The 243,793-nt window shown below is 34.0% G+C and overlaps 12 protein-coding genes and 9 long non-coding RNA genes across 33 annotated transcripts; 14 read left to right on the forward strand and 7 right to left on the reverse strand.

Annotated features, from left to right (window-relative positions):
- The first annotated feature begins 51 nt into the window (after positions 1-51).
- Positions 52-4,969, forward strand: LOC105670219 (uncharacterized). The gene is made up of 6 exons (XM_067352974.1): positions 52-704; positions 891-1,107; positions 1,505-1,663; positions 3,232-3,395; positions 4,151-4,346; positions 4,642-4,969. The coding sequence occupies exons 1-4, from the start codon at positions 671-673 to the stop codon at positions 3,266-3,268; spliced, it is 447 nt and encodes a 148-aa protein (XP_067209075.1). The 5' UTR covers positions 52-670; the 3' UTR covers positions 3,269-3,395; positions 4,151-4,346; positions 4,642-4,969.
- Positions 4,970-8,941: 3,972 nt separating this feature from the next.
- On the forward strand, positions 8,942-18,833 carry LOC105670239 (uncharacterized). 2 transcript variants are annotated; one of them, XR_010889671.1, is made up of 8 exons: positions 8,942-8,956; positions 9,039-9,749; positions 10,659-10,816; positions 11,114-13,327; positions 14,399-14,630; positions 14,929-17,173; positions 17,852-18,021; positions 18,353-18,833. It is a non-coding gene; the product is annotated as an uncharacterized lncRNA (long non-coding RNA). The 2 variants fall into 2 exon arrangements; XR_010889672.1 differs by lacking the exon at positions 8,942-8,956 and having other exon boundaries at positions 9,603-9,749; positions 10,620-10,816.
- A 5,657-nt stretch (positions 18,834-24,490) lies between these two features.
- Positions 24,491-25,661, forward strand: LOC105670241 (uncharacterized). Its single transcript, XR_010889677.1, has 2 exons — positions 24,491-24,813; positions 25,612-25,661. It is a non-coding gene; the product is annotated as an uncharacterized lncRNA (long non-coding RNA).
- Positions 25,662-32,198: 6,537 nt separating this feature from the next.
- On the forward strand, positions 32,199-41,577 carry LOC105670238 (uncharacterized). Of its 2 annotated transcripts, XR_010889670.1 has the most exons (8): positions 32,199-32,360; positions 33,109-33,326; positions 33,653-36,481; positions 36,734-36,969; positions 37,210-37,397; positions 37,703-40,056; positions 40,843-41,018; positions 41,350-41,577. It is a non-coding gene; the product is annotated as an uncharacterized lncRNA (long non-coding RNA). The 2 variants fall into 2 exon arrangements; XR_001100392.2 differs by lacking the exon at positions 36,734-36,969.
- A 2,012-nt stretch (positions 41,578-43,589) lies between these two features.
- On the forward strand, positions 43,590-45,167 carry LOC105670240 (uncharacterized). The gene is made up of 3 exons (XR_001100395.2): positions 43,590-43,749; positions 44,649-44,818; positions 45,140-45,167. It is a non-coding gene; the product is annotated as an uncharacterized lncRNA (long non-coding RNA).
- Positions 45,168-47,316: 2,149 nt separating this feature from the next.
- LOC105670870 (uncharacterized) lies at positions 47,317-49,194 on the forward strand. Its single transcript, XR_001100503.2, has 3 exons — positions 47,317-47,477; positions 48,301-48,473; positions 48,990-49,194. It is a non-coding gene; the product is annotated as an uncharacterized lncRNA (long non-coding RNA).
- Positions 49,195-51,064: 1,870 nt separating this feature from the next.
- Positions 51,065-70,809, forward strand: LOC105670867 (uncharacterized). Of its 4 annotated transcripts, none has more exons than XR_010889674.1 (11): positions 51,065-51,226; positions 52,212-52,375; positions 52,719-55,041; positions 55,824-56,035; positions 56,552-58,507; positions 59,304-59,464; positions 59,789-61,537; positions 63,417-63,625; positions 63,877-65,708; positions 66,507-66,679; positions 67,001-67,143. It is a non-coding gene; the product is annotated as an uncharacterized lncRNA (long non-coding RNA). The 4 variants fall into 4 exon arrangements; XR_010889673.1 differs by having other exon boundaries at positions 55,863-56,035; positions 66,468-66,679; XR_001100500.2 differs by having other exon boundaries at positions 55,863-56,035.
- Positions 70,810-72,706: 1,897 nt separating this feature from the next.
- Positions 72,707-81,742, forward strand: LOC105670866 (uncharacterized). Its single transcript, XR_001100499.2, has 7 exons — positions 72,707-72,867; positions 73,642-73,805; positions 74,100-76,496; positions 77,199-77,389; positions 77,684-80,074; positions 80,817-80,965; positions 81,268-81,742. It is a non-coding gene; the product is annotated as an uncharacterized lncRNA (long non-coding RNA).
- Positions 81,743-82,576: 834 nt separating this feature from the next.
- On the forward strand, positions 82,577-102,126 carry LOC105670895 (uncharacterized). Of its 2 annotated transcripts, XR_010889678.1 has the most exons (3): positions 82,577-83,114; positions 83,190-83,233; positions 101,253-102,126. It is a non-coding gene; the product is annotated as an uncharacterized lncRNA (long non-coding RNA). The 2 variants fall into 2 exon arrangements; XR_001100510.2 differs by lacking the exon at positions 101,253-102,126 and having other exon boundaries at positions 83,190-84,321.
- Positions 84,096-95,505, reverse strand: Pu (GTP cyclohydrolase punch). 2 transcript variants are annotated; one of them, XM_012364647.2, is made up of 6 exons: positions 95,240-95,505; positions 94,327-94,613; positions 91,438-91,647; positions 88,443-88,608; positions 87,298-87,414; positions 84,096-86,077 (listed from the first exon to the last, which is right to left on the reverse strand). In XM_012364647.2, exons 2-6 carry the CDS (start codon positions 94,502-94,504, stop codon positions 85,948-85,950), a joined length of 801 nt encoding a protein of 266 aa, XP_012220070.1. In that variant the 5' UTR covers positions 94,505-94,613; positions 95,240-95,505; the 3' UTR covers positions 84,096-85,947. The 2 variants fall into 2 exon arrangements, with proteins under 2 accessions (XP_012220070.1, XP_012220069.1); XM_012364646.2 differs by having other exon boundaries at positions 94,327-95,505.
- A 519-nt stretch (positions 102,127-102,645) lies between the features above and the next one.
- Positions 102,646-106,671, reverse strand: LOC105670893 (saccharopine dehydrogenase-like oxidoreductase). 2 transcript variants are annotated; one of them, XM_012364643.2, is made up of 8 exons: positions 106,470-106,671; positions 105,756-105,938; positions 105,447-105,619; positions 105,054-105,367; positions 104,635-104,781; positions 104,475-104,565; positions 104,139-104,401; positions 102,646-104,022 (listed from the first exon to the last, which is right to left on the reverse strand). In XM_012364643.2, exons 2-8 carry the CDS (start codon positions 105,925-105,927, stop codon positions 103,917-103,919), a joined length of 1,266 nt encoding a protein of 421 aa, XP_012220066.2. In that variant the 5' UTR covers positions 105,928-105,938; positions 106,470-106,671; the 3' UTR covers positions 102,646-103,916. The 2 variants fall into 2 exon arrangements, with proteins under 2 accessions (XP_012220066.2, XP_067209056.1); XM_067352955.1 differs by lacking the exon at positions 106,470-106,671 and adding an exon at positions 106,282-106,412.
- A 560-nt stretch (positions 106,672-107,231) lies between these two features.
- Positions 107,232-124,574, reverse strand: Chd1 (chromodomain-helicase-DNA-binding protein 1). Of its 3 annotated transcripts, none has more exons than XM_067352937.1 (23): positions 122,772-124,574; positions 119,891-120,000; positions 118,316-118,600; positions 117,021-117,212; positions 116,765-116,934; positions 116,512-116,675; positions 116,261-116,420; positions 115,743-116,055; positions 115,459-115,666; positions 115,090-115,370; positions 114,255-114,978; positions 113,923-114,168; positions 113,648-113,818; positions 113,402-113,525; positions 113,177-113,331; positions 112,734-113,098; positions 112,327-112,561; positions 111,753-111,881; positions 111,448-111,672; positions 111,005-111,334; positions 110,423-110,916; positions 110,101-110,220; positions 107,232-109,722 (listed from the first exon to the last, which is right to left on the reverse strand). In XM_067352937.1, the coding sequence occupies exons 1-23, from the start codon at positions 122,775-122,777 to the stop codon at positions 109,500-109,502; spliced, it is 5,430 nt and encodes a 1,809-aa protein (XP_067209038.1). In that variant the 5' UTR covers positions 122,778-124,574; the 3' UTR covers positions 107,232-109,499. The 3 variants fall into 3 exon arrangements, with proteins under 3 accessions (XP_067209038.1, XP_012220064.1, XP_067209039.1); XM_012364641.2 differs by having other exon boundaries at positions 111,753-111,863; positions 122,772-124,573; XM_067352938.1 differs by lacking the exon at positions 118,316-118,600.
- Positions 124,575-125,316: 742 nt separating this feature from the next.
- On the reverse strand, positions 125,317-127,763 carry Cdc37 (cell division cycle protein 37). Its single transcript, XM_012364608.2, has 5 exons — positions 127,557-127,763; positions 127,044-127,177; positions 126,509-126,953; positions 126,120-126,428; positions 125,317-126,035 (listed from the first exon to the last, which is right to left on the reverse strand). The coding sequence occupies exons 1-5, from the start codon at positions 127,587-127,589 to the stop codon at positions 125,787-125,789; spliced, it is 1,170 nt and encodes a 389-aa protein (XP_012220031.2). The 5' UTR covers positions 127,590-127,763; the 3' UTR covers positions 125,317-125,786.
- Positions 127,764-127,905: 142 nt separating this feature from the next.
- On the forward strand, positions 127,906-132,528 carry defl (Integrator complex subunit 7). The gene is made up of 13 exons (XM_012364658.2): positions 127,906-128,269; positions 128,417-128,736; positions 128,836-129,060; positions 129,161-129,410; positions 129,496-129,569; positions 129,747-129,892; positions 129,970-130,315; positions 130,413-130,672; positions 130,735-130,935; positions 131,012-131,105; positions 131,180-131,283; positions 131,372-131,876; positions 132,182-132,528. The coding sequence occupies exons 1-13, from the start codon at positions 128,179-128,181 to the stop codon at positions 132,452-132,454; spliced, it is 2,889 nt and encodes a 962-aa protein (XP_012220081.1). The 5' UTR covers positions 127,906-128,178; the 3' UTR covers positions 132,455-132,528.
- Positions 132,529-133,303: 775 nt separating this feature from the next.
- On the forward strand, positions 133,304-166,590 carry LOC105670905 (lachesin-like). Its single transcript, XM_012364651.2, has 9 exons — positions 133,304-133,592; positions 153,424-153,516; positions 155,345-155,466; positions 161,949-162,134; positions 162,666-162,858; positions 164,139-164,267; positions 164,353-164,469; positions 165,080-165,250; positions 165,602-166,590. The coding sequence occupies exons 2-9, from the start codon at positions 153,429-153,431 to the stop codon at positions 165,952-165,954; spliced, it is 1,359 nt and encodes a 452-aa protein (XP_012220074.1). The 5' UTR covers positions 133,304-133,592; positions 153,424-153,428; the 3' UTR covers positions 165,955-166,590.
- A 380-nt stretch (positions 166,591-166,970) lies between these two features.
- LOC105670906 (leucine-rich repeat transmembrane neuronal protein 4-like) lies at positions 166,971-168,828 on the forward strand. The gene is made up of 3 exons (XM_012364653.2): positions 166,971-167,262; positions 167,597-167,953; positions 168,268-168,828. The coding sequence occupies exons 1-3, from the start codon at positions 167,030-167,032 to the stop codon at positions 168,638-168,640; spliced, it is 963 nt and encodes a 320-aa protein (XP_012220076.1). The 5' UTR covers positions 166,971-167,029; the 3' UTR covers positions 168,641-168,828.
- Positions 168,829-169,923: 1,095 nt separating this feature from the next.
- On the reverse strand, positions 169,924-173,177 carry LOC105670912 (RNA-binding protein 47-like). Its single transcript, XM_012364662.2, has 6 exons — positions 172,879-173,177; positions 171,873-172,466; positions 170,996-171,170; positions 170,559-170,878; positions 170,340-170,469; positions 169,924-170,048 (listed from the first exon to the last, which is right to left on the reverse strand). Exons 1-6 carry the CDS (start codon positions 172,963-172,965, stop codon positions 169,951-169,953), a joined length of 1,404 nt encoding a protein of 467 aa, XP_012220085.1. The 5' UTR covers positions 172,966-173,177; the 3' UTR covers positions 169,924-169,950.
- A 720-nt stretch (positions 173,178-173,897) lies between these two features.
- LOC105670903 (protein MIS12 homolog) lies at positions 173,898-175,892 on the reverse strand. The gene is made up of 4 exons (XM_012364650.2): positions 175,590-175,892; positions 174,697-174,869; positions 174,445-174,582; positions 173,898-174,332 (listed from the first exon to the last, which is right to left on the reverse strand). The coding sequence occupies exons 1-4, from the start codon at positions 175,681-175,683 to the stop codon at positions 174,069-174,071; spliced, it is 669 nt and encodes a 222-aa protein (XP_012220073.1). The 5' UTR covers positions 175,684-175,892; the 3' UTR covers positions 173,898-174,068.
- A 2,972-nt stretch (positions 175,893-178,864) lies between these two features.
- On the forward strand, positions 178,865-237,751 carry LOC105670902 (neurotrimin-like). The gene is made up of 10 exons (XM_012364649.2): positions 178,865-179,213; positions 232,366-232,569; positions 232,882-233,228; positions 234,063-234,219; positions 234,331-234,621; positions 234,807-234,913; positions 235,001-235,193; positions 235,413-235,451; positions 235,539-235,653; positions 235,733-237,751. The coding sequence occupies exons 1-9, from the start codon at positions 179,162-179,164 to the stop codon at positions 235,622-235,624; spliced, it is 1,476 nt and encodes a 491-aa protein (XP_012220072.1). The 5' UTR covers positions 178,865-179,161; the 3' UTR covers positions 235,625-235,653; positions 235,733-237,751.
- LOC105670904 (uncharacterized) lies at positions 210,602-213,382 on the reverse strand. Its single transcript, XR_001100519.2, has 3 exons — positions 213,246-213,382; positions 212,586-212,734; positions 210,602-210,886 (listed from the first exon to the last, which is right to left on the reverse strand). It is a non-coding gene; the product is annotated as an uncharacterized lncRNA (long non-coding RNA).
- Positions 237,752-238,261: 510 nt separating the features above from the next.
- Edc3 (Enhancer of mRNA-decapping protein 3) lies at positions 238,262-242,767 on the forward strand. 3 transcript variants are annotated; one of them, XM_067353817.1, is made up of 6 exons: positions 238,262-238,559; positions 239,162-239,321; positions 239,508-239,755; positions 239,823-239,992; positions 240,071-240,331; positions 240,590-242,767. In XM_067353817.1, exons 1-6 carry the CDS (start codon positions 238,277-238,279, stop codon positions 241,181-241,183), a joined length of 1,716 nt encoding a protein of 571 aa, XP_067209918.1. In that variant the 5' UTR covers positions 238,262-238,276; the 3' UTR covers positions 241,184-242,767. The 3 variants fall into 3 exon arrangements, with proteins under 3 accessions (XP_067209918.1, XP_067209919.1, XP_012220078.2); XM_067353818.1 differs by having other exon boundaries at positions 238,516-238,641; XM_012364655.2 differs by having other exon boundaries at positions 238,524-238,720.
- The last annotated feature ends 1,026 nt before the right edge of the window (positions 242,768-243,793 follow it).

Genomic DNA, 243,793 nt, shown 5'->3' on the forward strand with positions numbered 1-243,793 from the left:
AGGACCAAGTAATTACTAAACTTAAAGTTACTCCTTTCCTTTAGCTACAAAGACTCCTTTGTGACGATACAGCTCTATTATTACGTTCTTTCTACCTTTAAACCCACCTTGTTCACGTTCTTCTCGACCACCACTTCGTCGTCCATTTGGAATCACCTTTACCAAGACTTCTACATTCATTTTCATCTGCTTTTGAATTATATCTTTATTACATCTACTAAATTACGTAAAAAGTATATAGATTTTTTTTATAAAGTAAAAAGTACGTTATTCAACTGATTAATCTAAAAATAAAAATTTTTTTTTTTGACATAGAACATATAGCAATTAGTATTAATTTGATCTGTTCTATTATGTAGCTAAATTTTTATTATTAAGATTTCTAAATTTAAATGTATAGAAACAGTCTGCAAAGTTCATATCGGTTTACACTTTTTTTCCGCTGTTATTGATCTGTCAATTCTTTACAATCTTTTTATATTAAAATTAACAAGTCCATCATTATTTTATTTTTTAGATTAATCAATCAAGCAAATAAAATAATTCCATATTTTTATTCTTGAGTCAATCGTTACACAATTTAATAAATTTAGAATATCAAATTTCTGTAACAAAAAACATATTTTTAATAAAATAATAGAACAAAACTTGATCAATAATTGAAATCAATATGCAGCGTAAATCTTTAAACGCGTCTAAGAGCGGTAAGTTAAAGGATATTTTTTTTCAGTCCGGAACATTCCTTTTTCATCCTCAATCAGGTTTTACAATCAGCGAACGCCGTAAATCGATGAGTAAAATATTAAACCGTCAAAGATCGACTATTGTGATCACTCATAATATTAATTCAATAAAAGTGACTAATCGCAATCATTTCATTGATAGCGCAGACGTTTTCGAAGAACCTAATGTCGAACGTCTTGCGAAAACTCCAGGATCTATCCAAGAAATATCAAGTCCATCTTCATTTCCAATCCTACCGATATCATCATCCATAGAAGAATCCATACAACTGAAAGTTAGAGATAAAGATAACTCTCAAGATGAACCTCTTCTTGCAAGTAGCCTATGTTATTCCTATGTTACGCAAACCTCAGGATCAATTGGGTGACTAATCAATTACATGTTTATCTTATAAAAACGCAAATTATTTATGAATTTACTGTCATTTTATTTAAAAAAAATTATGAATAGAGAAACAAGCGTATTTTAAAATATAAATTTACTAAAATTTTTTTATTAGAATTTATTATTGTTAAAAATAATAAATGTTGTTAATAATAAATGAAAGATATTTAGGAAAGAAATATTTATATTATATATTTGTTATGGCATACATATACAGTATACACATGTATGTATGTATGTATGTATGTATATACATGTGTATGTTCTATGATATGTTAATTATTTATTATATTGTTTATTTATGTGGGACTAATTACACAACTGTCATTTATATAAAGTGATATTGTACATAATTATTTGGATTGTTCATCAACAGAGAAATAGATGAAATAATCGAATATATACATCAAAATGTCAAGGAAGCCAACAAGGCTCTAGCAGCTTTGAGCGAGCATGATCCAAAACTTGAATCTCACATTCAACTTCAAGAAAATCGTAGAATTATCTCGACATCTCGAGGACGAAAAAGAAGAAGGTACAATTGACAAGCTATCTATTTGTTATATTTTACGAATATAATGATTACTTCTTCGATATTTGTAATTACTCCACTTAATTAATTAATAATGCTATTACACGAAAACAGTCACCAATTTTTACTTAGCAAATAACCCTATTTACACTTATTTTCTTTATCGATTATTTGCGTGCAAAGAAACTTTTCTTCAAAAATTCTACAAGTTACATATTTTATAAAAAAATGACTAAAAAACTGCTATGTGAGCGCCGCATTTTGACAATCGAATGTAATTGTAAACTTTCTTAATTAAATTTTATTTACTAGAAAGGAGCACTGGGAATAAAAGCAATTATGTTGAAATATACACCAAAGAATTGCTCTTTAATTACTTCTTCGATATCCGTGATTGCTCTATTTAATTAATTAATATTAATAATACTATTCCATGAAAACAGTCATCAATCTGTATTTAGCAAATGATCCTATTTATACTTATTTTCTTTAAAATCTGTTCTCTTGGAAAATTTGCTTCCCAATTACTCTTTTTATTTTCATTGTTAAATTTTTAATTTTTTGAGTTTTTATTTATAAAAATTAATAAATGATTATTTTATTGCGATTTTATTATACTTAATTTGACGTATTGTATCGTGTGTGTTACATTCGACGTGTTTTTATAGCTTGGTGGTGCGATTAAGATTATGACGTAGGTCCTTGCACTCATTTTTAAGTGAAATATTATTACAAGGTAAAAAGTGAATGTTTGTGTGGGTGGTTGTGATGCGAATGCTAACGAATTCAATAACGCTTGTGCCGAAAAGTTTGCTTTCTGCCGAAAAATACCACTTCACGCTGTTTTTAAATGGAAATGTAAGACTGTACGAAATTGTCAGATAAACATACAAATTCTTTAATTTTATAAGAATTAATGGTTACAAAATTAAATCTGTCGAAATATATGTGTAACAGAAGCTGAAAATTGTTTTTGTTTGTATTTAAATTTTCTTTATTATATTGTTTATTTTATTTTTTCTTTATTATATTGATTATTTTATCATATTAAATATATAATACCATGTACAATAATTCAATAACATCAGAAAATGTAATTTTAATTAAGAATAATCAATGTTTTTCGGGATACCTATTTTTCTACTTATATTATCTATTTTCTACGTAAACTGGGCAGAGCGTCTCATAATTTATAAACGAAATTAGGTGTTAAAGCTCTGCGAAATATAGTCCCAATTGGTTGGAAGCAAACTATAAAGTTCAATTTTAAAGATAAAATAATATAAATAAAATAAGTGATATTGTTTCGGAATTTACAAAACATTTTATTCAAAAATAAAATAATACGAAATGTATAATATTACTGCGATATTATTGAAATTCATATAAAATACATGTACTTTATAATGAGTGTATGGTTCAGATTATGATCGTAGCAAATACTTATTGTGAACGCCGATATTTTCAATGGGCATCTTTTCGAAGTCTTACCGCATACTACAACGACAATGTTCGCAATTTACCAATCACATTATTAGCAGACAATGCGCAGACTCTGCATACTGTTACAGAAAGGGGATTTTGGAATCGTCAAAGGATCGATCGTGATCCTCGATGTGTTGTGAGCACACCGATCACGGTAACAGACGTCTCCTGAACTCGCAATTTACTTAGGCACGTACAATTAGGCGAGGAATTTAGCGAACTCTATTCTTTTTAAGAAAAAAAAACCTTAGTAAGTGACCTTCAATAAATTTTATCACAACTTTAAATTTACTTTTACTATTTAATTACAGTTGAAATTATTTAAACAATTCTTATTTTGCCATTTTTTCAATAACTTTCTTTGTATGCATTTTTATGAAAAGTGAAACAGATGATATCGAAAGAATTTATTTTAACATGTATTACATCCAGCAAGGTTATTTAGTACGAATAATTTTAATTTTGCTCTTTTATGCAAATCTTATGCATTAACGATTTCTTTCGACAAAGTGCTGTGTTAAATACTCATACACGCATCGTAATTATAACGCAAAAATTGTTCACACTATGATTGGTTTATGTATTAATCATAACGAAATCAAATAATGCGAAACATGCGAATTCCATTCCAACGAATTAGACTAATAGGCACAATCAATTTTGCGGCATCTTTTTGCATATTAAACGTATCGAAGAAATAATCGTTAATATTTTACAATGTTAGTTACATTTCCTCTACAGAGCTATATTCCTTTCTTTGCTATATGCATGCATGTGATAAATAATAAAAAATGTTAATTTTACAATTTAAACATATTGTAAAGAATAGTTAAATTATGCTATCTATTGAAACAAATAATATAAATTTATGTTCATAATTAGAGATTAGATTTTATAATTTACTTGTTCGAACATTAATCTTTTTTTTATATGCGATGTCACCAAAATTAATTTATATAATTTCAGATCAATACGTATAGTTATTATTGATAATAAAATTTTCAGAAAAGGAGACATTATATTGATCGTAACTGCTAGAAATTCAAACGAAAAACCACACACAAGATGATGAGTTTTAAAAGAAATTTGTTATTCGTACTTGTTGTTTTTAACATGTTTACCTTGGGATACCTGTGTTGGACAAGCTACTCAGTACCTAATTGGAGGTCTCATGTTTCTTTCACATCAAACACATCGAACAGTAATTTTTCATTATATTTACTTCTATATAATAGTTTTAATATTATTTAGAGAACTCAAATTATTAATAATTATTTAATGCTTATATTTAGTTATCAAATTGCTATAAATCGTAAGAATTTGAAGTTGTCAGTTTAATTTTACCTCAATGATAGATTGATAGAATAGATATTTTATTGTACATAAATTGATATGTATTTTTTTATAGTTTACTGCATGCATTAAGATTTGAGTTCGTGCACAATGTATATCTCTTTTATAGTGTGTAACCTTATATATGACCGTGGTTCTTGCAGGGAACCCCCCAGATTCAGTATATGCACGAGATAATGTTTTTCAAAAGGATGACACGATTGTCAACTCTTCTCATACGGGGACTGCGGAGGAAATGGAAATAATTGGGAACTTTATCAAGACTGCATGGAAACATGCAGTCAATAATATTTATATATAATACTTTATATATAACAATGGCGCATATTTTAAATCTATTCCACAATATAAAATTCTATAAAACATAACATTTTTGAGAGTTTCCCATATATTGATATATGTTTGTAATAGTTTGATATTGAGTTTAAATTGAAGTAATAAAAAAAGACTGTGTTAAGTTTTTATAAAATACTTGTAAAAGTTTTATTTTTACAATAAATGACTGTAGTAAAATAAAATGTACGGATAGGTATATGAAATATGTAGGAATATACAGGGTGTCTGGCAATAATCGCCCCACCGGTCATATACAGGTAGAGGAGGTCAAATCGAGTAGAAAAGTTCTTTACCATTTTTTAATTTTCATAATAAGTACTGAGTAATTAACGAAAAAAGATCGGCGAATCCGCGCGAGTAAAGCGCGCGCGGTGAGAAGGACGTCCCACTGCTACGCGATCACTAGGACACAAGGATCTAGCGTTACGCGCCGCTCGTATGTTGCCATTGTCATTTGTAGAGCGCTCCTCCCAACGCTTCATCGCGCGCCTAGTGATCGCGTAGCAGTGGGACGTCCTTCTCACCGCGCGCGCTTTACTCGCGCGGATTCGCTGATCTTTTTTCGTTAATTACTCAGTACTTATTATGAAAATTAAAAAATGGTAAAGAACTTTTCTACTCGATTTGACCTCCTCTACCTGTATATGACCGGTGGGGCGATTATTGCCAGACACCCTGTATATGTAAATAAAGGAAAGTACTTTTGAATTTAATATTTTTTATATTCGTCATTATATTTAATACTACATTTAGTAATAATATTTACTACATATAATAATTTAATAAAGAATATAATAATTTGAATAAAACATAATCAGTGTTCAATAAAATATTTTTTTGGTTTAAAAAATATCATCTTATATCGAATTACCGCAATTATACTAATATATTATCAAAAATAATACACACTCTCAATGAAAGTGTTGTGTTCTTTTTTTACATTTAGACATTTAACAAATTGTATAAAGTTTTATGTGCTTCCCAAATATGTAAGGCAATTAGAAAACAATTTCAAGTAAGTGAAATTAAAATTTTATATATTTATTTATTACTTATGAGTAGATAAATATTATAATAACTTGATGTTAAATAAATTACATTTTTATGATGTCAAATGTTCAGGGTCAATATATCGATCAAATGTACACTGCTCAATCGTGCATCAGTAATAATTTGGCGTTGGGGACGAAAGTAATTATATTGAAGCATGCACCTAAAATCGCTCTTTAATTGCTCCTTTGATATCCATAGTTGCTCCACTTAATTAATTAATGTTAATCACGCTATTACACGAAAACAGTCACCACTTTTCTTAGCAATCCTATTTACACTCCCTTGTTTCCTTTAAAAACTGTTTTTTTAGAAAAATTGCTTCTCAATTGCTTCTCTTATTTTCCTTATTAAATTTTTAATTTTTTGAGTTTTTATTTATAAAAATTAATAAATGTTATTTGTTTGATGCGATTTTATTATCTTTTATTTGATGTATTATATCGTTTTTACAGCTTGGTGGTACGATTATGATTATAACGTAGGTTCTTGCACTCATTTTCAAGCTAAATGTTATTACGACAAAGTAAGAAATGAATGCAGAATGTTCTGTGGGAGATTGTGATGGGAATGCTAATGAATTCAATAACACTTATATCGGAAAATTTGCCTTCTACTGAAAAATACATTTTCACGCGGTTTTTAAATAGAAATGTAAGACTATACGGAATTGTCAGATATTCATACAAATTCTTCAATTTTATAAGAATTAATGGTTACAAAATTAAATCTGTCGAAATATATGTGTAACAGAAACTGAAAATTGTTTTTGTTTGTATTAAATTTTTTTTTATTATATTGTTTATTTTATATTGATTATTTTATCATATTAAATATATAATACTATGTACAATAATTTAATAACATTAGAAAATGTAATTTTAATTAAGAATAATCAATGTTTCTTGGCACACCTATGTAATTTTAAAATATATTTTTTCTATTTATATTATCTATTTTCTACGTAAACTGGGCAGAGCGTTCCATAATTTATAAACGAAATTAGGTATTAAAGCTCTGCGAAATATAGTTCCAATTGGTTGGAAGCAAACTATAAAGTTCAATCTTAAAGATAAAACAATATAAATAAAATAAATGATATTTCTCGTGTGGAAAATTAAATTTATCAGTGTCCTGTAACTATCTAATTATTTAGAGTTTCAACTCATCACTGTCTAGTTTTATTAGCTAATAGTCAAATAGAATTGTAATGCTTTTATGTGTGAGTGATGGTGTTGCAAGCATTAACTAATTATTACTCACACGGAACAAAAAGCTCTAATGGATATCTATTAGATGTCCATCATGGAGATTCGAAACCTCTATTAGATGTCTATGTAATTTCCTATAGATGTCTACTAGACATCCACAGTTTCGCATTACATATCTCCATTCGACATCCATTAAATATATTCATAGATATCATATGGAGCAATCATAGATGTTCCATAGATATTTCATAGAGCTTTGATGGATTGTAATTTCAATTCGTCATTAATAAAATTATTTGGAAGTAAAGTCACAAATATGATTGCGAGATAGTCTTGTTTATATAGGTGTTAACAGAATGTCACGACTGTGAGACAGTCGAGAACTGTAAGACAGTCGAGAACATGGTGACAATCTGTTAACACCTACATAAACAAGACTATCTCGCAATCACATTTGTGACTTTACTTCCAAATAATTTTATTAATGACGAAAATTAATGATGAAACCACAATCTTTCTACTAAACAGATTTGTAACGTTAGCACTGAAGATGGCTGAATGATCAGCCGAAACGTTTGACATCGACGATGCCCTAACAATATTCGTTGATATGGATACTGATATTTCTATCAAACATCGATAACAGATGTCTAATAGACATTTATGATGGATTTATATCGTCTTTTATCATGGAAATAATATGGATTTCTAATAGAAACCTATCCAATATCCATCGAAGAGATAGATATAGTATGGAGTTATGGAGATTATATGGACGTCTATTGGATATTATGTTCTGTGTGGGTAGTTACAAGAAAGTGTTTCTATGCAGAACTTATAGATATTACCTAGTTAATAATATAATGCTGTTATATCCAAATCATGATATAAAAAGTACATATATGTACTAGCTAATATTATCTCACAGCTAGATAACTGAAGTAAGCTCGTGGCTGGCTAGTAAAAATTATTTAAAGAGAAGGTAAAAAGAAATTGGTCTGCTCGAATTCTTGCATTTTTATAGATGAATTTATCGCATTTAACTAACATGGTTCTTTTAATTCTACTTCATATGGTATTTTTCCTTGCTGTAAATCATTTTTTTTCATTAGTCTACATCAATCAATATATATTATTTTATTCCTTTATCTTTTTAATCGTTGAAAAAATCCGTGGTACATCTGTATTCGATCTTTGCGTTACGATTCGTGCACGTTGTTTACCAAGCCAAGTTTGAATTGATATTCGATAAATTCGTTATATGAAAATTTCTTTTACCAGCAAGGTAACAAATGACGTGCTATACTTTCTATTGTTTCAATAAGCTTGGGACACCTCCTGTTTCTCTTAAAATGTAAACGTATATCATGCGACTGTAGTGTGAATAGTAACAAGTGTTTATTGTGCACATTGATAAAAATAATTAATAATTATTTATTAATAAGTACTGTGATTAAAAGCGCAACAATAATTGAAGGTATGTTGTGTCCAATGTTCAGTATATATATTTATTTTTCAGTATATATATATATATATATAGAGTTTTATTATTAATTCTCATTACATGTTATTCTAATTAATAAACAATCAATATTTGAAACCTTGTTTTAGATGATGACTTTAAAAAGAAAAAAGTCATGTCAGATTGTACAATTTAATCGATTGTACATCGATAATGCTATTGACTGTGTGCCATTAATTTGGATATCGTTAAATTCTCAAAGTCTTCAGCTTGTCACAAAATTTATGCCACTGTCTTATATTAAAAAGGCTTGTAAAGATTTTCACAAATTAGTTGAAGCTGCAAGATATCCGGAAGAGAGCTGGCCTACTTATGGCATTACTTTAATTGACGAAGCAGGTATGAATTTTATTTGAACAATTTTTATATTATATTTGTTGATTTCATCAGATATAATAATTATTTTTAATTATTTTAACAGACAGTTACACTGAAGCGTTAAGAAAAAAAAAATGTAAAACATAATGAATATGTATACACAACAGACTGCGATGATTTAAATGATGAAATATCTAAATTGCAACTAAAAAACCTTCAGTTAATAAGATCTAAAATTGATAATCGGTAATAAATAAACATAAAAAGATTAATTGTGATATTTAGTAATAAAATTTTACCCTTAATACAATCATAAAATAGTGATGGTTTTAATGTTTTTTTATTTCCAATTTTTTTTACACAAGTATACTTCATAGCCAGATCCCTGTGAAAAAATTTTTGTATCACAGTTAATACATTTTTAGATACAGTTGTATTAGCATCTATTACGTTATTCATAATTATTATCTAAAAAAGAAAAAAAAATATATTTAATGTTTAATAATAAGAAAAAAACTAAAAAATTACAATAATAAATGATGGAAATTTGCTATTATACTATAGTATACTATAAGGATGATGTTCGTAATTTGACAATCACATTATTAGCAGACAATGCGCAGACTCTGCATACTCTGTTAGAAAAAGGGGAATCGACGAAGAATCGATCGCGATCTTCATGCTGTTGTCTTTTGTCGATCACAGTAACAGACGTCTCTTGAACTCGCAATTTACTTAGGCATGTACTATTAGGCGAGGAATTTAACCACATCAAACTCAATTCGTCTTAGGAAAAGAAATCTATCAGAGCTTGGTAAGTGACCTTCAATCAATTTTATTACAACTTTAAATTTAAAACTTTTATTATTTAATTAGAGTTGAAATTATTTAAACGATTCTTATTTTGCCATTTTTCACTAACTTTCTTTGTATGCGTTTTTGTGAAAAGTAAAACAAATGATATCGAGAGAATTTATTTTAACGTGCATTACATCCAGCAAGATTGGATTTCGTACAAATAATTTTAATTTTGTTCTTTTATGCAAATCTTATGCATTAACGAATTTTTTCGTCAAAGTGCTGTGTTTAATACTCATACACGCATCGTAATTATAACGCAAAAATTATTCACACTATGTGTTGAAAATTCATGTTTTCTTTCGTAATATATTGCTTAATAGATAGCTTTGTTTTTCCCTCCTTTTTGTAACCTTTTTCTCTTTTTGTTTAACGCTCAGTAAGTGTGTTCGTATCTCTTAATCAATATCAACCTTTCATCAAACACTATGATTAGTTTATGTATTAATCATAACGAGATCAAATAATGCGAAACATGCGTATTCCATTCCAACGAATTAGGCTAATAAACACAACCAATTTTGCGACACCTCTTTGCATATTTAACGTATCGAAGAAATAATCGTTAATATTTTACAATGTTAGTTACATTTCCTCTACAGAGCTGTATTCTTTTCTTTGCTATATGCATGCATGTGATAAATAATAAAAGATGTTAATTTTACAATTTAAACATATTGTAAATAATAGTTTAATTATGCTATCTATTAAAACAAATAATATAAATTCATGCACATAAATTAGATTAGATTTTATAATTTACTTGTTCAAACATTAATCTTTTTTTTATATGCAATGTCACCAAAATTAATTTGTATAATTTCAGATCAATACGTATAGTTATTATTAATAATAAAATTTTCAGAGAAGGAGACATTATATTGATCATAATTGCTAGAAATTCAATCAAAACCACATACGAGATAATGGGTTTCAAAATAAACTTGTTATTCATACTTGTTGTCTTTAACATGTTTAACATGGGATACCTATGTTGTTCAAAATCAATTCCGTCATCTGCAGGTAAGTGTTCCATTTCTCTCACATTGAACACGCACAGTAATCTTTCATTATATTTATTCGACTATAATACTTTTAATATTATTTAGATAATTCAAATTATTAATAATTATTTAATGCTTATATTTAATTATCAAATTGCCAAAAATCGTAAAAATTTGAAATTGTTAGTTTAATTTTATCGCAATGATAGATTGATAGAATAGATATTTTATTGTACATAAATTGATCTGCATTTTTTTATAATTTACTGCATTTGTTATGATTTAAGTTCTTGCACAATGTATATCTTTTTTACAGTGTGTAACCTCACGTATGAGAGAGGTCCTTGCATTGCGACCATTTGCAGACCAAATACCGTAGTTTACAAGAAATATTATTATTCGAACGAATTGAAAGATTGTCAATACCATTACCCGTCCGACGACTGCGGAGGAAATGGAAATAATTTCGAAACTTATGCAGACTGCATATCAACATGCAATCCAATATACTTTCGACACCGTAACAATGGCAAATATTTTAAATCTATTGAGGAAAAAAAAATTCTTTGAAACATAACATTTTTGAAGGTTTCCCATGTATTGATATGTATATGTCATAGTTTGATATTGAGTTTAAATTGAAGTAATAAAGGAAAGACTCTGCGAAGTCTTTATAAAATACTTGTAAAAGTCTTTAGTTTTTACAATAAATGACTGTGAAAAAATGGATTGTACGGATATGTATATGAAATATGTAGAAATATATATGTAAATAACGGAAATTACTTCTTAATTTATTCTTTCTTATATTTTTTATTGTATGTGGCATTTAATACTACATATAATAATTTAATAACATAAAAACATATAATAATTTAATAACATAAAAACATATAATAATTTGAATAAAACATAATCAGTGTTTATTGAAATATTTCTTTGATTTAAAAAATACGATCTTATATGAAATTATCGTAGTTGTACTAAATTATTATCAAAATTTTTACACACTCTTAATGGAAATGTTGTGTTCTTTTTTTATATTTATTGTTAGATATTTAACAAATTGTATAAAATTTTATGTGCTTTTTAAATATGTAAGGCAGTTAGGAAACAATTTAAGTAGAATTAAAATTTTATATCTTTATTTATTATTTATGAGATAAATATTATAATAACTTGATGTTAAATAAATTACATTTTTATGATGTTCGGGGTCAATATATCGATCAAATGTACTCTGGTCAATCGTACATTAAGTAATAATTTGGCGTTGGGAATGAAAGTAATTATATTGAAGCATGCACCTAAAATCGCTCTTTAATTACTCCTTTGATATCCATAACTACTCCTCTTAATTAATTAATATTAATAACGTTATTACATGAAAACAATTACCACTTTACTTAGCAACTCTATTTACACTCCCTTGTTTTCTTTAAAATTTTTTTTTTAAATTGCTCCTTAATTGCTTCTTTTGATTCCATTATTAAATTTTTAACTTTTTGAGTTTTTATTTATAAAAATTAATAAATGTTGTTTATTTTATGCAATTTTATTATACTTTATTTGATGTATTGTATCGTTTTTACAGCTTGGTGGTACGATTATGATTATATTATATGTAGGCTCTTGCACTCATTTTCAAGCAAAATTTTATTACGACAAAGTAAGATATGAATGTAGAATGTTGTGTGGAAGATTGTGATGTGGGAATGCAAATTCAATAACGCTTATATCGGCGAGTTTGCCATCTGCTGAAAAATATACCTTCACGCGGGTTAGGTTTATTTTTTTTATATCATTTATTTTATATTGTGCATTTTACCACATATTAAATATATAATAGTATGTACAATAATTTATTAACATTAGAAAATGTAATTTTAATTAAGAATAATCAATGTTTCCTAGGATGCCTATGTAATTTTAAAATATTATATCCTTTCTATCTATTTTCTACATAAACTGAGCATTCCATAATTTATAGACAAAATTAAGTGCAAAAGTTCTGCAGAATATAGTCCCAATTGGTTGGAAGCACTGTAAAGTTCAATCTTAAAGATAAAACAATATAAGGAAAATAAGTGATATTTCTTTTGGGATTTGCAAAACATTTTATTCAAAAGTAAAATAATACGAAATGTATAATGTTACTGCAATATTATTGAAATTTTAAATAATATACACGTACTTTACGATGAGTGTACGATGTTTAGATTATAATCGTGGGAAATATTTATTGCGAACGCCGTGATATTTTCAATAGCCGTCTTTTCGAAGCTTTACCGCATAGTATACTACAACGATAATGTTCGCAATTTATTAGCCACGTTATGAGTAGACAATGCGCAGACTCTGTGTATAGAAAGGGGATTTCGGAATTGACGAAGAATCGATCGCAATCTTCATGCTGTTGTCTTTTGGCCGGTTACAGTACAGACGTCTCCTGAACTCGTAATTTACATAGGCATGTAGAATTAGGCGAGGAATTTAGCGAACTCTATTCTTCTTAAGAAAAGAAATCTTGGTAAGTGACCTTCAATAAATTTTATCATAACTTTAAATTTACTTTTATTATTTAATTAGAGTTAAAATTATTTGAACGATTCTTATTTCGCCATTTTTTCAATAACTTTCTTTGTATGCATTTTTTGTGAAAACAGATGATGTCGAGAGAATTTATTTTAACGTGTATTATTTTCAGCAAAGTTGGATTTAGTATGGATAATTTAAATTTTGCTCTTTTATACAAATCTTATGCATTAACGATTTCTTTTGTCAAAGTGCTGTGTTTAATACTCATACATGCATCGTAACTAAATCGCAAAATTTGTTCACACTACGTTTGGCTGATATTTTAATCGTAACAAGATCAAATAGTACGGAACGTGCGAATTCCATTCGAGCAAATAAGATTAATAGATAGAACCAATTTTGCGTCATCTTTTTGCATAGTGAACATATTGAAGGAATAATCATTAATTTTTTACAATGTTATTCATATTTTCATTTTCTCTATAGAGCTATATTTTTTTTTGCTATATGCATGCATGTAATAAATAATAAACAGTGCTGATTTTACGATTTAAAATGATAAAGAACAGATTAATTTTGTTATCTAAAAGAAACAATATAAATTCGTGTACATAAATCAGATTAAAAATTTTGATTTACAATTTTGAACATTAATCTTTCATTAACAATCTGACTATTAAACCAGTAACTTATCTTTTTGTTCTCTTTTATTTCTTATTTGACAAATCATATTTTATCGATTATTATGGATTATATCACTTTTAATAACATTTTTCATTAATCCTGCAACAAATTTTGTATAAATCATATTTGGTTTGAAACCATATCTTATTGTAAATGATCAGTGTGCGTTTTCATATCTAATTTATTTATTGACACTGACGATAGCTTAATGACAGGTTGAAACGTTTGTATATATTAATGGTTTTTATAACATAATACAAGTTTGTTCGCGTTGATATCTAGCGAACTGGCTCACACATTTTGTTCCTATCGTTTTATGATTTTATTAATCTTTATTTTTATATATGATGTTATCACAATTAAATTTATATAATTTCAGATCAGTACGTATAGTCATTATTCATAATAAAATTTTCAGAGGAGGATTATATTGATCGTAACTGCTAGAAATTCAATCAAAACCACACACGAGAAAATGGTTTTCAAAATAAGTTTGTTATTTATACTTGTCATCTTCAGCATGTTTAGCGTAGGATACCTATGTCCTGCAAAAAAGGAGCCTCCTCCTCCAACGTTTCTTGAGATAAATGCAAAAGCATTGGGTATTAAAAGTAAGTGTTTCATTTCTCTCACTTTGAACACGCACAGTAATTTTTTATTATATTTGTTATTATAATACTTTTCATATAATTTAAAGAACTCAAATTATTAATAATTATTTAATGCATACATTTCGTTACCATAAATTGTTATAAATTGTAAAAATATAAAGTTGCCAGTTTTATTTTACCGCAATATTAGAATAGATATTTTACTGTACATAAATTGTTATGTATTATATATTTTTTTTTTTGTTTACTCTATGCGTTATTATTTAGGTTCTTGCACAATGTATATCTTTTTTTACAGAGTGTGGTCTTAAGTATGACCCTGGTCCTTGCTATTCGAAGGTGCGGTACATAAGCCACAAATTTGAAAGGAGATATTGGTATAATGTAAGAACGAAGGTTTGTGAACTTTTTGAGTATATAAAAAATTGCGGAGGAAATCCAAATAATTTTGAAACTTATGAAGAATGCATGACTACATGCAGCGAAGATTACATTGGATTTCTTAAGAATCATACACATTTAATAGATTATAAACTTGATAAATACTACACTAAGTTTGTACCCCGTAAAGGAAAATACTGGCCGTAGATCAGAAAATTTTTGAGGGTTTCTCATATATTGATGTGAATTTGTTATGGTTTGATATTGAGTTTAAGTAGAAGTACAAAATGACAGACTGAGAAGTCTTTATAAAATACTTGCAAAAATGTTTTATTTTTACAATAAAAGACTAATAAAATGAAATGTACAGATATGTATATGAAATATGTAAAAATATATATGTAAATAAAGAAAAGTACTCCTTAATTTATTATTTCTTATATTTTTCATTATATTGGGCATTTTTTTAATAATACATATAAAAATTTAATAACATTAAAGCATATAATAATTTGTATGAAACTTAATCAGTATTAAATGTAATATTATTTTAGTTTAAAAAATATCATCATATATGGAATTATCGTAATTGTACTTAATTATTATCAAACTTATTACACACAGGCAACAAAAGTATTGTGTCCCTTTTTTATATTTAGATATTACCAAATTGCGTAAAGTTTTATATGCTTTTTAAATATGTAAGGCAATTAGGAAACAATTTCAAATAAAAAAAATTGAAATTTTCTAACTTTATTTATTATTTATGAGTACATAAATATTGTAATAGCTTGATGTTAAATAAATCACATTTTTATGATGTCAAATGTTTAGTATCAATATATCGATAAAATGTACTCTCGTCAATCGGACGTGAGTGATAAGTTGCCGTTGGGGATAAAAGTAATTATATTGAAATATACGCCAAAAAATTGCTTTTTAATTGCTACTTTTATTCTCAACGTTAAATTTTTAATTTTGAAGGCCAATTCTTCTAAAAGAACAGATTTTAAAAATAATAAGCGTAAATAGGACTGCTAAGTAAACAGTGATAACAGTTTTCGTGTAATAGTGTTATTAATATTAATTAATTAAGTGGAGCAATTACGGATCATAGGAGCAATTAAAAAGCGATTTATTGGCGTATATTTCAATATAATTATTTTTATTTTATTTGCCTAACGGCCATTTATTACTGATGTACGATTGAGTACATTTGATCAATATATTGACACTGAACATTAGACATCATAAAAATATGATTTATTAAACATCAAACTATTACAATATTTATGGATTCATAAATAATAAATAAAGTAAAAAAATTTTAATTCTACTTACCTAAAAATGTTGAATTTTTATTTATAAAAATTAATAAATATTGTTTATTTGGAACGATTTCATTATACTTAATTTGACGTGTATTGTATCGTTTTTAAACTTGGTTGTGCGATTGTGATAATAACGTAGTTTTTTGCACTTATTTTTAAATGAAATATTACTTCAATAAAGTAAAAAACAAATGTAGAATTTTGTGTAGGAAATTGTGATAGGAATGCTAAAGAATTCAATAATGCTTATACCGGAAAGTTTACCGAAAAATACAACTTTACGCGGTTTTTAAATAAAAATGTAAGACTGTATGAAATTCTGATCAGATATCATATAAATTCTTTAATTTTATACGAATTAACAGAATCAAAATTAAATTCGTCGAAACATATGTATAACAGTCACTAAACTTTTTTTATTTTATATAGATTATTATGCCACATAAAGCATATATTGTAAAATACTACATACAATAATTAAATAACATCATAACATGGAAGTTTAATTAAAATTAAACAATATTTATTCCCAGCGTCGTGAAATTTTCAATAGGCGTCCTTTCGAAGAGTTACCGCATGGTTGTCGACAACGATGATGTTCGCAATTTATTAGCATGTTATTAGCAGACAATGCGCAAACTCTGTTTACAGAAGGGGGGGGGGATTTCGAAATCAACGAAGGATTGATCGCGATCTTCCATGCTGTTGATTTTTGACTGTCCACAGTAACAGACGTCTTTTGAACTCGCAATTTACTTAGGCATGTGCTATTAGGCGAGAAATTTAATCATATCGAACTCGATTCTTCTGAGAAAAAGAAATCAGAATCTGGTAAGTGACCTATAATCAACTTTATTATAACATTAAATTTACATTTACCATTTAATTAGAATTGAAATTATTTAAACTATTATTGTTTTGTTATATGTCCTTTAACTTTCTTTGTTATTTGCATCTTTGTGAAAAGTAAAACAGAATATCAAGAGAATTTAATATACTTATACACGAAACTATACCACGAAAATTGTTCACACTATGATTAGTTCATGTTTTAATCGTAAGAGATCAAATAATGAAAAACATGCAAATTTCATTCGAGCAAATAAGATTAATAGATACAAATTTTCGGCATCTTTTTGGATAGTAAACGAGTATCGCAGTAAACGTAGTATCGAAGGATAAATCATTAATATTTTACATTATAATTCCCATTTCCTCTATATAGCTATATTTCTTCTTTGCTATATGTATGTATGTGATAAATAATAAAAAATGCTAATTTTACAATTTAAACTTATTGCAAGTAACTGATAAATTATGTTATTTATTAAAACAAAAATAATATAAATTCATATACACAAATTAAATTAAATTTTATGATTCACTTTCGAACATTAATCTTTTTTTTATATTTGATGTTATCAAAATTAATTTATAATTTCTAAGTTAATTTATAATTTATAATTTTAGATTAGTACGTATAGTAATTATTCATAATAAAATTTTCAGAGAAGGAGGTAATTTATTGAACGTAACTGCTAAAAATTCAATCAAAAGAACACACGAGACGATGACTTTCAAACTGAACTTGTTATTCATACTTGTTGTCTTCAATGTGTTCAGCTTAGGATACCCATCTGGTTCAAAATCACCTTTGCTTCCTGATGAGCGACCAGCATGTAAGCGATCTATTTCTTTTACGTTGAACACGCACAGTAATCTTTCATTATACTTGCTATTATTATAGTTTTTATATTATTTAAAAAACTCAAATTGTTAAAAATTAATTAATACATATATTAGATTATCATAAATTGTCATAAACTGCAAAAATTTGAAGTTGTCAGTTTTATTTTACAAATAATAGATTGATAGATGATGATTATTGTTATCAATGATAGATTGATAGAATAGCTATTTTATTGTACATAAACTGATATGTATTTTTTATAGTTTAATAATGCATGCGTTATGATTTATGTTTTTGCACAATGTATATCTTTTTTACAGATTGTAGTATGCCTCATGACTCTGGTCCTTGCCTTACGGATGAGACGTCAATGAAAGCAGCATTTCAATGGAGATTCTTTTTTTCGACATTATCGAATGAATGTTTTCCTTTCAAGTACGGGGGCTGCGGCGGAAATAAAAATAATTTTATAAATTTTGAAGAATGCATGAAAATATGCAAATAATAATAGTTTATATACTTTAACAATGAAAAATATTTTAAATCCATTCAAGAATATAAAATTCTTTCAAGCCTAACATTATGGAGGCTTTCCCTTATATTCATATGTTTTGGTAATAGTTTGATATTGAGTTTAAGTTGAAGCACTAAATAAAAGACCTTGTAAAGTCTTTATAAAATACTTGTAAAAGTGTTTTATTTTTACAATAATTGACTGTAATAGAATGAAATGTACGGATATGTATATGAAATATGTAGGAATATATATGTAAATAAAAGAATGAACTATTTAATTTCTTATTTCTTATATTTTTCATTATATTGGCCATTTTTTAAATACTACATATAATAATTTAATAACAGTAAAGCATACAATAATTTGAATAAAACATAATCAGTGTTTAATTAAATAGTACTTTAATTTAATATTATTATTTTATATGGAAATATCGTAATTGTACTTAACTATTATCGTAATTATTATCAAACTCATTACTCTTATTATGCAACATAAGTATTGTGTTCCATTTTTATATTTAGATATTTAACAAATTGTATAATGCTTTATGTGCTTTTTAGATATGTAAGGCAATTGGGAAACAACTTCAAATAAGTAGAATTAAAATTTCCAAAGTTTATTTTATCACTTTACTATTTATGAGTAAATAAATATTGTAATAACTTGATGTTAAATAAATTACATTTTTATTATGTCAAATATTCAGTGTCAATATCAATCAAACGTACTCTGGTCCATCGTTACCGTTGAGGATAAAAGTAATTATATTAAAACATACACCAAAAAATCGCGTTTTGATTGCTCTTTTGATTTGCAATTGCTACACTTAATTAATTAATATTAATAACATTATTCACGAAAACAGTTGCCACTAATTACTTAGCAATCCTATTTTCACTTATTATCTTTAAAACCTTTTTGCCCAAAAAAATTGATCCTCAATTGCTTTTTTTATTCCAAATGTTAAATTTTGTATTTTGAGGACCAATTTTTTTGGAAGAACAGATCTTGAAGATAATATGTGTAAATAGGACTGCTAAGTAAATAATGGTAACAGTTTTCGTGTAATAGTGTTATTATATAAATTAATTAAATGGAGCAATTACGAATCAAAAAAGCAATTAAAAAGCGATTATTTGGCGTATGTTTCAATAAAATTATTTTTATCTCCAATGGCTATTTATTACGGATGTACGATCCACTAGAATACATTTGATCGATATGTTGATACCAAACATTTGAAATAATAAAAATGTTATTTATTTAACATCAAACTATTACAATATTTAACTACCCATAAATAATATATAAAGTAAAAAAATTTTATTCTACTTACTTGAAATTGTTGAGTTTTTATTTATAAAAATTAATAAATATTGTTTATTTGGTGCAATCTCATTAAACTTAATTTGACATGTATTGTATCGTTTTCACAGCTTGGTTGTGCAATTATGATTGTAACGTAGATTTTTGCACTTATTTTCAAGTGAAATATTACCACAATAAAGTAAAAAATAAATGTAGAATTTTGTGTAGAAAATTGTGATAAAAATGCTAACGAATTCAATAATGATTATATCGGAAAGTTTACCGAAAAATACAACTTTACACGGTTTTTAAATGAAAATGTAAGTCTGTATGATATTCTGATCAGATATTCATATAAATTCTTTAATTTTATAAGAATTAACTGTAAATTAATTAACAGAAAATTAATTAACAGAAAATTAAATCCGTCGAAACATATGTATAACAGACAATAAAAATTTTTTTTATTTTTATTACTCTTTTTTATTATATATACATTATTTTATCACATAAAGCATATATTGTATAATACTACACACAATAATTAAATAACATCATAACATGAAAGTTTAATTAAGTATAAACAATGTTTTTTGGAATATCTTTCTAATTTCAAATTATTATATACAAATATTATATACATTCTATCTATTTTCTACATATATTAATTGTTAGCGTCTTATATTTTGCAGACTAAGCTCTGCGAAACATAGTTTCAAATAGTTGCAAGCAAACTATAAAGTTCAATCTTAAAGTTAAAACAATATAAATAAAATAAGTGATATGTGTTTATAAATTTGCAAAGCATTTTATTAAAAAATGAAATAATACGAAATGTATAATATAACTGCGATATTATTAAAATTTTAAATAATACACGTATTTTACAATGAGTGTACGGTTCAGATGATTGTAGCAAATATTTATTGCCAGCGCCGTGAAATTTTCAATAGATCTCCTTTCGAAGCCTTACCGCACGGTAGTCGAAAACGATGATGTTCGCAATTTATCAGCCACGTTATTAGCTGCCAATGCGTAGACTCTGTTTACAGAAAGAAGATTTCGGTATCAACGAAAGATCGATCGTGATACTGCTCGATGCTGTTATGTTTTGGCCGGCTACAGTAACAGACGTCTCTTAAACTCGCAATTTACTTGAGCATGTACTATTAGGCGAGGAGTTAAACATTTCAAACTCGATTCTTCTTAGGAAAAGAAATCTATCAAATTTTGGTAAATGACCTTCAATAAATTTTATCACAACTTTAAATTTACTTTTATTATTTAATTAGAGTTGAAATTATTTAAACAATTTTTGTTTCTTTATTTTTTCAATAACTTTCTTTATATACAATTTAAAAAAATAAAACAAATAATATCAAGAAAATTTAATATATCATATATTACATCTAACAAGGTTGGACTTAATATACATAATAAATTTTGTTCTTATATAAAGCAAATCTTATGCATTAACAATTTCTTTCGACAAAGTTCTGTGTTTAATACTCATACACGCAACTATAACGCGAAAATTGTTCACACTATGATTAGTTTATGTTTAAATCGTACCAAACCAAATAATGTGAAACGTGCGAATTCCATTCGAGTGAATAAGATTAGCAGCACAAATTTTCGGCACTTTTTTGCGTAGTAAACAAGTATCATAGTAAACGTTAATAAATTATGATAATTATTGAAACAAAAATATTATAAATTTATATACACAAATTAGATCAGATTTTATAATTTACTTGTCCGAACATTAATCTTTTTTTTATATTTAATGTTATTAAAATTAAATTTCAATTTCAGATTAGTACGTATAATAATTATTCATAATAAAATTTTCAGAGAAGGAGATAATTTATTGAACGTAACTGCTAAAAATTCAATCAAAAGAACACACGAGACGATGACTTTCAAAATAAACTTGTTATTCATACTTGTCGTCTTTAACATATTTAACTTGGGATATCTATCTAGTCCAATATTACCGTCGCTTACTGATGAGCGACCTGCATGTAAGTGATCTATTTCTTTTATATTGAACACGCACATTAATTTTTCATTATAATTGCTAATATACTAGTTTTCGTATTATTTAGAAAACTCAAATTGTTAATACTTTTTTAATGCAAATATTTTGTTACTTAAATTGTCATAAACTGCAAAAATTTGAAGTTGTCAGTTAAGTTTTACCAATGATAGATCGATAGAATAGATATTTTATTGTACATAAATTGATATGTATTTATTATAGTTTTAGTAATGCATGCGTTATGATTTAAGTTCTAATACAATGTATATCTGTTTCACAGATTGTTACAGTTCTTATGACTCTGGTCCTTGTCTCACGGATGAAATGGACATGTATAATGCGTTTGAAATTAGATTTTTTTATTCGATAAAATCGAAAGATTGTTTTCCTTTCAAGTACGGGGGCTGCGGCGGAAATCAGAATAATTTTTCAACTTATCGGAATTGCACAAAAACATGCAAAAAAGAATAATACTCTATATACCTTATCAGTGAAGAATATTTTAAATCCACTCGAGATTATAAAATTCTTCAAAACATAACATTATGGAGGCTTTCCCATGTATTGATATGTATTTGTAACAGTTTGATATTGAGTTTAAGTTGAAGCACTAAATAAAAGACCTTGTGAAGTCTTTATAAAATACTTGTAAATGTGTTAATTTTTACAATAATTGACTGTAATAAAATGAAATGTACAGATATGTATATAAAGTATGTAGGAATATATATGTAAATAAAAGAAAGTTCTTCTCAAGTTATTATTTTTTATATTTTTCATTATATTGGGCACTTTTTTAATAATACATATAAAAATTTAATAACATTAAGGCATATAATAATTTGTATAAAACTTAATCAGTATTTAATAAAATATTATTTAGTTTAAAAATATTATTTTATATGGAAATATCGTAATTGTACTTAATTATTATCGTAATTATTATCAAGCTTATTACACTTATTACGCAACAAAAATATTTTGTTCCTTATTTACATTTAAATATTTAACAATTTGTATAAAGTTATATGTGCTTTTTAAATATGTAAGGCAATTATGGGAAACAACTTCAAATAAGTAGAATTATAATTTCCAAACTTTATTTTATCATTTTATCATTTATGAGTAGATAAATATTGTAATAACTTGATGATAAATAAATCACATTTCTATTATGTCAAATGTTCAGTGCGAATATATCGATCAAAAGTACTTTGTTCGATCGTACATCAGTAATAAGTTGCCGCTGGAGATAAAAGTAATTATATTAAACATACGCCAAAAAATAGCTTTTAAATTGCTCTTTTTATTTTTTATTTATTTGTTAAACTTTTAATTTTGACGGCCAAATTTTCTGCAAGGATTTTAAAGAAAATAAGTGTAAAATAGGACTGCTAAGTAAACAGTTTTTAACATTTTTCGTGTAATAGTGTTCTTAATATTAATTAATTGAATAGAGCAATTACGGATCACAGAAGCAATTAAAAAGCGATTTTTTGCGTATGTTTCAGTATAATTACTTCATTTTCCAACTGCCATTTATTATTGATGTACGATCGACCACAGTACATTTGAGTACATACAAGCATATATTGACACAAAACATTTGAGATCATAAAAATATAATTTATTTAACATCAAGCTACTACAATATTTATCTACTCAAAAATAGCAAATAAAGTTAGAAAATTTTTAATCTATTTACTTGAAAATGGTGAGTTTTTATTTATAAAAATTAATAAATTTTGTTTTTTTGGTGCGATTTTATTAGACTTAATTTGAAATGTATCGTTTTTACAGCTTGTGATACAATTATGATTGTAACGTAGGTTTTTGCATTTATTTTCAAGCGCAATATTATTGCGATAAAGTAAAAAATAATTGTAGAATTTTGAGTAGGAGATTGTGAAGGAATGCTCACAAATTCAATCAGTCTTATACCGGAAAAGTTACAGAAAAATATAACTTTACGCAGTTTTTAAATAAAAATGTAAGTTTGTATAATATTCTGAACAGATATTCATATAAATTCTTTAATTTTATAAATATTAACAGTGAATTAATAAACAAAAAATTAATTAACAGTAAAATTAATTCCGTCGAAACATATGTATGACAGACAATAAACATTTGTTTCATTTTTATTTCTCTTTTTTATTATATATTGATTGTTTCATCACATAAAACATATTATATAATACTACGTACAATAATTAAATAACATCATGACATGGAAGTTTAATTAAATATAAACAATGTTTCTTGAGATATCTTTCTAATTTCAAAGTATTATATACAAATAATATATACACATTCTTTCTATTTTTTACATATATTAATTGTTAGCGTTCTATAATTTGCAGACTAAACTCTGCGAAATATAGTCTTAATTGGTTGCAAGCAAACTATGAAGTTTAATGTTAAAGTTAAAACAATATAAGTAAAATAAGTGAGATATTTGTTTATGGATTTGCAAAGCATTTTATTAAAAAATGAAATAATACGAAATGTATGATATTACTGCGATATTATTGTAATTTTAAATAATAAACATGTACTTTACGATAAGTCTACGGTTCAGATTATGATTGTAGCAAATATTTATTGCCAGCGCCGTGAAATTTTCAATAGATCTCCATTTGAAGTCTTACCGCACGATAGCCGACAACGATAATGTTCGCAATTTATCAGCCACGTTATTAGCAGACAATGCGCAGACTCTGTTTACAGAAGAGGGATTTCGGAATCAACGAAGGATGGATCGTGATGCTTCTCGATGCTGTTGTCTTTTAGACGGCCCCGGTAACAGACGTCTCTTAAACTCGCAATTTACTTAGGCATGTATTATTAGGCGAAGAATTTAGCCATATCAAACTCAATTCGTCTTAGGAAAAGAAATCTATTAGATCTTGGTAAGTGACCTATAATCAATTTTATTTTAACATTAAATTTACATTTAATATTTAATTAGAATTGAAATTATTTAAACTATTTTGTTTTGTCATTTTTCCTTTAACTCTTTTTTTTATATCAATCTTTGTGCAAAGTAAAATAGATGATATTGAAAAAATGTACTTTAACATGTATTACATTCAGCAAAGTTAGATTTAATATAGATAATAAATTTTATTTTTATATAAAGCAAATCAGCAATGCACTAACAATTTCTTTCGTCAAAGTACTGTGTTGAATACTCATACAGGCAACTATGACGCGAAAATTATTCACACTATGATTAGTTTATGTTTAAATCGTACCAGACCATGATAATGTGAAACGTGTGAATTCCATTCAAACTAATAAAATTAACGGACACAAATTTGCGGCACCTTTTTGCGTAGTAAACGAGTATCGTAATAATCATAGTATCTAAAGAATAATCATTAATATTTTACATTGTAATTCTCATTTCCCATATAGAGTTATAATCCTTTTTTGCTTTTTGTATGCATGTAATAAATAATAAAAAATACTAATTTTACAATTTAAACTTATTACAAGTAACTGATAAATTATGTTATCTATTAAAACAAAAATAAGATAAACTTATATACACGAATTAGATTATAAATTTTACAATTTACTTGTTTGAACATTAATCTTTTTTTTATATTTAATGTTATCAAAATTAATTTATAATTTCTAAGTTAATTTATAATTTATAATTTTAGATTAGCACATATAGTAATTATTTATAATAAAATTTTCAGAAAAAAAGATAATTTATTGATCGTAACTGCTTGAAATTCAATCAAAAGAACACACGAGACGATGACTTTCAAACTGAACTTGTTATTCATACTTGTCGTCTTTAACATATTTAACTTGGGATATCTATCTAGTCCTTCGCTTACTGATGAGCGACCTGCATGTAAGTGATCTATTTCTTTTCTATTGAACACGCACATTAATCTTTCATTATACTTGCTAATATAATAGTTTTGGTTTTATTTAGAAAACACAAATTGTTAATACTTTTTTATTGCATATATTTAGTTACTTTAATTGCCATAAACTACAAAAATTTGAAGTTGTCAGTTTAATTTCACTAATAACAGATTTATAGATGATAATGCATGCGTTATGATTTAAGTTCTGGCACAATGTATATTTTTTTTACAGATTGTAACATTTCTTCTGACTCTGGTCCTTGTTTCACGGATGAGATAATAAGTAAAAACATATTTGAATGGAGATATTTTTTTTCGACAATTCAGAATAAATGTATTCCTTTTGGCTACGGTGGCTGCGGCGGAAATAAAAATAATTTTAGAAGTTTAACAGAATGCACTGATACATGCATAAATTAAACTCTATATACTATTACAAAGAAGACTATTTGAAATCTATTCGAGAATATACAATTTTTTAAAACATAACCACATTAAGACTTTCTCATGTATTGATATGTATTTGTAAGAGTTTGATATTAAGTTTAAATAGAAGTACTAAATGTAAGACTCTGTGACGTCATTATAAAATACTTGTAAAAGTGTTTTATTTTCTCAATAATTGACTGTAATATAATAAAATGTACGCATGTATATGAATTATGTAGAAATATATATGTAAATAAAGTACTTTTTAATTTAATATTTCTTACATTTTTTATGATATTGAGCATTGAATACTACATATATTAATTAAATAACATTAAGGCATATAATAATTTAAATAAAACATAATTAGTGTTTACTGAAATATTATTTTGGTTTAAGAAATACCATCTTATATAGAATTGCCGTAATTGTACTTAATTATTATCAAAATTATTACTCATACTCAACAGAAGTATTTTGTTTTTTTCTTATATTTAGATATTTAACAAATTGTATAAAGTTATATGTGCTTTTTAAATATGTAAGGCAATTGGGAAACAATTTAAAATAAGAAGAATTGAAACTATTTAACTTTATTTTATTACTTTGTTATTTATGAGTAGATAAATATTGTAATAACTTGATGTTAAATAAATCACATTTTTATTATGTCAAATGTTCAGTGACAATATATCGATCAAACGTACTCTGGTCGATCGTACATCAGTAATAAGTTGACGCTGGGGATAAAAGTAATTATATTAAAACATATGCCAGCAAATCGTTTTTAATTGCTTTTTTTATTCCCAATGTTAAATTTTTTATTTTAAGGGCCAATTTTTCTGGAAGAACAGATTTTAAAGATAATAAGTGTAAATAGGACTGCTAAGTGGACAGTTTTCGTGTAATAGTGTTATTAATATTATTAATTAAATAGAGTAATTATGGATCAAAGAAGCATTTAAAAAACGATTTTTTGGTGTATGTTTCAATATTATTACTTTTATCTTCAACGGCAATTTATTACTGATGTACGATCCACCAGTATACATTTGATCTATATATTGACACTCAAAATTTAACATAATAAAAATGTGATTTATTTAACATCAAGCTATAACAATATTTATATACTCGAATATAGCAAATAAAGTTAAAACATTTTTAATCTACTTACTTGAAATTGTTGAGTTTTTATTTATAAAAATTAAAAAATATTGTTTATTTGGTGCGATTTTATTAAACTTAATTTGACATTTATTGTATCGTTTTTACAGCTTGGTGGTGCAATTATGATTGTAACGTAAGTTCTTGCACTTATTTTCAAGCGCAATATTACTACGATAAAGTAAAAAATAAATGTAGAATTTTGTGTAGGAGATAGTAAAAAAATGCTAACAAATTTAATAATGTTTATACCGGAAAGTTTACTGAAATATACAACTTTACGCGGTTTTTAAATGGAAATGTAAGTCTGTATAATATTCTGAACAGATATTCATATAAATTCTTTAATTTTATAAATATTAACAGTGAATTAATTAACAGAAAATTAATTAACAGTAAAATTAAATCCGTCGAAACATATTTATGACAGACAATGAAAATGTTATTCATTTTTATTGCTCTTTTTTATTATATATTGATTATTTCATCACATAGAGCATATATTTTATAATACTACGTACAATAATTAAATAACATCATGACATGGAAGTTTAATTAAGTATAAACAATGTTTTTTGGAATATCTTTCTAATTTTAAAGTATTATATACAAATATTATATACATTTTATTTATTTTTTACATATATTAATTGTTAGCGTCCTATGATTTGCAGACTAAACTCTGCGAAATATAGTCGCAATTGATTGCAAGAAAACTATAAAGTTCAATTTTAAGATTAAAACAATATAAATAAAATAAGTGTTATCTGTTTATGGATTTGCAAAGCATTTTATTAAAAAATGAAATAATACGAAATGTATAATATTACTACGATATTATTTAAATTTTAAATGTTACACGTACTTTACGATGAATGTACGGTTCAGATGATTGTAACAAATATTTATTGCTAGCGCCGTGAAATTTTCAATAGATCTCCTCTCGAAGTCTTACCGCACGGTAGCTGACAACGATGATGATCGCAATTTATCAGTCACGTTATTAGCTGACAATGCGCAGACTTTGTTTACAGAAGAAGGATTTCGGTATCAACGAAAGATCGATCGTGATACTGCTCGATGCTGTTGTGTTTTGGCCGGCTACAGTAACAGACGTCTCTTAAACTCGCAATTTACTTGAGCATGTACTATTAGGCGAGGAGTTTAAACATTTCGAACTCGATTTTTCTTAGAAAAAGAAATCTATCAGACTTTGGTAAGTAACCTTCAATAAATTTTATCACAACTTTAAATTTACTTTTATTATTTAATTAGAGTTGAAATTATTTAAACAATTTTTGTTTCTTTATTTTTTTAATAACTTTCTTTATATTCAATTTTAAAAAATAAAACAAATAATATCAAGAAAATTTAATATAACATATATTACATCCAGCAAGGTTGGACTTAATATACATAACAAATTTTGTTCTTATGTAAAGCAAATCTTATGCATTAACAATTTCTTTCGACAAAGTTCTGTGTTTAATACTCATACACGCAACTATAACGCGAAAATTGTTCACACTATAATTAGTTTATGTTTAAATCGTACCGACTAATCGTACAGACTAAATAATGTGAATTGTGCAAATTCCATTCGAGTGAATAAGATTAGCAGCACAAATTTTCAGCACCTTTTTGCGTAGTAAACAAGTATCGTAGTAAACGTTAATAAATTATGATAATTATTAAAACAAAAATATTATAAATTCATATACACAAATTAGATCAGATTTTATAATTCACTTGTTCGAACATTAATTTTTTTTTTATATTTGTGTTATCAAAATAAAATTTTAATTTTAGATTAGTACGTATAATAATTATTCATAATAAAATTTTCAGAGAAGGAGATAATTTTTATTGAACGTAACTGCTAAAAATTCAATCAAAAGAACACACGAAACGATGACTTTCAAAATAAACTTGTTATTCATACTTGTCGTCTTTAACATATTTAGCTTGGGATATTTATCTAGTTCAAAATCACCTTCGCCTACTGATGAGCGACCTGCATGTAAGTGATGTATTTCTTTTATATTGAACACGCACATTAATCTATCATTATACTTGCTATTATTATAGTTTTTATATTATTTAAACATCTTAAATTGTTAAAAATTATTTAATACATATATTTAGTTATCATAAATTTCTATAAACTGCAGAAATTTTCTGTATTATTTTACCAATGATAGATTGATAGATGATGAATTTCACGATGATTGACCTTATCAATGATAGATTAATAGAATAGATATTGTACATAAATTGATATGAATTTTTTATAGTTGAATGAATCCGTTATGATTTAAGTTCTGGCACAATGTATATATGTTTTACAGATTGTTACAGTTTTTATGACTCTGGTCCTTGTCTCACGGATGAAATGACAACGAATGAAACGTATCAAATTAGATTTTTTTATTCGATAAAATCGAACCTTTGTTTTCCTTTCAAATACGGGGGCTGCGGCGGAAATCAGAATAATTTTTTAACTTATCTGAATTGCAAAAAAACATGCAAAAGAAAATAATACTCTATATACCTTATCAGTGAAAAATATTTTAAATCCACTCGAGATTATAAAATTCTTTAAAACATAACATTATTGAGACTTTCCCATGTATTGATATGTATTTGTAACAGTTTGATATTGAGTTTAAGTTGAAGCACTAAATGAAAGACCTTGTGAAGTCTTTATAAAATACTTGTAAAAGTGTTAATTTTTACAATAATTGACTGTAATAAAATGAAATGTACAGATATGTATATGAAATATGTAGGAATATATATGTAAATAAAAGAAAGTTCTTCTCATGTTATTATTTTTTATATTTATCATTATATTGGGCACTTTTTTAATAATACATATAAAAATTTAATAACATTAAGGCATATAATAATTTGTATAAAACTTAATCAGTATTTAATAAAATATTATTTAGTTTAAAAATATTATTTTATATGGAAATATCGTAATTGTACTTAATTATTATCGTAATTATTATCAAACTTATTACACTTATTACGCAACAAAAATATTTTGTTCCTTATTTACATTTAAATATTTAACAATTTGTATAAAGTTATATGTGCTTTTTAAATATGTAAGGCAATTATGGGAAACAACTTCAAATAAGTAGAATTATAATTTCTAAACTTTATTTTATCACTTTATCATTTATGAGTAGATAAATATTGTAATAACTTGATGATAAATAAATCACATTTCTATTATGTCAAATGTTCAGTGCGAATATATCGATCAAACGTACTTTGTTCGATCGTACATCAGTAATAAGTTGCCGCTGGGGATAAAAGTAATTATATTAAACATACGCCAAAAAATAGCTTTTAAATTGCTCTTTTTATTTTCTATTTATTTGTTAAACTTTTAATTTTGACGGTCAAATTTTCTGCAAGGATTTTAAAGAAAATAAGTGTAAATAGGACTGCTAAGTAAACAGTTTTAACATTTTTCGTGTAATAGTGTTCTTAATATTAATTAATTGAATAGAGCAATTACGGATCACAGAAGCAATTAAAAAGCGATTTTTTGCGTATGTTTCAGTATAATTACTTCATCTTTTTAACTGCTATTTATTATTGATGTACGATCGACCACAGTACATTTGAGTACATACAAGCATACATTGACACAGAACATTTGAAATCATAAAAATGTGATTTATTTAACATCAAGCTACTACAAAATATTTATATACTCAAAAATAGCAAATAAAGTTAAAAAATTTTTAATCTATTTACTTGAAAATGGTGAGTTTTTATTTATGAAAATTAATAAATATTGTTTTTCTGGTGCGATTTTATTAGACTTAATTTAAAATGTATCGTTTTTACAGCTTGGTGGTGCAATTATGATTGTAACGTAAGTTCTTGCACTTATTTTCAAGCGCAATATTACTACGATAAAGTAAAAAATAAATGTAGAATTTTGTGTAGGAGATTGTAAAAGAATGCTAACAAATTTAACAATGTTAATACCGGAAAGTTTACTAAAATATACAACTTTACGCGGTTTTTAAATGGAAATGTAAGTCTGTATAATATTCTGAACAGATATTCATATAAATTCTTTAATTTTATAAATATTAACAGTGAATTAATTAACAGAAAATTAATTAACAGTAAAATTAAATCTGTCGAAACATATGTATGACAGACAATAAAAATTTTTTTCATTTTTATTGCTCTTTTTTATTATATATTGATTATTTTATCACATAAAGCATATATTGTATAATACTACAGACAATAATTAAATAACATCATAACATGAAAGTGTAATTAAGCATAAACAATGTTTTTTGGAATATCTTTCTAATTTTAAATTATTATATACAAATATTATATACATTTTATTTATTTTTTACATATATTAATTGTTAGCGTTCTATAATTTGCAGACTAAACTCTGTGAAATATAATCTCAATTGGTTGCAAGCAAACTATAAGGTTCAATCTTAAAGTTAAAACAATATAAATAAAATAAGTGATATGTTTATGGATTTGCAAAGCATTTTATTAAAAAATAAAATAATACAAAATCTATAATTTTACTGCGATATTATTTAAATTTTAAATATTACACGTACTTTATGATGAGTGTACGGTTCAGATGATTGTAGCAAATATTTATTGCCAGCGTCGTGAAATTTTCAATAGATCTTTTTTCGAAGCTTTACCGCACGTTAGCTGACAACGATGATGTTTGCAATTTATCAGCCACGTTATTAGCAGTCAATGCGCAGACTCTGTTTACAGAAGAGGGATTTCGGAATCAACGAAGGATCGATCGTGATTCTCCTCGATGCTGTTGTCTTTTGACCGGCCACGGTAACAGACGTCTCTGGAACTCGCAATTTACTGAGGCACGTACTATTGGGCGAGGAATTCAACCATATCGATCTCAATTCTTCTTTGGAAAAGAAATCTATCAAATCTTGGTAAGTGACCTATAATCAATTTTATTATAACATTAAATTTACATTTACCATTTAATTAGAATTGAAATTATTTAAACTATTTTTGTTTTGTCATTTTTTTTTTTAACTTTCTATTTTATATACTTTTTTGTGAAAAGTAAAATAGATATCGAGAGGATCTATTTTAACATATATTACATTTAGGAAGGTTGAATTTAATATTGGTAATAAATTTTATTTTTATATAAAGCAAGTCTTGTGCATTAACAATTTCTTTCATCAAAATGCTGTGTTTAATTTTCATACACGTAACTGTAACGCAAAAATTGTTTACACTATTAGTTTAATTTATGTTTTAATTGTAAGAGATCAAATAATGTGAAACGTGCGAATTCCAGTCAAGCAAATAAGAAAACAAATTTTCGGCATTTTTTGGGGTAGTAAACGAGTATCGCAGTAAACGTAGTATCTAAAGAATAATCATTAATATTTTACATTGCAATTCCCATTTTTTCTATAGAGTTATATTCTTTTTTGCTATATGTATGCATGTGATGAATAATAAAAAATGCTAATTTTACAATTTAAACTTATTACAAGTAACTAATTAATAAGTTATCTATTAAAACAAAAATAATATAAATTTATATACACAAATTAGAGATTAGATTTTATAATTTACTTGTTCGAACATTAATCTTTTTTTTATATTTAATGTTATTAAAATTAATTTATAATTTCAAAATAAATTTACAATTTATAATTACAGATCAGTACGTATAGTCATTATTCATAATAAAATTTTTAGAAAAGGAGATATTTTATTGATCGTACCTGTTAGAAATTCAATCAAAGGAACACACGAGACTTTCGAGACGATGGCTTTCAAAATAAACTTGTTATTCATAATTGTCGTCTTTAACATGTTTAGCATGGGATATCTATCTAGTTCAGAATACTCTTCGTTTTCTAATTTGCCATTTATATGTAAGTGATCTATTTTTTTTACGTTGAACACGCACAGTAATCTTTTTTATTTTACCTTTTATTATTATAGTTTTTATATTATCTAGAAGATTTAAATTGTTAATAATTATTATATATATATATTTAGTTATCATAAATTGCCATAAACTACAAAATTTTGAAGTAGTCAGTTTAATCTTACCAGTGATAGATTGATAGATGATGATTAATGTTATCAATGATAGATTGATAGTATAAATATTGTATATAATTGATATGTATCTTTCACAGTTGAATGTGAATGCGTTATGATTTAAGTTTTTGCATAATGTATATCTTTTTCACAGATTGTGGTTATAAGTATAACCGTGGTCCTTGCTTTTCGAATTTTCTTATCAGCAGTTACAAACTTTATGGGAGATATTATTTTTCGAAATTATCGAACGATTGTGAACTTTTCGCGTACGGGGGCTGCGGAGGAAACAAAAATAATTTCGTAACTTATGAGGACTGTATTCAAACATGCAGTGAATATTCACATATAGAGTAATATTCTATACACTTTAACAATGGCGAATATTTTAAATCTATTCCAAAATATAAAATTTTTTGAAACATAACAACATTGAAGCTTTCCCATGTATTGATATGTATTTGTAAGAGTTTGATATTAAGTTTAAATTGAAGTACTAAATGCAAGACTCTGTGACATCATTTGAAATACTTGTAAAAGTGTTTTATTTTTACAATAAATGACTATAATAAAATGACTGTAATAAAATGAAATGTACGGATATGTATATAAAATATGTAGCAATATATATGTAAATAAAGTACTCCTTAATTTAATATTTCTTATATTTTTTATGATATTTGGCATTTAATACTACATATAATAATTTAATAACTCTAAGGCATATAATAATTTGAATGAAACATAATGAGTGTTTATTGAAATATTTTTTTAGTTTAAAAAAACATATTTTATATGGAATTACCGTATTTGTACTAAATTATTACCAAAATTATTACACCGTAGCAATAGAATTGCAATATGCAGAAGTGTTGTATCCTGTTTTTATATTTAGATATTTATCAAATTGTATAAAAGTTGATGTGTTTTTTTTTAAATGTGTAGGGCAATTAGAAAACAATTTTAAGTAAGAAGAATTATTATTTCAGGATGTCCTAACGTTATCTATTATTTATGAGTAGATAAATGTTATAATAACTTGATGTTAAATAAATTACATTTTTATGATGTCAAATGTTTAATCAAATGTTTAATATATCGATAAAATGTACTCCGGTCAATCGTATATTCAGGGTCGCGTTTGTAAAATTTGCACCCAGGAGCTTGTGATTTTTGAGCGCCTCAGTCTAACCTCCCTCTCTCAATGAGAACAGTAAATAATTAACATTTTGAAAATTAATTGAATTCTACCGAAACACACTTAAGAACAAGGAGATAATTGAAAATGGAACATTTTTTATGAATATATAGAAACTGCGGCGCTCAGAGGTTCAAGCCTTAGGAACCGATAAGTAAACGCGCTACTGCGTATATCGGTATTAAGTTGGCGTTGGGAATCAAAGTATTTCTATTAAAACACACACCAAAAAGTCGCTTTTAATTGATCTTTCGATATTCTCCACGCAATATTTAAATGATAATGTAAGACTGTATGTCTTATATTAGAGAAGAAATTCGGGTGAAATATTTATGTATACAAATATTTTCTTTTTCTAAGAATTGACTATAACAAAATTAAATCCGTTGAAATATATGTCTAAGAGAAAGTGAACATTTTTTTCGCCTTTTTTTTCCTTTTTTTTATTATATTATTTATTTTATATTGTTTATTTTACCACATATTAAATATACGATACTACAATACTAACAATACATACGATACTACAATTCTACTGTATATACAATAATTTAATAACATCAGAACATGTATTTTTATTTAAGAATAATTAAGAATAATCAGTTTCTTGGGATATCTATGTAATTTTAAAACATTATATTTTTTCTATCTTTTTCTGCATGAACTGGACAGATCGTTCCATAATTTATAGACGAAATAAGATGCAAAAGTTCTGCAAAATATAGTCTCAATTTGTTAAGAGGTAACTATAAAGTTCAGTCTTAAAGTTTTATAATCTTAAATATTAAAATAATATTGTATATAAATAAAACAAGTGATATCTGTTTAGGAATTTGCAAAGCATTTTATTCAAAAAAAAAATATTACAAAATATATAGTATTACTCAGCGCCAGATTTAAAAAAGTGGGGACCCCGGGGCAGTAGGACCCTTAATTCGTAAAAAATCAAAATTATTGAAAACTTATTTAAAAGTTCGTAAATTTAAAAAAGTTGAAAATACATATTTTAATATTATTACAACAAATATTTAAGATAAATTTAATGACGCAAACTACAATGTTTGCGAAACTCTAGCATCCAAAATGCACATCGCGGTCATCACCCGGAAACCAATGGCATATATTTAAGAAATATTTGATACATTTAGAAAACATATATCAAATATAAATATATAAATTTTTTAATCAAATTTTTATTTTAATCAAGTTTTGTTTGTGGGGGGCCCCTGGGCGGTTGCCCTGTCCGCCCACCTTCAAATCCGGCACTGGTATTACTGCGATATTATTGAAATTTTAAATAATACACGTACTTTATAACGAGTATACAGTTCAGTTTGTCATTGTAGCAATATTTATTGCAAACGCCGTGAGATTTCCAATAGGGCAATTTTCCATGAAGCACAAAACATCCTGGATATCCTTAAGATGTCCTGAGGTAATTCTCAGAACGTCGGGATATATCCTTAAAATGTCTTGTGCTAAGCGGGAGGCGTCGTTTGGAAGCCTTATAGCACGCCGTGCTAAGCACGGTATACTACAACGATGATGTTCGCAATTTATCTGTCTTGTTATTAGCAGATAATGCGCAGACTCTAGGATTACAGAAAGGGGATTTCGGAATAAACGAAGGATCGATCGCGATCTTTCATGGTACTGTCTTTTGGCCGGCCACAGTAACAGATGTCTCTCAAACTCGTGATTTATACTTAGGCATGTATAATTAGGCGAGGAATTTAATCATATCTAACTGAATTCTTCTTAGGAAAAGAAATCTATCAGGACTTGGTAAGTGACGTATAATCAATTTTATTATAATATTAAATTTACTTTTACTATTTAATTAGAGTTGAAATTATTTAAACGATTCTTGTTTTGTTATTTTTTTGTTATATGCATTTTTGAGGAAAATAAATAAATGATATCGAGAGAATTTACTTTAACATGTATTACGTCCAGCAAGGTTGGATTTATTATGAATAATTTAAGTTTTGCTCTTTTATAAGCAAATCTTACATTAACGATTTTTTTTTGTCAAAGTGCTGTGTTTAATATTCATACATGCATCGTAACTATAACGCAAAATTTGTTCACACTACGTTTGGCTGATATTTTAATTGTAACGAGATCAAATAGTGCGGAACGTGCGAATTCCATTCGAGCGAATTAGATTAATAGACACAATCAACTTTGCGGCACTTTTTTGCATATTAAACGTATCGAAGGAATAATCGTTAATATTTTATAATGTTAGCCACATGTCCATACAGAGCTATGTATATACCTTTTTTGCTATATGTATGCATGTGATAAATAAAAATATGCTAATTTTACAATTTATATTTATTACTAATAACTGATAAATTATGTTATTTATTAAAACAAATAATATAAATTTATGTACATAGATTAGATTTTACAATTTACTTATTCGAACACATTTATTTTTTTTTTATATTTGATGTTATCAAAATTAATTTATATTCTCCAAATTAATTCATAATTTATAATTTCAGATCAGTACGTATAGTAATTATTGATAATAAGATTTTCAGAGAAGGAGAGATTATATTCATCGTAATTGATAGAAATTTAATCAAAAGAACACACGAGACGATGAATTTCAAAATAAACTTGTTATTCATACTTGTTGTCTTTAGCATGTTTAGCATGGGGTACCCATGTCCATCAAAGAAACCTGAATGTAAGAGTTGCATTTCTTTTACATTGAACACGCACAGTAATCTTTTATTATATGATTTATTACTCAATTATAATACTTTTAATATTATTTAGACAACTCAAATTGTTAATATATATTTAATGCATATATTTACTTACCACAAATTGCTATAAATTGTAACAATTTGAAGTTGCCAATTGGATTTTTTCGCAATAATTAATTGATAGAATAAATATCTTGTTGTACATAATTTGATATGTATTTTTTTATAATTTACTGCATGTGTTATGATTTAAGTTTTTACACAATGTATTTCTCTTTTACAGTTTGTAATCTCAGGTATGACCCTGGTCCTTGCATTAAGAATATTAAGAATCCTCAGTTCATAATTCAAAGGAGATATTGGTTTTCGACAGATACGGAAGATTGTCATTTTTTCGCGTATGGAGGTTGCGGAGGAAATAATAATAGTTTTATGACTTATGAAGAATGCATGAAAATATGCAAATAATAATACTCTATATACCTTAACAATGCAAAATATTTTAAATCCATTCGAAAGTATAAAATTTTTTAAAACATAACAATATTGAGGTTTTCCTATGAATTGATATGTATTCGTAATAGTTTGATATTGAGTTTAAATTGAAGCACTAAATGGAAGACCTTCTGAAGTCTTTATAAAATACTTATAAAAGTGTTTAATTTTTACGATAATTGACTGTAATAAAATGAAATGTGCGGATATGTGTATGAAATATGTAGGAATATATATATGTAAATAAAGGAAAGTACTTGTTTATTTAATATTACTTATATTTTTCATTATATTGTGCATTTAATACTACTTATAGTAATTTAATAACATTAAGGCATATAATTATTTGAATAAAACATAATCAGTGTTTAATAACATATTTTTTTGATTTAGAAAATATTATTTTATATGGAATTATCACAATTGTACTTAATTATTATCCAATTTATTACACACATGCAACAAAAGTATTGTGTTTTTTTTTATATTTAAATATTTAACAGATTATAAAAAGTTTTATGTGCTTTTGAAATATGTAAGGCAATTAGAAAACAATTTTAAGTAAGTAGAATTAAAATCTCCTAACTTTATTTATTATTTAGGAGTAAATAAATATTATAATAACTTGATGATAAATAAATTACATTTTTATGTCGTCCAATGTTCAGTGTCAATATATTGATCAAATGTTCTCTGGTCTATCGTACATCAGTAATAAGTTGGCATTTGGGATAAAAATAATTATATTGAAACATACACCAAGAAATCTTTCAATAATTGCTCCTTTGATATTCATAATTGCTCCACTTAATTAATTAATATTAATAACTTTATTACACGAAAACAGTCACCACTTTTCTTAGCAATCCTATTTACACTCCTTGTTTCCTTTAAAATCTGTTTTTTTAGAAAAATTGTTCCTCAATTGTTTCTTTTATTTTTATTATTAAATTTTTAACTTTTTAAGTTTTTATTTATAAAAATTAATAAATGTTGTTTATGTGATGCAATTTTATTATACTTAATTGGGTGTTTATTGTATCGTTTTTACAGCTTAGTGGTGCGGTTATGTTTATAACGTGGGCCCATGCATTTATTTTCAAGAGAAATATTATTACGACAAAGTGAAAAATGAATGTAGAATGTTGTGTGAGAAATTGTGATGGGAATGCTAACGAATTCAATAACGCTTACACCGGTAAACTTACCTTTTGCAGAAAAATACACCTTCATGCGGTTTCAAATAGGAATGTAAGACTGCATGAAATCCTCATCTGATATTCATACAAATTTTTAAATTTTAAGAATTAACGGTAACAAAATTAAATCCGTTAAAATATACCATATGTGTGACAGAAACTGAAAATTGTTTTCGTTTTTATTTAACTTTTTTTATTATATTGTTTATTTTACGACATATTAAATATATGATACTATGTACAATAATTTAATAACATCAGAATATGTAACTTTAATTAAGAATAGTCAATGTTTCTTGGGATACCTATGTAATTTTAAAATATTACATTGTTTTATCTGTTTTCTACATAAACTGTGGGAGCTTTCCATAATTTATTGATGAAATTAGATGTAAAAGTTCTGCGCAATATAGTCTCAATTGGTTGAAAGGAATCTATAAAGTTCAATCTTGAAGTTAAAACAATATATAAATAAAATTAGTGATATCTTTTTTGAAATTTGCAAAACATTTTATTAAAAAATAAAATAATACGTAATGTATAATATTACTGCGATATTAATAAAATATTAAATAACATATATATATATTTTATTAGAGTACGGTTCACATTATCATAATTACAAATATTAATTGCGAGTGCCGTTAAATTTTTATTTGGTGTCCTTTTAAAGCCTTACCACACGGTAGTCGACAACAATGATGTTCGCAATTTATCAGCTACGTTACCAGCAGACAATATTAAAACTCGGCGTACGGTTACGGAAAAGAAATTTCGGAATTGACGAAGAATCGATCGCGATCTTCCATGCAGTTGTCTCTTGGTCGATCACAGTAACAGACGTCTCTTGAACTCGCAATTTACCTAGGCACGTACGATTAGGCGAGGAAATTAATCATATCTAATTCTATTCTTCTTAAGAAAAGAAATCTATCAGAGCTTGGTAAGTGACCTTCAAACAATTTTATTACAACATTAAGTTTAGTTTTACTATTTAATTAGAGTTAAAATTATTTAAACGATACTTGTTTCGCCATTTATACAATAACTACCTTTATATGCATTTTTGTGAAAAAAAAAAAAAACGATATTGGGAGAAATCATTTTAATATATAATATATTTAGCAAAGTTGGATTTAATTTATGGGAAATTTAAATTTTTCTCTTTTATAAGCAAAACTTATGCTTTATCGCTTTCTTTCGTTAAAGTGCTGTGTTTAATACTCATACACGCATTGTAGCTATAACGCAAAAATTGTTCAGATTACGATTAATTTATGTTTTATTCTTAACAAAAAAAAATAATGCGGAACGTGTAAATTCCATTCGACCAAATAAGACAAATAGATACAAATTTGCGGCTTCTTTTTGCGTAGTAAACGTATCGAAGGAATAATCAATAATATTTTACATTGTTTTTTTCATTTCCTCTAAATAGCTATATTTTTTTTGCTATATGTATGCATGTGATAAATAATAAAAAATGCTAATTTTACAATTTAAACTTATTGCAAATACCTGATAATTTATGTTGTCTATTAAAATAAATAATATAAATTCATATACACAGATTAGACTATATATATATAGATTTTATAATTTACTTGTTCGAATATTAATCTTTTTTTTATATTCGATGTTATCAAAATTAATTTATAATTTCTTAATTGATTTATATTTATAATTTTGGATCGGTATGTATACTAATTATTCATAACAAAATTTTCAGAGAAAGAGATATTATATTGATTGTAACTGCTAGAAATTTCGTCAGAAGAACACACGAGACGATGGGTTTCAAAATAAACTTCTTATTCATACTTATTGTCCTTCACATGTTTAGCATGGGATACCTATGTCCTTCAAAAAAGAAAGAAGCTCCGCCTCGTAAAGTGATACCTAAATGTAAGTGTTCTATTTCTTTTACGTTGAACACACACAGTAATTATTTATTATACTTGCTATTATAATACTTTTCATATTATTTAGAAACTTCAAATTGTTAATAATTATTTAATGCACATATTTAGTTATCATAAATAATTGCCATAAACTGCAAAAATTTGAAGTTGTCAGGTTAATTTTATCAATGATAAAATGATAAATGATGATTAATTTTATCAATGACAGATTGATGGCATAGATATTTTATTGTACATGAATTCATATGAATCTTTTATAGTTTAATGCATGTGTTATGATTTATGTTCTTGCACAATGTATATCTTTTTTACAGATTGTAACATGCCTCATGACTCTGGTACTTGCCTCACGGATGAGATAATAATGCGAGAAGGATTTCAGTGGAGATATTGGTTTTCGACAAAATTGAAAGAATGTCATCCTTTCAGGTATGGAGGCTGCGGAGGAAATCACAATAGTTTTATGACTTATGAAGATTGCATGAAAACATGCAGCGAATAATACTCTAAATACCTTAACAGTGAAGAATATTTTAAATCCATTCGAGAATATAAAATTCTTTGAAAATAACATTATTGAGGTTTTCCCATATATTGATATGTATTTGTCATAGTTTAATATTGAGTTTACGTTGACGCACTAAATGAAAGACCTTGTAAAGTCTTTATAAAATACTTCTAAAAGTGTTTTATTTTTACAATAATTGACTCTAATAAAATAAAATGTACGGATATGTATATAAAATATGTAGGAATATATATGTAAATAAAAAAATAATCTACTTAATTTATTATTCCTTAATATTTTCATTATATTGACCATTTTTTAAATACTACATATAATAATTTAATAACAGTAAAGCATGTAATAATTTAAATAAAATATAATCAGTGTTTAATTAAATATTTCTTTAGTTTAAAAAATATCATCTTATATGGAATTACCGTAATTGTATTTAATTATTATCAAAACTATTACACACGTAACATAAATGTTGTTTTTTTTATAATTTGATATTTAATAAATTGTATAAACTTTTATGTGCTTTTAAATATGTAAGGCAATTAGAAAACAATTTCAGTCTTAATTTATTTTAATTAAAATTTCTAGTAAGTTGATTTAAAATTTTCTTATTTTATTTATTATTTATGAGTAGATAAATATTATAATAACTTGATGTTAAATAAATTACATTTTTATGACGTCAAATGTTCAGTGTCAATATATCGATGAATTGTCTTTTGGTTTATTGTACATCAGTAATAAGTTGGCATTTGAGATAACATTAATTATATTAAAACACCAAAATCACTGCTTTGATATCTTTGAAGAATTGCTTATTTGATATTCATAATTGCTCCACTTAATATAATAATATTAATAACGTTATTACGCGAAAATAATCACCACTGTAAACTTAGCAATCTCAGCGACACTTGTTTTCTTTACAATTTGTTTCCCTAAAAAATTGTTCCTTAATTACTTCTTTTATTCCTGTTATTAAATTTGTAACTTTTTAAATTTTTATTTATAAAAATTAATAAATGTCGTTTATGTAATGTAATTTTATTATATCTAGATTACATCTTTGACGTTTATTGTATCGTTTTTGCTGTTTAGTGATGCGGTTATAATTATAACGTGCGTCCATGCATTTATTTTCAAGCTAAATATTATTACAACAAAATAAAAAATAAATGTAGAATATTGTGTGAAAGATTGTGATGAGAATGCTAACGAATTCAATAACGCTTATACCGGAAAGTTTGCCTTCTGCCAAAAAATACACCTTTACGCGATTTTTAAATGGAAATGAAAGATTGTATAAAATTCTCATCACACACAGATATTCATACAAACTTTTTAATTTTATAAGAATTAACGGTAACAAAATTAAGTTTGTCGAAATATGTGTGTAATACAGAAACTAAAAATTGTTTTTTTTACTTACATTTTTTTATTATATTGTTTATTTTACCACATATTAAATATATAATACTATGTACAATAATCTAATAACATTAGAACATGTAATTTTAATTAAGCATAATCAATGTTTTTTTATACTATGTAATTGTAAAATATTATATCGTTTCTATCCATTTTCTACATAAACTGAGCAGAGCGTCTCATAATTTATAGACAAAATTAGATGTAGAAGTTCTGCGAAATTTGATCTCAACTGATTGAAAGCAAAGTATAAAGTTCAATCTCAAAGCTAAAACAATATAAATAAAATAAGTGATATCTGTTTCGAAATTTGCAAAGCACTTTATTCTAAAACAAAATAATACGAAATGTATAACATTATTGCAGTATTATTGAAATTTTAAATAATATGCACGTACTTTGAGATGAGTGTACAGTTCAGATTATCATAGTAACTAATATTTATTGCCAGTGCCGTAATATTTTCAATAGGCGTCCTTTCCGCAATAGAAAGTCTTTCTGCACGGTATACGACAATGATGATATTCGCAATTTATCAGCCACGTTATTAGCAAACAATGCGCAGGCTCTGTTTACTGAAAGGGGATTTCGGAATCAACGAAGGATCGATCGCGATCCTCGATGCTGTTGTCTTTTGGCCGACTACAGAAGCAGATGTCTCTTGAACTCGTGATTTACTTAGGCATGTACAATTAGGCGAGAAATTTAGCAAATTCCATTCCATTCTCCATTCTTTTTAAGAAAAGAAATCTATCAGAGCTTGGTAAGTAATTTTTAATTAAACTTATCACAACATTAAATTTACTGTTATTATTAAATTAGAGTTAAAATTACATATTTAAACAATTTTTGTTTTGCCATTTTTTCAATAACTTTCTTTATATGTTAAATAATGAAAATGGCGATAAGAGCCGTTGCAGGATGTTAGTGCTAAATTTTTAATTTTTCTTTATATGTATTTATGTAAAAAGGAAAACAGATGATATAGAGAAAATTTGCTTTAATATATATTATAAATTACTATATATTATTATTATATATGTACTATTATATATTATTTTAATATATATTATATATTATATATATCTAGCAAGGTTGGATTTAATATGGATAATTTAAATTTTGCTCTTTTATAAGCAAATCTTATGCCTTAACAATTCCTTTCGTCAAAGTGCTGTGTTTGATACTCATACACGCATCGTAATTATAACGCAAAAATTGTTCAGATTACGATTAACTTACATTATAATCGTACCAAACGGGACAAAATAATGCGAAACGTTCGAATTTTATTCGAGCGAATAAGACTAATAAACACATATTTGCGGCACCTTTTTGCGTAATAAACGTATTGAAGCAATAATCATTAATATTTTACATTGTAATTCTTATTTCCTTTATAGAGCTATATTTCTCTTTTGCAATATGTATGCATGTGATAAATAAAAACAATGCTAATTTACCAATTCAAACTTATTGCAAACAGCTGATAAATCATGTTATTTATTAAAACAAATAATATATAAATTTATGTATATAAATTAGATTAAATTTTATAATTTACTTCTTCGAACATTAATTTTTTTTTATTTATAATGTTATGAAATTGAATTTATATAACTTTAGATTTGTACGTATAGTAATTATTAATAAAATTTTCAGAGAAGGAGACATTATATTGATCGTAACTGCTGGAAGTTCAATCAAAACCATACACAAGATGATGGGTTCCAAAATAAACTTTTTATTCATACTTGTCGTCTTTAACATATTTAGCATGGGATACCTATCTAGTCCAAACTCATCTTCGCCTCTTTCTTTGCGACCTAAATGTAAGTGATTTATTTCTTTTACGTTGAACACGCACAGTATTTTTTTATTATATTTGCTATTATTAGTTTTTATATTATTTAAAAAACTCAAATTGTTAATAATTATTTAATATATATATTTTGTTATCATAAATTGCCATCAACTGCAAAAATTTGAAGTTGTCAGTTTAATTTTACCAATGATAAAATGTTAGATAATGATTAATTTTATCAATAATGGATTGATAGAATAGATATTGTACATAAATTGATATGTATTTTTTATAGTTGAATGAATGCGTTATGATTTAAGTTCTTGATCAATATATATTTTTTTTACAGTGTGTGATCTTGAGTATGACCATGGTCCTTGCTACACGAACAAAATGGGAGCGTTATTAAAATCTCAGTGGAGATTTTATTTTTCGCCATCATCGAACGAGTGTAATCGTTTCAGGTACGAAGGCTGCGGAGGAAATCAAAATAATTTCAAAAAATTTGAAGATTGCATGAAAACATGCAAACAATAATACTCTATGTACCTTAACAGTGAAAAATGTTTTAAATTCATTCGAGAATATGAAATTCTTTAAAACATAACATTATTGAGGTTTTCCCATATAATGATATATATTTGTCATAGTTGGATATTGAGTTTAAATTGAAGTACTAAATAAAAGACCTTGTAAAGTCTTTATAATATACTTATAAAACTTTATAATATACTTATTTTATTTTTACAATAATTGACTATAATAAAATAAAATGTACGGATATGTATATGAAATATGTGAATAATATATATGTAAATAAAAGTATGAACTATTTAATTTCTTATTTCTTATATTTTTCATTATATTGGCCATTTTTTAAATACTACGTATAATAATTTAATAACAGTAAGGCATATAAGAATTTGAATAAAACATAATCAGTGTTTAATGAAATATTTCTTTTGTTTAAAAAATATCATCTTATATGGAATTACCGTAATTGTATTTCATTATTATCGAACTTATTACACACACGCAACAAAATTATTGTGTTCTATTTTTTTATCCGAATATTTAACAAACAATATAAACTTTTATGTGCTTTTTGAATATGTATTTTAAAAAGCACATAAAACTTTATACTGTTTGTTAAATATTTAAATATGTATTATGTTTTCAAGCTAAATATTATTACAACAAAGTAAAAAATGAACGTAGAGTATTGTGTGGGACATTGTGATAGGAATGCTAACGAATCCAATAACGTTAATACCGGTAAGCTTACCTTCTGTCGAAAACTACATTTTTACGTGATTTTTAAATGGAAATGTAAAATTGTATAAAATTCTCATCACACAGATATTCATACAAACTCTTTAATTTTATAAGAATTAACGGTAACAAAATTAAATCTGTCCAAATAAATGTGTACTACAGAAACTGAAAATTGTTTTGGTTTTTACTTAAGTTTTTTTATTATATTATTTATTTTATACTGTTTATTTTACCATATATTTAATATACAGGGTGTCTGGCAATAATCGCCCCATCGGTTATATACAGGTAGAGGAGGTCAAATCGAGTAGAAAAGTCCTTTACCATTTTTTAATTTTCATAATAAGTACTGAGTAATTAACGAAAAAAGATCGGCGAATCCGCGCGAGTAAAGCGCGCGCGGTGAGAAGGACGTCCCACTGCTACGCGATCACTAGGACACAAGGATCTAGCGTTACGCGCCGCTCGTATGTTGCCATTGTCATTTGTAGAGCGCTCCTCCCAACGCTTCATCGCGCGCCTAGTGATCGCATAGCAGTGGGATGTCCTTCTCGCTGCGCGCGCTTTACTTGCACGGATTCACCAATCTTTTTTCGTTAATTACTTAGTACTTATTACAAAAATCAAAAAATGGTAAAGGACTTTTCTACTCGATTTGACCTCCTCTACCTGTATATGACCGGTGGGGCGATTATTGCCAGACACCCTGTATAATACTATACGCAATAATCTAATAACATCAGAACATGTAATTGTATTTAAGAACAATCAATGTTTTTTCAAATTCCTATGTAATTTTTAAATATTATATTGTTTCTATCTATTTTCTACATGGGCAGAACTGGGTAGAGCGTTCCATAATTTATAGACGAAATTAAAAGCTCTGCAAAATATAGTTCCAATTTGTTAGAAACGAACTATTAAGTTCAGTCTTAAAGTTAAAATAATATATAAATAAGACAAGTGATATCTGTTTAGGGATTTGCAAAGCATCTTATTCAAAAATAAAATATTACGAAATGTATAATATTACTGCGATATTATTGAAATTTCAAATAATACACTTACCTTTTAATGAGTATACAGATTAGTTTATCATTGTAGCAATATTTATTGCAAACGCCGTGATATTTTCAATAGGCGTCTTTTCGAAGCCTTACCGCGCGATAGACGACAACGATGATGTTCACAATCTATCAGCCACGTTATTAGCAGACAATGCGCAGGCTTTGTGTACAGAAGAGGGATTTCGGTATTGACGAAAGAACGATCGCTATCTTCTACGCTGTTGTCTTTTGGCCGACCACAGTAACAGATGTTTCCTGAATTCGCAATTTACTTAGGCACGTACGATTAGGCGAGGAATTTAGCGAATTCTATTCTTCTAAAGAAAAGAAATCTATCAGAGCTTGGTAAGTACTCCTCAATCAATTTTATCACAACATTAAGTTTATTGTTACTATTTAGTTAAAGTTAATGTTACATATTTAAACGATTCTTGTTTTGCCATTTTTTCAATAACTTTCTTTATATGCATTTTTGTAAAAAGGAAAACACAGATGATATCGAGAAAATTTACTTTAATATATATTATATATTACTATATATTATTATTATATATTATTATACATATATAATTTTAATATATATTATATCTAGCAAGGTTGGATTTAATATGGGTAATTTGGATTTTGCTCTTTTATGAGCAAATTTTATGCCTTAACAATTCTTTTCGTCAAAGTGCTGTGTTTAATACTCATACATGTATCGTAATTATAACGCGAAAATTGTTCAGATTACGATTAAGTTATATTATAATTGCAACGGACCCAAATAATGCGGAACATGCAAATTCCATTCGAGCGAATAAGACTAATAGACAGAAATTTTTGGCATCTTTTTGCGTAGTAAACGTATTGAAGAAATAATTAATATTATTTTACATTGTAATTTCCATTTCCTCTATAGAGCAATATTTTTTTTTTTTTTTTGCTATATGTATGCATATCATAAATAATAAAAAATGTTAATTATACAATTTAAGTTTATTGCAAATCACTGATAAATTATGTTATCTATTAAAACAAATAATATAAATTGATGTTTATAAATTAAATTAGATTTTATAATTTACTTTTTTAAACGTTAATTTTTTTTTATTTATGATGTAATTAAATTAAATTTATATAATTTCAGATCTGTACGTACAGTAATTATTGATAATAAAATTTTCAGAGAAGGAGATATTATATTGATTGTAACTGCTGGAATTTCAATCAAAACCACACACGAGATGATGAGTTTTAAAATAAACTTTTTATTCATACTTATTGTCCTTAACATGTTAAGCATGGGATATCTATGCCCTGCAAAGAAAGATAATCCGCCTCCTAAAGTGATACCTAAATGTAAGTGATCTATTTCTTTTATGTTGAACACGCACAGTAATTATTCATTATACTTGCTATTATAATACTTTTCATATTATTTAGAAAATTCAAATTGTTATAATAATTATTTAATACATATATTTAGTTATCATAAACTGCCATGAACTGCAAAATTTTGAAGTTGTCTGTTTAATTTTGCCAATGATAAATTGATAGATAATGATTAATTTTATCAATGATAGATTGAAAGAATAGATATTTTATTGTACATAAATTGATATGTACACGGAGAAAATTTTATATCAAAAATTATTATGTACGGTAATAGCTGCTGACCATAAAAAAATTATAAAAATTTTTACTATATTTTTCACATGTGAAACATACTAAAAATGTTGGGTCCGCAGTTTCATGGTCCGCGGTTACTGCTGTACATAGTAATTTTTGATATAAAATTTTCTCCATGTACTATTTATAGTTTAATGTATGCGTTATTATTTAAGTTTTTGCACAATATTTATCTTTTTTTTTAAGATTGTAGCCTTCCAGCTGACAGCGGTTCTTGTTTCACAGAAGAAATGGTATGGAGAGCAGGATTTAAATGGAGATATCATTATTGGCCACCAACAAAAGATTGTTATATTTTCCAGTACGGGGGTTGCGAAGGAAATAAAAATAATTTCGTAGATTATGGAGACTGCATGCATACATGCAAGGAATAATACTCTCTATACCTTAACAGTGAAGAATATTTTAAATCCATTCAAGAATATAAAATTCTTTAAAACATAACTTTTTTTAAGGTTTCCCATGTATTGATATGTATTTGTAATAACTTCAAATTAAGTTTAAATTGAAGTACTAAATAAAAGGCTCTGTGAAGTCTTTATGAAATATTGGTGGCGCTAACTTACTTGCCCCAGTGCCTGATAAGAAGCTATGGCATGCAGACTAGCGCCAGACACAAAATTATCACATTTTTCCAGTCTAATACCCGACATATGCCCGATTCCACCAACGTAGATTAACTTTAATCTCGGTTCAACTTACTCTTTATCTTTTTCTAGTTCTAAGAATTAGAAAAAAGTAAAGAGTAAGTTGAACCGAGATTAAAGTTAATCTACGTTGGTGGGATCGGGCATTAATCGACTAGTCAGGCATTAGCTAGCTCTAGTGTAATGCTATCTAGTTGTGGTGTGGCGCACGCTAGTTCTGATATTGTACTATCTAGCCATGATGTGGCGATAGCTAGTTCTTACGCAGTTCTTATTTTACTATACTAGAAGTAGTCTGGAGTAAACTAGCGCCAGGCTACTTCTAGTCAGACATTATTAACATATTTATATTTCTAGCGCCTCGCTAGAAATAGCTTGACGCTGATTCGCGCCACGTTAAACTAAATTTATTATATTAAATGGGGATACAACATGACAGTCAAGATGGGAACTAGCTAGACATCAGGATCTAGCATGGCACTTTCTACCAAGAAGTGTTTAATTAAATATTTCTTTAGTTTAAAAAATATTATGTTATATGGAATTACCATAATTGTATTTAATTATTATCAAACTTATTACACACACGCAACAAAATAATTGTGTTCTATTTTTATATCCAAATATTTAACAAACAGTATAAAGTTTTATTTGCTTTTTAAATATGTATTTAAATATGTATTATATTTACAAGCTAAATATTATTACGACAAAGTAAAAATTAAATGTAGAGTGTTGTGTGGGAGTATGTGATGGGAATGCTAACAAATTCAATAACGCTTACATCGGAAAGTTTGCCTTCTACCGAAAAATACAACTTGACGCTGTTTTTAAATAGAAATGTAGACTGTGTGAAATTCTCATCTGATATTCATACAAATTCTTTAATTTTATAAAAAAAAAACGGTAACAAAATCAAATCTGTTGAAATATATGTGTAATACAGAAACTGAAAATTATTTTGTTGTTATTTAACTTTTTTTATATTATATTGTTTCATATTTCATATTTTATATTGTTTATTTTATGACATATAAAATATACAATACTATGTACAATATGGTAATAACATTAGAACATGTAATTTTAATTAAGAATAATCAATGTTTCTTGAGACACCTATGTAATTTTGAAATATTATATCGTTTCTATCCATTTTCTACATAAACTGGACAGAGCGTCCTATAATTTATAGACAAAATTAGATGTAGCAGCTCTGCGAAATGTGGCCTCAATTGATTGGAAGCAAAGTATAAATGTTCAATATTAAAGTTAAAACAATATAAATAAAATAAATGATATCTGTTTCGGGATTTGCAGAGCATTTTATTCAAAACTAAAATAATACAAAGTGTATAATATTACTGTGATATTAATGAACTTTTTAATAATATACACGTACTTTATAATAAGTATAGAGTTCAAATTATCATTGTAGCAATATTTATTGCAAGCGCCGTGAAATTTTCAATAGGCATTTTTCCACAGTAGGAAGTCTTATCGTACGACAATGATAATATTCATAATTTATCAGCCACGTTATGAGTAGACAATGCGCAGGCTCCGTGTACAAAAAAGGAATTTTGGAATCAACGAAGGCTTAACCGTTGATCCTCGATGCAGTTGTCTTTTGGCCGTCCACAGTAACAGACCTCTCTTCTTGAACCCCTCTCCTAAACTCCTGATTTACTTTACTTTGGGCGTGTACGATTAGTCGAAGAATTTAGCTATATCAAATTCGATTTCTTTTTAGAAAAAGAAATTTATCGGAACTTGGTAAGTGATCTTCAATCAATTTTATTATAACATTAAATTTACCTTTACTATTAAATTAGAGTTGAAATTGCATATTTAAACAATTTTTGTATTGCCATTTTTTCAATAATTTTCTTTATATGCATTTATGTGAAAAGGAAAACAAATAGAGAAAATTTATTTTAATATATATATTATATATTACTATATATTATTATTATATACTATTATATATTATTTTAATATATATTATATCACTGGCGGATCCGGGGGGGTTTGGGGTTAAACCCCCCTCCCCTCTTCCAAGTTAAAAAAAATCAATTTTGCTAGATTCGTTTCAAGAATCTTAATAAAAAATGCATTAAAGCAAGTCAAAACTCTCCTCTATTATCGACATCAGAATCCGCTAGTGTATTATATCTATAATGGTTGGATTTAATATGGGTAATTTGAATTTTGCTCTTTTATAAGCAAATCTTATGCCTTAACAATTCCTTTTGTCAAAGTGCTGTGTTTGATACTTATACACGCATAGTAATTATAACGCAAAAATTGTTCAGATTACGATTAACTTGCATTATAATCGTAGCGGGACCAAATAATGCGAAACGTTCGAACTCCATGCGCGAGTAAGACTAATAGACATAAATTTGCGGCACCTTTTTGTGTAGTAAACGTATCGAAGGAATAATCATTAATATTTTACATTGTAATTCTCATTTCCTTTATAGAGCTATTTTCCTTTTTTGCAATATGTATTCAAAGCAATATGTATGCAAATGTGATATATAAAAACAATGCTAATTTAACAATTCAAACTTATTGCAAATAACTGATAAATTATGTTAGTTATTAAAACAAATAATATAAATTTATGTATATAAATTAGATTAAATTTTATAATTTACTTCTTTAAACATTAATTTTTTTTTATTTATAATGTTGTGAAATTAAATTTATATAACTTCAGATTTGTACGTATAGTAATTATTAATAAAATTTTCAGAGACGAAGATATTATATTGATCGTAAGTGCTGGAAGTTTAATAAAAACCACACACAAGATGATGGGTTTCAAAATAAACTTTTTATTCATACTTATTGTTCTTAATATATTTAGCATGGAATACTTATGTCAAGCAAAGAAAGAAAAACGTGAACTGCCTAAATGTAAGTGTTTTATTTCTTTTACGTTGAACACGCACAGTAATCATTTATTATACTTGCTAATATAATACTTTTCATATTATTTAGAAAATTTAAATTGTTAATAATTATTTAATACTATTATTTAATTATTTAATTATATTTAGTGATTATAAATTGCCATAAACTGCAAAAATTTGAAGTTGTCAGTTTTAATTTTACCAATAATAAAATCATAGATAATGATTAATTTTATCAATAATAGATTGATAGAATAGATAACGTACATAAATTGATATGTATTTTTTATAGTTGAATTGAATGCGTTATGATTTAAGTTCTTGATCAATATATATTTTTTTTACAGTGTGTGGTCTTAATTTTGACATTGGTTCTTGCTGCGGGCAGAAGATGAAAATGAAAAAAGAAGTTCAATGGAAATTTTATTATGTGCCATCTAAGAAAGATTGTCATATTTTCAAGTACTACGGCTGCGGAGGAAATAATAATAGTTTTACAAATTATAAAGATTGCATAGAAACATGCAAATAATAGTACTCTATATATCTTAACAGTGAAGAGTATTTTAAATCTATTCGAGAATATAAAATTCTTTAAAACATAACATTATTAAAGTTTTCCTATATATTGATATGTATTTGTCATAGTTGGATATTGAGTTTAAATTAAAGTACTAAATGGAAGATCTTGTAAAGTTTTTATAATATACTTTTAAAAGTATTTTTTTTTTGCAATAATTGACTGTAATAAAATGAATTTTGCGAATATGTATATGAAATATGTAAAAATATATATGTAAATAAAGGATTAAACTACTTAATTTATTATTTCTTATATTTTTCATTATAATGCCATTTTTTAAATACGACATATAATAATATAATAACAGTAAGACATATAATAATTTGAATAAAACATAATCAGTGTTTAATTAAATATTTCTTTAGTTTAAAAAATATCATCTTATATGGAATTACCGTAATTGTATTTCATTATTATCGAACTTATTACACACACGCAACAAAATTATTGTGTTCTATTTTTTTATCCGAATATTTAACAAACAATATAAACTTTTATGTGCTTTTTGAATATGTATTTTAAAAAGCACATAAAACTTTATACTGTTTGTTAAATATTTAAATATGTATTATGTTTTCAAGCTAAATATTATTACAACAAAGTAAAAAATGAACGTAGAGTATTGTGTGGGACATTGTGATAGGAATGCTAACGAATCCAATAACGTTAATACCGGTAAGCTTACCTTCTGTCGAAAACTACATTTTTACGTGATTTTTAAATGGAAATGTAAAATTGTATAAAATTCTCATCACACAGATATTCATACAAACTCTTTAATTTTATAAGAATTAACGGTAACAAAATTAAATCTGTCCAAATAAATGTGTACTACAGAAACTGAAAATTGTTTTGGTTTTTACTTAAGTTTTTTTATTATATTATTTATTTTATACTGTTTATTTTACCATATATTTAATATACAGGGTGTCTGGCAATAATCGCCCCATCGGTTATATACAGGTAGAGGAGGTCAAATCGAGTAGAAAAGTCCTTTACCATTTTTTAATTTTCATAATAAGTACTGAGTAATTAACGAAAAAAGATCGGCGAATCCGCGCGAGTAAAGCGCGCGCGGTGAGAAGGACGTCCCACTGCTACGCGATCACTAGGACACAAGGATCTAGCGTTACGCGCCGCTCGTATGTTGCCATTGTCATTTGTAGAGCGCTCCTCCCAACGCTTCATCGCGCGCCTAGTGATCGCATAGCAGTGGGATGTCCTTCTCGCTGCGCGCGCTTTACTTGCACGGATTCACCAATCTTTTTTCGTTAATTACTTAGTACTTATTACAAAAATCAAAAAATGGTAAAGGACTTTTCTACTCGATTTGACCTCCTCTACCTGTATATGACCGGTGGGGCGATTATTGCCAGACACCCTGTATAATACTATACGCAATAATCTAATAACATCAGAACATGTAATTGTATTTAAGAACAATCAATGTTTTTTCAAATTCCTATGTAATTTTTACATATTATATTGTTTCTATCTATTTTCTACATGGGCAGAACTGGGTAGAGCGTTCCATAATTTATAGACGAAATTAAAAGCTCTGCAAAATATAGTTCCAATTTGTTAGAAACGAACTATTAAGTTCAGTCTTAAAGTTAAAATAATATATAAATAAGACAAGTGATATCTGTTTAGGGACTTGCAAAGCATCTTATTCAAAAATAAAATATTACGAAATGTATAATATTACTGCGATATTATTGAAATTTCAAATAATACACTTACCTTTTAATGAGTATACAGATTAGTTTATCATTGTAGCAATATTTATTGCAAACGCCGTGATATTTTCAATAGGCGTCTTTTCGAAGCCTTACCGCGCGATAGACGACAACGATGATGTTCACAATCTATCAGCCACGTTATTAGCAGACAATGCGCAGGCTTTGTGTACAGAAGAGGGATTTCGGTATTGACGAAAGAACGATCGCTATCTTCTACGCTGTTGTCTTTTGGCCGACCACAGTAACAGATGTTTCCTGAATTCGCAATTTACTTAGGCACGTACGATTAGGCGAGGAATTTAGCGAATTCTATTCTTCTAAAGAAAAGAAATCTATCAGAGCTTGGTAAGTACTCCTCAATCAATTTTATCACAACATTAAGTTTATTGTTACTATTTAGTTAAAGTTAATGTTACATATTTAAACGATTCTTGTTTTGCCATTTTTTCAATAACTTTCTTTATATGCATTTTTGTAAAAAGGAAAACAGATGATATCGAGAAAATTTACTTTAATATATATTATATATTACTATATATTATTATTATATATTATTATACATATATAATTTTAATATATATTATATCTAGCAAGGTTGGATTTAATATGGGTAATTTGGATTTTGCTCTTTTATGAGCAAATTTTATGCCTTAACAATTCTTTTCGTCAAAGTGCTGTGTTTAATACTCATACATGTATCGTAATTATAACGCGAAAATTGTTCAGATTACGATTAAGTTATATTATAATTGCAACGGATCCAAATAATGCGGAACATGCAAATTCCATTCGAGCGAATAAGACTAATAGACAGAAATTTTTGGCATCTTTTTGCGTAGTAAACGTATTGAAGAAATAATTAATATTATTTTACATTGTAATTTCCATTTCCTCTATAGAGCAATATTTTTTTTTTTTTTTTGCTATATGTATGCATATCATAAATAATAAAAAATATTAATTATACAATTTAAGTTTATTGCAAATCACTGATAAATTATGTTATCTATTAAAACAAATAATATAAATTGATGTTTATAAATTAAATTAGATTTTATAATTTACTTTTTTAAACGTTAATTTTTTTTTATTTATGATGTAATTAAATTAAATTTATATAATTTCAGATCTGTACGTACAGTAATTATTGATAATAAAATTTTCAGAGAAGGAGATATTATATTGATTGTAACTGCTGGAATTTCAATCAAAACCACACACGAGATGATGAGTTTTAAAATAAACTTTTTATTCATACTTATTGTCCTTAACATGTTAAGCATGGGATATCTATGCCCTGCAAAGAAAGATAATCCGCCTCCTAAAGTGATACCTAAATGTAAGTGATCTATTTCTTTTATGTTGAACACGCACAGTAATTATTCATTATACTTGCTATTATAATACTTTTCATATTATTTAGAAAATTCAAATTGTTATAATAATTATTTAATACATATATTTAGTTATCATAAACTGCCATGAACTGCAAAATTTTGAAGTTGTCTGTTTAATTTTGCCAATGATAAATTGATAGATAATGATTAATTTTATCAATGATAGATTGAAAGAATAGATATTTTATTGTACATAAATTGATATGTACACGGAGAAAATTTTATATCAAAAATTATTATGTACGGTAATAGCTGCTGACCATAAAAAAATTATAAAAATTTTTACTATATTTTTCACATGTGAAACATACTAAAAATGTTGGGTCCGCAGTTTCATGGTCCGCGGTTACTGCTGTACATAGTAATTTTTGATATAAAATTTTCTCCATGTACTATTTATAGTTTAATGTATGCGTTATTATTTAAGTTTTTGCACAATATTTATCTTTTTTTTTAAGATTGTAGCCTTCCAGCTGACAGCGGTTCTTGTTTCACAGAAGAAATGGTATGGAGAGCAGGATTTAAATGGAGATATCATTATTGGCCACCAACAAAAGATTGTTATATTTTCCAGTACGGGGGTTGCGAAGGAAATAAAAATAATTTCGTAGATTATGGAGACTGCATGCATACATGCAAGGAATAATACTCTCTATACCTTAACAGTGAAGAATATTTTAAATCCATTCAAGAATATAAAATTCTTTAAAACATAACTTTTTTTAGGGTTTCCCATGTATTGATATGTATTTGTAATAACTTCAAATTAAGTTTAAATTGAAGTACTAAATAAAAGGCTCTGTGAAGTCTTTATGAAATATTTGTAAATGTGATTTATTTTTACAATAAATGACTATAATTAAATAAAATGGATATGTTCGGATATATACATAAAATATGGAAAAATATATATTTAAATAAAGGGTAGTACTTCTTAATTTAATATTTTTTATATTTTTTATTATATTGGGCATCAATACTACAAATAACAATTTAATAACATTATGGCATATAATAATTTGAATGAAACATAATCAGTGTTTATTGAAATATTCTTTTAGTTTAAAAATTATCATTTTATATAGAATAATCAAAATTGTACTAAATTATTATCAAAATTATTACACACATGCAACAAAAGTGTTGTATCCCTTTTTTATATTTAGATGTTTAACCAATTGTATAAAAGTTGATCTGCTTTTTAAATGTGTAAGGCATTTAGAAAACAATTTTAAATAAGAAGAATTAAAATTTCAGAATGTCCTAACGTTATCTACTATTTATGAGTAGATAAATATTATAATAACTTGATGTTAAATAAATTACATTTTTATGATGTCAAATGTTCAATCAAATGTTTAATATATCGATCAAATGTACTCTGGTCAATCGTATATCAGGATTAAGTTAGCGTTGGGGATAAAAATACTTCTATTGAAACACACGCCAAATTGTCGCTTTTAATTGCTCCTTCGATATTCTCCAGGCAATATTTAAATGATAATGTAAGACGGTATAAAATTTTAATATTCAGATATTTATACAAATACTTTATTTTTCTAAGAAGTAACTATAACAAAATTAAATCCGTTGAAATATATGTCTAAGAGAAAGTGAACATTTTTTTCGCTTTTATTTTCCCTTTTTTATTATATTATTTATTTCATATTGTTACACACATTTATTTTACCACATATTAAGTATGCATTACTATATACAATAATTTAATAACATCAGAACATGTATTTTTAATTAAGAATAATTATGAATAATCCATGTTTCTTGAGATACCTATGTAATTTTAAAACATTATATCTTTCTATCTATTTTCTGCCTGAACTGGACAGAGCGTTCCATAATTTATAGACGAAATTAGATATAAAAGCTCTGCGAAATATAGTCTCAATTTGTTAGAAGGAAACTATAATGTTCAATCTTAAAGTTAAAATAATATATAAATAAAACAAGTGATATCTGTTTAAGGATTTGCAAAGCATTTTATTCAAAATTAAAATATTACAAAATGTATAATAGTACTGTGATAGTATTGATATTTTAAATAATAAACGTACTTTATAATAAGTCTACAGTTCACTTTATCATTGTAGCAATATTTATTGCGAACGCCGTGATATTTTCAATAGGCGCCCTTTCGAAGAGTTACCGCACGGTAGTCGACAATGATGATGTTCACAATTTATCAGCCACGTTATTAGCAGACAATGCGCAGACTCTGTTTACAGAAAGGGGATTTCGGAATCAACGAAAAATCGATCGTGATCCTCGATGCTGTTGTCTTTTGGTCGACCACAGTAACAGACGTCTCCTGAATTCGCAATTCACTTAGTCACGTACGATTGAGCAAAAAATTTAACCAACTCTGTTCTTTTTAAGAAAAGAAACCTCAGAGCTTAGTAAGTGATCTTTAATCAATTTTATCGCAACATTAAGTTTACTTTTACTATTCAGCTAGAGTTAAAGTTACATATTTAAACAATTTTTGTTTCGCCATTTTTCAATAACTTTCATTACATGCATTTTTGTAAAAAGAAAAACAGATAATATCGAGAGAATTTATTTTAATATATACTATATCTAGCAAGGTTGGGTTTAATATGGGTAATTTAACTATTGCTCTTTTATAAGCATATCTTATACCTTAACGATTCTTTTCGTCAAAGTGCTGTGTTTAATACTCATACACGCATCGTATCTATAACTCAAAAATTGTTAAGACTACATTTAACTTATATTTTAATCGTAACGGGGGAAAAAAAATACGAAACGTGCAAATTCCATTCGAGCGAATAAGACTTATAAACAGAAATTTGCGGCACCTTTTTGCGTAGTAAACGTAGTGTTGAAGAAATAATCAATATTTTACATTATAATTTTTATTTCTTCTATAGAGCAATATTTCTTTTTTGCTATATGTATGCATGTAATAAATAATAAAAAATTGCAATAATAGTAATTTGCTAATTTTGCAATTTAAACTAATTGCAAGTAACTGATAAATTATATTATCTATTAAAACAAATTATATAAATTGATATACACATTAGACTAAATTTTATAATTTACTTGTTCGATTGTTAATCTTTTTTTTATATTTGATGTTATCAAAATTAATTTATAATTTCTTACTTAATTTATAATTTATAATTTGGGATCAGTACGTATACTAATTTATGATAATAAAATTTTCAGAGAAGGAGATATATTGATTATATTGATTGTAACTAGAAATTCAACCCAAAGAACACACGAGACGATGGGTTTCAAAAGAAACTTGTTATTCATACTTGTTGTTTTCAACATGTTTAGCTTGGGATACCTATGTCAATCACATCCACGTGAGCCACCTAAACGTAAGTGTTCTATTTCTCTTACATTAAACATGCACAGTAAACTCTCATTATTCTTGCTATTATAATATTTTTCTATTATGTAGAAAAGTCAAATTGTTATAATAATTATTTAATACATATATTTAGTTATCATAAATTGCCATCAGCTGCAAAAATTTGAAGTTGTTTGTTTAATTTTACCAATGATAGATTGATTGATAATGATTAATGTTATCAATAATAGATTGATAGAATAGATATTGTACATAAATTGATATGTATTTTTTATAGTTTAATGCATGCGTTATAATTTAAGTTTTTGCACAATGTATATCTTTTTTATAGATTGTCAGGTAGACTATGACTCTGGTCCTTGCTTCTCGGATGAGATGGAAATGAAAAGAGAATTTGAATGGAGATATTTTTATTCGACAGCAACGAAAAATTGTCATAATTTTATGTATGGAGGCTGCGGAGGAAATAGCAATAATTTTAAAACTTATTCAGAATGTCTTACAGCATGCAATCAATATATGCATTAACAGTGAAAAATATTTTAAATCCACTCGGGAATATAAAATTCTTTAAAACTTATCATTTTTGAAGGTTTCCCATATATTGATATGTATTTGTAATAATTTTATATTGAGTTGAAACTCAAGTGCTAAATGAAAGACTTTGTGAAGTCTTTATGAAATATTTGCAAAAGTATTTTATTTTACAATAAATGACTGTAATGAAATAAAATGTGCGGATATGTATATAAAATATGTTGGAAAATATATGCATATAAAGAAATGTACTCCTTAACTTATGATTTCTTATATTTTTTATTATATTAAGCATTTTTTTAATACTACATATAAATATTTAATAACATTACAGTATATAATAATTTAAAGAAAACATAATCAGTGTTTAATTAAATATTCCTTCGGTCTAAAAAATATCATCTTATGTAGAATTACCGTAATTGTACTTAATTATTATCAAAATTATTACACACATGCAACAGAAGTGTTGCATCCTTACTTTATATTCAGATATTTTACATATTGTAAAAGTTTGATGTGCTTTTAAAATATGTAAAGTAAATAAAAAATAATTTCTTAAATAACAGGAATTTAAATTTTAGATTTTTCAAACTTTATTTGTTATTTATGGGTAGATAAATATTATAATAACTTGATGTTAAACAAATTACATTTCTATGATGCCAAATGTTCAGTCAATATATCGATCAAACATACGTAGTCAGTTGTGCATCAGTAATAAGTTAAAAAATGATATAGCATTATCTCATTGGATAATGTGTACATAATGCAATTTTTTATGTAACATTATTTATTGCAAAAATGTGAACAAACTTTTTGATCAACCCATATAATATTATGTAAAATTTAATCACATTAAAATATGTAATTTTAATTATAAATTGTCAATGTTTCTTGGGATACCTATCTAATTTTAAAGTATTATATACAAATATTATATACATTCTATCTATTTTCTACATATATTAATTGTTAACGTCCTATAGTTTGCAAACGAAACTCTGCGAAATATAGTTTTAATTGATTGCAAGCAAATTATAAAGTTTAATTTTAAAGTTAAAACAATATAAATAAAAAAAGTGATATATGTTATGAGATTTGCAATATATTTTATTCAAAAATAAAATATTACGAAATGTATGATATTACTGCGATATTATTGAAATTTGAAATAATAGACACATACTTTACGGTGAGTGTACGATTCAGATTATGATTGTAGCAAATATTTATTGCCAGCGCCGTAAAATTTTCAATAGACGTCCTTTCGAAGAGTTACCACACGGTAGTCGACAACGATGATGTTCGCAATTTATCAGCCATGTTATTAGCAGACAATGCGCAGACTCTGTTTACAGAAAGGAGATTTCGAAATCAACGAAGGATCGATCGTGATGTTTCTCGATGCTGTTGTCTTTTGGCCGACCACAGTAGCGGACGTCTCTTAAAATCGCAATTTACTTGGACATGTACTATTAGGCGAGGAGTTTAAACATTTCGAACTCGATTCTTCTTAGGAAAAGAAATCTATCAGATTTTGGTAAGTGACTTTCTATAAATTTTATCACAACTTTAAATTTACTTTTACTATTTAATTCGAGTTGAAGTTATTTAAACGATTCTTGTTTCTCTTTTTCTTTAATAACTTTCTTTATATGCAATTTTGTGAAAAATAAAACAAATAATATCAACAAAATTTAATTTAACATATATTACATCCAGCAAAGTTGGATTTAATATAGATAATAAATTTTGTTCCTTTATAAAGCAAATCTTATGCGTTAACAATTTCTTTCGTCAAAGTGCTGTGTTTAATACTCATACACGCAATTATAACGCGAAAATTGTTCACACTATAATTAGTTTATGTTTAAATCGTACTAGACCAAATAATGTGAATTGTGCGAATTCCATTCGAGCAAATAAGATTAACAAAAACAAATTTGCTTCATTTTTTTGCGTAGTAAATGAGTATCGTAGTAAACTATCGTAGTATTTGAGGAATAATCATTAATATTTTACATTGTAATTCCCATTTCGTATATAGAGTTATATTTTTTTTTTGCTATATGAGTGTTTCAGTGCTAGAGTTGCCTAAGCGACAATTTCTTCGAAATGAGATATTGATGTCCAAAGTTAGACATAATTTTTAAAATCACAACCTATCTGATAGAAATAATTTCTAATCTATCTGTTGTGGGAGGTTATCTAGCCCATGTAAATATGTTATTTAAAAATTATACTTAATCTAGAAATGAGTTCAATAGAAACAAACTTAGAGGCAAGTTTAACCCTAAAAAAATTAGATTTCAAGTTATAAAGCGTGAAGTAGGCAATGTTTAAACAAGTTAAAATTAAGGTAAAAAATAATATTCCAAACATTATTGTTATTATTATTTATTAAACTTACAAAAAAACCATGCTGAATACGCATATAATAAAAATTAAACTTAATTAAAATTAATTTAATGAAAATTATACGTATATAATAATTATTAAAATAAAAATAGTTTTAATCACTGTTCTCATCTGTTACATCCATCATCTCTGGATTATTCTGTTTTTTACCTTCTACTTCAAGGCTTCGATAAAAGTTGTGAAATATCGGTGGAATGTATTTCAATAAAGACATTAAGTCTTACTATTGCAATATGTGTGCAATTATCGTTGAAAATTAATTAAAATATTTATTACAAAATTTTGCCTAACTTTCTGTATTTCTTACAGATTTTGAAAAATTCTAAGAGACAAACTTGCCTAATCCACACATAATTTTTATTATACGCGAAAAAATTATTAAAACAAAAAATTCATTGATAAAATTATAAATATTACAAAATAACACACATGAAGAATCCAAATTATCATAATCAGGTTGATAATCTTTGTCAACATCTCTGCAATTTTCAAGAATACAACGAACGGTCTCAAACTGACTGTTTATTTGCAATGTTTATTAAACAAATTTTGTTGCGTAGGCAACTATGGCTCACAATACTTACCTGTTACTTAATTGCCTAACCTTACCTGTTACCTAATTGCTTAACCTTTAATTAGATAGCAACACTGAAAATGACTATTATAAGGGATAAATTAATTTGGTACACATAGAATGATCATTTGCAACAATGCTGTACAAAAATTAGCAATTAAAAAATGTTGTCGCTTAAGCAACTCTGGCACTGAACCACTCATATGTATGCATGTGATAAAAATAAAAAATGCTAATTTTACAATTTAAACTTATTGAAGTAACTGATAAATTATGTTATCTATTGAAACAAAATAATATAAATTTATATGCACAAACTAGATTAGATTTTATAATTCACTTGTTCGAACATTAATTTTTTCTTTATATTTGATGTTATCAAAATTAATTTATAATTTCTAAATAAATTTATAATTTATAATTACAGATCAGTACGTATAGTAATTATTCATAATAAAATTTTAAGAGAAGGAGATATTTTATTGATTGTAACTGCCAGAAACTCAATCAAAAGGACACACGAGACAATGGCTTTCAAAATAAACTTGTTATTCATATTTGTCGTCTTTAACATATTTAGCATGGGATATCTATCTAATCCAAAATCACTTTCGATTATTTCTTCGCGACCTAAATGTAAGTGATCTATTTTTTTTACGTTGAACACGCACAGTATTCTTTCACTATACTTGCTATTATTAGAGTTTTCATATTATTTAGAAAACTCAAATTGTTAATGATTATTTAATTCATATATTTAGTTATCATAAATTGCCATCAACTGCAAAAATTTGAAGTTGTCAGTTTAATTTTACCAATAATAGATTGATAAATGATGATGATGCGTTATGATTTGAGTTCTCGCACAATGTAGATCTTTTTTACAGATTGTTTCGAAAAAAATGTCTATGGTGCTTGCCGTTACGACCCGACGAAAATCACGCCGTACAAAAGACGCGAACCTGTCATGGCATTTGAATTTTCCAAAGTTACGGAAAATTGTGAAGGTTTCGAGTATTGGGGAGAAGATAGAAAAAATTGCGGAGCAAGTAGAAATAAATTCGATACTTATGAAGATTGTATGCGACAGTGCAAAGAGTTTACTATTTTTGACATTATAAAAGGATCGAGATCAATAAAATCAATGATAAATAAAGATTATTTACATCTTAACATTTTTGAAGAATTCCCAAAGTTTGATATCTATGTCCCATTTAGTGATTTGTAATAGTTTTATGTTGAGTTTAAATTGAAGTCCGAAATGAAAGACTCTGTAAAGTTTTTAAAATATTTAGTCTAAAATATATAAGTCCTTAAAATAAAATACTTATAGAAGTGTTTTATTTTTACAATAATTGACTATAATAAAATGACTGTAATAAAATGAAATGTACGGATATGTATATGAAATATGCAGCAATATATATGTAAATAAAGTACTTTTTAATTTAATATTTTTTATATTTTTTATGATATTTGGCATTTAATACCACATATAACAATTTAATAACATTAAGGCATATAATAATTGGAATAAAACATAATGAGTATTTATTGCAATGTTTTTTTGATTGTATAAATACCATGTTAAATAGATTTATCGTAATTGTACTTAATTATCAAAATTATTAAACACACGCAACAAAAGTGTTGTGTTTCTTTTTTATATTTCGATTTTTAACAAATTGTATATAGTTTTATGTGCATTTTAAATATGTAAATAAAGGCTATTAGAAAACTATTTCAAGTAAATAGAATTTAAATTTTCTAACTTTATTTATTATTTATAAGTAGATAAATAGAATAATAAATAGATGTTAAATAAATTACATTTTTATGACGTCAAATGTTCAGTGTCAATATATCGATCAAATAAAAGTGGTCAATCGTGCACTATTAATCATTTGACAGTTATAAAATGATATAACATATATTTTCATTGGATAATGTGTACATAGCGAAATTTTTAATGCAACATTATCTATTGCAAAAATGAAAATAAACTTTTTGATCAACCCAATATAATATTATGTGAAATTTAATAACATCAAAATATGTAACTTTAATTATAAATTGTCAATGTTTCTTGGGATATCTATCTAATTTTAAAATATTATATACAAATATTATATACATTCTATCTATTTTCAACATATATTAATTGTTAGCGTCCTATAGTTTGCAGACGAAGCTCTGCGAAATTTGGTCTCAATTGATTGGAAGCAAAGTAAAATGTTCAATTTTAAAGTCAAAACAATATAAATAAAATAAGTGTTATCTGTTCATGGATTTGCAAAGCATTTTATTAAAAAATAAAATAATACGAAATGTATAATACTACTGCGATATTATTGAAATTTTAAATATTACACGTACTCTACGATGAGTGTACGGTTCAGATAATTGTAGCAAATATATATTGCCAGCGCCGTGAAATTTTTAATAGACGTCCTTTCGAAGAGTTACCGCACGGTAGTCGACAACGATGATGTTCGCAATTTATCAGCCACGTTATTAACAGACAATGCGCAGACTCTGTTTACAGAAAGGAGGTTTCGGAATCAACGAAAGATCGATCGTCATTCTCGATGCTGTTGTCTTTTAGCCGACCACAATACGTCTCTTAAACTTGCAATCTACTTGGACATGTACTAAAAAACAAGGAATTTGAACATTTCGAACTCGATTCTTCTTAAGAAAAGAAATCTATCAGATTTTGGTAAGTGACCTTTAATAAATTTTATCACAACTTTAAATTTACTTTCACTATTTAATTACAGTTAAAATTATTTAAACAATTCTTGTTTATTTATTTTTTTAATAACTTTCTTTATATGCAATTTTGAAAAAAATAAAACAAATAATATCAAGAAAATTTAATTTAACATATATTACATCCAGCATAGTTGGATTTAAAATAAATAATAAATTTTGATCTTTTTTAAAGCAAATCTTATGCATTAACAATTTCTTTCGTCAAAGTGCTGTGTTCAATACTCATACACGCAATTATAACGCGAAAATTGTTCACACTATAATTAGTTTATGTATTAATCGTACTAGACCAAATAATGTAAATCGTGCGAATTCCATTCGAGCGAATAAGATTAACAAAAACAAATTTGCTTCACTTTTTTGCGTAGTAAATGAGTATCGTAATAAACTATCGTAGTATCTGAGGAATAATCATTAATATTTTACATTGTAATTCTCATTTCGTATATATAGAGTTATATTTTTTTTTTTGCTATATGTATGCATGTGATAAATAATAAAAAATGCTAATTTTACAATTTAAACTTATTAAAAGTAACTGATAAATTGTGTTATCTATGAAAACAAAAATAATATAAATTTATATACACAAACTAGATTAGATTTTATAATTCATTTGTTCAAACATTAATCTTTTCTTTATATTTAATTTTATCGAAATTAATTTATAATTGCTAAATAAATATATAATTTATAATTACAGATCAGTACGTATAGTAATTATTCATAATAAAATTTTCAGACAAAAAGATATTTTATTAATCGTAACTGCTAAAAATTCAATTAAAAAGACACACGAGACGATGGCTTTCAAAATAAATTTGTTATTTATATTTGTCGTCTTTAACATATCTAGCATGGGAGACATAATTTATGAACCAAAATCACCTTCGCGTGCCTCTTCGCGACCTGCATGTAAGTAATTTATTTCTTTTACGTTGAACACAGTATTCTTTTATTATACTTGCTATTATTATAGTTGTCATATTATTTAGAAAACTCAAATTGTTAATAATTATATTTAATACATATATTTAGTTATCATAAATTGCCATCAACTGCAAAAATTTGAAGTTGTTAGTTTAATTTTACCAACGATAGATTGATAAATGATGATTAATGTTATCAATGATCGATTGATAGAATAGATATTGTACATAAATTGATATGTATTTTTTATAGTTGAATAAATGCGTTATGATGTAAGTTCTTGCACAATGTATATCTTTTTTGTAGATTGTCACTTTGAGTTTGACCATGGTGCTTGCTATTCGAATTTAATGGAGAAATATTTCAAACCTGACATGAAATTTGGGTTTTCGACAGATACGGAAAATTGTGAAGTTTTTGAGTATTGGGGCTGCGGAGGAAATAGAAATAGATTCCCAACTTATAGAGAATGTATGGAAATATGCAGAAAGTATAATATTTCTGACATCCTTACATTGGCAAGAGTTTTAAAACCATTCCTGAGTAAAAAACAATTAAAACATAACATTTTTGAAGATTTTCCAGATATTGATATAATGTATGTCTCATATAATGATTTGCAATAGTTTCATGTTGAGTTGAAATTGAAGTACTAAATGAAAGACTCTGCGAAGTTTTTATAAAATACTTGTAAAAGTGTTTTATTCATACAATAATTGTCTATAATAAAATGATTGTAATAAAATAAAATGTACAAATATGTATATGAAATATGTAGCAATATATATGTAAATAAAGTACTTTTTAATTTACTATTTTTTATATTTTTCATGATATTTAGCATTTAATACCACATTTAACAATTTAATAACATTAAAGCACATAATAATTGGAATAAAACATAATCAGTGTTTATTGTAATATTTTTTTGGTTTAATAAATTCCATGTTAAATGAAATTACTGTAATTGTACTTAATTATCAAAATTATTACATACACGCAACAAAAGTGTTGTGTTCTTTTCTTACATTTAGATTTTTAACAAATTGTATATAGTTTTATGTGCATTTTAAATATGTAAAGCAATTAGGAAACTATTTCAAGTAAATAGAATTCAAATTTTCTAACGTTATTTATTATTTATAAGTAGATAAATATAATAATAAATAGATGTTAAATAAATTACATTTTTATGACGTCAAATGTTCAGTGTCAATATATTGATCAAATAAAAGTGGTCAGTCGTGCACCACTAATCATTTGACAGTTATAAAATGATATAACATATATTTTCATTGAATAATGTGTACATAATGCAATTTTTTATGCAACATTATTTATTGCAAAAATGTGAACAAACTTTTTGATCAACCCATATAATATTATGTAAAATTTAATCACATCAAAATATGTAATTTTAATTATGAATTATCAGTTTCTTGGGATACCTATCTAATTTTAAAGTATTATATACAAATATGATATACATTTTATCTATTTTCTACATATATTAATTATTAACGTCCTATAGTTTGCGAACGAACCTCTGCGAAATATAGTTTTAATTGATTGCAAGCAAATTATAAAGTTTAATTTTAAAATTAAAACAATATAAATAAAAAAAGTGATATATGTTATAGGATTTGCAAAGCATTTTATTCAAAAATAAAATATTACAAAATGTATGATATTACTGCGATATTATTGAAATTTGAAATAATAGAAACGTACTTTACGATGAGTGTACAATTCAGATTATGATTGTAGCAAATATTTATTGCCAGCGCCGTAAAATTTTCAATAGACGTCCTTTCGAAGAGTTACCGCACGGTAGTCGACAATGATGATGTTCGCAATTTATCAGCCACGTTATTAGCAGACAATGCGCAGACTCTGTTTACAGAAAGGGGATTTCGAAATCAACGAAGGATCGTAATGTTTCTCGATGCTGTTGTCTTTTGGCCGACCACAGTAGCGAACGTCTCTTAAAATCGCAATTTACTTGGACATGTACTATTAGGCGAGAAGTTTAAACATTTCGAACTCGATTCTTCTTAAGAAAAGAAATCTATCAGATTTTGGTAAGTGACTTTCTATAAATTTTATCACAACTTTAAATTTACTTTTACTATTAAATTAGAGTTGAAATTATTTAAACAATTCCTGTTACTCTATTTCTTCAATAACTTTCTTTATTTGCAATTTTGTGAAAAATAAAACAAATAATATCAACAAAATTTAATTTAACATATATTACATCTAGCAAGGTTGGATTTAATATAGATAATAAATTTTGTTCCTTTATAAAGCAAATCTTATATATATGCGTTAACAATTTCTTTCGTCAAAGTGCTGTGTTTAATACTCATACACGCAATTATAACGCGAAAATTGTTCACACTATAATTAGTTTATGTTTAAATCGTACTAGACCAAATAATGTGAGTTGTGCAAATTCTATTCGAGCAAATAAAATTAACAAAAACAAATTTGCTTCACTTTTTTGCGTAGTAAATGAGTATCGTAGTAAACTATCGTAGTATCTGAGGAATAATCATTAATATTTTACATTGTAATTCCCATTTTGTATATAGAGTTATATTTTTTTTTGCTATATGAGTGTTTCAGTGCTAGAGTTGCTTAAGCGACAATTTTTTCGAAATGAGATATTGATGTCCAAAGTTAAACATAATTTTTAAAATCACAACTTATCTGATAGAAATAATTTCTAATCTATCTGTTGTGGGAGGTTATCTAGCCCATGTAAATATGTTATTTAAAAATTATACTTAATCTAGAAATGAGTTCAATAGAAACAAACTTAGAGGCAAGTTTAACCCTAAAAAAATTAGATTTCAAGTTATAAAGCGTGAAGTAGGCAATGTTTAAACAAGTTAAAATTAAGGTAAAAAATAATATTCCAAACATTATTGTTATTATTATTTATTAAACTTACAAAAAAACCATGCTGAATACGCATATAATAAAAAAAAATTAAACTTAATTAAAATTAATTTAATAAAAATTATACGTATATAATAATTATTAAAATGAAAATAGTTTTAATCACTGTTCTCATCTGTTACATCCATCATCTCTGGATTATTCTGTTTTTTTCTTTCCACTTCAAGGCTTCGATAAAAGTTGTGAAATATCGGTGAAATGTATTTCAATAAAGACATTAAGTCTTACTATTGCAATATGTGTGCAATTATCGTTGAAAATTAATTAAAATATTTATTACAAAATTTTGCCTAACTGTCTGTATTTCTTACAGATTTTGAAAAATTCTAAGGGACAAACTTGCCTAATCCACACATAATTTTTATTATACGCGAAAAAATTATTAAAACAAAAAATTCATTGATAAAATTATAAATATTACAAAATAACACACATGAAGAATCCAAATTATCATAATCAGATTGATAATCTTTGTCAACATCTCTGCAATTTTCAAGAATACAACGAACGGTCTCAAACTGACTGTTTATTTGCAATGTTTATTAAACAAATTTTGTTGCGTAGGCAACTATGGCTCACAATACTTACCTGTTACCTAATTGCTTAACCTTACCTGTTACCTAATTGTCTAACCTTTAATTAGATAGCAACACTGAAAATGACTATTATAAGGGATAAATTAATTTGGTACACATAGAATGATCATTTGCAACAATGCTGTACAAAAATTAGCAATTAAAAAATGTTGTCGCTTAAGCAACTCTGGCACTGAACCACTCATATGTATGCATGTGATAAAAATAAAAAATGCTAATTTTACAATTTAAACTTATTGAAGTAACTGATAAATTATGTTATCTATTGAAACAAAAATAATATAAGTTTATATGCACAAATTAGATTAGATTTTATAATTTACTTGTTCAAACATTAATTTTTTCTTTATATTTGATGTTATCAAAATTAATTTATAATTTCTAAATAAATTTATAATTACAGATCAGTACGTATAGTAATTATTCATAATAAAATTTTCAAAGAAGGAGATATTTTATTGATCGTAACTGCCAGAAACTCAATCAAAAGGACACACGAGACGATGACTTTTAAAATAAATTTGTTATTCATACTTGTCGTTTTTAACATATTTAGCAATGGATACCTATCTAGTCCAAACTAATCTTTGTCTGCTTCTTCGCGACCTGCATGTAAGTGATTTATTTCTTTTACGTTGAACACAGTATTCTTTCATTATATTTGCTATTATTATAGTTTTCATATTATTTAGAAAACTCAAATAGTTATATAATAGTTATTTAATACATATATTTAGTTATCATAAATTGTCATCAACTGCAAAAATTTGAAGTTGTCAGTTTAATTTTACCAATGATAGATTGATAGATGATGATTAATGTTATCAATGATAGATTGATAGAATAAATATTGTACATAAATTGATATGTATTTTTTATAGTTTAATGCATACGTTATGATTTAAGTTTTTGCACAATGTATATCTTTTTTACAGATTGTTTCTTAAACTTTGACTCTGGTCCTTGCCTCTCAGATGCGATGATATTGGAAGAAATATATCAAACGAAATATTATTATGTGCCAAAGCTCAAACAATGTATTGAATTCATGTACGGGGGTTGCGGTGGAAATAAAAATAATTTTATAATTTATAAAGAATGCATAAAAACATGCAGACCGATATTTCCAGAAAGATATTTACGTTAACAGTGAAGAGTATTCTATATCCACTCGGGAATATAAAACTCTTTAAAACATATTATTTTTTAGGGTTTCTCTTATATTTATATTTATTTGTAATAGCTTTATGTTGAGTTGAAATTAAAATGCTAAATGAAAGGCTGTGTGAAGTCTTCATAAAATACTTGTAAAAGTGTTTTGTTTCTACAATAAATGACTGTAATAAAACGAAATGTGCGGAGTATTTGAAATATGTCGGAAAATATATGTAAATAAAGGAATGTACTCCTTAATTTATTATTTCTTATATTTCTCATTATATTAAGCATTTTTTAATAATACAATTAAATATTTAATAATATTAAAGTATATAATAATTTGAATAAACATAATCAGTGTTTAATTACATATTTCTTTGGTCTAAAAAATATTATCTTATATTGAATTACCGTAATTGTACTTAATTATCAAAATTATTACACACATGCAACAGAAATGTTGCATCCCTTCTTTGTATTCAAATATTTTAAGTATTGTAAAAGTTTGATGTGTTTTTAAAATATGTAAAGTAAATAGAAAATATCTTCTCAAATAACAGAAATTTAAATTTTAAATTTTTCAAAGTTTATTTGTTATTTATGAGTAGATAAATATTATAATAACTTGATGCTAAACAAATTACATTTCTATGATGCCAAATGTTCAGTCAATATATCGACTAAGCATACGTGATCAGTTATGCACCAGTAATAAGTTTAAAAATGATATAGCATTATAACTTTTGATCAACTTAATATAATATTATGTGAAATTAATAACATCAAAATATGTAATTTTAATTATAAATTGTCAATGTTTCTGGGAATATGTATATAATTTTAAAATATTATAATTTTTCTACCTATTTTCGACATTAACTGGGCAGAGCATTTCATAATTTAGAGACAAAATTAGATGTAAAAAAAGCTCTGCAAAATATAGTCTCAATTGGTTGGAAGCAAAGTATAAAGTTCAATCTTTAAATTTAAGCAATATAAATAAAATAAATAATATCTCGGATTTACAAAGCATTTTATTAAAAAACAAAACAATACAAAATATATAATCTTACTGCAATATTATTGAAATTTTAAATAATATACACGTACTTTATAATGAGTGTACTGTTTAAATTATCGTAGTACCAGATACTTATTGCCAGCGCCATGAGATTTTCTATAAACGTTATTTTTAAGCCGTACCACACCGTATACGACAATGATGACATTCGCAATTTATCGTCAACGTTATTAGCATACAATGCGCAGGCTCTGTTTACAGAAAAGTGATTTCGGTATCAACGAAGGATTGATCGCGATCCTTGATGCTGTTGTCTTTTGGCCGACTACGGTAACAGATGCCTCTTGAACTTCTGATTTACTTAGGCATGTAAAATTAGGCAAGAAATTTGGCGAACTACATTCTTCTTAAGAAAAGAAATCTATCACAGCTTGGTAAGTGATCTTCAATCAATTTTATTACAACAATACATTTATTATTTTATTATTTAATTTTATTATTTAATTAGAGTTGAAATTATTTAACCAATTTCTGTTTCTTTATTTTTTCAATAACTTTCTTTATATGCAGTTTTGTGAAAAGTAAAACAAATAATATTTAAAAAATTTTATTTAACATAAATTACAGCCATCAAGGTTGAATTTAATATAGATAATAAATTTTGTTTTTATATAAAGCAAATCTTATATGCCTTAACAATTTCTTTCGTCAAAGCTGTGTTTAATATTCATATACGTATTGCAATTATGACACAAAAATTGTTCACACTACGATTAGCTTATATTTTAATCGTAAGTGGACCAAATAATGCGGACCGTGCGAATTCCATTCAAGCAAACAAGACTAATAGACACTACCAATTTTACGGCATTTTTTTGCATAGTAAAGAAAGTATTGAAGAAATAACCATTAAAATTTTACAATGTTAGTCTTATTTCCTTTATAAAGCTGTATTCTTTTTTTTGTTACATGCATGCAAGTGATAAATAATAAAAAATGCTATTTTTACAATTTAAACTTATTAAAAATAACTAATAAATTATGTTATGTAATAAAACAAATAATATAGATTCATGTACATAAATCAGATTAGATTTTATAATTTATTTGTTCAAACATTAATCCTTTTTTATTTATGATGTTCTGAAATTAAATTTATATAATTTCAGATATGTACGTATAGTAGTTATTAATAATAAATTTTTTAGAGAAGGAGACATTATATTGACCGTAACCGCTGGAAGTTCAATCAAAGCCATACACAAGAAGATGGATTTCAAAATAAATTTCTTATTTATACTTCTTGTCTTTAGCATGGGATACCTATGTCCTGCACAAAAAGAAGTTCCGCCTCGTAAAGTGGCACCTAAATGTAAGTGTTCTATTTCTTTTACGTTGAACACGCACAGTAATCATTCATTATACTTGCTTTATAATATTTTTTATATTATTTAGAAATTTTAAATTGTTGATATATATTTAATGCATATATTTTGTTACCATAAATTGCCATAAACCGTAAAAATTTGAAGTTGTTAGTTTAATTTTACCTTAATAATAGATTGATAGAATAGATATATTATTGTACTTAAATTGATATGTATTTTTTATAGTTTAATGCATACAATCTGATTTAAGTTCTTGCACAATGTATATCTTTTTTAAGATTGTTTCTTAAACTATGACTCTGGCCCTTGCCTCTCAGATGCGATGATATTGGAAGAAGAATATCAAACGAGATATCATTATGTGCCAAATTTGAAACAATGTATTGATTTCATGTACGGGGGCTGCGGTGGAAATGAAAATAATTTTATAAGTTATAAAGAATGCATGACAACATGCAAACCAAAAGTTGTGGACAGATATTTACATTAACAGTGAAGATTATTTTAAATCCACTCCGGAATATAAAATTCTTTAACATATCTTTTTTTAGGGTGTCTTATGTATTAATATGTATTTGCAATAGTTTCATGTTGAGTTGAAATTGAAGTGCTAAATGAAAGACTTTGTAAAGTCTTTATAAAACACTTTTAAAATGTTTCATTTTTACAATAATTGACTGTAATAAAATGAATTTTGCGGATATGTATATGAAATATGTAAGAATATATATGTAAATAAAAGATTAAACTACTTAATTTATTATTTCTTAATATTTTCATTATATTGACCATTTTTTAAATACTACATATAATAATTTAATAACAGTAAAGCATATAATAATTTAAATAAAATATAATTAATGTTTAATTAAATATTTTTTTGGTTTAGAAAACATTATCTTATATGGAATTATCGTAATTATACTTAATTATTATCAAAATTATTACACACACGCAACAGAAGTGCTGTGTACTTATTTTATATTTAGATATTTCACAAATTGTATAAAGTTTTATGTGCTTCTTAAATATGTAAGGCAATTAGGAAACAATTTCAAGTAAGTAAAATTAAAATTTTTTAATTTTATTTATTATTTATATGAATAGATAAATATTGTAATAACATGATGTTAAATAAATTACAATTTTATGATGTCAAATGTTCAGTCAAATATTCAACATATCGATCAAATGTCTTCTGGTCTATCGTACATCACAGTAATAAGTTAGCGTTTAAGATAAAAGTAATTATATTGAAACATACATCAGAAAATCATTTTTTAATTGCTCTTTTAATATCCATAATTGCTCCATTTAATTAATTAATATCAATAACGCTATTACACGAAAACAGTCACCACTGTTTACTTAGCAATTCTATTTGTTTCCTTTAAAATATGGTTTTCTAGAAAACGTGCCCCTCAAATGCTTTTTTTTATTCGCATTATTAAATTTTAATCTTTTTAAGTTTTTATTTATAAAAATAATAAATGTTGTTTTATGCAATTTTATTATACTTTATTAGACGTGCATTATAGCATTTTTATTGCCTGGTGGTGCAATTATAATTACAACGTAGATCCATGCACACACTTTCAAGTTAAATATTACAACAAAGTAAAAAATAAATGTAGAATGTTGTGTGGGAAATTGTGTTGGGAATGCTAACAAATTCAATAACGCTTATATCGCAAAGTTTGCCTTCTGCAAAAAAGTACATCTTTACGCGGTTTTTAAAAAGAAGTGTAAGACTGCATGAAATTCCAATTAGATATTCAGATACAAATTCTTTAATTTTATAAGAATTAACGGAAGAAAATTAAATGTGTCAAAAATACAAAAATATAAAAAACGAAAATTGCTTCTGTTCTTATTTAACTTTTTTAATTATATTGTTTATTTTATTACATATTAAATATATAATACTAAGTACATTAATTTAATAACATCAGAACATGTAATTTTAAAAATAATCAATGTTTCTTGAATATTTATAAAATTTTAAAATATTATATCGTTTCTACCTATTTTCTACATAAATTATATATGCTCGTACTGGGTAGAGCGTTCCATAATTTATAGACGAAATTAGATGTAAAATCTCTGCGAAATATAGTCTCAATTGGTTGGAAGCAAAGTATAAAGTTCAATCTTAAAGATAAAACAATATAAATGAAATAAGTGATATTTCTTTCGGGATTTGCAAAGCATTTTATTCAAAACTAAAATAATACAAAATGTATAATACTACTGCAATATTAATAAAATTTTAAATAATATACACGTACTTTAGAATAAGTAGAGTATATTCACTTTATAATAATAAAAGTTCAGATTATTTATATCATTGTAGCAATATTTATTGCGAACGCCGTGAAATTTTCAATAGGCGTCCTTTCCGCAGTAGGAAGCCTTACCGCACAATATACGACAATGATGATATTCGCAATTTATCAGCCACGTTGTAAGTAGACAATGCGCAGGCTCTGTGTACAGAAAGGGGATTTCGGAATCAACGAAGGATCGATTATCATCCTCGATTCTGTTGTCTTTTGGCCGATCACAGTAACAGACGTCTCTTAAACTCGCACTTTACTTAGGCACGTACGATTAGGCGAGGAATTTAACCATATCGAACTAGATTTTTCTTGGGAAAAGAAATCTATCAGAACTTGGTAAGTGACCTTCAATCAACTTTATTATAACATTAAATTTACTTTTACTATTTAAGTAGAGTTGAAATTATTCAAACGATTCTTGGTATGCCATTTTTCCTATAACTTTCTTCGTTATATGTATTTTTGTGAAAAGTAAAACAGATGATATCGAGAGAATTTAATTTAACATGTATTACATCCAGCAAGATTGGATTAAATATAGATAATTGTTCTTATATAAAGCAAAGCTTATGCATTAGGAATTTCTTTCGTCAAATTGCTATGCTTAATACTCATACACGTAACTATAACACAATTTATGTTTTAATTGTACGCGACCAAATAATGCAAGGCGTGCGAATTCCATTCGAGCGAAGACTAATAGACACAAATATACACAAATTTGCGGCACCTTCTTGCGTAGTGAACGTATTGAAGGAATAATTATTAATATTTTACATTGTAATTCCCATTTTCTCTATAAAGCTATATTTCTTTTTTGCTATATATATATATATATATATATATATATATGCATGTGATAAATAATAAAAATGCTAAGTTTACAATTTAAACTTATTGCTAATTAGTGATAAATTATGTTATCTATTTAAACAAATATTATAAATTTATGTACATAGATAAGATTCTATAATTTACTTGTTTGAACATTAATTTCTTTTTATATATGATGTTATAAAATTAAATTTTTAATTTTAGATCTGTACATATAGTTATTATTAATTATAAAATTTTCGGAAAAGGAGAAATTATATTGATCGTACTGGCTAGAAATTCAATCAGAAGAACACACTAAACGATGGATTTCAAATTAAACTTGTTATTCATTCTTGTTGTCTTTAACATGTTTAGCATGGGATACCTATGTCCTGTAAAATATATTCCTAAGTGTAAGTGTTCTATTTCTCTAATATTAAACACGCACAGTAATTTTTCATTACATTTGCTATTATACTTTTCATATTATTTAAAAAATTTAAATTGTTAATAATTATTTAATGCATGTATTTACATAGTTATAAATTGTTATATATTGCAAAAATTTGAAGTTGTCAATTTAATTTCACCGGAATAATAGATTGATAGAATTGATATTTTATTTACATAAATTGATATGTATTTTTTTATAGTTTATTGTCTGCGTTATAATTTAAGTTTTTGCAGAATGTATATCTTTTTTACAGATTGTCGCCTTAAGTTTGACTCTGGTCCTTGTCTTTCACCAGTGACAATAAAGAATGCAAGTTATCAATGGAGATATTGGTTTTCGACAGAAACCGTAGATTGTCATACTTTCATGTACGGGGGCTGCGATGGAAATAAAAATAATTTTTTAAATTATGAAGCATGCATGAGAACATGCGCACCGTGACATGTATACAGAAAATCACATTTAGCGTAAAGAATATTTTAAATCCACTCGGGAATATAAAATTCTTTAAAACATTATATTTTTAAGGGTTTTCTATACATTGATATGTATTTGTAATAGATTAATATTGAGTTTAAATTGAAATACTAAATGGAAGACACTGTGAAATCTTTATAAAATACTTGTAAAAGTGTTTTATTTTTACATTAAATGACTCTAATAAAATAAAATGTACAGATATGTATATGAAATATGTATGTCAATAAAGGAGAGAAAGTACTTCTAAATTTATTATTTCTTTTTTTTTATATTGGGCACACATATAATACTGCATATAATAATTTAATAACATTAAAGTCTATAATAATTTGAATAGAACGTAATCAGATTTCATTGAAATATTTTTTTGATTAAAAAAATATCATCTTATATGGAATTACCGTAATTATACTTAATTATTATCAAAATTATTACACACACGCAACAGAAGTGCTGTGTACTTATTTTATATTTATATATTTAACAAATTGTATAAAGTTTTATGTGCTTCTTAAATATGTAAGGCAATTAGGAAACAATTTCAAGTAAAATTAAAATTTTTTAATTTTATTTATTATTTATAAATAGATAAATATTGTAATAACATGATGTTAAATAAATTACATTTTTATGATGTCAAATGTTCAGTCAAATGTTCAACATATCGATCAAATGTCCTCTGGTCTATCGTACATCAGTAATAAGTTAGCGTTTAAAATAAAAATAATTATATTGAAACATATAACAAAAAATCACTCATTAATTGCTGCTTTGATATCCACCATTGCTCCATTTAATTAATTAATATCAATAACGCTATTACACGAAAACAGTCACCACTGTTTACTTAGCAATTCTATTTACACTTGTTTCCTTTAAAATATGGTTTTCTAGAAAACGTGCCTCTCAAATGGTTTTCTTTTATTCGCATTATTAAATTTTAACCTTTTTAAGTTTTTATTTATAAAAATAACAAATGTTGTTATATGCGATTTTATTATACTTTATTAGACGTGCATTATAGCATTTTTATTGCCTGGTGGTGCGATTATAATTACAACGTAGATCCATGCACACATTTTCAACTAAATATTAAAACAAAGTAAAAAATAAATGTAGAATGTTGTGTGGAAGATTGTGTTGTGTGAATGCTAACGAATTCATTAACGCTTATAACGCAAAATTTGCCTTCTGCAAAAAAGTACATCTTTACTCGGTTTTTAAAAAAAATGTAAGACTGCATGAAATTCCGATTAGATATTCAGATACAAATCCTTTAATTTTATAAGAATTAACGGTAAGAAAATTAAATGTGTCAAAATATACAAAAAACGAAAATTGCTTCTGTTTTTATTTAACTTTTTTTAATTATATTGTTTATTTTATCACATATTAAATATATAATTTAATAACAGGTAACTAAGTACATTAATTTAATAACATCAAAACATGTAATTCTAAAAATAATTAATGTTTCTTAGGATACCTATGTAATTTAAAAATATTATATCGTTTCTACCTATTTTCTACATAAGTTATATATGCTCGTACTGGGCAGAGCGTTCCATAATTTATAGACGAAATTAGATGGAAAACCTTTGCAAAATATAGCCTCAATTAGTTGTAAGCAAAGTATAAAATTTAGTATTAAAGTTAAAACAACATAAATAAAATAAGTGATATCTGTTTCGGGATTTGCAAAGCATTTTATTCAAAACTAAAATAATACAAAATGTATAATACTACTGCAATATTAATGAAATTTTAGATAATATACACGTACTTTATAATAAGTAAAGTATATTTACTTTATAATAATAAAAGTTCAGATTATCATTGTAGCAATATTTATTGCGAACGCCGTGAAATTTTCAATAGGCGTCCTTTCCGCAGTAGGAAGCCTTACCGCACGATATACGACAATGATAATATTCGCAATTTATTAGCCACGTTATAAATAGACAATGCGCAGGCTCTGTGTACAGAAAGGGGATTTCGGAATCAACAAAGGATCGATCATTATCCTCGATACTGTTGTCTTTTGGCCGATCACAGTAACAGATGTCTCTTAAACTCGCACTTTACTTAGGCACGTACGATTAGGCGAGGAATTTAACCATATCGAACTAGATTTTTCTTGGGAAAAGAAATCTATCAGAACTTGGTAAGTGACCTTCAATCAACTTTATTATAACATTAAATTTACTTTTACTATTTAAATAGAGTGGAAATTATTTAAACGATTCTTGTTTTTGTTGCCATTTTTCCTATAACTTTCTTCGTTATATGTATTTTTGTGAAAAGTAAAACAGATGATATCGCGAGAATTTAATTTAACATGTATCACATCCAGCAAGGTTGGATTAAATATAGGTAATTGTTCTTATATAAAGCAAAGCTTATGCATTAGGAATTTCTTTCGTCAAATTGCTATGCTTAATACTCATACACGTAACTATAACACAAGATTTGTTCACACTATGATTAATTTATGTTAATTGTACGCGACCAAATAATGCAAGGCGTGCGAATTCCATTCGAGCAAAGACTAATAGACACAATATACACTTTGCGACACTTTCTTGCGTAGTGAACGTATCGAAGGAATGATTATTAATATTTTACATTGTAATTCCCATTTTCTCTATAGAGCTAGAGATTCCTTTTTTGCTACATATATGCATGTGATAAATAATAAAAATGCTAATTTTACAATTTAAATTTATTGCAAATTACTGATAAATTATTTTATCTATTTAAACATATATTATAAATTCATGTACATAGATAAGATTTTATAATTTACTTGTTTGAGCATTGATCTTTTTTTATATATGATGTTATAAAATTAAATTTTTAAATTTACGATCTGTACATATAATTATTATTATTTATAAAATTTTCAGAGAAGGAGATATTATATTCATTGTAACTGTTAGAAATTCAATTAAAACCACACACAAGATGATGGGATTCAAAATAAACTTGTTATTCATACTTGTTGTCTTTAGCATGTTTAGCATGGGCTACCAATGTCCATCAAAGCGAGATGAATGTAAGTGTTGTTTTTCTTTTACATTGAACACGCACAGTAATCTTTCATTATATTTACTGTATTATAAAACTTTTCATATTATTTAGAAAATTCAAATTGTTAATAATTATTTAATGCATGTATTTACATAGTTATCATAAGTTGTTATATATTGCAAAAATTTGAAATTGTCAGTTTAATTTTACCGAAATGATGGATTGATAGAATTGATAATTTATTGTACATAAATTGATATGTATTTTTTTATAGTTTTTGTCTGCGTTATGATTTAAGTTTTTGCACAATGTGTATCTTTTTTACAGATTGTAACCTTAGGTTTGACTCTGGTCCTTGCCTTTCACGATTGTCAATACAGAATGCAAGTTATCAATGGAGATATTGGTTTTCGACAGAAACCGAAGATTGTCATACTTTCATGTACGGGGGCTGCGATGGAAATAAAAATAAATTTATAAGTTATAAAGAATGCATGAAAGCATGCACACCGAAACTTCATTTCAATTTTTTACATTTATGGCAAAGAATATTTTATAAATCCACTCAGGAATATAAAATTCTTTAAAACATTATATTTTTAAGGGTTTCCCATACATTGATATGTATTTGTAATAGTTTAATATTGAGTTTAAATTGAAGTACTAAATGAAAGACACTGTGAAATCTTTATAAAATACTTGTAAAAGTGTTTTATTTTTACATTAAATGACTAATAAAATGAAATGTACAGATATGTATATGAAATATGTATGTAAATAAAAAAGAGAAAGTACTTCTTAATTTATTATCTCTTATTTTTTTTTATATTGAGCATATAATACTACATATAATAATTTAATAACATTAATGCCTATAATAATTTGAATAGAACGTAATCAGATTTCGTTAAAATATTTTTTTGGTTAAAAAATATCATTTTATATGGAATCACCGTAATTGTATTTAATTATTATCATAATTATTATGCACATGCAACAGAAGTATTGCATTTCTTTTTTATATTCAGATATTTAATATTATAGAAGTGTTATGTGCTTTTTAAATATGTAAAGTAAATATTAAACAATTTTAAATAAGAAGAATTCAAATTTTAGAATTTTCTAACTTTATTGACTATTTATGAGTAGATAAATATTAAAATAATTTGAAGTTAAATAAATTATACATTTTTATGATGCCAAATGTTTAGTGGCAATATATTAAACAAATATATGTACAATCTATGGACGTAATACACGTGGTTAGTCGTGCATCAGTTATAAGTTGGCACTGTATAATAATGATTATGTTGAAACATATATTAAAAAATTGCTTTTTAATTTCGCGCTTTCTCGATATCCGTAATTACTCTACTTAATTATTTAATATTAATAAATGCTATTGCACGAAAACAGTGACCAATTTTTACTTGTCAAATAACCCTATACTTATTTTCTGTAAAATTTATTCTTATAGAAAATTGCTCTTTAATCACTTCTTTTATTTCCTCTTTCTCAATGCCTTTCTATTATATTATTTGATAGTTATCATTTGAGCCTTTTCTTTATATGTGTTAGATTCTTTTATTTCCATTTTTAGATTTTTAATTTTTATTGAGATTTTATTTTAAAAAATTAAAAATCTAACAATGCGAATAAAAGAAATGAAGAAGGAGATTGAGGAGCAATTTTTCTAGAAGAACAGATTTTAAACAAATAAATCGAAGGTGTAATTAAAGAGCAATTTTTGGTGCATGTTTCAACATAATTATTTTTGATTATTTGATTATTTGATATTTGATTATTTGATTATTTGATAATTACTTTTATTCCCACAACGCCAACTTTTTAGTCATTTTATATTTTATCTACAGATGCAATGCATCAATTTAGTACATAATTTTGTCGCTAGAGTGTATAACACTTAAACCTTTTCTCGTTAACACTTTCTAATGATTTCTGTTCCATATATACATGACAGTGAGGTTGTGATTTTAGTTGCGTCGCGTGGTGTCGAAAGACGCAGTTGATAAATGAAAATATAACCTAACCTCTTCTCTAAGCCGGAAGCCCTCGGACCGGCTTAAAATAAACCAAGGGTTACGCGACGTTTTTTTTTAATGCTTTATACATTACCATAAGAGTCATTTATCAAAATCCTTGCGGCTTTACTGGTAAAAATTAGAAACGTGTAAATTGTGGCATAATCTTCATTTCTTTAAGTAACACGAAGAATCTGCGTGTTTCAGATGAAGACGTAATGGCGGTCTGTTGGTCGTCTATTTGCCAAGACGTAAGTATTTTAGTAATGTTCAACTTTCTTGTAATCGTTTTCAAAAACAATTATGAAGGAAATTTAATAAATATAGGAATAAAGAATGTAAGGTATAGATTAATTATATCTGTGTAGAATACTTGTTTTTACTGACAAACTAGAGTTTCAAAGAAATATAAAAAAATCCAAGATAAAACAAAGTTGCACTCAAGATATGGCGTGTATCAATTTTTTATGCATTTTATGTGTATTCTATATTGACATTCTGGAATCTTGAAAAAAAACCGCCTGAAGAATTCAGGATAAAATTAAACAAGCTCGGAAAGTAGAACACTCAGATTGCGGAATTCACTAATTTGATTCGTGCATACTCGTTTTATTGACGTCGCGGAGTCTCGCGACGCTTAACTCTCGATGATCTTATCTCTCCCCTAATGTCGTGTGTGTAATTAACATGCGCGTGAAACGCGTGATTCATCGTGTGAGCTGTTCGGCGGGAACAGACACGAGGTCTACGAGAAACTAGTGTGGAATTTGGGTTGGGGACATTATTTTACGAGAATGATATACATCACGACAGTAGACACGTGCTACTTAAGACTTGTGCGTGTAGATCAAGGTGCGACGGCTATCATTACGAATACTCGGCCAATTATTGTCTAAAAGCTTCAAAAACACGCTGCAAAAAGTTTCGATATGCATACATTATATACGAAATCAGTAAGAAAAACATCGTCTGAGAGGATTCCAAATTGTCTTTGGAATGCGGGATATTTAGTTGGATATATTTAGTGACTAATTTATTCAGAAAGAGAGAGAGAGAGATAGATAGAGAAAGAGAGAGAGAAAGGGGGGGGGGAAGAGGAAATTAACAACCCCGTTGTTGAAAATATAAATATAACTTCATGTAATATCGTCAGAAAAATATTACAAATATTGAACATTTACTTTCATAACTTGAACATTTATCTCCATCTCAGAAAGTATAATTGGAGAATATACCGAAGCTCGTATCAACTTCAGTCTGTTGAGGCAGAAAGTTTCCAATCACATATTCTAACGAAAATCGATATGTACACAATAAACAGACGTAATCCTACTACAAATTATCGTTAAAACATAGTGAAATCTTCGTTGATTAACGATATGTGTTTTTGGACTAGCCATAAGTACGCAACGGATAAACATATTTTTTTATATAAATTTGTATACCTTTACAAGTAAGATACTTTTATAAATTATTCATAATCGCTGAATTTAACTATAAATTATACGAATAATGAACACATAAATTCGCGGTAGTAACATCTTCGTTTGTGAAATTAAATTAACACAAAGCGAACCAACGTCAGTTTATGATATGCAGTAATGATCGAGAATGCCCTTCGAATAATTTAACTCTCCCTGGGAAACATCTCGATGGATAGGCAAATACGGTGTATATACTTTGAAATAATAATTTTTTGTTAGATCTCGTCACGATACGCAGTGCATGGCTGAAGCAGTGCGCATTCTGCGAGATTTTTAAATTTCTTTCTAAGTAATTAAAAGTAATTAAAAGCATGAAACAAACTTTCATTGAAACAAAGTGTGTACAAAGTATTCGATAATAAACGCATTTGGTGCAAATAATTTGTTTTAAACAAATATATTAAAATGATAATAATTTTTCAATTATGATCAGTTAAAACAAAAGGATTTTAATAAATTGTTCTTCAAAATTGCAAATATTAACAAAATTTTATTGTTTGATTAATTTATAGTTATCAAGATATTTGATTTAAAAACTTGAAAAATTGTTGCAAAATGTATCTTAAATTTTGATAAAAAAAAGTTTCCAGAATTTTTTCTTGAACATCAAATACGTTTATTACTGAACATTACATGGCGAATAAAATAAAGCGATTAGACGACGTAAATCGATAATGATGCTGCGAGACTCGTGGCTGTCGAGTTTCGCGGCTGCGATTCGTGAAATCCACGTCAGCGAAGTAAAACTCAATCCCGGAAGCTCGCCCGATCGACGCAAACGGACGAAAGAATCGAGCAAAGGCCCTCCAAAAAAATTTACTAGCGTATAAGATGTATAATTTATTGTCACGAGATGTGCATCGACTTCGCGACGTGCGAGTTTGCGTCGATCGAGCGAGCCTGCGACGAAAATTCTCCTAAAACATCCTCCTGTGAGCGACAAAGTTGCTCGGCGAAAGGAACAGCGAACACAAGGCCCCTCAAGCAGGACAATCGCTGATCCAGCAGCAATTCTTTATTTTTCAAATACTTCATTTTCAGACTAAACCGTTTATTCGCTGCCCCTTCGCTGCGTCGTCCTCGCCCGCGAATTCCGCGTCGTCCCGAAACTCGCGAGCGTCCTCACAAAGACGATGACCGTCATCGTCCCGTGCTATTGTCAGCGTCACTCGGTCAGCAGTTTAAGCGCACCTTTGTCGAGGCGTTCACTACCCGTTCGCGCTGTCTTTGTCCCGGATAGTGATCGCGACCCGTACTTCCGCCGATCGCGCTCGCGAGACGATCGCGGAGACCGTCGGTGCCGGTGCGCGCGTTATCGATAAAATTAATTTATTTCCGAGGCGACGACGGTCCGCGGCGAAGTCTTGAAGGTTCCGAGGCCTTTCCAACGAGGTAGCAGATCGAAACGCGATGGAGATTGCGGTGTCGTGCGTTAGATTAGTGGTCCCTCGATAACGACACCGCGACATGCCTCCGGTCGTTTACTTGTTGTGCACCAGATTGAGAAATTCCTCGCGCGTCTTCGGATCGTCGCGGAACACACCCAGCATCGTCGAGGTCACTGTCTTGCTGTTGATCTTCTGCACGCCCCTCATCACCATGCACATGTGCCTGCAATGTATGCAAAGCGATTTTTTTTCTCGTCACCAATGATTGTTTGCGTCACCGTATAATTAAACGCGATAAGCAGAACTAACGTTGCTCCGTTAGAAACCGTTCGCGATATTAATATTAATATTCGCCTTCGCGTCAGAAAAAAAAAAAACAGATCTTATCGGTTCGCGAACGGAGAGGAATTTGGTTAACTAATGAATCGTATTGCAAATTATTCTTCCGACTTGAGAAAACACGCACGTCCCGATGATTGTAGTGGTTGATAATAATTGTCCATTTATCGTTTTTATGAAACAGATCGGTCTTATTGCTTTCGTGCGAGTCAGACGGCGGAAAGATAACGTTTATGAGTGATCTGCGCGGTATAAATCGGTTCTAAAAAAAATAGCACTATTAATTATCGGTTTATCACTTTCGCGGGGTAAATTGGGCGACGCGACGGCGGAAAAATAGCGCTAATAAATGATTCGCGCGCCAATAAAAATAGCACCGATAGCGCCAAATATAGTCCGGAAATAATATCATGAGTTATAATTTGCGCCAGCCAGTTTCCATCGTTCCCGAGATAATTCTATTATCTATTTCTATTATTCTATTATTATTGAGATATCTCCGAGCACTCCGGAAAGTGCGACGGTAAATCTAAAATCGCGCGTGTGTCATGCGACTTGTTGAATTATTCACGAAGTGCGCTCGCTCAGATGCATTTCCAATATTAATCACGCGCGATTAATAACCCCGACTGATCATTGAAGTGACAAGCCACACACACCCCTGTTGGCAGATTTATCGTCTTCGCGCTAATGCATACGCCGTGTAACGTGCAAACAACCGGATCGTTACGTGAATGATCATCGCGAGACTCGCACCACGCCTCGCGAACGCTGCGCGCGCGAACACGACGCTCGCAATAGCGCAAGGTCGTGTTCTTTTGCGGACGTGATCGTTCTACCTGCGGAAACTATCGTGCGAGCCTCAATCGAAAGGAAAAAGTGGCCTTAATCGGCGAATCGGTTCGATATCGCGCAATATCGCCGTGATATTTCGTAAAAAAGAATCATTTGCAATCTTCTGAGACTCGCGATAAAATTTTGCACATTGAATCTTATGAATTTCGATTGTAAATATAAAAAAATTGTAATTGCGTAGAAAAAGCAATTTAAATATTTCGCAATATTGTAAAACCATGGCAGATTAAAGAAATCAATGATACATACACTCCTTCGACCACAACGGCGACTCCTGCGGGCTGCACAGCTTTCGTAACCGCTATCGCAATTTGCTTCGTGAGTCGCTCCTGCACCTGCAGACGTCTGCTGAAGATCTCCACGATCCTGCAAATAGAATTTTTTTTTCGAGTTTATTTTTAAAAGTCGGAGAATTTGTCGTTAAAATTGAGGCCGAGTAAACATTAACTTTCTTTACGTTTATTATCCAGAAATACTGTGTACATTGTTAATGCCACTAAAAGCTGCGAAGGAACTAATGGTTTTAAACTCGTCAAATTGCTTTTGACAGAGCATCGATATTCAGTCATGTAATAGTTTCCATTACCAGCTGCTTACTTGCTTTTAAGCGGCGTTTAACAGGTAAACGGATAGGACCCGGGCCGTTACGCGTGAAAGTATGTATATATTCTTAAGAGACCAGCTTCGTCATATTTTTTCCTTTCACCTTAATATATTATTGATCAAGGCCAGGTCTAGTGGGCATGTCGAAATTGTCGAGGCGCCAATGGTAAATATCAAAGAATGAAGTAAATAAAGAAACGGAATTTCTCTTTTTTTTTCAAACAATTTGCATTCGTCGAAATGTCATGCTTAGAAAAAATAGCTCAGAAAAAATTTCGTTACTAATTTTATTGCAGAGTTAAAATATCAAACTAGGAAGTATAATTTTTACTGAATTGTCGTAAATGAATTAAAAATTCAATGTCAAAGACATCATTAGATGAGTTGTTCTTGAAACAGAAACTTCATCATAAGATCATTATTTTAAAAGGAAGTGACAGCCAAACTTCGCCTTCCGTATTTTAATTGTAGAAAACAATTTTTAATTCTATATAGACACTAAAAAGATCCGCGTGTCAAAAAAGTCATGTTCAGTCGGTAACTCCAGGATCCCCTTTATTACGCAGGATTTTTACGCGCAAAAGAAGAGTAAATTGAACAGTTAAGTGTTTCGTTTTCACGTGGAAGAAATTAACTTTAATCTTGATCACAAGATAATTATTCCGTTGTTTTTCGACTGTTTTTTCAACTGATACTGACAGTATCGAATAAATAAAATGAAAAACAGAAGGGTGCTTATTGAAACTAAGCATCGAAACCCATTTGTTTCACATATTAATTAAAGTGATTACCTAGCGAGTTTGCTGAGACCCAATATCTTCTTGCAGGGAAGATAACCGATCGACACTTTTCCGTAGAACGGTACCAAGTGGTGCTCGCACATGGAGAACATTTCAATGTCCTTCACTACCACCATCTCATCATGATCTTCGTCGAATACTGCGTCATTGATTACATCTGAAACAAAAACAGGAAAATTCCATCCGCTGTTTCATTGAATGACAAATACAAAGTTCCGAATTATAACTCTGCGAATCAATTAAAATTATATTATACAGAGTGGCCCGAAGAAATTTTTATCTTGTTCATTTTGTCGACTGTATATTTCAAAAACGCAAAAACGGGTCAGTTTCGTTTTCGAGAAGGATGTATAATTGTGATCAATTTAGCCTGCTGTTTTATTCCTTTCGACATTTTTTTCGCACAAAATCAATCGATTGCAAAGCAAATGGGGCGGAAAATTGTTCTCGGCTCTGCAAATACTTGTATAATGCAGAAGAAAATATCTTTAGCCGCGTGCTATCACTTTAACGCAAGCAAATGTCGTCACTTGTATCGCGAAAGGAATGTTCTTTCATTTTCAGCTGGCGAGTTATCCCGGTTGTGATTTACCCGATATTGACCTACTTACTGCACCGTGAACGCTAGTGGTAGTGTGTACATACGGGCGGACGGTCGGTGCGTATCGGTAGCTAGATAATGGGGGTGCTCTCCGCACGGTTTCCACGGCAACCTTAACAAGAAACACCTTCGCAATGACCGACAACGATGAATTCGCCTAAACCGTGCGCATTCAAACTCGAATTTTTGCGAAATAAATAACGTCGCAGAGAAAAGTTAACGATGAAACTATACCGATTTGTCGAGCTCAGCGAATGATCAGCGCGAGATGAATAGCGCTCGATTTTTAATACAAAAACAATGGAACAAGACGCGGGAACTGTGTTAATTTTATTCCAGACGACGAATTTAATCCCGTGTATTTAGTTTATCTTACTTTCCGGAAAATGAACCCGCTCGCGTCACACGTGGAAGTGGAGCAATTTCCTTTCCTCTATTCACGCCGAGCGCTCTCCGAGTGTAAAGTTCGATTTTTCGACTCGATGGCTTAAACGTGATCGGCTTTCGTCGGCGATTTGATTAACTTTTACAAGCTTTTACGCGTCAGTATTCACGCGCACGGTATTTTTGAAGATTCATCGGCGAGAAACGCTACAAATTTATCGATCAGAAATATATATATATATAAATCTCGATTTATTGAAAAAAATTTTGAGCAAATTTAGGGCAATATAAAAGCCATAGTAGAATTGTTCCGCTGAGAGAATCGTCCGAGGGTGATCGAGCTTTCGTACGAAAGTGCCTCTCGTTTCGGATTCACCCAAGCGTGCCGTACCGCCGTTAACCGAGAGAGCTTATCTCAAGGGTCTCTCGGCTGTTCAAGCTAAGCCAAAGTGAATTAAAGTCCCTCATCCATCACCTATAGTTGCTCCTAGCTTGTTCGCAGCGATACTTGATTATCGCGAACGGCTTGAGAAACAGCTTGACACAAGCTCGAGGTCTCTGCTTATGCAAAACAATAAGGAAAACATTTTTTTTTTATTAGTAGAAGAAATAAAACGCGGCGAGATGAATGAAAGAGATACAAGACAAATTTTCTTAAATTCGTTTAAAATTTAATGTCGCCGACGAAGTAAGCTTTGCTAATTAAAACGCCGCCAAAGTAAATGCGTATCTGCATAACTTGAGAATTAGATTTATTTTGCTCAACGTCGAACTTCAATCTTCTCAGCTACGCGCGAATTGTGAGAACGGAATTGTCACGTAAGGAAAAAGTTGGTTTCCTATCTAACGACACGCGCGCACTGCTCTCCGAATCTCCGCAAATCCTTGTAATTGTTCGAGCATCGTGACGTTTATACTCGATGTACGTCACGCGGAAGAATAAGAAGGTGAAGGGGATTTTTCTCTCAAGCTGTGCCTCGTGCGTCCCTGAGAACCCCATTTATATCAAGAGCTTTACGCTCTCCTTTCTGTGAATCGCACTTAAGTCCCACCCTCCCGTCCCCTTCGGCGAGTCTCATTCTTTTTCTCTCCTCCGCCTCCGCCTCCTTCTCGTGACAGAGAGCAGGTTGAAAGTAAAAAAGGCGAAAAGTCCGGTACTTTCACGAAGTACACGCGCGCCTCTATAATTCCGCGCCGTATTATTCGCAATAAAAAGAAACCTGATTACCGCGGTTTCCCAGTTAATTATTTCATTGCTCTCTCAAGTCCTCTAAATTGTATCCTCGACTCCGCCATCATTATGCCGTATATGCATCCGGAACGTTTTTATGCATATTACACTTTTTCAAATTTTAGAAATCTCTACTTTTGTTTTTACGCTACTTACTTATATAAGGCGCTAATAATTTGCTTTACAAATAATCGTTTATCTACTTAGAAATATTAATTCGATAACGCATATTTAGTGCCAAAATCAAGATTGTGGACTGTTTTATATTTCACAAATAATCACGCACTTGTTTAGTAAAATTAATAAATTGCTCGAATACATAAAAACCTGCATTCGATTCCTTCTAAAATGAAGAGAGCACTGGATTTTACACTTTAAGAAGAAAAGACTTCTTTGGTAATTCCGCTTACCATAAAATGACGCGAAATATCGTAATGATTGGCTATAATTCCTGCATCAGGAAGGAAGTCAGATTTGCAAAAAAACGTCCGCCCCAGGCGAACGGCCGTCGTCACTATTAAGAAATAATTGATGGATCACAATTGTGTAATTGCCGCTTGTAAGATTTTTTACCACACAGATCTCCGAGCACAGCCTTAGATTAGTTGACTATCGAATCAAGGTCGCACTATTCTCTTTTTCCTTTTTCTTTCTATTCGCACAGTCACGCAAATTTTGCAATATTTCAGTATTAATTAAAAAAAAAATTCTTATGACAGATAATAATAGGCAATAATTTAATTATTAAAAAAGGTAGTAAAAGGGCTTACCTTCGAGACTCTGATCGTAGCCTTTGGTGAAGAAAAGCATAGCCTTTGCGGCTCGTTCCGGCGTCTTTAAGAGTCCTGGCCGCTCCGGGTTCTCGCCAAGGGAACTCAAGAGTAACTTGTAGCTCCGAGACATTTCCGGTAACATGGCCTCTCGTGTGGGCGGCCGGTGGTCCAACTCCAAATCGTGGTGGAACATGCATTTTTCGTGGCCTGAAACGTGGCAAAGCAGTGCAACAATCCGATTAGATCGTTGCGGAATGATCGTGGATCCCGATAATCGCTTTCCCTTTCGCGACCGTCGAAGCTTTTTGTTCGACGATGACGCGATGCAATGTGTCGACAGTGTCGTTATCGTGTGTCACGACCCGTGGTTGCGCTACATCCACAGTTTCGACAAATATACTTCCACGCAGTAATTTTCTTTCTATCTTCTACGATAAAATCTTCTTGAAATTCAAAATTTGGTGTGTCCGGCGCAGGGAACAATGCGGCGTGAAAAACTCGCATCGCTTTTTTGTCACCGGATTCGATGAAAGACGCAATCAATTAATCGATTGCACAATAGCTTGCGAAGCAAATTGGCCCGCAGACTCGCGCGTATTATACATGCGATCTCCCTGTGACACGCCGCGTATAAGTGATTGATAAGAATTTCGCGTTGCACCGCTATCGCGCGCACCCGATGACTGTTCTCTTCTGATAAATTGTTTAAGGAAATATAATTCCGTTGTGAAAAACGAAGCGGCGTGCAAAGTTACGCGATTGAAATGGTCTATATTTTACGCGCGTAACCGGCGTGTAGAAAGTGCTCGGTAAAACGGATTCAAGGTTTCGCGTGCAATATTATTCATGGACTCGCGAGCGATCGGCTTCTCTAAGTCGGCGACGATGACGACGAGGAGCGCGTGTTCACGTTGGAAATTCAGTTAGCCCGTCTCTTCCTAATGAACCGTGTCGCGTAATTGAATACAGCACCGACAAAGCGGTCGTTAAAGGCGTCGCAGAAAATCGTTCAGGTATCGCGACAGGGAAAGAAATTTAACAATTTGATTGTCGAGATTTCATCATCAGCGCAAAGAATGATTTAGATCAATTATGGAAAAGAACATCCATTATTTCGAAAGTTTTTTATATATGAAAAATAATGTTCTTTCCATCATTACAAAGATATAAATACATTCTTTCATATTTATTTTCATGATGATTTTGTTGCAATTGTGATTTCGGTGTGATACAATTATTTAGAATTATTTCTCTATTTAACCAAAATTTCTAAAAGAAATAACAACACAATATCGAGTTTCTTTTGTATTCTGTATAGAAAATACTTTGCAAGGCACTTAGCAATGCTGTTAAAATTGTAACAGCTATGTTACTATCGTTAATTATAATTTTTAATCATTCTTTTTTTCTCATTTTTAGCAGCCTTCGTGTTTTTTCCGAAATTTTCGATAGCATCTTGTTACGTTATGTTCGTAAAATTATATATCGCACATTACCTTAACTGTACCTTGACGATGCTCATACTTGTTTATCATATCAAGATCAGTACAGTGTAATGAAGGCGAAAACAGTCATTCCGGTGGCCGTTGAGCAAAAAAAAATTTGACGCGTACGGAAGTCGAGAGATTCACAGATTTTTTCCTGCCCATACGAGGCATTTTTAATGCACGAATTTATCGTGAAATCTAATTTTAATAATTGCCTCGCATATTAAATGCAAGCAATTGATATATAAATATAAAACTTTATTCATTCTTAAGCATATCTCAATTTTTATAAAATAAAAATATATAAAACAAAATTATAATATCAAAGCTCTTACGATAAATATCAACTAAAGAAATAAAGGGCAAATGAGTCAATCTTGGTTGTCCATACATATATTTTTTAATTTAAGCTTGTAATCACAAACGTTTGTGCCTAAATAAGGCCTTCATCAGTGTACAAATTATTAATGCAAAAGTGTCTTACGCATCATTAAAACTATATACACATAAAAAACATTTTAAAAACCGCAACGCCAAGATGTATCGCCAAACCATTGTGTAAGAAGGTGTTGAGATTCATATCCGTACAATGGAGAAATGGAGTCGTAGTCCAAACATTATAATATAGATTACGAATATATAAATATATATGTACGGACAATTAGTATTGGCTCATTTGCCCTTTATTTCTTCAGAAAAATATATAATATATAAAACGGCTAATGCGAAACAAGAAAAGAAAATGGAAAAAGCTGTTTAAAAATATTTAATTATTATCGCTTGAGTTAACAAAGATTTTTATCGAGATAAATTTGAAAGTATTAATTTTTTAATTCTGGAATAATGTAAGAATTATTCAGAAATGCATTTTTTTAATAGTTACGAAATATGCTAGACTTCGTTACATATTAATGTGTTTTAAGATATCTCAGAAAAATATATATGTAAAATAATACGTGTAGCGGAATGTTAAGTATCAGTATTTTATGTTTTGAAGTAGTCACTCGAGAGCATAACTAAATATCAGTGGAATTTTGATATGAGCCAATATTATCGTCGATTATTTGCGTATACTAATCGGAGAAACGAGAAATAAAACTTATTATGACGAAATACATCACTGTAATAATTTCATTATCAATCTTGCATCAGTATCTTGTGCGCTTTAAAAAGAGCGTTTTTAAAGAGCGCTACAATTGGTGAAATGCAGACTGGTAGATAAGATCGAGTCAAATCAATTTGATTGAATTAAAAATCAATCGATTTTATATTTTCAAATTAATTTTTTATTTTCAAAAATCGGAATTAGTTACGAGAGCACTTGACGGTTTTCAAAAGCGCCATAATGACTTTTACGTGGCAACTTAATCGATTTCCCCGCTATTTCGAATTGCGGTACCTTTTGTCGTAGATGTACGCGGTGTTCTGGGTGTTCCGGGTACATCCAAATCGGATTCCTCGATATTATCGCTCCAAGAAACGGTCCTTAATGGTAACGGCTTCTTTATCACTATCGGCTTGTCATCCTCGTTATCGTACATCTTCAGCTTCGCGCACTGACTCGATACTCCGTTCATGATTGACGATTTTTTAACGTCGATCGTCTGTTTTTAGCAATTATTCCGATTTTGGGAGATTGAAGGAATTTTGAAACTAGTTGAGCAGTTTGGGATTTTCTATCGCCGTCTAAAGAAATTGATTCAAAACATTTTGTAGGATTAAATCAAATAATGAAATCTTCAACGTCTGAGTATCAGATGCAACATATTTTTGTATAAGCACGTTATCGAATTGGTATTAATATTAAAAAAATATCGGACATAAATATAATCGGACAAAATATAATCGGACAATATTTTTCATGTCATTACTGACAAATAATGCGTAACATTAATTTATCACTTAATTATTTTTCGTGTTTGAAAAAAGTTTATTCTGTAATTAAGACAAACGAAATTCAAGAAACTTTGTGTTCGTTATTTTGTACATTGAATTTATTTTCTATTTATCCAACAGAATGCAAAGAACAGCAATCAAACACTTTTAATTTACTAAAAACATTTCTCATCACTAGACATCATCCGCAGCAATCGTTTGACATTTAACATTTGTCACGTCGAAAAGAACTCGTAGTTCAGCATTACGCGTGCAAAAATAATTCCCGTTAACATCAATACAATGAAAATCATGGGAAAATAATAAAATCTCGCGGCAAAATAAATCCCATATAAATTCCGCGTGAAATCAGTCGGGGAGCTTTTTCCGAGATACTTCGCATCTGACACTCTTGATTTTCATCTGCTTGGACTTACACGCAACGTGAGCCCTGCGACGTAAGGAGCGATAGAAATGCAAGGATTCGGAAACTGAAGCACACACGTATTGACCGCGAGGACGAGACACGAAAAGGGGACGACGAGGTAGAGAGCCGGCGCGTGCATTGATAGATGCACGCACGAAGAAGCCGCAGCATCAACTCTCTACTCGGACGGACGAAGCGCGACTGATGCTAGTTAGACCGAGCGAACCGACCGGCGGTGGCGACGAGAGAGAGCGAAACGTCACCCGTCCCCGTGAGTCCTTCCGAAACCGTATATATGCTCGACATCCGTGTCGCTCCCTCTCGCCCCGTTCTCCTGCTGCTGTATCACAAAGAACGAAAACTCATCTTGCTCCTTTTCGCCGGGGATCACGGGGAAAAGACGATTTTTCCCGTTCGTGACTCCTGCGGTTCTAACGACGCTATTGTGACGTCAATCGTGGAAAAACGCGCGTTGGGGCGCGATGGATTTGAATCGAGTGTCGCGGTAGATAAAGTGTATCCGGAATTTTTCTTTCATCAAAGCGTAGCAACACACTCTAACGTATTTAATGTTTCTCCCCGTTTTTCGGGGAGAAACAATAAATACGTTCGAGATATCACATTTCTTACAGACTTCCAATAAGATTACAATCTAATTTTGTTACCGAAAGTTCGCTTACAAGCTTACATGAGCTTGAAAAAGCTAGGAGTGTTGTCCGGAATTATCGGAGAATTTTGGAGGAAATTTTTATTGAGAAATGAACTCTCGATTTATGAGATTTTTATTTCACTGAATTGAATTGTCGTGAGTCGCTAAATAATTACACATTAAATGTCGTAAAATTTTCATATCGTTGTTTCATCTCTTTTCCTTTCCCCATCTCGCAATCTCGTATATGACATTCGCTGTTGATTGACAGTGAGAAAATGACTTCGTAGGGCTCGGGATTACCTGATCCTCGATTCGAGTGCATCAGGAATTAATAGGAATAATAAATTCCCCTTTGTACTCAGATTCTCGTCTCTCCTTTCTTTTCAAGCATTCTGCGCATTAATCTGATTGATTATTATAAAAAGGAATATAGTACTTTAACAGTTGAAAAAAAGAAGATTTAGTAAAAAGATTTAATAAAGAATGATGATTTTTTTTTATCAATTTATCGATTTGATAGAAGATAGAAAAGAAAAGCAATTCTTTCACGAACGAATTGAGAAATTCTATAAATGCGTGTAAGCTCATTAGACGATCTCATTTCACCGGCAGGGAAATACCTTTGGATTTTATGACGTCAGCTTAAGGTACAATCTGAAATACCTTTAGGGAACTGGATCTGGGATTTACCATGCGTGATTCCCACGAATTATAGTGCGTTTGCCACTAAAATAATATAATTAACATTCTTTCTCTTGCCGCCGCAAAACGATGTTGATTTTCTCAATTAAAGCCGTATAACATTATCGTTTATTTCCTGCTCTTTAAAATGTAAAATATAAGTATGTTATACTTTTTACGTATAATATAAAATATAAAATGCAAGATAATTATATACGTATATTATATACATTATATATAAATTAATTATATAATTATATACGTGAGATATGTTGCTCTCATGCGATTCTTTTACTCGTGAGAAAAAAAACTCGCTTTAGATTAAAGATCAGACAAAAATTTGAACATTTTGTATTTTCGAACTATTCGATAGTTCGAACATAAGCAATGGTCGATCTATATATGATAGTAATTCACAATTTCTGCAAACTTATATAGTTTAAAAATTGGAGTAAAAGTAATACGCATTTCAAACAGAAAATAAACAACTTTTTCAACGTCTTTATGCAATATTTATTTATTTTTTGTAAAATTTATTTGTAAAATATTTAAAAAAAAAGATTAAAGATAATTTTAATAGATTCTCTAATAGAAATGTAACGGAATGTACAGTGGCGTGCAAAAGTTTCCAGTCAGTGACATTTTGTACTCTAATTTATAAAAAAAAAAAAAAAGCCTAATAACATTTCATTAGACTTTCTAATGGCCGGAAACTTTTGCACGCCACTGTATATCGTATGCAAAAAAGATATATCAAATATGTTCGCCTGCAATGGCATTGAGCAGATACGTATAAACGATGTATAATAATGAGAATTCACCATGCACCGAAATGAAATAAATATGTATTAGAAATATGTATCAAAAATGAAATAAATATGTATTAGAAATGAAATAAATATGTATCAACAATAAAATAAATATGTATGTATATGCTCGAAAGTGTATTCGAACTATTTATAGATAACCGTTTGAATATTAGATAACTAAAAAAATTCTTGCCATTTCTTGTTAAGTAGTCATAGTTCTCGGAATACTTATGTCAGTTATAACTAGTTGTGCTAAGAATTTTGTTTCACTGTAAAAAATATACCTCACTTCAGTTACGGCATTTCAAGTTGTAAAGTCAAATTAAAAAAATATTTCAACTCTTTAAAATGTCTGTTTGAGTGAGTATGATTCGTGCTTATTTATTGTATGAATTTAAACTTGGATCTAAAACGCCAAAAGCTTCTCGAAAAGTTCATTCTGCATTTAAAGAAGATGCAGTAAAGGAAAGAATCGCTCGGTATTGATTTCAAAAATTTGCGTCAGAGGATAAATCCTTGGAAGAATGCTTCCCCGTCAGAGAGACCGATATCTCTGAATAATGACGAATAAAAAGCAACAACTGAGACAAATTCGAAATTAAACGTGCGACTGCATTTGCATTTAATGTAAATAATGTTTTCTTGTTTTGTTATTTTAATGCTGGTTAACATATGAATATAAATATCTTACACAAGAAGTGACGCTGAGTCATATTCATTGACATAATTACATTTTTTAATTTGTGTGAAAATGGAAGTCGATAAAACACATATTCGATCTTATTCGGCTTTTCCTATTTAATCAGCGCAAAACAGCTGCTGAAACAACGAGAATAATTTGCAAAACGTATCATAAGGGAACGGTATTCCGAGAGTCCATGTAGCAATTAATTTCGACACTTTAAAAGTGGCGACTTTGACTTGAAAGACAAAGAGCGGCCAGGATTGGCGACCCGGAAAATTTTAATGGACCTGCAATGAGAAGTCTTGTCACACCGGCGTACTCCTCAGATATTGTTCCGTCAGGTTTACATCTGTTTTGATCTATGCAATGCAATCTTTTTGGCACACAATTTCGCAATGTTGTAGAAGTGCGACAATTCGTCGACGATTTTATTCTAAGAGATCTTTTTATCGCGGTATTCGTCTTTTGCCTGAAAGATGGCAAAAAGTAGTAGACAATGCTGAGAAAATATTTTAATAAAAAATATATCATTTACAAGATATTAAAAAGGAAAATTGCTTTAAAAACGACGGAAACTTTTGCATATATCCCTAATATATAATTTTATGTTGTGAAAAACCTTTGAAAAATCGGAACGCACACACAACACGTATGACTGATACATACTTATTTTGTGCAGATGTATTTTGATGTTTCCAATGTTTCTTATTTACACATTCACCGTCAAGCGTATTTCGACTTTTTGTTTACATCAATTGGATTATTTTACATTGAAAGAACAATAAGATATATATTTAAATTATAGTATTGAATAGCACAAATATCAAGTAAAAGAAAAGCTCAGTGTCGGCCATTGATGATCGTGGCGGTAAATGTGTTAAACAGCATGAAATTATAAATAGAATTATAGTAAAATAGATCGTCTATAAACCAAATTTAAATGCGACAATTTATTTTAATAATTGACAACATGAGAAAATGAGAGAAAATAAGCGGACAGCCGCAATTTTCGCTATGTGCGAATAAAGATGCGAATCTTTTCCTCTAAAATTTACGCAAGTTAAAAACGTAACGATCAGACGAAAACGAAGCAAATCACGATCGCCGTTTGACGTGTGCATGCACGCAAGGACAGCGAAATATTCTGTCCATCGAAAGGAAAAATACAAGAAACAGAAATAGGGTAAATGGATTTCGCGAAAGGCCTGACCGCATCGGAAGAAATCTGCGTCATAGTGAATCCCAGCGTCAAACAACCGGTTCTTATGTATTCACGTTGCTTTTCTTTTAATTCGCGAAGAAGCGCAAATACATGCTTATTTTATTTTGCGATATTCTGCGTGCCTTACTTTCAACCCTCCTCTTTGAATAATGTTGAATAATTACATATAGCCACTCGTGCCCTGATATTTTTCTTTCGCTCTTCCTTCTTTCTAGTAACTTCCTTTCCTTCATTTCGTACATTTAGATTCTCGAAATTGAGATCAATGTATGCAATGTTCGTACACGTTAGTATCTCGAACCCGAGATCGTGTACACTTTAATAAGTTCTCTAGTAGACAAAAATCAATTTTCTATATGAAAAATATTAACAATCCTCGCACTAACATCCAACGATTGCTCGAAGATGCCTTTCAATTAGTATTTATTTGATATATATCATACGAGCCAATTCCTTACATATTACTGATTTTAAAATTACATATAGCGTTTCGAATTATCCGTCCACAAATTCTTCGAACAATCTTGAAATCTTTTTTCCTCGACAGAAATGCCGATATTAAAACTGTGGAATATTAATTAACTAATCTTTGCCGGAAATGTATCTTGAAGCAGTTGAAACCAGTTTTTGTGCGTCTAGAACTGGCAGGCCTTCGAAGGAAACAATAAGGCACACTACAAAGTTACATAAAACTATTATATATGCGGAAAAAAAGAAGGAAACTATAACAGATAAGTCTAAGTAGACAAAGAAATATTGACATAAACTAACTTGCAAATATAAAATAGTATTCTATGATTAGCATAAGCACATTAGCACTTAAAATTACGAGATACGGAAAAATAATAAGGGAAATCTTATTGCGTTGTTTTTTCGCAACATTTTAAATAGACACTGACTTATCGAAATATTTAATGGAACTTAAAAATTGCAAGAAACATTTTTTTAATTATTAAAAAAATGTTCCTTGAGAATCAATTTTTTTCATATATGGGGAAGATATGTGTGATTAATACATAAAACAGGATTCCTACGACTGCTTTGCAGTCACACGTGTACAAGGCTGATTATTGTCACCCTCGATAATAAAAACGTAAATCATAGTCGACCTCGATGCTTTTTGTTCGCGCGTGCCTTTACAACTTATGTTAGGATAAAAAATATATGAATCAGGAAAACGCGATTTATTGCGATAAGTGTGATATATTTCCTGCATTCCTTGCAGAATCTCAAATAATCGCTACGTAATTAATCTACATTTTCTGATTACGATCACAATCATAACAAATGTGTTACTGCTCCGTTAAAACTTATAACTAGAAATCCATCGAACAGCGAAACTATATCCGCGTATCAATATCTCTTTATGAACAAGCTAAAAGGAAGATTAACTAGAATTTCGACAATTTCGTTAATAATAAAAAATCTATAAAATAAGAATAAAGATCTGTAAAATTTATGTTTGTTGAGTAGAAAATTTCTGTAACTGATGCTACTCGTTAAGCAAAAATTACGCAATCACCGAAAAATTCTCTTTCCGTCGATGATTATTTAAAAGAATATTTTTCATCAATATTAAGCCCAACATTCCCATGATACAAATTTCAATATAAATTTTTATATAATATAGTTCTATACGTATCATTGCGTTTTTGCAACTGAGAGTTCTGAACATTGTTCGACATTTTCTTCAGCAACTTCCTGTGTCGAGTCGTCACGATTAAAGTACGTAGTTCTTGTCGCAGAGGCACTTCTCTTGTGTGACCAGAAAACTGAAAATTGACTGACTCGACAACAAACAGCGAAATATTTGGTTTATATTTAAATTATATTTAAATTTAAATATATTTAAATTATATATTATTATATTTAAATTTGGTTATATTTAAATTTGGTTTAGACGATCTATTTTACTATAATTCTATTTATAATTTCATGCTATTTAACACATTTACCGCCACGATCATCAAACAGGAGCAGGACAAACAGGAGCAGGACAAACAGGAGCAGGATCAAACGTTTCTAACCGATGGAGCATACAGTACTGAGTATATAATATTAACAGGTTCGACTGATACATATAAGTAAGCTTATATATATCTTATCTTTTGGAAAACTTATTACGATGCATTGTACAAACGTTTAACATGATGTCTTCAGTTATTATTACAAGTTGATATTCAAATGATTATAATTATGAAAGAATTATGAGGCTCATAAGTTCGTTATTAATTATTCATATAAAAATAATTTTTAATATTTCGTATATATTTTAATAATTCGTGACATTTATATGTAACGTGATACATTAATAGTGCCATTAAAAGCAATTAAGTTTCGGAAAAATCACAATATTTCTGCTTATTAAAAAAGAATATAAATAATGTATAAAATTAATTGATTATAAAATTACACAAATGTATTTGCATTAAACAACACAACGTTGCGATTAATCTGGATAGAAATCTTGTGCTTAAATATTTCCATTCGGAAGTCGCAATTGTTGTCCTCGTTCGATTTTAGCTCGCAATGGTGTTTGATCAAAGAACAAAAATAAAGAATACCGTGAAATGCTGTTACGGTAGAACGATTTGAGTTTTGTCGTTGTATCAACTTTTTCTGCAACAAGTGCGGCCTTCTGCTATATGGGAGCACCCGAGAAATCGAACAAATTATATATCTCGCACGAACGATTACAGTCAATACGTATTCGCGATTAGCATACCAAAAAAATCGATTATTTTCACCGCGGGGAAATTTCACGCACGCGGAATCTCCTTGGATGACGTAAAGTTATTGAATGAGTATGCTGATTCCAAGATTTCTACAGCTATAATTTGATCTTCACGACTGGCGTACACAAGGCAGAGAAATTAAATTACAAAAAACAGTGATAGTCAGCAATAGATAGCAAATGCATAGATAACAACGTGACACCGAAGGTTGGCAAATTTATTAATGATTTCATGCGGGTCATCGCTCATTGGAGTTTGCAATCTTTAAGTTTTTAAATGTAGAGAAAGTATAGTTTCTAAAATTTGAAAACAAAAAATCTATAAAGGTCACACGTCTAAATCTATATTTTCGAAAATCTGAAACTAATATTTGCGGAATCTCTGCTAAAAAAAACTTTGCTTTTACAAATATACGAGTATTTATTTATTATTGAATTACCTTTGAAAACTCATCAGAACAATATTTTTCGGCAAGTAGTAAATCAAGTTGATCTAATTGTAAGTTGCAAGTTTAAAGGTTCTCGATATTAGAAGAATTCAGAATATTGAAAAAAATATTGAAAAAAATAGAACGAATTAACATTTGTCGTCGTACAAATGCTAAAAAAGATTAATCATTTCAAAAGATGGAATCATTTTAAACATTTATTCTCATAGGTATAAATATACATTTTATAATTCTATAATAATATATCAAAATTATATAAAGGCACAATTTATTTCAGTAATAATAAAAAAATTATATTAATAAGTTAATTAGAATCAAAAAGTTAATTAGATCTAAAACTAATTATTAGTTAATTAGATCAAAAACTAATTATTTTAATTATCAGAAACTAATGTTAATTTAGAATGTATAAAACTATGTATAAAATAATAACTTTTCAGATTATAAAAAGACAAATATAATTTAAAAAAAACATACATTATATTTTGTATATAATTTTCAACAAATTGCATTATCTTTTTCTTAATTTGTAACATTAAGTAATTTAACAGTAAGCATTAAGTAATTTAACAGTCAGCATTTTTTGTCAAATTTAATATTAAATATTCTGATATCGTTTCTAAAACCCTACGCACAATAAAGAAAATATTAGGAATAGAAGGATAAATATTAAATATTAGAAAGAACAATTTTTGGAATTATTTTACTTCAAACAAGAGAACGGAATGGATTAATTAATCCATTTCATTTTCTTGTTTTGAAATAAAATAATATCAATTTCCTACTTCTAATATTTAATCTTTATTCTTATTCCTAATATTTTCTCTATTGTGCGTAGGACCTAATTGTGTGTCACGTGTAGATTGACATCTGCTGTGACATGTATAATATTTACTTATAGTGTTTAATTACTAAAAAAAAAGTTAATATGCGAAATAGTTATTATATTAATTAACACAAACAAATTTAGTGATATAACTTTGGTAGAAGATGTAAAGCAATATCTTAATGCTTTAAAAAGAAACAACTCAAAAATATGATCATAAAATAATTAAGATTTAAGTAAATAACATTAAATTTTCAATTATAAATTTTAATTCTTACTTTAATCTCATTATAGAGAATTACTTAAAAAATTATTTGACTTTCTGTTTCAAGATAAACTAGTACAATTAATTTTTGATTCTTTTGATTTAACATTATAAACTAAATCACATATCCACGATGCTTTTATTTATTATGAAGTTATCATAACCCAGTTATGAATTACTGTTTAGTTTATCATAAATATTTAGACATGTTTTATAAAGTTTTCCCTTCATTATTAAATATATATAAAACATTTGCTCCAAAACCAACTAAAAATAACTATCAAAATTAAACATATTATAAAATATGTCAGTTACAAACCTCTATGTAAGAAATGTTCAATAAAAACATGGAATCTTAATGCATTTATGCGTCGCTCGACGATATTACCTCGAATTTAACATCATTTTTATTCAACTGCTCGATCAAAGACGTCTTAGCGAATGCAGCGCCAGGAGAAAGTACTCCGCCGCTATAAAAATATAACATAAAAGAATAAAGCCAAGAATAAATACGTAAAAATAGTTATTTTTTAATTATTTATTACAGAAAGTTGCATTAGGCAGAGATAGCTGATAAATTACTTACTTGTCAGGCATTTTGTCAGCTTCCTTAAGGATTGTAATTGCCGATAACACCAATGCAATGGTAGTCATACCATATGCAGGATTAACAGCGCTAACTTTGGTAATTAATTTTTTATTAGGCGGATCTGTATGTTTATCAGTAGGTTCAGCCACTTTTTCGGACCAGCCGAGAGCTTTAAACGTCATGGAGAAGCGTGTCTTTTCCATCTTCTCCGGCTTCGGATCTTCAAAGGTCACGTAACCGCCCGAAAATATAGCTGGATACTGCAAATACCATATTTGATTATTTTATCTCGTCTCAGAGAAACGTAATTTTAACAAGTATTTTCACGCATACTTTCAGAAGTAAATTAATGCCCCAAGTTGTACGGGTCATGAGTCCAAAGATTGCACCAACGAAGATCAAGCTCACCAAAGTAAATAAAGACCTAGTGATAAGCACATGTTAATAAAAATTATTTTTCATACAATTACCACATTGCTATTGATATACTAACTGAAATGTGATATAGGTCTGAACCTGCGCAGGTCTCTCTTTGTATTTCTCATACAAGAATCGCTGTGTATGAAGAGCGACGGAACGATCGGAGCCCAAAAATGGCATTGAATATCCTTCAGATACATCACTTTGATGCATTAAACCCCTGCAGTGGAAAAAATGTAGCATATATGATAATAGCCCAACTGTTTATCTCATAATACAATCGTTATCTTTATATTTTTATAAATTATTCTTGCAATAAAAAAAAATAAAAAATTATTATTAGTGTAATTTTTACTGCACTGCATATCTTTGTCTACTTGCATACTGCTTGCATAATTTTCAAATATTAAATATTTAATATATACACAAAATTGATAAATTATTATGGAATTGATAAATAAGTATAAATAATTGTGTGTAAAAAATATATACCTTGATTTCAATTTTGGTCTGAATTCAGGAAGTTTGGTAGGATACAATTTCGAACGCAATGTTCGTAATTCGCTCGAATGAGCCACACCGTACACCGCGGACTCCCAAGTTCCATAATTCAGGCCGGGTCCTCCGTCTTTGCTTCCTTTGAAACTTAAGTATGTTTCAATACTGTTGATCTCTCCTTCAAAATTCTGTTGTGCAAAAATGATTCCCAAATCAGCAGGAATGCTATCAAACCCACAAGCACTCACTATGTAAACACCAGCCTCTTGCGCTGCTTTGTGATATTCCAATCGTATCGTGTCCATATACTGTAAGGTAACGAAAATGTCAGAGTATAACTGATTGGTCAACATAATAATTGTTCCGTAGCTATTCGTAATTAATTACCTGTGGTTCACCAGTGACATCGACTTGATGTGTACCAGTAGCGATGCACGCTTTAACGACTGGTTCTCCATAAAATCTGTACGGACCACAACAATTGACAATTACCTTCGCTTGTTCCGTCATTTTCTTGAGAGATTCCTCATCTTTTACATCAGCCAGAATAATAGGCACCTCTAAAAAGTTATATGCATAATATAAAAGTATCCACTAATAATACATGAAATAGTTTACTGTTTCACGGAATAATTGTTTCAAAATCGTAAATATATTAAGTTAAAATGGAGAAAATTAGAACAAACTTTATATTACCAATATCTGTTTTAAGTTCCTTAATAATAGTTTCTAAAGCTTCCTTCCTGCGACCAGCAATGCCAAACTTCATATTATGCTCCTTGCAGAAACGTTCTGTTGCCTTTACTGCATATTTTCCTGTATATCCAGTGGCACCAAATACCACTATATCCAAACGATTGTTTGCCATTTTGCAGTAATCTGTAATTAAATAGTTATTGTAATAAAACTGTTATCAAATAGATTATAAATAAATTTTCTTATAACTTTTTAATTTTTTTTTAAGAAAGAAAAAGAGGAATCCTTTACTAATATAAAATCTTATAAAACATTTAAACAATATCTATTAATATGTCTGTATTAGATGATTCATCAATGACAATGACAATTGAAAAATCAAATTAGTATTCAATATAATATGTTACAAATAAATTAAGAGATCAGAATTAACAACCAAATTATTCTATATTCTCATAATTCGTATAATGTAATGCTATATACAATGGAAAATTATAAATTATAATTACTACAAATTGGATTTTACTTTCTGTCGGACTTCGTCAAGAACTTTGCACTCTGCGGTAATTTGTTCTTCGTCGGTTCTCGACGATCGCTGTCAAATAATTGATAGTAATTCGTGGTAATACGTCACTTGTCCCACAATGCCGACAATTTGGATATAAGTAAATATGAAAATATATAAGCGTTATACCTCGTTAGAAACATACTTACTGAATTTAAATAAACTCAACCAGTCCGTCCGATTACAGCGAGCTATCAGCCGTAAATCCTTCCTGCTTCGAAAAAAGTTATTACGCAGCACGATATCCACGGAAACAGCCACATACACAGCACACGTGAAACGCCTCAATTATGCATCGACAGACATTGAGTATCGATGACTATATCGACTAGCGTCGATTGTCGACAAAAATGGCATCATTATATGCCAACGATACCAACGCTGCTGGAAATCTCATGCTGGAGAGGGGCGTGTCTATTTCTAGCAATGTATACATTACATTGCTAGCTCTGTTTCTGCGTTTCAGTAGAATTACTGATTCCTTAAATGCGATATATTATGCAAGCTCCACTTTGTTGCAAAATGTTTTATATTTGGTCTAGAAATATATTCTTTAGAATATTTAAATAAAAATATTTTAGCGCATTATTTGACAAATTTTAAAAATAATAAAATAGTTTTAAGAAGCATATATATCCGATTCTAGAACACTCTTACAATATATAACAGAAATTTTACTTCAGTCTGCTTTTAAACAGAAAAAATGTTTATGACAATCAAGATACTCATAATAAAAAATGTAGTTTAAAATAAAATGGATGTGTAAAAACAAATTATAAAAATTATTTAAGAGAAGTTTAATCATTAAGATTGTCATTAATGCAAATAAAAATCAGGCTGAATTTAATTCAAATTATAAAATTATGAAGGATAATAATGATAGCTTTTATGGTACAAATGACGCACAAAACTACCATGAAAAACTTTTCTGCAGATATATTTTCAGAAACGCTAAATAATCTACAATATAGATAAAATACGTTATCATAATCGCTTTACATAATGTAATATGTTGTTTTACGTGTACCTAATATATGCACGATATTAAACTATTTCGCTATATTATTTATTTTGTTCTCCGGTTGAATATTTACAGCATGTCTTCCCCTTTCAACTCTTCTTTCATTTTATAACTGATATTGTAGTCGCTGTTTCTTATAATAGATACTCATCAGTAATAAATTATAAAACAGCTTTTTTTTTATAGATGTATCTCGCAAATAAAAATCTCTAAGCTAACAGAGTTCTATTACGATTCGATTTTTAGCGTCTTTCTATTCTCGAGCGAAATTATTCAAAAACGCAAAATATATGAATTAGTGCTTATTCTTTGAATCTGCGAACATTGTTTCACTTATTCATGCAATATATGCTACTATTTACACAAATGCACATGAAGATTGCAAAAATCGGTTTGACAGGCGTAAAATATATATAAAACGATTTACTTTATACATGCAGTTTACATGCAATTTCGAATTGAGTAAAATAACGTACATTTTCAATATTATGAAAAATCAGCAGTTGACATAATCACAAGTTAATGTCACTCTTCCTTCTTGAGAATAAGAATGATAATTACGACGAGAGCTCTTTCATAAACTTTCATATTTTTTTATTAAGAATATAAAAATGTTCATTATTAATTGGAATAAAGTGATTAATAACATCTACGATTAATCGGTCCAAATTACTGAAATTCTTTCGATTAAAAAATATTAATATTCCTTCGAAAGAGTTTCTCGATTACAGATAATCTAAAATCCCTCCCCCTTTTTATCCTTTCATTTGCTTATTCCTTTAGATTGAAACAAGTTGAGGTAGCAAACCTCCTACCGTACTCTATGTTAAATAAAGAAAGCGCAATGCCATATCGGTGATCCAACAGTTCGATACGAACGGAGTATAATTGTCGATCTTACACGCTAATATTTACAAGTATGTCACATTGTAAATTTTACGATACAAAACTATGGTACCGTAAAATAATGAACGCAAAAATAGTATATTCGTACCTATTTTCATTCTCTTTAAATCACAAATGTCAGAAGACTATGAAAAAAAAAAAAAGATGCGGTCTCGTACTTTTTCTTTGATTTGCATATAGTTTTATGATTACTGAATATAATTGTCAATCATTTCTGCTGCCGAAATTTTATTAGCAAATATAATCGATCAAGCACACATTGCTGATTTCGGTCGGACAGTTCTATATACTTGCATCTCTGGAACATGATATTTCTTTCACGTCTCAATGTTTTTTCCTTCTTTTTTTTATAGAAAATTTATGCGACAACATTAATACACATTTTGTACAATTTCACGGACACTGTGCTATAACGCAACATGTCCATGTCTACTGCGTTCAGACCGGTATTCTGTTAGTATGGATAATTTGTGAACTCTCTCAGGTAATTCTCAAATAACACAGGTATGATCATGTAAATATTATCGTCGAGAATTCGAGGCAATTATGTGCGCGAGCTATCTAAACAAAATATACACGTGTATAAGTATCGAAAATGCAAGATGGCGCATAGCGCGGAAGCAATTTACTTTCGTTACACAACGAAAAGTATGAGGATACGGCACAATCGACGTCACAATTGACGAATACTCCATTTTGATAGGATTCTGAAGGATTCTAGCAACGATATGCGACGTTTTCGCTTTCAACAGTTTACTCCAAGAGGTAGTTACACACAACTCTAACAAGTATCAAGATTTTTTTTTAAACACCGATTTATATAGAGTCGACAACGATGCTAAAGATAACGGCATAGACCGTTTTGCGGAGCGAAAGTGTTTAAACAATTCGGAGACGTCAATTGAACCACATCCACGCGACATTAAAAACCGTACATATTTATAAAGTTACACATTGCCGTTAAATAAATATGAATCAAATTACATTATGATAAAATCGAATTCAAATATGGCGAGACGGAACGATTTTATCAACAAAAAGGGATGTTATTCGTAAAATTCATATGTGATTGCAAATAGAATTCGGCACAATTTAGACAAGTTAGGTTAGGTTTTTCCACATTGTAATTTATCTTAGAGACGCACAGCTAGCGCTATCACAAACGCTCTCACTCGCGATAAAAACTATGTACAAGACGTTTCTCCTGTTATCTATCTGTGTGACCGTGTCACATCCGAGGAAAAACGATCCACTAGGAGTTAGCGTTTGGTGGCGGTGGTCTTCTATCGTAGTCCCGCCTGTAATCCTTGCTCGGCCGCCAATCGTTGGAGTAACCGTCTCCTGGATAACCTCGACCTCTGAAGTGACCTGGAGCGATATCCACGGAAGGATAACCACCGCCGCCGCTGCTACTACCGTAGCCTGGTCCGTATCCGTAATTGGATGGTCCCACCGTCGAGTACCGATAATAGTCACTAGAAAGCCATAAGGATTTCGATATAATAATCACTGAAAAGTTTAAATTTCTAAAAATCACATATAAGATTTAATAATTACTTATGTAAGATTTAATAAACACGAAAAAGTCATGTATAAAATTCAATGATTTTTAAAAAGCTACATAAAGATTATAATTATTAAAAAAACTATATATAGAAAATGGAATGAGACAAGACAATTATTGTAAACCAAGTCCCCTTCTTCGCTGAAAGCTGAAGTGAAATAAAATTCTATCTTATACAGAAGATGGAAATTTTAAATCGGATATATGTATATTTTAGATATCTAAATTTTATCAATTTAAAATAGGTCAATTTGACTCGTAGATGATAAATGAGACCGTCGCTACTCACCTTCTCTTATCATTCATATGCATACCACGATCTCGATCTCTGTCTCTGTCTCTATCTCTGTGATAACTGCCGGACATTCGGCTGTAAGGATCGAAGCGGTCGCGTTTGTGATCGCTGAATCTATTGGAAAAAGAAATTGTGACAGTTGTGAAGATGACAGCGTTCAAATTCGTATATGCAATGTTAAGAAACATGTGCAAAATCATAACTTCAACACAATGTCGTCAAATAGATTGCACAAGCAGCAAACAATAGAAATAACGACGAAATTTGTAACATTCAGATATATTTGTATGTAGTGAAACAAAATATATGAGCTTACCTGTCTCTCATGTCCCTTCCATCTCTTGACAACCAGTGATCGTCCTCCCTGCTGCCGCTATAATGCCCCATGTTGTATCCTCCGCCGTCTCTCCTAATCCTATCGTCCTTTCCTCCGCTTATTCTATCCATACCCCTGTCGTGTCCTCTGTCCCTGTCTCTATCCCTATCTCTATCGCGCTCTCTATCCCTTTTCATATCTTTGTGCTTCGACTCTTTTTGCTCTTTATGTCGCGACACGTCTATGCTGTTAGTGGCACTCGAGGTGGAATTTGACGTTATAGGAGTAATCGTAATAGCACCGATAGTAACCGCGGACGTGCTGCTGAGATTGCTGCTGACAGCAGAAATACTCGAGAGATGTTTCTTACTTTGTATACTGCTATTCGAGTTCTCCTCGATATCATCGACTTTACGCTTCCTGTCCTTATTAACGCTATCCGATGTCTGTTGCTTGTCGATATGTTTATCGTAGGATGATTTTTCACTGTGTTTCTGCCAAGTGAAACAAAATAAAATTAAGATTTACTGTATGAATTAAATATTTTTTTAATTCTATAAATAAAAAAAAATGTAATGCTACCTTCACAGCGTTGGAAGCATCTTCCTTTTTGTCAGGGCTGGATGTGGAACCGCCATTGCTGTCGCCACTCTGTTTCATTAAATTCTTGTACATTCTATAAAGCTTTTTTGCCTTGAAATTTGTGAATTTCGAGGCAAAATCCCAAAGATGACTTTTCCATTCTTCGATTTGATCGCGCTCTTTATATTCTTCAAGGCATGTTTGAACGTGATTTCCAATTTGAAAGAGGCATCGACGCGCACGAGCGACTCGCTCTTCCTCGCTCAAAGACATATCCGGTTTGTCCAAGGCTTTCAATGCCTTCTTTACTGGCCGCATCTTCTCCTTACACTGTATGACAAAATAATACGATATTATGAAAGTTTTTCTTCAGTTTTGCTTATTACGTATTTTATACCGTTTAGTAGATAAAATATCAAAATGTATTAAAAAATTATATTAACCTCGTCGAATATTTTAGGCTCCAATTCGCCTAGTACGTCCAAAGCCCTTGGTTCATTATTTGCAGTGAAGTGCATGGGACCCGCGGCTTGCTTGTTTTTCTTCGCCTTCTTATTCTCTTTCTTTTCTTTTTTAACTTTCTTATCCTTCTTCTTTTCATCGGACAGGTCATCGGCTTCTTCCTTGATCTCCTTTGCAGCAGTCTCTTCCTCTTTCTTCATCGCAGACTGCAGATTGCGAAACACATTTTACAAAAATTATAGAATAATTAAATTTATGAAATATAAAAGGCTCGTCTGAGACTCACTTTATCAGCCTTCGATTTTGATTTCTTATTTTCATCACCGGAACTGTCATTATCTTCTACAATCTCTTTAGTAATCGCTTCCTTGGGCTTTCTCGGCTTTCTCAATCGTGTCTGCAATAATTGATTAATCTACAGATACAAGTTTAGCAAGAATACAAGTTACATAGAAATACACACACTGATGGAAGGTCAAACAGAAATTATATATACTGTGAACGCAACTATCAACGGCAATGATGCAATTTTCATTGTGCATGGTCAAAAATTCCAACAACTTACATCGTCTTTTCTCGACTCTTTTCATATAATATTACGATACTCAAAGCTAAATTCCGTCCAAATGGTTCTTTTCACGTTCCACCAGTGTATTAATATTACAGTTTACAGTCCACAACACTTTCGTACGTTACGATTGTTTTGTCAAGGTATGGGAAGTGATGAATGGATGGGAAGGATCTGGATATTACCTTGCATTCGGTTTCTAATGGTAGGGGAGAGACATAATCCTGTTGAGACAAAAAGGGAACCGGTGAAAATGTATCTGTTAATACGACACACTGTAAAATAATCTTACCACTCCCAACTTAAGATCGATCTGTTTCTTCAAAATCTTCAGAAGATATTCCGCGCGTGCGTTCACACGTTTAAGTTGCACTTTACTACCGTTGGGAAAAATCTTATCTCCTAGTTCCAAACTAGCATCCATTTTTATCGCTTCCCACGAACCCATGCCATGCTGATATATGCCTTTTAACAATCTGGAATCATCCACGGAAGTCCATTCGCACTCGAAATTCGCCGGTTTCAACCTAAAGCATAAATTACAGTTGTAATTCCAACGCTTTGTTTCAATTTATTGCTGTGTCTTAATTAAGTCGATATTTTGTGAACAGAATGCAGCAGGAAGTTAATTTAAGAAAAATAACACTAAATGTAAAAAAGACTCGATAGAAATGTAAACGAAAAATTGAATTTACTCACTTAATGTCAAGATGCCAATTGGCGCGTTGCTCAGGATCGGATGGCAAAGCTTGATCCAAAGGCTCGAGTTCCTTAACTGCGGCTGAAAAGGACTTCGCGTTTACCATGACTCCGCCTATCTTAAAAGTGGGTCCCCGTCCTCTCTTGCGACCGGGACCCTTGCCTTCCTTCTCGGTGGTTTTATTATTCTCCTTCGCGATATTCTCGAACTCCACCAAGCTTGCGTCACATCGAGACTTCAGCTGTTCGACCAGGAAACGCAATTCTGACATTGGCTTCTCCTGCAAGTCCGCATCGGTCGCGATATCGTCCAATCGTTTCCAAGGCGCCGGGAACTTCTTGTAACTCTTGATAAACCTTCGGATCTGCGAAAGAAAATATTATCGTTAAAAAAAATGAGAAAATAAACGATTTTAAGTGCAAAGTGATATTCGTTTACACACCTCCATGTCTGTGAAACTCTTGATGTTCTCGCGTGGCGTGACTCTTGGTCTACCTCTCTTCTTGGGCCTTTCGTCGTCACTGCCTTCCGCCTCGCTTCCCGAATCTTCACCCTCGTCGCTGTCATCCTGCGTTCTTCTACGCTTTTTGCTTTTTCCTAAACAGGATTCACATTTACATTACGCATTCAAGAAAAAATGATGGCAGGTGTCCGTCAAAATACATACCGTCGCTCTGATTAATTTGCTGAAGAGTTTTCCGGCTACGCGGCGGTAGATAGAGATCCTCCATTTCCTTCGACTTCTCTTCTTCTTCCACTTTCTTTCGGAAGTTCTCCGGAATGATTTCCGCCTGAATAAATGTTAAGCAAAAATTACAATTTTTTACATACAAGAAAATTTGTAATTAATCTCACAATAGCATACTTGATGAACCATTTAAGACGATTATGCAAAAAAAGTTAAGATATTCACCCAGTCTTTGCTTTCATCGTCGTTGTCATTTGGTTGATTAGTGGACTCCAGGTCTTCGTCAAAGGCAGTTTTAAAACTGGCGACTTTAAATGCGGACAACAGTTCATCTCCCACCGTCGTTGGTGCTTCGTCTCTTGTTTCAGCTCTTCGAAGTATCTCGTCAATATCACACTAATTTCACAAAGACACATGTTTTCATTATAAGTTCATTAATAAATTAATGTTTGCTGTTCCTAATTAAATGGTCTCTCAACAAGATGTGTCGTTATACTCACAGGCGGTTCCTCGTCTCCGCCTTCTTCGTCTTTAAATAGATCTTCCGCGCCGAATTTCAAAATAGCAGTCAAATCCTCCTTGTTAAACGGATTACTATTGGTCCCCGCGTTTTTCTTATCTAATACTGTCCGCCCAGTTGTGTCCATTCGCTGTATCACCAAGTGGTCCAGGACCATTTTCTGCTTTGCGCGTTCCACGATCTCTTCCTCGACCGATTTTTTCGTAACCAGTCGGTAGATATTGACCTATGTACACATAAAAAGCGCGATGTAAATTTACAAGATTAAAGTTTTTAATCGGGAATTTATACAGGATTGAGCCAAGGGCGTACCTTATTCTTCTGTCCTATTCGGTGCGCCCTGGCTTGAGCTTGCAAATCATTTTGCGGATTCCAGTCCGAATCGAAAATTATCACAGTGTCCGCGGTGGCAAGATTAATGCCGAGCCCGCCGGCTCGCGTCGACAGCAGGAAGCAAAAGTCCTGCGATCCTTCGGCGTTGAAATGGTCCAACGCCTGTTTCCTCAGCTCTCCCTTTATGCTTCCGTCTAATCTTTGGAACGGGAAGTGCCTCTTTTGCAGGTATTCGCCGAGTATGTCCAACATCCGGACCATTTGGCTGAATATCAATACTCGATGCCCGGTGTCACGTAGTCTGACCAGTAATTTATCCAGGAGCACCAATTTGCCGGAACCGCGAATTATTTGCTGTAGATAATCCTCGTTGCTCCTTTCCTCGGCCTCGATGGGTTTCGTGAGGAAAGCGTGGTTGCAGCATTTCTTCAACTCGATCACGATGTTCAGAAACGATATGGTGGATCCCTTCACGCCTTTTCGCAACGCTTCGAAATTTTTGGTTAATATCCACTTGTAGTACTGCTTCTGCAAGGACGTCATCTCTACTCGCAGGATTTGCTCGACTTTGGCGGGCAGGGATTTCTCGACGTCCTTTTTGACTCTGCGCAGGATAAACGGTTCCAATTGCTTGTGCAGCTTGGAGTATCCTTTCTGCGCAGCATTGTCATGTTCCTTCTCGAATTCTTCCCACGAGGCAAATCTACGTGCAAAACAACACAGAAAGTGTAAGCACAAAGAAATAGGATATAAAAGGAACTACTTATATTTTTACGGACGTTTTATAAAAAGTGAAAAATAAATAAAAACTTACTTCGTAGGCATAATGAAGTGCAATAAGGCCCACAGCTCCTTCAAGCTGTTTTGCAATGGGGTACCAGTAATTAACAAACGATGATTGGTGTGAAACTCGGTAAGCGCTTTGTACAGAAGGGAATCATCATTTTTCAGTCGGTGAGCTTCGTCCACTAGCAGCACTGCCCAATTTAAGGCACCCAGAAATGCTTTGTCTTTAAGTACTATCTCATACGTTGTAAGTATAGCGTTAAACTTTAGTCTTTTCGAATCTCGGTAGCACCATTCATATTCTCTAATCTAAAAATATATATAAAAAAAATTTACGTAATTTAGAGTGATTTAGAAGAGGATTAATATGTCAAAAGTGGCACAAAACAATACGTACAATATTACGGGAGCTGACGTCGCCTAAGTACGTGACGACGTTCATTTCAGGACCCCACAGAGATAGCTCTCTTTGCCAGGAAGTCATTGTCGACAGAGGAACTACTAATAAAAATGGCCCGTGAAGTTGTTGCGCGTGAAATAGATAGTAAAGGAAGCATATCGTTTGGATCGTTTTGCCGAGACCCATCTCGTCGGCTAATATAACACTGCAAGAAACATACATAATTGATTAAAACAAGTTAAATAAATATTAGGTGTCCAAAACTGTTCCTTATTACATACCTATTTTCCTTGCACCAGGAATGGATCATCCAATTGAGCCCGTCCATTTGATAATCTCTCAATATTAATTCTTTTTCCAAGCCCATGTAAGTTGGTTGCGCTTTTAATTGATGGAACTTGGGTCTAGATTTAAGGACTTTGCAATGTTTGCTCGGTGTCCTCTTGGAATCCTCCCTATCACGAAATTCCTTTATCTTCTCCGGCCATTTTTTCTCTATTAAAGCTCCATCTTCCCATGTGGCCTCAGCGTATGACAGATTCTCCCATTTACTGAAGTAATCGGGATGCTCTGAATCTGGTTTCTTAAAATCAGCTAAGAAAAACATATAACACATTGTTACAAATTATAAAACAGATTATAATAAAGAAAATTATTATCGTAAAAATTTGCAGATTACTGGGAAATTCTTGTTGTAATTCTTGTATGTGAACAGTTTATAGATTTATATTTATAATCGCGGTAAAACATTGCTGTTTAAAAAATAAAGATGTCAATCATACATATCGAAATGCCATACCAATAATCCTCTCGACATTGTTGTAACTTTTCAAAAGCTCTTGCGTAAGTTCCAGTTGACTCTCTAGGAAATCTATATCCTCCGGCTCAGCGTATTCTCTCGCCTGCTCCCTTTTGCGCTCACGTTTAATAAAATTTTCTAACTTTTTCATTCCTTTCACCTAATAAATATACAAGACTTGTATTTGTACTACATTTTCTGAAGTTATTGAAGATTAACGAAGTCTACAAAAAATACTAATAATACAACACCTTCTGCGTTTTCAAAGACTCTTCCGACTCCCACGTGTTATGTATGTGAGACCAGCCTTTCCACTTTATCCAATACTGTAATTCAGTTTCTAAATTACTTAAATCCGCTGGATTAGGATCGCCATTTTCCTCGACAGCATAGATTGTCGTTATGTTGCCGGTAACTAGAAATAATTACATGAAAGATATATTTACGATTCTCTAGTCGACGTCTTGTTTAACAACGTTGTAACAACTCATTAAATAAACCAACCTCCTTTCTTGCCCACTCTTTGCCCCAAAACTTGTTCAATACTTTCCGCATTATCGGGTTCTGCGGACGGAGCATTCGATTCTTCAACCTCAACCAAATCATCGCTATCGGTACCTTCTTCACTTTCCTCTTTATAGCTAACTGTTGTGCCTGTTCGTCTGGTGACTTGCCTAATAATTAAATTTAAATCTCAGGATTTGCTTATATACTCTTATGCATTTTCTGTTTCTCTTACACAACTTTTCCGAACACATACCTCCTATTGTCATCGCTATCAAAGGAAGAATTTTCAGAAGATTCAGAGATACGTTTCTTCCGTATCGCTCTAGCTTTCTCTTTCGTCTTCTGCGCCGCACGTCTGTTCTGAGATTTAGTAGGTGGAGACTTTCGATTTTCAGTTTCTTCAGATTCTGAATCTGAACTCTCTGAATTCCACGAATTGTGTGAACTAAAAGATAGAATATCTCGTAAATATAAAACCGTGTCGAATATATAAATTTAATTCGAGTGAATACTAATAGTTTATCTAATATAGATTTTAGAAACTTCTTTCTTTTTTTATATAATAAAAAAAATTGTACACATTAATGTTTACAAAATATACAAAAAAATACAATATAGAAAAAAAGAATGACAATATCATGACAATATGAAAAATATTATAATCATATAAAAAATTAAATAGAAAATAAAATTGAAGCATAATTATTATTTCTTACCGCTTCAATTACTTAAAATTATAATTTATAAGAAAAAAAGATGCTTAAGAAAAATGTCGTATAGATTAAGTTTTAATGAGATACTAAAGTGTAAAAACATGTTGTGAAATAAACTAGAAAGTATAAGAAGCAGTCACGTGTAAAATCAAAGTGAAATCCGATTAATGCAAACAAAGATAAAACATAGACACTTATAAATGCTTATGTAATTAAAAATATGCGTAGCAATGTAGCACAAATAACACACACAAGAAATAAAAATTAATAAAACGTCGAAGTGAAATAAAAATATTTTGCTATATAATCGATGTTAAAAGTGTGTAATAAATTCATTGACCCACACTTCATACATTATCAGAGAACTAAATCCATTATATAACACTGATAAGAAATGCCGTCATAGTATTTTTGAATTTATATGCGTATATTATTGACGTGTGAATTCAATGATAAGAGTGTAAACAGATACACTTGACAGAAACAGCTAAAAGCCCATCAATCAAGATCGTCCTCCCACGTACATGAAACATATATATTGAGATACTTTGATGGAATAACCAACGAAAGTGAGATATCGTAACAAAATATGTTATTTACGTAACGTGAGTGATAAAGCCAAAGTTCAAGGCACAAGTAAATTGTACCCGTTATATCCTACATCGGCTGGTGGCAATTATTGTTATCTCTGAATCAACGATTTAACACTTTGTGCGGTTCAGTAGCCCAAATAACCGGTAATTTCATATATCCGTGATCTTCATTGTAGCAAGCTCGTTGAGTCAAGTTACAATCAATTATCACCAAGCCGATATCATACTTCCGGCCTACTTACCCTTTCTTCTTAAATTTCTTGCGACTATCGCTGTCGCTCTCGCGATTCGTGGCGAGTCTCTCAGGCTCCTTCCTAGAACGCCCGGATCTCCTGATGCCGTATATGTCAGGATTCTCGTCCCACTCGCGAGTAGGCTCATGCTTAACTCTAAGCTTTGTTTCTGTGCTGTGATTCGAGCTTTTGCTCTGGAAACTATCATTCTGTGCAGCAGGTGCGTCTGACTTCTCTGACTTTTCAGAATCAGAGCCTGATCCGGAACCGGAACCGCTCGAGGAGCTGGAGTCACTGCGTTAGCAGCCAGGGAATGTTTTATTTCACTAATTATGTACGAGTGATACATAGCACATCTCGAAATATACTTATTCAAAATAATTGCTAATATATTGTAGTCATAATAAGACTTTAGATATAAAATTATTAAATATAAATTTTTTTAAGTTTACTCGCTATTCATACATATTTCAGTAAATATATATATATTATATAATTATATATATTAAATATATATAATTGAAGATTCTAATTCAAACTTGAACTTTTATTTTTCTTTACATGCGACAAGTACTAAACATATATTAATTTTAAATAATTTGATTTTTAATATATATTTCTTTGTACGCAAAATAGAAAGATAAAAATGTGACATAACATTTGTAATATAAAATAATATCTACACATATAAAATTAATTACGCAATTATAAGAAAATAAAAGAAAATATTGTGCACTATGTCTGTTAACGTAATATTCAAATCATATACCAAAATAAAAATTTAAATAAAAAAATCAGAATAGGAGTAAACTATACATCATAATAATTTCATGTATATTTCAAGATGCCAATTGATGTAAACATAACAATTCTTAAAATATTCTATCATTTCACATATTGAGATTTATATCATATTGATAACTCGATATGAATTGAGAATATTGACTAAATGACTGTGAGAGAATGATATTACAGTTTAATTAGCACTGCAAAGATGATCTTTGAGTACATGGAAGCAAAATGTTATGACATAAATAAAATGTAAAATAAGAAAAGGGATTGTGCTCACAAAAACCCAAAATAGAATAAATATATATATAGTTAGCAAAATTGTTAAGACATTGTTAGTGCTATAAGAAGCTGTAGCAGTACACAAGTAGCCAATTATAAGTGGCACTAATCGTAATAAACCCTTACACATCAGAAAACCTGATATGCACTTGTGTTCAGTTCAATTTCTCTTATATACTCCGTCATGTATTGATACATTACATACTGTACGTATGCATGCTATGCTAAAACTGATACTTGTCTTAAAGATGTAACAATCAATCAACTTAATAAATATTGAAAAAAGCATAAATAACAGATCTATTCTCTAAAAAATAAAATTAAGCATTTGGAAAGCGATTATAAAAAAATACAAAATGTTTAAAATTTTAAACTCATTTAAACTTACAAATAAAAATATTCTTAAATATTTCATACGGTTGTAGAGCTTGAAAATTATAATCATATTAATGCAAGTTCGTGTATCAGGTCTCACGATTTTCAGGGGAATTGACGAGTTTTGCCTGTACCCACCTTTCTGATCCCGATCCCGAGCCGCTGTTGCTTCCGGAAGAAGAGCTATCGCTTTTACTCTCATTTTCAGAATCGGATCCGGATTCCTTACCGGATTCTGATTCTGTTTTCTGCAAGTCAAGCACATCAGCTAAATATAATTTCAGTTTTATCTCTACAGATATCGCGAGCCGTGTTGTTTGGAATAGTACGTTTTCTAATCGCAGTAACACCGATACTCTACACAATTTTCATCTAAAACCAGATTTTATTCTAAGTGAACGGTACAATTATGATATAATTGAGCAACAAGGGAAATCCGTAATCGAAGAAAGCAGCAGGACTTTCTTGCGCGTCTTTTTATTTCCTCAATCAGGTCGAATGCAGAATGCTAGCCGGTATAAGTGATCAGCTTGAAACCACTATCCTCCATTTTGTGAATCTGCTGTACGCCATTTTGTCTTCTTGTAAGTAACATCAGTTTCCTAAGAAACTTCGTTGAATAATGGCAATTGACTTGTGATTATAGAATTATTGCAGCTTAAATAGATGCGTTAAGAAAAAATTATACGCACAGTAGCATTTAGTGCGTCTTTTACATTAAATTCTATAAAAATCTCTTATTTTTCTTCATGTTTGAAGATCTGAAAGATTGAATACGGATGCAATACCTCCAATTCAAGTACATATTTCACATCCATTTATCGCAAAAATATCGCAGAGCTCGTTTTTAACGTTATTCACATGAAAGAAATCCATTTGGAAATATTTTACATACATATTTCTATAGTTTATAGGTGTGTGATAAAGATTTCCGCATTAAGAAATAAATAATAGAGATAGCCATTAAAGTAGTTTATATATTTATTAAATATTTCAACGATTACATATCTCAGTTATCCATTGCGGAGTAAGATATGTAAATGCATACAGAAATATATGTAATTAATAACCTTACACTATATTAGGCACTATTTCATTATAGTAAGTTACATGCTAATCTGTATCTTAAACTTTGAATGAATTCCATGAGCAAATCACAATTATGAGTTAGTCTTGAATCAATATTCTTCATATTATGTTAAATACTTTAATTAATATGTACTATTTCACAATCATCTAATAAATTAAAAGTACATTAATACCTGCTAATATTGCTGTACTCTTATCAATCCTAATATTAAACATAAAATTTATGTTCCATTAATCCTACTTTAATTCAAAGAAGCTATACTGTGTGAAGCTATGACATAAGGAACAAAGTAAAATTCTCATTTATAATCAGTATTATAAAGATTATTCCCATACACTTACAGAAATTGTACAAATTTTTTGCTCTCTTTCTGCTAACAAAAGGTAGCAATACATACTACATTTTTAACCCATCACCAGACACTGTAATTAAGCATTAAAACAATCTATACTGCAGACTGTAGCACTATTGACATCACACATCAATCGTCCTTAAAAATATGAAAGTATAAAATTTATATTCTCGTACAATACATTACATTATTTTATAATAATGTATATTATAATATTATATGATTAGTATGAGAATTTGAGCTCGAATATTGAAGAAACCAATTATTTATTCATTGCACATGTGTGCGCGTTCAATCTATTATTAATGCATTACAACAGTATAAAAGTATACTTTGTCGATTAAGAAAAGTAAAGTGTATAGATATAAGTAAGCATGGAGATGATAAAGCTTCAAAGTTATCATGGAGATACTACATTTATGTAATACTACTGCAAAATCTGATAAAGTTTACATCCATATAACAATGAAAACACACAAAAACTCTATCTCTCCCTATTGCATTAAATTTTTTCCCAAATTTTCTTAACACATTCTGTCTAATCTCATTACTATTTCAAAAATTACATGCAGTCTCAAAGAAACTAATAATTAAAATGTCTTTATTTGCTTCTAATATTATTCCCACAACACAAATTAAGACAAATTTGTTGTTAAGTTGAATCAAATGTATCATGATACAATGCAGTTTTATTTTATATTCGACACATGTTTTGTTATCGTAAAGAGTACATATGGGAATCATGGCATAATTTAATCCTAACCATGTAACAGATGCCAAAGAAATTCATGATTAACAAGATTCTGAATGGTGTGCACAATTTTACAGAATACAACAAAGGTTATATTCCCCTTGATAAATTCAATTACGTATGTCACACACCAAAATTGCAAAATTGCTATGGAAATTTCTATGAAGAACTTTTAAAGGGAAAAAAGCCTAGAAAATTTCTGGCATTACTCTGATAAAAATGCATCAAAATCGTGGCCATTTGTTGTAAGAATTACGTAGCACATTCCTGATCACCAGACATGAGTATACGCGACAATATTCGAGCTTAATTTGCAAAAATGGGTACATTTTAGATTTTCGAATAAGCGTGACGTCAGACCGAAGGAAAGTGTGAGGAATCGTTTGCGACGAAAATCAGGATGTTACAATGATATTTTCTGTGAAAAATGTCACGTTGACGCGATGTAAACAAACCTTATAGGTTATTGAGAGACTGGAAAAGTGTGTAAAGTTGTGGAAAATTCTGGAAAAGGAGGGACAAGTTCCTGAGCCCGGAAGGTCTGCGAGACCCCGCCCTACACGTGGAAACCCTTCGCGATAAATTTGCAAGGGTTTTTACGAATTTTTACGATATTTTCGTCGAACATCAGTCCGCCGAAACAAATGTGGCAATGCGATTTACATCTATTCCAAACAACCACGGCCGCACCACGCAATTCGCACGTTCGCATAAATGCACGTTAAGCGCATCGTTGACTCGTCAACGATGGAAAACATCGCGAAAAACCGCGGATATGCGGGTAAAATCGCGTCTCAAGTTCGGATAGCCCCGTAGTTGCACTCACCTGCATGGTTCCGTCTACGCGTCGCAACGACGACCCAGCGTATCCCGAGCACTCCGCGCAAAATCACGCTAATTTAATCGTAGCAGCGTCGCGCGTACACGTATTTGTGATATTGAACCACTATTGATGTTGGGGATCCAACATCGTGAGAAATTATCCAAGTATCGCGTACTGTATGGTCACAGACCTGAGAGCTAGACCGCCATTTTATGATCTCGACTGGTTCTTCGTCCCCCTCCCTCTACTTCTCGCACACCTTCCGTTCAAAGTCTCGTCATGCGACACATGCGCCATCTCGTTCTCTTCGATCCCGACCAATCTCCTCTTGCCGCAGCATAAAGATGTTGCGATGCAGCAGCGAGGATTGGATAAAAGTCGAAGAGGGAGACAAGATGGCGCATGCGCTACATAATCCAAAGCAATATGCGCGCGCGCGTACCATGTATACCGGAAAAACTGTTAATAAAATATGACTCACATTAGCAACTCTATTGCAATATAATGCCGCGATGAAAGAGCAAAATTGCCAAAAAAAAATTGTCATGTAATTTTTTCTGCATTAATTTACCGATTCGCGCACTACTACTTTACTCGGTTGGACGAATCGATATTGAACACGGACAGTAAAACGGAAATCGTTCGTCGGACAGCCATTTTGAGCAACCACGCGATTTTACCCAGAATGCTTGGCGTAGCGTCGCTTTTTCGATTACCTCGCGTACTTTATATGCGCAATAACGGGTAGAAAATGGCGCAGGTGCCAGTCTGAAAATATTCTTCGATACTGCAGAAAATTTTTCTTTAAATTTTCATGTATTTCAGGTAAAAACTGTTCCAAAAAAAATTTTAACAATACAAAAAGTCGCTTTAAATAGAAGTCAATTACGTCATAGGCACTTCGAAGAATATTTTCTCATTATTATTAAATTATTTATACGTATTATGCGATAATTCTACGCTTTGATTTTTTTTTGTAATTTTAGCATAGAAACGAGGAAAATTCAACGTTGATTCTATAATACAACAAACACATCAAATGATTTTAAAGAACAGATATATTACTGTAATATTAAATAAAGAAGACGGTTACGTAACAATCGTTGCGAAGAATTAATCGCATTTACGGTAAAATAATCTCGCCATCTAAATAATCGAGTCGCAGTAGAACATATTGTTCGTCTTTAATTTTTTGCAATTTTCGCAATAGTGGAAGACACGAATAAAATCCGACGAAAATAAGAAACGAGCAAAATTCGACAAGAATGATCAGAACAGAGTAAAATCCGACGAGAATGATCAGAGCCGAAAACCCGACGAGAATGAAAAGAGACCCGTGTTACAATGTTAAATACATACCGTACGATTTAACAAATTTTTCGAGGGCTCAGGAACTCGCGCTTAATTCTAGCACACATTCCTCATTAAGCAGGTAAAATCACACAATTGTCGGCGAAACGGAATGGATCGACATCTGGATGAATGGATTCTAGAAGGCTAAAGACGATGTCGCCATGCAAAGTACACGAGCGAAGACTGTAGAAATGGAGCACAGCAAGCGGGTTTTCCATTAGATATCGGGCAGGACGTTGCGATCGATGCTATTTCTCCCAGATTTCAACTAACTGCCGTGTCGCGACGTCGAAAAAACGACGTCAACTGAACGACGCACTACGCCCATTCCAATGGAAAGCCAGCACACTGTCTCGCAGTCGATGAAACTAACGTATTATGATGAGAATGAAAGACGAAAAATATTACCTATACGCCCGTGACACGCCGCACCGGAAAAGGACGAGTTGGTCGACGTTCCGCAGTATTTACGTCATCACGGCTTCCGGTCGATCTTGAATCTCGTTTCTCGTTTCTCTTCGAGATTTGGCGCACTTTTCAAAAGGCGCAATGGAGAGAAGAACTATTCCAGAAATGGCGAACCTTATGCTCATGTGCCAAAAAATTAAGTATATATATATATATATATATATATATATATATATATATATATGTAACAATAGCGCATGTATTATTACGGTATTAAACGATATTATTAAAAAACAAAATTTTAATAAATTAAGAACATTATTTTTAATATTAGTAATTTTCATTTTTGTTTAAAGTTTAAAAGTGTTACGTTCAAATGTTATTTTTAATTCAATGGCTTGAAAAAACTAAAATAAAATAAATTTCAATAACGTTTTATACGTGCCAACAAAATTTTCTTGTGTGCCATAGATTTGCCATCTCCGCTATATTCAATAATTTTGGTCATTTAACTGAAAATAATATACATAATAATATTATTAAAATAATATAACAAACATTTAGAGCAAAAGATACTTTATATATAAACCGTAATATTTGATGAAACAATAATAATCAAATCATATCTAACTCATACAATTTATCTATTTCTTCACATATTTATTATTTAGAATAAATGCAAAATATTTTTACTATTAGAATAAAACTAAAATTAAAATACAAAACTTTATAAAGCAATTTTTCCCAAATATTCAGTTAAATATCATAATTTTAAAGCTATAGGCAATTTAAGTATATAATTGCTTTTATCTTACAGAATATTATTTCAAATTAGTATACAATGTTAATATAATAGGAGGAGGTGTAAAATATTGAAACAGTCATTATCTGCGATTAACAATTATGTATGTACACATATATATAGGAAGGCAATTTCTCAGTAGTAACACAATCATACATAAAGAGTGAGGATTATATAGCACTTCAACACTACTTGTGCTATTCGATAATTTGTTGCATATTTCATACGCTTCATATGCCAAGCTTTCTATTTATGAAACGACAACCCCTATTAAATTAAGCTAGGTTAGTTGATAAAAGACTGAGTTGTCGTTTCATCAACAGAAAACTTGACATATGAAATGTGCAACAAATTATCAATTATTCAAATAATCCTGTGTGTATGTGTATGTAAATAAGATACTGATTTTCATTGAGTATCAGTAATAATAAGTAGGCGCGATTAAATTAAATACGTTATTCCGGATCTGGTGTTTCTTTCGCACTGTTCTGCTGTTCCTCCTCCTCCTTCTCCTCCTCCTCCTCCTTCTCCTTGTCCTTCTCCTTTTCCTTCTCCTTTTCCTTCTCCTTGCTCCTTGCATCAGGAACCCACAAACCGCTGTCAACGCATCGTTTCATGTGATACGCCGCCTCTTCTTCTGGCATCGCGTTTATCGTTTGTTGCAACAAAGGTATATCTTGTGTTTCAAAACATTTTTGTAAAGGCTGAAACAAATAAAAAAGAATTAGAGAGAAAAAAAACTCTTTAAATGTTATCTCCTATGTTATATGCGGTAAGTTTTTATCTACCTCTGGAAGGCTTTCAAACACTTCGACTGGATCTAATCCACCAGGGCCCAGACGAGCCTTCCTTTCCTCCTCCTCCGCCTCTCTAACTGCGTCAGCTACTTTCTCTGCTGCTCTTTTGCGTATTCTCTCCTTAAATGCTCTGAGTTCATCATCGAAGGAATTTTTGTACTCCTTTACTTCCGGAATCTGAATGCGACTAAAGAAGGAGCCGACGCATGCACGCGGGTCAACATCCAATTGCTTAGATAGTTCCAATATATACTGCATACATATGCATTGATGAGCAACATGTTCCATCAAATCGTGTTTCTGAAAATATATGACAAATATGAAGAAAGTTAAATATTATTAGTATAAACTGTTAAAATTTCTATCAAAAAATCACTTACTTCCTCCATTTCCAAGTTGATACACCAGATGACTAAATAATTTGCTGTATTCTCGCAAACTAAATGTGGATTCTCCTGTAAAAACTTCTTACTATCATCATATTTCCTCAATATGCCAAACTGTTTCAATTTCTTTTCATTCTCCTTAACAAACTGCTTCATTCGCTTTTCTTTCTCCTCATCTGATAAACTAACTTCATCTTCCTTTCTAGGAGGCTTTGTATTTATCACAGTTTTTGTGAAACCATCTTGACCAATGGTATCTACATTCCATGGTGTCAATCTTTCCTTCTTTTCTATTTCATCCTCTCTCTCTCTAATCTTCTTCTCTTCCTCTTCGAGATCCTGAAGAACTTTTTTCAATGTAGTTAAGTCAGCTGAGTCTTTCTGTCCGCTTTCAAGTTTGGCCAGTTTTTCTTTTGCGTCTTTCAGTTTCTGCAATGTTCTAAAATAACAAATGTAAACAATATTAAACATCAAAATTAATTTAATTTAAAATATAGAAATGTTAACGTAATGTATCTCTTGTTCTTACTCTGCTTTTTTTCTTTCGTGTTCGTCATGCTCTTTCTTGCGTTCTTCCATTCTTTCAATTCGTGCCTGATGACGCCATCTGAATAAGGATGGTGTGTCGATGTTTGGATGTGTGTCATCTTCGTCATCTGAAATCTAATCTCAAAAATGTTAATATTTAATGAATATAAAAATATTTAGATACATAAAACTTAAACAGTTGTATGTTATTACTTCTGATTAAAATAAAATTATTACATTGGAATCGGAAACAGAAATAGCAAGAGATTAATCAAGAAAATAAATAATTTAAAATATTTAACAGTATGTTAATTTTCGCAGTAACATCTTACAATGTTCCATTCTACATATTTGAAGTGTATATATATTAAATCTGAATCATAATAAATGTCATTTCAGCAATTTAATCATAATAGTCTTTGTCAAAGCAAAAGTGCGCGGACGGCAAGATTTGATCTCAAGTCTAGAATATTCCACAGGCACACTGGACCCGAAAAACGAGTAACATCCTTACTTCAATACTCTTCCATTTGCTGTAGTCCACCATCGTAGCACACGAATGAACCAGCAGTCTCTCGCTAATAAATCGCTCTTTCAGCCGTTCGACTAGACGACTTTTTTGACTATAACTATTGTCTACAAATACCGTAAATCGCCAATTCCGCGGAAGTGCCGATATCCCAACCACACTTGCCGGAGTTTGATTGTCAACTGCAGTGCCGACTGTCAGCTCCTGGTGTAGTTACCGAAAAGAACGAAAGATGTCACGCTGGTGCTAATCGATGATTGGCGTACGCAAGTTAACGCAAATTGTAAATCCACATTTACTAACTGAAATGTCTTCTCATATGAATCTAGCTTAAAACCATGGCGGGCTAAATCAAAGGGATTAGTCGTGTTTACAGTAAACAGATGTAAAACTGAAGTAAACATTTAAATAACTACAAATTTATTAATTTTTTTATATGTTTAATCTTGAATTAAATTTATTTTATCTCATTTGCGTTAATTGCGATCAATTGTGAATGATTAAAGTAAGATTTGAAGAATTGACAGATGGATTGTATGCAACGATGCGCTACGAATGACAGTATGGTATTTTAAATATTTTATGTATAATTTGTATTGCAAAAAATATGATTGGAATGAGAATGAATGCGTTTAACGATACTGGTCTCGGTGAACCTGAACAAGATGCAAATACGGCCCTTATAGAGCTCGATAAAGGTTTGTTTTATTCTTGATTTTCTAACCTTAAATATATACATTTTGTATTTAAATACATGAAAAATATGTAAAAAAATATTAATAAATAATTATCAGTTATATATATGTAACTTGCTTATTATATAAGTATTTATTTTAATTTAATAGGTTTACGTTCTGCCAAAACTGGAGAACAATGTGAAGCTATAGTACGCTTTCCTAGGCTATTCGAGAAATATCCTTTCCCGATATTAATAAACTCGTCTCTGCTGAAATTGGCTGAAGTATTTCGCACAGGGAGTAACTTTTTACGAGTGTGGGTTTTAAGAGTGTGTCAGCAGAGTGAAAAACATCTGGACAAAATTCTCAATGTGGATGAGTTTGTAAGACGTATCTACAGTGTTATACATTCAAATGATCCAGTTGCCAGAGCTCTTACTCTACGTACATTAGGCAGTGTAGCTGGCATTATTCCTGAAAGGCAACAAGTAATAATATTTAACTGTTTAATGAAAGATGGAATGTTGTGCATGTTTCTAAAAGCTGTTTAAAAGTTATAAAATTTACAATTATTGTCTCATTATTAGGTACATCATAGCATAAGGAGGTCTTTGGATTCTCATGATTCGGTTGAAGTAGAAGCTGCAATATACGCTGCCCAAATGTTTGCAGCACAATCTAAGTTATTTGCGGTATCTATGTGCAGTAAGATTTCTGATATGATCAGGGGTCAAGCTACACCTGCTTCAATGAAATTGCAACTTATACCTATCTTGCAATATATGCATCATGATACTTTTACAGCATCAATGGTAATATTTCTAATATAATTTGTGATTACATTTAGTGTGTTTCATAAATTTTACATACAATTTTCAGAATATATATTGCAATATAATTATTTTATTTCAGGTGAATAAATTATGTATGGAGCTCCTTGCAAGTTATCCAGCAGCGGAATTTGTCAGAGTCACTCTTAGTGCACTAAGTACGCTGGCTTCTGCGACGCTAATAAATGTTCCGGAACAAGTTGCATTACTATTACGTTATTTGCAAGATGATCCAAGACTGTCTGTCAAACGTCACGCTTTACATTTATTGCATAGTTTAGCGAGAAGAGGAGCTCATCTCTGGCCGCAGGGTGCCCTTAATAATTTAATTGGTAATAATATGTATCTGATGTATTTTATCACATAGTTATATTATATTTAGTTATATAGAAATAATATAACTTATTTAATATTCAGAGAGTACCACGACACTTTTGCAAGATGGTGCGGGAAATACGGATCTTCTTATTCGCACTTTAGATGTAATTGAGGTCAGTTAAATTGATATTCTTTTGTTTATATTTACATATATACATATTAACGTACATACACATTAACATACATATTGAACATACGTATTAATTAACATACGTATTAATTAAACATACATATTAATTAAACATACATATTAATTAAACATACATAGTAATTAAAGCTTCTTAATGCAGGTGCTCAGTCAAAGTGCTGTGACGTGCGACGCAAATATGGAAGAAAACAGTCCTTTATTGCAATTATGTCTGAATGCATGCTATTCACCTGATCCATTTGTCGCAGTAAAAGCAATTACTATACTGTCTAGAGTTGCCTGTTATTGGTATGTGCACAATCTTCTATGTATATATAGTCTGATATCTAATTTAAATTCATATCTAACATAAGTTATTTTAACAGTTACGAAGAAGGATTGCCCGCTTATGGTATACAAGATGTGATCTCTTGTCTGGAATCTCTTATTGTACTGCTGGCTTTGGACGAGAAGCATTTGTATCAGTTGAAGGCTTGCTTACGTTCGACGGTAAAACTGTGCCAGTCGCAGCCTAATCATTGCACTGTGTTCGTCGATGCTATCGGTTCCACTCTTATTAACGCTAGTGTGGAAAATGGTCAAAGCGAGAAGCAAACGGTTGCCCTGTGCGAAGCTTTAGGCGCTATTGGTAGCTTAGGAGAAAATACACTGCTCTCGCTTCTACCAGATATTCTGGTGAAGCTTAAACAGACCTCGCATGTGCATACAAAGGTAAGCCGTTTGTTTGTAAGATGAATAAAGAATCGTTTCTATTTAGTTTCTATTTAGTTCCTTAAGTTATTTTTATAAAATTTGATTTTGATTTAAGGTAATGCTTTGCACATTGCTATTCCAAATGATGGCTGGAGGATATGAATGGAATTCGGAATGCTTGGAGGCTGTAGATAACGTCGTAAAAAACATAGATGGCTGGGCGAAATATCGCATTGCCCGTAGCGCCGCAAGATACGGTCATCATACAATTGCTACTGAAATATTTAAAGGTCTAAAAGAAACTGTAGCTTCGGAACAGTTGCACTTTTGGCTTTCCGGCTTAGAGTTGGTTACAAAGGCGGAATGTTGTCTTATGTATGTATTATTTGTTTTACTTGTACATCTTGAATATTAATTTGCATATTGTATGTATAAAGGAGCAAAACAGAAAATGGAGGGGAAGCGAACAAGGTGGCGATTGTGGAGAAATTGAACAGAGCTATAGCGCGTTATGCGAGTGCTTGCGCGTCTCTTAAAGCTGCTAGCACTCCGCTGCGTAGTTTGCAGTTTCCAAGTGAATATTCCAAGTTACGATGTGAATTCTTACAATCCATAGTGCAGCTGTTGCACGCATGCATGTAAGCAAGGATATATCTTACGCAATACATGAAAAAAAGAAAATAGAAATTAAAACGTTTTTTTTTTTTTTTTTAGATCTTTATGCACTGCGCCACCACCAGCTATAGCGGTCACAGTCGTCATTGCAACGAAAGATGATCTCCAGAGATATGGGCGCGTTACGCACCAGGTATAATTCGCATAATTACAAAATGATTTCAATTATATTGCAATATGTATTATAAATTGCACTTCTATTTTTAGTTAAGAAAATCAGCGCAGGATTTGAAAAATTGTGCAGAAAATTATCAGAAGCTGTACCAGTCAGCTTTCGATGCTGATCCGGGATCGTTGGCGAATATCCGGGCGTATCCTTTCACTAGAGCTATTCTCAGTCTGTTATCAGTTTTGTCAAGTGCGCATTTTTGACTATTTACTTTAACTCGTCTCATACAGATTACAAGAAATGTGTCGATTAATCGCGAACAGCGTGGAAAGAGTTTGCGGCGGACCCGGCGTCTCGATGTATCAGCAACAGAATGATCCTGTAAATTTTCATTTCGGCGATTCGGTGGAGATGCGACAGTTGGCTCGCTGTTGCTGTGAATTGCGTTTCTTAGCACCACCATGGGCGGGCAGCGACGGTAAGTCAGGAGCCATTAGTCACATGCGAGTCAGTTGTTTGATATCGCAAGTGACGCTGCTTGCCGGTGGAACGATGAGATTGCCGATCCCGCGGTACTTCTTCCAAACTCTGCAGACCACCAGTATTAAACTATCGGTTTCACCTCAACCGCGTGTCCTTGGCGAGCCCGTGTCTGTGCCACAAGGTAGCCAGTTGGCGCTTAAAGTTGAAGGAGTATTGCGGCACGGCCGGTGGGCGTCCCTTTTCCGCTCCGTCGCTGCCGTGTGCATTTCTATTTCGACAACGCCGCCCTCGAAAATAAATTCTGATCAAAAGGTAAATAAAGTATCCTAATATTGCTTTTCCAATTTCATATATAGCTAGATATAAAAAATAATTAAGTTTCAGAATTAGTTAATTGATGCTTTATTTTATGCAATTGTGTTTCCTTCAAAATCTCTATCAAAATTAATTATTATAAATAAAATAGTTATTTTCTTATATTATTGCATAAAAGCAATATGAATTGCAGCTTTGACCGACTCGCTATTTATTCATCTGATTGAATATCTATGCCAAGAGATTTATATTAGGGAAGCATTACGATTGCATATATAATATTAAATGATATTTACTTGTAGGATTCCAATATGAATGAATTGCAACAAACGGTAACGCCACATCGTGATTTCTTTGCCTGTGAATTTTTATTGTCCTTGGGAATTCCTGGATCCACAATTGCACCATGTGCAGCTGGCACAAATACAGCTGGTAATACGGCTAGCGGTGGTCAATATCAAATCACGGCAAGCGCAAGTATACTCGACAAGGATGGCAATGTGTGGAAATGTGGTCCACGCTCCACTCTTCCTGTTAGAGTACACGAAGAACCTGGAAAAAGGAAATTACCTTAGTAGGAATGTCGTGCCAATATTTTGTAATATTTACATTCGAATAAATTTTAATAAAAAGAATTTTTTTAATATCATATTTTCATAAATGTCATATTTTTTATGATTTTATGCATTAACTTTTACTTCTAGGTGGTTATATTATATTACGTTGCTACAAACACATTATCCAGACATAATTATACTGATGTAATTTATTACTAATATTGTTTTCATAATTTATTTCATTCTCTTCTCTATACATATATAAGATCTTAAATGCATGCATATTTATACGAGAATTTTTGTCAGCGATATTTACAGATTTATTTAATGAATATATTTGAATTAATCTGCAATATTGTGAATAAATTTGTTTTAAATAATTTATACATCCTAAGTAATTTCTTTAAAACTTTTTTAATTCTCAAAAAATACAACAAAATTTTTTTAAGATATCTTTTTGAAGTAAATTATTCATATCATCGATTTTTTAATAATTATAAGTGTTATATATATATATATATATATATATATATATATATATATAACTCTATAGATGTATAATTATTAAAAAAAAAAAAAAAAAAAAAAATATATATATATATATATATATATATATATATATATATATATATATTTATTTTACAATTTAATAATCTATTAATAAAACATCAATTATAATTTAACGTATTGTATTTTTTTAGTAATCTTAAATTTATATTTAAGATATACGTATTTTGTCCAACTAAAACTTGCATCTATTGCATTATAGTTGATCATAATGAATTATTTTTTAATGGAAGGTGTGTTCTTTGTTATTTTTATGAAAAAAATCTAACATTATTTTTCACAATAATGCAGCTATATACAGATGATGCGAGCCATGAAATTCGTTGAGGCATCGGAGTAACGTTAGCCGTCAAGTAGCGAGAGTCGACGTTCGAGTGGACGCGCGGGCGACGGGCCATAAAAGGGAGATCGCGAGAGTGCCGGGTGCACAGTCGCGCACCGTCTATCCGCCGGTACGGTACGCGCGGCAACGTATTTGGTTCTCCGGTACAACTTGGCACGAGAAGCAACAGTTATGCCCTCGAGAATTGTTGCACCGCTGGCCGTCGACCTGCTGCACTGTTGAACTGTCGTCGCGCGTCTACGTGCGGTAAGTTAAACGAATTTTTCATAATCTAATTGCAAGATTTTTTATATATATATATACTTTGTGCCACTGTGAACTATCGTTGCGTAATTGAAGTTTAATCTGACATGTCTTATGAATCTTGTATTGGAAACATGCGTCCGCTTTTGATTCTTGATGGTTGCGCTCGATAAAGTTTCAGTAACACCATTTTAAGTGTGTGTATCTACATGTTTATAACGACGAAAAGTAGGCAGCAAAAATGAACGCCATATTTACTATGCCGAAACTAATGCCATGTTTGAGAGAGAGAGAGAGAGAGAGAGAGAGAAATATAATTTAAAAACTAGCTAGTTAAGAATGACAAAATGAGTAATACGCTTTAATAGAAACCATTACTGTCTGATTGTTATATGGAAATCTTCTAATTATATTAATTACGTGGCGCTATATTTTTAATTTCAATTCTCAAAGCGATCTTATTAAAAGTTCTGCATGAAGTTTGGCACTCGCGATGATTCTCAACTTTCAGTGCACGATACAATGCCTCTATCTTCATTTCACTATCGAATAAACAATCAAGATCGAAAATTATCATATTTTATTCGGGATTTGTCTCGAATATCGTGTTAAGTACTCACAAACGTCAACTATGAAAATTATTTCAAAGTGAAATACGACAAGAATTTGCACGTTTGAAATTATTGCCGGCCGTACTGCTGAAATTCAGTGAAAATGGTTAGTAAAAGTTGAATTTTACTCTAACAATACAACAAATACAACAAAATTTAATATATATGTGTGTTCTATAACCATATAACATTCTACAATTCATAATTGTGTTATAATTATGTGACAATTTTTTGATAATAAGTTTTCTATGACAAGTTGTTCATAACCTATACTGACGCAAGTTGATATGTTTGCTCGATAATTAGAAAAAAAGATATTAGAATATAATAGAAATAGAATACAATAGAAAACGATATTATAATGATATTGTGCTAAAATAATAGGATAGCTGAAAAGTTTTGAATTTTCAGTTTGCTGAAAAATTATAAATCTGTTCATGTCAGCTTTTATAATTTATCATAGAATTTTTTCCATTATTGTTTATTTAACTAATATCGCGTTTCCCGCAAGATCGAAACGCTACGAAACCGCGATCATGAGGAAACAAAAGTCGAGCAACCGAACTGCCGAACTTCGGCTCGAGATTAATTTGCCCGGTACCCCTCGGGAGCTTCGGAAGCCGCGGATGCCGGACGCGGCTTCTTGAACGGAGCTCTGGTCTGAGGAATTGTATATGAGATCAAGTTTGGCAATAGAGCACCGAATTTCGAAATTGCGCGCGATCATGCCCGTCAGTGTTGACGCGAATTATTTGCCTTGAAAGTTTCCGCAGCGAGTTTCGTTAAGGTTGCCAACGCAAAAATCTATCGTACGCTTTCTTTTCGCTCGCCGCAATCCGTGATGAAGCGGGCAAATCGCGCGAGAGAGAGAGAGAGAGAGAGAGAGATCATTCACGGAAATGACGACCGTGTCCGAGTAAAGAGAGATCTCTTCGAGGGCTATCGCTGTGCACCATTAGACGATTACACATGCTGTATAATTGAATTCACCGAACTGCGTTATTGGAAGTTGAGTTGTACAATGTACAACTGACACACAACTGGATTTTGTTAATGTTACACAATTTCAGGCATTAGCAACTCCGTTCAACAATGTAACTCCATTATAGAACTATCCGCATCAGGGATTGATCAAAGACAATTATAGGATGATTCTACTGTATCACTGAATGACATTTTATTCGCGCTTTGATAAATAAAATTGCCGATTGAAGTCTTTGAGACAGTCTAATTTGACTTAGTTCATAATTTATTTCATCAATATGAAATTTGCTTAAATTTATTATTTTATCGGGAATTTGGAAATTCTATTATCGCTGCATTATCGAGTAATTGTCCTTCACAAGCAAATTTTCAATATTACATAAATTGATCGCTATGCAAGTGTTTTTGTTTTGGCTTGAAAAAAAGCAAAAGATAAATGAAAAGAAAGCGTCTAATATAAATATAAATTTTTACGTAGCATACTTAATAAAACTTTCTCGGCACACGCGGAAAACAAATAAAATAATTTATACTTTTATATCTTTGACAAATTATCACATGTCAAGCAGTGTATAATTATGCTTTAGCAATATCGCGATGAAATGCGCGCAGTATATTACACATTTATTGATGATAAATAAGTAAAATGTATCCGGTTAATCATGAGATAATATCATTATGATTAATATTATAAATTATTATTGTTTAATTCGGAGCGAAACAAATTGTTTCCAAACGTATTTCTCTCGACAAAGCTCTCGCGCAAAAGCGTTCCGCAAAAATGATCTGAGGGCGGTGTATACCGAGTAGCCACGCTAGGGTTAAGCGATCTCGCAAATTACAAGAAAGTCTAATTTCTTGGCGGAATTGCCGCCGGCGAAGCTCGTTGCATCCCACGGGAGAGCCGCCGCGTGCATCGCGAGGCTTAATGCACGATGACTATGCCGCGTTGGTAGCGAACGTTGCGGTTAAATCTATATGTAGGGGTGGCACACGATGTATGCGGTGGCTGCGTGATTCGAACTACGCTCTCGCACATAGAGAGAGAGAGAGAGAGAGAGAGAGAGAGCGAGAGAGAGAGAGAGACTTGGCGGAGTAGTTGTGCTAAATGGTTCGCAAACTAATGTTCAAAATTCGTGGCGCTGCCGCGGGACCGCGGGCGCGGCGGGAAGGAAGCGCAGCGAGCACACGTCTTTCTCAGCGGAAAGAGTGGAGGGAAGCGGATGAGGGAAAGTTGCACCAACCGACGGGATGACATTAGGTAGCAGCTTCATCTAAAGTACTCTCCATAGTCTGTTTCATGAATTATTAAACGGCGCTCTTTTGCCCGTCGCTTCTTTAATTAGTACGCCGTCGGAAATCGAAGAAGAACGTAACGCGGGATTATCTGAATGGAAAATGACATAATCACGAAACAAAATCTCCCTCGGACACTCGAGGGAGATATTTGCGGGGATGATTAAAGAGTTGTCGGTATCCGTATTGTTGATTGGCGTCGCAAATTGGGAGACTTATACGGTCGTTTTCTCGACTGAATTTCTTCGCGGACCTCCGCGACGCGGATAGGTGCATAGGGAAATGCAAACAAGATTCTGTCCATTTTTCCCTATGCATAGAAAGTGTTGTTCCCTTTGTATGCGGAACCGATATCTTATTTTCCAGCGTGTGATCGAAATACGATTTTCCGGATTGCTCGCACGCGTATACATGTATATTTTTCTTCGGGTTTTGCAATAATCAGGTATGCTCGCGAAGACGTGCAGAAACAACTTGCACTGCTTCTTAAACACATTAAAAGTATGAAATATCCACAGCGAACGATAAATGAAATAAGAATATAATAAAAAAGATTTCACGACAAGGATTATTTTCTTTTTTACGAATTCGAAATACTGCGATGCAAATATATTTCGTGATTTTCTCATAAATTTTCGTCGGTTCCTCCGTTATTGATTACTTTTATTTGTCAAACTGCAGTGCATAAAATGGTAAACTACCGTGCACGTTCCTACGCCGTAGTAGATTTGAATGAAAGTGCGCTACAATGCGGCGTGCTGCGCGCCTGGTCACTTTATTGTTGGAAGAAGCATGTACAAGCCGCAACAGCATTTTGTTGAGAACTCGGCTCGTATATATCGGTATCGGCAAGTTCCGCTCGACAAAACAAATTGCTTATACCGTCGATGGAACTTTGTCGGAAGTGTTTGGCTACGTATCGATACTTCATATGAACCGTTTGTTTAACTTCGGAAGTAGGAGAAAAAGCGGTTCCTCTTCCGAGACGGTAGACGGAAAACTGGAAAATTCCCGGGAGAACACGGTAAGATATGGAGAGTCGCGCGCGGATAAGGGCTGCGTCGCAAAATCTTGAATAAATAAAACTTCGTCTCAGGATATAATCGCTTGTCTGCTTACCTAACGCATACGTAGTCGGTGTTTCAGTACAAAGTAACGTGTAGCGAAATCCGGAAAAAACACACCTTTATAAGAATGCCTTTCAGCGCGTTAATAATGCTCGACTCTTCATTTTATCGAGATTTGGGAGAGATTTTATTGACACTGCGACAGTGAATCTTCAAATTACGTTGAAATTTTCATTACAAAATGTTGATGCTGACATAAATGTATATGTATAGCTACCGCTATACAGAATTTAATTGATATATTTATTATTGATAAAATATTCCGTTAATAGTTAAAGCGAAAAATTGTTATGTGTTAACCTTGATTATCGTGTCAGGTTCGCGATCGCCGCAATCACCAAATCCCATCGTCACCGTCTTATTTGCCACGGCTCGAGTTCTTCGAATTCTTGACAGTCTTTGGCAGGTTTAATGCCTCGCGGTCGACTCTCTCGCATATCTCCGATTTCCACAACAATCTCCAATGTCTGATTGACTTATTGTCAAATATTGAAATTTCTATAATACTTACCACACGTAATTACAAAATACATAAGATTCTACTCTAATTTTAACAGTGTACTGAAAAAGAATATTATAATTATATTAGCTACAGTATCGCTATATTGTATACTGAAACAACAGAAGTCGAGTATCAAAAATACGATTTTGCACAAATTGTGATTCTATTCTCGTAAACAGCAGGTTTACCGTTCGCGAAGGTAATTGAGAATAAAATTATTCTCAACGCGATTGTCGGGACGTAACATTGCGGAAGGACAAACAAAAGTTGTGGAGCACCGTCAAGAAAATTTCAGTAACCTTCTTTAAATTTAACTAGGACTGAGTCTCAGTACGTTTCTCGCAATTTAATACCGAGATCACGCGAAATAAACACGCGAAAATTACCACCGCGCTTGACACATTATTCTCCGATGTGTTGAAACGACTTTTTTAATCCGCGCTTATGGATTATCACGCTTACATGCTAGAAATCGCATTTATATTTTACAAATGCGATTTCGGCAATGTATTATGTAGCGCGCGCTAATTAAGCGCGAATTACTCGCGGAAACCTATCAATAATGTAAAATTTAATTAATAGTTACGTTACACTTGCTCCATGAGTGATTGTACAATATCCAAAATTTAGCAGATATATCGCCGATACTAATAAACGATTGTTCACAATAGTTAAACCGCTTAATTTTTTATTTGTCTAATAAAAGATTTAAATTAAGTGCACATATTAAAAAATACATTTTGAACTTTGTGTTTTTCTTAATCGCGATCGTGTTTTTTTTATCGCGTCACGGATTTTTGGATCAATTTTTGACAGATAAATTGTTGAAATACGCGTTTAAATATAAGCGAGTAGACACGCGTTATTGCATTTTATCGGAAATATGCCTGAAAATTTTCCCCGGGTTGGAGATTACAAAAAATGATAACAATGCGTCGGGAGCTTGTCACATTCCTATACACGCACATGAAAGGGATGAAATTTTATATGCACGCACACGATCGTCCGTAAACCTTTTCAAAAGCTCGGAATTAAGCTGCCTTACTCTTCATCTTACCTTCCATCCTCTTCGCAACATTCTTGCCCCGCTTCTGTTGCGCTTTATGTACACGCGCGAGTGCCGACGGAGATACTTTCGAAGATGCATGAAATATGTAGCGTACGAACAATTTAGCATTTTGAAGATAAGGAACATTAAATCATTTTAATAATCCTTTTAACTTTCGGGGGCGATTAACGATAATTGTCAAAAATAAATTAATACCCTTTCTGAATATCATACACGATAGATCAAATATGTGTATTAATAAAATAATACAAATCAAAATTGCACGAAGTATACGTTATCGTGCGATAATTATACGCTGTAAATGAATACAATAAAATTTTACAGAAATTTTGTATTTATGACACAGTAATATCATAATAAATTTATTTAATATTCCAGCAGCGGCAATTTGGATGCATGTTAAAATTTACATTTTCCGCGCACTCAATCTCGCTTTCAGACTTCTTTCAAACAATGCGATAACAATGCAACTGTTCAGAATCAACCACGTGTTTATACGAACGTTTTTCCCTCGCGAAGTAACTTCGTCCGACGAAACATTGACCTTTTCTCCCTGAATTACTGTTTTCGCGAGCGGCGCCAGGCGCGAAAATACACACGCTGGGGGTGGAGGTGACGAAAGTGAAGGACAGGAGTAAATGGACAGGGTTTGGGGCGGAGTGGCTTCCGTTCTCGTAGAGACATTTGTTCCGTCGACGCTGTAACGCGCGCGCTTCGTAATAAACATGCCGCGGCGGGCGGGCTGACTGATGATACCGTTCACCGGTGGAGATCTATGTTATTGGTTACTCTCTCCCGATACCGATGAACCATTGAACACGGCGAGAGGAGGCATTCGTTGTACCGAAACGAACGGCAGTAATTACCGGGGCCGCTATTTCTTCCTACCGTAATTCTTCTTTCCGATCTTTCCGATTTCATGCATGCTCGCATTCGGAAATGCGAGGGTCTTTACTCCGACTTCTACACTTACATTCCCTTCGCTAAATACAGGAATTAGTCATAAAGAATCGCGATAAAGATACTTTTATTTATACAATTGTGATATAATTTGATTATAAATTGTTCGAAAATTCTGTAATTTTATTCCAAAATCGAATTTTTCTATCATTTTGTTATCCTATTCGACTGCATAACTTTCACGCTACTTTTTCTATTTTTTTTTTTTTCGAAATTTTTGAAATACGTCGCACACTGGTTTCGCGTTAAAAAAGCTGCACGAAGAGTTACGGATAGTTTCTCGCGTTATGGTGAAATATAAATTGCGTGATGTCGTCCATATCGAATGCGCCGCACTATTGGTTGATAGACTTGCACTTTACGTAAATGAAAACGCTCGCCGTCGCACGGAATTGCATAGTTCCGCAGTATTCCGCAGGTTGAGATGTTAGCAGAGTATGTAAATAACGCTTTGATCTTCGTGCGGCACACAAAGTGTCGAAACGCGTGTCGAATAGACCCTCATTCACACCGCGCGTTTAATGCCGTTTGATACTAATCCTGTTATTAACATCGATTGCATACCCAATATTCGGCAGATGTCAAAGTAAAGCCGAATTATTGCAATTAACATTAAATACGCATCGGGCACATGCGGATCAACCAGTAAATATGTTAATTTCGACGTTGCTGCAATGAAATTATTTACAATATATTATTACTTCGCAAAATAATTGACGTTAATTAATGTTTTTCGACGGTGATGTCGCGATGGAAGATACCGCGGTCGATCTATTTAATCTGAAACGTGCTTTATACGAAATGTATAAATCTCTCGATAATGTCACATGCTTAAATCCAGGATGTAAAAAAATCTGGAAATATTGAAGGGAATTTGCAAAAAGGCGCTGGCAAAGTCCATTTCCTGAGCAGTGAAGCCGCCGTCTCGCATAAATCTTTTCACATGTCAACTATTTATCTTTAAAATACGTTGGCGAGCGATACAGCGACCTCATGATTCGTGCTCTTTTTTTTACAAATGCTACAAATAGTGTATCATCGCATTTATATCCACGACGTCTTGATGTTTTCTTATTAAAAACTTAATAAGAAATTTTATAGAATCATTATTCTATATAATCATTTACAATATCAAACAAATAATTATTATATCTTTCAGAAAGTTTGTTTGTTTTTTCATTACAAATATTTTGTGTTTAATTAATTTTTGCAAAAGCGTGAAAAATGTTTTATTGCCGTATCAGATTTAAAATATCAGTACAAACACATACAAACGTCATGTAAAATATTTTGACTGTTTGATATGCAATTTTAGCGTAGCATCAGGTGGCTTTTGGTGCTATCACAGCGATAACATTGCTGTGACAATTGAAATTGTTATCGATGTTACTGCACATCATATCATATATGTATACATCTGATACGTTAAATGGCGAATGAAACAGAAATATCTATTAATCTTAGGTATATTATATATTTGTAATTTTATAGTTGCAGCAAGCGTTTTTTCAAATCTTATTATCTTTTTTCTCCCATTCGCAGCGAGTAATGAGTCATTACAGTTACCAAATAAGAACTTCATACTTTGGCAAACTACCGAACGCATGCGCTCGCATAAGCTTATCCCTCTAGAATTTCTCAACGGCTTTAGCGAAATCGCTCTGCGTTTAGACGAAAGATTTCATATCCGCAACGTAATTCATTTGGATTATGCATTAGAACATTACTTCCGTCCGAATAATACGCCAGAAACATTTTCGCGCTAATTAAAATTGTGTCGCGTGGCGTTTCTCATTATCAGCGTAACGTAATGTAACACTGGTGTGACCGCCTTTTGAAGAGTGGAAAACGCTCAGCTGCGTCTCATACGTGAGCGGCGCGTGCACGGGGGGCGGGTGGGGGAGGGAGGGGGGGGGAGGGATACGTTTAACCGGCTAGCGTGGCTGGCGAACGAGAATCGCATAAAAATTAACGCGGTAATCTGCCGGATTTATTTTAATTCAGTTCGCCGTAACTAGCTCATACCATTCATTCTCAATCTCGAATTCGTTCGCGTAGATCGAATTGCACCTTTCTCTCCACCCCCCCTCCTCCCCTTCCACCCCACGTCTCCCGCCGCTCCGCCCCTGTTCGGCTCCTTTTGATTATAACGCCGATTCGTCTTTCGCGCTGCGAACGCTTAATGGAATCGTATCTACCGTGCATTCGCTATTACTCTGCGCTAACAAATAGAATAACTCTCGTTACTCGGATCTCCCATTTCTCGCGCATTCCCGACAAAACATGAAATCGTTACACAACGATTTGCACCACACTTGGAAAACAGGGAGCGTGCCGCATCTCTCTTACACGCGAATATCTCTCACACACACACACACACACTCTCTCTCTCTCTTTTCTGCCGAAAGCGGGCCAATCCTCTGCAAACCGATTCAGTTATCCCGTGACGAACTAACGGGCATCGCCGTTACTGGCCTAAGTGGATCGATATTTATTCAGAATAGACGATCCGCGAAAGCGGATCTCTCCCGCGTAGATCTCTCTCGTTTGTATCAGCGCGAGATGGTAGCCTCACCGACCGTGAATATTAAACAATCGACTCGGAACTTCAATATTATACCGATGTATTATGTTCGCACAACCTGTGCTCCCGATCAATTGCAATCATCTTGACTTGTAGAAAAATACTTAAGCAAAATTTATTTTATTAGAAAAGTCAATATCACAAGGAATTTATCTTATGTGGTTATTTTTCTTACTACTAATGATACGTTGAATATATTACTCAATTATTTGCTGACCAACAATAAGCGATTAAACGCACGCAATTCGGCTAACTTTTATTCTCGATTGTTAACTTCATTTTCCAAACACGTGATTTTTTTTCATTGCGGAAGCCGTGCCGTTGAACGAGTTTTCGTCAATAAGGACGGTTGATTGGTTCGTGGAAGCGACCGTGCGGGGGTTCGCGGAGAAAAGTGCGACGCTTCGCGGGGAAATTCAATGACGGGCCTCGGGCGCCGTCTTCATTATCATAATTTTTCGCCAATGACGTCTAACGAACGACGCAATACGTATGAAGAATGTGATGCGTGGTGCGGTGGATAACAGAGTTCGAGCCCCAGGTGGAGGGATGGGCGCGCGGTGATGAAAAGGAGCACCTGCTGTATCTCTGTGTGTGCATCCAGCCCGCGGGGTGCAACTTAATGAGCTTCCTGTGTTGGTTCCGCTTTTAGCGCGTAACTCGACGTCTCTCGCTCTCTCTCCCTCTCTCTCTCTCTCTCTTTCCTTCTCTCGCGCTTGTATGCTCTGTCCGTCATCATCCTCCGTCGTAGCATCATCAACGGCGCATATATCTCGCAACTGGAAACGATCCATGCGCGACGTGCCGTGGAGACGGCATTAAGATGCAATCACGGCGAGTCGCGAATTAGCCGGTTGTCCATCCCCGAGAATTCAATTCTCGCGTCGCGAATATTGCGAGCGAGAGTGGCAATTTGCCGCGGAGAAATTCCTACCCGCTAATATAACTGTATGAGATATCGACTCTCGCGATTAGCGATTGTTATCAAGTTTTTTTTTGCCGAATAGCAATAAAAATGTTACGACCCGTTGAATTCGACCTCGCAAATTAAAACTGGAGAACGGACGCGGGCGAGAACTTGGAGAATAAGAATTATATTTTTTGAAAAAAATTAATATTTCGCGATAAGAGCAAGTTTCTCATACATCAAACTTTTTCGTCAGTGAATGTAAAACGCAATTTCTTTCGACTTGCTTCGTGTTTATGCAAGCGGTAGCAGCTGCGGTTCGTTGATTAGCGAATATTTTCTCCAAGAAGCAATAATTCGCTTATACTTGAGACCTACTTACCCCGAGGAAACTTTTTCTTCGCCGCTACACTTTGTGTGTTACTCTCTCGCACTCTTTCCCTTTTTCTCTCTTTCGATTCAGCGTTAGGGATATTCGCGCGAGCATCAATTTCTCCGTTTCACCACAATCCCGTCGGATCCGCTTTGTGCAGTGTCTAAGTAACAAATTCTCCAATTCTTCGCCCCCTGCTCTCGCCGCGGAACCGATTGTTCGTTACTTTGCGAACGAACGAAAGGTGCGGAAATCATATATCGATCCTCGCCGAGTGCAAATGTTACGAGCTGATATGCAACTCGCACAACTTCCCTTCGTATATTGCACGTCCGCTAATTTCGCTGCTCGCTTGCCAATTTTTTTTCTCTGCGCACTTTTATCTGCATATCTCGATACAGCTTTGCTCTTCTGCAGTGTTTCTGTTCAACCTTAAAATAACGCGAGTTTTACTTCTGATTTCAAAAGAGCTCGGTTTTTCGATCAAATTTATTTTGTTTATCAGCGTGTGCATCCGCTATCTTATGAAAAAATAAAAAATGCACAACATTGAAATTTTATTTACTTCTCTTTTAAAGTAAACACAACAAATTTTTTAAATTTTTTTGTTAAAGCAGAATAAAGTTTGAGAAATTCATCTAAAACGAATCAATCTTCTCTAGCATCAAAGATTACAATTTCGGGAACTTTATTGAAACTTTATTGAAATTTTTGCAAAAATGCGAAATGTTACAAAATATGCGACTAAAATATTTGATTTTAATTATTTTTCTTTATGGCAGATCGCAAAGAGCGCGAGATATTAGAGCGCATAAGTGCTGCGATGCAGCTGCAACTGCATTCATTGCGAAACTCTTTCGGGCAAACACTCGTCGCGAGGCATTGCGGCTATACGCGGCCCGTTCTTTTCTCATTTTTGCATTGCATTCTAATTCTCCACGAGAGACTCTCGCGGCCGTACTTTCTCTCGTTGCAAATCCGTCACATCGTATTACTCAGGGATCAACGCGACACACACAATGGTCGGCGCATCACTCGATGTTTGAATATCATCGACCTCTGTTACGTGCCCTGTTCGGGGAGCGAAAGGGAGTAACGAGAGGAGGAGGGGGGGGGATATATCCTCGGTGTTACAAAGTGCTGTAGCGGCGCCAACCTATCGCCGCTAAGCCTCTTTACGAATGTAGTTCTTTTCCCTCGAATTCTTCGGGTGACCCGATTTTCCACACGATGATTCTTATCGTCCGCATACGCTGCACTCGACGCAGCCGCGATAGGCGAGGATTAAGCCGTTGACATTTGCGGTCGTGTTAAAAGATGGTTAGGTGCTAAAATCGTCTACACATTTATATGTGTGCTAAAATTCATGTTCCGACTGTTTTAAGCTGTGCCAACAATTGTTTAATTTACACGGATAATTCTTTGCATTCTGCTTCGCAGCAGTCCATTAAATAGAGGATTGTTAGAAATGATTCTCGAGTGTAATATTAAGCGTTTTTGCGCTAACGTTCCGTTGTACGACCGCGGCGTTGTGTCGAAATACTGTAGTGTCCTGCGGCTCGATTTAGCGCGTCTTCGCGGCTGCGGAAAGCGTATGAGTGAACATCGCCTCTCTCGGCCGATACTCCGATACTTTTCGTCGGTGTCGATGCCCCAAATGCAACCGGCGAGAATCGCGGCGGAAGAAGTCGCAGGGGAGTAGCCTGAAGGGGTGGGTAAACGGAGGCGCAGCGACGTCGTATGCAATGAGGCCGCATCCCGGGGATGCGGAGAGAGAGTTAAGGTGGCTTCTAACTTCGCAGACAGTTTGAACCACAATCCTTAAGTTCCATCGCGAATTCCCTTCGAAACCTGCTCGTGCGACGACGACGACGACGACAACGACGTTTCGCTCATCGATAGTCGATTGCTATTTCGCGGCGCCCTTTGCATGCCGGCGTGTCACGTAAGAGAGAGAGACGGAGGGGAGAGATAGACCGGAGAGAAGCAATTCGAGTTCCTCACGTCGCACTTGCTCGTCATTACGTCGCCACGAGCGATGGTCAACCGCATATGAATGGCGTGACGTAAGATGTTGGAGGTTTGACAAGTACGTACAACCTATTCCGGTGAGGTGTGAACACTTTGGGGAGGGTGACGGTTTTCTAACGACCGTGAAAATGCACACAGTTTCCACAGACCAGGCCATTAAATACATCTTTCATCTTTGCCGAAGAAATATACTGATGGAAATTTAATTCAACGATAGAGTGATAGAGTGACGAGATTGTTTTCCTAAAAGTTTGAATAAAAATGTGTAGAAGCGAGTCGAATAAATACATTGTTTTTTTGAAAACTGCACCATTAAATACATTTTTTATCTTTGCCAAAAAATTTTATAGAAATTCAATTCAGCGACAGAGTGACAAGGTTATTTTTCTAAATGTTTATATAACAATTTTTACAGCGAACCGAATAAATCGATTGTTCTGTATAATGAAAATCGGATCACGCACACTAAATGCATTTTTTTATTTTTGTCGAATAAACATGTATAGAAAATTAATTTGGCAAATGACAAATGACATTTTTCTAAAATTTTAAATAAAAATTCCCGTAGAACCGAAAATAAATACATCGTTTTGCATATTGATAAAGATAAATATTACATCGTCTTGTAAAAGATATATTTTCAAAAAGTTCATAATTATTCCACACTCTCGAATAAACGGATTTCACGATACGCATGCAAATACGCCAGCCAAGGCAAACATTTACTCTTACGTGGAAACATTGTGCGCAAGAGCGACGTACTAGGTGCGCAACTAAGTTTCCGGGTTTCACACATGAATGGCGCTAACGATACATGTAGTCGATATACATGTCTAAAGTTGTGTTTTTTTATTAACTTGGACATCTGTCAACAATAACCAGTTATAATACCAACACATATCGCAACGCAAAAATTTTTTTTCTAACAATAAAGATGTCGAGTTTTGTGCCAACTAAACAGCATTTGCGGGAAGCTTTGCTTTTCTGCTTCAACTTGAAAGAAAATGCAGCTGAAGCAGGTCGTTTGCTTAAGAAAGCCTACGGCAAACATGCACCATCGAAAACTACCTGTAAAGATTGGTTTAAACGCTTCAGAAGTGGCGATTTCGACACTGAGGACAAGGAGCGCTCCGGAAGACCAAAAACATTTGAGGACGCCGATCTGCAAGCGTTATTGGATGAAAATGATACGCAAACACAAGACAACAACAACTGATAAATTTGAACCATGCATTGCTCGAAAAACGGCCAGAATGGGACACGAGACACGAACGAGTAATATTGCAGCACGACAACGCTCCGTGCCATCGCACTTCCATCGTCCAGGACACCATCAAAACGCTGAAATGGGATCTGCTACCGCACCCGCTGTATTCACCAGACCTGGCCCCTTCCGATTATCACTTGTTCCGGTCGATGGCGCATGGCTTGGCTGGGCTACACTTGGCCAATTTCGAAGAAGTGCAGAATTGGTTGGATGAATGGTTTCGATTCAAAGACGCGTCGTTTTATCGTCGCGGTATTCATGTATTGCCAGAGAGATGGCAAAAATGTGTAGCTAGCGAGGGACGATATTTTGAATAAACCGTTTTTTGTATTTCTCTTGAAATTTTCCATTTTGCATTGATAAAAAAAACCCGGAAACTTAGTTGCGCACCTAGTATATATTACTGTTAACGACCGCGGGTTTATTCTTTGACGTGACATGCTCGTCCGGCAAAAACGGCGGTTGTAACGCCGCGTGGAAAAGATGACTAAATATGTGTATTATTATTACGAGCGCGTTTGTCATAAAGGCTGCCGCAACAACGCAATTTACTTCGTCAGGTACATTTTGCAGACCAAGTCGTGCAGGCATCACCGGCACGACTTGTTACGGTTTGTTCAGCGGACGACACGAAAGCCAGGCGCAAGACGTCCCGCTGACAAAAGTTAGATAGTAAAAGATAGTAAATTAAGTTTAGCGGGTCGGAAGGGGGTGGGGTAAGAGAGAGAGAGAGAGAGAGAGAGAGAGAGGGAAAGGGGGATGACTGACTCCGGGGAAGCTGGCCAAAGCAGACGGACATATAACTTCTTTTACAGGAACTTCAGCAGCAATCCCTATAACATAATTAACAAAGTAGCTCGCGCAGCGATATCGTGAGAGAATATTTATTTTAAGCTCGAGGGGGGAGGGGGGAGGGGAGAAAAAAGTTTGCCGACAAGTTCGCTCGGGCGCGGAACAAAATTTAGAGATCGTGAGTTTGACGGCGGTATACGCGGCGGCGGAAAATTCGCCTGGACGGAACATTTTTCCGCGAAATGCATGATATTGTGGTGTACATTTTATTACGCGCGCTCGCGCGACGCGGCATTATCGAGATTTGTTTTAATCCCTGAATTTTCCGCGATATTTGTTAGCTGACCTTTCAACATTTTATTCGACGGTAATGCACTGCGATGCGAGCGCGATTACAGTCGTTCACCGGCAGTCACGTTAATGCTCTTTTCCGCGATACGCTTTTTACAACTGCGGAATTATTGTGCGCGCGCATAATTTCGGGCGCATTATATGAACGGCAAATTACTATATTTTTCGGTGAATATATACATAATGTAGTGTCGCATGTTTAATTTCCCGATAATAAGTATAAACGTAAAATCGCGCGTGCGCGAAGTCAGCCGGGGTTAAATAACATTTCTTATGAATATATTATCATGAATTGTGATGTTGTTTGCCAGCGACATCAAAATTCCGTAATTATTATCCTGTTTACTTGTTATCCCCATGCTTCACGTAAAAGTAAAACTGACTTTTATCGAGATAAATGTCTGTTTTTTTAATTAATTCAATAGTAAAGATGACATCTTTCGTTGCGCAAACATTCCGCCGTTAGTTGCTATTCTTTATTTATCCAAGCATTACCGAACGCGAAAAACAAGCAGAGACGAAGATCGAGCATTATCGGATACACCGCTGTTCCCCAGAATGTATTGAACTTTGATATGACGTATTACCGTATTTTCCTTCCTTCCGTTAACTTTTATTATGCATAACCGACGAGAAAAAAGGGGGGAGAAAAACACGCCGAGCAATCTTATGCGCGCTTCTATTATAAGTCGCGAGACGCATCGACAACGAAACATTATAATTATCGTTATAATTATGGCGTGTCCGTTCCCGTAATCGCTAGTATAGTACATAGTTAACGAAGAAATTTAATATGCCGCGGCGCGGGTTCAGTTATTGCAGTACTACCGGCGGATGTTGTGTGGTTATTGTGCTGTGTAGAAGTTTGTCAGACGTGGAATTCGATACTGAAAATGCTCCGTAAATATACGGAATCACTTGCCTGCACACGCGGAATTGTTATCTAGCGTTAATTATCGTGCCGCGAGCAGATACGTGTAGGTATCTTTCGTATAGAAGAGTTACGCAGCAATAAAAAATCTAAGTCTGAATGAATTGTTTATTAATTTGAAATCACTATAATAATAATAATAATAATAATATAAAAGCAATAGAATAATAAATTATAACAGTCTTGGTGTTCAAAATGTTTTTCTTTAATCGGTTAATTAACACGGATAAGCTAATTGAAAATAAAAACGTTCGAGTAAGGCTCCTTTTGTCATCTTTGAGTAATTACGGACTTTCTCACAAGATTAGCTTAAAACTTGGGAAGACACGATGAATCACAAGATCCGATTAAAGTTTTTCGCAATTTATACCGTCGATAATCGCGTATTAAGTAGCGATAAGCCGGTGCGGTTACGAAAATCTCTCGAGCCACCTCGGCAATCTCCGTCGCGCCGCGATACCTTATCAATAATCAATCTTCCGTGTTAACGAAAGTTTCGCGGGAGAAAGAGAAAGGAGCGGAGAAACGCGAGCCTACGTAGCGGAATAAGAGGGGAAATGGCAGTTGCACTTTCTCAGATCAAGCCGGGCGAGCGGATGAATATGTCAGCCAAGTTTCGCTGCTCGTCTCTCCGCGGGTGAATTTTTATTGGGGAGGAAAAGTTCCTTTTTTCAACTAAGTGATATACATCACCTCTCGATAGGGAAAGGAGTCGATAAATCTCCCATTCATGAACGTCGAGTGGATGATTGATCAAATTTCTTTGTTACGAAACGCGAAACCATTTCGGGGGGTGAAACGCATTTATCATTGTTTCATTCGCGACCCGAGATACGGGATGAGGATCTTTACAATTAGCGATTGAAATCAGATATTTGTAATTAATCGGGCTGCTTTGCCAACTTTCGCCGCAATTCGAGAACTCGGCAGCGCGGAAAATTAAATCCCGCAGTTTCGCTCGGAGTGTCGCTCGAATGTTGTATTCAATTTGTCGGGTCTTACATTGTGCGGAATTATTTTATTACGGAATGGCGTTTGTCGTTAGAGGTGGATGTGTGCGCTTGACAAAGGGTATTCCATAGTATACCGGTATTCCCCGTATCCGACATTTCATGTCCGCGTGCCTAATGTGGAGGATTACCCAAGAGCGGTAATCCTTGGCAGGCGCATTATCGACGAATTGGCGTATTCACGTCGTCTCACGCTTGATACTTGATTTCCGAGGCAGCTTAAATGCGACGTTTATCTCGTGCTTTGCCAAACGCGGCGTGTAAATTATCCTAATGGACGCACATATAACGCAGCTGCAGACAGGTGCGATATTATGTGCCGGATTAGTGTGCATTATCAAATTAATTAGATTCTCTCGTTACGCAATATGCCACTTAAATGACTTGTAAAAAGCCAGCATGAAAAGCGTAAAAAAATGTTTTAACTGTAATCTAATTTTCCGCGCACATTAGCATTTAAAATCTGACCGCAATACGCGATTAAATGTCTACGCAACATTAATTTTCACTATGTTTTTTAAGAATTAAATTTTCACGGCAAACACAAATGCGAAGCAAACGCTTCAGTCGAAGATACAAACAAAAGTATCCTTACTTCGTGCGCGGAATAAACCGATATCCCTGATCGCTGGCGCAAATATTGGGAGAAAGAGAGAGGGAGAGTGCGCGCGGGCGTTAAACTCTCGCAGTCGGGACGAGATCCGGCGGAAGGTGATTTTCTTGCAGTGAAGAAACTCTGAATATTTACTTTCCGCCGGTGCGTACGAAAACGAACTACCTGTAAATCCGGTGAGAAGATTAGCCGTATGCAAAGGAGCACGGTGGATGCGCCGTCGCGGGGAAAGTGTATTCGCTAAGTGCACACGAGAATTGCGATCGAGAGAAGCGCAACGCCGCGGCCGCGAGAAAGGTAGAAAAAAGAAGTAAGAGCCAAAATAAAATGAGCCGGCGGAAACGCGTAAGTAACAGCTCCGGCGGCAAACCTGATAAAACGAACGGATAGGTGATGCCGCCGCCGCGGCTTTTATTTCCTTTCCGCGCGCTTCGAGAGTCGGGAGTGCTAAAATGCGAGACAAAAAAAAAATGAAATTGAGAATTACGGCGAAAGAGAGCGGCAGGCGAGGAGCCAAAGTTACCGTCCAAGTATCATGTCTTCCTTACGTCTTCTCTTCGATCGAAAATATCTCGCGTCGTCGCGATATCACGATGGTCTATTTCGACGAAAATAAAATGTCTGTGAAATCTGCCCGAACGATAATTTTCTATATTTATAACTAAAGTGACTGCTCGTAATGTGAACATAATAGCAGAGAGAATGTCTGATGTATATTATATTATACATTAATATTGTACTTGAGAAGTCTTGAGCGCTCTTTAACTTTACATCGAAAGTTGCCGAAGATAAGAGAATTTTTTTCGACTTTATTTTTACTAACAAGAGGCTACGCAGTTCATTTTATGCACGTTAATGGAACATAATGTAAATCTAATAACGTAGACGCGCATCGACTTACCAATTTTCGACTCTTCATCTTGCGACACAACGATCTTTGATCGAAATATTATAAAGTTTCTTTGGTAGCTGTATATAATTAAATTATTTGAACAAGCTGAGATGTATTTGAACAAATTAAATTTGCTGAGCGAGAAAATATTTCTGTTCAACTCGCTTTGGTATTTCTCTTTATTAATTCTCTTATTGAATCATGAGGTGGAAATGAGAACCAAGAGCATACGACATTTGCGCAATTTTATTAATTTTGCAATTCACTCTAATTCCGTTTATTAATAAAGTATCATACAGCTACTCCTATTTGGTTATCTCTGAAAAAACATCTCCAAAGTTGGCGTGTCTTATTATCGTTCAACGTGTAAATATTAATTTCTCAATCTGATAAAAATACATAATCAATAATCGATAATTGATAGGCGATATCTTTTTTGTAATGAAATTATGACAAGTACGAATCTATTTTCGTAAAATTTGATTAATTATGTCACGAACATGAGAATTGTACAATATTTCACATTACAAATATACGCGTTAGATATATCCTTTGAGGTAAATTATACCTAAGTTTCCTCTTATCATTTTCAATCTCTCCAACGAATATACGCTTGATTATTCATATCGAAGAGAAATTGTTGAATGTGCTTTCGCAACGTACGACAGGCAACATACTGCGCGCTCGAAATCAAAGGAGCTTTTGATATCTTGACCACTCGCCGGTCCTTCAAAGAGGCATTCGGCGTTCATCATCCTTCCTTGTAACGTATGCGATTCTATTTTCGCATTTATTACGATCTCCAGGCGTGCACACATCATTCACGATGTCGCCATTCGACTCGTTCGATTTTTTCAGAGCTCGGTGCTTTCATCGCTACGTTATTACACTGCAACATGGATATTAACCGGAGTATCCACATAGGTTCTGCTTTTATTAACTTAATAACGTTTAACTTAAATATATTCGCGACGGTAGAATGTTTGGTGTTGAACGCGGAGGCGACCGAAGTCATAAAGGGCGCGCTTTCATACGGACGAAATTTTCATCTGACCATCGGACCGCGCCGTTACGTACATAATGTACATACGTACGCGTCCATGCACGTGTGCCCCCCCCCCCCCCCCCCGGACGCAGAGCGTGCGTATCGCGAGAGGGTGCGGAGAGGCTGTTACCTCTCACTATCCGAGGGTATTATTGCGGTGCTGGTCGACGAGAGAGAGAGAGAGAGAGAGAGAGAAAGAGAGAGAACGGCAAACGGAGGATATATCAGCTTGGCGTTTATGTGGCGACCAACTGTCGAGTAATATTCACGCGATTCGGGGCTGGAACCCACCCTTATCCGGAGCACGCGTCGACGACGCGAAAATCCCGATTCCGACCACCCTCTTTTCTCGCTCAAAGTCGTTTCTCGCAGAGTGTCTCGCTCGCGAGATTCAATACGCTATTGGTAGAAATTTTAATTCGTTCCGAAGAAACGTCTTGAGTGGAGTTTTGTCTGTTTAATAAATGTTTCACAACTTTCTGCTTGCAGTACGTATGGCGTATGGCTTACCCTATGGCATGGCATCGCGGAACATCGCGGAACTGTGCATCCTTGTCGCCGCCTTCCTCCACGTCAGTCTCGGTAAGATATACCGAATATACCGCCTCGAAAAGGTAAGTGTGCCCGCAGATCTTCGAAGAGCGGGAAGAGGAATCGATCGGGTTACGACTTGGCAAAAGTTACAAGTTTTTTAATCCGCACGAAATGACAGAATTCTTCTTTCCTCGCCCGCGAACGCCCACGGTGTATCGTGCCGTTACTTTTGTGCCGCTGTTCTTTGCTCCAGTTTCGGTAAGAATCAAATAGAATCCTTGCACAGGCATCGCTATCGGTAGTTTCGCCTTTCCGCGAGAGCTTAAAAAGAATCCCCGCTTGAAAAGAAGCAGGAATTGCAAAGTGGTACAAGCCGCCGACTTTTCTCTTGCCTCGGGTGGGCGACGAGAGATGCTCGCGTTCCATCGCTACATTTATTTATTTATTATTGTTATCGCGCACTGCATTTGAAAGAAACAGCATTTAATTTTCAAATTTAAGAATACGTAAGATATTTGCACGAAATCGCATTACAAATGCAGGGAGAAATAAAAAAATTGTTATTGTATTTCTTTTTGAGGAAAATTTATTTTTTCCAAGAATGAAAAATAAATTGGATTTATATGACAGAAAATAGTAGCGACAAAATAAGTTACGAGAGATATGACAAATGCCTATAATTGACGTGAGTTTCGAGAATTTCAATCTCCATCATGTTATCATCGGAGTTTTCTTTCGAAAACGATACTCGCAGTCGGTTGATTTCTCAATTTGCGCAAGAGGCATAAATCGTAATGCATAAGTCGTCGAGCACCCGACCCGCATGTGCGGACTAGCAAAAATACTACCTGGTCTTCGGGGCAGCTTTTCCACGCGATAGATCATGATAGATGATGATTACTCCACAAGTCAGCGAACTTTCGCTCGGCCGTGTTCCACGTGATTAATAAACACCCCGTTTCTCGCGGAAACTTTCTCCCCTTTCCTTCGTGCTCGCGTGCTCGCTTCGAGAAGTTAGAAGGATACAGGAAGAATACATTTCCCCGTTTTTTTCACCCATTAGATATCCATTCTGTTATTGCGGGGATGATCAATGCGTGACTGCCGCGTGAAAAACGTGACGTCGCGTTGAACGAGTAATCCGCCGCGGGCGAACGCGAAGGGTGAATATCGTCCTGCGTGATCTCCGGGGATTGTAGGGTCTACGAGAGAATTCGGACGGATAATAACATACTTTGCGGCGTATTGACTTTTCCAAATATCCACGTGCCACGATAATAAAAACTACCATCAAGCTGTACCGTACTTATAAAATAATGAAATGGGGAAGGTATACCTTCCCCATTTTATTATAACAGAAACGTATACGTGAATTTGGGGCAAACGTAACAATTAAATGTGACATATATTTTTATTTATAAGCGAAATAAAAAGTAATATAATCAGATCGCGCTTAACATAATAAAGGAGATCTGCATTTCAGAATTAATTTCTATTTAAAATTGAGATTTTCTGGGTCATCTCGTGCGGGATGGGAGACGCCAACGGTACATCAAGCGCATACGACGCACAGAAAGAATTGTGATTATCGCGCGGTGACGTGGCCGAGCGGTCGCTCGCATTACGCGCATAAATAACGCGGCGATTCAGATTAAATTTTGCCGCGCGCGGCACGCAAAAAGATGATGGGCATTCCCGTATTCGGCAGCCGTTTCCCCGAAATTTCCCTAATATACGCCGCCGTATCATATATCATATTCGTTACGGCGACGTATCGGCGTCGGCGGCGTCGGCAAGTTGGCCGAGTGCTAATTAAGGATTAACTTCGTGGATCGTTAGTCGCGCGCGGCGCATAATCGTTAATTGCATAATTCAGGTCAAACGCAGTCCAAGTCCGAGATCCTGCCCGAATTTCTGGCACTCCTGGAAAACCACACGGTCACTCAAGGTCGCGACGTCTCCTTCACCTGCGTCGTTAATCATCTTCAGTCTTACAAGGTAAATGCGCCCGCGCTCGCTCTCGCGAGTGAGCGCGTGTAATTAGCTAGTCGATTAGGGCCAACGCTCGAAATTGTAAGTGGCGCGGTCTAAATCGCATTTTCACATAATATACCCCGGGACGCCTGGCGGCCCGGACGAATTGTATTGCCGGGCAATTGCGAGGTAACAACACATGGAGATATAGTATTCCATATTTAGTTGCGGCGCGGTAATTGGCCGCGATAATTTTAACGGTGCACTACTCGCCGACTACTATTACGCGAGAGGCACCATCTCGAGCTATGGTCATTTGAAACGCACAATTGTTAAGCAATGTGCTGCCAAGTGCTTCAAATGTACATCAATTATACTGCGAAAAGGGAAAAGTAACGTAAAACATTACAATTAATAAATATGTTAAAAATAAGAAATTGAGAAGAAAAAATGATAAAAACGCTATTAGTGAGCAATTATTGAACTCCTTTGAGTTAATTATATTCTTAAACAAGATTTATATTGGAATTTAAAATTCAAAAATTAGAAAAGTTACATCTCTTTAATTCGCGCAATTATTCTACTCGTCCATGGGTCGATTTTATTAAATGTTATGATGTTACATTAGTTTTAAACTCGTGTTACATTAGCAAAGAGGACAATTTACATATAGAGAGATAACTTAGCTCTCGTAAAAATGTCAAGTATATATTATCCGCCAAGTTTTTCGAAGTCCTAAGAGAACAGCCGCGAGCGACGCCACAAATGTCAAGATGTTTCCCTTGGATCTGCATAGCGAAACAATGTAAATCAAGCGGAACTGTCGAGTATTCCGTACATTTTCCAACGATAGCAGGGCAGAATAGAAAGAATGCATCGAGACAACAGAAAGAATGTGTCGAGACAACGAGAAGAACATCGCTTACATATCGACTAAACTACCTACTCCGATCGGTCTCGCTACGCTGCTTTCTCCGTCAATATACTTACATTGCAGTGACTATAAATATATCGCAAGCTCTTTGTAAATTCAGCCTTTTTGTGAAAAATCTAGAATTTTTATTAAAAAACAAAATTCACAAAAAAGTCTGAGAGACAAATAGTGGCACGGAGATCGAATATTAACTGAATTTTCCTCGTAAATGAAAATTTCTCTTATGAACGCGTCAATCTTTTTAAATCTAACATTGCAAAAATACGTAATATATTCAACTTTTCTAAATAAACCGGAATGAATAAAATTTTAATAACAAGCATTTTGCAAAATCGATCTCTTTTCTAGCATCATCGCTTATCTTCAAAAATCGATGCGATTAAATTTTAGATTAAAATTTTATTAGAAATAAAGTCCGCTTGTGAAGAGAAATGAAATTATCTTATCTATTTTCTCTTCCGAAGCTTGGCTTGCGAGAAACCTCTCATTTTCACGGTCGCTGGTCACTCGAAAATTATCGGTTCCAAGTTTCATTGAACAAAAATTGCCATCAAATTGGCCGAGAAACCTATCATTACAATTTGACGCGTTTGTTCTGGAGTGTTTACATCTTTATTTTAACGGACGTTATCAATTTTCGTACAATTTAGCTGCTGAGTCAGCGGTTCGCATGTTTTTTCGGCGCAATCCTGCCCCGCGCCAGCATTGACCATGATTTAACACGGCTACGTACGTGTTCTTCGCACGTCTACGGTCACTAATGCACGTGGGGAAAGCGTTGAGTAGTGCGCCAGGGTCCAGGGAATCCCCCTACCGGGATAGACTAGGCGAGTAATTCACTTTCAAGAAGAAGTCCAAGTTTGATTGCGCGCTGGGATCGCGACAATCGTTCCTATCGCGTTTCTAACGCTATTGAAGCGTGTTCGGGAGATGCTCGCCACCGTCTTGTCGCTCGCGGCTGTGCCGAAGGGTTGCCTCTTCCCCCGGAAAGAGAAAGGAAGCGACGGAAGAAAGGACATAAATCAGATCCGCTAATATAGCGCCGGTGAATAGTCCTGATTTTTGCCGTCGAGCTCCTCCTCCTCCTCTTTTCCTCTCCGCCCCTTTTGCTCGTAACCTCGCCATCGTGCTGACTTTGCGACACCGTTTATATGCACTTTACACATTTCAGCAAGATCGCGATTAAATGGAAATTTGTATAAAAAATTACTGTGATTGTGAAATTATTAATGTCGGATTTGAATTTGTTATGAATGAGACATTTTGTCTTTTATAATAAAAAGTAACGGATTTAAAATTTTTTACTAAAAGTGAAATTTTAATGTGAGAATTTTTAAACTGTAGTTTATTTAATTCATAAATCTTCGCCCGATGCGAAACAACAATTGCGACTATAGAATTCGAATTGCGATGCGAAATATCTTACGATTTTGCATTCATTTATTTGTGTATTTTTTTCCATAAATATTTGCGATCATTGATCTGCACATTTGCATAGAGTCAAAAGTTAATAATTATTCAATTCAATGTCCGATAAATAATTGCAATAACATTTACTTTTTTGTTTCACTTCTTGTTTTGTTTAAATGTATTATTAACGCATCGAAGTCTCACGCACGCAAAATATTATTTTTGATTATTAGTTTAATCAATCCCGATTTATATAATTCTTTTATACGTACGAGGTGTTCACTGACTAACTGTACAACGCTCGTTTATACCAAAATGTTGAGATTGCATCTCTGTGAAGTTGACACCCCATTTCTTGAATTTGAAAAAAAATGATCAGAGTTCTGGATGCCCCCCGAAGAGTTCTAGAGTTCTCAGTCTATTTTAAACAAAATTCTGTCATTGAAAGTAACGAAAACACCATTTGAAAAAGCGCTCTAAATAAAAAAAATATTCTTGTAGGTAAAATGTAGTAAAAAAAATAGCAAAAAATTTTGATATTATTGATCATTTGGTTTGACATACATATATGCTATTTTTACAACGACTTCGGTAGCTTAAACTATCTAGCTCTTCGTAACTTTTTATTGGTTAGAGCAACAAAAATATTCTTGTAGGTAAAATGTAGCAAGAAAATAGCAAAAAATTTTGATATTATTGATCGTTTGTTCTGATATATGTATACGCTATTTTTCATGAAGTTATTAGTTATTTATATACTAGTTTTTAAATAGGAAGTGTTTAAAATTGATCAATCAGATTGTCAAAAATTCACGCAATTAACTTGAAAAAAATTTGTTGATCTACTTTGTTCTCTATAAATGTTATATTTTCTTATTTGCTCTCTCAAACTGTTTTTTTTATATATCATAGAACTTTGCAACGATTTTCTGATGACTCTTATAGTGTTTAAGAATTTTTATTGCTCTTCTGTACAAAGTACTTCTGTCTGTCCTTGATATTTTTGAAATATTTCTTCATTATGGATATCATCAATTCTTCCTTCGGCATTTCTTAGAGAACAGTGCTCTAATACGACAATAGACTGAAGCGAGAGCTCGTTAGGCTCGATTGCTGTTTGCATTACATGGACCTGTCAGAACTTTTTTACTCTTAGGTGCATATCTTCCCAATTAAGTTTATAGAAGTCTGCAACTTTGTTCAATGTCCATTTTTTCGCTACAGTAGTTAATATTGTTGCGTGTACCTGTTTTTTAATAATTTTTGCAGCCAAAGCGGTGTTTGCCAGATACTCTCGTACTGCGACATTTTAATAATCTACAAAAAAAGGAAAATATAAAACATACAAGGTGTCACGTGGGAAGCTGCTGAAACCAATTAGCTGTCATTTTTAAACACACATAGGCAGCAAGAAAATAAAATATTTTTTAACAGAGGACATTTTGCAATTTTATTTACATATAAACTAAAAACAATCGGAGATATTTTTATTATTAAATAAATGTTTATTAAAAAGTGCTAAATTTTTTACTAATTTTAATGGTTTATATTTTTGAAATGCGCACCGTTCAGAATTATAACAAAAAATAAGTCACTTTTGGGAACTATAAAAAAACTTTATGCGACAAAAGTTACAATTCCAGTTATAATTTTTGAAATTGACTTAATTTTTATTATTATTCTGACGGTGCGCACATCAAAAATATATACCATTAAAATTAGCGATATTTGGCATTTTTTAATAAATGTTTATTTAATGATAAAAATATTGTCTCTAGTTTATACATAAATAAAACTGCAAAATGTCCACTGTTAAAAGATATTTTATTTTTCTTACTTTTTATGTGCCTTAAAAATTGACAGCTAACTAATTTCAGCAACTTCTCATGGGACATCCTGTATTATACAATTGTAATAATAATAATACAATTGTAATTGTATTATACAATCTACTTCAAAACGTTATTGCAAGTTACATGATATAATGTTACAAATTCTTTTTTTATTGATGACAAAATCCGAAATGACAAAAACATAAATTTTTAATAAACTTTGTAATAAAGTGTTTTTGGAGCATATTAAATAAAATTTATGTAATTTTAAACTACATTTAATATTTATATATAATCATTTTATGAAATTATGGGATATAATCAACACAAAGGATCACATCAATACAAACTTACTTGTTCGGCACGGTAATAATGTTTCGGGATGAACTATAAATGTTTTGCTATTAACGAGCGTTGTACGATTGGTCTAAGATACTCTGTATAAAAGAATATTTGCATATTGTATCCGTCGAGAAAATATGTTTGCGCAATTTGGTCGCTCGCGAATAAAACAAATTCGCCGCGAAACGAAAACGCGCGCCCGCACGTGTCGAGATACATTGGAAGCTGTTTAATTTAGGCAGCTGCGTCGAACTCGTCGCATTACATGTAATCGTGTGTCTCGTGTATCCGGTGGCCTCTAATCTCGGAATTTAACCCTTTGCTACAGTCCCGTGCACAGACCAGTGCGCAGTCGTATCTAAAGCTCTTCGTACTATGTTTCTCTGCAGGGGTTCAAGTTTTGCAATTAGAATACTGTTACGTCAGTAAAGTTTATTCGGAATTAATTGAGAGAGGTATGCTTTTTTTTTTTAAATACAAAATACGGAATAATTTGTTTCAAATGTAACCTGGAAATAGATATATGTTAATGCGGATAAATTCGCGTGAGAGAGAAACGCGAAACTCCGACGTGTACATTTGAATACAAGTACTAAACTTGGCCAAATGCCACCTAATATCGTCGTAAATGCAATACCCTAAGATGTAACGCGACTATAGAGCGTCTCGAGCGCGCGTCAGATATATCGGATGTCCGTAAGGACACCCGTCAATTGCTGCCGGTGTGCGAAGGATTGTCACCGGCGCGGACGAGCGCGTCGTCGTCGTCGTCGTCGCCGCGAAAGCGTTATTTCCAACAGGTAACATAAATCGCGATATTCTTTCACGTGTTTATGCGCGCCTTAAATTCTATTGCCGATCGAAACTCGGCAACACGGGCTTTTGTCCGTGGTTTAAAAGCCCTTTCATCCGCTCAATGGCCGCGCCGCCGTCTGAAATATGACAGATCGAGCTGTCGACCCTCCACCGGGCTGGGGATAGGAGGAGGAGGGGGAGGACTACGAGCGCGGAAGGGTGTAAACCCGAGCAGAATTTGAGAGTGCAGGCTCCAACGGCCGGTATGAATACCGATAAGCGCCTTTCGCAAGCACCGCGACGCTTTTTAAGCGCTTGCAGCCGGCGCCGTGCTAATGAAGAGTTCGCGCTCCTCGCACAAAGCGACCCGATCTCACTTCGCTTTCGCACCCTCCCCGTGCAAAATACAACCCTTTCCCCCTTCCTGTCCTCCCTGCGCGGAGAAAGAGCGGAGATTTCTCTTTTCCGCGTTCGTGTTATTTATCTTTATGGCATTCTTTTGTGGCGATCGTTCAAGAAGATATTATTATGATTGTGAAAGTTATAGATTTTATGTAAAACTAGAAAAATAACGCGGTTTGAAATATGTATGGAGTTTCTTAGAGCTGTCGTTATTTTCTGTGACTCGTTTATGGAATAATTATATTATTTTCTCAATAATTACATTTGCGAGAGGTAAAATTCAAATTAATTACTATCGACGTTTAATTACAATTTCATGAAAAATCCATTTATTAACCTGCGTTTATCAACCACCCGTGTGAGTACTATTTGTGATTTGCCACGCAAATATCAAAGGGGAATATTATTCGGCTACATTGCCAGTTAAATTAAATATACATTTTTCAACTACCGCGATCGCTAACGATACATTAAAAATTAATTTGACATCCGAGCGAAATGTTTATAAAGAAATGTATAATGTTAAATAATATTTAAAAACATCTCTGCATAAAATTCCATTTGAGAAGCTTTATAAATTTACAATAAAAATATTATTTACATATTATTTATAAAATATTGAATAATTGATAAGTGAATATTAATTGATCTGTCGAGTGCGCGTGATTTTTTTTTAAACATTGTGTCCGCAATTAAACGCATGGGCTGCATTAATTTTTCGAAAACATTACGCTACGGGCTATTTCTCGCTATGGTAAGCGAAATGAGCACTTTTGTTACATCACGCGCAGGTCGCCTGGATAAAGTCGGACTCGCGTGCGATTTTGGCCATTCAGACGCACATGGTAGCGCACAACCAGCGTCTGTCCGTCACTCACAACGGCCATAACACATGGAAGCTGCACGTGACTAACGTTCAGCCGAACGACTCCGGCGCGTACATGTGTCAAGTTAATACGGATCCTATGAGGAGCCAGGTCAGTAGAACCGCTGAACATTAGCGCAGCAGTCATCGTCCTTCTCTATCACGTTCCACGCCGCCGCCGAATAGGGGACGATATGTCGTTCCGACTCTCTATACGACGCAAATGCTGCATGAATGCAACGTGCACAATGCGCGTATATCCGTACAAAGTGGAGAACATTCGTGTCGCTACGCGAAATGCGCTTCTAGCAAATTACTTTTTTCAAATTGCGTCGAAATGAATTTGTCGAAATTTCACTGATTTTTGTTTACGGTCGCAAATGAGAAAAAAAAAGTTGGTTAAAGCACTAGGATAGAAATATTTTTGAAGATTATTATACGCTCTTATTAATGTATCGCATACAGACGCTTCCTCGTAATTTCATCTCTTTCAGAAATAATTACAAATATGATGAATCAGCAGCAATCTTAGCATCGCGAATTCGGATATCGATATATTCGTTAGATATTTTTTCTCAATTCCATGAAAGTCTAACATTTGCATCGAATATTAGTAACAAAGATGTGCATATCTTGCGCGCAGACCGGTTACATGAAAGTCGTGATACCGCCAGACATCATGGATCTGGATGACACGGCGGATCTTCTGACCACCAAGGAGAACGGCGATCTGCGACTGCGGTGTCGAGCCACCGGCACCCCGGAACCGGTGGTGATCTGGCGCCGGGAGGACGGCCGGAACATCACTTTGAGGAATGAGCACATTGTCAAGCGAAGTACGCTGCTAACAAGTAATCTGTTCAGACCCATCAAACATTAGACGAGATGCGAAAAAATCCAAGTAAAAAGAATATTTCAAATAAGAATGAAGAAAAATCGGGGAGCTAAGTAAAATACGAAGTAAACGCGAAACTTTATTTATTTAAATTGATTGAAAATTTATAAGACACTGATGTGTTTTGCAAGATATCTGGGAAAACAGAAATAGAATAGAATAATTGACATTGACAAAAGCACGGTTTCACGCGATTCGCGGATGATAATAAGAGTTTAATTTGATTAGTTGCTAATCACCGGTCATGCTTGTATTATTGCATAAAGAAGAGATAACCGTCTATCGCGGTCTCAAATTGGTGAATTAAAATTCCATCATATTCCCCACCGAGATGCGCCATTAACATGAAATGCGCCACCGTCGAAAATAAATGAAATTTTTACCGTCGCCGTGACTGATTAATGATTACGATGCTGACTCCGAAAAGAGCGCGATTGGTCGTAGCTAAATGGCGCTGTCGCGGCGATTCATCTTTAATTGATCCATACGCGAGGGCCGCGCAATTTTTGAAGATGAAATATTTCCCGGATCGCTTTTAAAAAGCGTCCGGCGTTCAGCGGGGCGAGTCTGTTCGGGTCCGCCGCGCGCCGTGTCCCGCGGAAAAGCAGCCGTCCGATTAGCCTTCCTGACTGTGAGTGATGGATGTTGACTTTACATATATTTCCTCTTCGCCGCGGCCCCCTATCGACTCGCGTACCCGATTGCAATATTCAGTGTGTACACTGCATCGTGAGAGCGTACGCTGCCGCGGTATCTTCATCCCGCCAGTGATTCCGCCGTCTCCTTTCGTACACACATATCAGAGAACTCCAGTTTCATATTGTTTCATAATCTTTTAATGACTGCTTCTTTAATAGGACGCTTTTATACTCATATTTCGTAAATATTTTAATGTATAAAAGAAATAGAATTTCTTTCGATCGATGAGAATTTTTTTTCTAAAAAGGGGCACATTAACATTTTAAGAACAAGGTCCTTGTTTAAATTTGAGAATAATATTATAATTAAAGAATGTCGAAGAAATGGTTAAGCATTCATTATAATTCTCTAATTTTGTATAAGAAAAATCGTACAGATATGCTGTAGTATATTTCTGTACGAAGGAGATGGCGTATGAAAAATAATTGATCGCGTTAAGACAAAGACAAAGATGATTAATTATTAAAAAATCAAAATTTCTGGATCTCTTATTTTTCGTAAAAAAAAAAATGTGAAAAACAGCGCGATCGTACGAGGGCGAGCAGCTTCATCTGAGGGGTGTTCAGCGGCAGGAGATGGGATCTTATCTCTGCATCGCATCGAACGGAGTGCCGCCGTCGGTCAGCAAGAGATATTACGTCAATGTCCGTTGTAAGTGCATGCGTGCTAACGAGGTAGCAACTTCCTCCTCCCGTTTGGCCGAGTTGCGCGACTAATTGCATCTTTCTCGTTAAAGTCAAACCGCTGATTAAAGTCTCAAACCAGTTAGTAGCGGCGCCCGTCGACAGTGACGTTCTTCTTCAGTGTTACGTGGAGTCCTCGCCGAAGGCTTTGAACACATGGTACAGAAATGGTGAGAGCGCACCGGCCTACGATACACGCGCACGAGATTTCGGCCTACTTGTTTTCCGCATGCTAAAACCAATATAGCACACACATATATATATATATATATATATATATATATATATATGGTATATATATTTTGCCATTATTTATCTTAGTTATTATTTCGCGTGAATTTATTTTATTTACATTAATTCAATTAATTCACTTATATTTTTTGCAACAAAAAATTCGCAAAAGATGCGATAAAAATACATTGTATAACATTTTTCCGCCGAAAATAATTACGCCAATTTTATTATATATAGTATACAAGGATTAAAAGTTGCAAATATTTTTGTACCGCGACTCTGGAAAAAAATTCCATAAAAATATGTAGCCCTCTGTTATTTTCTCTGTGAGAATAGTTGTGTCAATTTTGTTATTTATTTCGTTATCAGTTTTTGTACGAAACGAACGGAAATATGTATGTATTCTTGTCGCAAGTCCTCCAAGTTGGCGTATAACGGATGTCCTTTGACACAATCTTTCCTTCGTTTCTGGAAAAGAATTTTCTTTTGAAAGATATAGATAAGGTGTTCTCGATAGAGTTATTTTTGAAGATATTTTCTCCTCAGGAGTCAAATTGTTGGAGGACGAGAAGCATGACATATCAGAAGTAACCATCAATGATTACGCATATCAGCTAAATCTCACTGTTAGATGTCTGGACCGATCCGATTTCGGCACCTATATATGTTCCGCTGAAAACGCTTTCGGCAAAGCGGAAGGGTCTATAAGACTACAAGGTATATAATAATAATAATCGATATCGCACACGAGAATTTTTACAATAATTTTATTATAAAAAAAATTCCTGATTAAATTATTAAATTTACACTTTTATCAAATTCTCTCGAATTTTAATTTAATCTAGTTTTTACAAACCGTAAATGTGATATACGATATAAAAAGTTTCAAGCGTGAACAGGTTGACTTCATATAATTCGTAACAATTTTAGACTTTATATTCGAAGTTTTTAGACTTTTTTTTATTTGAAGTAGACCATATAAATTATATACTACGCCCTACTTACGCTGGTATCCTACTGTCAGTTGAAAGTCATAATTGTTCTCGTTTCTCCGAAATCAAATTACAGAGTTGCACATACCCAGACCAACGATAGCTTCCACGCGCAATACGGACGTCGTCGAGAAGCATACCTGGCGGAAGCAAACTGATATGATGAAGAAAGGGAAGAAATATTCATACGATAAATCGGAACTAAATCTGCCGCCAAAGAACATGAGTCACACCACGCCGATGTCCAGGAGGAACGCGTCGAGCTCCTCGCCGAATATCGCGAACAAGTCGAGGATCTCCGCGTTTCCGGCGTCAGCGCCCGCACACTCGGCGCCGACACAGCTGGGCACTCAGAACGGCGTTACCTCTTCACGTGATTCTCGGTTGTGTCTCGTCGCGACTATCTTGGTGATCCTAATTTACGACTAAAATGGAGAACAAAGTATTTAATGAAGGAATAAATTGTTTTATTTTGAAGCAGGTTGTGTCTTCGTCGTGATTGCGATGACTGAACCACGTAGGATAAAATCATGTTTGATTGATATTGAAATTTTTGTTCTGTTTTGTTTTTTATTCAGATATCACAGGAATTTGAATAGAAACACGAGATCCACATCGAGAACGTCGATATTTTGCTGTAAATAATGAAACATTTTTATGACAATAAATGTAGCTACGTATATTCGAGAAGTAGACGATCACACGCTGTTAAAAACGCTTGTAACTGCCACCATTATATCCACGATATATTTAAGAGGTATGATACATTTAGTATTTTCTGTAATTAATTTTCAGCTTACACGTTTTCTGGTAATAGACGCTGTTCAATAATATAAATTACGAGTCATTTTGATCAGTTCCTGTAACAATCGATAATCATAGATATGCATCTGTCGAATAAAGAGGGGTTCATATTACAAAACCGACTGAATTGAGGATTTGTTGATTTTTAGAAATTGATTGAAGTGGATTCATTCGCCTCTAGGGACAGCTGTATTTATCTCTTAATGAGAGTTGTGACATTCGTGTATATATGTATGACAATAAATGTTGTTTCTACTATCATCCGCAGGGATTCTTTTCCGGGATTTTTCTCGATTCTTCAGGATGTTCCGGCGTCTTTCTGAAACAAAATTTTCTCTCGACAAAGAAACAAAATTTAAATCTTTTGATTTTGTAATTTAAAAAGGGAGAAAAAAACATTTGAAACATATATCGATTTATTAATGACAAATCTTCAATGTGATAAACATCTCATAAATATACTTGTTACTTAATACGCTTAATACTTAATATATATTATTGAATATTGATATTCAAAATATAACGCGACATTTGAATATTTTCTAGCAATAAAAATAAACGCGTAGAAGTGCCGGTTACTCAATCACGCCAACTGATTCGCGTTATCATCGACAAGAGGAAATTACTGCCCACATCCATCGCACTATGCCGAGGATATTCAGTTAATTAAACGATTTCCTCGCGAACAGATTTGACGACGATGAAGCGCTTGCTATTAATTTGTTTCTTTTATCCGTTTTTTGAAGCTGCTTTGTCGGCGACGACCGTCGGACAAGCGTCGAAAGCATCATGCGTGAGAATTACGTACAAACGAACGAACGGTGTCGGCTTTCGATGCACCGAGATAACAACGCTACAGGATAATTTGAATCGAGCGAGGACCAACACGACGATCATCACGATCTTCGATTCTAATATACCCAATGTGCCCGGGTAAGCGAAAAGAAAAACTCTCAGAAAAAGATTGAGTAAAGTAATATTTTGTAATATCGATTTTTGTGTAATATGTATGATGACATACATAAATATTTTTTGCATCGATATTTTTTTAATGTGTCGCGAATTTGTATCGCGTTATTCGTTTTTTTACTCGATATAAAAGGTATTTTACATTCTTCGTATACTTAGTGTCTGCATACTTCTGAATATTCGTACGTTCTTTGAATATTCATTTTTTTATTGGAGCATATATTACACGCGCTTTTGTGCTGGATACGAATTTATCGCGTCTCCGAAGTAATCGCGATTTTAATTCCTTCTATCAAAGGCACAGCTTCGCGAGATTCGGGGCGACCCTCGTGACTTTAGACCTGCACGAATCCGGAATACAGACGTGCGACTCTCAGGCCTTCATAGGCCTCACGAAGTTGGAAAAACTGATGCTCTGGGGCAATAAACTGACGTTCGTGCCGGGAGATTGGTTCGTGAACATGTACTCGCTGAAGACCCTGGATTTGTCATTCAACTTTATCCAGGGAATCAACTCCACGGTCTTCCAAATGCTGCCTAATTTGGAGAACTTTTACTTTGACTACAATCAACTGTACTTCATCAACTACGACATGTTCGCCTACTTGGGTAAACTGAAGAGAGTGAAATTCAGCAAGAATCCGTGGAGCTGGTCGTAAGTTGCTATCACCGTTAAATCGAAATATCGATGTACGAAAATTAATTATTTGCTGCAAGTTATCTCATTATTTATCATTATTAATTTTAAATTGTTTATTACTATTAATATCTCTAAATAATCGCGAATCGATACAAAATTTGTATCTTTACACAAAATTCACAATTTTGCACAATTTAGTTTCCTTCTAAACATAAAGAAAACCTATGTTAATTATAATATATTCTGAAATAAATAAAAAATTTAAAGTTGTTTTGAACAATCGGGATTTTTATCTTAGCATAAAAATAACACATTACGCGCTTCTTTAGATATCGCGCTCGCTTGACGTGGCAGCTGGAGAATCAGAAGGTCGAGGCGTCAGACGTGTGGGAGGATTGGAATTGGATGAATGTCGCGATCAAGGATTGCATCGAGAGCGGCCGGGGTGAGTTGCCGAGCGACAAGGTACTCGACTGCGCTGTGGAGAAGCTGCTGACGTTCACGTACGAAACGTTCAGCGCGCAGGAGAGGAATAGCGCAACCGGATGCAACGAGCAAGCCGGGAGGCTAATACGTTGCATGAGACCGACCAATGTCACCGGTGATACTGATTATGAAACAGTACGGAGGATCCTCGAGGATTACTCCACGATATTGCCGTTCATGCAAAGGGCGCTGAGCCCCTTCCCGTTGAAACGGTAAACGTGCTTTGTCTCCATTTTCTCTGAAGATCCTTTAAGGATAAAGCTTAAAGGTAAAGTCTTGGAACATCTTTACATCAATTTATTACCGTTTTATTATTGCGGGTGCTTTTTTTAATTGATATACTTCTGAATTTACAGCTCGTATATAAGCTTAAAATATATAAATAAATAAAAGGAATGACTATACATTTTGTAATATGTATAGTATTAGATGCTTAAAATTATTAGAAATTAATAAAATTATTAGAATTATCAGATGCTTGTATAAAACCTGAGCAACTATTCGGGCTCGTTTTTCAAGTGTTTTCTAAATTTGAGTGAAATTTTAATGAGAAACTTGAAAGAGAAAGGGATTTACAAATTTTTGCAAAAATATCTTTATTATATTAACTTCTTATACAATGTGAAATATACACGAAGGTATTGCAAAATGAACAATAATGTGATCTATATTGATAGCACATGATGTATGTGCTCTGATTATTAAAAACAGTTTGTTCATTTAAAATTGTATTTCATTTTAAACTAAACATTGACACTGATTTTTTTTGTCATTACTGAAAAGAAAATATCTAAAAATTGCCTTTTGTATTACAAACATATTTAGCAAAAACTTTAAATAAAATGATCATTTTTATTGTAATGATTTAAAATACTTTTTTATATGAGTAACAAATAAAGTTAAAATCTTTTGTATTATATAAAACTTGCAATATCACATTTTCTGAATCATTAAACGTACGAGCAAATACATTTCGATAATGAGTTCATCATGTTACGTAAATAAATTTTTTAAAATGGCCAGTTGTGTAAAAATGTTCGTGTGTATCATATTTGTTCTACAAGATACAATTTCATCAAGCATTTGAATTTTATAAAGAATAATTTAGATTGAAATATATAGATACTTTTTTGAAGACACATTGTCTTTGCAATCGCAATTTAATATTAATTTTTTAATTAAGAAATTTTGGCCATTTTAAATCAATATTATTATTATTATTAAAATATAGCTATATGCATTATGTGAACATTTGTTATATAGATTAAAATTTTACAAGTTTTAATAACTTGGAATATATATCTTACTTTTTCGAAAGTACATTGTCTCAGAATTGTAACTTAAAATCAGTATGAAATTAAAATGCCTGATTAACGAACGCTATTAGTAAATTATTTGGATTAAAAATCAAATGATAAGAAGTATGAGTGAAAGACTTTAGCCTTTTTTTATAGTGTCAATAAGTTTCTCGTAAACAACAACGAATAATTAAAAATTTTAAAAAGACAAACATTAAAGCCATAAATTTAATTTTGAGTCATTGGCACGCCAATCGCAAGATTGGAAGAGAAAATTGGAACAGCGACTTCTGGCTCAACATAATATTGTTCAAATGGTTGCGGCACTGTAAAAAAATACAAGCAAAATAACATTACAATGTGTAGCTGTATTGTGTGGTGCAAAATATTTTCCACGAGAAGCAAAGTGCGCAAACAAAATCTCGCGGCGAACGCCACTTGTCAATTATTACTAAAAGTTGAAATTTTATGAATATCCCAAAATACGCATGTTTTCCGGATTTACAAGCTATTTTAATCCGCGTGGAAACATTTTGTCAAAATCCTTTGATTTCATGTGCAAATAGAGAACGAAGTAATCAAAAGCTTTTAATATAACACAAGCCAAAATATTATACCATGATTCGCAAGAGTGCTTGTCAAATACTGGTACATTTTAACGGATGCCGCGCTCATGGCTTTACACTTTGACGCCATCGGCTCCCCTTGAAGCTCGTACAAGAGCATTTGATCCCTTTGAATTATTATCTGAAAGAATATAATCGAAGATGAGTAAATAATCCGACACAAATAAAACTGAGTAGCCATACAAATTTTCAAATCATGAATCGGCTTACTCTGCCGACAAAATCTTGTGAATTTGACACAGGAACGAAATTGAAAGTGCACGTCGCGTCGAATCTCTCTTTGACAAAATTCTGCAGGACCTTCATCTGCGCTATATAAACGTTTTCGTCGTCTTGCATTTTCATGAGCGTCTTGCTACAGCGTTTCTTCTTCTGGACTTGTTTTGGACTCGAGTTTTTAGTCGTCTGACCACCGTCTCGGTTCTCCACCGCCTCGCGAATGTGCCGTTGTCTTTCTAGGATCTTCGATGCTCCGATTGGCTTCGCCCAGCGAATTTCCCACCCTTCCTTCTCAATAATGCTACCCGATCCTAAAAGAAAGATACATGTAATAGGTAAGAGAATGAAACGTGAATTTATTAGAATTGACTAATATTTTTATCAATTCTTATTTTTTATGTTTATTTTTATGTCATTTGCATACTCACTCTGCATTATGTCCATTACAGTCTGCGCGGCTTTGCGATTCTCGTAGTGAATAAAAGCGAAATGATTGATCTTCTTCAGCTTCAATATCGGCACGTTTGTATACCTGTAGAAAATCTCCCTCACCTTTTGCTGCGACATATCCAGCGTGAGGTTCCTTACGAACAGAGCCGTCACCTATTTGTCATCGATATTGAATTAATGCGACATGCCTCGTCTACGACGTTAGATGCAATAATATGATTTGATTTCGTTGCGGTGAGTATCTCTACATTAACGTACCTTTTTTTATGAAATTCTCCTTTTATTGTACGCTTTTTTTCAAAATACATTTTTCTTCCGATAACGAAAGAATTTTTTTATAATTACGTAAAACTACGTATTTAATGTAAAATTTGTCAGTTCAATTAAAAGAAGAACAATTTTAGCATGGACATAGCGGAGCCATTATTATTAAATAACCGAAAAAAAAAACTATATCGAACAAATATTCAATTTTTAACGGTCGGAGTAGTTAAATAAAAGCTGTTAATAAATCCGTATTAAACGTGAAGTCATTCTATTTTTGAATTCTCTTCGATTCGACGTGTACCTTTATAATTACATAGAGTAATATAATACACGCTCCGATTTGTTTTCACTTTGATAATTTACACATTCGATAAACGTAGCATACTTTCATTTGCTTCTTTTATTAATTATTAGATATCATATTAAATGAGAAATTAATAAAATTATTATTAAATTGTAAACACAGCCGGAGGAAAACTTATACAAAATCAATCACTTTTACAACATAACAACATAGAGGAAATATGGAAAAAAATAATGGATTAGCGATCGCGGATACCAATTCTTTGAAAAAAATTCAAAACTCACCGTTTCCATGATGGTCTCGTCGATCGGATCGCCCGGCTCTGGATCCGCCCAATCCACTGCGATTTCGTGATCCCAGAGAGTCACTTTTCCGGGTATAAGCTTACGTCGGGCCATCGCGGCCGCGCGATGATCAGTGAATTCGACGAAGATGAAACCACGATTGAGGTTGCGATCGTACGCGCTCGGATACAGGTAAATATCGACGATGCCGTCCAGAAGCTTGGTCAGCTCCTCTATGAACTCCGGCTTGGTCTTGGTCTTAGGCACGCCACCGAAGAAGAGCCGACAGTTGTCCATGGATTTAACCACGCCGATATGATGACCGGGACGGATTTCGTAGCCGTCGAGAAGTATGCACGCCTTCCGGGCGATCTGCGATTCCTCGTAAAGCGCGAACGCGTAACCGCGCGTCGACCCGGAGAAGTCCAGCATCAGCCGCAGCTCAACCAATCGGCCCACCTGTTCCAATATTGGCATCAGCTCGTCCTCGTAGCAGTCACGCGGCAACCGGCCCAGGAACACTTCCGCGCCCTTAGCGCGTCGTTGTTCACCGCGTGCCACTTCTGGCGCCGTTAATCGTCGCTGGCCGTTTTCCTATGCACGCGAAAATATTTTTCACGCATGATTTTGGATAACAAGAAACTAGGATTTAGAATTTTGAAAAGCAAGACAAAACTTCTTTCCAGGATATTAATTTTCAGATAGAAATATTTTTGCTTTTTTATTTTACAGTGCGATTTTGAAAAGATACATTCGTCGGCACTTTCAATTGACTTTTAGTTCTCCAAACGCAGCTGGTTGCAGCTAGTTGCATCTTGTAAGTTAATGAAATTATTGATGTTAAAATATTTATGGCAAAGTGCCATTAAACTAATGATACTACTGTCAATATATATTGAATATGTTTTATTATTACTATAAATCTTTATTGTCTTAAATTACAGACAGACTCTACATACTACCATATATTTTCCAAGTCATTTTCTCGGTACTTTATTTACTATACCTGTACAAGTTCGTAGTGTGTACGTCGCAGCATCTCCAGGAGTCGCAAGGTACGCTGGCATTCGATGATATCGGATTTATCGCACATTGTCAACGATGTGTTATAGCGAACTGTGCATAGCAAACTGATCTTTGGTTGATTTTATTCGGAATAATGGATTGGAACGGGGAAAGGCGGGGAGGAGTGAAGGGAACGCTAGAGCTTCGACCGATTCCAAGAAAAGGTGCCACTTCTTAGATTTTTCTAGCCTCGCTATGAGAGTTGTTTTTCTTGAGCCTATGTTGCGTCCAAAACATTACGATATTAAATTGAAATAGAAAAACTTGGTGTATATATATATATATATATATATATATATATATATATATATATATATATATATATATATAGAACTTTTATTATATGTTTTTCAACATTGCATTATTATAATTAGTATTGCACTATTGTATTTTGCATTAAATATATAAATTTTATTAATATAATCCCGCTTGCGGGATTATAACGAGGCCTTATATTAATCTTAACAAATCTAATACATTAGATATTTTGAGACAATAATTTTATATCTACACATAAATTATTGCAACGATTTTATTAAACAATTAATAAAAAAGATTTATATATAACATAAATCTAAAAAATTAAAAAATATGATATACTGTAATCTTTGATTTTATAGCTATAATTATTATTAAAAAACTTATATGCAAATTTTCAATAATTATAAATTGAAAATGTTGATAAGTTTTTTTATTATATATTTCCGACAGAAAAGACAAGGCAAATCTCAATAGATGCTAAAAAATATTAACTGATGGTAAACTGTAGTCGATAACAGATTGGAGTATCTGTAATCTCATATGACATTTTAGTAATTCTAGAAAATACTACAAAAAATTTTAATTACGATTAAATATTTTGCATTAAAGTAATCATCGTAATAACTACTTACAGCTATTAGCTATTGCACATCGTAACCTCTAGCCTTAAGATTTAGGGAAAATAAAGAGTCGTCTATATTTATAAATAAAAAATATTTAATAAACTTAAATTATGTACATAATATTCGATATTTACATATTAACATAATTATTAATATATTCATGTTAAGTTAAATATATTAATCTCAAAATGGCAGTAATATCAGTAATAAAGCATCCAAGGATGCATGAAAATACTTTCTTTAACAATCATAAATTTTCAATATCTACATCTATACATTTAACATCATCAATTATATTGTAATGCGATTTTGGAAGTACAGGCGTTTTGTCATCAAAAAACGAGCTGAATTGTTTATAATTTTTGGCTAATTGAAGAATTTTGTTACTAACGTCTGGACATGAGGCACCACTTTCAATTATGTGACTCAGTCTATCAATATTATGTGCACAGATCGAAGATTGCTCTATGAGCTGTAATTCCTCCTTCAATGCAGCATCCAATATAGTTGCCTGGAAAAACACAGGATGTTATGTAATGCTTAAATGCTCCTTTATCTATAAATACTAAATAGCAATGGAACCAATTATACTGCTCCTTTACAATATGACCTATGATACGTACTTGTTTGGCTTTTTGTTGTAATTCATTCAGTTCCTTGCGTATAATTTCTAACTCCTCTTCTGTATATTGCGTTGCTTGAGGTTTATCCGTGCTCAATAGAACATTGCTCGGTATAGCAATAGTTTTATTCACATTACGCTAAATGAAAAAAAGATAATATATTACATGTATATTTCTTTGATCTTTTTACAAATATAATTAGGTATAATATATAACTAGACATATAGATTGCTTATTTTGAAAATAAATTACCTTGATATTTTTCAGGTAAGGTAAAGAAGCCGTGTAGTATGCTTTTATAAGATTCTTTTCATTCATCTTTAGCGTTTCTAACTTTTCAGAATCTGAGATTTTGTATGATTTCTCCAAAGCCTCACGTAACTTCCTGCTTGTAGACTGTATCCTTTCCATCACTGTGTTCTTAACTATAACAGACCAAAGAGAAAGCAACAAGATTACTATGGGCAACCAAGCGTGATTGAAAACATCTATGAGAACCATGGATAATGGTAATAAGCAATAAAAGTAAATAAATCAATTAGTAAAATTGTTTATAGAAAATTTCAATATTATTTTTCCTAAAATTTTAGTATAATTATAGGAATCTTTGTAGAATCGTTATTCATTATTTGTAATTTTTCTTTTGCTAGAAAATTTCCTCAACAAATTAAGCAATTAAGCATGGAATTTTACAATTGCACAATGGTCTATACAACTCGCAAAAGTATCAAAAGCTGAAACATGAAGTCAAAGGAATCAGCAGACCTGTAAGGGAAATGAATACAAAAAAAGTCAAGGAGATAAAGGACGCTTTCATCGAGGGGGACGCTTCTCGACCGGCTTTGCGTCTTCGCCGATCAACATCTTGCGTTTTATCGCCGGAAACGGCATTACAAGAAAATTATTCGCGTTCACCAACTCCTTTTGTAATAATCCGGCGAGAGCATCCCGGTCGCTGGACGAGTGTGACTCTAGTCATGATTAAATGCTACATGAAACTAGAGCACACCCATCCAGCGGCTGCGATACGAGCAGGATTGGAGGGTCATCCGGCGACACATGGGGCTCGTTTCGCGGCGGACCCCGTCCGGTGAACGCGATCTGGAAAAGTATCGTACGGGAGTAAAAGGTAGACGGCGACTTACAAGCCGCGTATAAGGTTGTGGAATGGAAGCCGAGCAGCTGCATCTCGTATTCCTCGCGTTTGCGATTCGACGATTCCTCGGCGACGTTCTCCATGGCGGAAACGCGGAGAAGACGCGCGAAATGAGCGAGATCGTTCACTCTCGGATCAGTATCAGCTCTGATTTTTTGATTCCTATCCGGCGGCGGCAGCTGCTCGCTGCTTCCTTACGGGAACACCTTAACGTCCGTTGACAAATGAACATGGCGTCCTTCTGCTTGCGTACGAAAGCGTCCTTTGTCCCGTCGCGTTCACCAATGCATCACAATCGTCGCGGCGCGACGGCGGCGGTGGGGTGCGCTGGCTCCAATCACACACCGAGGGCTTCCAGCGATGACGACACTTCTAACGGTGAGTGTCTTTCAAAGTTTCGTTATAAAACTCGGTCGATTAAAAGATAAACTGTGAACGATATGGACTTTTGATAAACGATAGATAATAATTAGAAAAAAGTAAAGAGTCAACTCGATTTGCATCACGAATGCAATAACAAATTGTTATTTTTTAGCAAATATACATTGCGTTTTAATTGCGTGAACTTCCGCTAGATGGCACCATATATCTCAGCGAACTTCAGATTAATATATTCTGCCGTTGCGTTTTTTTATCGTTGTAACTCGGAAAGAAATTAATGTCATTTGTGTGACAAATATATTTTCAAAGTAAGTTTTTTGATTTCATAAAGTACCTTGTTATGATGTTTTGTAACATACATTAGAATTATCTTATATTCTTGCATAATTATACAGTTAAGATAATCTAATAAATATGAATTTAAGGTTAATAGTTGCCTTTGCATTTTTAAATAGATTTATTATGTACGCAGCTTTGCTAGTATTCATAAGTTGCTTTAATATTAATATTTACATTATAAGACAGCGATAGAGTCGCCAAGCAAAGACCTTGTTTGTTATCATTCACATAAAACGGAAACTCGTGGTGTTGTTCACCTGGCGGACGCAAATTTCAAATATTTTCCACCCGCTTTATCAGTGAATACAAATGTTTCCTGCGTTAAAGTTTCTTGCACGATCTCTTTGTAAAGAATCTTAGAATTTTAGAAATGGAAAACAATTTGAAGTGCAATTAAAGGCTAATGATCTTATTAATCTCATATTTATTCGTCACTCAAATTATATATGTGATGTCAAGTACATAATTATATTTAAATATATTTGCATATTTGTTAAAAATGATAGATATTAAGGTATACTGATACGTTGTTTCTTTTTAGAAAAGAAGCGAATTGAAGGCTATTGATTCAGGCTGTTAATTTTATTTGCACAATATTACATGTGTCTTTGCGAAAGGATGACATTAATTATAAATGTTTATTCGCGATCGACTGAATCATTTGTTCACACAATTGCGGTCGATACCAAGTGGAATGAGCTAACGCAGCAGTCTCTCCCGCATGACAATATATTTATTTGTGGTAAGAAGCAATTCATGATAAAAAAATATTTTTCCTTTAATAATTCCTGAAAGTAGGGTAAACACAAATTTCTCAAGAAAAAAATTGGAGCTTAATCAGCTTTGGCGTTTCTTGTTAAAAAAAATGAACAGTGAGTAATTCTCCATGAAAACGCCCTAGTCGTCACACAATTGCCCAAATAAAATATGCACCTTTGCGCCGCATGACATCACTATTTTTTGCGACCGCATTAGTCACACCGTTGACATGTCATGCTTATACCATAATGATGTGCAACATTAATATATCCTGCACCGTAAAGGGAAACTTGTAACATCGTTATAGCTCATGTATATTTAACATGACTCTTGTTTAAAGCAGCTAATAATAATACGATAACTTGTTTTACTTGTCGTGACCTTCATGATTTACTCTATTACACCATTTGCTCTCTTAAAATATTAATATCAAGATCATAAATATCATACAAACAAATTCAATAGGGATACATAAAAATAATTGTTAATAGAAAACATTTTTTTAATCCGACTTTAACGTAAATATATTATAAGAATCTAAAAAAGTTTAAAATTTACGTAAAACAAGCTTTTGCTTGCTTTTAACCAATTGTAAAACTAAAAGAAGTTTTTTGTTTTTCTGTTTCGCGGAATTTTGTATCAATGACTCGTGTCTTTTTTTACACAGACATTGGATCGCGATGCAAGAGAAAAATGTCGAGTGCAGCCTTCGTGTAAAAGGACAAGTCGTCCTTCGTGCAGCGCAGAAGTGACATTGGTGTTTACACAGAATTAAACGGTTTTATGCCGTCATCGGGCATTCTGTACAATAGGATGAATGGATGAAATGAAGACTGCGAGGCGGTATTCATCACGTGCAAATCAGGCCTGTGTACACATAAGCAATTGTTGGTAAGTGTTACACTCATACTGTTTGTGCTTTATGCGCGGGAGTGTTCGCAAGAAAATTTACACCTACTTACATTCATATTATTCTTATTTATAATCGACTTTGGCATTGATGGCAAGATTGCAAGAAATTGATTAAGGAAAGAAATAATATGAAAGACGTGGCAGCAGAACTCGTATTTTTCACTTTTCAAAATTTCTGGTAAAATTGAAAAAATCTATACGAATTTGAATAAATTCTTGGAACTGGAACTTTTTATCATCAAAGTAAACCGAAAATATTGATACACGCTTTTATCTTTGATGTACAGATACGAGAGATAAGGCACTTCTAACTTCATATTGAAAAAGTTGGAGAACACGAGTTTTGTTGCGATATCCATATAGTCTTACATATGAGCAAACATGCGGAAATGAATGGAGCAAAACGTGATATTGATAAGAAATCGATATAAAATTGCATTCCGGGATCAAAATCAACTTGTCGATCTATATATCTTTATCGCGACCTTTAGTATGATTTCAGAATACATATATCGCATGTTTATGCCAAGATAAAAGATTGCAGCAATACTAATATTGTGTTATCAAATAGTTTTCAAAGTGGTTTTCATTTTTGAGCTAATATCTCTAAGAATTAAAAGAGTACATTTTATCGATGCATTATTATTTATTGTGTCTTATATTACATGTTTATCTCTTTTTTTGAATTTTTAAACATCTATGTATTATTTTATTACAGATTCAGCTTAGCAATATGACAAACTCGAAGTTCGCAGCATATGTATGCAAAGTGTGTGGACTCATGCGTACACTCCGCACACATATGCGCACGTGCATCGTGCACGGAGATCGTCGACTGCGCAGCCGGTCGGCGCAAGTCCCCGTAAAAAGCCGGGGGCGCGATTCCGTCGCCGCTCTTCCGCGCGCGTACGCTCGCTCAGTTTGTATTCGGTATTCAGCTCGATTCTGTTCGACGACGAGCGATACGTTTGATTGTCGCGATTCGAATCGGCGGCGTAACTCCGATCGCGGCCGAAACGATCTTACGGTGGATTGGGGCGATCGTAACGAAAAGTTAATCTCCGCGAGATTCGGTCAGAACGAACAGAAGGAAAGAGTGCTGCACATTTTGTGCCATTGGTTTTCAAGTGGTTTAAAAGGAAAAGCGAGTAGAGGAATCGACGTGGGAAGATGCTGCCGCCGCGAATACTCGGTCTGCTGGTGATTCTTCTCGCCGTGCAAGGTGAGTCTTTTCAATTTGCTCTTTGTTGCTTCTTTGTAATCCTCATCTCGCCTCGAGCAACGACGCGTCCGCTTGATGCAATTGTGAGGTTATATAAAATGGTTAAAACTTTTCAACTTTTCCAGTCTATTTCTCTTCATAACAAGCAAACTCGTCAAAAGTTGAATTTAGTTAATAATTATGATAGTCTGTAATTTCAAATCTGTTTTTATGAAAATAGAGATTTGATATTTTTGGAATTTAAGATAAGATTTCTTTGATTACGCGTTATCTGTATTCTTTTTATCGAGTGATATGCGAAGAGGAAACTAAAGAATTTACTTCCGTTGTCTAAAAGCTTTCAAATAGATATTATATCTATATCGTGAAAATTTCCAGAAAGGAATTGATTATTTTTTGCTGTAAATATATTGGACGTAAAAAGATATATGATAAAAAATTGTATGATTTTGATCTTATCATTAACTGAATGTTAATTCGATACGAAAAAAATACAGGAAAATAACATGGCAAGATAATTATCTTCCATGTATGTATTCTTGTTTACTCTTTGTTGAGCAAAAATAATTATACGTTTAGAGGATTTTATATCGTAAAACTTACGGTTTATTATCTTATTACGGAGACGTTTCTGCGAGGAAGGCGTTGTAGACGCACGTTACAGACGATGATTGTGTAGAATAGATCGCTGTAACGAGTAATAATTACGCCAGCGTTGCGAGGGAATGGTATTTCGATCAGCGTTTTATTACTCGGCGCAAAAATCGAGATTGCACCAGCGTACATTGTCGATCCTTCATGGCGCAAGTTATTCAAATAAGATGCTCGATCGCTTGATCAAACAAATTCATCGATGCGCGACAACGCGACGCGACAAAACGAGTTCCGGAGAAGCGAAACGATGTAAGTGTCGTACACAAGCATTCTTTTTCAAGAAAAGCGCATTATTGTGCTAATCTTAGAGACGATTTTTATTTGTTTCGATGTTTTTCTACAATTTATTGATTCCATTATTATAAAATAATTACATTATATATTACAAAACTTTTCCATTTGTAAAGATAAATTAAAAAAATTCTAAATTATTTATGAAGCTAAATTGAAACATTTTTTTATTATAATAATATCAACATATGATAAAATCAATTGATTTTATTACTTCTAAATATGACTTCCTGATTTATAATGATAAAAATGCCATTATCGATCTTTTTTTTTTACTTCTCCGGTACAAAAATATCGGAACTAATCGCGTCCTTTAAATATGTAGGACTTGTATTTATAGATTTTTAACAATTGCGGGATAAAAAGAGGATTTTAACATACTCTATACAAACTGTTGCAAACAATAGTCGTCATTGTACGACTAATCGGTGAGCAAGTCGTAATCGCTGTCGCGGAAGAAGCAATTACGTATTAAAAAAAAAAGCTTAATTACGCTTCCTGATGTACCTACGCACCGGAAGACATCGTAGTTGCGCCGGGGCGAATCGGTACGTCGATGCACTGCGTCATTGAAATTGATTATCAAGTAGTAGAGAAATATTGATTGCGCTAATTTGAAGATTTCGAGTTGATTTCGAGTTCGATTACGAAAATTGATCAAAAGTCGCAAAGACATTTATAAAATTGCACACTGATAGCGGACGCACAAGAGAATTAACATTCACAGATTTTGAGGAATCTCGTGTTTTTACGTTTTTACATTGCTTTCATTGAAACGAATAATCATGAGGACCGCCTTAAACATGACTTTTTCAAACACTTTTTTAATTTTATAATAAATTTTCTAATCGTCAAAACATCGGATAAAGTTTGTTAGAAAGCGTGGTCGTATAAATGTGATATACAATCCACATAATTAAGGGCTGAAAACATATCTACTTTCACACGATCATCAGCGAACTTTCCGTTCCGTTCAAACCTCGTTTCCGGTTCCATCACGATTACATAATTCACCATTAAAAATTGAAAGGGTATTTGACCGTCGAGGGACAGGTCGAGGGGGCCAGCATTCGCAATTGTTGTCGCCAAGAGGAAGCTTCGCAAAAAGTGCGTCCGCCGGCAAATTCCATTGAGAATCCTCGGAGGCGTCGCGAACGAAACGGGCATGTAACCCACGGGGAACCGGTGGCACCGGCTGAATGGTCCGAAAATAAGATGAACGAGACTGATTGCCGGCTGGAAGGGGAAAGAACGTATAAAGATAGGGAGGGGGAGGGGAGACCAGCCAGGTGAGCAGGTCTTCAGGTAGGAGAGATGGGCCCGAGGGGGCAGATGGTCGGGAGATGTAGCGGCTGGTCGATGGTCGGTTTTGAGCAAGTTCAGCATTCATAGCTTTTTGGTAACTGCTCTTTCGCGGAGAAACGCTCTCTCCTCTTTCTCGCGCATCCAACGCTGTTCCATTTTCTTTCCTCCTTAATAATAGGAGCGGCTTCCCTTCTTTCGTCCTACACCGGCGAACGGACCACCGTGAGCTGGCTTGCTTCGTGCGTGACTGCGGTCTTGAAGAGCCGTCTAAAGTTCTAAACGAGCGCCCGGATTAGGAAAGAACTGGGATACGCGTACCCTTTATTTAGCACTTAAATGAGCTACCACGAAATAATAAGAAGCATCGATCTTGCGTGAGATATCACGTCGGCTCGTTGTTTGTAGATTGCAAAACGTATCTTTAGCTGGATTCCGAAATTGTTTATGCAAAAATCACGCTACACAAGGATCTAATTGAAATGATGATTTTGTTTTTAATAGCAATAGTAGTTTACATCGTAAAATATCATATCCAGAATGCGATTAATTTTATTGAAAAATATTATGATTATGCTTTATAATTAAACTTGATTAAAGATCTATTATTTCTTTCTTTGCATCGCTTATAAGCAAGCAAAGCAGATGACGATAGAAAAATTAGATGACACATTGATCACAGACTGTGATTCACAGTCATAGGCTATTTCTGTCAGATTATCAAGATGAAAGTAAAAATACTTTCTCATAAAGACATTCCTCCAGAGTTTCATCGATCGATTAATAGTCAACAACGGTCTGCGCTATTCTCCTAGTCTGTGCAGGCCTTTTGAAGAACCGTACGTGTTATAACGGCGCCGCGTGCGCGCGATAAGATCTGTGAGTTCAATGCACAACTGATACGGAACTGATAATAACTCACGAAGGGAAAAAACTCGACGGCTCGGGGCCGACAGTATCGCGACGCGACCGCGCGGTCGAGTCTCGCCAAGGACTCGCTTGGATTTGAATTGGTGATTCGATAGCAGTGATGTATGTACGAGCCTCGAGTCGTTGCGGCGGCAATAGTCGAGAGTGCGATAATTTGGGTGCGCGCGTGCGGTCGCGATGACAGACATTATCGCCTCGAATTATACCCGCGCGCGGCCGCAGCCGCTCTAAGAAATTTCAGCGCCCGGCCGGTTTGTCATTGCGACCCACATCGAGACGAAACTAGTTGGTGGCCTCTAAGGTCAAGAAAAGTGGCGTAACGATTTGACCGCCGGCGCATAGTCAGATCACTAATTCACACCGATATAATAAATTTATATTTTCAAGAATATATTGAATATTTTCGGAAACAAAGCAATAGAACTTCACCGCTGACACAGCAACGAAATCTTGCTTTCCATACAAATTCTGATAATTGAAAAATGAAACAAGACAATAATTAAAAAGATAGCTATAAATTTTTTTCTTCTGACGACAGAACTTTAAACAAAAGTGAAACGAAATGGGAATTAAAGAATACAAAATCTCAAAGTCTTCACATTACCGATTTATAAATTATTGATTTATGCGCGTGTCGAAGGTTGCGTATTCTAACGGTTATCCCTTTCGAAATAAGTCAGCTTGTTCTTAAAATGCCAAACGGGGAAAAGCCGGTTGCACAAGATAACATGCGTACGATACGCAAACACGGCGCGTATCGAGTGTCATTGCGCAACCAGATAGGCATGACAAGGATTCCCGTCGTTTCTCCTTGAATCACTCGCGCTGGTCTCCTTCCGCCGCGCAACCGATCCGTAGAAATTTAAGGGTCAATGTAAATGAGCCCCTGATAGCAGCAGGCGACGTCCCGATTAAGCGTCAAGTTGTTTGTCGATGCCTATGAGCACGGGAATTTGTCGTTCAGCGTGACTGTCTTCGCATATATTGTCATCAATTTGCCGTTTTATTCCTCGCATACACACGTGCCATCTCTTAGAGCTATTTTCTAACTGTATATCTTACCAGAGTTTTTGTAGAATGTTTGCTTTATGTCACGACGAAGTTTGAATACGAGATAATTATCGTATCGCCAAGTCGAGACGTTCAAAGGCGGAATTGAAATCAAAGTTAATTTAAACTCAAAGAAAGCTATTAGAATTATAAAATTTTGCTTGTGTTTGCTTAAAATAACTCTTGTATAAGTAGCTTATATATTTAGAAAAATCCTGTATATCTATTTTCAACGTGTTTGCATCTAAGCGATTGCGTAAAGTTCTTTATATTTTTATCTAATCTTGGGGAATAATTATTGGACATGATAATCCGCATTATATGCATTACCACACTTTGTGTACTTGTGTACTATCGATATAAGCAAGAGTGACCACATGGCAAAAAAAAAAAAAACATTTTTGCTGAAAAATAACATTTTCAAACTAATTTTCCCCTAAAAATAATAGCGTGGCTGTAACAGTAAAAATTACAAAACTAAATTGAAGCATGTTAACTTTGGCAGTTTTTCTTTACAAAAACACATTTTAAAGCGTTTGGTCACGTTAACTTTTTATTTTTTACGTGACCACTTTTATTAAAACCGACACACAGCACGCATGCGACGATATACGCGTCGGTGCGCGGTATACGAATATATTTATCAAAAGTTAGATCACACGCACGCGAGTTTAGGGCGCTAATTAAGTAATTGAGCTTCATAGTGCTTGAGAAGGGAGAGCGCTTGCGCGGCAGGTCAACCCGCATGAGAAAAAGCGCTCTTGTGCGTATCTTGGGCGAAAGGCGTCATCTTTCCCAGAATTTTCTCTAGTGGATGGCAATGTTAATTGCCGTATACCTGTGTCACCCACTCAAGGGAGCGCGATACTTGAGAGTCAGCTGGGTTGTCACCGTACATAAGTTTGTCAGTGTGGAGAACAGCTGGCCTTTAACTTCGTGTCTCTGGATCTTATCTCCCGTTCTATAATAGTATCGTAAATTTTTCCTATCTCATTGATATATTTGCGCGAAGGGAAACACGGAATAAATCTCGTTTCTTTTAATAATCTCCCTGTAAATCTTGCGGTCTATCGTACGGCAATATATCCTCATTTGCAAATACACGGACGGCTGTGCATCTGTTAGCGAGCCCGCGTCTTTATTTTACAGAAAAACACGTGGGAATTTTATCAAACGATTTTTCATCTCCGTGATTATACTTATTTTCCAGCATTAAGCTATCGATCGAAGATTACAAAACAGATATTGAATTAACTACATAGATCGGTAATGATAAATGGCCGGAGTGAGTAGATTCACTTTCGAAACGTGAAATGTCTTGTTACGCGCGAAATAGCATATTAATTAACGACACAAGCGGTTACACGCCACCGTTTAATACCCAATAATAACGTATGCACGCGATATTCGCTCGATCTGGTAACGTAAGCGCAAGAAAATTCAGGGAATGTAATTACCGGTCTTTGGACCACAGCTGCTCGAGCGAGATCGCTCCTTTCGCGTTGCATAACGAGCGTTTTATTATATCGTTGTAATCAATCCTTTGCAAATAGCTTGAATGCGAAGCACTTGGCATTTTTCCGTTCGCTGAAGTGGGAGCGCGATAAAGCCGCGTCGCGTATTTACATAAGAACCTTATCGCGCGCAAGTTGTCGGTCGGTCGGCCGGGCTTTTAAGCATGCCGATGTTTACTGGTAAAATTAGCGTATAATTAATCTGCGATTAATGTTTAGTTCGCATCGAAGCTCGTTACAAGGACGTCTTATGTCAAAATACAATTTTTCGCGACGTCGCCTTTGACTCCTCGCGATAACACGGAATTACATTATGAAACTTCGTGCGCGGGTGACGTAATCGTCAATTTCGAAAAATATTTATAATAGCGTCGAGTTTCGCTGTATAGCGCCAGGCGACACCCGCTGATCCGTGTTTTGATCTTTGCGCTCCGGTATATTTTTCGTGTAAGCTGATCTCGAGATAAAACATGAAGATTCAGCGAGAGAATCGTCGGCCTGGTTGCAAATTGTGCTTCTCGCAAGACTTGAAACGTTTTACACTCGATGTTATTCGAAACTATCTAAATTTTATTAGAAATACATTCGTATTTGGATGCGGGAATTTTTACAAAAATCTGTTCACACACTGGCTCTACAAACTATAGTTTTATTATTGAACTTTTTGTAGAAAAATAAATGGAAAAATATTTGTCGAAAGCAAAATAATTCTAACCGTCTTTCAGCTTTTAATATTCGTTACACGAAGTTATATCATTGTTGCATTGCTATTTTCGAGCTGTCAAAGCGCGACATTAGGCTTTTAAGCCTAATGTCGAAAAAGACGGTCTGATGTCGCGTTTATTCCGAGCAGAACGTCGGTGAACACTCGCGGCGAGAGACACGATTCCGGCGTTCTCGTTTCATATTTAGGCCGAGCCCGCGCGCTCGTGGCTTTGTAATTTCTCGCCGGCCGGCGCAATCCGAGAAAGCGAGATCCCCCCGCTCGTGATCTCGGCAACGAGAAGGAAGAGCTGAGAGCCTCCTCTCGCCCTTTCCCGCTGTTTTTCGTGATACGTCTCATTTGTATGCGCACTCCTACGGCAGCGATTTGCACAGCTGCAAGTGAGAGACGTCAGGCCTCGGCTCGCAGCAGCAGTCGTGTAAATATCTTTTCTTCGGAGGTATTTTGTCCGTACCTCCCGCGGTGAAAGAAAGAGCGAGAGAGAGGAAGATAAGACAGTCGTGACTCTGTGTGCAAGGCATTCACGCGTTTCGCCGTTCGATATACGATGTATAGACGAAACGGTGAGAAGAAACGAACGTTTCCGCGCTTTACGCAATTCATCCGCGAGCGCGCAAGAGAGGGAATAAATTTACCGAGATCTTCAGTTGCTTCTCTTACATCCAACTCCGTCATGTTCTGCTAACGAAGTCGATCTTGCTACGCAAATACGCTCGAAAATTATGTTTTTTTTTCCAGGCCGCGCATTAAAATGCGAGGAAATTAGCGACACAGCTAAAGTAGGAAAAAACAATTTATTCATATAATTAGCTTATCGACAGATCACTTGTTAGATTGTGGCTTATAATCATGTAATTAGGAGCAGCCAGTTGCAGTGAAGCTAGACTCGTTGCAAAAATAATCCTGTGCGACACGTTTTGCCGGCTATAACCGTGCGAGCGTTTCACGCATGGTTATAATAACGCGTTTGAGACTTAAAGAACCATCAGCTTTCCATCCAGCTGTCATCCCGGAATTTTAATAGGCCGGACCCTAAAAACGACTCCCCGGGCGGTGGATTTATTAGCATTTGGTTTATTCGCGAGGAGCGGTCTGAGTATACGACGCGGTTTGTTTAGACGCGAATGTTAAACGGGTTCAATCGCTTTCCGAGCAGGCATCCTTGTGCGGTCAATAAAAAATCATCAAAGCGTACTGTTTGCTCCGACATTCCGCGAGTGCAAAACGTTTTATAAGCAAATCGTGCGCACATGAAGCGATAAGCGCAATAACAGAATGTTTGCCCGACGCATCAAGGTTATCGTCAACTTTTATCGCAGAAGTGTGTCATGTAAGAATCTGATTTTTCGTGCATCGCCGTTACAATCGAGCTCACATTTCCGCGCGAATATTCCCGAGTCACGCCGAGGAAGATTTGTACTTGTCGGCGCGGCGGCAGGGGAATTAAAATAAAATATGCAACGCGGAAGTCGGATAATGACAATGCTACGCGCGTGTAACGGACGGGTACTGATTGCTGTTAAAAATTACCGCGGATAATATAGCAATCGGGCGTAAGATTGATCGCTTCCCGACAGCGAGGAAAGTCTGTAAAATCAGCCGGGACGAATAAAAAGGTGAATCGGCGAGCGAGAAGTCTCGCTCATCCGTGCGCCCCGTCGCGGATGTGAAGCGGATTTTTTTTTTCCCCTTGCATGCCCGCGTCCGAACTTCCGACTTGCCCCCTGCGTTCGGCAGGGACGCGCCGGCCGATGCACGCCCACGATAATTTTGATTTCTGGCGGTCCGAGTCCATTAATAAACCGCGCCCACCAGATCCCGAGGACCGCTCTGTTCGGCATTTTATCTGGACGGTTTCGAATATTTTTAGTCGCCGCGCGTTACGCGCGTCGTCGATGTTGCGTGCCGCGTCAAGCCATCGACGTTGCGCGCGTTTTACGCGTGTTAGGCATATGTGCGTGACGCTCTCTTTTTCCCTCCTCTCTTTCCTCCCCCCGGCCTCCGCCGACCGCTCTCTTTCTATCTTTCTTCCAAAGCAGTGGACATGTGTGCGCTACGGCGAACATAATATCTTATAAATAGGGATTAGCTAACGGCTAATGCGAAAGGGGTGATGCGCGTTTTATTTCGGTACACTTTCCGGTCACCGCGTTCAATATAGAGAATATCGCCGTCTGCGTCGGGTCGGGTCTGTTTTGCTTTTTACAGACGGATATTGCGACGGAATCGTCGTCACTCGATCGACGAGAGCGGTCCGTTTCTACTTCTCGGCTTACATAAGCTCGTATCTCGTGCGAATACACTTCTCTGCATATGCCATACGTCACATACGGAGCATTGCACATTCTCGTAAGTCATAATTTCACGAACGGAACGTATAAATCGATGTTTCGAGATGACTCGCCGCCGTTCCGACGACCAGACGAGTCATCCTCACAATTGGCAAATGATTGTCCCGAATTTATTTATGGATCATACGAATTACATTTGCTCCCGAAATAATACTTACGCGATTTCCCCGGAAGATATTTTCGGCGGAGCAATATACAATTGCATCGCACCGTGTCAGTTTTCAGAAATTCGATCCTTGTTATGCGTGTTAACGCTCGCGCGATTTCCGGATCGGGCAATTTCTCGGATCGACGCTTTTCCGTCGCGACGGACTTGATTAGATCGAGATGATAAATCGTATCTCCGTGAACTCTGTGCCGCGATGGCACAGATAAGGCGCCGGCCGATAATGAGCGCGCAACCTACGCAACATTTCAAGCCGTGAATAGCGCCGGTACCGTTAACAGATGAAACTTTTATCGCGACGGCAGAATGGAGTGATTCGATAATCGATCATCCGGTACGCGCGCATCCGGTGCTGCGAAGCGCACCAATTTTCGCCCGCATTTAGCGTAAGCTTGCCGGTAGGCTTACCGTGCACGAGAGTCACTCTCCGTCCGACAGCGGCGAAATTGCGATTCGATCCAACAATTCGCTGCAACATTTCGCGAGGCAAAGTGGCAGTTTATTGATTTCGTCTTGCTCAGAAGTTTTAATTAGCTATTTGAGCTTCTCAGGGCTTCCGCTTGAAACTTCGAGCAAAATATTTTCATGAAACAAGATATTAAACAAGCTAGAGTTTAGGTAAAATTGAATGAAAAATATATACTTCATTAAATTAAATTTCTAGAAATGTTGCACGATTACGGGAAAATAACTAATTTAGCGGAAAGCACTCGTTATTATGCATAAATACAATTTAGTTTGAAAACTTGCACTTGAATGGTAGTTTCAATAATACACTTGTCAAAACGATAATGATGCAATGACAAGTAAATGGTTTATAAATAATGTTGACCGTTGCGTTAATTATAATACATTCATTAAACGTATAAAAAATTGTGCACAGTCTACTTAAGTAATTAAATCAGAAACTATCTTGATTTTTTATAATAAAGCCTTAGCAATATAAAATATTATTTTCAGTATAAAAAACTGAATAATATTAAAATTTTTTATACCAAAAAGTATATAAATGTATGACATTCGAGAAAATTTATTAACAGACAAAATAAGTATAATTAGACATATACATAAAATTCTGATATACGAAACTTTGTGCCTGCCATCTGTTTATTTAAAGAGATTTCCGAAAGACTTTTGTTGGAAAATGTGTTAAATCCATTTATCTCTTTCTCCGCAACAAAGAGTCAACCCAAGCAAACCATTCTTCAATAATCCCAGGGTGGCCTCGCGTGCCTCCAGAATGTTGCTTGTACACATTTAACAAGAATGGGCCATTGGGATCAATATTGTCAGTGGCCATACGCTTGAGAGACGGTATATATTATAATTACGTCTTTCATCTCGGCGGGCAATCGTGAACATTTATTGTACGCGTTGCATGGAGAATAGGCCTACATTTGTGAGGCCCGATTCATGGCACGTAAAAGCTGGAAAAAAGGAATGGAAGTGAGGGAACAGTAAAAAAGAAAAGAAAAGAGCGAAGAAGAAGAGGGCGCGTCGCCGTTTCGTTCCAACACGATATCCATCGCGCGACTGTAGAACGGAATGCCAGTCACCGACGAAGTCGCCGGACTACTAATGACACGTCTGAGTGTCTGTTCCTCGCCGCTCCGTCGCTCTTCGTGCCTCATCGAGCATTCGAATCCCGCGTTTTCATCCTAATTACGCGCGCGAGTCCACTAACGCGCTGTCGATCCTAGATGCTTCCGCGTTGTCTTGATCGCGTCGAGATGCTCCGGAATTTCTCCAAGCATGGCGGATTAGTTCCGAGTTTAATGACATATCGGTTTGTGACTTTATTTCCGAAGTGATTGTTTATTCAGATCGTTTAGGACGTCTAATCGGTTTCTGAAACATGGAGAAAATTAATTTATGACAGACGATCTAATTATTCGAGATTAAGATTGAATTCTCAAGTTAATAATTAAATTAAAATAATTTAATGAAATTAAATTTAAATTCAAAATTAATGTCTAATATTTTCTAGATTCAATAAACGTCTGACTTAAACTTTCTTAATTTGAGAATAATTTTCTCAGTGAATGAGTTCTTAATAAATGCGTTGCATTATCGCATTAAACGCCTTTAATTAACTTCTCGAGTCAAAGCTCGCCAGAAGTGAAGGCGGAGGCTTTCTATATAATAGAGTTTTTTGAACGTGACGGATCCATTGACGGTTCAACGTCAATGAATCCGTCAACGTTGAGATTGAATCATACGACAGGGCATGTCGTGTTTTACTTCAAGAGAAGTCCGAAGCAAAGCGCAACCGTGAACCAACCGCCAACTGCGTTGTTGTATCACTTTCTATTCCGCGATTGTTGCATCAGAAATTCCTAACCAACGAGTTATCACCGAGCACAACGTGCAATTCGAATCAATTTTCTTCTATGCGTGGCATCCACGTTATTCACGCGGATCAGTTTGAGATAGTGAAATCGATTGGAGGCTGATACAAGAGGCTCCGCAAGTCCCCACATATCGGCGATATCGCGGCACGGCCTGTCCGGTCCCGTTCAGAGTTTAACGGGGCAATGTTTATAACAGTTTATGTCGTAACGCATGGGTCAGATAGTGTTAACGGTGTCATCGAAACTATTTCTTCGTTAATACGAACGATCAACATGACGCCTGGAAATTCTTGCCATTGCAATTCTATCGCGCTAATCGTAAAATATAACAAGTATCTCTAATATTTTACTACCAGAGTTGTGAGAATCTTAAAGAACTTCCTGTTATTTCAAGAATTTTTAGAAATAATTTATTTCAATACTAAATACTTTCTCGAAGCTAAATATTCTTATATTAATTTAAATGTTACATATAAATTTTGTTGATTCTTAGAATTTCAAGAATTTTCTCATATATTTCTATTCTTATATCCACGCGATTACACAACACTTCTCCGCTCTTTCACTCTTTCCATTTCATACTTCCCTTCTATGTGCTTACGTCTAAAGTCTTACATCTATTTAATCTGACTTAATTTACTACAATCAAAAAGAAATATTTACAATAGCGCGATTGCGAGATTAAAGTGTTTGTCAATTCTCATTGCAAAAATAGTTTAGTTTAGATAAATTCGCTGCTAGTTGTCGCTAAATCACTTTTTCGACTTAGTCCGAGCGACTTGAATGGAGGTCAAGTCGCTGTCGAGCAAGTTCGGAGCTCGACACTTATTCGGAAGTTCGCGATGCCGAGCACGCGAATACGCAGCCCAGTTTCCCTGAATGCGCTCGATTCATTGAGGGTTTAACGACACGAAAGATTGCACGGGCCGTTATCAAGGCGTGTAGTAATACGTCGACGATAATTAACATACGCGAGATGTACCACTACCAGCGTGTTTTTATATTGTCGGGAAACATCCGCGAGCCGTCCGTCCGAGAGATAAAGCACAAGCGAATCCCTGTTTGAATGGTCTCCGTCTTTACGAGTACCTAAGAATATGCCGACAGGGTCGTAACAATGAGACGAATTGACGTGGACGGAGTAATTAGCCAAGAATTTCAGACTTTTCCCGTTGAATATAAAAATATCAAATGATAATAGTAAAAGCAAAATAAAAGAACTGAAAAATATCTGAGTTGGTTAATTAAATTTTAAATATTAAAAAAAAATCACAAAACTTTAAATATAAAAGTTTAAGTAAGCTAAACATGAATTGTTAAAACTTTTCTTATTCTAATAGAAGAGAAAGCAAAAATATAATATGAATTCTAATACATTTTAATCTACACACAGAAAAATATCATTCTATTGCTAAGAAAAGTAATTACTCGGCTTACTTTTCTTTTTTTAAGTAACAATTATCTTTAATAAAGAATATTTTCTTGATAATAGTCTTAAAATATACTTATCACAAATTTTTGATAAACTCATTATCATATACTCAAAAGAAGTAATTAGTTTTTGGTGAAGAATATTATAAAATTGTATCAAAGAAAAGTCAGATTTGGTTAATTTAATAAGCAAATAGAATTCTTTTTTTAATTTAATATTCTTGATTGAAGTATTAAACTTACTGGGATCAAAATATATTTTGAATAAATTTGATGCTTATGATAAACTTACGATAGATTTGCGGATATATGAACTTATAAAATACTTAAAACAAGTAATATTTACTTAAATACAGTATGTATTTTTCTGTGTGTACAGTATTCGGTTATCGACTATGCCAACGCTTTTTTGGAGCATGTTACGCTGCGTTAATAACGGGAGGACAGGTTTTCCCTAAAATATATATCGGGGTTTAGGACCCCACCGACATATATGTACATCCGGAGGGTCAAAAGTGCCTTCCCGAAATCGGTGACGGTGCACGCAATTCGGTTTCCTCGAAAACGCGGCGGATTCATTCCGAGTTTAACGACACGAGTCTGAATCGTCTTGTTATCGCGTAAAGTGCCGTAATATAGTTAGCCAGTGCGGTTGTACCATTCGCGGAACAAACACATCTCTCGCAGTGTGGTTTTTGCCGACGATAAGGCGGCGCTAACGATACCGCATATGAGAGATCAATCAATTCGCGCTGCGGCAGCGGCGGCGGCGGCAATGCAGGAAGTGGCACGAGTAGATTCGCGATAGTATCGCGGTGCACGCGTATTGTTCCGATGAGCTTTGAATCGGATGTTAGCGGCGATAACAATTATTCATTACATCTCGTCCCGTTAAAGAGGGCTATCGAGCGCGCGAAAGGTGCATTATCGCGTAAGGTGAAGATCGACGAGGGAAATTATAATTAATCGGGTCTTCGGCGCCTCGGGATCTCGTTATAATCGTCTGCGCATATAAGTACGCGCGCACGTGTGTGCGAGACTGATAGATGGGAATAGGCTCGTCTAGCGCGGTTAACGGATAAAATTATCTTCCAATGGCGAGGGTACATTTGCGTTTCCGTCAGCGAACGATACTCGCTATCGACACGTTACTTTTATAAGATGCAGCGTAAATGTAACTTAATTAGGAATACAGGATGCATATTTTACATCTAACTGAATTTATCGCCGGTGAAGAACGTAATTTACTAAACAGCGCTCGATTATAGCTGTTATAAATGATGAAAGATTTCGTCACATATCAGTCCTGTTTCTTAACTTCAATCTTAACTTTTCTTAATATTAATTGAACACGTTCCTTCTCTTCTGGTTTCACTCTGCCAGGCAGAGAATCTATTAAGCTAAGGTTAAAGTTAGTCGGCGTTGGCGAAACTGGTCATAAGTAATATTTATAGCGTGTCACTATGTAGGCTATTAGAGGCGACTAGAGATCGCTTTCACACGAAGACAGCCTGATTTGAATTGTTTTAAATTCCTCGGCGAGCCGTCAGTTCGCAGAGATCTAATTGCCTTTTCTAGTACGAAATAATTTTTTTCTTTATTTTACATATCTTATGCGTGGCAAATATAACATGATGTCGGAAGTTTTAGTCATTCGATGCGAAATATCCCGAGTACCGACGTCGCTCGATTGATAGGCTCTAAGCATCTCCGAGAACGCTATCTTCCTCAGGAAATTAGAAAGTCATGTGTGACGCGCGGTTCATTATCGAGACGCGGTCTGCTGTTTTTAATTAACACTTGCCCGACAGCAGTCCTCGGTTTCCACAAAAACTCTCTTCGTCGAGATGACGATAACGATCGACAGTCTGGTCTCAATATACTGAATTAGATGTGCGATAGTCAAGAAAGATTATCTGCCATCTGTCATTAGGTCAATATGCCCGCGGCTCCGAATAATTTGCATTTGTCTCTGTATAAATTACACGTCTCGCTTAATTAAGAAAAAAAAAAACAGGTCTTGTCAAAGACTTTTTTTCGTATTTTTTGACTTCTCGAGTTACATAAAAAGTGAAATAGTCGAACGGGGGTAATCTTTGCCCCGACACGTCACCTTTAGACGCCACTCGACATTGTAATTATTACAATAGGTAGAACAATTCTCGTTATCTCTTGCCACACGACCGGCAATGTATCGGCAAGTGAGGACCTTGAGCCGATTCGCGCGCGCTGGTTGTGAACTGAACGGCCTAGTTTTCTCGGCGGATGATCATGCGGGCGCGCTCGTTCCACACGTGTAACTTAAACTCGGGCTTAGATAATGTTACGTATATTCTCATCGCGCTACACGCTTTTCACCGCTTCGCTTGACATCCGGAGCTCGAACTCTACGAGAGTTATCTCGCAGTTGTGTACTTGCGATCACTTCCCACTTATATTCCGTATTTTTAAAATTGAAATGTATTTCTGAAATGTTGAAATTTTATGTAAAACTTTTTCAAGACATCTTAACGGCTCGATATTATGAAAGAAACGGCATTCTTGTCAATTCGGCTTCTCTGATACTTAATTTCCACTGAGGCGCTTAAATGTGCGATGGGAATCACGAGGGTGAATCAACTAGATCCTTTTAGAACTCGAGCTCTGCGCATAGTTAGTCAATAGGTCAAGTGCTAGAGACGTACGCGCAATTGAGAGGCGCGCAGCCTCCTTTCATCTCGCCGTCGCTCGTCTACTCGCGGGTCGCCGGGCTTTCTCGATTAGAGGAGCATCTTCACGGCAGGCTCGAGATCACGAGCAGTCACCGAGCTTCGGTGAACCATTATTAGCCGAGATGTCGAGGCGGAGCCGCTTTTCTTACTCCGTTGTTTTAGATGTCTGTCTCACAACCCTCGACTCGTCCTCCTAAGGATGACGGTTAACAAATAGATAACGAGGACTAGCATGTTTACGAAAAAAAAAATCAGAAAAGATTTCTTATTTTAGTTTGGTCTTTGACGCCGCTGTAAAGTCGTTAAGAGTTCTGCAAGATGTTCCAAAGAATCGACTAGAAGTCGTATAAAAAAAAACGGCAGTTATTTGATGCAGCATCGGCATTTTTCGCGAACGATTAAAAGTTACAATTTTTTAATAAAATAAAAAAGTTTTTTATAACATAAAATATACTTCATCTTGATGAAATTTTAATTTAAAACTTTGTTTCTGAGATACTGAAATACGTAAACTATGCTTCTCCTCACGTGGAAGGGATTTGAGATAACAAATGATAATTTGGAAAGCTGTAATTTCTCTTGATTCTTGCTAAAAAGAGGATACGTCAATGTCGGTGAGAAACGCTCATTATCAATTATCACGAGCTTGTGTATACAAGAATTGTGTCGAGTCATTATCACCTTGTGTGAAATCGAGGAAGTCGTGAAACACATTAATTCCAGCTGTACAGTGATGACCTTCGAAAAATACCGGTGGAAGTAGAAATTTTATGCATTTACCTTTCCGCGGTTGCGCGTGAGGTCAATCGCGGTCAAATATGCTAGTTGCTTATGGCACGCTCGAATAACGAACGATCGAGAAGTATTCGGCGCCTAATCTTTCGACCGATCGCACATACACATTTTATCGTCGTGATGAAATCGAGAATGTCATTACGTGCGCTGACACTCCGTAATTTCGGTCGCACGTAATAATACCGATAAATCACAAACGACGTTGATCGTCTTTAATAGCACATTGATTATACAAAATGACTTTGATACTTCCTGTTTTTTATGCATCGAACATTGTTGCCTATTTCTTGGGCTACGAACGTAACCATTAAACATGGGTTTTATGCTAATTGGCGCAACAATTATTTCTACTACCTCATTAGGGTACGATTGCTTGAGAGAGAATTGTAAATGACAAATCTAGATAAAAATTTAATTAACAAATTATAGCTGTTGTTTATTTCGTGTAATTGGCACATATTTAAGTTGCTACTTGAGAATCCTCAAGTAGTGAAAACAATATAATTTGGACTTCATTTATTTGTGCGAAGAGAAATTAAAAAAAAGGAGGAGAAATATGCCTTTCTTTCTCGTGAAAGGTCGCGAAATTAATATAAAAGGCTCGGCGAATAATCCCGACGAGTGAAAGAACAACGGCAGGAATTTCAGACGAGAAAAAAAAAAGAGCTCTTTCTTTCTCTTCGAGCGAGTCCCTCGCAGATGGTGGTTGGTGACGTCATCCGTAAAGTTGACGAGCAGCCGTTTCGTCAGGGAAGGGAACGTTACTTCCACCCGCGGATCGTGCCGTAGTTGGAATAACTTGTCGAGAAAATTTACCGTTTCCGGTTTAACCAGCATTGGTCGGCGACGTTACCACCATATCTACCCCATTTCCAGAATATGTAGGTCGATCACAGCTCATTGTCGTGAACTAATACGCAACGCTTCGCTTCACTTCCGGCTGCGCCAGCGTCCCGTTCCGACCCGCGTCTCGTGATCACGTAACAATACGTCATAGTAAAATAAAAAAAAAAAAAAAAATACAACGCGTCGAGTTAAATCATAAATTGCTATATCGCGATGCAAAACACGTGCTCTCACGGTCGGCGGTCAGCGACTAGCTAGTGAAATTAGGACCCCGCGATTGTTCGGTTTTATCTGATCTAGGTCGCGTTTTCGTTGACCCGCTCTGTCGCGGGATGAATAATAAGCGCATTCACCTCTTTTTGAATAGCTATGGTTGAGAGAGATCCTTGTCTCTTTTGTTACGCTGCCTCGTGTCAATAAATTTCACTGAATTATGAAAGCAAATAGGATGACACATTTCTGGTTAGAAAGGTTAAACAAGAATACAGCTTGAAGAGAGACGGAATCTATTTTGGTCGGCTGTATGCATGGACTATTTTTGTACCGCGCTCGCGTGCACTTTAATTAAAACGTTTCGATAAAAATTCCGCGCTTTAAATTAACTGCGAATGTCTTGATTTATCTGTATTGGAATCTCCTACGCGGCTATGGTGATTTCAATTAATGTATCGCGAGCGAGCAAATATGCATCGCCGTCGGATTCAATAAGAACAAACCGATGCTCCCCTGGTTTACGGCGCGTTGTAAATTGAAAATACGCAAATGTCAGGCGTCGCGAGTCGAAATTTTATTCCTAATTTCAACCTCTATTTTTTCACGTTTACGAATTCTGAAGAATTTTAATAGGTTTTATTTATATAAGAATATGTATGTATTGTATAGTATTTGCTCCTATTTTGTACCTCAAATAGGCAGTAAACAAACTGTTTCCCATTATGAGGTTTAAAAGGAGGAGTTTCGGTAAAGAGCTAGAGGTTAAATAGGTTCAAGATCGGGTGATGTGACTACTTAAAGTATCAAATTAGGTGTTAGACTGAACATTTTGGTCGAAAGTAGGTGTTGGATTGAACATTAAGGTCGAAGATAGGAGAAAAATTGACGTACGTACGCCGCTGCGTGGAAAAACAAATCTATTTTCGAAGGCCGATCGTACGACGACGATCAAACGCGCGAGAGTCCTCGACGGACGATGATGTCACGGGATGGGCACATCGCACAAGAATCGGCATATAGGCAGACCGCTCGCGTGTGTGTACACAGCAAGGAGCGGGCGGGTATTAACGAATGGAATGGGACGGATGAGGTCACCCGGCAAAAGCGACGTCCCCGAAATTACATGGCTGCCTGGCGAGGCGCGAGAGAAAGCACCGGTGTACACACTTTTTCAAATCACGGCTTTGCCACGGTCTGCTGATTAGGCGATCTTTCTACTTTATAGACGCTTATGTCACGCCATTGCTAAATAACGCTTTAATAATGCCTCGTAAATTTCCAGATTGCGGAAGCATCCGCGCAATTTTTCACTGTAAGATACATCGAAATGTATTAAAAGCAATTATCTCTGATTTTATTAACAATTTATCAGCAACTTAAAATTTAAGAAGTGTATTTCAATGAGACATCTAAATATTATGCGAAATTCGATCCTGCGTATATTTCTCAAGATTATATAATTAATTTAATGAGCGATTTGAATTTCAAAATTGCCGTTGTTTGTCATTCAATCCTTTGCTGCATTAATCATTACTCTCTCGGCTTACACTACGGCGGACCGTGTGACTCGATGAAAGAGATATAAATAAATACCGCGAAAAAAATTGAGATATATCATTTTATCAGGGTGTTTTGTTTAATCTGCGTACGCAATGTGGCTCCAGGAAGTATTAACGCACCACTTATCTCTTTCTCTTTTTCTTTCTCTCTTGGTGTGCCTCCCTCGTTCGTTGACGTCGCTAACGAATCAATATCGTAACAAACACTGGCATTATCCGTGGGGACAAGAGCAGTCAGTCGTTCAACGTGAAGTATAGTCTGTGCCTTAATTAATATGCAACCGCCGGCGAACGCACGTTCCACGCGCGGTCAAAGAGCACGCTGTCTTGCCTGTTATCCGTTATGTAACTTTCTAGATAATCGTAGAGATACCTAGTGCAGCGATTATAATTTAATACCCAACAATTTTATTGCCTGCAATTAAGTGAAATTAAGCTTGCGTTCGGACATTATGATCTATTATGAAACCTTTCTCTTCGTTTATCTTTGCTTGAAAAATTACTTCGTACAACCTGTAATTTTTAGGAAATAGAAGCTTTTTTTGATCAACTGCTGATGAAACTGATGTATTAAAAATTATGAAAAATTGATTCAATATTTATATTGTATAAAAACAAAATTTCTCTTTAAAAATTCAGCTTTCTCCGTGGAATAAAAACTTTAATGGGTTAAGATATCAGAGTTGAATACAAACAAAAATAATGATATAAAAAACTGTTTTCGAAGTAATCGCTGAATCGGATTCGATATTACGACAGCCGCAAGAAATATCTTCGGAGAGAATAAAGAAAATAATGAGTAATCAGCCATTATTATTTAATGCTGTCCTGTTCGCTTTATTACACAATCGAGTGCGGTTTATTGGAAGTTTTCGCAAGTGTCACGTTAATTGGTTGTGCAAGCAATTCCAGCACTCGACGTACGCGCACTTGCGTAACGTTTGCGACTGCATATTTTTTATGCTTTTATCAGCCAATGGAATTCCTCGTACACATCTGACAATTATTGATCGATACCGTTGTATCGTCACGTATCGGCTGCGTGCTGGGAAAATTCCTCCTGTGAAAGCGATACACAGAACTTCCCGAATTATTGCTGACTATTGATTGATTAGCACTTATTGTTCGCGTGCGTGGAAACACATTAAATGTACTTAGTCGTAAGAAACGAGGGTGGATCGAACGCGTAGACGTATCTCCTCGAGTCGCAGCCTGGAAACCCGTGGGTTAGATAGATAAGTGAACAGGCGACTGATGAGTCACGGCTTATTAGAGACGAACGGTTTTTAGGTCATTTTTTTTTTTTCGTTGTCACTCTCGGTGCAAAAACTGCTTTACGTTTTAGCGCGCTTAAGTTGATTGTATTGTAGACTTTAATTGAGGTCTTACGCAAACCTGCAATCTTCAAATGCACGACGGGCGAGCATCCGCCGCATTTCAAGATTAGCTTTTACTCAAATTTGCTGAGCTCAATTTGCGACGCCTTTCTGCTTATCTTACGAAACTCTGAAGACTTTATTTCTTCAAGAATAGATGAGAAATTTTAAAATAGTACAAAATCCAATCCGAAAATTAGCTTTCGTGTAAAATTGTGTTTTAAATATTCAACGGAAAACTTTTCGAAGTCGTTGAATATATCATTTTCAATTTACGCAAATTGCGTTATAAATTTTAATCGGACACGTGTGCACACTTGTTGATTCTATTAATAATGCAAAGGGTGAGAAGGCGAAAGCGATAGTGATTATTTATAACGGGATCTTCGGGTATTTTAAGCGGCCGAATGTCGACGCAGCGAGTGTGGGAAGACGCTTCGGTTCGCGGCAGATCGATCAGCCGTGGAAGTAACAGTCGGAGCCCTCCAAGGAGTGAGATATCGTGGAGACCGGATATCGATGCGTCGCGACAGTTAGGCAGGACCACAATTCGGACCGTTCCTTTTTTTTTTATGTCTGGGGCACCCATATACAATGCGAGACAAGCCGCGAGAGTGCAATAAACTGTCGTCGTCAGCGCGGCCCTTCGATAAATCCCTGAACGTCAGCTGCGACGAGTCCGTACAGTTTCTCAATCTACAAAATTCCGTCGTTCGAATCGATCGATCTCGGAATTACGCAATTTGTTTTGATAAATCTCGCGAAAGTTGTGCGATTGCGTCGTCGTTAAAGATAAATTCTCCGCTGCGCTTAGTCGTACGACGAATATTTTTATTTGTAATCACTGCGTGTGAATCAGTCCTGCGAGATGAATCACGCGGCAGTGACTCATTCTTTCTATCTATAAAATTCCCGTTATGCAGATTGTCGATTGGAAAGTAATCGTCGCAGACGAGAACTCAACCGAGATGCAAATACGAGATGCACGGCACAATAGAGTCGCGGACTAAACCGCCAAATCGCATTTTATGACGCGCCAAGACGATCTTTTGTCCGCACGCGAGTGAATAGTTTTCCCTTTTCCTTTGTGATCCTCGAGGTTCACGGCCGTCGCATTTTTCTTATGCACCGCCAGCATATCGCCGACTGGCGCACACGGGTCGTCCAAGTTCAAGGTCGTCGCGCATTAGATTCGTCGGTTGTTTTCGCGAAAATGCGAATTTTGTCGCGAACCCTTTCTCTCTGCGGGCTTCCCCGTTTCAAGGACCGCGTCGGGAGCGATGCCAATGGCTCTTTTGCATTCACGCTGTTCGTTCATCTCCTCCCCTCGCGGCAGCCTCCTCGTTGCGGCGTGCCATGGTTGCCATGGTTGCCAAGCCCATCAAGGTCCACGGCCGCGCACGGCACCCGCACATGGTACGTTACCACCGAGGCGAAGAAAAAAGCTCAATCCGCGCGTCTCGCCGCAAAGCTGACTCTGCTCCGCGTCGCTCGGCCAGATTTTTCAGACGGCGCGCTCTTTCGCGTCGCGATTGGACGCGGCTGAAAGACGTGCCGCGAAGATACAAGAGTTTCTCTTTGTCAAAAAGAAACAAACAAAAAAAAAAAACAGCGGAAAACAACAAAAGTGAATTTACGACGTAGAGTGCGAAATTAACGCGGAGCGAGGAGATAAAATTATATTTATTAAAGAATTTGATGACCACGCGGAAACTTAATCGGCATCATCATTCGATGACATTAAATCTTCCGATAATTCGAAAGTCAAAGGAAATCCCATGCGTATCTCAGACGGCTGCTGTTCATTTTTTTTTTTCTAATAAATCAGATATTTAATGACTCGACTAAAATTTTATCGTAAGCATATACTGTGACACGCCTGGCGCACACAAAATCATTTTTAACACGCGCGCGCGGATTATACTAAATTTTCGTTGAAACTTTCGTTTTCTGATTTCACTCTCAGTGCGTCCTTGACGAATTCCTTTACTGGCGCACACGGTAACATTCGTGTGCCCGCTATTGCTAGTACACTGCTCGGCTTTCATCGACTCCTCGACAGTTATTAATCTTGCTTAGCGTCAGGAATACAATCTCGGTCTTTGCACGATACGCGCCATTTTCCGTCTGGCCGCCTATAAATAACACCAAACGCGCCCGTACGAGGCGAAATTTGCCTCGTCGGGTGGCGTGCTTTCGTTTTCGATTCTGTCGCCCGTAGCCGGAAATAGACCCGTGGAATTCACTTCTACGAGCGGCAATTATCGTAATGATGGGTGGCGTCCTCGTAAAGGGAGTACCTCGTAAAGGGAGGGGTTCATTCCGATGACATAGCACGGCGTATGGACACGTCCATTTTCTCGGCTTGCATTATCGTGTTCGTGCCGACCGCTCGGTGTCGTCGAACTCTCGACGTTGTTCTCGGAATCTTTCGGCGGGGTGTCTGTTGTGAATCGTTGAAGGCGGGTTCGAAAGGAAGGGGATCGACGGGATCAGAATGTCAATACGTATACGAATTTCCGACGGGGTCAGAATTAACGTTACACTTCTGGAAGCGTATTAAAAATATTAGTCAGCGATCGTCATTTTTATGATGCATTAATCCCAACAAATTTTGCGATATTATTTATTCAAATCACTTTCCAAATATATAATGCAACGCATCGGTTAATAAAACAAATTCTCTTATTTTGATTGAAATTATTTTTGATTTTGTTGCAAAATTGTACGATACAGTTTATATAAACATTGCCCAATGTAATCCTTTGACATTTGGCACGTTCGGCCTCTTCAGCTTTCCGCGTATTTACACACCCGGACACGGAAGGAATCGAATTCATCCGCGCCCCGATATCAAGTTACATTTCAAACGTTTTGATGATTCACATAACATATCTGACATAGCGAGCAAGCATAACTTGCAGCTCGGCGTGCTTCAATCAACGCGAGGGCTGGACGAAGGGCTCACGAAGAGCGAAGGGTTCGTTCCGATCACGTTCTTCGATTGTCCGTGATCGGAGCTCGGCTATCGGGTTTCTGTCGATTACAGTGTTGTTGAACTCCCGCAGCCGTGATCTTTCGAGAGAACGTCCGTAAACGACGGGGCGAGCGGCGAAACGGAGGTGGAAAAAACGAAAGAGAGAGAAAGAGAGACGTCGAAGGTCATAGAATTCGTCGCCTAAGCGATGTTGGCTTTGATTAGGCGGGGTTCTGCGCCGGGTTAACATCACGAATCACAATGACGCGCATTCCTGCGGTCACGATTCAGACGCTTCGGGCAGGACGCGCGCAGCGAGGATTCTAGACAAGAGGCAACTTTATGCAGCCGTTTTGCATCTCGGATATAACGGGCCCCGATCGATAACTCGGCTCGGACGAACGGACGATGATACCGAGGGTCATCAGATAAGAGTCTCTGTGTCGCCGGCCCGATCGCCTTCCCCGCGGAATCGATCAATCATTTTTTTTTGCAAATCGCGCTCCATTTAAACGACCGGCGTAACGCGATACGTGTATGTATAATACGCGCTCGCGTTATTCATGCACTCTTATTTTCCGTCGCTTGATCACACACATTTTTCATCGTTCGCGATCACGTCGAGCGAAATTGAAAGCAACAAAAATTAATCTGCGGCTATTTACGAAGGCGCCCGCCTACATCACCGCCTCGACATCTACGTTCCGTCGCGCGATTAAACAGTGATTCATACGTTGAACGTAACACTTTCAATCGATGAGACAACAGGGACCCAGGGGTCAGCTTCGATCATTCTCAATGAAGTTGTATTGGCACGCATTCTTTTTCTGCAAGATTACGTCAACTTTTTTAATTAAGATATGTCTAGTGTAATAATTATTATTATCTCTAATAATGCTCGCGACATACGAGTTGAACTGCAGCATCGCTCCTTCTATTTTCGCTTCAACAATAATTAAAAGATAATTATTTAGTATTGGAATATTCCAAAACTATTTTGAAAAACAGTTGAAAAGTTTTACCGAGTGATTTAAAATTAATTGACAAACAATAATTAAAAATGCTACCCAGTGAAAAAATATTTAATCAAATAGTTTCGGGACACTTGAATTTTTATTTACGCAATCGCGTACGCATTACGATTTTTCATTCAGTTTAACATTATTCATTTCATTCATAAACGGACCGAGCGAGAAATAAACGCGCGTCTGGCGCTTAATCAGTCTCTTAACATGTGATTTGACGCACATTACGCTTCGCGGTCATTTCGTCGGCGAAGGCTGCGCTGCAACAAGTCGTCACTGTACCCTCCACGATCACTCTTACTAATTAAGTATAAATTGCTCTTGTGTGTGCGAAAGACTCGCCGCTATCAATCCGGAATCCGCGGAATCGTGATTCAGATCGCCGTTCTCCAATTCTCGCTCTCCTTCAATGTATTTCGCCGGCGGCGTCAAGCCGAACGCAGAGACGAGGACAGCTTTCCCGCTGCCATGATTCATTTCGATATCGTCGCGTTGAATCGGACAATCGTGCGGTCTCGTGACTCGTGGGTGGTCGAAGGCCGACGGCAGCAGCAGCGGCAGCAACGGCAGCCTGAGCAGCGACGAGCGGAACGTCGCGGTTTCAATCTCGGGATTAAGAGCAGTTAGAGACGAGATGCTCTGGCAGCCGTGATTGAACACGCGACACGCTACCTCGTCGAGTGTACTAAGCCTTTCACGGTTAAACGCGGGATTAAAAGAACGAGAGCTGCGAAAGACTAAAAAAAATTACGCTTGATATTGCTGCATCTTAAAAATTTATACACAAAAGGCAATCATTTTTTTGGGGGGGATAAACTTTAATTTAGAATACGCCCATTCGTTTCGCAACTCCGAGTTTGATCTCGACACGGGAGCCAGCGGTGAAATTTATTAAAAAAAAAAAAAAAGAAACGCGATTGCGAAAGTGTTCATAAACGGCGGCGCGCGGATAAGTGCTTTAAGTAAACAGGCGAGTGTCGGCTGTACGAGGCTGATTATTCCTCGGGAATCTGGTCACGTTGCTGGCGTGACTCTCCGCTCGTTACGAAATCCGAGGAAATGCCGCGTTTTATTGCACCGTGAAGTGATAAAACTTCGCTGCACGTTAGTCGCCGCTAGTACAACGCAAAACGCCGAGCGTTTCACGTATTGTTAGTTCGCAAGGTGGAGCAACAGTTCCAAGGACGCAAATAAATTTCGACGATATATATGCGCGCTCGTTTACGTCAGGAATGTTTATTGCGCGCGCGGTGCATACATAGTTGCAGACAAAACTGTTGTTATAGGTCGGTGAATAAATTAAGAAACTAGAGGGATAATCTAAATCGACACACTTCTCGCTACTATCGCGAATACTTAATAAGATTGTTAATTTTTAACGAAGACTGTGCGCTCATTTGAAAAGTATGCGAGATTATTAATTTCGATTTGCAGATAAATAAAAAGGAATGCGAGAGATAATATTTTCTTGAAGCGTAGAGCTCCACGAGATACTTCATCTACTATCTTATCGGTTGTTGTCGACTTATCATTAGCATCGAATTTAAATCGAGGTCGCAGCGATGCGGAATGTCGATTGCAAAGCCGAACATTATTGCGAAGGCTGCGCGCATCGTCTGTGAGTGGCGCTCTATCCTTCGAATTTATTTCGGGACAGCATCCTCAAGGATACCGTCTCCTTCTCTCTCTTTCTCCCGACAGAAGAACGTTGTCCGCAGGATTTTAAGCGACGTTTATGGCCGAAATAAAGCGCATCATGGGCCGACTTGGCGCGGCACGTCGGTTACAAACATTTTAGTAGATACACTCGACATAAGGACCTCTTAAAACCACTACCAAAAAAAGAACGGGGGGAAAAAAAAGAAAAAAGAGTAGAAGCTACATAGCCTATCAGTTCTCTTCAGGCAACCAGTCGCGACGTTGTTTGCCTTGGTTATCACGTATCCGGAGAGCGCTCAGGTATGCATTGTTTACACGGTGCATCAAGACGCACTCTCGGATAAGACTTCCATCTGCCTAAGCAGCCAAGTGCGAAACGACGTATGATACCTAACGCGACGAAGAAAATCTTACACGTGTACTCAAGTTTATTTAAAGCGTAATTTTTACTTGAACGCAATTCGTTTAAAATATGCCTGGAAAAATTTAATAAAACAAATTATCACGATTTCTTTCTTCAACATCAATAAATAGTCTGTTAAAAATATATATTTTACTCCGAATCTCTCTAATAGATTATTTATATATTTTATATATTGTTTTTAATCCATAAATAATCTATCGATAATTATAACAAAAAGTATTGATTTTACATTCAGTTCGTATTCCATGAATAATTGCTCTGCAATTGTCATATCAAATCGTTTAAGCGATTCGCATAGTTTTATTTTTATCTACGCTTGATTAATCCATCGATAGGGATATCTTATTTAGTAACGTCAATTGTGTGTAAGGGTCTCCCAACGGGATCCCTGGTGAGAGACGACATATGCTTGGTTTTCCTTTCGCTTTCACGTCTGTATTCACGGGCGTTCCACTGTTACGTCGCACCCTGCGAGAAGAATTCTTACCTGAGATCCCGAGTCTGATTAATCGTTGCCATTTCGATGCCACTGTCAACAAGGTAGCCGCTACACGTAGTACCGTCATCCTCTTACGAGAGAAATTGGGCACCCGCGATTAACATCTGTGAGAATAGCTCGGAAAATGCGATTGTCGCTGATTTAAATATCGGCGCTTAGATCTCGAAGAGATACATCTACACGATCTGGTCCCCCCAATGTGTTACTATACAAGAAATAATTGTCGTAAACTGCGATTGGATCTCCGAATAAGATGTCAAAAATAACGTTGTATTACAAGTGATTTAAAGAGATCTTTGAAAGATGCTAAGAAAGATTGAAGAACTTGAAAAGATCTTTAAAATTTATTTGCAGAGTATCTAATTAACTTTGGATCTTTTTGGCTGCTCCTGATTTAGAATCGAATTAATAATTTAACATCTACATCTGTAGAAAATATTCCCTATGACAGATTTTTATTCTTGACAAATTTGAATAACTAAAAGTGACTTCAGATAACTAAAATTGACGTCAACTCAATAAAATTGTTTTTAAATAACTATTTGAACTTTTTATATTTTGTTTGATATATGTCAGTAATTATTGGGAAATATATTACCTTCTCTCGCGCTCTATTGATCGTTTTATGCTCGGTCTTTAAAATCATCTCTCTACTTAAATTCGTCACGGCGCGACGGCAATAAAAGCCCGGAGTTCGTAAAGCGCGACACCGCGAAACTTCATGTCGAACACGCGTTTTGCTTGTTCATCTCGCAAGATCCTAGGGACGCGTTATGCAACGTTAGTAAAATGGTAACGCGTATTCGTGCATCACTCCCGTGGAATTCGTGTCATAGAGACGCGAGCCAACGGTTGATCATGGGGCGCGACCCGGTAAACGTGATCTCTGCTGCAACACAACAGAGTAATGCGTTAGAAATGCGTATATCCGGCGTTGCGACACCCGATGCCAGCGATTAGAAACGCTCAAGGCGATTCGAGCAACCCGTCAGCTGCAGTCACTGTGGAGCCATTTATATTCAAGTTAGATTGGGTCTAAAGCGAAAATAAAATAAATATAACTAATAAAATTAAAATCAAATTTCTTCTCCGAGATAATATAATGATTTTCTTGCGAGGAGAAATTTAATATCTCACGATTGAAAAAAATTTTTTTCGAATTTTGGACACGAGTGTGTCTCTAGTCGCGACCCATTTTTTTCCAACTGTCGCTGTCCAGTGATAGGAACTTTCGGCGGTATTTTTGGATCGTGTGATTCATAGCCGGGGAGATGCAGCCGGTATGCACCGCGGCGCGGATGATCCAGCTGGCTTAGCACGGTTTCGTTTTAAAACGGCACGTCCGCGGAAAGTCGGCCGCAGGGCAATCCCCCGCGCGGTCACGCGAAGTTTTGTTGAACCCCCTTAGGGTTAATAACAGCCGCCGGTACGCTTGTCTGGATCGATGCTTGATTAAGGACGCGAGATTGCCCGCGTGTAAAGCCCGCCCGTCCGCCGCATTCGCGTAAGTGGATAAATGCGCGCGGTAAGAACGCGCCCGCGACCGCTGTCCGACGTTTAAGTAGATCACCACGTCATAGTTTGCCGATTATTCGCACTGTATATCGTTGCGGCATCCTGAATCAGTCACTGTTAGCCGGATAACATAGATCTTCATTCCTGGAACACGCAAACTTGCTAATCTAAAAATGCAATTTTCGTTCGCTTCTGCTCTCGTCAGGACCGTTAATGCGGAAGATCATAATTTTCGTGAACTGTTGAAGTTGAAATCTGCATTAAATTCGCCGAAGGACAGGCTTTTACTATTTATTTATATCTCTCAAATTTAATTCATCAAGATTTTTAATTTTAATTTTATGCTGTCATCAGCTTTGGAGTTATCGAGATATTTTCATATTAAAACAGTCGTCATCTTTGTATTTTGGCAAAACAAACAGCTTTGCACGATCTTATGATTGAAGTCTTTTCAAATCCGGTTATAATATCTCGCACGCGGTTAGCAAGCTATCGTTTGCCGAAGAAGGCGGAAGCAATAAGGCAATTGCAGCCTTCCGCGATAGCGGCCTAATCGCGCCGTCGTGAAATCACGCCTCGCGATCGACAATATCGTATTAAAGGACGCGAGCACAATCTCGATAGCTATCGCCCGCGCCATTGATCTACTGTCGCGAGGAATTCACGTGAGAGGGATTCTTCGCTCGCGGCTCGCTTTTTAATCGCTCTCTCGCAGTCACGCCACTTTATTTTCACATAATGGGCGACTTGTCGGAGGAGTAACGTATCGATCGCTCGCGCGAGCTTCTCTCAAGCAACTCGGAGCTCTATCACGGTGATCATAGTAATTTTCCCGTGGTGTCGACTGGTTAGCGTTGTCGCGCCGCCGCTTTTCAAACGACTCCGCGCTGCTGGAATCCTCGGATCGCGGCGCATGCATCCTTCATCGTCTGGACAACGCAGCTGCACTCGAGTCATCGTCATTGCGCATCTGCGTGGGGCGTTATACGCGGCTATCGCTTCATCTGTAATCTAGGCGGACGAGCGACGAGATGAATTGCTCATCGATTTAAATTACATATAAAGCGGTGCTTTCGATCGGATAGAAGTTGTTACGATAATCCATATAGGTCGCTCCGAAATTGCTACTTTGAAACCTTTAGCGTGAAGCGTCCGATATTATAATCCCGCTAAAACGGGATCCATTTAAACGAAACGCAAATCTTTATTATCTATTCGACTTGATTCATCGGAAGCCAATTTTTGTTCATCGATGACTGACATTTGCCACCGCCATTAGCGACTACATGTTTCAACATAATAACTGCCGAACTGTTCAACTTTGGAACGTTTGAGGCACATGTTGCACGAAACATGGCCATCGAGCACGAATAAACGGGCGCGAGAAAGAGAACCGAATGCAACAAAGACGAAGAGGAGCACGAAGAGTCAGACGACGCGGCGAGGTTGCCAAGTTGTGTTTACATACCGTCTACGTGCGCCCCGAAGGGCTGTCGGTTTAAGAGGCGAGTTTAACCCGATGCGAATCCGGCCGGCGCGGACTGAGGATCGTATTCACGGCGTCGTTTGCAAAAGTTGCACGCCACGCGGTGCCGTGCGGTACCGATCGCCTCCGGACTGACCCTTCACAAAGACTTAACTTCGCAGAAGTTCGTTGCGCGCTAAAGAGACTCGCTTTGTGAGGAGTTGTGTGTGGCAGCGTAGCTGTCACGAAGCGGAGGGACCGTTTGAAATCTCCTTATTTAGCGTCTTTGAAAAACGAAAGGGAAAAAAGTCCTAATTTGCACACTACGGTGAATGCGTTTCGACTGAGAACGACGTTGGATAATGCCACTTTGCGCAGTTTTTTTTTTTTTTTTTTTTTTTTTTCGAGATTGCCATCCAATTTGAGAAGAGAAATACCGCGGAATAATGGCGTTAACGCGCGTATTATGCTGATTTATGCGAGGAATGATTTACGCTTCCTTTGTACTACGAATTCCACGAACCGTTTTCGAAGATTTTTATATAGTAGCCGTCTCGAGAGCTAAATAAGTGGTTCCATTCGAATCGCTCTGAGTAACTATCGCGCGCAGCGCGGGCGAAATGAGCGATGTTACGGAAAACGCCGCGTCGGCGGTGAGTTATATTAAAGACCATCGACCGTGCGAATAAAGCGCGTTAGTCTAAACCTTCTAAAAAGTGCTGCTTAATGACCGTGCGCGCGCGAGTTGTATGGTCAAGCGCGTGGAAACCACTGGGCAATTACAAGAAGGAGAGCGAACGAACAACGCCCACGGGGCACTCGTACTGAATATTTTCTCGACGTTCCACTCGACCGGCTTCTTTTTGCTCGCAATTTAGTGAGCGCGCTATACGGTGCACCTTGGCGAGCGCGTTTAGCAACGCCACGTGCCTGCCGATGCAGCAAATATACGTATCGACATCTCAATCCCATCGATTTCCCAGGGTTACCGCGTTCTCACGTCGAGGGAATTGCTTATACGGGCGATCAGCATTGGATAAATTTCTTTACACGAAGGCAGATTATCAATAAAATCGTGAAAATCAACGGACACCCGAGTTAAGTATCAAGAAAATGAAAATCAATTTTGGTTAAAAATAATATCAATACTTTGTTAGTAAAAAATGGCTTTTCATAAAAAAGATTTTACATATCACAAATGAGAAACTTTTGTATAGCTTCAAGATTGTCAATCATGCTATGACTATAATTATTACCGAGTATAAATGTCGTTCACGACTCTTATGTGATAAGGATATAACATTTAAAAACAAGATGTAAAAGTAGACAACATAGATAAAGCGGCCACACGAGTGATCTTATCACATTTGTCCTTCGTCACGGTTAATTTCTCATTTTAAGAGTTCATTTACGACGTGTCTTACAAAATGATATATATCGTTTTTAAGATGTTTCCCAAAATACTTTGGCTGTGTGGTCTGAATCGTCAAAACGGCTGTTACGGTAGGATGTGAGGGATGTTGTTCAGCGTCGAAGTAGCAGGATCCATCCTTCCATCGACAGGTACCATTAGTCACGATTCCTTACACGTTGCGCTCGCGCGATGGAAGATGCACTTCCAGCCGCAGCATCGCGTCATCTCTTGCCATCTCTACCCGTTATCTTTAGGGTGCTATTAAGGAGGCAGGATATGAAGTTTCGTAAACCGCTGAGCGCACCCTTCGTGGTGGGATCGTCTGGCGTTTAACTGCAATGCGGACTATTGCGCTGTTGCATTATATTGCTTTGCTAATGTGTTGATTGCTTAGCAAGAATTCTCACAGTTCTCAGATTAAATTCATCAATCTGTGAAATAAATGAAACAATTTAGAAGATGCTCATATTTTAGAAAATATTTGCACACACAAAAACAAGTTGTGAAAAATTTATTTTATGAAAAATTACAATTTTTTTCTAATTAAGAAATAATAATTAGAGAAATAGGAGGATAAACTTTCTAAATTATTTTTTATTTGAAAAAAAATTGCGAACAAAGATTGTAGAGTAATTTTCAAGATTAATTTGTGTATGCTTAATATATTCTAGTTTTATATGACAGCTATCTTTGCAAGCTCGTTGCAGCGCATTTCGGGCGCGTCGCGGATCGTTTAAACAGGCTTAAGTGTGGAGCCGCATCGCCTCCGTGCGTTGACAGAGCAGCTTTTCGTTTACTCACATGGTCGAGAATTTATTATTACTGCCAGGCGAAGCGGGCTTGAGAGAGGGGGAGGACTAATTATCTTTTGGAGGCGCGCAGGATGCTCGCTCGCCCGATCCTGCAATCTGTTCGCCGCGGCGGCACCCCACGTGGAATTCGTCGGTAAGACTTTGAAGTGCGGTGCATTCCGTAAAAAATGCGTCAGCGCTCTCGCACGAGATAATCAGATAATGGAATCTTCCCGCCAATTTTTCTGTGTAACGAAACGAGATATCCAAGTAACGCGTCTTGTTGCACTTTATCATGCCTCTTGTTTCGCTTCGTTTCTTTCTCGATAATCCAAGCTGCGCGTTCGACGAAGAAAGAAAGAAAATCATCGCAGAAATATTTTATCCGATATTAAATTCATAAATACTAATTGATATATCTCAATTATAAATATTAATTTATCAATCCTAATTAATACTATCCATATTATTTGAGTGTGAGATATATGATATATATATTTATGATTAAGATGTAATCAAGTACTCATAAATTTAATATCAGTTAAAATATTTCCCCGATGATTTTATTTCTCTCTCGGTCGAATGCGCAGCTCTCATATTGAAGTGATTAGAAATTTAGAACAGTGCTAAGTGGAAAGTGATTTTGAAATCGTTATCGAAATCGTCGCGCCTTTTAACGCCAACAGAATTATGTACTCCCGAAGAGACATTACGCGGATGGATTGCCTGGGCGCGCCGGGGACGTAAACGCGACCCAGATTACGAGAGACAATAACGTTTGCGAAATGAACGATGCTGGACACGATCTGTCTCGTGACTCGGCGCGGTTGGCCGTGTTTCGACGGGGATGAAAAATGTTTGATCGCGCGTAATGCACACACACAGGCCGTATACGAATTCAAACGAGGTCGCCACGGCAGTAAAAGCTCATTGTCATTTGGAATGGATCGCGGGCACGCTCGGACTGCGTTCTTGGACTTAATTACCCGCATGTTACGGGCTGTTTATTATGCCCTGCTTTATCGCCGTCGAGTTGCCGCTCGCGCTCCTAGGACGACCGGAGGAATTCATTAAGGGAAACCGTCGGGCTTTCATATTACTCGATCTCGCGCGCGCGAGAATCCTCTCTCCAATTATTTCTTCGGCCGCTGCCGCCGTCGCCGCTGCAACGCGGCTGCAATTTTCGTTTCTCGGCCACATTGCTTGGGAAACTCCAAGGAACACGTTTGATACAATAAATGTTTGCGCAAAGACGGGAATCCTACCCTCTCATCCTTCTGTATTGTACATCCTGTATTTCATCAAGCTACATGCGTTCGAAATCGTGCATTATTCCTACCGTCAACATGGACATATAGGCATTCCTTCGTCGGCTTCTGGGTCGCTCCTGCTCTCGAAATGTCCGGCATCTTTGCCGGTCGGCTACGTATATCAAGGTACTCGCGAATTATTCTGTCATTCGACTCGAAAGGCATTTCATCAGCGTCTCTGGAACAAATGAAAATTCTGTGTCAGTACAAATTTAACCTATTTTTAAATACAGAACAGAGCTAGTGTGTCTGTGTGGAAGGAAGCATTAATGCTCAGAGAAAATTTATTTTATAAAATAATTTTATTTTCTTTATAAATAAAAAATAGAGATTGCGAAATAAAATCCAGGATTTGCGAAATTGAGTTTTAATTAAATGTTTTAAAACAAAATCTCATAAAGGAAGGGGTTTATGCAATTACAACTTTATTTTCTTCTACAAAATAATTATAAAATTATACACAATATTAATATTATTTAATTATTTAATTATTAATATTATGACGGAATCAACTTTATCGAGTTTTTTCGGTCAAATCGGATGTTCGTTCAGCTCGAGTGACATATTATCGTACGTGAAGTATTAAAAGTAGTGAAAGTGTCGTGACCAATGAACAGCGGGATTAATTAAGACTCGAGAATTAATAGACTGTCCTCGCCGCGAGGAAATTAGGCGTAGACACGACTGACCTGCTGTGAGACACCTGTCCGAGGAATGTTTCTCCGGGTCCGGGTTTTGGAACACCTGTTCACATTGTGTCATTGTGTGGATAGCGGGTAGTATTATCTCTCAGCCTCTCCACGGATTTATACCCCCGACGCTTGCGGCGCCGCTTCATAATTCACCGTGTTCCACCTTCAACTTTTGCGGCTTCTGCATCCGTGAATCAAATTTCATGCTCGCCGCACGAAAACGATAAGCGTCCAGTTTTATCGCCAGCGCGGTTACCATTCGCGGTTTTTTTCCCCTGCGATCTCGAATTTCAGCGTTTACTCAAAGCAATTTGCACTTCTCAATTTTTATTCAAATATTTATATATGTATATAGAATTTTGTTTTAAAGGAAGAATTATTATGTTCAATTCGTTCATCTTTCTATTTATAAAATGTTTTAATTTTTTACTTACCGAAACTTTTGCTATTTTTTTCGTTTAATAGAAATTTGAAGTCGACTTAAAATAATATTCTCGAAACTTGTGGAGTGAACTGTTGTTAACTTAAATATTTTTTATCCACAAAGAATTACGACACCTCTTCTTTGCCATACATGATTGCTACTATCTTCGCTTCGGTTCCAAATTACTTTCAAATCAGGTATGCAAAATACTTAGCGGCTCGAGCATGATCATTCTTTATGTTCCTACACGTCAATTCCGAAACACTCAAAGGTACCGTATTCAAATTGGTGCGTTATATTTCAACGCGTTGGCGCTTATTATGTAAGGAAAGGCGTCAGGCCGAGTCGACGCTGATAATTATTCAAATTCAACATCAGCATTCGTTATCTCGCATCCGTTATATTTTGCGGCGTGCAGGATGCCAGGTAACATATATTAAATAATTATTATGACGCACGCGCGTAAGTAACGGGCTAACGAATTGTCCTGTGAATAATACCGTCGGCCGCATCCGACGATTCATTAAAATTCGTCGCGATTTGCGGGACGGCTATAAAGCGTCAACGAACGAAAGATAATACGTGCGTTAATGCCTAATGCAAGTACGTATATTACGCGCAGTTTAGCGATCGACGATAACGGTGTAGCGTCCTATCATTCGTATCTCGTAGCCACTCGTATTAATTAAACACGTGACTCTCTGCAACTCTTGCGAGTTTTTTTTTTTCGTCGAAAAAGAAATGCAATATGCAAGAATAAATAAATGAAAAACATTTATCTTTCCATATCCTTCTCAAGTTCGACAATTTTTATAAAAATATGAATAAAAAGAGGTTAAAAAAAGATATGACAGCAGACACTAAATATTATATATATACCTACTATAGATTTTTTAAATTCATAATTTAATTAATTTTTTATTTAATTTTAATCAATAATCTTTCTATGTGGATTGAGACCACCATTATTCATCCAAGAGCGTCTTGAAAAAGTTGAAAAGTTGGGATTCTAGGCAATCAATTCGCATATATCGATCCGATGTCATAAATCTTCCGTGCGCACCCCGCTATTCCTTTACCATCTATCAACCAGTTTCTTTCCGCGTAAACAGTCGACAAACGACAGTTTGGCGACAGTAGCGGCATTATGTCTAGGATATGCGGTACAAGAAGAGAGCACGAACCCGCGCCGAGATCATGGGAAGACACCCAGGGCGTTGAACCGCCCGCGCCGCTGCCGCCGCGACATTCCGCCGTGTTTCCACTCCTCTTCCCTCGTCGCTCCGCGGCCTCCTTCTCCGGTTGCACGCTCGTAAGCGCATAGATGAATTTTTTAGGCGTAGACGATGGATCGCCCGACTCGAATACCGAGCAGCCCGCGCGTGTACGTACGCACGTGTTGCTTTGCCGCGTGATACTCGGAACCGGCGACGTCAGCGGCCGGCCGAATAGAAGATGTACATCACTTTGGCACGCTCGCCGCCGTGCCGGTCTAAACTCGACGATGAGAGTATGTTCGGTTTCTTCATTCGCCTCGGTTGCTTCAAGCACCACCGCGTCTCGATATTACGTACATTTTCGTTAGCCATATTTCTCGCGTATAATAGATCCCAGAATAGACGAACCACTTTTATAGGCGTAACATGTGGGCGTAGCGCGATTTGCAGAGTCATTTAGTTATATAATCCGAAAGCGATAATAATAATTATTAAAAAAGTGATATAATGTTGCTAAATTAATCAATTATCTATCGTCCATCACGTACTCTTGTACGAATAAAATATTAAAATTATGCGTTAGGCATCCAACATCTTAAGTATATCTTTCACTTGTACGAGATCTATCTGCGACTTCATGATATTTAATTCTACAAGAAATAATCCAATAACTAGTTTCAGAATTGAAAGCGATATCGATTTCGGGATTTATCTTGCAGAAATGTTCAAGTATTTCTTTCTGCCGCGTTATTTGATGGTGTAAACTCGATGCGCGCGTGAGAAATGCGAATTAGCAGAGCAGGGGTGTTCGAGCATTTCGGTCATGCTTCGGCGTGATGCATGCTGCACGATGATGGCCGGAAAATAGTGATGTCCGTGCGTGAAGAGGGTCGGCCGCGTCGGCGGTAGTTGGACATTTTAGCGGTTTCTGGGTCAGGGAAAATGATGTCAACGATGAATTAAAGCCGCTTTCGTCGTCAGCTCCGTCGGGATAAGCTGCAATAAACACGCAGATGTCGACGACATTAGTTGTATTTAAAGTATAATTAGCACATTGGCATACCTAGTTCAATTTCAATGAAGACTTCACGGAATAGCAATTTTAAATCTCAGATCAGGTAGATAAAAATCCTCGTTTATCAACGTTTCTTAATTAATTGAAATGTATGATAAAATAGTAATTTAATATAACATTGAGAAAATTAAATTTGAACTGACGTATTATGTTTTTTAATAACAATGAGGATTTTTTTCTGCGCATTATTCGATTTCTAAAAATTAGCAAAGTCTGCGAAATCAACGCGTAAAAAAATCCGCGAGTTTGACTTTCACGAGGCGAACAATCGCGGGTGGAGTGCGTTAAACCGGATCTTATGTCATCTGTGCGCGAATCGATGCTCGGCAACAACGCGTGCTGGCCTGCTGCCATTGAATCCTCGCAGCCGGGAGACGCAAGCCGCACGACGATCAATCGTCGATGAGAGGCGGTGATGATAAAGCTTATCACGGAGAGACTGGCGGCGATAACGGCACGGCTTCGATGGAAATTAGGGCTCGCGTGCTGCTGGCCTCTCGACTTAATGCCTCACGTATTAATAGAGCGGAGCCGTTCTCTCGAAAGTACACAGCAGTCACGAATTAGGCCACAGCTGGATAAGGGCGATCTTTATGAACGAACAGTGCCTCTCGTTGTCGTGTTCTCGGCACCTGCCCGCGCGGCAAAGAACCCAATCAACGGGGGAGGGAGCGTTCCTTCCGAGCCATTTTTCTGCTCGTTAAACTGTATACGTGGGCGTGTGTGCGTGCGTATTAAGGTGCCGCCGAGGGGTCTGCTTTAACTGTTGTTGTTGCGAGCGAGCCATTTCGCTCGTGTTTCCGTAAAGTCGCAGCCCACCGGTTGCGCCGGCTCCCTGCGAAACGAGCGATGCGTTAAACTCAATGAGCTTTTGCGCCCTCTCCTCCACCCTCTCCTCGCCGTGCAACTGCAAAGTCGATGAACATGAGCCGGGTTCCTGGAAAGGGGCGGATTATTTTCGTTTGCAGCCAGACGTTGCAAGGCCGCGTAATTCACGCGCGCTTATTGCCGCGTGAATTTACGACGGCCGGTTGGTCGCCATGTGCCGGGGAATCAGCGGATTCCGATAGCGCAAATTGTGCGAAATAAAACAGCGATCGATAACGGTTATTTCGGACATTACTCCTAAAACATTTTTCCACTTTATTCTATTATTACTTTCGTACCAACGTAACCGACGTAGAATTCTTCGCCGTAAATATTTGCCTTCTACAAAGAGGAAAAAACAAACGACCACGGTTTACTTTCGACATTTTTTTCGAATGATCGCGCTGGAGTGAAGGGTCGCTCGATGCATGTGCGATGCAAACGCTGGTATTTGGAGCGTGAAGCTGCACCAACTCGTCATCGGCTGAAGTAATAAGCCCCGATGATAAGGTTCCATCGCTGTGCGAAAAAAAAAAAAGAGGATCGAGCATATGGCGAGTCGCAGACTCGCAGACTCGCTCGGGTTCCGTTTAATCGCGCGTCCAATAAAAATGAGTAATGTTCCAAGAAAATATCGGAGCCGTTTCTTCCTCGCGAGCGAACCCTTTGATTGCGCGCCTCTCCTTCTTCCTCTCAGGATCCCGAGGATGCAATTCGCGATAATACGTGGAACTATTAATGCTACTGAATTCCGGCATTGGCGAGGCAAGCGCGATCCCATTTACATTATCGCCGGAGGTCTAAGTGCACGCATAATTTACGTAGCGGCGAGCCGCAGCTTTAAGTCCGCATAAAACTTGAAGTTGCATCGTCGATCCCGGAGATGCCCGCAATTATGTAGATATCGCGCAGCTCGACAAAGCTAATTAACGATCCCGTCGGGTCGCTCGCGTTACGTCACTCGCGTTAATCGCGAACTTACGCGAGTTGCGACCCGCGATCTTCAACCTTCATTTGTTGTTTTTCGGAGTGACACATATATTGTTTAAAATTGCGAGTATATTTGTTACATCGCAAAGCAGCGGGACGGAAATTGAATTCATAATTTCCTCAGCGCGAAGTTAATTTTTATCGAGAATGTTTTATCAGTATAAAGTATTTTTATGTAATCTTCTTAAACGCAGGTATATTTGTACTTCCTCTGAAACACATGTAAAAGTTAAATGAGACAGACAGCAGTCCTTTTAATTTTAAAACACTGAATTATGAATAACTGAAGCTTCCGCCGAATTTTAAAGATCTAAATCGGGATTATTAACACTTGATTTTTTAAAATGCACTTAGCGTCAAGTTTTCAATCCTAATTATTCGAATAACGTGGAAATAAGGTGTCAAATTTTTGTCGAAGAAAAATCATCCCCTTGCAAATGAAAGGAGGTAAACATCTTTATGCGCTATTGTTTTAAAAAAATGGCAAACGATTCTCTCGTGCAGCTGCCAAAATTTTGCATCGATGGAGCCCTTTCGAGCGGAACAGCATGGCGCGTCTGGCACGCGAGGGTCGTCTCCCCAGTTTCCTTTGTTATGAATTCTATCGTTTCTAATAATAGGCCGTACTTTTACGAGTCGCGCGATTCTCGCGCGTAGAGCGGGTGTTAAAAACGCCGGCAGTTTCCGTCGGTGTACATACAACGCATACGGTGCGCGCAAACACGCGGCGACGGAACTGTTGGCACGCGGCGCGGACGAAACGGGAAAACAAGAAAAACGACGATGAAAGGGTCCTCTTGTTCGCGTCTTCGTCCTATATTCGATTGTCGCGTTTATTTCGTTGCCCGGACGTGACTTTAACGGTTTTCTCTTGTTCGCGCGCGAATCAATTAAACGCGGCATTACTTGTTTTATTCTTCGCTTTATGAATGCGCCTTTTATCGACGGCATGAACGATATTTCGAAGAAACGTTCGTTAAACTCTTCTTTTTGAATTCTACTTTCTGCATCTCACGCGTTCCACCCGCACAAAATCAGAAATATTAAAAAATTGAAAGAATATTAGGGCTTGAGAGTCGGAATCATAAATTTTTCTTTTCTCTTTTTCGAAATATCCTGCTTTTACAATAGAATTAAAATACTTTGTCAATTAAATTTGAATTAAACTTTTACAATTTGATGCAAGCAACTTTCTAAAGATATATTTACCACGTGCTTAATTGCGTACTCCGATTGCATTTGGAGTAATTACAAGCAATGGCTTCATCAATAATGCCAATCGCGCTCGTAAACCCCCCGCGCTTATAAACCGCGTTAGCGGATAATTAGAACAATGAGCGGCGCTGATCGTCGGTCGCGACTAAATTTAGTGCAAGTCATTAAGCCACCATGTAAATCAGTCGGGTCTGTTACTTCGTTACTCCGCTTAGGCCGATGACCTCGGTGCGACGGCAACAACTAGGAACAGCGAAATTAACCACAAGAACAACACACGACCATCCGGATATAGCCGACGTATTACGCGAGACCCTTCTCTGTCTTCTAAAGCCGCACTTCTGCCAAGCTTCACTTTCGCCGCGTGATACTTGATTTTCCCATTACGAACATATAAACGTGACATAAGACTGGACACGAAACGAACGACCCGCGACGAAAACTTCTGACAGCGCCTTGTCCCAAAGTTTATCCTCCTCGAGTGCCGGGGCGGCTTTGAAAGTGTTAGCGTAAGTGATTAGTCACGATTTCTGTGTGCTTGCGTAAATTGACATACGATTAGTGGGACTTTAGAGTGTAGTAGTTATCTTCAATGTGAGATGATGAATACGTAGCGTCAGCTAATATCAACGGTGATATTCTCAAAAGCCAACATTGAAAGAATCCAGATTGCCGATCGATGTCAACGTTCAAATAAATTTTTAATATCATACAAACTGAGCCAAAAGAATATGACATAAAAGAATAGTTGAAAGAAATGATTTATAACTTTAATTTGAAATTGTTAAAAAATAGTATATATATTTTTTTTTTAATTTGTACATAATTATTTTTATCAGCTCAATGTCATTCTATTTTAGATATTAATCTGCAAATTTTAGACGCACTTGAAGCAAGTAAATATCTCGAGAAACAATGTTGCATGCGCGAGTGCGATCACTAACGATTATGCGAGACGCATCTTACATGAGACGGGTCGCGCTTTCATTTAAATAATTCCGCCAACGAGTCGCCTCAATTTGTCCACTCAACTTGATATCCCCTAAATAGCCGTGAGCATGCCAAAGATTCTGTAGCAGATCGTTTGCATACAAGAGTTCAGAAAACTTCATGAAACTCTAAGAATAGCGATTTTACACTCCTTTTCTTTCATTTAATTTCATTTAATTATTGCAGAAAAGTGTGAACGTAAATTTTCATCATTTCACAGAATTTTCTTAATATGTATGATTTGTCAAAGTTTACCGCGTTCTGTTGATTTTAGTTGAAATGCTTTTTGCGTCACGCCATTTGCAGCACTCTTCAACATCCGGTTCTCCTCGCTCGTTTCTTCGCCGAAATCTCATCGTCCGACGAAAAAGGTTTGGCATTAAAGAGCAAATATTTGCCGTCCGCTTCGAGTTCACTTCATCATCGCTATTCTCGCCGGTTCCCATAGAGTCAATAAAAAAAATTTTTTAAATTCCACAGAGCTGGTTAAGATGATCTCGCTTCGCCTTTTACCTTCGCAGCATTATTATTCTGACTTGCAAGAGCTGTTCATGGCGACGAGACGAGTTTACAGAAGTCCGGTAGCGTAAGCTGCAATTCTCAGCTTCTCTCGACGAAGCTCTTCGGTGGCGTCAGTCCTTTTTTTGCTCGCACGAGAACGATCCCGCATCTTGACCCTCGTTTATAATAATGACGTAATTATCCCGGTCTCATGGCTGCCGTTGACTACCGAACAAAAGCGCGTCGATGTCCGTTCGTGCAACCCGGATTATTGCATTTAGAAGTGAATGATGGATTGTGCAGGCATCCTAATTTGCAATTTATTGATTGTTTCTTATTGCTGATTATTCCTATTGTGACATTATTTAGATTAATGTTCTCAAAAATAATCAGTAAAATAATTAATGTTATTTACATATATGAGTACGATTGATAAAAATTGAAAAGCTAAGAGGTCACAATTAATTTTAAAGCCGTCACTCAATTTTATCTTATTATTATTCGATTCAGCTTATCAATGCTCTTCCTTTCTGCATGCGAAGCTTTGGAGGGATTTATTCTTGAGAAATCCTGACATAATATCATTAAGAACTCTCAGTTCACAAGCTTTCTGAACGACAAGTTTTGTATCGGACGAGACAACGACTCCCATTGAAACAGAGGCGGGGTCTGCACGGCGGACATATTAGGAGACAATAATCCCTGAATGCATTCGCGGCGGTGAATGAGACTGAAAACGAGTGGGTGAATTCTCGGCATGTAAATGCGATCGGCGGCACAATGGAGCCTCGCGTAAGCGCAACCGGTTGCGTAAGCGGAAGCCCGCGTTCGGCCGCGGAGTAAGTTATGTATTCGACTGCATCGCGAGGGTGATTTATAGCAGTTACGGGGACAAAGAGCCACCGGGGGAATCTTCCCGTATAAAGGTGGGCAAAAAGCCGGGTACAAGTGCCCCGGGATTAAGATTTAAGTGACCAAATGCGCGCGGAATTAAATCAGCGATTCCGCGCACATTGTTGGAAAAATCCTTCGAACATGTACAATGTATAATATTCTCAACCGACGTGCATTAACATTTCACAATGTCCCTTTGTGCGCGCATGAATTATGCTGGAAGATGATTTAGGAGAATATTATCCTTGCACTTTTGTACTAGCGAGTGTAACACGCGTCCACTATTCCTTTTACAGTAAAATATATTATTAAATTTTTCTACCTTTTTAGCCACACAAATTCCAATTAATTTAAATAATGCACATTTCATAAATAATAAAATCGAAAATATTTAAATTTGTCCAGATATTTGAGATTCTCACAATTTCTTGCATAAAATATATCTTGTTAAATTTTTAAAGCCAGAGAATTTTTAAAATGTGAACCATATGATAGAAAAAAGATAAAAGAATCAGAAGCGCGATTATTGGAGCGCAAGAATTATTAACTGTTAAAAATTAACACGCAAAAAACCGTTTCGGGGTCTTTTCAGTTTAATAAGATAGAAGAAAGAAAAAGTTTAAAACATGGAGAGTATGAAAAATACAAACTGAAACTTGTTAAAATAAAAAGATGAGTAAAACAAAGAAAATATCTTTCACTGTAAGGTCGCCCTTCTAACGGAGCTTGATAATAATGAACGCCTTCCGCGAGATCGCGAGCCACGATACGACGGAGCCTCGGGTGCAACATAGCGCGGTGGATTGCAGTTGTCTTCGATCATCCGCAGGACGTGCCCGAGATGAAGGCCAGCTCCATAGACGCGTTGTAAAGGTCAATGTTAGTGTACGTTCGTAAATCGATAGAGCACGCGCGATGGCATTTTCCCTCGGCTTGGCGAGCATCGCGGTCGTCCACGTAAAGTGGACCGACCGGTCAATTAGCATGTCCCGTAAACGGAGCGGTGCAACCTAGCGTGAGATAATTTAGCATCGGTTCGAGCGCGTCTTCCCGTCTAAACGGAACATTAGTTCCACGCTTCATATGTTATAACGATGCAATATCGATCGCACGGATATAGCTGTTGGGTGCATCTAGATGCGACATAAAGGTCAATGAAACTGTTTATGATCGACCCTTAAGAGCGGAATGCGCGCGCGTTGCTCGGCTCTCCAGTAAGACCCCTTTCGCCATATACGAAACTCGACAAACTGGTCGACGGAGCCTTCGCAGAAATTATTTCATCGCGACGGATACCGTATAAATTCAGAGAACTCGTTGTTTTTCCCTTATTTTTAACGAAATCTCCCATGTGCCACTTTTCGTATATTACATAAGAACATTTTATTTTTCCTTCGATTATCATAATCGATTTTTGCAAAAAAAGTCGAAACTTTTATGATAGCGTTAAAAAAAGGAGCAAGATTAATAAATTAATAAAGAATTTGTAAGTGAGTATTTTTTTAGTTTTCGAAAAGTAAGATAAGCGACTGATAATAACGCAGCACTTTTTCCGCTCGCAATCTTATATTGCGTCTAAACTCGATTAACATCGCCGGCCGGCTGATTAATTGCGGTCCATGACGGTCAGCACAATGCACAACGGTGCATCGATCCCGCGTCCGCAGTGTCGAAGAACCCGGTCGTTATCTAGACACAGTCACGACACAGCGGTTTCATCAGGGATTTACGGGAATCCACGGGCAATCTCCCTTCGAGTGTCGCCTCGTGATTTACTGAAGACCACCGCGGGCAAGTGGGTCAACCGTGACTAACCGCGGAGCTTACAGTGTGTCCCCCGGTGCCGTTCGATCTGCATCGAACTGTCTCTATCGAGATTAGATCGGCGTAATGTAATAAGCCCATTCGAATCCATTACGATCTCTTAGCGCGGCCGCGAATATCGCTCGCGTGAGTCTAATCACACGAATATCTCAACGCGACAATCTAATCTGGATCGGCGATCCGTTCGCCGATTAATAACGGCCGAGCGAGTTTCAGACATGCATATATCATCGCGCCGATTATAGAAAGCGAAAGCCAATTCCGCAGGAAATGAAATAGGCACACTTCTCCGCAGGCGGGAACAATTAGCACGGCGTACGAGCGGCATGAATGGGCGAACGCCGCGAGCAATGGGCGGGGGGGGGGAGGGAACGCGCGGAGAGGGGAATATCCGCGAGGAGATGAGTACGTGCACCCATCTCGGGCCGCTAATTGTGATGATAATGACGACTAGCGTGATAATTAAGGATGGCCGTGTCGAGAGATGTCGGCTCGCGGGATGACATCATCTAATAGTCGCATGGTCAGCGGCGGCACGTGGTAGCCCCGCGACAAATAAGCACTGTGACCAACGACGATCTGTGTGCGGCGAGTGGGAGACGTATCGGTGACACTCGCGATCGCCCGTGTCGGCTTAGCGCTAAGCCGCGGGGTAAATTAAGCGTTGGAGCGAAGGTGTTTGCACGTGGCGCGGTCAGCCGAGCGTTAAAGCACTCGCGCTTTATCGCTGGATTGCCAGTTGGGAGCAATTATCGTGCCTTAAGGTCGCCTTACCCGCTCGCGCATTAGAGCCGAGTGTCTCTTCTCACCGTTCTTATCTTACGGCCGTTTGAACCGGTATTAGCTTAATTTGACGGACCTCGCGATCCGCGCTTGCATCAGATTGCAAGAGCCTATAGATGCGATATCTACGAGCACGCAGTTACGTTTCGTGCTAACGATCGCTGTTAGCGTCGGTAATGGATAAAACCTTGGCGGAGTCAATTATAAAGAAATTAACTCGCATTTTCCGCGCTGACGCTGTTTATTATTGCTGCGCGTAATTTGCAGATGTAAAAAAACGGTTAATTTATAACGCGTGGGAGTTTTCAGTTGAATTAATTGTGCATTGAGAGTACGCTCGGATAATAATTCAACTTGACCTCATTACAATAACGCGCTCTTTGACGAGCAACCGCGCAATCTGATTTTCAACGGAAGTGCAACAAGTGTTATCTTTTTTACATAGCCGGTGTAATACTCGGGATTGAATTTCGATGGACGTTCCTGCGGTGTACGTAATCGGATCTCGTGGGCGGTGAAATGTGAGGTATCCTCGCGATGCATCCTTTTATATTGACGGTAATGAAGGAGATAATGCCATTACACGGTGCGTCGGCGGCGTCTGCGAAACATTCTTCGCCTGAATATATTTGACGTATCAATTCTCCGCTGCATTATTCGCAGTTTTTATTTTATTTGAAAATTGTACATAATGTGTGAAATTTCTAAAAAAAATTTTTTTTAATGAACCTAAATAAATTATTTCATAGATTAGATGAGAAATAATATTCTTAATTCTTACGCACGATATAAAAAATAAATAAAAGCATATAGATTAATAAAGAAATTGAACATTGTAAAACTGAAATTTTACCTAGCAATTTGAGATAAAAAAAAAAAACGAAAGATTGATGGTTTCAATTAACTGGAAAAAAATCATGCAATGGAAATTTAAGGTGAAAGAGATCCCTGTAAATTTTCGAATACATATTTTCCCGTAAATTTATCGCGACCCTGTCCTTTATCACGCCCAGTTCAGGAAGATTAATGTTATTCACAGCAACATCTCGTGTTCTTGATATCCGTAACGATTCGGTCACGCGTGCGACGATGTAACATGGTCATCTTTCTCTATGAGCTGACTCACTATTTAACGGTCTTTTAAAGTGTCCGTGATACAGCACAGAACTTTCTCGTGAACCCTCGATAAGACGAAGGAACAAATAGGACTAATAATATCTCTACAACAAATATTATCTGTATATATCTCGAACAACAGGCATCCCGAATAAAACTGACGAATTGTTATTTCATGACTCATGAAAAAAAACCAAATTAAAGTCGAATGATGTCACGGCATCGTCGCGTATGACGTTGTTTGATTTAATGCGATGGGTTTATTTTCACTTTAATCTGCGCTAAAATTATTTTTACTTCTCGTCTATTTTGATCGTATATGTCTTTTAATAATTAATAATATAATTTGTGAGACTTTAATAAATATGTAAAGACGAAGAAATCTTTGTTATCAAACACGGTGGCTGTGATTTGTGTCTTCAACGCGCGCGATTAATTATGCTTCTCAGTGGCATCGCTTTCCAAACAAGGGAAAGTATTAGAATCCTGTGGGTAGAATGTACGTGTGTCAGGGTTGAGCTTGTGCGTGACGGGACTATGGGATTGCTAACGTACCGCGAATCAGGTTCATTGTGCTACGAGACAAAGATGCGCCACGGAAATCGTTAGCCGATTCACTTGCCGTAATTGCAACGCTATTAGTTTTATTCCCTTTGTACTTGGAGCAATTTTATGGCCGCTGAAGGATTGTCTGTTGAGACGAACGACGCTGATGTGGGATTTCCCGTTATAATATCTTCTTCCGCTGAAACTTCTCGGAACATTATCGCGTCTGAGCGGCGGATATTCCAAATAGACGGTGATTCCCGAGGAAATCTGATGAAAGATGATTTCGAAACAGACTGGGGCACGCTGGTGCGTTCGAAGCTGAGTCTAAATCAGGACCGCGCTCTGGACTTGATAAAAATTTACGCTACACGGTACACGCGCTCGGTATCGGTGATTCTTACGCTATGTTCACATCGAGAGAGAAGAGATGCGAGTCTAAAATAGAAAAATTGTCACGTTAATTTTGTCTGATAAGAAGTAAGGCAAATAATATATCCATTATCGACGCTATCGAATCATGTATTAATTTAAAAACATACAACAAAATATTTCTTTTAGGTATGCAAAACTCTAATTACTTTGTTCTTATATAAAGTACAAAAGTATTAAAATTGCTTTTAATTATGAAATTAAAATGGAGAATAAATCTTCAGTGCTCAACATATCTCGAGCGTACATCTTTATTGATATTTCCACAAGATTGAACTTTCTGTCCATAAATTTCCTCGAATGTTTGAAAAGCGATTTATCGATGATTTAACATTTTTGATCTAAAACCAATAATCATCGTGTGAAGCCAGCTTTAGGACTGCACGATGGCGGCGGCGGAGCATCTGCGGACCCGTGTTATCTTCCCGCTTGGCGCCCGGCCAGTCCCAATGTCGTCCCTTTTGCTATTTCTCTTCAACGGACGTTACATCCCTTGTGGCAGCCGCGCGCGGTTATTTTCGCGATGGCGAATGGCGAACCCGATCCGCGACCAGCCGCGGCAATAATTCCGAATCGTTCACCGGAGATTGCGCAACTCTGTCTTTCTCTTTCACTCACGATCATAGCTTTCCTCCCGGCGACGTTTGTCGCTCCCTCTCGTAGACACTAACATAATTCATTAAGAAAGAAAAAAGAAAGAAGCGTCATGAACGTTGACGTATCGCGCCGCGAGAACTGGAACGCAAGTCATTTCGAGAGGCAGAGAGCTTTTGGTTTCGTTGGAATGGAGTCGTTCACCTGTTCAACTCCGTCCAGCGTAGGCCGAATATGAATGATAAAACCATGAATATGAAGATAATCTTCCAATGTAATTAGTATTAAATAATTATATCGTCAGATGTCTTTTGTAATCCCGAATCTATTCTCGCCGAATGTAAAGATAGATATTTTGGAATACAAAAAGTGTCCTGCAAAATCAGCTTACAATTATTTCGTGGACTCTTCTTTTTGAAACTTACGATCTTTCTTCTGCCAAGCAATTAGAGAAAAAAATCTAATTTTGAGAGATTCTTCTCTATTATTATTTTAAAAAAATATTGTAATTTAAAATCAAGTTTTAAATGGAAGAAACATTTTTTAAAATATTTCAGAAATGCGTCAGCAATTACAATTTTCATGTCGAGCTATTAATAAACTGCACTAATAAATTGCATTAATAAAATGCGTTCGGAGTTTATCAGAATAAGAGCTTCGTATCAAAATATCAGCGATATCTCGGAACGCTTCGACTCGAACAAGTCGCTAAGAACTTTCAGGGACTCGGGTCAATTCGGCCAATGGCACTCCCCGTTTTATCATACACACTCCAACACCACGCCGTCGCGACCGATGCGTTGCACATTCTGCCGACGTCGTCGTCGTCGTCGTCGTCCACACACGTCCGCTCGTGACGTCCCTTCTTCGCGGTATTCGTGTGCACTCGCATTGTGTGTACGCCGTACGGAGCCCCTCTCGGAATAAGAGTGCGTGCCTCCTGGCAATAATAATCATCAAGGCGTGAGAGAATGCGGAGGCTGACGTCACCCATTCAACATTCGTGATCCGCTGTCACTATCGAGCGCCGTCACCTCGCGGCCATCGCGATTCTGCTCATTAACTCGATGTCGCGATTTGCTGGCGGCCTTGAGGATATCAGTGGAAATCGATTCGGCACAAAAATAGAGAAAAAAAACGCACGTTTTTCTCGAAATGCAAGCTATAGATGTACACGGAGAAAATTTTATATCAAAAATTACTATGTACGACGGTAGCCGCGGACTATGAAGGAATTATAAAAAGTTTTCGTATATTTTTCACATAATGGCCATAGTATTTGAACTTATAATTCCTTCATAGTCCGTGGCCACTGTCGTACATAGTAATTGTTGATATAAAATTTTCTCCGTCTATAATTAAAGAAATATAAAATGGATATAACTATATAACTTGTAGATAGCGCAGTTATATTTATTCACAATTATTATCTAAATTATTCACAATTCTTTAAATTATCTTAAATATTGTCGGTGTTGAAGTTTTTAAAAGAAATTTTGCTAAGGGTGGTGAAGCTTAACGTGGCCTTAATATACTAACGAAATATTGGCGAAGACTTGCCGAGGTAAGAAACGATTTCCTGGGTGAGGCCGTTTCCAAGAAATTGCCTTTCTTACGGAATTTTAACTCAGAAAGTTCATAACTTTCACCCTTCCAGGGCTGCTTTCCCACGAAAGCGAAAGGAGGCTCGCTGAAACAAACAGAAACACGCTTTTATGGGGGGAGAAAGATACGATCGATAAGAGGAACTCCGAGATCGTTAAGACATTTCCTGTGACACCCCACATGCTTCCAACACCCTCGACGAATGATTACAATGTGTGCGCTTTGAAGTTCTTCCTAGAAAACTCGTGGGCCAAAAAAAAATGTCTCTGTGTAACATTCTTAGAAGAATACTAGAATGCAAAAAGAAGACGAATTTGGACTTCTTGCTAACTTTTTCGTTCGCTTAATAATAATTTCCGTTTTGATGCAGTAACGAAATGAGACGCGCGGAGGATCCCGTTGCGCCTCGCCATTTAAACATTCTTGTTTGCACGAATGTGACGTAGAGCCCAAATAGCTCCAGCTGCGCGTATAAGCTTTCGTAAGCCGGTTTTGAGCTTCGATCCGACGGAAATTCCGCGAATCGCATGGTCTCCTTCTCGCCGAGGAGGAGTTATTTCTGCCTACGCCGTGCTCGCGCGAAACTGCGGCGTGATCGCCGCCGCAGCGCCAGCCGCGGATGCACCCTGACATTTTCGAGACGCGAGGAATGTCTTCTGGTGTCAGTAATTCACAGGCAACCTTTGATTTGCGAAGCGAAAGCCGGTACAATTGCGATTACGTCTACAACCTTCGCTGCTGAAATCACGTGACGATGCCCGCAGAACGATGACGTGTTCTGCAGATAACGTGACCCATGCGCTACGTCGTCCTTTTTTGGATGTACTATTGCAATGATGTCGCCGCGACGAAATGCGTGTCTCTCATACGAAATAGATTTGCGGTTTCCCAGCGCATCCGTTATTCCCCGCAGAACTGTCGGCGTTACTCGAACAGCCAATAAAAACAGGATGAAGTCGATTACAATAAATGCAAAGTTTCGCAATTCGATGAGTCGCTGCACTTCTCCCGTCGTTCGCAGCAGGAAAGTCTTGGATCTTGAATCTGATATATATTTGTATAGATATTTCCGAACTAGCAAGTTATTATTGCGATTGCAATTCTTCAAAGTTAAAACTTACTTGGACAAATTTTTTCACGTTAGTCTTCAAATAAATTACATTTAAAATAAAGATATATCAAATAATAAAGTATTGTTTTTATTTGAGATCTTGCTGCAAAGATTCTTTATTGCAAAATATCCAAGAATTGACAAAAATCTGTGTAAAATAAAGTAAATTGGAAAAATCTGTAGACATAAAAAGAGGCGAATCTAGAAAATCTTGTTGCAAAGGACGGAACAGATATTGTGCACAGATCTTCCCATTTAAAAACCTACAATTGCAAAAAGAATCGATTTCGCGTCTTTTTGTAAAGACATATTTCACATACGTCGTAATAAGTTTGCTCAGGAAACGAGGTGCAGATGATAAATTAGAGGGCTAGGTTAAAAATGCGGGACCTTAACGAGACCATCAGTGGCACACCACACCTTAATGTATTTCGTGATCAATTTGGATCATTGCCCCGTTCCTTCGAACAATGTACTCAATTCCACCTTTCAATTAACGTCGACAGTTCTTTGACATTCTATTTTCGAGTTTAGCAGCCATTTCACGCGTACTTCGTAGCATTCTAGTGTTACAAAGTCGGGAGGATCTGTTTTCAGTAGAATTATACGTAAATAAAAGGAAATGAAAAATTCTTTAACAAAGTGCGAGATTTTGAAAGTAAAAAAAAAACATTTTAGAATATACTTATATATATATATATATATATATATATATATATATATATATATATATATATATATATATATATATATATACACGTTCAATGGCGCGCGTATACCGCATGTAAACTATGAACGCAACGTTCCACGACATTGGCTCGACTAAAAGAGCGCGCGAGTGCTTACATAGAGCGAACAATGGGACACGGTGGCGCCTGTACGCGCGTGCAGACTGGGTCGTTGCTAAGGGAGTCCGGGAGTAGCCGTAGAAATAGGGGCTGCAGCCTAACCAGAGCGCAGGGATGCCGATGTTGTAGTGGGCGGCCATTAATCTAGATTCATGGGGTTCTTTCCCTCAATCGCTTTACCTCATTCCGAAGAGCATTCGAACATCATTACTAAATACCGTGGCCATCGTTTTGTTCCATTAAATGATTATCTTTCTCTTAGTTTTGTTTTTATCATTTTCAAAATTATTTTTTGTCTTGTAATATTTTTTTAAACGCGTTAACTCTATTTTTCACAGCTTTATCTATTTCTTTAAACCGAAGAAAATATAAACATCTATTTTTTTTATATTTGATAAACTTTCCTTGAATGAATTTTTAAATTGAATAAAATTTGATGAAATTCTAAGTTGCTTTTTTACTTTCTTCGCCGTCTAAGTTTCTTTTCTACAGCGCTTAGTAATTGATAAAACTGCAATCATGCAACAAGCGCTTAGGAATTATCAATCAATAATTGACGAAATTGCAGCGGGCGCTCGATTCGACTCGCTTCAATCACGGTAAATGATGATTTAGTGATCTTAATTCGCGAGATTGCCGGATGCTTTTTGCCGTTCGACTTGTAGCTCGCCAATCATCAGGTTGACTCGCACGACCCATTTTTCCTGAACGCAGGGTGTGGTTTACGTCGGCTAAAATCGAACGGCGTGTATAAACGCCTGAGCGCGAAGACGTGCCTCGTGAAAGCGAGGCAAACTGGTAGCCGACACGCAGGGCTCTTCGGCGGAGCCGGTGAATTTCGCTCTCCTTCTGGCGTTGCCAGACGACGATGGGAAACCGTATCCCATTGTTGAAAAAGGGTGGTATGAGGTCGCGTATATTATTAGAGAGCCGGCGTTGCGCGTTTCTGTCCCGAAATCGAGCACGGTCGTGCACTAGAAATCTAATTTCAACAGTCGCAGCCCGGTCCGCGCCTCGCCGCTCGCGCACAAACGGCACTATGCGGGCGATCGGGTTTGCGGTTTCGGCGAAAGCCCTGACTGCCGGCTCGGCAGCTAGCTGCAATCGGTCCGGCGAATTAACCGGATGGTTTTGACCGGCGCGATTAAACTATCGCTTCGGGAAAACGCGATTGATTGCGTTACGCGTCGACCCAATTGATACCGCCGGCCGCCGAGCTTGTGCAAATGTGTACCGAGCGACCCAGAACATTCCTATCGTCATTATGGACATAATTTCATGGAGGATAGGCGCTTTATTGGTTTTATCGGAATTATCGCAAAGCAAACAGTCACGGTTGTAATGAAGTAACCGCGCTCAGAGGCTTGTTAAATTCCATCACTTTTCGATCAATGCAGAACTCATTTCGAACTTGCTACGTTAAAATTAACGACTCATACGACCCGGATAATTTATTAAAAAATTATACCTTTATTTGTCTGTATTTAGTATTATATGGAAATACAGATTGCCCGTACTCTAAAATTTTATTTTATTAAAATTATGTGTTTTCAACTACGGATAACCTTAATATCCGAATTGCGTTTTCGCGTATTCAAATATTAATTACCCTTTCGTGGTAATGATAATGTTTATTACAGATCAACACAAATTAATCGTTTATTCACCAACAGTTTTGAACTCAAACAAACTTTATAATTATTGATCTCGTCGATTTTACGAGATGCGACAACGTTTAGGGACCTTTAAATCCTGAGTCGCTGGGCAACGCCTTGGGACTATAATGTATGTCCTGAGCCTTCGCAAAATTGAGTCGCTTGTAAAGAGATCCGAATGCTTTGGAGATTCAGAGAATACTGAGCGCGATCACTGCGCGACAAGCCGACTCACAATTACACATATGTTTTTTATAAATTATCGTCGTGCACGACATATATGCATACCATTATGTTTGAAATAAAAATCCGTGCGTTTTACGAAGAATCGTTATCTTGTTTTTGCCAGATTAATTAGAAGATATTTATTAATTTACTTATTTTCTCTAAGAAAATAGTCTAAGCTGTTCCATACTTTGTTCTGTTCCAGGCTCGTTCCACGTGCAGGCCAAACCCACGAAGAGTACTGAAGATTTGAATTACGAGGACGATACACCTTTCGAAAAGGATCCGAAGGAAGAGGAGTACGAAGACGCCGCGCCTGATGCATCGCCGCAAATCTTATCACATTCACAGAGTTTTCGTGTATTCGCCGGAAATACTATTATACTCCCCTGCCAGGTGGTTCATTCAGGTTTGTGGAATAACAGTAGTTCCTTTCATTCGTCATTCAACACACGAACAAGACAGATTATTGAGATTATGATTAAAATTATTACAAATTTATTGAAAAAATAAAATTGTTGAGTAGTTCATTGTGAAACTTCTGTTGTGACAAGAGGAAAATATTTTGTAAAAGATAGTAAAGCAATTTGAGAAAATATCTAATTTATTGAATAAACGTTTCCGCGTAAATGTCGGCGGTGTCGACAAAATTGATTCTGGCGGCGCAAATTGAGAAGATTATCACTTTTTCTAAAACATAATTATCATTATTATATCTTAGAGGACTACGCGATCATCTGGTCGAGGGACAATGAGTACTTGTACGTCGAATCACAGCCGCAAATATCCGACCACAAGAGGGTCGTGCGACTGCCGAATAATAGTCTGGCGATTTACAACGCAACGGTCAACGATTCGTCCAACAATTACAAGTGCAGCATCCGGCTGGGAAACTCCGATACCGTCGATGTAATTCACCGTGTACTGGTCGATCCCGTCGACAAGAAACCACACGGAATCATACGTGTAGTACCCGAGAGCCGGATCAAAGTGAAACAAGGTGACAGCGTCAGGCTAGGCTGCGAGACGGACATTCATCCTCAACTTGAAATCAAATGGTTCATTGAGGTAAAATCGCACAAGAGAACATTAAAACACGCTGATTTGCCACACGGAAAAAAAAGATATTCTTATTCTAAAAATATCTTTATTTCTAACATCTTGAAAATCTTGAAATGAGATTATATTGCTTTAAACGAAGAAAACTGGCTTGAATGAAGTCATTTTATATAGTTCAACCAAGAAAAAAATATTCTTATTATTTAAGAATAATTTTCTTGAATGGAAAAGAAAAAATGCTGGATAGAAAATAACATATTTTTCAAATAAAAGATTATAATTTTCTTAGAGCAAAATTAAATATTGTATTCTTCAAGTGATCGTCATAAAATGGAAATATATATATATATATATATATATATATAAGACTATAGTATTGTTAAAATTTAAGATTATTAAATTCTTATCGGAAGATTATAAATTGTTGCGTATATACGAAACAATGAACGCGTTAATTTGAGTATATAAGCTTTGATTTGACACTACTTTTTTTTCCGTGCATGCTTGTTATTCGCCGACAGTTCTACGAGGTCGCGCGTTTCGCGTCATAAAATTTATTAATTCTATCATTGTTATAAACACTTTTTAGTATTCTTCCGTAATTGAATAGATAAAATTATTATACGGGGGCGGTCTTCAGCGCAATGCGCGTATCACTCACGATTAGCATGGCAGTCAACGTGATAATGTCGTTAATACATCATCGCCTATCATCATACTATTACCGGATTATTATTATAAAGATAGTATAATACTACATCATGAATATTAAAAAATATCGCTGACAAACGGATTAAAAAGATTGAAAGAAAAAAGATAATTTTGCTATTTCTCTTTTTGTAGAACATGAAGGTGGATGATTACGATCCTAACGTGATCGTGGAGGACAATTACATTGTGATAAAGAAGGCTAACAAATCCCACAGCGGCTTGTATCAGTGCCTCGCTGAGGATGGCTCGAAAAATCCACCGATGGAAGCGATCACCGTCAGCGTGCTATGTGAGTTAATTGTTTACTCTCGTCTAATCGTGGCTTGTTCGACAAATGTCAATTCTTCAAATTATCTATATTTATGTAGTGTGTTGATTAACGCGCTCTGCTTTGTGACAGACCCTCCGGAATTAGAAGTGAAGCGAAACATGATTCACAGCGGCACCGGCATCGAGTCGGAGATGACGTGCATCGTAAGCGCCAATCCGCCAGCTATAATGAAGTGGTTTAAGGATGATAAGGAGATCATACACAAAAAGGGATCGATAGTGATACACCACGGATCGATGAAGAATAATAAGACCAAACACGTCTTGAAAATCTTGCACACTTCGGTAAAGGATTTCGGCGAGTACAGATGTGTTGCGGAGAACTTCCTGGGTAACGAGACTAAATATATCACCTTAACAGGTAATTGCTGTCACATTATATCCAAAAATTGTGCAAAAATATTGAAGTTTCTATGAAATTGACATATCGTGATTGTCTAAATGGTTTTATTTAATTTATAGTTACGTTATTACACGAATATCTTCGTAAATCACTAAAAAACTGAAAAATATCAACAAGATTTTCATTCGCAAAATGCATTTCAGGTACGCCATCGCAAGCGAAAATAGCTGGCGCCGAAATGTCTAATGATGATGCGAAAATAATTCTGAAATGGCACCTGGAGAGTTACTCGCCGATCAGCGATTCCATAGTGAGTAACGTTTGTTTAAGATACACTGAAAATATAAACTTCTCGAAATTCAATGTTGGGTGCGAGATACAATCTTTTTCCTTGCAGCTGCAATACCGTCGTAAGGGTGATGAAAAGTGGAACATTGTCCACCCCAAAGTCAAAGAAAACGATAAAGAAAATGAATTTACTGTGGAGCATCCGATTGAAGAACTTCAGCCTGGATCCTACGAAGCAATTCTTACGGCTAAAAACGATTTCGGATGGTCTACGGCGTCGGAGCCACATATGTTTACTGGTGGTACGTGTATTACATCTTTATATCCATATGAAATCTTTATCTTGAATCAGGAAAATCATCATTTAAGATAAACAGATTTAATCAATTTTTTTTTAGATTCATGGTTGAATAACCCCAAAATAATTATCAATTATAATTATAAACAATAGAGATAATTAAATTAATATAAATGGTACAAAGAAAAGTATTAAAGTCTTCTTTTTTCAAATTTTTTTTCAGATTACCCGCCTGAAATGTACGGAAAGGCAGTGACAAAAGGTACGAATGCAATAATTCTTTTATCAAGTGGAATATCTGTCAAAGATTTCTTTAGTCGCTAATTCTTAATTTTCCGCATATTTACAGAAGGAAACTCGGCTGCTCTTCGATCTTCCGGAATTCTTCTAGCGTTGATCCTAGTCGTTTTATCTTGTGCCTTCACAAGCCTGTAATTCTTTACTTAACTCTGTAAACTATGTAGGTAAGTAAAACAATGTTAATCTATCAGCGACATAAATTTGCAAGAAAATCTCCCAACTAACGATTCGTTTATATCGCAGGTAATTTGCTGCAGCCAAAGCAAACACCAGCAGACGCCATGGTGGGTTTATTAGCGTAGGAACACTTAGGGAAGGCGCAATTCGTGTACGCACTTTCAGTACAAATCCCGATATACTCTGCAATTTTTCGTATTACTACGTATTATTTGCGTAATAAATTTTTTTTCGTATGAACATTACCCCACATTTGATATACTAATGTATAGTTTTTGTAGCTGAAAATTTTTCGTCAACATTGCATGACATGCAATTCGCCTAGGTGTTCCGTTAAGATGCATTGTAAAAGAAAGAGAAACGAGCATTTGAATTGTACTCCGCAAAATCACGAATAATTATTAAGGGGGGTATTGTACTTTAAAATATATATATTTATATATCTCTATATCTCTATCTCCGCACACACACACACGAATATATGCCTACGTGCATGTGTATATGCGTGTGTATGTGTATCATAACATAGTATTCACTGTACATGCGTAAGCTCACAGAGAGACACACAATCATATTATTATAATTTATTTTTGTATGCTTTAAGATTATTAGAGTCATGTTCAAAGATGTCGCTTGGTGCCATGTACACGAATCTATTACTTTCGAAGAATCATGTACAAAAAAAACGGCATCTGATCTGTTGTCCGCGCTGCATGCCTGAAACGGGCGTGTGGCTAAAATATGTAATGACAGAGAAGCGAGTGGAATGGAGAGTACACTATTACGATAATACAACATATATAACTGATAGCCGGCACAGAGCACAGAGTTGGAAGCAATCATGCCACAATCGTCGTATAAGGATTACGCGTTAACGCTAACGTTCACGTTCCCGCATGTTTGCTTCCAACGAAAAAGCGAATCTTTTTCTTTTTTTATTTACATTTATGTTTTGAATGTGTATATGGTTGCGACGCGCGTGTAACGAATGATTGAAGCGCGAGTATGCGAGAGAATGACGTTCTATAAACGTTTTCCACAATAGTTTGCTAGCTTTTAGCGCTGCTATGTTGTTATATTGATTTATAATTAAAATGTTACACATAGTACTTTTACAAATGATCGTAATCGTACACAAAAACTGCCCATTTTAGAAACGGTGTGCTTGACATAGTTATCGTGACATTACAGCACTATAATGTGGGAGAATTATTTTTTCTGTAAAATTTTCAGGACATTATGCGTAACAAAACTAACACATATAGGTATAACTTTCATTTCTTAAAACTGATGTATTTTATTTTATATTTTGAATAATAATTAAATATTAATTGTGAAAATTTTTACTTATGTATTTTGAAAATGTTACCGCAAAATTGAATTATCTTTTCTTTATTATATTGTTAAGAATAGTATTTTTCGAACAAATTTTTTTAAATTATGTTTACAAAAATCGCAGATGCTTCGTAGCGACAATAGTAAAGCAGAATGTTGCTCTGTATTTATTTCGTCACATCGAGTGTATCGTGGTTCTTTAAAAATTTTCTTATCAGCACAATTTTACAATTTATAAGATTTATTTATGAGCGAAATATAAAATAACTAATATGTGAAATGCAATTGATTGGATGTAAAAAAATTTAATTTCTATTATCAACACGCGTTGATTATTTATTATTACGGGTTCTCCAAAATGTTCATTATTTTTAATAGAAATCAGCAAAATTAATTAACACAAATTAATTAGACTCAACACTGTAAAAATGTGTAATATATCCTTATATGTCACATACCGAACAGCATCATTTTAAATTAATTGCGCAATTTTATTTTATAGATATAAATATATATATGTACATATAAAAAATTATTTTAAACCGTGTCGGCAATATACATATATAAGAGAAATTATCAATCAGAATGCTTACAAGATATTATACCAATACGCAACACACCTGATGTGCATATAAATATAGCTTCTACCGTTGCCTTAATCAGTGTAACATGTACAATCAAGAATAATGAAAGATATATTAATTCATAAGATTATACTTGCAAATCGATAATAAACACAGTACACCAATATATACTGCGTACTTTATTGCAACAAATCATTAGTATACTCTTGAAAAATTAAGTTCCCATTCTAAGTTTTCCCAATGTATATTTCATTCGATCAAGCGGCATTGCTACAGCGACTAATAGGTGAGTAATTATTTATTACTTAAAAGTTTTGTCCCATATTTATAATATTCTTGCATATTTTTAATTAAAAATTTTTAATTTGTATACTTATTTTATAAGTATTTTGATACCGTTAAAATCAATGAATTAAAAATGTAATAATCACTTTATCGAAGCTAGAAATCTGACTTTTAATATTTAATTAATAAATTATTTACAATAGACATTTTAAATTTTACAAAAAGTAGCTTAAAAATACTTTTAAAAAACGTGTAAGTTGTTTAAGAATTTTATCATCATCCTAGCACTGTCAAAAGTGATTTAGAAGCGAAAATAAACGTGTAGAAAGCGTGCAGTTACCCAGGGAACGGCCCAAATCGGTCAATTTTAGCCGGGATTTGGAGACCAAGTTAACAGGAACCCAGGATGATACAAGAGCTTGATGACTGGAAACAGCGCTCTCTTTTAGTGAACTGTCAAACCAAGTACTCCGATGGTAAGTGCACTGATGATAAATGCACCGATGATACGTGCACTGATGGTAAATGCACCGATGATAAGTGCACTGATGATAAATGCATTGATGATAAATGCACCGATGATAAGTGCATTTTTTTGTTTGACAGCCTCTTCGCGTCTCCTGTGATCCTAATAACAGCTCGCCCAATACCGACCATTTCGAGCCCCCGTGAAAAGCCGGAATCCCACTGTAATCATATAGAAGCGCCAGCGCTGCTTCTCTGTCTTATTTCTCTTACCGGAATATATTATTGCGCGTATATTAAAATACGGTAATTGTGATTACATAAGTGGTGTGATTTATTTTCTCTTTGTTTAATTATCTTTATTTTTGACTCCATCTCATATCAGGTATATAAACTTTCTTCTTATAAATATTGCAACAATACACTTGTTGTGTATTTCTAACCTATAAAGCCACATCAAGCTTTTAATTATATTAAAAATCTTTGCGTACACATCACTTATAATTTATGTTGCTTTCGGATGTCTAGTGGAAATAATCTTTTTTATACACATTTACAGTACTTTAGCGCTTTTTATTAGCCATCATAATTTGTATTATTATTGTAACTAATATATAATTGCATTAGTCTACAAATTGTCAGAAAGTAAATTCAATAGTTTTAAGCAATGTGCATCATTATCATTTCTTTGATATGCTCAATATTAAACTTTATATTTCTTTATTAACAAATTGCTTACATATATTTTTTGATTTAAGGATATTGTTGAATTGTTTTCTGTAATAGTATAGAAATTTACATCTTAATTTTGATATTTTAATTACAGACGAAATGTCTGAGCAGTTTCTCGGTTGTACAGTTTCTGTAAAATGTATTGACGATGTTGCTTACCAAGGCAAAATTATTGATCTAAATAAAAATAGCCTGACATTGGCAAAAACATTTTGCAACGGTATACCACATACTTCTTCGGTTGTTAACCTGAGGTATATAAACATCTGTGTTAATTTATGTTTATGATAACAAAGCAATAATGGTAATCTTTTTGTATTGTCATTGTTGAGTGCCAAAAGCAGTTGTAAGAATGTGTGCAAAAAGTGTCAAGCTGCTTCTTGAGCACTCAAACAATTAATCAACATGTGTGTTAAATGTAATTATTTTCATTATTACAGTGTAAAAGACATACAGAATCTTGAGATTATATCAACAGAGGAAGCAGGAACTAATGTGAACGATGTCCAACCACAGAGTAAAGTAATAGTAAAGAGGCCAATTGCGAAAAGGGCTGGGCGATCTGTTTCAGAATGCGTCCCACCAGTAGTGCAAGTGGGAAGTTCTCAAGCACAATCAAATTTCAAAAAACCTGCGGAACCAAACCAACAGCAAGTTGAGCAAACTCCAAATGGAAAATTTGCACCAGGTATGCACTGTAATAATAATTTACAAATATTCGCTAGTGCATGTTTTAATATAAAAACTTGTTGCAGCCGAAAATAATGCATCTAACAATAAATGCATCCCAAAAAGATTAACACACAGACAAAGAACACTTATAGAGCAAAGAGAAAGGGATGAGCACACTTTTGGCACTCCGATTGATCAGTCTTTACAACAAGATTTCGATTTTGAGAAAAACTTAGCATTGTTTAACAAAGAGGTGAGCTTTAATAATTTAAGAAGTAATTTATTCGCATCATTATTTCATTGTACTATTATTTTATGATTTATTTTTCAGGCTGTATGGCAAGAAATAAATTCCTTGAAACCGGATATTGTTAGGCAGTCGGAAAATAATCGGGGTACTACCGCTATCTACCGACCTGACGAGAACATTCTCGTATCCGAACCTACAGTACTCAGACAGATTGTGGTGCCCTGTCCTGGCGAAAAAGAATACGTTACAGATAATGGTTTAGTAATTCCTAGCATCACTCTCGGTCTCCATCGGCAATTAATAGGTGCAGCAGATCGGTTGGGAATAACTTGGGAACGCAGGGTCCGTATCTATATTTGTAATTATTAATTCCCGTATAATTAACATTAGAAAAAAACAGAGATCTTATGCACAAATAATGCAAATTTACTTTTAACGCTCAATGCATTCGAGTAAATATAAATGTAAATTGATTAAAAACATATTTACTTTAGTAAAAAAATTGGAATTCGAAATTTCAAAATGTGACTGATATCGCATTCACATAATTACGTGCGTATTTATTTTGCTATAATTAAATATTTTAATTTTCTGCAAAAGGTGGAGCTTCTTGGCCGCGCCGGTGCTGAACTTACCTTACAACTATTGGGCGGAAGTCATCGACTGAACCCGAATAACGCTCATCAGTGGCCCACCGTGGTCGTGTTATGCGGACCTCACCGTTCCGGTGCCGCGGGTATCAATTGCGCTCGACAGTTGTCTAGTCATGGCGTCAAGACGATCGTGTTCCTGGAAAACGCGGAGGACGTGTTCCTTTTGCAGGAGCTGTCACTGTACAGACTAACGGAGAACAAAGTTGAAACTAAAGTGAAGAATTTGCCGTCAGTGGTGGATTTGATACTCGTGGCGCTCTGCGACGAGGGTTCACCACGAATGATCACACCGATAGCTAGATGGGCAAACAGCAATCGCGCGCCTGTGCTCGCTATCGAACCCCCGGCATCGGGTACACCGGGTATCCTCTGCAAATTCAGTCTACTGGGGGCCTTGCCGCTGTCACACTCCGTCGACAATGGGAGATTGTACCTGTGCAATCTCGCGTTACCGGACAAGGTGTACAACGACGCCGGCATTACGTACAAATCGCCATTCGGACCTAAATTCGTAATTCCTCTACATTCCAACAACTCTTAGCAAATTTTTCGCAGTCACGCAGTGTCCTTTTGAATAGACGTTTCATTTTACCATGCGTGATTTGTAAGCCTTATATACACGGGGAAAATATTTTACTTCCGGGGCCCATTGAGTACATGAGAGAGTTTTTATGTAGTTTGGCATTTGATATCAACTTTTGACATCGTGGATCATACTTGTCACGGCAATTGTACGGCATCCACGTGTGGATGAAACAAAGCGTTACATTTCTATTTATAACTTAGTTGTATTTTAAAATCTTAATTACAACACATGTATCACAGATGTTCTGGCTACGAATTGTGAGAGATCAGTCTGTTTTATTAATATCAAGTATATAGGAGAAATATAGAATAACTATTGCTTTAAATATGAAACAAATGGCCAAACAAAGGATACATAAGTTACTTCCTTACATAATTCCATGTATTACGGCACGACTTCGCATTGGCTCATAGACACACACTTATTTGATACAACTAAATAAACTATGCACTAAATAAAAAAATCAGCTTTGCACTATTTATCCATAGTTTACATTAACAAAATACGCAAAAAATTAAATTACGATAGGTCAACGTAAGTACACAATTTTACCACTATTTTTTCGATCGATAAACTTAGATAAGAAAATCTCATAAACATATTAGAGCCGTCATAAGATACTTAATCAGCATGGAAAATTGAGTGCTAAAAACTTAGTAATAAAAAGAGAAAATTAAATGGTGACTTGTACACAAGAGAGAAGAATCTATATATTTTTAATAATTTGTAACGTACTATTTATGTGATTGTTAAAAATACATGAAAATGCAGCGATTTTAATGTGGAGTCAATTAATTGGTTGATTGACTGTTGAGTGATAGTTTTACGTTTGCACATCTACATTCATTATTATTCGGTAATCTTCTTTTCTTATATATCTATCGAATATTATTTCATCACTTGTGTTCCAGCACCAACAGTTATTATAGCGAGAGATATAGGTATAGTGAAATTATTATAACGCACGTTGAAAAACGCGTCTCAAGCATTATACAAAATACCTATATCATAACCTGATTGTGTTCCTTTTGTACTGGTTTCGTTTTCAACAATAATAAAATAAGTAACAATCATTATGTGCTTTCAATCATTATAAGTTTACGTAACTAATTGAACTAAACTTAATAATTCTTGCAATATAACAATTCGCATGTTAAATAATCTGGCAGAAAATATGCTTCCATTTTTAAATGAATTAAGTACTACAACATGCATTATACTTTAAATGATTTATTTGAAAATTTACATTACTAAATAAGACACATTTAATTATTACAGAATTATTGAAGAAGAGCAACATAATTTATTTATCTATAATTACAATTATAGATAAATAGTTATATAATAATTTATTTATATCTAATTGTGCTCTTCATTCATAATTAGATATATGTCATTAATAATTTTATTGATAGTTGTATATTTGCGAAATGGACATCTAATTCAATAATATGCAAATCATGTAAACATTTTATGACTTGTATCAATTAAATGTGCAAAACAGAAAACGATATAATAAATGGTGTAATTTTCATCAAATATGGCCAATGTTTTCTTTCATAACTTTGAAAATTTAATGATAGAAATTAAAAGATTAATAAAAAGATTTCCTAAACAATATAACGGCGAAACATCTCGAAATTAATTATTTATTTTTATTATGAATTATTTCCGAAAATGCGCGGAATATATACGAAATATCTTAAAATTTATTTATTTTATTAAATAATAATCGTTGTACACATATATACAATAATATTGATAATATATGTACATATGTATTAACAATATAAAAGCATAATGGAATTGTTTTATTCAACGAAGCAAATGATTCCGAGTAAAGGAACTTAATAATAAAAAAAGTGATATTAAGACGTAGATATAAAATATTTTCTTTAATTTTAATTATAGCATCATCGCATGTTAAAAATACATTATTTTACCATCTGTACGATACAGAGAACTGCGTTTGCATAAGCAATGGAGTAATGATAGAAGGAAAGTTTGATGTTATTGTCAATTTTTGTATATATAGCTCAATCTAGTCAACTTTTAATTTATTATAAAAATATCTCGCTATTGAATTTATTCGTGCAGTGTTTAAATTGAATTAACATATATGACCGCGCTATTTCGTTCTTTATAGATACCATGAATTAATTGATCAATGTATAACATGAGGAACTGTGTATGCTCTATGCGCTTAAAAACTATGTTATCCGTACAATATATTTTAATCTGGAATTCGTGAGTAACTCTTCATATATAAATTTTGTATGAATATATCTCTCACGTCTATCGACTAATAATATTAGAAATATACACAGAAGATATCTGCCTTCTAAAATATTAAGTTACTACTCTTTCTATTATAGATATTTCAATAACACTTTTCGAATATTTTAGAATATATTTGCAATAAGACGATCTTTGTTCGACTGAAATTATATATAGGCACGTGGAATTCTTTTCATTTAATTTGCCAATTTTTTTCTACTATAATTCGTAAAATATCACGCTGTGTGCTTAAGATAATAAAATTTCATAGACTAACATTCCACTTAA

This window comes from Linepithema humile, chromosome 4 (genome assembly GCF_040581485.1).
Source record: "Linepithema humile isolate Giens D197 chromosome 4, Lhum_UNIL_v1.0, whole genome shotgun sequence".
Lineage (NCBI taxonomy): Eukaryota > Metazoa > Arthropoda > Insecta > Hymenoptera > Formicidae > Linepithema > Linepithema humile.

Bases quoted from the DNA above. Each gene is read 5' to 3' on its own strand.
- LOC105670219 (XM_067352974.1), top strand. From the start codon at position 671: ATGCAGCGTAAATCTTTAAACGCGTCTAAGAGCG. The intron at 1,108-1,504 runs GTGACTAATCAA...GTTCATCAACAG, and splicing joins CAAACCTCAGGATCAATTGG to AGAAATAGATGAAATAATCG. The intron at 1,664-3,231 runs GTACAATTGACA...ATACTGTTACAG, and splicing joins CGAGGACGAAAAAGAAGAAG to AAAGGGGATTTTGGAATCGT.
- Pu (XM_012364647.2), bottom strand. From the start codon at position 94,504: ATGAACGGAGTATCGAGTCAGTGCGCGAAGCTGAAGATGTACGATAAC. The intron at 88,609-91,437 runs GTAAGCCCTTTT...TTTTTGTTTCAG, and splicing joins CTACGATCAGAGTCTCGAAG to ATGTAATCAATGACGCAGTA. The intron at 87,415-88,442 runs GTAATCACTTTA...TTCTATTTGCAG, and splicing joins GGTCTCAGCAAACTCGCTAG to GATCGTGGAGATCTTCAGCA.
- LOC105670893 (XM_012364643.2), bottom strand. From the start codon at position 105,927: ATGGCAAACAATCGTTTGGATATAGTGGTATTTGGTGCCACTGGATAT. The intron at 104,782-105,053 runs GTATATATTTTT...TTTCCACTGCAG, and splicing joins AGACCAAAATTGAAATCAAG to GGGTTTAATGCATCAAAGTG. The intron at 104,402-104,474 runs GTATGCGTGAAA...TGGTATTTGCAG, and splicing joins GCATTAATTTACTTCTGAAA to TATCCAGCTATATTTTCGGG.
- Chd1 (XM_067352937.1), bottom strand. The intron at 113,332-113,401 runs GTATGTATTTTG...AATCCTGTTTAG, and splicing joins GCAAATTAATCAGAGCGACG to GAAAAAGCAAAAAGCGTAGA. The intron at 111,673-111,752 runs GTGAGTCTCAGA...CGCAATCTGCAG, and splicing joins CAAAATCGAAGGCTGATAAA to TCTGCGATGAAGAAAGAGGA.
- Cdc37 (XM_012364608.2), bottom strand. From the start codon at position 127,589: ATGGTGGACTACAGCAAATGGAAGAGTATTGAA. The intron at 127,178-127,556 runs GTAAGGATGTTA...TTTTGAGATTAG, and splicing joins GCAAATGGAAGAGTATTGAA to ATTTCAGATGACGAAGATGA. The intron at 126,954-127,043 runs GTAAGAACAAGA...TTGTTATTTTAG, and splicing joins CACGAAAGAAAAAAAGCAGA to AACATTGCAGAAACTGAAAG.
- defl (XM_012364658.2), top strand. From the start codon at position 128,179: ATGATTGGAATGAGAATGAATGCGTTTAACGATACTGGTCTCGGTGAA. The intron at 128,737-128,835 runs GTAATAATATTT...TCTCATTATTAG, and splicing joins TTATTCCTGAAAGGCAACAA to GTACATCATAGCATAAGGAG. The intron at 131,106-131,179 runs GTATAATTCGCA...TTCTATTTTTAG, and splicing joins ATGGGCGCGTTACGCACCAG to TTAAGAAAATCAGCGCAGGA.
- LOC105670905 (XM_012364651.2), top strand. From the start codon at position 153,429: ATGGCGTATGGCTTACCCTATGGCATGGCATCGCGGAACATCGCGGAA. The intron at 164,470-165,079 runs GTGAGAGCGCAC...TTTTCTCCTCAG, and splicing joins GAACACATGGTACAGAAATG to GAGTCAAATTGTTGGAGGAC. The intron at 165,251-165,601 runs GTATATAATAAT...ATCAAATTACAG, and splicing joins AGGGTCTATAAGACTACAAG to AGTTGCACATACCCAGACCA.
- LOC105670906 (XM_012364653.2), top strand. From the start codon at position 167,030: ATGAAGCGCTTGCTATTAATTTGTTTCTTTTATCCGTTTTTTGAAGCT. The intron at 167,263-167,596 runs GTAAGCGAAAAG...CTTCTATCAAAG, and splicing joins AATATACCCAATGTGCCCGG to GCACAGCTTCGCGAGATTCG. The intron at 167,954-168,267 runs GTAAGTTGCTAT...GCGCTTCTTTAG, and splicing joins AAGAATCCGTGGAGCTGGTC to ATATCGCGCTCGCTTGACGT.
- LOC105670912 (XM_012364662.2), bottom strand. From the start codon at position 172,965: ATGTGCGATAAATCCGATATCATCGAATGCCAGCGTACCTTGCGACTC. The intron at 172,467-172,878 runs GTATAGTAAATA...TCGCGTGCATAG, and splicing joins CACACTACGAACTTGTACAG to GAAAACGGCCAGCGACGATT. The intron at 170,470-170,558 runs GTAAGCCGATTC...ATATTCTTTCAG, and splicing joins CACAAGATTTTGTCGGCAGA to ATAATAATTCAAAGGGATCA.
- LOC105670903 (XM_012364650.2), bottom strand. From the start codon at position 175,683: ATGGAGAACGTCGCCGAGGAATCGTCGAATCGCAAACGCGAGGAATAC. The intron at 174,870-175,589 runs GTAAGTCGCCGT...GGTCTGTTATAG, and splicing joins CACAACCTTATACGCGGCTT to TTAAGAACACAGTGATGGAA. The intron at 174,333-174,444 runs GTACGTATCATA...GTGTTTTTCCAG, and splicing joins TACAACAAAAAGCCAAACAA to GCAACTATATTGGATGCTGC.
- LOC105670902 (XM_012364649.2), top strand. From the start codon at position 179,162: ATGCTGCCGCCGCGAATACTCGGTCTGCTGGTGATTCTTCTCGCCGTG. The intron at 233,229-234,062 runs GTAAAATCGCAC...CTCTTTTTGTAG, and splicing joins AAATCAAATGGTTCATTGAG to AACATGAAGGTGGATGATTA. The intron at 234,914-235,000 runs GTGAGTAACGTT...TTTTCCTTGCAG, and splicing joins CGCCGATCAGCGATTCCATA to CTGCAATACCGTCGTAAGGG.
- Edc3 (XM_067353817.1), top strand. From the start codon at position 238,277: ATGATACAAGAGCTTGATGACTGGAAACAGCGCTCTCTTTTAGTGAAC. The intron at 239,756-239,822 runs GTATGCACTGTA...AACTTGTTGCAG, and splicing joins AAATGGAAAATTTGCACCAG to CCGAAAATAATGCATCTAAC. The intron at 240,332-240,589 runs GTCCGTATCTAT...TTTCTGCAAAAG, and splicing joins GAATAACTTGGGAACGCAGG to GTGGAGCTTCTTGGCCGCGC.